Consider the following 288,358-nt stretch of genomic DNA (forward strand, 5'->3'; position numbering starts at 1 on the left):
CACAGTTTCGTTTCTATGCTTTGGGTGTTTTCGGATGTAATTTCACCGATTTTAAAGTTTTTTTCTTAGCACTCTCCTTCACTTAATGTCTTATATTGTTCACTGGATATTTTCAATAATTTATTTCCCGTTACAACTCTCAGAAATTGAGTTTATTGCAGACGACAAATAAAATATTTGTTTACGTTTTGGTTACCGTGTTGCCAATCCCTATTTCTATTCTATTTCTTACTACTCAAGATTTTGGTTTGAATTCCCTTTTGTTTGTTGTGTTTAAACCTCTTGTAGAATTTTCGCCTTTCCAATTGTGTGTTATATTTCTCTAGTTCTTTCGGTTACTTTTCCATATATATTCTTCCTCTACTTGTCTCGTTATTCGTCCTTGAAGCCTTATACATGCTCGAATTTTTCTTTGCGTTGCTTATGCACATTCCTCATCGTACCAGTCTGATCTTGTTTATTTATGGATTTCTCTTTTAATCACTTCAGTCATCACCTCTTTCAATATGGTTCTACACTGCTTCCAATAGTTGTTAACATCTTCAACTATACCACCTTACAATCCTCTAGATTACCTTCCAGACTGTCCTCAAATCTCTTAGCTATCGCATAGTTTTTAACCCTGCACTGGTGGCGCCCCATATCGGAACACCAGTAGTGGCGCCAAGTCTGACACACCCAGAATTCAATAATTTATTCATTGAAAATCAAAACAATACTGGTGTATTATCTAGCTTTACTTCTTTATGAATATTATTTAAACAATAAAATGTAATTTGGGCCCAATAAATAATATAACCTTCCAAAATAATTAATCAATGATGGATGTTCATGAATTGTGAAAAATAAAACAAGGGTTCATGCAAATTAAGTTTTATTTTATTAAGGGTACAAAACATTAAAATATAAGATTTATTTGTCAAACATGATCCTATGAGTTGCATTTTTAAACATTTTGTGGGTGCAATATACAATCAGAGCACTGAAACTGGGCATGTGTTAAACAAATAAATTTTTTACACATTTGACAAAAATAACGAGTCTTACTGTCTTTAACATTGTTTTTTAATATTTAAATCGTTTTTTAATATTTAAATTTTTGGGATTACCTCTTGGAAGTTTACTTGAAGTTCCAGTCACTTCTTGGTGTCGGTTGCGAATAGCTGGAGAGATATTTTCCACCATGGAGCGACGCTTTAGATGCTGGTCGATTAGCTCTGCGGCCAAACGTTTTATGTATATTCTACGAAGTAAATTATCATTTTGATTAGTATCCAGATATATAATTTGGGAGTTTATTCCAGCCACGTTCATAAGTGAATAAAAAATCACCATTGGCCATCTCCGCGTATTTCGAGCTACATTATACGTGGCACAAAGTTCGTCAACGATATCGACCCCACCTTTAGTTGAGTTATAAAACGTTATAATCTCCGGCTTCTGTTGATTCGTCTATTTAATCATTATTGTGCATACTTGAGGCCAGTATGACATTTTTTCCCTTCTTGGCTACATAGGATACTATTGTAGTATTTTCATGGAATCCAAATATACTTGAATAAACAGGTCGATGTTTGGTGTTTATAAACTCCAACGGTAATTGTCTTTTGTTTTTGAAGTAATACTTCTATACGCGCGCTCCACGTTAGAAATTTGTACGGGAGTGAATCGGTGAAATCATTACATATGTAAGATAATGAGTAAGAGAGAGACAGAAGATATATTTTCTCTCTCTTCCTCTCTCGAGAATAAAAATGTTCCTTTTGTATATATATTTAATATTATATATAGAATATTATATATATATATATATATATATATATATATATATATATATATAATATATAGCATCTATTCCAAATAACAGAGATAGAGCTAGAAACGCCGAAGAAAACTTCAGTACAGACCAATATAATTATGAGGTAGTAAATAAGTTTACATATTTGGGTTCTCTCATAACAAACGATAATGACACATCTGAAGAAGTAAAACGGAGGGTACTGCTAGCAAACAAATGTTATTTTGGACTAAGCAAGCAGCTAAAAAACAGAAATTTAAGCCAGAAAACCAAACTAATAATATATAGAACACTCATCCTACCAGTGCTGACATATGGGTCAGAAACATGGACCATCTCCAAAACAGACGCAAATCTTCTGCTCGTCTTCGAAAGGAAGATACTAAAAAGAATAATGGGCGCATTCTGTGAGAATGGTATTTGGAGAAGGCGATATAATTTCGAATTGTACGAGAAGTATAAAAAAATAGTAAATGGCAGAGATGTAATATCCTTCATAAAAATAGGTAGGCTTAGATGGGCTGGACATGTGTCAAGAGCAAATGAAAATTACCCACCCAGACGAACTCTATTATCGGTCCCAGTGGGAAATAGGAGTAGAGGCAGACCACGAATGAGATGGAGGGACGGTGTGGACGAGGACGCAAGGAAAATCGGCGCGGCAAATTGGCAACGGTTGGCGATGAACAGAAACTGTACACCATTATATTTAGTTCCTTTTTCTGTCAATCGCTGTCACATTTAGTTTCTGCTTCGCTATCATCATTATCATTATTATCGTCACTGTCATCACTATCTCCGTTATTTATATTTATAATAATTGGTTCGATATCATCTAACAAATTGTCAATTACCCACATTTTTTTTCTGTTGCTATTATGTGGTGTACGTAGTTTTTCCACTTCTCTGGCGTAATGACCTGGTACGCTGCTGTAATTAAATTTCGCATTTCAGCTTCTTTAAAATTCGCGTTGCGTGCAGCTATATACCGTTTCACTTCACTCCAAACCATTTCGATGGTATTGAGTTCACAGTGATAGGGTGGGAGCCTCAGAATCTTCACAATGTGCTTTTTGGCAATATCTTCTATTATATACTTGTCATATTTTGCTTTGAAGGCCTTGACTACATCAAGTAACTCGCATTTTATGTAGTCTTCTTCAAAAAATAGGTCCCTTGACAGAAGCCGTTCTTGAATATCTTTTTTTTAGTGTTGAACTGTTGTGAATTTGTTCTGACTTTCTGCTGTGATAGGAGGCATTGTCCGTTACCACAACAGTTTTTTCTGGCAAATTTAGCATTCAGTTATTTTCAAACCAATTTTCGGTCCATCCATTTCGTCGTGGTAGTCCTGAGTATTTTTCTTTGCCAAAAACGTGAGCTCTGCTCCATCAACAAATCCACTGATAGATCCTGCGTGCAATAAGTCTTTTCTCAAACACCACTCATTTCTGACAATTTCCTAATTACACTTAATACAGATTCGTTGTTATCCGGATTAAGATGATAATTAATAATATTCATTAGTATCTGCTTCTCTGAAAGTTTTACGTTTTTCTTGAAGCTTTTCTTCTTCAAGCTTTGCCATGTTTCCATTGAACAGTTTCCTACATTTTCCAGTAAAAATTCGGCGTCAAATATAACAATAGCCAACAACAGAAAATAACAATAATTGCCAACAGCAAATCACAACAACAGCCACCAACAAATAATAACAATAACAAAACTAATTAAGGCCCTGGATGTATCAAGCTATTAAACATATTCTGTACAAGAATTACTCTAATTGCTTCTTAATTACTTAATAACTTAGAAGAAAGTATTTGCAGTTGATATCAACCAAAATTACAAATTCCTTACACATTATGGCAGTAATTAGCACCGCAGGGACATAAATAACATTTTAAATTTGGTAGTTAGTAGAAATTAACGGAATTATTTTAAACTTTGAAACAAATGTTTATTTAATGCACATTTTATTATACTACTGCTACTAATAAACGATAAAAGTTGATAAGTTACTATTAGAAACAAATAATGTATAGTATTATGTAAAATTATTAGCAAACGGTATTTGTAAATTACATAAAATTGTACGTGAGGACTTGTTGAGAACTCCTGGTTTATTCCGTTTATTTTGAAAGATAGACAATAGAGAACGCCATCGCTCACTGCATAAAACTGGCAACGTCTTGGCAAAATTCCCATAAGGTTAGCATTGCATATCTTACCCTGTACAGACTAGTTACTTGGAGACAAAGTTTAGTTAGTTGTTAAACAAGATAAAAAATTATTGCCATATAACTATCTTCATGTATAAATGGATTTTTTAAAACGGTTTAGATGGTTAGGATATGAATGCAAATTATATATTTACTTTTCCAATTCTAAAGAATTGCAAAGAAAATCAAAGAAGAAATTTAAGAAAATGATCAGTATATCGGACTATAGACCCAACAAATATTAAATAATAACAAACGAAGAAATTTGTCAAAACTTTAATGCTTGCTATTACTTTAGAATTTACTACAATCGTTTTTTCTTCTTCACTTATGTTGTCCTTCTACAACATTGACAACTAATTATATGATCTTAAATTTATTTGTTCTTCTTCTCTCCTTGATGGTGTTAGTAATCTCTTCTTCTTCTTATTCTTCTTATTTAAAATCTTTTGAACTGTTAATACTATTTCATCGCTTAATATATATTAGAAAATTAACTGCACTGGACTTTTCCTCCATCCTTCCATCAAAAAAAGATTCTACTCCTCAATCGAAACTCTAGCCACTAGAGATTTCAAAGTTATTTCAGATCATTGATAAATAACTATGTCATGTAGGTTTCAGCCTTGTACAGTTTGATATAATTATTAACCAAAGAACGTAAATGTGTCAACTATTAAAAATTGTACGATTAGCAACCTCTAAATTCTCAGACTTCATCTTGATGTTCACATTGCAACAGTCAACTTCCATGGGCAGCATAAAATCCAAAAGAATAAAAGTTATTGTCAGTATACATAAAGTTACCAGACAGATATACCATAAATGGTTTTCAAATTTCGTTACTCTGATATTCCGCAAAATATTGACGCCAAATAACAACCCCACCACAGCACCGCCGGCATGGCTTAAGTAGCTAGTTTCATCTCCAACTTCAGTATGACCAAATAGTTTGTAGAATACGTCAATAATGACAACTACGCCGAAGAGAAGCAGGTGGACTGTTGGATGCGTCCATTCCCTCCAATTCTGAAAATAAACAATAACATATCAGAATTAAAAGCGCAAAATACTTAATAGCAATTTCAATTAGTAAGGTCTAGAAACGTACATGCTTCTTTTTTCTATTGGCAAAAAAACAGATTTAAAATTAAACAAGCAAGGGGAAAAACTACTAGGTGATACTATTATAAATACAATTACAGATCTATTATGTTGGAAAATTTGTAGATCAATAACTGCTGAATTTATATTTCACCAGACCAATAATTTGTTTTATACAGCAGTCTTAAGTAAGCGTTTTCACACAATAAATAAATTTGATTACATGATATAAGAATATAGGTGGATAGATAATGTAATAGATTATGTTATTTTAAATTGATACAGATATGTTACTGTTCTTTGATATATATTATGGTACATAATTACTATTCCATATTTCCCGTAAAGTATTTTAACATCGTGCCTTGTTAATCTTGTAAAGGCTTACCAAAATAACTGCAGCAATGTGAGCAGTAAACATTGAGAACACTCCACCACTCCCTCCAACTAAAGTTGATGATCTATCAAGAACAGAATGAGTTAAACAGCCTCCAAAAGCTCCTGCCACATATATCACTACAACCCTCCAACTGTGGACCATCTCTAAGCGTATTCCAAGGAGAATCTGTATGACTAGGTTACCGTACAGATGCATGGTGCTGAAAAAGAAAAATATATAATATATAGATATAATATGTGTTTGTGTTCGTGTATGTGTTTGTCCCAAGAGAAAATATCCAATTAAATTTTTTTTTACCTATTTCAATGAAGTTTTATAAAGTTATATACAACGCATAGGCAACATTTGTCCAAGCGCAGCTCTTCTAACAAATACAGCCGATCTCACTTACTAAAAAGTAGACTGAATTAAAGAATCTTTCATAACTTGAGGTGGCTAACATGCGGATAGGATACTTTTATAAAAAACTAGTAAAAAATAGCATATTGGCAATGTAGAGAGCAGAGAACAGAATATAGTGATCGTCGTATTGTTGCGTATGATTTATCTCCATATTTATGCATTAGTGTTTTGCAGATTCCTGTGATCTGGTGAATATATCTTGTTGAGGATCGTTCTTATGATCTTTGGCCCTCTGTCTTCAATTGAGTGATACGTCTCTTCATGGAGAGTTTAACACGTACTTGAACTTTTTTCTTGCTGCACCAGTCATGCTCGCTCGTTGAACCTTTTTCGATCCTCACTCGGAAGTATTCCGAGCTAAAAAAAATCAAGAGTCAAATCAAGAGTACTTAAAAACCACGAATATGGGGATAAGGCTAATGTTGATTGACACTAGGAGTTCAGTCGATCTTAGCTTACACTAGGTCATGCTTACCTCACAGAATTATAGACCACAGAGTTCTCTCCCTCAACAAGGACTCACGGGTCTTTGGATGAGATTTCTGATTGTTATAGAGTAATATACTATTCTATCTAAATTGGTACTTACTCAGCATGCAACAGCAAATAAGTGACGTATCTGTACACCTCCCTTTTCTTGCAAGGATGGTATCTTAATGCATCAGACAAGACATGCGGCCTTCTATACGTCGAATTTGCATAAAAACAAATTATTTGAATAATGGATAATACAGCCATTCCAAGAATATTTGCTTTATATGTGAACTGTCCTTCGTAAGCTCCAGTGAAAGTGATGGTCCGCTGTAGCTGTGCTGAATTTCGATTTTTCGAAGGGAGGACGACAAATTTGAATATGCTAAAATATAAAATTAATTATGCTATTTACAGTAACATTTAGATAATGCAAAAAATAGGTACCGTTCTTTCAGGAATATACATGGAAATCAAATTTTTAAATACAGGGTGTCCACAAATGATACGCCATTTTTTAAAACTTCAAACTACAGTAAGTCAATAATTTTAAATAAGACATTTTATAATTTTAATGAAAAAAAAATTGTTGTTTTTCCAATAGTATTAGGGCAGGGTTTCGTATACCTAAAGTTATTACTTTTGGATATAATTGTGGTTTAACGTTAAAGGTAAGATATTTATTGTTTTATTTTAGCAGTCCATGTATGAAGATGTCATAATTGTCATTATTTGTGATTATTTGTAAAGTGATAGAAATAGCTCGTCAGGAATTAAACAATGAAGATTGCATAAATTTACTTTAAGTATGTTAAGATATCTTTCATATGAAAAAAGTAGTTTAAGTTACCATATAAAAAGGGAGAGCTACAACCTGGTTGTCTCTGATCGCACAAAATATATGAAGTCACATCGCTTCTTAAAACCACGTGCTCTTGTTAAATGTTGATTTACTTTGCTGAAGTAAGGCAAATGATGCCTATTAAATATTCCGTTTTTGTAAATTTTAATTACTCACACCATATAATATTAATAAAAACTTACCATACAACGTAAATTGGTCCATATGGGTTAAAATGTAATAAAATATATATCGTCCGTTCGGATGAAAACTGTACAATCTCAAAATTTTCAGGAGAGCATTTTTAAGATTTATCGGTAAATAAAATTTTCCACAATAAACATTAGTAGGTTTTTGTTTTAGTTTGTATTAGTTGTATCTTTTCTATGTCGAAAAAACATGAAAATATTTCAAAAAAATAAATAATAATAATAAAAAAAAAATGTTTTAAAATAAGATGTTTTGAATTTTGCTACTTTTTCAGAGAAAATATTATTAATTTTCATTATTATACAGATGTTTAAAAAGTACTATTATGATAAAATAAGGTTTGTCCAATGAAAAATTAGGATTATAAGCAAACTTTTATTCTCAAAAATATTATAACAAATAGTAATATGGCACAAACGTAAGAATTTACAACGTACAAAATACTTTAACCTTACAATGAAATTTAGTCTTAGAAATGAGTGTACCAAAGGCAAAACTCTGTATTTAACAAAATCACATATACTATTAAATACAAACAATCAATTAAAGTAAAAAAAAAATTAAAAGGAATGGGAAAGTTTTTCAAAGATTTTCATAGAATCCAAGATAATAACCAAGAATGGTTTTCTTTTGCAGTAAACCCAATAATCTACACTCAGCTTCGTTTTAGTCTTTTTCTTTTTCTAACCGTGATAATTCTTTTTCGTTTATGTGGTCTTCGTACACCTTTCTCATTACTTCTTTTTCATTTCCAACAGCATTACTGTAGGCAGTATAATCTTCACTTTTTCACTTCACTTCACTTCTTCACACAGACAGAAATCTCCGGTTTCTGCACGCAATGTAGCTTTTCTTCAATAATTTTAAAGTGTTTGTTTGTCCTTTTGTAGTGTAGTGTGATGTACATTTATATGTTTATGATATTTTGTTCTTGTCGGATAGGCCGCAATTGACGAAGCTTATTTCAGATGCCCCTGAAGATGATCTAGAGATCGAAAGTACTTGGGCAAGATTAAATTAAACTGTGCTCGATATATGCCTTTTATTTGATTAAAGTTCATTTATTCGAGCATTCAACCTTATATTTATTTGATAATTATGATGACAAAACAAAGAACACGAAATTAGTAGAAGAATTAAATTGAGCTCGGCGACATATAGTGGTAAGTTAAAATGCATGCTAAACATGAGAATTCCGCAACTAAACTAGTTGCAGTAGTAGTACAAAGACACCACAGAACTATAGAAAGCAAAATTTTAGGAATACCTTTAAAAGATAGAAAAACTAACAAATAAGTTAGACAATGGACAAGAGTCGAAGACAATACAAAGAGTATGTTCCTCATAGTAGGACTCGAACATGTGGTTAGAAGTCAAGAAAGCTGGAGTGGAAATGTGATTAGATGGAGACCATGGGTAGAAAGCAGAAACATAGAAAGATCGCAAGACGCGACGACCACTTAAAAAGAACAGCGGGACTAAATTGATACCAGAGAGCCCAAAATAGAGAAAACTGGAGAGCAATGAGAGAGGCATATATCGAAAAAATAGAGAACGGCTCAAGAAGAAGAAGGACAAGGTCAATTATTTAATAATACATATGCAAATTGCAACCCAATTATAGTAACTGTAATGGATTGTAAAACTTTCAAAGAAGTGATTTTAACTAAAAAATGATGTTAAAAGTGGAAGATCAAGGACCGCAACTATTAATAAACCATCTTAGGACATTACATCCTGGATTTTATAACATTTGTAGGAAGACCCTGTTCTATTTGATCGCAGAATGGAAAGGTAGAGAGATATTTTATAAATAAAATTTTTTCGATTGTATGCTTGCTCTCGACTTAGTTCTAGATCAATAATTTAACCTTCTTAACAAGTCTAGATTTGACAACTGACAGTTGACAGTAAAATTTTATTTTTTGCTATAACTTTCAATGTTTTTAAATTTATGTATAAAAGTTTACAACTGGATGCTCTTGAGTATGAAAAAAATAATTTGATGAACAGCTTATAGAGGGCGCCACATATGCCACATAAATTTGCGCTTAACTTTTTTGCCTTTCAAGTTAGCGCCATTTTTATCAAAAAAAATTCAAGACATATTATTTTACCAAAAAAAAAGGTATACTTATTAATAACTTTAAAACTCAACAGTTTTGGAGATAATCGCATTTTATAAATCAGCTGCATAATAATTCTTAGTTGTGATATTTGTGCGGTAAAGCACTGAATACCTGTGGATAAGCATGATTATTAGTTTATTCTTATAAAAACAACTCAAAGGTGGTAACGAAACATCATAAAACGGTTTGTTACGCATTTTGCTAAAAAAGAAGATAGAAGCTTCGCTTCTATCTTCTTTTTCTTATTTCTTTAGGTGCCGTGTCCGTATTAAGACGTTGGCCGTTATCATATTTACAATTTTCTAAAACCTTTCTTTATCGCTTCTATAAGTTTCTATACTGGCGAAATATAAATTTTCCCTATAGTAAAATGCCCAGGTGAGCGTCACTAAAGAAGCGCCACGACACGGCGTCACGAGTAGCGTCACGAAATAACGGTCTTCACATCGATTTACTCCTCTTTAACAATTCGTTTATAGTCATCATGTATTTTTTAACGTTAGTTGTTAATTAATTCCTTTCAAACTATAATCAAATTTTAGTTTTAAACATCTTGTTTATTATGTATAACAATTAAATTTATTATCAAATTAATGATCAAATATAAAATTTATATTGTTTATAATTATATTATAATTTAATATTTAGTGTGACTTTGACGGGTCTGTCAGAAGTAAACACAGTATGCTTCGTTAAGACGTTAGCAGGTGGCGCTACTAGCAAACATAATAATTTATTGAATTATTTTATTACAATATAATTTGTTTAAAATTACTTTATTACATTTTAAAAATATTATTTAAATTTAAAAATATAGAAAACATAGTATGAAACCTCGCGCTGCAGTACCAGCTACTGTACATACCACCTTTTTGTTGAACCCAGTTTTGATGCCATCATTAGACTTTAGTTTATTAAAGAAAAAACAGAAACTGCAATGAAATAATAATTTTTCTAATATGGCTATGAAAGATATGACTGCTATTTATTGTCAGCAATACTTTAACTGACGTGCAACGAAGAGGGAGTATTTAAAAAGATACTCAAACAGGCTGCAACCTTATCACCAACATTTAAATATCTCTTTCGGAATTTAGGCGAAAGTGGTTCATTTCGTCCTAAACGTGACAAATTAGGCCTACCGCAAAACATTACACTTGATCAAGAAGATAAGGTAATGGTTCGCGTTGACGATGATTTTCAAGTAAGTACACGACGTTTATCTTCAGCGTTAGGAATCAGCAAAACTTCAGACTTAAAAATTCTACACCGCGAGCATTTTCACACTTTACCAGCAGATTTACCTTTATGCTGCAAATTTGCAAATGATTGTCCGATTGTCCGTGTGCAATCCGAAACAGTCAAAATCTTGACCAGTCTTTCGTCGACAGAAGGCATTTCCAACATAATTTAAGATTAATGTATGGTGTGGAATAATTGGTAATCTTTTTTAGGGCCATGCGAGTTAAATTTAATCCAAAATAAGTGGTTTATGCAAGATGGTGCACCACCATATTATACGAGGGCAGTGGATTGGTCGTGGTACTCACTTTCCTTGTAAAATCTTTTCCTATTATTTTGTCAAATACTACTATTAATTATCCTACTGATATATTTATTTTCTTTAATATTTCGTTAACTATTCACTTAAAGGTATTTTATACCAAAATTTAGAAGTATTATTGTTTGTGTATATTTTGCCTTCGTTAGCTGGAGTAATCCGTCAACCAATCCCCTGTATAAAGAGTGACGCACTACAACTACCTCGGCACCATAATAAATGAAGAATGGGCCAACAACCAGAAGATTAGATCACGCATCGGAAAAGCTAGATCCACCTTCAATTGGATGGGGGCCTTCTTCAAGAGTCACAACCTCTCTCTTGAAACAAAAGTAAGAATGCTGCGATGCTACGTCTTCTCTGTCCTTTTTTATGGTGTTGAATCGTGGACTTTGAACGAAGATATGTGCAGAAAACTGAAAGCATTGAGATGTGGCTATATCGGAGAATACTTAAGATCCAGATGGACTGACCGAGTGAGGACAAATGAGGAGGTCCTTAGAAGATTGAATAAAAACCGAGACATACTGATCACCATCAAATCTTGAAAGTTGCAATTTTTCGGACATATTATGCGAAATGGATCCAAATATGCTCTCCTTCAAGCCATCCTGCAAGGAAAAATATTTGGAAAACGAGGTCCAGGAAGAAGAAGAACATCTTTGTTAAAGAACCTCAGAATCTGGTTCAATACAACATCTGTGCAGCTTTTCTGAGCTGTTGCAGATAAGATAAAGATTGCCATGATGATCGCCAACATTCGTAACGGATAGGCACATCAAGTTTTCTTAAAACAAAAAGAGAAATCAAACGATTTTTACCTAGCGAAACCGAATTCAAATTTTTACCACTTGTGGTACCACTGGTTTTTACCACTGTGTTTCCTAAAACTTGCGAAACAAACAGCTGGATAAATTACTCGGCAAGGAAATCTAAAATTGCATTCCACATGCCGTTCATCCTGGTCAAAATTCGTAGTGAATTCAGTTTCTGGTACTCCAAACGAAGTAAGTAATAAAACAAAATGACGGTATTAGATTTTTGTTTCGATACAGGGCAGCGACAGCCGCTTATACGTATTTCGACCTCTTTAGATCTCCTCAGAACGGTATAACCACTGCTCTGAACCAAAACAAAAATATCTCCCGTCCTAGACAATAGTTATCAAAATAACAAATACGGACGTAACTACGCCATCTAAAAACTAAAAGAGAAATCAAACGATTTCTACCTAGCGAAACCGAATTCAAATTTTTACCAGTGTGTTTCCTAAAACTTGCGAAACAAACAGCTGGATAAATTACTCGGCAAGGGAATCTAAAATTGCATTCCACATGCCGTATTCAATTTCTGGTACTCCAAACGAAGTAAGTAATAAAACAAAATGACGGTATTAGATTTTTGTTTCGATACAGTGCAGCGATATATATATATATATATATATATATATATATATATATATATATATATATATATATATTATATATATATATATTATATATATATATATATATATTATATATATATATATTATATATATATATATATTATATATATATATATATATATATATATATTATATATATATATATATTATATATATATTATATATATATTATATATATATATATATATATATATTATATATATATATATATATATATATATATTATATATATATATATATATATATATATATATATATATATATATATATATATATATATATATATATAATATATAACAGCGCTGCAGGCCTTGTAGGCCCCTAGCTTCTAAAAACTTATTTCAATCCATTTTTTTCCGCCCCTTGCTTTCTCTCTCCAATTTCTCACGCCTACTTCTGACGAGTCTTGCTTTATTTCTTCCAACCACTTCTTCTTTGGACGTCCTCTTCTTTTTTCCCCATATCTCTCTCCTTCATCATTGATTTAACATTTCGATTCTCTGGAATTCATATAATGTAACCAAGCCGTCTAGCTCTTGTGATCTGGGCTCGTATTTTTGCCGTAATTGCTGGTTTTCCATTCATCCTCATTATTTTTTAATTCGTTCATCTTCTCCAAATATTCTCTGCCATCTTTATTCCTCCGAAGACTTTTCTGAGCACATTTCTTTTCCAGATCTCTCTTTTCTTCCTGCTGGTTCATAATAAACGTTTCACTGGCATATATCACTGTGGGTGTGATTACTGTCTCGTAGACTCGCAGTTTAGCTGTTCTTGACACATTTTTGGCTTTCAGTAATGAATTTAGTGACCCTATCGCTTTGCTTCCTTTCATTAATCTTTAGTCTATCTCTTTTTCTTCTTTTCCTGTGTTCGTTATGGTTACTCCTAAGTATTCAAATTCTGGCACATTTTCAAAACTATAGACAGTATCAGCTCCTTTCAGTTTGATATATTGGTTATTGATGAACATGAGTTATAGCAAAAAATCAAATTTTAAATTTTCACTTTAACGCTCTGTATCTTTCTTAAAATCAACATTTTATAAAAGCAAGTTGGCATAAATCGTAATATTTTTAAGTGTAGACTGTCTCTTTTTTACAATTACTTAAGGACCAGCCTGTATAAATGATCAAGAAATGATGAATCCGGTACGATTTTTACTAATATAATATAAATAACAATATACAAATCACTTATTTTTTTTTTAATTACTCAAATCTATTAGAATTAAAAAATATAAACAACGGTATTTTTGTTTTAGCCTGTATGACGAACGCCTTTTCTATGAAAAATAATTAGAAAATAAGAAAAATCATTACAAAGGAAAGTTTCATATTTATTTTTAAATACCGACGTTATGGTATATAATTCAAAATGCTTACTTCTTTGTAACTTTGTAAAACGTTTCTTTAAAAGTCTTGTTTGTAAGCATTTCCAAGAACTCCTCGAAGTCTAGTTGCCGATCTTTGTTCTTGTCGAACTTCTTCAAAAGGCACTCTAATACATCATCTGGAATGTCAACCTCTTCCTGCGTTTCTAAAAATTTTTTAAGTTCGTTGACGCTTACCAGACCGTTTTTATCTGTGTCACACTAAAATAAAAGAAATATTATGCAATATGCCGTCTGGAAAAAAAGTACATAGGTATACATGTATAGTGCTATATTTTATATTGAATAATACTCTGTGTAGGTGAAAATGCACCTCCCTGAAAAGCAGATGTACCCCCTGAAAACAATCCTGGCTGCGCCCATGTGTAATATAATCTAAAAATGGCCTGAAATTTAATAAGGTTTATTATATCCGATTTTCTTGTGATCCACGATCGAAAGCCTTCTATAATTAATAAAAATAAGAATATATTATCTAGAATGAGCACATTTACTGAGACAAGAGCCCCACGCGTTTCTATTTTGTTATGTAAAGAATCAACAAAGAGAAAGCTTAAGAGTACCATTGATGACAACTATTAAAAGACAAAAACAATTGTAGAAAACAACATCAAATACACATCATACAAGCTAGAAATGCAATGCCTTTGTTTTCCAAAACGACGTCCGATAGTCAAGTCGCAGTTTTAACAGCTGAGCATAAAGTTGTTGACAATAATAAAACATTTCAACGGTTCATTACTTCTTCTGGTTTATAAAAGCTTAAACGTGTCCTAGCTAGTACAGCTTACTGTGATTTTATTACTAATTCCAATAATAAACCTAGAGTCTACTGGAAAATTTTAAATTTCTAAAGAAATAATTTAAGATCCAGTTCGGTACAACCTGATCTACCTCCAGACAAAATAAATCATTTTTTTATTACAATTACAAAGAATATAATTACATCTCTTCCCACTATTAATATCGATGTCCTGTTCAGTTACAGAAATGATCCTTCTCCGAGCAAGACCCTTTTTTTGGTCCCGTTGTGGAAAAAGAGCTCTCTCAAATAAGTCTCTTAGTAGAGGGACGTTCACGAAATTAATAGGAAAGTTTTAAAAGAAACTTACCAAATAGTTTTAAAACCTTTCACTCATCTTATTAATTTAATTCTATCACCTGGAGTATTTCCGGAAGTACTAAAATACTCAAAAGTACTACCTATCTACAAAAAGGTGATTCCTCAAAAACTGACAATTACAGACTCATAAGCATTGTTTTTACTTTTGGGAAAGTGATTGAAAAGGTTATCAAACAACAATTTTATTTCTATTTAAGTCCAATAACTGTTTTAGCAACTCAAAATAAGGATTTAGAAGTGCTCATTCTTCTACGAACGCGGTATATAATGTTATAAGCGAGGTAATTGAGGGGCTTGAATGCGGATTTCGCATAGGAATATCTCTTTGTAACTTATCAAAGGTTTTTGACTGCGTTTCACACATTTTGCTCCACAAATTAAATTACTATGAAATCAGAGGTATCCCTCTTAAACTTATATCTTCTTATCTATGTGACAGACACCAGGGGATAGTGTCTAAACGACATTTCTCCGATTTTCTATCCGTAAAAGATGGAGCCCTACAAGCTTTGGTGTTAGGACCTCTTTTGTTTATTATTTATGTCAAAGATGTGTCTAAATTTATATCTCCGTACAAATCCGAACAATTCGCAGATGATACGACATAAGTAATATCAGGAAAAAATAATGATGATTTAAAAATGTCTTATAGGAAGTTTGTATTAAATCTAGCACATGGTTTGCTGCAAACAAACTGAAACTTAACTTAGATAAAACCCAAAATTTGATTATATCTGCAAGTAATTTACATATTGATCCAGATAGCAAAGAGACTGTTAAACTAATGGGAATAACCATACATAATCGACTGAACTGGTCGGCTCATATCTCACAACTAAAGAAAAAATCTATCAAGTTCATTATTTGTTATTCGCCAACTAGCTGCCAATTTTTAGAAAACTGCTGACCTTTCTTTATCAAAGTCAAAACTAAGCCGCTAACTACTATGTTAATATTTCAAGTTCAGACTGAAATTCACAGAAAACAGGCCCATTTAATAAAGCAGTCTGGTGGTCAGGTTCACAATACGCGAAACTGTCTCTACTTACGAACAAATCGCTGTAGATTGGGTCTTTCAGATAAAAATTACTTTAATTATAACTACTACAACATTTCACCAAAAAGTATTTTTTGGTAAAACAGCTAAGCTGTGATAGTTTTGAAAAAGTTATAATAAAAAAATATCTTCTGAAACATTGCTTTTACTTTCAAAAAAAAAGGATGGTGCCACAGGTTGCGCAGTTTACATTCCACATAAAAGCGAATCTTTGAAAATTAAACTTCCATCACATTGTTCAATATATACTGCTGAAGCGGTAGCTATCGAAAAAGCATTAGATTGGCTAGATTCACACAATTTAAATAAAGCAGTAATATTATCAGATTCATTATCGGTCATTAAAGGATTAAACTCAGATATGACTCAACATAAAAGAAATAATATTCTTTGTGCTATTAAAAATAAAATATATAGTAAAGATATTACAGTTATTTGGGTTAAAAGTCATATAGGTATCGAGGGAAATGAACTGGTTGATCAGCTTGCTAAAGATGCGACCCATGTTGGACTCTATATTCCCATATTTACATTGGAGGACTTACAACAACATTATTATAACAAAATTTTTATAAATTGGAAAGAAAAATGGAAAAACATAGCAACGAATTCAAATAATCAATATTATACTATCCACCCTACCCTACCACAAGATGTTGACTATATTTTCAAATATGCAATGCCAAAGAAGTTGACAGCCACAATTACTCGACTGAAAACTAATCACGGTGCATTCCCAGCTCACTTGGCTAAGTTAAATATTATCCCTTCTGGGGTATGCTCATGCGATAATATATCACAATGTGACATCAACCATATTCTTTTTAAGTGCGATAAACATAGGTATGAAACAGATCAGCTGTATTCAAAACTATCAGAACTTAAAATTCAGACTCCCATAAACATCACCCATTTACTCTCCTTAGATAGTAGAGAAGTATATGAACTAATATGTAACTTTTTATTTAAAGTTGGTTACATTATTTAAAAACTAATATCTTACATTACAATTCTGTGGCTAAAGGACTAGTTTCCAAGCCAACTCACCAAACACACACACACACACACATTGCTTTTACTGCTCAGAAGAATATATGACTCATTGTAGAACATCTACTGAACTGCTTATCGTGACTTTGCCATAAATCATTTCCTGTTTTAAATCCACAAGGAAACTAAGAACTAAGAAATAAAAATTTATTTAAAAATTTCTTTATAAACTCTATATATAACATAACACTCTATCGGGCTATATCACAGAACGTTTTCGGAATTAATATTCCATCATCAGTGCTATTCTAAAAGTATATAACCACATTAATTAAAGACCCTGGTAAATCAAATAATTTTAATGTTTCAACAACAACAGTTACAACTCCTAATCAAGACCGGTTTTTGACACTTCGTACACTGAGACAAAGGTTTGTTACCAGTACTTCTCTACAAAATGAATTTTTGGATCGTTATAACTTTAGAATCAGCCAAAATACGATTAGAAGAAGACTTGTCGAAAACGACCTACACCGTGAAAGGGCACCAATTGACCGAGCTTCTTTTTGACTGGTTTCCCACAATGAAAATCCCGTTATTTATATCCAATACCGCTAGACTAGAAAAGTCGATCGCCTTCTCGTCTGGTAAATTCGGAGGGTCGGGCCGTCGGCTGCATTCTTGTTACCTGAAGTTGTTATTCGACCCTTCTGGAGAATTCGGTAGTATATGACCTAGAAAATTCGTGAATGAACAGAATATTAGTAATATTACTAAGAAAGATTAATGTTCGCTATATAATTCGTACAATATTAACAAAGACAAAGAACCTCTACAAGAAGATTACAATAATCACAAGCAACGCGAAAAATAAGCTTTGCAGATGAAAGTGGATGATAAACAAAAATCACGTGCAGACGAAGGCAAAACTTTTATGTCAATATCTTCAAATATGCAAGCAATTTTGCCTATTCTTCACGCAGGTTACAATCAAATTTATTATAAACAGAAGTTAAATGTTTTTAATTTCACCATTTATGAGACATTCAATTCTGATGGTCACTGTTTTGTTTGGGATGAAACACATGGAAATATAGGCAGTGCTGAAATTGGCAGTTGCTTGTTGAAATATCTAATGAACTTACCTGACACACGTGGCACGCTTCTCTGATACATGAGGTGTGCATAATAAAAGCGATAATTTAAAGATTATTGGATCAAAAATTTATGGAGACTGGACACTCATATCTAGAAAGGGCCAAACGCCATAAGAAAATTTACTCTACACGTGATTGGTGTATGTTAATTTCGACGGTCAGACCAAAACCTAGCGAATATTATGTCACTATTCTCCAATTTTTTCGAGGTTTCCCATATTTTCCGGCCAGTGAAAACTATATTTCGACGAGCTACTCCAAATTAAGAAGGGGCTTCTAGCTGCAATGGAAGCCGAGATAATGTAAATTATTTTTCCTACGTGTTTCAATTTGAAGTTCCGATCTCGAAAAAAAAACGAAGCTGAAACAGTTATCCCCTCCACTTTCCTATGTAGATCTTTCGAAAGTACCTTTGTTTCAAAAGGCTGTAAGTTTCGAAAAATTGGATAAATTTTATAGCTATGTTTAATTTTATAGCTTTTACTTTTATAAAGTACAAGTCTGTAGCTTGAAAAATATAGAAGTTATTACAATTGTTTATATGTAAAAAAACATACCCCTTTTTCAAACGTTTGTTTTGTAAATAATTTCGATGAAAACGCAATATGCATTTAACTTCTGAGATAGTTTAAGTCTTAAAGAATCCTATGAAATTTGCTAAATGAGTCTAGCATCATTAATAGAGCAAGTTCAATAGTTTAAATATTTAGCCTCAGTGATAAATAAATTAAATACTTTTAAACTATTTGACCGATCGTTTGAAATTCCTCGATGTTCAAATGTATTAATAACATTTTATGTTGTTAATAAAAAAATTAATAAAATTTATAAATTTATATTTATAAATAAACTGCTTTTTTGGAAATATCTCCGTAAATTATTTATCTTAAAAAACGGGAATATAAAGATATGCTTGATATAAAAAAATTATATAAATATTGTTTATGTAAAATATAAGGGAAAAACTTATAGAGAAAAAATCAAATTGTGACCATAAATTATTGTTTAAAAAAAACGCAAGGTAAAACTACGAGTACTTTTTCATTTATTCGACATCTAGTAACCCCACCTAAGTCTTAAAAGCTTCAGATATCTGCGAAAAATTTTTCGCCCTTTTTTTTAACCTGATTGGGCTAATGGTTCTAAATGTGACATTGAAAATAGCCATTAATGTTATAGAAAATACTTTATTAAATTGTACCCTTTTAAATTTTGTTTATGAATTTACACAAAAGTATAGAATAATTGATCTGTGGCCTAATTGGCCTAATGAAAAGGGCTTTGACAAAGTACGCCACAATAAACTCAAAGCAATCCTGGAGGGTAAGAACATCGACACCAGAGACATACAAATAATATTAAATCTGTACTGGAATCAGAGAGCTAATATAAAAATAAAAGACCAAACATCGGACGAAATAGAAATACGTAGAGAAGTACGACAGGGTTGTATATTGTCACCGCTCTTGTTTAATATCTACAGCAAACAAATATGCCAATAAGCTCTCTCACATGTAAACGAAGGGATAATAGTCAATGGAGAAGTTATCAATAACATTCGATATGCTGACGACACTGTGATAATGGCAAGAACAGCGGAAAATCTACAACATCTAGTTGAAAGTATGAATGAGATATGTAGCTTCAGTAAGAATTCAATACATAACATTAGTATCGCAATAAACGGTACCCAACTCGAAAAAGAACGCGAATACAAATACCTGGGAACCCTCATCAATGAAATAGGTGACCAAAATCACGAGATAAAAAGACATATTGAAATTGCCAGGTCTACTTTTATAAAAATGAAAAAATTATTTTGTAATCGTGATATTAGTATTCAGCTACGAACTAGAATGTTAAAATGCTATGTATTCAGTACTTTGCTTTACGGTGTTGTGGTATGGACTCTTAAACAGAGGAATGTTAAAAATCTTGAAAGCTTTGAGATGTGGTGCTACCGCCGCCGCCGTATACTAAAAATAAGTTGGGCGATAAAATTACAAATGAAGAGGTAATACGCAGAATAAATATTGATCCATGATATCCAATCTCCGATAGGAGAGGCACTCAAAGAAGAAAGAATAGAATGTGGTAAGTACAGTTATTTCAGATAATTTGTGAAAATTTTTAATACTGTATAATCAAATATCACAAATTAGCATTTCCATGGTTAAGCTAACCCTACAGCCTAATTTAGGAAAGCATATTACATGTTCTAGAACATTACTCTGAATTATGACGAACAAATAAACTTTAAATTTTCAATAACTCAAATCATATATTTTTGCACTTAAACATTTGTGTACTAGACCATCGAGATTATCTATCATTATCAAATTTCATTAAGTTCGTCAGAATAGCTCTGAGAAATAAATACTAATGGCATTCTGCCGCATAAATAGAAAGTAGAGATATTCTTAAAACACAATTTAATAGAATTATTTTTATTTTCTAACAGCGGTATAACTTGTTCGTTTGTCACGTTTTAGGTAATTTGGATTTTTCAACCAGTAACATAATAGTCCTCATTAACATGATACTAAATTTTTTAATCTCATACCATCTAAAAGTCGTTATAAACAAATTCAATTGGTATTTACACCTAAATTGTACACTTTAAACGTATATAACTCTATATAACGTATACAAATTGATAAAATTAAATTTTTCAAAATTGATTTTAAAGCATATATTTATATAATCATCACAATCTTTAATACAAGATGCTTTATATCTTTTTACGTTGAACAAAAGCATAATAATATGTCTGATATAGTCGATAATTTGCCATTTTTTAATCATAAATTTTTAACATCTCGGCTAATGGACTGATTTTAATTTTTCAAACATGTTTGGTTTATTTTTTTAAAAGAAACAAAACATGATTTGAAAAAAATCGGTTGCCTGTAAAGTCGGTTTTACGGGCGAAGATTTTACGTGACAACGTCTTTTTCTCGGTAGAATATTTATTGATATGAATATTATTAAATTGCACAATAGGAACAAGGAATTGAATGAAAATAAGAATTGCACAAATTTTAACTATAGAAATATATTTTGTTTACTAAAACATTGTACATGTAAACTTAAATTTAACTAATTTCTATTTGAGTGATTTTGTTGAGGATAGGACGATGATAGGAGAAATAGCATCGCACCAGCGGACCGATCATGTTTGAGTGGGAGAGAGACGCAAGGCATTCGCCGGTCCGGCGGGCCTCTCTCTCGTTCGGTGACTCATCGTAACAGACGTGAGCGGGCGTTACACTTTTTCATGAGTGACTCCGAGCCACAACCTAATTTAAGACGTTGTCACGTCAAAAGGGTATATATTTATTAGTTTTTTATTTATAAACATTTAAACAATTGAATTGTTAATATCAAACTCCTACACAATAATTCGGATTATCATGTTAAAGTTTCGGATTTAGCGGGCCAAAATATTTGGTCCTTTTATTCCCATAGCCAAAAGTGGTTTCTCACTTTTTTCGATTTCTTGCTATGAATATAGTTTAGAATTCTTTTTGCCGTTTCAATTTTGTCGCCTGATCGTACTACTTCTTCTTTTTTCTTGTTATATGTATTAAAAGAAGAAAGAAAATATCACAATCACGATTAATGACGGGCGAAAAATGATATTAATACTATAAACTTGAAAAAATAAAAAACGAAAACAATAAATAAAATTACATGGAAAAAATTACCAACGAAGCCATCGGCCTATTAATCTCTTAGAATTATACATAATTAATTATATTAGAAAATGAAAAAAAAAAAGGAAAAAAAGGAAAACAGAAAAAGGCGGGTGTGAATTGATTATGGTACTGAACTAAGGGGCTAGATATAATCTAGGGAGACATAGCCATTCATTAAAAATCTACAATAATTTATAAACCCTTAGATATATTAAATTTGACAGGTTTCCTCTAATATAACAACAATGATGTTATTATCAAATGATGCAACTTCTTGTAAGTTTCAATAATAACAAAAATTGATTACAGTAATACAAATGTCTGTTTTCTCACGGGAAGAGCGTTTGAGGCAGAGAACGAAACATGTATAAATAATATTAAAGGCATTGGGTGGTTTTATTTTAGAGTAAGAGAGAAATAAGGCACACCGATTTTAATTCACTCAAATTGCGTTAAATTATGTTTTAAATCAAATAGGCCTCTTTCTTTTTCAAATAGATCTTTCCTCCTTGTCATCTACAACTATGTCATTTTAATAATATCCCACTCTAACGTTACCATTTAAAAATGAAACTCATATTTTTTAAATGTATTCTAACGTTTTATACCTGGTCCGACTAAAAATAGAGATATTTAGTGAACTAACTAAACTTACAATATTAGGCAATGTTCAAGCTAATTAACTACAGGGTCAGGGTTCTTCTAATAGACCAGAATTACATGAATTATATTAACATTTATTAAATTTTCTTCGAGAATTAATTGAAATACTTACGCGATTAAAAACACTTTTAAAAAATTCAAGCAAATCAGGATTATTTAGGATTGTCCAAGTGAGCGTTCGAAGTTGCACAGTTTCTTCCTCAGTTCCTTCTTCCTCCATTTTTTACATTAAATCAAGAAAACTAAAGTCCAAAGTCACAAGCACGTTTGCGTAACAATACAAACTGTAGAGATATTCGGTATTGACAACTTTCACACCGGCTTGTCAGCTTTAACTGAATCTGAATAAATTCTTGGGAAGCATGTGGATCTTTATAAATAAAAACAGTTACGTTAAACGTTAAAACATATCGATGCATAGTTGCCAGTTTAAAATTTTGTTGTTGATATTTGTAAGTTAAATGATAGTTTAGAAACCAGCATTACAGATGAATTGTGACCTTATTGTTAAATGTCAGTCACAAAGCTCCTGGTTTGGACCTTATCACGCCAGAAATACTCAAACGACAAGAAAACGATAGTACCACTGACATACACATTTAACAGTATTTTGAGAACTACATACTTTCCTCCTATATTTTGTGTTGTCCTGTAACTTCAAAATTATATAGTACTACCATTCTTTTCAAAACTTTTTGCACGACTCTTACACGAACATCAATTATTTTGCTTCTGGTCTAATTATTCAACTACACAGCAATAAGACATAATTGTTAACGAAATAATCACAGGTCTTGAGTACAAGAAAAGCTCTACGGGTGTTTGATCGGGTGTGGCTTGCTGAATTTCTGAATAAAATTAAACAACAACTCACAACAAATTCTCTACGTTATTTCCAAAAGCGTTATTTCCAAACCTAATTATAAAACTTCCACGTTATCCAATAGAAGCTGGTGTTCCACAGGAAAGTGTTTTGGGACCACTCCTGTACCTTTTTGCTAGAGACAAACCAATAACAATTTACACAAAATAGTAACAATTCCAGATGAGACCACTATACTAACTGTAGAAGTGGACCCACAAATTGTATTAGTTCATCTAAAAACTCAATTAGATTTGATAAATAATGAGCCGATAAATCAAGAATTAAAGTTAATCAGCAGAAATCCGTTTGTATGCATTATTATAAAATGCTACTGCAGATTTTTTAGGACCATAGTTTGACAATAGTTCTTTATTTACTTCAACTAGTGTTTGCTCTCCTATTTTTAACACCTTTCTCCTTAAGGTCTTTTTCTGCTTCATCCAACCATATTTTTTAGTCGACCCACTCTGTTGTCGCCCATCTCTATATTTATTAATATCTTTGGTATTCTTTTTTCTCTCATTGTTTCCAAATGTCCCAACCATATCAATCTTGATACTTTAACTACTTCGTAGGCTCTTTGAAAAGACTTATGATCTCGGCATTGGTTCTTCTTCTATATAACTTCCCCTCTTTGAGTCCACCAAAAACTCTTCTCAATATTTTTCTTTCCGATACATTTTTTTCTTTTTCTTGTGTTTCGTTTAGCACCCATGTTTTGTTTGCATAGAGGACTAATGCTGTCAAAAATGTTTTGTGTATATGTATTTTGGCTTGTCTCGACAAATTTTTTAATGTAAGGATTTTGTGTAAAACTCCTAGGTTTACATTTCCTTCTTGTTTTCTTACATCCAGCTCACAGTCATTTTTTCCGCTCTCATGTATGTTGCTTAGTCATAAAACAATTGGTTTTTAATAATTATGAAAATTGAGAATTGGCCAAATGTTTATTTATAGGTGCTGGTATTATTTTTTTTTGTCGAAATAAATAAGTAATGTAAATTTGTCAATGAATTTCAATATTGTGTGTGTATGCAAATCGTATTATGATACCTGTGATAATGAACAAATCTTCTACTAATGCACAGGGCTATAAAGGATCCCTGAGCTGGTTAGACACTTACACTTAGGGTGGATTATTACACAAACTGGAATGTTTCTCTCTCGTTGGTTATACAAATACTGAGACACAGTATATTGCTAAAGAGAATAGTTCTTTTAGCATTAAACTGTGACTGAGATATGTGTGTGCACACTGAATAAGCTTTGTCTCCCTTAATGAGGAGAGATATCTACAGGACCGTATTAGTACGTACATAAAACGTTTGGAAACACGAGGAACAGGCCCATGTGCAACACTCTACTTTAGAGGCTGTTCTTATAACATCTAGAATAAATACTCTAACTGGCCAGGATTTACTTTTAATATTACTCCTCTATCAACTAAGACAGAAGTCATTTTTTTAAACATATTTTTTTAACTCACATAAAAACAAGAGAGCTCAAATTAATCTGAAAATACCTCAAATATACTGTATATTTAAGCGAATCTAGACCTACTAATTGTAACTATTAAATGCAAAAAGTTTTCAGGGTCAACAATCTAGAATTCTTACAATGGAAGGTAATGCCTCGGCCTCTGAGTATGTCAGCAATAAAACCCATTCATGTAGACCTGAATATCTCTATGATGGAAGAGAAAATGAGAAAAATCACAATAAAGTATGTTGAAAATCTTTTAAACCATGAAAATAAATAAAGTAGTCGACACACAGAACGACCGATCGAAAGAAGAAAGAGTTTTACTACTGTACGGTTATCGCTGGATAGGTAATCCTCTTAAATCATGTCCATAATGTTATCGCTTTTGCTTAAAACTCTTATATAACAGTTTATCAATTTGTAGTTAAATAAAATTTAAAAACTAATATCCGCAAGAGTATATTCTGCATTTGTACCATTTAAATAAATGTAAATTATTGTTGTCGTGTCCGTCCCAGCTTGCGTGAAGAGTTCTTAATTAAGTAGGTGCTCTTCGTTACTTCGCGGCAGACAGGCGGACGGACAGTACTCAACCGACACGCCGCGTCTCACTGGCTGATAGGGAAATGTCCTACACAGATATGTACAGGTGTGAATAAGGTCATACAAAATAAGCACCCGTGAACCAACTGAAGATATGGCATAGGGCAGCAGCTATGTCATTAGTGACTCAAAGCTGGAAGAAAATAATTGGTAATAGGTTTGAGATTATACATTTATGGGCGGTAATCAAATATTGATTCAACTGGCTATAAACTGAGGTGTAGAAAGCAATGGGAAATTATCTCACAAGAACAATGCCTATGCAAAGTAAAAACATTCATTTTGCCTCCAGTGGTGACCTTAGATGATCAGGGGTGCTAAGAATCTCCGCGAAGAGAGCTATAACTCACCCTAGAGTGGAAAAACTTAAAAATACACCAATGATTCAGATCGACACCTGGAATATTAGAAGCATGTTGGAGGAAGGCAAAATTCACGCCATCCAAAAATGAAAAGGTTAAATATTAATATTCGCGGAATAAACGAGATAAGATGACCTGATTAAGAAAAAATTAACATTGACAAGAAGATAATATTATATTACTCAGATAATAACCAGAAACAGCGATGGAATGGTGTGGGCATCATAATAAGCGAAGCGATAGAAAAAAGAGTTACAAATGTGGTCCATAATTCAGATCGTATGGTACTTCTACAACTGCAAGGAAACCCAATTAGCTTCAATATCATACAAGTCTATGATCCAACAGCCGATGAACCAGACACTGAGATTGAACAGTTTTATAGAAATCTACAAGTTTTAATGCAGCGCACAAAAAATATGAAACAATGATAATAATGGGAGATCTCAATGCAAAAATGAGAAAAGGCAAAGTTGAAAATATCATTGGTGAAAATGTACTGGGACTACGAAATGAAAGGAGTGACATATTGCTTTAGTTCTGCCAAGAACAGAACATGATTAATATGAATACATGGTTTAAACTACTAGCTCGCAGATTATACACGTGGAAATTTCTATAAGATAAAGAAAGAAAATTGCATCAGAAAGCAGATCGACTACACAATGATTAATTAAATATACCGAAATAGTATTATACGTGCAAAAATCTTCTCCGTGCTGATGTTCTTACCGACCACACCTTACTTGTATCCAAATTTAAGAATATACTAAAAGTATCAAAACAGAGAAGTAAAATCAAAACCAGACATGAACTTCCTGAAGAAAAAAGAAACGAAGCAAAATATAACACGTTGCGTTAATCAAAAATGTCGAAAACTTAAGAATAGGAATACGAAAAGTGGAGAGAGTGAAGATTCTGAAAAGTTGTGGTCTGAATTGAAAACAATAATGAAACAAATTGAAGATAATCTTCTAGAAAACACAAACCAACAGGCAAAATCGATATTGCATGATAAATTGTAATATCTAGAGTATAATAATACACAGTATCCTATTACAAGGCCTGGATGCTGGCAATTAGCTCGGTACGACGCATGGGAAACTTTGATATATGGATATTCCGCCGCATTCTAAAAGTATGAATTATTTCTATAGAAATAATTCATATTTCATAGAATATATAATTCTATAAATCATAGAATATTTCTTTCTAGAATATTTCAAACGTGCGAATACAGATCGTGAACCTGTAGTATCTACAAAACAACACAATAAAACTAAAAGTAAGAGAAGAACCAACGGATCCTATTGAAGCTGGCAATGGGACAAGACAGGGAGATTCCCTGAGTCCTGTATTGTTTAACCTGATTATGGATGAAATAATAAAAAAAGTAAGAACTTTGCCACCTATGGTAGGCACTGGTCTAGATCTGACTGGCAGATCATGGGTTCGATCTTTATGCAACTGAGCCAAATGAGCGAGTTTTCCTTAAAGAGACTTGTGGCTTTCTGGAGGGCCACAAGGTGACTAAAGAATTAGACGTTCAGAAGGGCAGGAAGGGCTCATACTTGGAGCCCCTGCTAAGTACTGCAGATATACCAGCCCGAAACTGCCTGGGCACCAGAAACCCTGAAGACTAGGTCCTTATGGGCCTATTCCGTATGATAGGGGTGATACGATGGATAAGGAGGTCCAAGAATCGTAAGTATGAAGAGCTCGGAAGTGGGTCCTATCCCGATCTACCATAACCATAACCATCAAAAGAACTAAAAAAGGATACCAAATGGGAGAAAAACAACTTAAAATAATCTGCTATGCAGACGACGCAATACTACTCTCTCAGAATGTTTAAATATGATCATAGGCATCACATTATCTAGCTACGGAAAGCTCGAAACGGAAGTGGAAGATTAAGTGGACAAAAAAGATGTTAGAAGAAGCAGAGATCAAACCACTTAAAAAAATTAATAGTAAAACACCATGGGACAGAGCTAGAAGTACAGATATACGACGTAGATGCAAGATGGACAACATCAAGGACTGGGCAAGAAATAAAAGAGTAGTATGGAACGATCATATAAACCGAATGACAGCAAATAGAGTAGTAAAGACGACAAGAGACGGTTTCCCAATCGAAAGACGATCAGTAGGAAGACCGCGTAAACGATGGAACGACAACTTACTGGAGGTACATTAAAAACGGGAGTCATGTCTACATAAAAAGAAGTAGAACTGGTAGAACTTATTAAAAACGGAAAACATCTTATTTTGGACATATATTCAAAGACGAAAGATATAACTTCCTTCAACTAATAATGGAAGGAAAAATAGAAGGGAAGCGTGGTCCTGCCAGACGACAACTGACCGTAACATCAAGGATTGGACAGGACTACACCTTTAAACCCTAATAAGAAAAGCACAGGATAGAGACGAATTTGCAGTAATTTGCAGTAAGTTATCGACAACTTTCATAGACGGTACCCAAAGAAGAAGAAATTATTTTTGGAAACCACATCTTAATTGATAATTCTCTCATTTCAATTGCAAATTTTGTGTTTAATTTTATATGCATAATATTCCTATTATAAATAGCAAAAATGGCAACGCTGGAGTGTCATTCATAATAATTAAGTTCTAAAATAGTTGGTGTTAAAAAATACAAATCCATTCTGATCGCTTTATCTTATATACCGTTGCATATAGACTGTGAGTTAACTTTGTTTTTCCACCAAAATTAAAGTTTTCATTAATAAATCTTCTATAATGGGTTTTTCTTGTGATATTTCCGTAGAATTACAATAAAAAATTGGTAACTTCCAAATATTTTGTATAATATTATAAACAAGTAAAAACAAGTAAAAATTCTCTTTTTAGAATGCTCGATGTAATACTCCTAAATCCTAGCTTCTAGTTGCAGATTGTTGACCTAGAGATGCATTCATGATTTGCGATTTTTCTATAATTTTTTATTTAAATTTATTATTTAATACTGTGAGATATACTCGTAGGCGGGTTTTCATTAGGAGAGTAAGTGGTAGAGTAGAATGGCGAGTACTAACTATCCTGTCAACTATTCTAATTTAAACATAAATGGTTTGATTACGGTAGAGGGGAAAAGCACGGTGGTATACTTAATCTACCACTTGCCTTCTCCCACTACTGCTTTCTCCTCTACTGTACCTGTACCGCCACTAAACTAATGAAAACAGTCTTGCTTTTTTAGTCAAGTAGTCGAGCATAAATAAAACTACTTTTGACGTAAATATTTTCTGTGAAAAAATGGAGTGGTCGGAGGCAGAAACTATAAAATTAGTGATGAATATAATATGAATGTGTGTGGAATATAACCTGCATTGACTATAGAAATAAAAGCAAACGCACCACTGCATACGTAGCTGAAGTAGCAGAAATGGTAAAGAACACTTTGGTGTTGAAGAATTTTTCCACTTTGGTGTTCATATAATCTAATAAATCTGGATCTGGCGTGAAAGATATGTTATGTGCCCTTAATTACGGTCTTGTACTTGAGTCGAAGCTCTTTTCTTTCTCGAAAATTCCGTCAGCAGTTCTCGGCTTTCAGTATAATAGACACTCAAAATCTAGAAATTATGATCTGTTTATTTAAAGCGGTGTTTATTTAAAGCGATATACGATAATTTATTATTAATGAGATACTTGTTATTTAGTTATAAAAACTCAAAACTACCAAGAAAAATTAAAATTACCATATATAAAACACTAATAAGGCCAGTGTTAACATACGGGTCTGAAACGTGGTCACTTACACAGAACGACCAAGAATTACTTAAACGTTTCGAGAGAAAAATTCTAAGGAAAATATATGGAGGAATCCAAGAACAGGGTTTGTGGCGTAGGCGCTACAACTTTGAGTTATATAGAAGTTTTGGGGAACCTGACGTTGTAAAATGTATTAAATTAGCACGCCTTCGATGGATAAGCCATGTAATTAGGCGAGATGAAGATGCAATGATCAGAAAAATTTTCGACCGAAGAGGACCAGTGGGAAGACGAGCCAGAGGAAGACCAAAACTTAGGTATCAAGATAACATAGAGGATGATCTAAAATCTATCGGAGTTAAAGCATGGAGAAGAGTTGCCAGAGACAGAGGCGAATGGAAGATTGTTCTGAAGAAGGCTTTGGCTCATAACGAGCTGTAATGCCACTGATGATGATGTTATTTAGTTATTTAGCTATTGTTAGTGAGCTTTTTTTGTAGTAACTGAGTTAAATAAATTGATTTTAACTATGTGTACTTTACTTAATCCCTGAACCCAAAGAAAAACTTAACAAAATTGGTGTAGGAAAAAGTCGTATTAAGTGAAACAAGTTATTGTCGAGAATTTGAATGATAAAAACAAGAAGCGAGACCAAGATGAAGGAAATTCGAGATATGATTACCCCAATGGAATGACGTCGTCTGGAAGAAAAGAAAGCTGAAGAGAAATGTCGCTAAGAAGCCACAGAGTTCCTTATGAGTCTTTTATCAATAATAGAGGCCTCAAAAGTGGGTAAAGAAGATATGAAAAGAGAAGCAATTTTAATGTAGCATGTTAAAGTATGTTCTCATATCTTCTTCGTTTTCTTCAATTTCTCTTTTCATAATTACTATTTAAATGGGAATAAGCCACAATTAAAGGTTAAAGTACGTTTATTGACTTTTCAATTTCCACTTCGGAAATCGTTCTCAAAACACAAACATTAGTATTTTGAGAACATTAGACTAATGTTTGTATTTTAAGAACGATTTCCGAAGTGGAAATTGAAACGTCAATAAACGTACTTTAACCTTTAATTGTGGCTTATTCCCATTTAAATAGTAATTATGAAAAGAGAAATTGAAGAAAACGAAGAAGATATGAGAAGAGAAATCGAAGAGACAAAAAAAATATGAAAAGAGAAATCATAGACACAAAAGAAGATATGAACAGAGAAATCGAAGAGATAAAAGAAGACATGATTAAAAAAAGTTGAAGTAACAATAGGTCTAGTTGAGATAAGACATGATGAGATAACGAGAACTCTTGAAAATATCTGCCAAGAAATTAAAACCACCAAGCAACTGAGAGTTAAAGATAAAGCAGAAGTGATTTGTTCCCCTGTCAACGGAATAATTAAACCTCCTATATTTGACGGCGGGACCTCCTGGCGAGTGTAGGTATAGAAGACAATTCTAAGCCGCTGCACAAAATAATGAATGGACGTATGAACAGAAGGCAACAGCTCTCATAGTGGTACTTCAAGAGATACGTCGTCAGGAAGAAAAAAAGCTGAAGAGAAACGTCGCTAAGAAGCCACAGAGTTGCTTATGAGTTTTTTTATCAATAATAGAGGCCTCAAAAGTGGGTAAAGAAGATATGAAAAGAGAAATTGAAGAAACAAAAGAAGATATGAGAAGAGAAATCTAAGAGATAAAAAAGATATGAAAAGAGAAATCATAGACACAAAAGAAGATATGAAGAGAGAAATCGAAGAGACAAAAGAAGACATGATTTAAAAAAGTTGAAGTAACAATAGGTCTATTTGAGATAAGACATGATGAGATAACGAGAACTCTTGAAAATATCCGCCAAGAAATTAAAACCACCAAGCAACTGAGAGTTAAAGATAAAGCAGAAGTGATTTGTTCCCCTGTCAACGGAATAATTAAACCTCCTATATTTGACGGCGGGATCTCCTGGCGAGTGTATAAAAGACAATTCTAAGCCGCTGCACAAAATAATGGATGGACGTATGAACAGAAGGCAACAGCTCTCATAGTGGTACTTCAAGAGATACGTCGTCAGGAAGAAAAAAAGCTGAAGAGAAACGTCGCTAAGAAGCCACAGAGTTGCTTATGAGTTTTTTTTATCAATAATAGAGGCCTCAAAAGTGGGTAAAGAAGATATGAAAAGAGAAATTGAAGAAACAAAAGAAGATATGAGAAGAGAAATCGAAGAGATAAAAAAAGATATGAAAAGAGAAATCATAGACACAAAAGAAGATATGAAGAGAGAAATCGAAGAGACAAAAGAAGACATGATTAAAAAAAGTTGAAGTAACAATAGGTCTAATAGGGATAAGACATGATGAGATAACGAGAACTCTTGAAAATATCCGCCAATAAATTAAAACGACCAAGCAACTGAGAGTTAAAGGTAAAGCAGAAGTGATTTGTTCCCCATGTCAACGGAATAATTAAACCTCCTATATTTGACGGCGGGACCTCCTGGCGAGTGTATAGAAGACAATTCTAAGCCGATGCACAAAATAATGGATGAACGTATGAACAGAAGCCAACAGCTCTCATATTGGCACTTCAACCTAAGGCTGTGGAAATCCTCCAAAACAACCCAGAGGACGCATACAAGAATTATGAGATCTTCGTATTGGCTTCAGATCTAAAATACAACAGCAAATATTTGAAGCAAGTATACCAAAGTCAACTATAAGTTCGTTTTTATAAGTAAAAAAAATTGGCAAACTTCTATACAGACTAGTTTTTGTTGTGCAAGATTTTAAAAAAATTCAATTTAAAAAAATAGATTGCAAAATTATTATGCGAAATAATATAAAAATCTATTGTAATGAGATTTATTGTGTTATAAAGATTTTCCAGGCAAATTATGAAGGTCTTAAGTGCACAATCTATGTGGTTGGAAAACGTTGAATCACAGACCAACAAAAAAAATATGTCTTGCTGCCGAAAAAAAAATCAACTGATTTTGGTTAATACATTTGTGCTAATTCCAAAAATACAAATCTTTTCTTTATGCCAGCTCTAGTTTTCGAGATATAACATAATCATCAAAAATACTTAAATATTCTTACATTTATGTATATTTAACCACTATTTTTGCAATATGTTTATAAACAAACTTAAAAAATTCTAAGACAAATGCTTACTAATGACTTCTAATCCAATTAAAGACTACTTATTGGTAATGCCCATTTGAATAACTTGAAATTAGCGTTAATTACTTCTTAATTATTGTCCGATAAGTAAATAGTATTTTCTCTAAAATGGTCTTAATAAATTCCTATAAAGTCGACTGAATTCCATTGTAAAATTGAGTTTCGTTGCAAGAGTTTGTTTTTGACAACTGAAAACCATGGCTTCTACAAGCAGGCGTTGTTGTGTGAATAACCGGACGTTTTTTGCTACATATATGTGGCGAGTACATTGTAAAGGAAAGTAGAAAACCAGTTTGTAATTTTATAAAAAGGGTTTATCAAGCCTATTTTGGTGTTCATTTAGGAGATCAAGATAAATTCTGAGCTCCACGTTTAGTGTGCAAAACTTGTCTTAAATTTGCGATAGTGGACGAAAGGACAACGAAAATGTTTAAAGTTTGGTGTTCCAATGGTATGGAGGGAACCAAGAAATCATTTTGACGATTGCTATTTCTGTCTTGTAAATATAAAGGGCATTAATCGTAATAATCGACATACTTGGACATATCCTAACCTTTTTTTTTCGTCTTTATAGAGAAGAGGTCTGGAATCTTCAAAAGACATCTCAGTCTAAGACGCCGCCTTACTGACCTTAGAGCAGGATTCGTTCTTTGTACTCCCGGCGATAATTCTCGAGGTACTTTAAAATGCCTTCTCGTCGCCGAGTTTACGCCAAACGCCTACCTGCTAAACCAGACCCTCTTCTGTCATCCAGCGATCCGGGAAGCGGAATGGCCGCTGTAAGGCCGGCATCACTTCCGAAGCACTACCTTTATTCATTCATTCTCCATTCATCCACATCCATACTCCATTTATCAGCAAGGAGACTCCCTGTCTCGTTCCAGGTAGCACGTAGAAGACCCTCATCGCTCCTAGTACGGCATCACTCCCAGACGGGAATTTCCTCCTTCCCCAGAGTCTGACTCATAAACTCATAAACTCTAACTCATAAAGTCTGGCCCACTTTTCTAGCTTTAACTTCCAGCATCTTTTCCTCTTACCTATGCCGTTGGTCCAGCTGTCTTTCTTCCTCTTCTTTTTTTTTGATCACTGCACGGATATAGTTATGCACACTAGTCCAACCTGCTTTATTTTCAATTATTCTCTCAATCACTTCTCTCAATCACTTCTCTCACTGTAACAAAATTCACACCTGTCTCTTTTTCCATTCTGTTCCTTTTTACTATCCATCTGTTGCACTCTAACATCGTATGTGTCACTGTGTACGAGTGCATACACTATAGGCATTCATCTGTGTCAGCCTTTCCAAACCTAGAGAGGTAGGTCCTAAAACATCCGTGTCATGTGAGCAACTGCTTCAGAAAATAATCCAGTCGCCTGTGGCCACAGTCCACCCAATCTCTTATGTTCGGGATCAGCATTTTCGTCCACTGTGCCACATCCTTCGTGTTGTTCCATTCTTCTTACCATCTTTCAATTGACCTTTCCCTTTCCTGTCTTCTCTTGGCCATAGTAAGGTTTGGGCCTCTTCTCTCATAGAGCTCTTTTCTTTCCACCGCCAAAACATGCAACGGAACACATCCAGTGATGGACTACAAAGCTGCCGCAGACACAGTCCTGTAGGCGCATGCCACTCGCAATAAACTTGTTCAGTCTACTCGTGTCATGAGCCTCCTATAGGCCGTTATCTCTACCGCCCCGCTCCAGACTGGTGCCGCGTAGTGTAAGACCCTCCTCCTTTCGGATTTGGGTTCCCCAATGTTGGCAGCTTTTCGGGCCACCTACCGCACGTGCTCCTCCCATTTTTCATTCTGGTGCAATGTCACTCCTAAGTGCTTTACATGTTTCTTGGATGTTAGACATGCACAAGCACATTGTAATTCAACACTTTGCCTGTTCCTTTTCCCCTTTGAATCCACTGAAGCCCCGTCATCCACTTCTTTATGACGCGGCCTGTGTTCCGAACCCGGTATTTGATATCTGGCTCATCCTGGGCCGCTACCAGTACAGTGATGTCATCCGCGAATGCGAAAGGGTTATCAGGGAAGATGGGATACTCACGTGATGGCAAATTACTGCTGGAGTCTTCAAAGGGACCGTCCTTTAAAGCGTTTGAAAATCGTATAAATTTAAGTTTTTTTTCTTTTTTTATTTGAAATAACTTTCACCGTTATTATGTGACGCCGAATAACAGATTTGTGCTGCGATGCTGGTTAGGTTAGACGAAAAGTTAAGTTTTTTTGGCAGATATGTGTGATGACTTTTGTAAGTATATTGTTGACGAGTATTGCGGATAAGTTGGGTTGATCGAATAAGAAGTGAAATAGTTTTACATCGAATGAAAAAGAGCACAGAAATAATAAAAACGATAAAAATTCGAAAGCTACAATATTTCGGTCATGTAATGAGACATCCTGAGAGGTATAATCTTCTACACCTCATAATACAGGGTAAGATCGCCGGAAGGAGACGTCCAGGCCGAAGAAGAACATCCTGGCTCCGAAATCTCCGAGAATGGTATCAAGAGACCACCGCTAATTTATTTAGAGCCGCCGTAAACAAAGTTATTATCGCCAATATGATCACCAACGTTCGATAATATATATATATATATATATATATATATATATATATATATATATACAGTGTGACCCATTTAGATTGGAAACACCTCTATAAAATTTGAAGTTGTTAACTGGTTTTAATCAAATTTTTTTTTTAATGGCATGTAATAAAATGTCTATTGCGGGACAAAATATGAAATATTTAGTTAAATTTTCAGGGCATTCTACGATACTTTTTCTTCGTCGAAAATGGAGAATTTGTATTAGCGATTTTTTTATTAAAAAAATTTCTACGTCACTGGATTTAGAGTGGCTTCAAATAGTTATTACAAAAATTTCATTAAGATATATTAATTAATAACAAACTTATGACAACTTAAAATTTTAAAACTCACTAAGAAAAAAACACTCTGTATTAACGTTAAAAAAAAAACACTCTGTAGTAACAGAAACATGGAAACATAATTTTAGTTTAAATCCTAGTTGCCTCTACCAATCCACCATCTAATTGGATACATTTGTCGTAGCGTTTATGAATATTTCTAATTACATTTCTTAGGTTGTTGGAGAGTAATTTCTGCACATGCCTGTCTAATTCTTGCACGAAGTTCGTTTACGTCTCTTGGACGGGTTTGGTAAACTTTTTGTTTGATAACTCCCCAGAGAAAGAAGTCTAAAATTGTGAGATCTGGAGATCTGGGTGGCCAATCTATCAACGGACTACCCCGGCCTATCCAACGGTTCGGAAAATTTTTATTTAGCCAGTGCTTCACGGTTCTGGCGTAATGAACAGAACAACCATCTAACTGAATATACAAATTTAATCGTTTATTAATTGGGAGCTCATGAATAGCATCCCACAAGTCGGTGTTTAAAAATTCTAAAAAGTTCTGTGAGTTCAAGTTTTCTTCAAAAAAGAAAGGACCAATAACTCGCTCGTTCAGTATACCACACCAGACATTGATTTTTTGAGAATACTGGCTTTTACAGTTTATTACCCAATGGGGATTATCTGCTGTCCAATAGCGACAATTCTGTGATGATACTACTCCATTTGTAGTGAAAGTGGCTTTGTTGGTAAACAACACGTTTTTTAGAAAATTTATATTGTTTAAATATTCCCCTTGGGCCCATAAACAATATTCTAAACGTTTTGCTTCGTCGCCTTCTTGTAATGTGTATAAGAATTTTGGTTTGAAAGGTTTAATATTATTTACCTTAAGACATCGCCGAATACTGTCTCGAGGCACATTCAAATATAAACTGGCATTCCTTAAACTCGCATTATTGTTATTTCTGAAATGATCTAAAATGATTTGATCATTTCCTCTTCTTCTTTGTAACGGGTTATTTTTAAAATTAGTTTTGATACTGCACCATATTCATTAAATATTCTATTTATTTTGTTTACCGTACCGCAGCTAATATTAGGACGATCCACATGTCTGTCATTAAATATTGTACAAACTTCCCTGGCACTTCTATTGTTATCTCCCAAAAGACGTATAATTTCAATTTTTTCTCTCTAACTTAATCTTGCAGCCATGACACAAAATATTATTAAAAGAATTTGAATTAAATATTGTTGCAGATATTATGCTAGCACTGAAATTTGTATGACACAAATAATATCAAACAGTAATATCGTTGTCATGGCAACTGAGATTTAAGTTGTAGCATATAAGGTTAATAATAATATAAGTGCGTTACTTGCATTAAATTTTTATGCTATTTTAAACATTTTTTGGCTAGTAGTGGTTTATTATTAAAATTATTTGAAAAATAAATAAAAATTTAACTAAATATTTCATATTTTGTCCCGCAATAGACCTATTATTACATGACATTAAAAAAAATTTGACTAAAATCGGTTAACAACTTCAAATTTTATAGAGGTGTTTCCAATTTAAATGGGTCACACTGTATATATATATATATACATATATATATATATATATATATATATATATATATATATATATATATATATATACAAGTAGTGCTGCGTTAAATTACCCTATATATTAGAAATGTGATCTGTTATCGTATTTTTTGAAAACGATCTGAAGGATCAAATCTGGTGGCATTTTTAGATTCAGCAGACCAAATTACCTGCGTATCAAAACAAACTGTGTGTTTACCAGTATAATAAAAGGCTTGTTCCTCCCTCTTTTTTGTATTTATTGCTATTTTGCAGCAGAGGTAATAAATTAAAACATTACTAACCAGTCATATCTTATAGAAAATCGAATTGTCGCTCTTTTATTTCATTAAGTCTTTGCTCCAAAATGCATTCTTTTAAAGTTATAAGCAAGGAAAGTATGAAACAATCGATTTTTTAGTAATTTTTTAATATTTTTAATTTTTTTATTCATGTTCCCGAAATATTTGAGATAAATCAATTATTATTACTGACGTTATCATCTAATTATTTCTGCAAAAACCCACACCTCCCACATCCACTTCAAAACAGATCCGCCTTAGTCTATACATATGTAGTACATACACATTCAAAAACACAAAAAATATTAAAAAAATTTATTTTTTTCAAAATTAAGGACATTCAACAGGCTCTTGTTCCTGGAAGGTATTTATTTCCATCTCGGGATCATCCATAACAGCATCCAATGTTATGAATACAGCAAACAATGCCGATAATGTAATCAAGCAACCGAACCAAATGATTTTTTCTATCTTCTTAACTCTAAGGTTCCTAAGTATGTTAACACCAAACAGTAAACCCACTACAGCTCCACCAGCATGTGTCACATACGATATTGGATCTTCTGGTGTTAATTTGAATAGATTGTAGACTACATCAATAGCGATAACGACGCCAAATATGAGAAGATGGACTGCAGGATGAGTCATTTCCCGCCAATTCTGAAAAAAAATGTTTCAAGATAATATTTCATAAACCATACGAGAAAAAAAATGAAAATAAATTAACCAATATATATATATATATATATATATATATATATATATATATATATATATATATATATAGTAAAACTTCAAAGGATTTGTGAGGTTGTGAGTTAATTTTAAGGCCAACTCACGTACAAGAGCTCTGAAGGTCTTGAATAAGTTAACAGGCATGATCTATCCGGTCTGCAATAAGGGTCTGCAAACCTCAAGTTATTAGAATATCCCCATTTATGTTGGCTCCAATATTTTGGACTGTTGATGAATCGATGTAGAGACGGTAGTTGACTTACATTTACTTACAGTCCATCTAATTTACAAACCGTTGCACGTCATCGGCGTCATAGCCCGTGACGCCACATGATACCAACACGAAATATTTAGGCGGTAGGTGTGTTCATTTTTAAAATCACTTTGCCCAGTACACTGGCATTCCAGCCACTAGACATATTTTATTATATACGCGTAGAACTAATATTTAAAGATTTTTATTAATGTTAACTTAAAGAAATAGACAACAATATGTTTCATATAATTTGTATAAATGCATTATAAAGCGTTTTTATGAAGAACATTTATTCGGAACACACTGTAACTGTAATCGAACGAAGGTGAAATTTTGGCATAAATTGGTAACACTTATTTGACAGTTGCGGTGTTGACACTTTTTGTACTTTATTATTTTAAATTTTAAAGTGAATACCTCTTGTTTTATGTTTTTACCTATTTAATAAAATCTGTTCTTTTTAGAACAAAATTAGTGTTTTATTTCAAAAATGTCACGTAAGAATTTAAATCGTCGTTGTAAAGAGTATAATAATTATGTGACCTATTTGATTTAAAATGGATTCAGGATTTTTTTATACTTTGACAACTATGTCAACTTCGATCTCTGACGTAGATAGTGACGTGCTATGGTTTGTAAATTAAATGGACTGTACATTGTTTTCAATTTCACGTTTGTCTTCTTTCTCCGTAGATTTGCAGACATTAGTATTATGAGGTTAACTGTTTTGTCTGAAGATTTGGCAACTTTCGACGGTGCATTGGAAGGAATATTTTTCGATTTTAACAAATATTATTATTAATGTTAACTTAAAGAAATAGACAACAATATGTTTCATATAATTTGTATAAATGCATTATAAAGCGTTTCAGTTTCATCCTGACGTTGGTTACCTTTTGTAAGTTCACTGTTTAAGCTTTCAAGTATTGACTTTCAATATTGCACAATAAGCACAATTTAGATCACAGGTTAGCTTATTGATTTCTAACCTTAACTCGAGAATATTACGGTTGATCACACCATTTTCAGCGGACTTATCAGTCTACCTGTATTTCACAAGTTTGATACTTTCACTCACTTTTAATGAGTCCTTTTTAGATATTAAAATTTCTATAAAATCGGACTTTTTTAGACGATCTAGTTCCTTATAAACACTCTCGTCAAACGCCATGTTGCCTCTTAACTCATGAAATTAGGCAAAAAAATTGACGGCGTTGAAAACTATATGCCGATATCTTATCTGTTCCGAAAAAAAACTGCTTCTCCGAACTGCTACTATACTTTATACTATTTTCCGATGACAAAAAAAAAACGAACAACAAAAAACAATAACGAATTAAAAAAAATCCGGACTAAACAATGAAAATGACTCTCCGTCATCACTTTCCCCTCCAACCTAAGTGGAAGATTCATATTTATTTTCTGCGTAATATATAATAGGCCGAATAAGGATCAAAAGAAATATCAATTTATGTTATTTATAAACAGACTAAAAATGTTTATATTATCAATCTTAGCGACGCTAAAAGATTGAGAATATTTTTCGGTGATTTAACACTGATTTAATTTACTCTTCGGTTATATCTGGAAGTTCCTCTGATCCTTGGCTTTGTATTGCTGGGATTTCTACCTCTAGAAATGTGAGTATCTCGACTATATAATGTTCTGTAGTACTCTTCGTAACTGCACTTATGCTGACTTTTTTATAGCAGCGGTATCAAAAGTGCGAATTGCCATGATGGTTGCCAAAATTCTTAGACGAGATGGCACATGAAGAAGAAGAAGTACTCTTCGATGATTTTCAGGATTTACTTCAGGAACTTATAAATATTCAATTCGAAATTGATTGTGAGTAAGTCTAATTTATTATTTCTTTTACATTTTATAAATATTCCTCGTTTCTGTCTTCAACTTTCGTTTTAGAACTTTTAGGCTTTTATTTTATTCTATCGTATTAGTTGTTTCTTTAGTGCTAAAGTTACTTGACCTGTCAATACACAGAACCAAATATCTTTCATTAGTGAAATCTTAAATAGGCCTAATCTTCTTTTTCTTGTGCCACTCCTATCGGAGATTGGAAATCATCAAGGCTATCCCGATCTTGTTTACAGCTGACCTAAAGGATTCATTAGTGGTAGAGCCAAACCACTCTCTCAAATTACGCAACCCCTCTTCTACGGCCTGGATTCCGTTTTCCTTCTATTTTTCCTTGCATTTATTTTGAAGTAATGCGTATTTATGTCCTCTCATCAGGTGACCCAAATATTTGAGTTTTCTTTGTTTGATCATTGACAAAATTTCTGGGTCTTTTCCTATCCTTTGCATTACTTCAAACTTTGTGACTCTTTCAACCCAACTTATCTTTGTAGCATTTATAAATTCTTTTATATATAAATGCCTTGATACATACATATATATATATATATATATATATATATATATATATATATATATATATATATATATATATATATATTATTGAAATCCCCTCATATGCATTATAATAACGAAGAATTTTTTCCATGTTTCTTAGTTCGTATCTTTTAAGTTTAAATACCCGAAATATATTTCAATTCTTTCTTAGGTCGGCTCGAGTTAATAATATAAACCATCTTAGAGTTGTTTATTTATTTCGCAGCTGCGTATGTTCCTCGATATTTCTTTGTTCAAACCGCCCGATACTGCGTTTTCAAATTAATAATTTGCGTCTTAATTCCCGTTTGTGTTTTGTTTATACCCAGCGTTTTGTTTATACCAAGTAATGTGAATTAATTTTAAAGATAATTTCATCTTTCATCACTCTCGCTGGAGCTGCGGTCAAGAGTGATAGGCTTCAGCGTTATGTCCAAATTCACGTCGAATTTGTAAAGTTTTCTGTTTTTGCCCCTTTTCATGGAAATCTTCGTCTTACGTTATGGAAAACAATTTTAGTAGCAGTTAATAGTAACAAATTAATGTATATGCAGTCTAATTCTAACTGTTCCTGTTTTTTAAGAGGCAGAGTCATATTTTGTGTTCAGTGCCGACTTCAACCACGAATAGTCAGTCCTATCGCTGTGTGAGATGTAGTTTTTTGTTCCTGTAACAGTTCCAGTAATAGTTCCAGAAAATTCAAAGTGATTTTGTGAAATCCAGGTAACTTTTTTTTGTGTCAAATTTTAAAGTAAAGACAGACATTTTTTTCTTAAAGTAATAATTGCTTAATGCAATAATAAAATTGCTAATGTAATAAATTGTAAAATTTTAGGGTTTGACTTTAGCTGTCAATTTATTTGTTCAGTTTTTTTTTAATTTAATGTTAACTTATGACAGCTCGTTTTATTATTTTTGATGTTCATTTGTTTTGTTGTTAAAAAAGGTTAACCTCTATGCAGTAACAATTTTAAAAGTTTTTGTAGCCATTCCCCATTGTAAACAGATAGGACACATGTAAGTTTTTCTTTATATTTTTGTACTTGGTAACTATTTATATAGTATTTTAGTATTGTCTTATTTTTATAACTGTTTGTGGTAAGACAAAATAAATGTTAATTTTTTTTCTTAACATTTTGTTTATTTTTTTAACTAACCCTTTTTTGAGTTTCATTTGAAAAAGATATGTTTTTCATTTTTAATAATTATTTCGATAGTAACAACTAGCTGTTGTAATAGTTATAATTAGGCTCCTCGAAGTGGCGTCCTTTTTAAATTACTTCTGTTTCTTTACTTTACTGTTTCTTTTTGTTTTGTTTGTCCCAAGAGATTCATGACCATTTGTTTCATTTTTTTGTAGTTGCCCCAATCCGACCCCTTGCCATTTACTTATCCGCGACCACAGCTCTCCTAACAAACCCTGAGTGCCGTTCGCACAAGTAGCGTTTATTTTGCTTGCCCAATCTTCGCCCCCAGTAATTTCTATCCCCAATCTTCTACCCCTTATAATAATACCCCATGTGGTAGGCAAAATATTTCGTTACATCTTCAGCATTCGACGGTAGCACCACATCTCGAAACTTTCAATATTTTTTATGTTAACAAAAAGAGAAATCAAACGATTTCTACTTAGCGAAACCGAATTCAAATCTTAACCACTGTGTTTCCTAAAATTTGCGAAACAAACAGCTGGATGAATTACTCGGCAAGGGAATCTAAAATTGCATTCCACAAGCCGTTCATCCTAGTCAAAATTCGTAGTGAATTCAGTTTCTCGTACTTCCAACGAAGTAAATAACAAAACAGAATGACGGTATTAGATTTTTGTTTTGATACAGTGCAGCAACAACCGTTGATACATATTTCGACCTCCTTAAGTCTCTTCAGAACGGTATAGTCACTGCTCTGCATTCCGATTTTTTATGTTGTTCTGTTTGAGAGTCCAGGCCTCTACACCGTATAATAGCTTGTTAAGTACGTAGCCCCTTAGCAGTTTTAATCCTAGAGGGATGCTCATATCTCTGTTGCAGAAGAATTTCCTTATTTTTATGAAGGTGGCTCTGGCAATTTCGAATTTTTCAAATAGGCCTAACAACTATGCCTGAATAGCAACTATTTATACAGAGCTATTGATATAGACTTTTAACACAATTAAGGCGTTAATCCTTTTAAAAGGATTGTCAAATGGACCTGTCAATACACAGAACCATATATTTTTCATTGGTGAAACCTTAAACAGGCCTAATAGCCTTGCCTAAATACCAACTATTTATACAGAGCTATTGATATAGACCTTTAACATAATTAAGGCGTTAATCCTGTTAAGATGTAACAAGTACCTATATAAAAATAAAAACTAAGGTGACTGAGAAACGTCTATAAGATGAATAACAAAAGGATGCCTAAAATAGCTCTACTGAGAGATCCAATAGCCGAAAGTAGAACGGAAAAGATGCAATGAAAAGATCACCAAGATATTGAAAATAGAAAACGCTGGATAGAGTGGAATGGAGGATAATGTAAAATTGTAAAATGAGGAATAGTATGTTTATATGTTTTGAGTATAGTTTTAAATTTATGTACTTAAAAATTTGTTGGCATTTAGCATTAATTAGCATTGATTTGTAAACGAATTACTGTAATATTGTAATCATAAACTTCTGTCCAAGGCCTAGAAGACCTGTAGGGTGAATAAATCAATGCTGCCACTTACCATGATAACTGAAGCAATATGAGCAGTAATTATGGAGAAAACAGCACCACTGGCCCCCACCAAAGTAGATATCGTCTCCAACCCATTATTATGTGGCGTAAATCTGTCTAGGACAGAATGAGTTAAGCATCCTCCAATAGCACCGACAATATAGACAACAAGGACTCGCCAACTGTGAACCATCTCTAAAGGTATTCCAATGATAATTTGAACGATCACATTACCGTATAAGTGCATTTGGCTGAAATGAAGAATAAATAATTTACATTGATTGAAGAAAATGTCTGATTTCTTTATGTGCCATCCCCTCCAATAAATTGGGCAATCATCATGTAAAAGAGATCAGCATAAGTGCAGTTAACCAAACGCTCAAATTGTTTAACCAGGAGATGCGTCTTTATTCACGACATAATGTATTATTCCTTGTATCATTAATTGCAGCAAGTTATAATGCTCGCCCTCATAATATGTCGCAGATATTCCAATTTTCCAATTTTAATAGTATTTAAAACCCATGTTTTTCTATTCTTGTCAACATCTTGACGTTTGTGACTATCCACTGTTGGCATTCTTTTGCGGTTAGCTTTTTTGGCATTATTATAACGTTAGCTAATCTCCGGGAATAATTCCTGTACTGTATATTGTATAAGTCGACAAATATTCCAATCTGCTCGTCTTCTATTAACTTTATTATTTCAACTGATACTTAAAATCAGAACCTACTGCCTTGTTGCTCTTTGTTCGTTTTATAGCTTCCAATAGTTTATATTTTGTTATGTCTGGATCGTTGTCGATATCTTTCTTCTCTACTACTAGCTCTGTTCTTTGGACCCTAAAAAACTTTTAAATATATTCCTGCCGGTTTTTTAAGTTTTTTCCCGACGTCTAGAATTATTTTCACTTTTTTATCTAGCAGTATGTTTGATATTTTTTTTATTAATCGTACCTGTTATTTTTCTAATTTTTTTTTTATGAAGATTTATGTTTCTCTACAATTTACTCAATCTCTTCGTATCTGTCACTATAGCATCTTTTCGTTGCCTCTGACCTGTCTCCTTATTTCTGTGTACAGCTATAACGTTATACATGTTTCTCTCTCTGGTTTTATAAAATCTCCTTTCTTCGATGAGACGAGAATCTCCTCGGTCATCCATGTTTATTTGTACTTCGGTCTAAATCGATGGGGAATATATTACTCCAGTCATCAGAGATGAAAATGCAAACATACAATTACTCTAACGAAAGAATTTGAATACGAAGGACATTAGATTTATTATTGAACTATAATCAAACAAAAATTCAAAATGTAGAGGATAAACACTTAAAGGTAGATACAATAATCAAGAAAAAATCCTGGATGGCAGATGAGATCCTCAAACTAATGGACGAAAGAAGAAAAGCCAAGAATGACCCAGACAGATATATAAAACGATAAATATAATAATAAAAAGGAAAATCAGAGAAGCGAAAAAAAAGAAGCAATGGAAAAATGCGAAGAAACTCGACAGTCAAAGTACGATAGTCAAAATGTGCATAGGAGAGTTAAAGAACTCACAGGTGAACTAAGCCGGAGACACAAAGGAAATCTAAATGATTCTGTCGAAAACATTTTCTTGGACATATAGAGTAAAAAAACAACGTGGAAAGAATACCTAAAAAAACTATTTGAATACCAAAGAGATTACACCTTTGAGTTAGAAGAATATCAATATCACAGCTAAAGGATTGCAAAGCATCAGGCCCCGATAATATACCCAAAGATGCAGAGACATCAACTGCTACGTATACGCCTGCCTGGTTAATTACAAGAAAGCGTTTGATCGAGTACAGCATGCCAAGATGATCCAAATTGTTACGTTAGGAATGTCCTACGCTTAATTTTCGCAAGAGACTCTTGGTTCGAAAAAATACAATATTAAATTCCTATTACAAAACAATTACTTTTGTATTAAAATAGACAAATGTGACTTTAAAGTTTTATTTAATTCAGTTTGCTTCGATAATACAATTCGACTGACTATATCTACATAACCCTAATATTAATATTACAATATTTCCTACATTCACAGACGAAAAACTCATTAAATTTAATTGCCTTCACCAGCCCTCGGCTAGAGAGGCGATGCGCTGATTAGGAATTTTTTTAAATAAACATATTAAATAGTTACTCGACATTCTCCCACTGAGAAATTTGACATAATTTCTCAAAAAATACAGAGAGTCACGAAAGCTATCTAGTGCCTGCTCTTGCGTGGCAAATCCTAGAATGTATTTCTTTGTTACTCGCTGCTTTTGATGTTATTTTAACGGCAAGTATTTGAAGGCTTCAGTTGATTTTATAGTTCCTATTTCAGTTTGTAGGCTTTCTGATTTTTCTCCTGTAACTAAATACTCGGTTTTTTTGTATATTAATTGTAAGGTACCACTTGGTGTACTCATCCTGCAGTTTTTTAAGCATATAGTCTATATCGCTCTCGCCTTCGGCTAGAATGGCTTGGTCGTCAGCAAAGTGCATCGTGTACAATCTCTCGTCTTCGATTGGAATGCCCATATTTCAGCATTTTTTTCTCCACACTGAGAGCGTCTCATTCAGATATATTTTGAAGAGTGTGGGTGCTATGCAACAGCCTTGCTTTAGACCCTTACTATTAGGAATTTCTCTAATTAATTTGTTTATTCCTTGTTGTAACATTTTTTTTTATAATTAGAATAGTAAATAATTTTTAATCCGTTTACCCCTGTTGCTGATACGCCCATGGACGTATCGGCAAATAGATATGCGGGTGGGCTGGCTCATCCTTAGCAAATTTTATTGGAACATACCGACTATCACGGAGTTCTCAAAGTACGGATGGTCGTACTCATAAAAAGAGGCCGAGGGTCCTTTTTGATAGCTTTGGTAACCACAGTCATAAAAGCTCTTTATAGTATCTTTCTAAAAGAACCTAATTCAAAAGGTTCTACCTTTTCTCACGGTTCCAAACTACAAGAGTCCCGTTACTTACCTAGAACCTTTCTATGTTCGGGTATCTTCCTAGAAATGGAAACAGCCTGGCGTTCTTTTAGGCAAGTTGTCATTTTTGAGTGGGGGATATCACACTTTTTGTTTGAAAGCTTGTTAAATTTGGGGAGGACGAAAATGACTCTGGGCAGGACAGTCTTCGAGTAAGTACGCTTGCTTATCTAACTGTTCTCTGTGATATTTTTCTTTAAGTGTGTATACACTTAAATCTTTGAAATATCCTAATCTTATACCATATTAGATTAAATATTGTTATAAAGTATCTTCATTTTGATTAACTTCAGTGCTTGATACTAGTAAAGTATAGTAGAATCAGTGAAATAGGGCAGCAGTCAACGAGATTTATTGTAAGTCATCGTAATCATATTACCTTCAGTTATCTGGGCGAATAATATTGTAATCATATTACTCAATCCTGGACGAATCTGCGTCAACCATTTCTTCACCTGTAGTTAAGGTTAACTACCGATTTATCAATTCAATTAAAATAACATTTAATTTTTTCATACGAACTTTCAGTCAGTTATTAAGAACTTCTCAGAAATAATAATTACGAATATTCAATATTCAGTAAGAACAGTTAATTAAACTAAAAACAGTGCGATACCATAAACGGCGAAGAGAGATTTATTTAATCAGCTTTAGTTGAATTTTTTTTAAATACTATCATTTAAATCAGCTAGCTCTCTTCGCTGATAATTTAATTTGTGCATGATTTTATTATATTGTATCTGAAAAGGTATTTCTTGATCATAATACTGTTTAAGTATTTCCATAAGTATACAATCATTTATTAATTGATGGTGCATTTTTTTTACTTGTGTTTACATTCAGCCGCCTATTTAATCGTGTTGTTGAATATATTGTTTTGTTTTATCCATGAATTTTATTTCTCGACTCCTAATAAGTTTCCTGATAAAATAATACTTATGAATATTTTCTTATTACATTAAATTGTTATTATACCTTCGACCAGGAAAGATCAGGCTGATTATTTTCGTAGGTAAGTAGGTGGACGGAGTCCACGTTATATATTTAGTATTTGTTTATGCAGTGTGTTGACAAAATTTATTTAATAATTAACTGTTGATATCTTTCCTGGGATTTGGTCTCAGAACCTAAATATCTTTCCTTATCTCTTTTCGTTTCTAAGGATTCTTAATTTTTCCCTTGAACCCCAAAAACTTAAGTGGTGCCCTTTTTCTATCTTATCTTATCTTTGGTAATTTTACCCATCTATCTTTTTGTTTATTTCTGTATCTTTTCTAATATATCTTATCCTGTCCTATCTTTACTTATTTCGTCCGTGGGACCCATCCCCGGTTCCAAAAGCTAGTTTCGAACCCACGACTCGCCCTCCACCAACCATCTGGCTGTCGTCCGCAGTGTCTCCATTGGTGACCTTTCTAGCACCATCCAAAAAAGGTTTCCGAGGTTACATTGCTTTTCCATTTCTACCCAGAGCATTGAAAGTGGTACACTATCGTATGCCTTGCACTAACCTGCTTTAGAGAAAATATGCTGTCCACACAGGATCTGCCTGCACGAAAGCATTATGTGCTACATCTTCTACTCATTTGTCCCCGCTAGCTTAAGGGTTCTTAAATATAATACAAAATACAACAGACTGTCCAAACACGTTAATTTCAATAAAAAAGTCACATAATAAAGTTGTTCGTCTTAATATCCCTTTTTGAGAATGTTAACAAATTTCATAGCAATTCCAGAGAAGCTTCGCTAATATTTTGTGCATTCTTATATGTATAAGTTTAAAGGCATTTTAGAAGGATGACTCATTAAATAGATTTTTCGATATTCTTGTTTTCTTTTGCTGTTCTGTTTGATGTTTTTTGAAAAATGCAATTAAAGTAGACGTTAGCCAATCATTAGGAATAATTCCTTTAATGGATACCTATTATATAAATCGATGAAGATTTCAATCTAGTGTTTTGTCTCTGAAAAGTTTTTGAAGACATTCCTGGCATCTTTTTAGCTTATCCTTAATGTCCAGCATTATTTTATGATTATTATCCAACATTTGTGTTACACATTTTTGTATTGTTCGTACCCTTTATTTCTCTGATTTCTAATCTCTTTTGAAGATTAAAATTGCCATTTTTCGCTACTAACTGGCCTCTCTCGTTACTTTCTTCGTACAATTTCTGTTTTACTTCTCTTCTATTTTTTCTTATATAAGTCTTCTGAATTGTCTCCTTTCTACAACACAAGTAGCGGTCCAGACGTCGGAACTGGTTAAGTATGTAGACTAGGATTAAATAATCCTTCGTCGAAACAATTTTCTAAGTCGAACTGGTAATAATAATGCTTCATGAATTTAAGGACACTTTATTGTACGCTGCACTGTTACAAAAGATAATTATTTACAAAAGTATTTAACTAAAATTTTACTATTTACTTTTTTTCTACTATTTTCTGCTGTGTACGGACGTTTATGTAGAGCGTGTGTATTTTTTCACAAATTTTGAGATGTACCTACTTTCTGAGAGAGGAGTTTTGGTACGAGGGCCGAGAATGAAGTCTAAGAATGTCAAACGTTTTATACGGAAAAGAACCGCCAACTTTTAACGAACTTAAATGTCCCAAACGGTGGGTTCTATAAAGCCACTTTTTCTATACATTTACGAAGAAACTGCATAATGATAAAAACAATAAAACTAAAAGATTTATTGCCCTTTTACGAGTTCCGAGAAGTAAACAGTATTTCGCAGTTCTAGGTAGACAACTTAAAAAGATTAATTGTATGCGGAAACGTAGAAGGACGTAGAGGCAGAGGACGCTCACCTATCCGATGGTCAGATCAAGTACAGAAAGCCACTGGAGAGACGTTTTCCGAGTCCATGAGAGCAGCCCAAAATCGCAAGAGATGGAGAGAATTGACAGCCCGCATTGTAGGAAATCACGATCCTCAGCAATGAGGAAACGACAAGAGAGAGAGGTAGACAAAATCTTGTTTTTTGTAACGAATTAGCGAAACGGTTGGTACGAGCAAAAAACATTTATGACCAGTTGTGGTCGTAAAAATGATAACTTTTTATATTGAGAAGAGAAGAATTGGTGGTTAAATAATATCGAAGTTTGTCTAGATACCAAAAGAAGCAACCTGTTTTAGCGGGAGTTTCAACGGAAAACGAACGAGGCAAAAAAACTCGTTTTATTTGAACTGATATATCGAAAATAAATAGAATATATTTTCGTGCTTTATTAATAATTGTAACAAAAATGATGAGAAATTACTGGGGCTGTGTTAAGACTTTAACAATGAGTATATGATAAGCTGTTATGTGTATGTCTGTTGCGATTTTTTGTGGGTTCATTTTTGGTATGAATTCTAGAATTTCGTTTGCCATCCATTAATTTTAAATTATTGTTTGCTTAGTTTTTAAAAATTGCTTCATTTATATGTATGAGTGCGACTAATAGAGTCACCCACTAGTTTAATCAGTTCTTTCTTAATTTGTTAAGTGACCTGATCTTTTGTGGTGGGGTCTTTTTATTAGTGTAGACTCCGAACATATTCTAGAAGATTAAATAATAGAATGATATAAAGGAATAATACTTACTCTGAATGTAAAAATATATACGTGACGTATCTATAAATCTCTTGCCTTTTAAATGGCGTAAAAACTAATGCAGCTTCTATCTGATAAGTTGGACATAATGCTCTATTGGTGTAGAAGAAAATAACTTGAATAATGGATATTATCAACATTCCTACAATGTTTTTATTACACTTTACTTCGCTTTCGTAACTTCCTGTGACTGTGACTGTTCTTCTTAATTTTAAAGTTTTTCGATTCATCTGGGGTACTATTATAAATCTCAGAACTCTACAAAAGATATAATATTTACATGTAGTAACACGTTATTTAAGAAAGTATATTGATTTAACTACATATTAGGGTGAGTTGAATTTTTCAAATCGAACAAAACAAGTATGGGTATGAATCGGAAGTTGTATTCGACTATTACCTTGTGAATATCAGCCGTGAGCATTAATTTGTAAACTTTAAAAAATTATTACCATGGTTTATTCAATTCCGGAATGGGTAAATATCTTAACTAAATCGTCACAATTACCGTTATTGGTCGAATTCAAACCTCAAGATTTTCCAGGAGGTGCATACATAGAAACCGCAAAAATTATATACATGAGCCAGTATATTCGGTGATCGGTTGGTGGGACCATCTTTTTTACCATTTACCCTTTAATTAAGCCTTTACTCCAGTCGTCAGTAACGAAAATGCCACTGAACCTCTAAAAATCATACGAAGTTGAATTTTGCCAAGGATATTAATTTTGGGACTCCAAAAAAGATTCAAAAAAGTTTACTACTTTTACCCCCAGGCTTCCCCCTAACACCCCCCTCGCAGGGGGGGGAGGGAAACGAAAAAAAATCAATTTACCAAGACTACGGTGTATACCGTAGAAAAAAATGTTTTAAATAAAAAATGTAGCTGACATAATATTAAACAAAAATGTTTATAAGCATTTTTTGTGTAGAATGAACCGTTCTCTTAGAAACAACGCGTGAAGTCACCGTCGATTTTGCATGTCGGGCACGCGTGCGAAATCAATGTTCAATAAAATTTGTATCAGCTCGACGGTAAAAATTCGATATCTTCTGATTTAAGTGACCTATCGACAAAAATCAAAATGCGTTTTAAAGGTAAAGATTTTAGTTTTCGTATGTAGTTTTTGTATTTTGCCGCAAATAAACTCAGATTTTATACAGGTGTTACATAAATATACGTGGCGCAATTTTTGCCATTTTTTATGATTCTCACGAAACAAATACAATATATCCCTTTCATTGACTGGTCACTATAAACTTTCGATTACTAGAGGTTAGAGAGTACCTAACCTAACCTATAGCATGAAATTTTAGTTTTGAGTTTTGGTAACAAATGTGAGGCATTTGAAATATGCTTAAAAAACGCTGGATTTAAACTTTCACACAACAAACGATCCAAAATATTTTGCGTTTTTTATTCATATTTCAAATGCCTTATATTTGTTAGCACGACTCAAAATTGAAATTTCATGTCATAGATTTTTAATATTCATCTCTAAAAATGAAAATTTTACTACAACTGGTCAATGAAAGTGATCAATATTATTGATTTTACGAGAATAGTAAAAAAATGGCAAACATCGTGCCACGTTAATTTATTTAACACCTTTATAAAACCTGAGTTTATTCTCGGCAAAACACAAAAACTGCATACGAAAGATGCACTCTTTGTCTTCATTTTGATTTTTGTCGATAGGACATTTGGATCAAAAGATATCGAATTTTTACCGTTGAGCTGATTCAAATTTTATTGAACATTGATTTCGGACAAGTAACTGACATGCAAATCGACGGTCGCTTCAAGCGTTGTTTCTAAGAGAACGGTTCATTCTACACAAAAAATGTTCATAAACATTTTTATTTAAAATTATCTCAGCTACTTTTTTTAGTTGAAACATTTTTTCTACAGATCTGTACAAATCTGTACAGGTGTACAGATTCTTGGTAAATCGATTTTTTGTGTTTTTACTCCCGTGCGAGGGAGGATTTGGGGGAAAACCCCGGGGTGAAAGTAGTAAACTTTTTGCATCTTTTTTGGGATCCCAAAATTAATATTCTCTGCAAAATTCAGCTTGTTCGTATGATTTTTAAGGGTCAACTCTCTGACAACTGGACTACATAAAAATGTAAAAATAGCATAATGATTACCATTATGTTGACTAAATTATATTGTGTACAAAATCATTTTTATATGATAATATACAAATATTAATACTACAGGAAATAAAACGTAAAGAAGTAGATGTGGTTCTAAAACCATTTCCTCGTGGCATTTTTATGTTATCTATGGAAAAACATAACTTTAATTAAAAATAGGTAAAAAAGGTAATCAAATAGAAAACCGATTACATGCTGATATTATTTTCCTGTCAGCCATTTTGACAGGTAGTTCATTATAATCAACTGAACTATTTTATCCAATAAAGAAACCTCAAAAATATTAACAATATTATTTTTTCTACTCTCTTACTAGTAAATTGTATATTACCTACTATTGGATGCTAAGTAAATACATCAAAACAGATATTGACAATAATAGTAGTCTACTAGAAGTAATTACTAGCACGTAATAAAAAAAATACGCTCCAGTTCTATAAAAATGTGTAATATCACATAAGCTTTGTTAGTCAGTTGGTCGAGTTACCATGGAAACGAATAAACAGACGTATTTTGACAGATTAAAAATTATTATTCTGTCAGTGTAAATATAGTGGTAACTTAAATACAGATAAATAAAATGAGTTCATCGAATAGTGAAGATGAATTTATTAGCACACCACCCAATATTATGCAGTTAGCTGCGAACACTACCGAGAACCTATTACCAGAAAAATCTAGAGAAAGATATGAAAAGGTATATCAGCAATTTATGGATTGGCGTACAACAAATAATGTAAATTCATTTTCTGAACACGTACTCTTGGCTTATTTTGGAGAAATCGCTAAGAAATTTAAACCATCCTCATTATGGGCAATATATTCTATTCTGAGAAGTGTTATAACTTTGAAAAATAATGTTAATATTGAAAACTACCCGAAATTGCGAGCTTATCTAAAAGGCAATCAGAAAGTTTTAAAAACAAAAAATCTAAAATTTTACATCCTGATGAAATAAAACTTTTTTAAATGGAGCTTCTGATGTACAGTATTTGTTAATAAAGGTATGTTATTTAAAATTATAACAAATGTGCCTACTTATAATACTTTTATTTTAAGGTTATTGCAATTATTGGAATATATGGAGCTTGTAGGAAACAAGAGTTAAAAAATTATCAAATTTGATGATTTAAGTAGCATGTTATTGGTTAAAATTCCTGATAAGAAAACCAAAATATGTAGATCTTTCGTTATTTCCGGAAATTTCTATAAAATCTGCAAAATGCACTCGCTTCGCTCACGCGTTAAAATATCTCAATTGTTAATCGCCCTTATTAATAGACTTGTTGGTTAAATAACTATTAAAGTCCTCAAATTTAAAATATATATTGTATGTCTGAATTGTCGTTACAAATGAGGCAGATGGAATTAACATATTTGAAGAATTTTTATACCAATTAGTAATAAAACCTAAACGTCAACTGTTTTTTGCCAATGAATATTGTAAATAAACAAGTCGAAAAAATAGAGTCATTGATAATTTATACTATACTATGTACTATATTTATACTATACTATACTTATACTATATTTATACTATACTATACTATGTTCAATAATGCAAGTATGAAAATCAAATATTTTGACGGAGGGATTTTGGTAAATATGTTTGAACAAATTTTGATGCAAAAAAGTTTATATTATTATACTATTAACACGTTCATTGCCAACTACACCCATGGGTGTATTTTAAGGTTTTGTAGAGTTGCCACATACACCCATGGGTGTAGCACGGTCATAGTAACCATATGCGATCAATGTAACGCCGGCATATTCCGAATAGAATAAAATTTGGTAGGCAGGTTAAATGAACATTATACTAAAAATCTGTAACGCTGGTTGCTGACAGCAAAGGCTCAGAGAACGATATCATGTCAGTTGGCTTCTGGCACCCTAAGTGCCGGACTTGTGGGCGTTAAGTCATAATGTAAACAGACAAATGTCAGTTTTTTGTGTGTTTAAGTAGTGTTATTGTTTTAAATAACGTTGTTGTTGACATTTTTCGTTATATTATTGTTATTTAAAATCGTAAAGACAATGAGTAGTGCAGGGAGATCTTCTAGTGGCAATGAAGCAGGACCGTCCAGTGTAAATAAAAAGAGAATGAGGCTTTCTCAAAAATTATCAAAATATAAACGCAAGCGTCCTCTAAAAGATGATCAATAGCGACATATTTTAGAATCTGAAGAGGAGGATGAGTATATGTCTGCAGGATCCAGCGGTGACGAATATTCAGACAACAGTGATGAGTGGTGTACTGATGACGATTATCAATTGGAACATTTGACAGAAGAATTAGCAAATCAAAAAACTCCGCAAGTTGAAATGCCCGGTGCTACTACTTCTGGTAGACATTCTCCTACGTGGGTAGATATAGAAGAACTTCAAAAACTTTAATTTCGGAGCCGTCGATCATTCTTGGCAAACCTCGACAGTAACAATCTAATTGATTTTTTTACATTGTTACTTGATGAACATTTGCTAGAACTGATTGTTACAAACACTAAATAAAATGCTGTAACCATCTTTCTCTCTGAAAACACAAAACAGAAGTCTCGTATTACCTTCTGGAAGGAGCTGACTGTGGAAGAATTGAAAACTTTTATTGGATTATTATTGTTAACAGATACCATTTAGTTTTGAATTGGCATGGTTATGCGATACAAATTTTTCAATTTATTTTAGGTATGATATAGCTCTCGAGATTGTTGGACTACTGGTCCACACACAGGTTGTTTAAAACTAATTTTTCGAAGAACATGTCCAACAACAGATTTTTAATCATTATGCGATGCATTCATTTTGCACCAAATGATAATAATAATTAAGATCGTTTACGCAAAATACTTCCTGTAGTGGATCATTTCAATAGCAAAATGAAATCAATTTAAACTCCAGGTAAATCCCTTTCTTTAGATGAATCCATGATGTCTTGGAGAGGAAGACTTATATTCCGGCAATATATAATAATAATAATAATAATAATAATAATAGCGTTTATTGTCCAACAGAATCCATTTATAGGACAAAATACAATACTAAAATTAAATGATATATTAATAATTCATAAGTACTAACTAAATAACACATTTTTCGAGTATTTTACCTTAACATAAAGAAACTACTCAATCACCTAGGTAGATCTCAGTCATCCTAGTAAGCTGCTTTAAACTGCAGTGAAATATATCGCAGTAAGCACTTAAGGAATTATAATAGTTGCACATGAGAAATAGAGGAGAATTTAACATAAGATTAGTTCTAGCTTGTGTATTTCTGAACATAATCGAATTTCTCACTGGATAAGATGGAACGTTAAAATTTATTTGTCGAAGAATATCAGGGCAGTCAATGAGATTATGTAGTAGCTTGTACAGGAATATTAGGGAGGCATTAATTCGTTTAGATTCTAATGATACTACGTCCAAATCGCTACACAACTCACTATTGCTGATGCCCCTCTTGGGATATATGCCGTTAATTTTGAAAGACAAAAATTTTAAAAATTTACGCTGCACCTGCTCTATAAGTTGGATATGTACATCATAAAAAGGTGACCAAATGACAGAGGCATATTCCAGTTTACATCGTACAAAAGTGTAATAAAGTAATTTAATTGCCTTAATATTAGTGAGATTTCGACTATTTCTAATTATGAATCCATAGGATTTAAGTGCTTCTTTAACCTTTAAATTTACATGTTCAACAAAGGTGAGTTTATAATCAAATGTAACTCCAATTTCTTTAATTTTATTTAAACGTTCAAGTTCATTGCCATTGATAATATAAGGATGGTATAAATTAGACTGTTTCCTAGAGTAACTAACTACTTTGCACTTATTGGCATTTAGATTCAAATGATTTGCATTACACCATTCATGTACACGATTCAGTTCACTCTGCAAAAAATGACAATCATTAAGGTCACTTATCAATGAATAAATCTTTAAATCATCGGCATAACATAAACATGGTGGAGAAATTAATTCACACAGATCGTTAATAAATAACAAGAACAATAATGGACCTAGATTAGAACCTTGTGGAACCCCTGAAGAAGCTAGGTACTTTTCCGATTTGTAACCATTATAAGCAACAAACTGCGTTCTATTTGACAAGTAAGACATCATAAAAGTCACGGCATCCTCAGAAAGACCAAAGAGACACAATTTAGAAAGTAATACGCCGTGGTGAATTCTGTCGAACGCCTTCGTAAAGTCAGTATATATGACGTCAACTTGACTTCTATTATCTAGGGCCGCTGAGATATATTGTGTGACCATTAATAAGTTTGTCACAGTGGACCGGTTGGAGACAAAACCATGTTGATATTGAGACAGCTGATTACGAGTGCGTGAGTAAATACGATTATACAAAACTATTTCAAAGACTTTCGATAGATTGCAAATAATGGAAATTGGTCTGTAGTTTTCTACCTGACCCTTTTCACCAGTTTTGAATATTGGGCACACTTTTGACTCCTTCCAGAGACTCGGATATTCCTTGTTAAGAAGACATAAATTAAAAATTTTTAATAGTGGCACAGTTAAGGCACCTATGCAATCCTTAACCAAAAAGGATGGAATATTATCAGGTCCACACGTCATTTTGTCTTTCAATTTCTTACTAGCTAAAATTATCTCAGACTCTAAAATAGGATAAAAATTTAAGTAATCTGCGTTGATTGAGGAAGAGTTAGCCTTGAAATTAATATCTGATGACAGAAAAACACTCTTGAAAAATTCTGCAAACATATTCACAATATTTTGTGGGTCGGAGGTAGTAATGTCATTATATTTCATCACACCAGGAATTCTTGAACTTTTATTTTTTGAATTTACGTACGACCAAAACTTCTTGGGGTTGATGGATAAGGCAATTTGTATATTCTCGACATATACATTGTAGGCCAAACTGACTTTTGATTTGACAAGGTGTCTTAACCGTTGAAACTCAAGCAAATCACACTGATTTTTGAATCGTTTAAACTTTTTTCTAAACTTTGCTTTTAATTTGATGTTGTGAATGATATCAGCATCGAACCAGGGTGGGTATTTATGGCTAAAGTTTTTGTAAACTGGAATATACTTATTGAACACAGAAAAAATCTTATCGTAAAAGTTATTTAAAGTTTCATTAACGTCATTAGAAGTATCCAGAGAGTTCCAATCCGTTTCATACAGTTCTCGATATAAAGCAGGAAAATTGGCTTTTTTAAAGTTGTAAGTTAATTGCTCCAAACCATACCTAAATTTAGGCTCTTTTACAAATATATCCGTAAACGTTATTAGAAGAGCTGGATGATGAGAGTCTTCATAGACCAAAGGTGAGTCATCATGCTTCACTTCACAACTGTAATGCGATAAGACCAAATCTAGAAGTCTACCCAAGTGATTAACAACATTGTTAAATTGTCTAAGGCCAGTAGAGCCCGCAAAACTTAAAACTACAGAAGTTTTGAAATCAGACATATCATTATCTATAAACCTTGAAACATTGAAATCGCCTAGTACTATGCAGTCATTATTTAAGTAATCAAATTGCCCTAAGCAATCGAGAAAATATTCAAAGTCTACCAAACTTAACTTATCAGGTAAATAAACAACAACTATATAAAAATATTTGTAACCAATCCGGCACTTGACAATAATAAGATCAATAAGTGGAAATTGTGCGTCGAGAGCCGTAATGTCCAATATTTCAGATGTTATGAAATCTTTTAACGCAAGCACTACACCACCACCCTTCACCTTGTCCACCTCATGGAATTTTCGGTCTTTTCTGTATACGACATAATTATTCGGAAAGAGTTCCATACTCGAAACATCACTGCGTAACCACGTTTCACTTAATGCTATGATGTCGAATTCACAATCACTAACGTTGGCATTAAACAATGAAATTTTGCTATTAAGGCCGCGTACATTTTGGTAATAACATGTAATTTCAACGTGTTGGGATTTACTTGATCTGGAATTGCTGGACACATTTACTTTAAAGAGCTCTCAGTTTTACTGACTATGGTAGGTCTACCCCTTACATACTTAATGATCAGATTTTGTTCTCCATTGTCTGTTCGACGTTTCAGTTCTGTCCGGAGTTCATTTAGGTATTGTCTCTGTCGAGGTGTTTTATCATCAGAAATTGAAATAGCAGAGAAAGTAGATGTGGCTAATTTATTCTTGATACGCAAAATAGACTTGGCCTGCGCGGGTGTTGAAAAGGTCACTTTCATTAGACGGGCCTTATTAGATCGTTTACCAATTCTGTGTACATGTCTTGCAGAAATCGGATTTGCATTACCACCTTGTATTGTAGTTAGAATATCATTTACTTTATTATTATCTTCCATAGCAGAATTAGTTTCTGGGACGTTATACAAAATGATATTGTGCGATCGATTAATACGGTCCATGGCTTCTTCGATTATCTCTTCCTGATGTTCGGATTGTATTGTAGGATTAATATTAGCTATTTTCCTTTCCAGCTCCTGCATTTTAGTTTCCACAAGATTCGTTAAAAATTGCTTTAATTGAACAAACTTGTCCTCTCCGTTGCTACAAGTATTACATAGTACTTTGATATTTTTACTACGCATTCGTGTAATCCGACTGACATCCTCGCCCTGTAATCCAATGCATGAAGTATGCAAAGAATTCATACATCCCGAACATTTTATAATTTGAGTGTTTATGGTAGATTGCTTACAGTTTATACACACAGGCATAATTAATTATTTTTCGTCCAATTTTCGATTTAAACCAAATCAATTAAATAGCAATTATACTTTGTAGGTAGATAATCGATATTCGACAAATGATAAATTAAACCAGTTTTTTTTGCCTGTTTACTGATATGAACGGCAATATAACCAATTGTTGCATATATCGGGATTCACAAAGGATGACCAATAAAAATAGGTACTCACGGTTGTGGATCTTGTGATAATAAACACTTTGTGAAAATTTCACTAAAAACTGACTTGTATAACTCAATTAAATTAATGTTTAATGTGAGGCACAAATGTTTTTCGACTTTTATGTATAAATACTTATGATACTCATAATATATACAAAATAAACGTCATAAGTATGGTATTAAACTGTACATGTTGACACAACCTGATGGATTGGTTCACAATTTTATCGTTTACAGTGGAGCTGGGGATGAAACCAGCGGTACTGATCACACAGAAAAAGTGGTATTGAAGTTGTTAGAGGAGAAATATAATCTTGGATATTCGGTATTTATGGATAGGTTTTATAATAGCTATGAATTGGGACGAAAACTGCTTACAAAAGGAACCTATTATACGTAAAAGGACAAGAGAGGTATTATACTTAACTATGGAATTTGGTAATACAATGACGGAAACCACCAATAAACGAGGTCTAGCAAAGTTGAAACCTACAGCCATTTATGAATATAACAAACATATGTCCGGCATTGACCGTCATGAACAAATGCTCGCATATTATCCGTGCTCTCGGAAAACTTTGCGTTTGTATAAGAAATTGTTTATTCATATACTGCAAATATTGTTACGAAATTCACTAATTTTATACAATAATTATTCAGGACAACCAAGAAAGTCGCTATATAATTTCTTACTATTAATTTTGGTGACTTAGTTTGCCAGAGAGTGGTGTTGAAAATAAAAATAAAATTGACCTTGAAAAAACAATTGAAGCAAATTACGGTACAGGAGATACTTTAAAAAAAGGTAAAATGAATCCTAAGGAAGGAGTGCCTAGTATGCAGGAGGCAAAATAAAAGAAAAGCAACTATTTATGTTTGCAAAGCTGGATCGCCTGGTTTTTGTGTCGAGTATTTTTTTAAACACCATTCGCCCTAAGTGATTTAAGTGCTGTATTTTTTGTTTTTTAATGCCGTATCGCCAAAAATTAATGAAAATTTAACTTACATCCATAGGTGTAACGGCAAAGAAATAGGTATTAAATTATATAAATGGAACATTTTAGTCAGGTACTTAATATAGAGGACGAAGAAGAAAAATTTAAAGACGAAAAATATAAAGTAAGCCGAACAGTCGAAACAGATGTGAGGGAGTAGGGGACAGTTAACAAATTTATATATCTGCAAGCACTTGTCAACTTTGACAATAGCACCACCACAGAGAGTAACCGCAGAATTTGTATGACTAACAGATAATAGGGAGGAGGGGACAGTTTACAAATTTATATAATATCTACAAGCACTTGTCAACATTGACAATAGCACTACTTTAGAAAGTAACAGCAGAATTTGTATGGCTAACATATTATTTTGTGCCGAATTCCCTTTTCCAATTCTCAAATATTTCAAGAAATTCAAAAAATTCAAAGTTGAAGCTTTACAAAATAATGATACGCCCATTCCTGACATACTGCTCAGAGACTTGGACTCTAACAAAAAGCAATGCAAACAGTTAAGGATGTTTTGAAAGGAAGGTAGTGAGTGGATTTTTTTTTGTTTTCGTCTTTTATTAGGGCCGTCAAAATGTTCGAAACATACCTTGGTCCTAAAAGGTGGACAGAATCGCCTTTCAACCTCAGTTATGAATGATTCCTCCAGCGTGGCCACTATGATATTCGAGACCGCATGCAGGAGTTGTTTGGACACCATCATCGTCAATGCTAGAAACGTACGTGCTAAAAATACAGCCTTCTCAACTATGAATTACCGGCCGGATTGCCCTGCTTGGGACGCAACGTCGTCACAACATTCACTCGATCTCTCATTCTCTTCCTCTGTTCCTCTCTGTTCATATTCAATCTCACCCCTTCTCGTTATGCCTTATCTTCTTGCTTGCTCCTGGGTGCCCTGCCTCCGTTTGGGTCGCCTGTCTTCTTGATTATTTCTCTCCAACATTACTTTTACATATCTCTGAACTGCTTTCCACCGATCTGACGATCGAAGCATCTTCTCCACCAGTTCCGCAACTGATTGCACACTACGTCCTAGCTCTCTCAAGCAGGCTCCTATGCACGACAGAAGGCAAACAGGTCAATACTTACGTTCCCTTTTGGAGAGTAGCACGAGCTTCGAGATCTTATAATTTGCCAAAAATCGAGTTTCAAGCAGTGCATTCGTACGTTACAAATGCCACGTCGGCTCTAGACTGTTTAGTTTCATTTTGTTATAATGTAACGATGTGCTGAACGTTCAAAAGTTCGAACCGTGGGAGTGTCGATAATTACGCATCCATTTCCACGACGAGACGACGAGGTGGGGTTCGGAGCGGCTATTTAGAGCGACTGGCGGAATTAAGACTTGCTTCAAAATAAATCGCTTTAAAATTATAAGAAAAATTACAAGAAAAGTAGAAAAAATCGATGTTTTTAATAATTTTTAAATATTTTAATTTTTTTTTTGAAGTTATGACATAAAAAAATCAGCATGCCACCTCTCACATCCAAATGTAGTCGTTTTTTTTATAGATCCGCCCTGGTTTAGTCTGTAAAGGAGACCCAGAATTGAAAAATCTGTCAATATCTAATTATAAATCACACACAAAAAAACACACCTCAAGAAACATGTGCACCCTATTCTGTTTACGTCTCTTACAGGCTATTAGACTAAACTATGGAGTATTTTTGGACATGCTTTTTATATTAAATATTCAATAATGTATTACCTATTAGCTATATTTCGAAAGGTTTCTTTAAACGTCCTGTCATTAATCATCTCTAGGAATTCTTCAAAATCAAGTTGTCTATCTTTGTTGGTGTCGAATTTATTATACAGGCATTCCAAAACATTGTCTGGGATATCGATATGTTCTTGAGTTTCCAAGAAATTTTTTAATTCGAATATGCTTACAAGACCGTCTTTATTTGCGTCGCACTGAAAAAAAAAACAAATAATTAAAACAGTTCTGGAGAATATTTAATGGAGAATTTTATGGAGAATATTTAATGTTTCTTTCAACATGACGAATATGACCATTAGTTCATACGCAATAGATATAGAGACTTATTTGGTCATCTTTGACAACTGCAGTTCTTTTTTAAACAATGACTACAGGCTATATGCTGGACCCTAAGAACATAGTACGCCCACAAACCACCCAATGAAATTGTATCTCCAATAGATTATTTTAAAACATTTTTTGATGGCGAGTTATTAGAAATAATAACATATCAAAGGAACATTTATTCCGAACAACGTTCTGGTATCTCAGTAAATATGAACAAAAACAAACTGACGGATTTTTTGGCAATTGAACTATTAATGGAAATTGTTTAAATGCCAGCTTATGCAGATTATTGGAAGGGTCAATTTAGATACATGAAACTACTGAAAATATCAAGAAATGCGTCGTTATCTACATTTTGTCGATAATAATTCAATTAGTGGCAACCGTTATTGTAGTGTCGCAACTAATAGAGTAGACAGCTGCTGGCTGTAATAGTGTTACATACAAGGCCAAAATAAGATATGGACTATCTGTCAATATAAAAAATAAAAAGAACTAACCTAATTATTAAGATGTAAAATGGCAGCAAGGAATAAAGAGCTTTAAGTAACAAGTACTGGGTTTCAATACATTACAATTGGCGACGAGGAAAAATAAATACATATAGAAATGGCGGAAGGCTTAGTGCCAACAGTGTTAAGAACTACCATTGGATCCATGGCAGAATTCAGATTGGGAGACGATTGGACCACATGGGAAGAACGCCTGGAGCAGTATTTTTGTGCAAACTACGTAGAAGAAGACAAGAAGGTGTCAGTTCTACTTACACTGATTGGGGAACAAGCTTATAAAACTTTACGGGACATATGTGATCCAGTCAAATCAAAAGACAAAACATATGTTGAGCTATGTACAATTCTACAGAAACAATTTACTAAAAGAATATCAGTGTTCAAAGAGAGAATTAGCTTTTACGAATTAAAGCAAGCAGAGAAAGAAACTATACGGCAGTGGTATGCTCGTCTAAAAAGCAAAGCGAGTGAATGTAAGTTTGGTAATATATTGAGTTCTGTACTTAAAGCTCTTAAAGATAAGTTCATCACAGGACTAAAGAAGGGGCCTATATTGGATCGTTTATGTGAAGAAGAACATACCCTAAGTTTTGAGGCTTTGGTGGAGATAGCTTTAAAAAAAGAGGCAACTTTTGAACAAGTAAATTGTACCACAGAGATCCATGCAGTAGGTTCAGTGAGAAGGTCTCAAACAGCAGGGGCCAACCAGAACCAAAGAATTAGAGAAAACAACACGATGCAGAATTCAAAATGCCAGCACTGTGGAAAAGGGAATCATGTGTTTTCAGCTTATCGTTATAAGACATATCGTTGCAGATTATGTAGCAAAATAGGGCATTTGGCTCAAGTATGTCCTGGGAAAAGAAGCAATTACGTGTCAGTGGAGGCAATTGAGGAGGAACAATTCCAGCGAAAAGAAGAAGAGACAATTGATTATGTTGAAATGTACTATGTAAGTAATGAATATGTTAAACCTTCTAAAATAGAATTATTTATAAATGGTCAGCCCCTATTAATGGAGATAGACTCCGGAGCTGGTATATCAGTGATACCAGACAATATTTTTAAACAGAAATTTGATAAAACCTGGTTAAAACCTACCAATACTAGATTAAAATGCTATAATGGTTCAGTGATTACTCCGGAAGGAGAATTTATTGCAGAAGTCAAATATCAGGATATTATGCATAAGTGTAAGTTAGTCATTGTTAAAAACGGGAGTACTCCATTAGTAGGAAGAGACTTAATAAAACTTTTTAAAATACAAATTACATTTGATCAACATGTAAACAAAATAGAGAGTAATAATTTAACTGAGTTATTAAGTACATATGAAGGTTTATTCAAAGATGAATTAGGTTGTTTTAAGTATGAAAAGGTGAAATTACAGGTGCAACCAATGGTCAAACCTATTTTTTATAAACCACGGCCTGTGCCTTTTCTATTTAAGGAATCAATTAATAAAGAATTAGATCAGTTGGTTGAAAAGGGAGTAATTTCTTTAATTGAAAACTCTGAATGGGGTACACCTTTAGTGCCAATAATTAAAGAGGGTGGAAAGATACGTTTATGCGCTGACTACAAGGTAACGGTAAACAGATTTCTACATGATGTAAAATATCCTTTACCTCGTATTGAGGAGCTTTTTACTGCTCTTCAGGGTGGGGAACATTTTACAAAGCTAGATTTAAGGAATGCTTATAATCAATTAGAATTAGAGGAAAGTACAAAATTATTGTTATCTTGGAGTACGCATAGAGGTATATATAAAGTAAACAGGTTACCCTATGGTACCAAACCAGCCTGTGCCATTTTTCAGAAAATATTAGAAAAAGTTTTGCTAGGAGCTAAAGGAACCATTAACTTCATGGACGATATTGTGGTCACAGGAAAGAATAGAGACGAGCATTTAAAAAACTTACAGGTAGTGTTAGATAGACTGTATAAGGCAGGGTTCAGACTTAACTTGAATAAATGTAAATTTTTTCAACCAGAAATACGGTATTTAGGACACTATATAAATAAAGGAGGTCTACATAAAGACCCAGATAAAACTAAAGCTATTTCAGAGATTCCTAGACCTAAAAATGTAACAGAAATTAAAGCTTTTGTGGGTATGGTCAATTATTATGGAAAATTTGTACCGAATTTATCATCTGTGCTCAGTCCTTTGTATAAATTGCTAAAAAAAGATACTCCTTTCATTTGGTCCAAAGAATGTGAAAGATCTTTTGAAAATGCAAAAGCAGCAATATTGTCAGAGCAAAATTTAGTATATTTTGATCCGATTAAACCAATAAAGTTGGTATGTGATAGTTCAGAGGCAGGTATAGGTTGTGTGCTTTTTGCATACTTTCCCAGATGGTTCAGAAAGGCCAATCAGTTTTGCATCTAGGTTATTAAACAAAGCAGAATCTAATTATTCAGTAATCCATAAGGAAGCCTTAGCAGTTTTCTGGGGAGTAAAAAAGTTTTATCAGTACCTCATGGGTCACAAGTTTACTTTATGTTCTGATCATAAGCCACTTCAAGCAATATTTGGGGAAAATAAAGGAATTCCTCAGAAGGCTGCAGGTAGACTTCAAAGGTGGGCATTTTTCTTGAGTGGATTTAATTATACTTTTCAATATGTCAAGGGTTGTCAGAATGGAGGTGCTGATGGTCTTTCTAGGCTTCCACATGCAACAAAGGAGGAAGGAGAGATTACATATGATTATTTTAAGTTTTTAGTAGAAGACAAGGTGCCCATTAGTGCAGATATTTTGATCAGAGAAACTAGACTAGATTTTATACTAGGGAAAGTTTACCGGTTTGTAAGAGATGGTTGGCCAGATGAAGTAGCAGAGGAGTTGAAACCTTTTAAAAGGAGGCAATTGGAATTAGGGATAGACAATGGGTTGCTAATGTGGGGCTTTAGAGTAATTGTTCCAGAGAAAGTTAGGAAGCAGTTATTGGAGGAGATACATGGAGCCCATAATGGAATGGTAAGAATGAAGACAATAGCGAGGCAATATTTCTGGTGGCCAAACCTTGATTCAGAAATTGAAACATATGTAAAAAACTGTGAGCCATGTATGAAAAACTCACAGAATCCTCAGAAGTCAGTATTAATAAAGTTTCAAGAAGCCAAAGGTGTCTTTGATCGCATACATATAGATTTTTTAGGACCCATAAAAGGAAAAATGTGTATAATATTGATAGACTCATATTCAAAGTGGCCAGAAGTCTTTATTATGAATAAAATTGATACAAACTCCACTATTAAATGTCTGAGAGAGTGTTTTGCCAGATTTGGATTGCCAAACACCATAATATCAGATAATGGCCCACAGTTTGTTAGTACAGAATTTGAAACATTTTGTAGAATGAATGGCATCATTTACAATATTTCGCCCCCATATCACCCCTCAACAAACGGAGCAGCAGAGAATAGTGTAAAACATTTTAAAAGTTCAATGAGTAAGTTGTTTGTAGATCATGTATCAGATCATAGGGTTTGTCTGAGCTTATTAGCAAATATTTGTTTTCATATAGAAATACACCTCACAGTTCAACAGGGGAAACCCCTTCCAAACTCATGTTTGGCAGACATATTACAACACGTTTAGACTTTTTAACAAGTACAATGAGAGAAAAGGCTAGGGCCAATCAAATTAAATATCATGGTGCTAGACAAGTTACCTTTGAAGAGGGTGAGGTGGTTTACACTAAAGACTATAGGAATTTGAATAAGCCTTCATGGGTAAAAGCGATAATTGTGTCTAAAATAGGGCAAATAACTTATATATGTAAACCAATTCAAAATGATAAATTGCTTTGGAAAAGACATATTGATCAAATACTTAAGTTAGGAATGTTCTATGATGATATTCATTTTGAGTTGGAAAAAGGGGAGTCAGTTGAGAAAGAGAAAGGTGAATATAGGGAAGGGGAAGGGTATGATAATAAGGAGGAGGTTTTGTTGTCAGAAGATAGTGATGATAATGCGGTAGTGGATATTACGGGAGTGTCGGGAGTGCAAGCTAGACATCTGAAAGACTCTGAAGTGCGAGCCAATCCGATATTACCTCAAAATTGGGAAATGTCGACAGCGGCTGATGGTGTGGGTGTAAATGAAAATAAACAGGATAATTGTAAAAGTAATCCTAGTGACAATAAATGTAATATTAGCAATAGGGTTGATAGCTCTAATAGTTGCGATAGACCTCGCCGCATTATTAAGCCTCCTGAGAGGTTAAATTTATAAATTCATGTCTTAAGGGTGGAGAGATGTAGTGTCGCAACTAATAGAGTAGACAGCTGCTGGCTGTAATAGTGTTACATACAAGGCCAAAATAAGATATGGACTATCTGTCAATATAAAAAATAAAAAGAACTAACCTAATTATTAAGATGTAAAATGGCAGCAAGGAATAAAGAGCTTTAAGTAACAAGTACTGGGTTTCAATACATTACAGTTATCATAAAGTTAGACCTGTCATAAATCATGTAAGACGTAAGTTACTAAAAATTCGAGAAGAAAGACTAATGTCCATCGACGAAATGATGGTTCCATACGAAGGGAAAAAAGCTGGTTTTAGGCGGCAATATATAAAAAAAAAGCTTAAGAAAAGAGGGTAATTACCTACATACCCAAACACATAATATAAAATGTACGAATTAGGACGTGCATCTATGTTTTGTGTCGAAACGAAATTGTTTTTACGATTTTCATATAAGCAGGTTTTCATTGTAAATTATTGTTAATAAAATAAATCAGTACAGCCCTGAGTGTTATTTCATTTTTCTGCCGAAATTTGATTTCAAAAAAGTAAGCGCAGGTACTCACGTACAAATCAAAGTCAAATTTGTTAAAAAAAAAAAGTTTATTGGTGAAAATAAATTAATTGACGACGCACTTCGACAAATAAGATACCAGAGGCTTTGTTAATTTGGTATAAAGTCTGTTTGTTATTAGATCCTTAATTTTAAATCTCAAAGAAGAATACTGGATAAAGCAACACTTACCAACAGATATCTTAAATTACAAATCAAATGACATCAATATTAAAAAAAAATTATCAAGTCCTTATACGATAGAGTCGAAATGACTGGTTTGAACGAAAATTCGTTCTTAGAGGAGAAACATTTGTTAACAGTTTTATTAAAAAATGATTACCCTGTGTCTTTTATAAATAAAGAATAGACCGAATAAACAAGAACAACTTAGAACGGGATCCTATAAAATTCACAAGAAATAATACGAAGAAAATAACAATACCATATACAAGATTATCGGACAAACTTAGAACGATGGAAAATAAATTTCAAAAAATAAAATAACAAAATAAAAAAACATTTCAAGAACATTTAAAACAGTAAATATAATAAAGATCTATTTTATTTAATACATACTAAACGTAGCAATGGACAAGAAACAAAAAAGAATTATATTTACACAATACCTTGTGAATGTGAACATTTTCTTTAAGTGAAACATCAAGACTATTAAACGTTAGAATCATCATTTAATCTTCGCTTATCCACTGCTGGACATAGATCTCCCTCATAATTTTCCATCTATTTCGATCTTGTGCCTCTTGCATCCAATTCCTATGACAACGTTTTAGATCGTCAGTCCAACGTGTTGGTGGACGACCTCTGCTTCGGTAGGCATCATCTCTTGGTCTCCATTCCAGTATCCGCTTTGTCCATCATTATCTGTCATTCGAGCCACGTGACCTGCCCAGTTCCATTTCAGTTTTGCTAGTCTCTCTACTGCATCAGCCACTCCTGTTCTTTGTCGTAGCTGGCTATTTGGGATCTTGTCTCGTAGTGAAACGCCCAACATAGCACGCTCCATGGCCCTTTGACACACACGGATCTTTTGAACTGTTCTCCTTGTCATGGTCAACGTTTCCGCACCGTAGGTTAACACTGGCAAGACACACTGGTTAAACGTTTTTCTTTTAAGGCATATTAGTATATCAGACGATTTGAAAATGTGGTTCAGCTTGCCGCAGGCTGCCAAAGTCAGTCTTATACGACGGAGAAGTTCAACGGTTTCCTCAAGCTCACTCCCCCTTCTAGCGAGGAAAGGTAGAGCTGATTTAAAAGTTCTTTGGCCTCATCTATCCTATCAGCTATTAGTACAATATCATCTGCAAACCTTAGATGGCTAAGCTTTTCTCCGTTTATGTTTATGCCCTTGTCGGTCAGTTTTGCCCTTTTACATATATATTCCAGAAGCGTAGTGAACAGTTTCGGCGATATGGTGTCCCCCTGGCGTACTCCACGTTGTATCGGGAATTTCTGGGTTTGACGATCACCCACTCTAACACTGGCTATTGCGTTTTGGTATATGTGTTTAATTATATTTATATACCGATAGTCAATTCGGCATTCTGTCAAGGCTTCCAACATTTTTTGTTGATTTACGGTGTCGAATGTCTTTTCATAGTCGACAAATAATAAAGCTAGTGATTTATTTTATTCAGTGCATTTTTCTTTAAGATTTTTTATTACCAGTAGGTGACCGTTTGTTCCATATCCTTTTCTAAAACCCGCCTGAATAAACGTTTCTAAAACGTTTCTAAAAAACGTTAGAATAAGTGAACATCAATCTTATATCAAAAAAGAGAATTTAATGGATCTGAAATATGTAAAGACGCATCAGAAAATAAACGTAGAGTTCAATGGAAAAATTCACGTATAGTCCTGAAAAAACAGATGGCAAAAAGAGAAAAATCAAAGGAGCGTCTCTAATTAGGTTAAATGAAACCAATTGCGTCGCAAATTCCTAGGCAGAATGCAGTACGGTCTGGTTGCCTATTAAAAGAGGAAATGGTTGAGTTTGCCGAAAGTACAAGCTGATTATAGCCGCAAATGTCAAACACGGAACAAAAAATTTCGATATAGCAGTGTTGGCATGTTTTTATAATGTAGATGCTGTATGCTTCAAATATAAAAGGATAAAGCTTTAGAAAAGTACATTTTGTTTATATTATGTTATGAATTCTGCAATTTTTGATTTATATAAAACAACAATAAGTAAATATTTGTTTCTTTGTAGATTAATTGCAGTTAATTATTAGAAATTTTTTTAGCAATTACCCTTTGTTTGATAGATTAGGGGATAGATTTGGCAATCGTCAAATTAGCAGTTGCCAGATTACAACAGATGTTTACAATTAATCTCGAAAAAGACAAATATTTACTCGTTATTGCTTCATATAAATTAAAAATTGCAGAATTCATAAAATAGTATAATCAAAATGTACCTACTTTTTAAAAGCTTTATCTCTTTATGTTTGAAGCATACAACATATGCATTATAAAAGCATGCCAACACTGCCAAACCGAAATATTTTTGACATTTGCGGCTATATTCAGCTTGTACTTTCGGTAAACTCAACCGAGGAAATTAATAGACAACATATACCACTACTAGTAAGTCAATGACATATCGAAGATATATCATTTATGTTTTAAAATAACATATATAAAATCAGAGTTTGGTATTAATATTGAGAGTAAACTATCTCGACTATGTCATGAGGTATTTTCCTGGTTTTTTTTCTTATGATTTACTATGGGATCACTAACATGAGAATTTTAGTAACATCACTGCATGCAATTGTCTTTTAAAAAAGACAAATCACATGCTTTGATTTTTCTAAAGGGGATTATTAAGTTATAGTTGATTTCATGTAATCGAATGAACTATCTTACAATAAAGTCGTCCCAGGAACGCAACTCAGCAATATTGACAATATCATTTTAAAGTCATCTACTTTAAAGTGTATAATATATGTCTGAATTATCAATGTAAATAAGACAGATGAAATTAAAATTTTAGAATTTTTTTTAAACCAAGGAACAAAAACAAAGAATTGTTTAATTTCTTAATATTTTGTATTTTGAGAACGATTTCCGAATGGAAACTTGTAACGTCAAAATAAATTTATTTTAGAGTGAAATTGAGGATTGTTCCCAATAAAAAATAGTAAAATCGGATATGTAATAACAGAAAGTCACAGTAGATGTACGAAGAAAATAATAGAATGGAATCCCATAGGTAAATAGAACCACCTAGGATATACAGGATAAACGAAGTAGACAAAGCCTTAATAAAAAGGGGGATGATTGACGATATTGTATCATTTTACTTTGCCTTTCCCGCTGTCATTTTTTGTAAAACAAAAAAACACTTTTTTCATATTATTATTTCATATTATGTATAGACAAAATTACTTACAAGGCTAAAAATGCTTTTAAAATATTCACGCAGATCTGGATCGTTTAAAATTCGCCATGACAACGTTCGTTTTTCTACTTTTTCATAATCATTTTGTTCCTCCATTTCGACGTTAAACACAACTGCAGACATTATTGCGATGTTGTAAAATTAAGTTGATATGTGCCTACATGCTGATAAACAGCTGATAGTAGACATTCGACATTCTTTTTGATTACCGACTTCTATAAAGTCAACATATCGGACATTCATTTCCTAGTTATTTATCTTATGACATCCCATATGCACATATTAAACTTACAATATGTTATATAAGAAGCAAAAAGTGAAAAGTAAAAAAAATACCACAAAATTTTACAAACAAGGACGTTATATAATCATAAACAGAAATCTATTTCATTGGTTGTAATTCTGGTGGTAGCCGCCTAAGCCCTGAATTGGCACTCCTCCACCACTAACACCACCGTACGTTGTAGGATACTTCTTGTTTAGGGAGTCTGGAAATTTGCCATGGTTTGTGCGAACTCCATTGTGATATGTCTATGTTTTTCTTAATACTTTAAAGCAGGTAGTTTTTGTATTATACATCATAGATTCTGGACTGGTGGAGACTGCGACCATTCCATCTACCATGAAGTGACAACATCGAATTTTGGCTCAGACAGTTGTTTGACTGGACTTCAGTCGTTTCCTCTCAAGACAATTTTAATGATTCTGTTATAAAGTAAGTATAGTTTAGTTATCTCATAACAGGCTTATCGTTATTGTTTATGAAGTCAAAGTGAAAGTTCGTTGCAATGGTTGAATCCTCCAAACAAAAACAGATAAAAATACACTCAAACATAATGTGTTCTGTCGTCCTCTTTACATATTCAAATTAGTTTAACTGTTTTTTCCATCTCCTCGCATATATTGCGGTCCATTTTCATTTGGTAATATAGAATAAGATCAAATAATGAGGTTATGGAAATATGGAAATATATGGTCAACCAACAATAACAATCGCTAAAAGAAAGATGTTAAGTTGGCTTGTTCATGTTACAGTATTAAGACTGATATAATCCCAAAATGGTTAATTATTTTAGAAACAGGTACTAAAATAGAAAACGGACGACAACGAAAAAAAAGGCTGACGTCTTCGAAGACTTGAGATCGCTACAAGTCTATGACTGCAAAACATTGGCACTAAAAAGAAAAAAAGGAAGAAGTACCATCTGGTCCTGTAAGGCCTGTTGCGCTGCTTTATATATACAGTGCTTTGTAAAGAATTTGTAAAAATTTAATATAATTAAAAAAATATTATAACCCTGACTTGGTTATCAATTTTAAATAAAATGAATTAAATTTTGTTATTGTGGCCATCCATATTTTCTTCTTTTACTATCGTCAGCGAAAAGTTGGATATTAAAGTCGTATATTTTTATTTGATATTAACATAGTTTGGGTTCAGTTGTTTTAAATAGTGAAGTATTTTTATTAATTAGTTGTAAACTATGCTTCGAAGACGTTTAAATATTGTCCAAGTGCAACAGGTTGTGAGGTGGATCAACGAAGAGTTAAAGAAACTTGAAGTGGCTCAACGTTTGGAGTTTTCACAAAGTGTTGTAAATAGAACTTGCAATCATTATCTTACAAATGGTGTAGCCTCATATGTTAATGGCGGAGGGCGACAAGGGAGTCTATCTATCTATCTATACAGCCCTTGCTGTCCAATTTTGGACATAGGCCTCCTCTTCCTTCTTCCACGTCTCTATATTGTAGGCAGTTTGTATCCACTTAGGGCCTGCGTGTTTCTTCAAGTCATCTGACCATCGCATTTGTAGCCTTCCTCTTTTTCGTTTGTAACTAGATGGTCTCCAGTGTATAATCATCCTATTCCATCTGTCATCTTTCTGTCTTATGGTATGTCCAGCGAACTTCCACTTAAGTTTTGCTATCTGCGTTAATACATCGGTCACTTTTGTTTTGTTGCGGATCCAAGTATTTCTTTTTTTGTCTGATAGCCTGATGTTCAGCATTTGCCTTTCCATGGCTCTTTGGGTCTTTGCTATTTTTTCCATGTTTTCGTTTGTAAACGTCCAAGTTTGAGAACCGTAGGTGAGAACAGGTAGTATACATTGGTTGAAGACTCTGGTTTTTAAATATTGGGGGTATTTTCTATTTTTTAGTATATAGGAAAGTTTTCCGAAGGATACCCAAGCCAACCGTATCCTTCTCTTTATTTCTCCGGCCTAATTTTCTTTATTTAATTTAATTAGTTGTCCCAAATATACATATTCTTTTACTTGTTCTATAGTTGTTTGTGCAATTGTAATTATTAATTCTTCTGGTTGGTTGGTCATAATTTTCGTTTTATTATAATTCATTTGTAGACCTATTTTTGTTGATTCGCTATTTATTTCATCCATCATATTTTGCAATTCTTCCCTTTTATCTGTTATTAATACAATATCGTCTGCATATCTTAAATGATTCAATTTGTGTTAATACCCCGTTTTTCCCATTGTAATTTCCTCATAACCTCTTCCAAAGCTTGATTGAATAGTTTGGGTGATATAGTGTCACCCTGTTTGACTCCTCGCCGTATCTTAATGGGCTCCGTTTGTTCAACTATTTTGATGGATGTTGTTGCTTGATCATATATATTGGAAATTAAGTCCGTATATCTATAGTCTATTCTCCCATTTTATAAAGACTTCTTTACTACCCAATGTTCCACCTTTTCGAATGCTTTTTCAAAGTCTACAAATGCCATATACATCGGGATTTGATAATCGTTGGCCTTTTCAATTAATATTTTTATCGTAAGCAGATGGTCGCTTGTACTAAATCCTTTTCTAAAACCGGCTTGCTCTCTTGACTGGTAATTATCTAACTTAGTTGTTAATGTGTTTGTTAGTAGTTTAGTTAACAGTTTGTACATTACATTCAGTAGCGTTATGGGCCTATAGTTTTTCAGATCTTTTCTATCGCCTTTCTTAAACAGTAATAGTGTTATTGCCTCGTTCCATGTGGTGGGTATTTGTTTTGTGTTCAATATTTTATTCATTAGTACATAAAGGAGTTCCACTGTAGTTTTCCCCCCATTTTTTAGCATTTCCACAGTTATTTCATCTTTCCCAGGAGATTTGTTATTCTTCATTTCTTTGAGTGCCTTTTTTATTTCATTTTTACTAATTTCTGGTTGTAGGTCAGAGTTAACGTTCTTTATTTTCAGTTGTAACTGATTACGGATTTCTTGGGTTGGTTTTTGTTCTGTTTTATAGAGATTTGTATAATATTCGTGCGTTATCTGTAAAATTTCTTTTATATTGTTATTCTCCACTCCTTCTTTGTTCTTTATGCTATTAATTTATATGTTTCCTAGGTTCTGCTTTAAGCACTTCATGTTTCTATTTTTTTGAATTGTTTGCTCTATATTTTCTTCCTGTACTCTCCGTTTACACTCCTTGATATTTTTTCTAATAGTTTTGTTTATCTCTTTGTATTCCAATTTATTTCTGTCCCCTTGTTCTAGTAATGTTCTTCTTGTGTTCATAAGAATCTTTGTTTCCTGGGATATGAAACTTTTTTTTTTTGTTGTTGTCTGTGCTATTTCTTTACCCACTTTCATTAGAGTTTCAGTAAATATCATGTTTATTTCATCGATGCGTTTGTGTTCTATATCTTCCTTGGTCGGCAATATTTCCTTTAGTCTCTCTCTGTACGTCTGTTTTTCGTGTTTTATTTTTCCATGTCTAATTTCTGATTATTTTCCATTTTCTTTCTTGTTTCAAATCTACTATCAATGATCAGCTTGGCTTGGACTAGTCTATGGTCGTTACCAGTTGAGAAGCGATTTAGGGCTGTTACGTCTTTAACCATGGATTTTTGCGTTGAAAGAATATAATCAATATATATCAATAGTTGCTTCTCCTCCAAGTAATTCATCAATGTGTGTCCTCTATCATTTCTTTTGCCGTATCCATGGTGTCCTACTTTGTCTTCTTCTTTATATAGTTGTTCTCCTATTTTGGCATTGAAGTCCCCGATTATTAGCGTTAATTTTGATTTCTTTTCTTCCATAGCTGTTGTTATGTCTTCGTAGAAATATTCAATATCGACAAGAAAGTACCATATTATATATATATATATATATATATATATATATATATATATATATATATATATATATATATATATAACCAACTAAAAAGTACTAAGACGTCAACAAACTTGAAATATTTCACGTATGTGGAAGTATTTGACATATTAATTATTATCCTTATCAATTGTTGAGCAGTGTATATACGTCTGTCTGGAAACGCCTAATTATCTATTAAATGGATGGCCGAATTGTACAAAAACCAGGATACGCCTATTCTGTAATGTGAAAATTTTAAATTTGATGCTTGCAATGTTGCTAGATTTACCATTTTTCCGCTATCATTAGCCACTTTGGTTTTTTTAATACAGCATTCTGTGCATTGTATAGTTATTGGAATCCTCACTTCCATACGAGTTCAACCATATGCAACACTTGTAGGTATTTTATCTAGTCACGAAGGTCCTTAATAAATAAAACATCTCAGTGCCAAATAGTTTTGAAGATATTCAATAAATATAAAATGCTGTGATTTAAACATTAATTCATAAAACTAACAATAACTTGATATTTATTGAAAAGTTTTGTAAAATAAGTTTAATTAATAACTAAAGCTGACAGTTATATGAGAAATGGTTTCAGTAAGACGCAGCTTTAGCTCATTTTAAATCGTTAGCCTTATTTAGATCAAACATTTCCCGTACGATGAATGGTAGATTAGGTATTAATAAATGGCCTCCTCGTTCAGCGGATTTGAATCCTAAACATTATTTTTATTGGGGGTACTTGAAAAGTAGAATTTATAAAACTAAACCATTAGTGTTAAACCTGAGTTAAAGCAAAGAATTATCGATGAATCCATATTAATTTCTTGCGTAACATGGAGAAATGTATTATTCCTATCTTTTGCAAAGGGAAATATCTGTACAACACTAAGGTTAGTCCAATCTCTGATATTCCTCAACCAAGATTTCTTCTGTCTTCCTAAGCATTTTCTTTTCTTTACTCTTCCTTGCACGATGATGTGTAACAGAGAGTATTTATCGTTTCGAAGTATGTGGCCCAGATACGATATTTTCCTTATTTTAATTGTGTTCATAAACTTTCCGCTATATCCAACTCGTCTTAATACTTCTTCGTTTGAGACTTTTGCAGTCAGACGAATTTTAAGAATACGCTTCTATATACCCACATTTCGAATGCCTCCAATTTTTTTATGGCTTTCAGAGTCCAAGCTTCTACCCCATATGGCAGTTGCGATCATACATAATATTCGACGAACCTCAATCTGATACTCAATTTTCTATTTGTTAACATTAACTTCGTCATTGTTACACCGTCAGTTTTATCCCATAGTGCCTCGTAAAATATTAGTTGGGAGTAGATATTAAATAATTGTGGCGACAGCACACATCCCTGTCTGACTCCTCTTTGAATTTTCACTTGGTTTGTCTCACTATCTTCCACTAGTTCGACCACTATACTTTAATAGTTTACTTGTTAATATCTTTTCCCCTCGAGAACTGTCCCTCTATTTGTTAAATAGTTACAATAAAACCGATGATCACCCGTCACCAGTTTACCGTAACAGTTTGAACTATATTTTCTAAAACATTAAATAACAATCCTTGTATGGGCATGTAAGTAATATTTATTAGTTATTTATTTAATTTCAATTTTACTAGATTATTTTTTTCACTTAATTTTCACATTGTGTATTTAATCAATTTTAAAGTCATATTTAATAATCATACACATATAATATTGGCATAATTGCTGTATATTCTTTACCAGACAGTACCCTAATACGGGTTTTTAGAATTTCAGCATTTAGTTAACCATGTACCTTAAGACCTGAAGATGCATAGCAAATTAAAGTATGCGAAACCGGTCGTTGGTGGTAGAATAAATTGATTGTGAGAAAGTCTTATTCTTATTTCTTTTTAGCTATTTGAAATGGACTCACACAGGCAACATAATTCAAGATTTTTGATTAAATTAATACGTTTTCATTACATTCTCTGCATTTTTGTAATGACGGTAATGGTACCGTCATTGCGCACAATGCATCTCTTGTTCCCATATTTAATTAAATAATTTAGTTAGACATTCTATATTTTCGTCATTCAGGATTTTTAATATTTCTACTGGAATTTCATTAGGTCCTGGCGCTTTACCACTTTTTGAGTTTTTGTTTGCCTGTTTTGCCTCTGATATTAGAATTTGTATATTTTCATTAGTTGGTAATGTTTTATATATTTCTTCCCTATTATTTCTAAATAACTCCTTGATTTATTTCTCCCAAGTTTGTTGTTTTTCTACTGAGTTTAGTATAACTTCTAAAAGCGGTATTCTTCTCAGTATATTACGCGTAATTTCTTTCAGTTTCTTACGTAGGTTATGTGTGTCGTGTTCTTTAGCTTCCTTGAACTGCGTTTCTACTATAATTATTTGCTTGTATTTTTATTTTATTTGTATTTTTGTATTTCCATTTTTCTTCTATGAGCTTTATAATATCTGATTTTAACCAGTCTTTTTTTGGCACTAGGTTCTTTTCTACCCGCAAATGTTAAGTACTGCCACCTTCATTTTACTGCCTGTTAAGTACTGCCATACAATCTCAAGCTTTGACAAGATCTAGTCTCTGAATTTTACTTTTTTTCTGTTGTTTTCTCAGTTTAATGTTAACGTTGGCAAGAAGTAGATTGTGGTCGGAATCTGCATCAATAGTACGATATGTTTTCTTTAATCCCATTTAATCCCATTTCTAAATCTTTTGTTAACAAGAATGTAGTCGATTTGGTTTTTTATAAGATTATTTTCGTGGTCTCCTGGTGCACTTCATATCTAAAGTCTCCTTGGTGGTAATTGATAAAGGGTTGACTTGTTCTTTCTCTTTGTCCTCTTTCATTTCTTATTTCTAGACCATAATTTCCTACAATATCTTCTTCTTTCGCTTTACCGACTTTGGCGTTAAAATCGCCCAATATTGTATTGACTTCGCGTTTTTTTTATGTTTTTCGTTAGATATTGTGAATCTGAATAGAAAAAAATAATGTAATTATCGGTGCTGCTTGATTTTGGAGTATACATTTAAATTATGTTTAAATTTATTGGGTGTGTCTTCAACTGTAACATGATTATTCATTTATTATAGGAAATAAAGTTTTATATAATGTTCGTACATTCCACGTTGCAATACGATTTATATTTACTTTGTTTTTCCTCCCGCAGATTCTTCTCACCCCTGTCCCATTTAAGAGGCGCCAGGTACTCGGGGCCATTTTGTTTTGATCCTCCATTAGTGATTTTTCTTGAGATATCCTTAGGGATATTTAATGAGTGGTTTCTCCTTGCCTTCTGCATCCATATAGAGTTGACCATTCATGGTTCATCTGAATTTGAGACTTTGTCAATCTCAGGACACTTCCACTGTCCTGAGAAGCATGAAGTATGCTCTTCCACTTACCAGCTCATCTACCCGAAGCCGTTATACAGCAAGCTCCGTTCCTTGTTAGCTCCGACTCGTGTGACTATGATCATACTTCTTGGAGGTGAGGATAAGAATTGAGTAGGAGAGGCTAGTGGTGCTATCTGGAAGCAACAACTTATGATAATACTATCCCGTTTGAATCCTACTTTCTTCCCTAAAACAGTGAAGTTCCTTTGTTCAGTTTGAATAGTTTCTATATCACTAGGTCCTACTGGGCACAAAAAAACTTGTTGGTAGAACGATGAAGTGCAACATAAGGTTAGAGAGATGAAAGAGGCTAGTAAGAGGTATTAGATGTCTAAAAGAGAGGAAGATAAGGATAGGTACATACAAGGTTTCAAAGTGGGAAGTAAAGCGCGCTGTAACTACTGTTCAGGAAATATCCTCTACAAAGTTATATAAAGAGTTGGAAACACCCGAGAGGATAAAAAGTTTATACAGCATTGCTAAATCAAAGGACAAGTCATCATGAAGAGTGTTCAAATCTGAGGTTAAAATAAAGCAAAGATGGTATAAGTACTTTAGAAAGTTGATAAATGAAGAACGCTAGAGTAGCCTTAAGCCTTAAGGGCGTGTTTAAGCTGATATATAGGCGAGAGATAGAAGTTGCGGGACCCCAAATGAGAATGTAATAGCGGAGATAACGAGAGATGAGGTTGTCAAGGCTAATAGAATGAAAAATAGTATCACCGAATAAACATAAAGGAGACATTCAGGTCTGTAAGAACTGTAGAGAGATAAAGTTTCTGTCGCACACAATACAAATTTGGGAGAAACCTGTAGAGCGAAGGTTAAGGAAGAAAAAATTGATAGGAGAAATACAGTTAGGATTTATGTCAGAGAGGAGACATAGAAAAATACGGCGAGAAGAAAAGAGAGCTACTTGGTATTTATTGATTTTGAAAAGGCGTACAACACAGTTCCTAGACAAGAGCTATGGAGATGTGTGAGACATAAATGGGTTATTGACCGAAAGTTTTCCAGTGACGGTTGATTTGCATCAAGGTTCTTCCCTGAGTTTCTATCTGTTTAATCTTGTTATGGATGTACTGACAGAGAAAGTAAGAGAGGGCCCTCCTTGGTCAATGCTATTTGCGGATGATATCGTGTTAGTAGAGGTGAACAAAGAAATGTTAGATAAGAGGTTGGAAAGCTGGAGAAGGCCTATTGAAGAAAGATGTTTTAAGGTTAGCAGCACGAAAAAGGAAAAACAAATGTTTGGTGACATCGAATTTCTTGGAAAAAACAAGGATAGAGCTAATAGAAGTTGGGGGAAAGAGCGATAGAGGAAAACCGAGAAAATGGAAGGACTGTGTGGCACAGGACTTAAGAGAGGAAGGTTTGAATCAAGAAGACACGATGAACAGGAATAAGTGGCAAAGAAGGGTAAGGAAAGCGACACAAGAAAAGAGAAAAGCTAAGAAAACTAAGAAAACTTAAAAAAAATCTTATGTATTTTATATTTTCTAACGTGTTTTGACGTTTATTGTCCAACATTTCAGTCAGTGAATATTAGATGACATATACAGTAATAATTAGTTAAATTTTCGTTGTTATTGTAGAGATAAGTTTCAAGACAAAAAAAATTATTATAACTTAATTGTAACGGTACTTTACCCTGAGAAAAATTTATATCATTTGACCAACCTTATATAAAGACTAAAATAATTTGATAATTTTTGGTTGCACAATAATACATAACATTTGGTTGACCAAATATATTTGGTTTCTAAAAACCCCCGAAATGTCCAACAGAGAATTCAAATTAACAACTATACCTTTGAGCAAGTCAAAGAATTCATATATCTTGGATCGCTAGTAAACGCAAAAAACACAACAAGCGACGAAATAAAAGGACGAATTTATAAAATAGAAATATAAAACGTGAATTAAAGCTCAATATATATGTAAAAGTAAACCTATGTTAAAACGATATTTAAGAATGAATTTTACATCAATGAGAATTTGCATGGCTATAGAAGCAAACAGTAGTGATAGTAAGAAAAATGTATATAAATTTAAGTGGCTGCAGCCAACAGGGTCCCGTTTTTATTATGAAATCCCCTTTGAAAAACAACTTCAAATTGATCATTCTGAACTATTTCATCTGAAAAAAATGAAGAATATATTAGCATCTATGAAAACAAGAGGATCCTTTAGAACATGTACTATAGCATTAGAAGACAATTTGAAGGAGATTTATTTTGATTCAGATGGTGATGTGGTTTATCAAAGTGAGTACTTACAACAGACCTTATTACCAGTGTATGAGAAGATAGAAACAGCTGAACAATTTCCATCATTTGCTGAGTTGCTCCAGAAATTTAATGACACAAATTTACCTAAAGTTGAAAAGAAAAATTAAAAAAAAATAAAAGATGATTTTGTACTTCGAAATTTTGATGGAAATAATGTTCCAATGAATTCATGGCTCAAGACCTTCGAATCAGAATGTTTGCGATGTGAGGTGGTTGCTGATGAAGACAAGATTTTGATTCTACGTTTGTTTCTTGATGGAATAGCAAAAGAATGGTTTGAATCAAAAATAATAACATTAGGCTTAGATAACAGTTTTGAGGTATGGAAAATTAATTTTTTAGATAGTTTTTGTGAAACAGGTTGGCATAATCATAGGCAAGCTTATTCTTTTAGGTATATAGGTGGTAGTATTGTTGATTATGCGTTTCGTAAAGAAAATTTATTGCTAAATATAAAGAATGATTTTCCCATTGATATACTAATTGATTTAATTGTAACAAATTTGCCAATTTATATACAAGATAATATTAATAGAGCTGACGTTACAACAATGGAAAAATTGGTAGGTGAATTACGAAAATTGGAAAGTTTAGTTATAAAAAAGAAGAATAAATTGGAGACAAAACCAAATTTTTATCAAAAATCTACTATAATACCAGAAGAACAGAAAACTACTTGTCAATATTGTGATAGAAAAGGATTCCCTGGGAGGTTTCATCCAGAGGCAATATGCCGTTTAAAGCAAAAAGATAAAAAGGTAACAAAAGAAAACAAATCAAATGATATTAAATATATTAATAATATTGCTATACAGGAGACATTAAATGAAACAGTAACTGAACAAAAAAACTAGATTTGCTGCCATTGATCAAATTAAAAGTATTCCTAAATAATAAAGAATTATGTGGAGTTTATGACCCAGGCTCAAATGTTACTCTTCTGAATTCGAAGGTGGCAAGAAAGTTAGGATTAGATATTCAAGAAGATAGGAATATGTTTAAAACGATAAATGGCAGAACAAATTTTACAGGAAAACTAATTGCAAAACTGAAAATTAATAAAATTGAGAAAAATATTAATCTTTTTGTAATTAATGATGAATATTTTGAGTACGATATTCTACTCGGATTAGATTCTATTTTAAATTTTCAAATGAAACAAGATTTTGATTTAGAGATTTATCAAAGATTATACGGAAAAATTGAAGAAAAAATCGAAAAATTTAATTATAATATTAATATTACAGAATACTCCATAAACTTTAATGAGGGAATTCCCACAGAACTTTTTGAAGCAAAATTACAACATTTATTGCCATATCAGAAAAATAAAATAGAAATATTACTAAATAAATATGACAATATTTTTGCAAAACATAAATTTGACATTGGGCAGGTTCAAAATAATGAAGCTCAAATTAAACTTTTAGAACATAAATTTGTTGCAAAAAGACCCTATAGATGCTCGATAGAAGACCAAAAAGAGATAGAATTTCAAATAGGACAATTATTAAAAGCAAATAATAGAAGATTAATAGAAGAATCATCTTCACCTTTTGCAGCACCTGTTACATTGGCTTTTAAAAAAGATGAAGGATCTAAAACAAGTGCATTGACTTTCGTGAGTTAAACAAATTAATTATTCCTGAACCCCAACCTTTTCCTTTAATTGACGAGATTTTGACCAAAACAAGGAATGCTAGGTTCTTTACTACTTTAGATATAAATTCTGCTTTTTGGTGTATTCCAGTTCGGATAAAAGATAAATACAAGACAGCCTTCGTTACCCAAAGTGGTCATTGGCAATGGAAATGCTTACCTTTTGGGCTTAAAACATCTCCCGCAATATTTCAAAGAATTTTAAGTAATATTATCAGGAAGCATAATTTAAATTCATTTTGTATAAACTACATAGATGACATTTTAATATTCTCATTATCATTTGAAGAACACTTAGACCATATAGAAAGACTTATGAAAGCAATTATTGAAGAGGGATTTAGGCTCAAACTTCTAAAATGTAATTTTGCAAGAGAAGAGGTTAAATATTTAGGACACATTGTGGGACACAATTCAGTTCGTCCGTTACATGATAATTTAATATCGATCAGAGATTTTCCAGCACCAGACACGAGAAAAAAAGTACGACAGTTTTTGGGAAAAGTAAATTTTTACCACAAATATATAAAAGATTCAGCTAGGTTATTAGAGCCACTACATAATTTACTTAGAAAAGATATCAAATTCCACTGGTCTTTAAGCTGCCAAACAGCTTTTGATAGGGCAAAGAATATCCTCTGTTCTGAACCTATACGAGCCATTTTTAACCCAAATGCTCCTACAACTATATATACAGATGCTAGTGTTCTAGGAATTGGTGCGGTTCTGAAACAAAAACAAAGAGATGGAGAAATGAAACCCGTAGCATACTTTTCAAAAAAATTGAACAAATATCAAAAAAATAAAAAGGCTATTTTTTTAGAATGCCTGGCAATTAAAGAAGCAATAAAATTTTGGCAATACTGGCTAATGGGAAGAAAATTTCTCGTTATTACTGATCATAAACCCCTTGAGGGAAGAGAACTTCGTACAAGACCAGATGAAGAATTAGGAGATATGACACATTTTCTTTCACAATTTGACTTCGACATTAAATATGAACCTGGAAAAGAAAATGTAGAAGCAGACTGCCTTTCTAGAAACCCAGTGTTGGAAAATATGAAAAATGCAGAAACATTCATAAGAACAGTAAACCTAGTCACATTAACTGAGATAAAACAAGACCAAAATAATAATCGACAAGTTATAGATACAATGAGAGGAACAATTTTGAACCAAGATATATTTTATAAATTAAGGAAGAATGAAAAAAGAATAATTTTATCCAAAGATTTTGGAAAAGAGTTAATAACAAAAGTTCACAAATTTTATGGTCATATTTGTGCTGGTAAAGTAACAAACAAAATTAGAAATTTTTACTACATTAAGAATATAGATTCACTAGCAAAGGATATCTGTCAAAAATGCGAGATCTGCTGTAAAAATAAAACAAGAATCGGTCCAAAATATGGTCTTCTGTCACAATTGGGTCCAGCAAAAGAACCTTTTCAGATAATGTCCTTAGATACAATAGGAGGATTTGGTGGCAATCGTTCGACAAAAAAATACCTCCACTTACTTGTAGATCACTTCACCAGATATGCGTTTGCAGTTACTTCTAAAAATCAGACCACAGATGATTTCATAAAATTAATCGCCAAAATTCAAGATAAACACCCCATAAAAACATTATTAACAGATCAGTATCCAGGAATTAATTCCAAAATATTTAGAAATCATATGAAACATTTAAATATTCAATTAATTTTTACAGCAGTAGACTGTCCATTCTCGAATGGATTAAATGAAAGACTTAATCAGACATTAGTTAACAGAATAAGATGCAAACAAAATGAAACTAGAATTCGAGCATGGACAAAAATAGCTGAAGAATGTATAGAGGAATACAATAAAACAGATCATTCTGTAACCGGATATAGCCCAGAATATTTGCTTTTTGGAAAAGCAGATCCGATTGTTCCCGAGGAACTGTGTGAGACAACAAATGTATCAAAAGATAAAGAAATAGCCTATAAAAATTCGGTACGACATCATGAATATAATAAAAAACTGTATGACAAAAATAGAAAATCCTATGAATTCAAAGAGGGAGATTGGGCATATGTAGAAAATAAATCAAAACTAAATAGAAAAAAACTTGACGAAGTAAGAGTAGGTCCATTTCAAATAAAAAAACAAATTTCAAATACATTATATGAAGTAGATATTGGATACAAAAAGAATGATATGAATTATTTCCATATTTCAAAATTGATGCCTTGTGATAAACCATATACTTAGATGGTTTATCATACCTTTTTGGTAGGGGGATGTAAAAGTAAACCTATGTTTATTTTAAGTGAAACAGCAGGGCTTAGTTATTTTTAGTTATTTAAAGTTTTAGGTTGTATGACTGTTTAAGTTTTATTGACATTGACATATTGTAAATTGTATGGTACAATTGTCAAATTACTTAATGGCGTAAGAAATAGCATTGTTCTTGATTCTCTTTTTAGGTTTGTATATTTGTTAAGTTATTTTAGTTATGTTATTATTGTTAATAATTTATATTGTAGAATTTTAACGATAATAAACTCTTTTTAGACGAATTCAAACTGCTATCTCTTCACATGAATAAGGGTATGATATTACACTTATATATATATATATATATATATATATATATATATATATATATATATATATATATATATATATATATATATATATATATATATATATATAAGACCTTAGTAAGAACGGTTTTGATATATGGGGCTGAAACGTGGGCCTTATCTCAAACTGATGAAAGACTTCTTGGTATTTTTGAGAGAAAAATTCTTAGAAAGATTTTTGGGGCTATGGCGTCGAAGATACAACTTTGAACTATATCAGTTATACACCGATCCAGACATTGTAAAATTCGTTAAAGTGCAGAGACTTGGTTGGACACATTGCTAGGATGTCAGATCACGAATACACGAAGAGATTAAAATTTTCAAAACCAGAGGCACAAGAAATAGAGGACGATCACGAAGGAGATGGATCATTAATTACAAACGATCTTCGTAAAGGAAATAGTTTTAAACGTTTTGTATCTGACGACTGGACTATGTAGTCTACACCTAAAATGATTTCTTTCAAAATCAAATCATAAGGTTTCATTTTTTGAACATAGTTAGGAATATTATTTGTTCGAAAATATGCATTTAAAGTGTATTCCACAAAATACTCAATAACTTTAGTTGCAAAAATTTAAAGTACTACAAAAAAGTAGCTTTCAAATAATTAATATTATCACTCCGATAAGTAATATACAATGGCAAATACTCAAAGATTATATAATCAAAGTAACGAGAGCCTTAAAAGCCTCTCCCAATTACAATCTAATCTATATATTCGAGTAACTATGTATACAAAATTTGAAATAAATACTTACGCAATTAAAAACACTCTGATAGTATTCCTTCAACTCCTCATCGCTTAAAATTTTTGAATTTCTAAAAATTTCTATCGGTTGCTCCATGATGTTCTGTTCTTGCTCCTGGTCTCTCCACGAATTCAACCAAGCACGTAACACTCCCATTCTAGTACGTTAAAAATATCCTCCGGAAAAGAAGCTAACTTTGTGATTAACACCAGCACTGATTAGTTAATCAAATGTTCCTTTATTTGTTGTGAACAATTGCGTATGATAGGTACCCGGTAAGCCCAGTTCCTTGGTTGTGGTTTGAGATGTGGCAATTATTATCGGTTGAGTCAGACTTTGATACGAGTTAAATAAGTTTGAAAAAATTAATGGTTTAAATAACATCGACATAATTTTTAATTATGATGAAGAGATAAGTTATTAGAGCCATAAGCTTTATAAGTTCCTTTTGTAACTTATTTTTAAATACTAAAAACACATCTAAATATATACTTAAAATTATGCTTTAAGCACTTTACTTACGCAGGAAGTGCTATGAACTTTAACTCTTTTACTCCTAACTATAGTACAAAGAGATAAGTTTTTCCTGGGACGTTGACCCGGCCAAGTATCTGTCAAGTTTTTTTACGTTTTTTAACCACAAGAAGTAAAACCTCTATATTTTCTGCAGTGGGTGCGGTGGATTTTTCAAATTATTAACAATTTGAGGCCAGAAATATAAAAAGTACCTTCGTCTAGAAGTAAAACGTAAAGCATTTTACACTCAATTTTAGGAAGCTACCTGATAAAACACGTTTAAAGCTTTCAAATGGCGATATATAAAAATTGATTTACTAATTTTGTTGCACACGAAACTGTCAAGAACCTAAGAATTTTTAATTTTCAACAATTAATAACTAATTACTATTTAAATGGGAATAAGCCACAATTAAAGGTTAAAGTACGTTTATTGACGTTTCAATTTCCACTTCGGAAATCGTTCTCAAAATACAAACATTAGTAAATTAAACAAATTTTGTTTTTTTGTTACTTGGTGAAAAATTCTTCTAATAATTTAATTTGATCTGACTCATTTATATTGACAATTCAGACATACCTTATACATTTTAAAGTAGACGACTTTAAAATGATATTGCCAATATTGTTGAGTTGCGTTCCTGGGACGACTTTACTTGTAAGATATTTCATTTCATAGTAAATTAATTTAACATTTCAATAACATTCAAAACAACAAACACATTAAGATCTCAAACCAAACCTAACCATGAACAATAAAGGACAAAGAATTGTATTTATAAAATACCTTGTGAATGCTAACAGTTTTATTTAGGTGAAACATCAAGGCCATTAAATGTTAGAATAAGTGAATATCAATGTCTCTGTGTGATTTCTACAATACTCAACATGTTTGAAACAACTCTTGTACCTAAAGGGTCAGTTGATTCATCTCTCGGAGCTTTTCCACAATAAAGAGCAAAATTGTAATAATAACCATTATCGCCACACCATATTCAGACCAGTACCTCTCGCTTGGTAATTGGTTGTATTCAGTAAAAATAAGAAATAGAATAAAAATTTTAATTTCTTCAGCTGTTATAAAGTAATTATGTTTATTTTTCTGCTCTGTAGCATATGGCTGTGTTTCTGTTATAATGTAGTTGTAAACAACTTCATCAAAAAACATTTAAAAAAGCTGTAGCAGGATGTATTCACGTAAATGCCTCTTTACATTTTCATATAACTCTTTAGCACCTTAATTTTCAACGTGTTCGGATTTAGTCCAGTTAGGTACAAACGCTTTTTTGGTTTCATATTTGTTCTTTTTGCTTATTGGTACAAGTGGTAAGTCATCTTCATCATCAAGATTTTGCTTAGCCTGATGATCGTCTTCTTCATCAATAAAACTTCAGTCTCTTCTGGATGTCTTCCACTTCAGCAATACCTAATTCATCATCATTGATTTTGTCCTCGCCTGTTAAATCGTCTATTTCGGGAGGTAATGCAGCTATATCAATATACATTCTGAATTTAACCATCTAACTGGCAAGATTCTAAAAATTATTCTATTTAGTTGGGAATTTTTTTCAAGTTTAATAATGTATTACGAAAACTAGAAAAGCTTTAAAATGTAAGTATCAATTTTTGTTTGGCTTCCAGGTAAAAATAGGTAAAGGGGTCCTCAGGGGATCCTTGCCGGTTTAAGTTAAAAATAGCGTTTTATTCATTTAAATGGATTTTATTAAAATAAACTTAAAACCAAACGAAAAAGAATGTGTGTACACTATTTTTTATGGTGATAATTATAAAAACAGTTTTTGGCATTAGAACAACATAAATGAAGATCTCATTTGTTACACACACATTGAGTTTTTGACACTTTGCAAAATTTACATTTTTTTTACCACTCTCTTTGTTGAACCAAAGTGGAAAGTGATCAATACCGTCGAAGCAAATGTGATCAATGCGGTGAGCTGGATTGTGATTTTGATGTTGAAGGTCGGCCAAGTACACGTTTTTCACTGAATACAACGAGAGTAGCAGCAATTTGTTCTCTGAATTCTGGTAGCCGCAACAACTTTTCATGTTCTGCTGAGATATTGCTCGAATCATTACATTTTTCAGCATGTATGCGACAGTACAAAATATATGCGTTTGTTGCAGTCATATCGATCAATCGATACGTGTCTGCGCTCTAATATGGTAGCGACCCATCAATCCATCCATCAGATCGACTCCTCCCATATGTCGGTTGTATTCGCGAATGATCTGCGGACAGTTTACTTCGATGTATTTCTTTTTCTTTCGATCATATCGTGGTACTTTTTCAATATGTTGATTTGGATTTGCTTTCAAAAACGGGCTCAATTCCAACTTAAGTCGATACCAGCCGCAAGTTCTTGGTATCTTTCCATGAAATTGTACTGAAATCAAAACCTTACGCAGATCCAACATATTCAACAGAATATCCTCTTTCTTCGTCTTTGATATCCTTATCCAACGGAAGCTTACAGTTTGAGATTCGTCAGCTTCGATTTGCACCGTTGTCATTATTGATGATGCAGCAGGTGCTTCTATGTCACTGATATTTAGTGACATGTTCACGTTTTGAATAAAGTAGTAGCTTGTTTCACCTGCTTACATTACATGGATACATCTGTAATCATGTCATCTGGAGCAATCTCATCCTACTCGTAATCTGGGTCGATGTCTATATCGTCACTGCTTTAATCACCTTCTCGTAGCAGGACTACAGGTCGCAAAAAAAACAAGGACTAAAGAAGACAAAATAAGCAATGAAACTAAACAGCTAATGACGGAAAGAAGACAACTACTAGCGCAAAACAAACGCTATACTCACGAATACAGAGAACTTAATAAAACAATTAGAAAAGAACTAAAACGCGATATACAAAAATGAAACGAGAACTTAATAGAGCGAGTCATTGAAAACAACAGAGGCTTAAAATGTCTAAGACCCACACTGGGAGTTCAAAAATCATCAAAATTAAAAACGCCAACAATAAGGAAGAGAAGGACAAATATAAAATAACAAAGATTGTCGAAGACTTCTACACATCCTTGTACAGCTCGCAAGGCCAGCCTAATGAAACAACAAAGGAGAACGTCAAAAGAAAAATAAAAAACGTGGGATCAGAAGTACTACCAAATATAAAGGGATTCGAAATAGAAAGAGCTGTAAAAGAGCTAAAAAATAATAAAGCTCCTAAAGGACATGACGGTATAATTGCCGAGCTTTTGAAAACAAGCAAAACGTTAACAATCCCTGTACTAACAGAGCTATTTAATAAATGTCTCCACAATAGGCAGATCCCTAAAGAGTGAAACGAGAGTCTAGTAATATTCCTACACAAAAAAGGGGACAAATGTGATCTACAGAATTATAGACCTATATCGTTGCTCAGTCAAGTATACAAACTATTTATGAGAATTATTAAAAACCAGTTAACCTACAAAATGGACAATTACCAACCGGTGGAACAGGCTGGCTTCCGCAAAGGATATAGTACATCAGACCATCTGCTGACAATGAGAATATTGATAGAGAAGGCAAATGAATACCAACTACCGTATTTCTTGCCTTCGTCGACTATGCAGGCGTTTGATAGTATCGAGATGTGGGCCATAGATCAAGCTATTAATAATTGTAGAATAGATTCGAGATATAGGCAACTAATACATAATGTAATATGAAAATGCAACTATGATAGTACAGCTAGACGAAAATACAAATCCCATCCCCATTAAGAGAGGCGTAAGACAAGGAGACGTAATATCGCCAAAGCTTTTCAACCTAGCCCTAGAAGACTTCAAAACTACAAATTGGTCAACCTATGGCATTAACGTTAATGGCAACAAGTTAAACCACCTCAGATTCGCTGACGACATAGTGATTATAGCGAGCACATTCGAGGAAATGCAAATTATGATGGGGGAACTAGCAGCCAGCTCCCAATACGTCGGCCTAAAAATGAATATGAAAAAACCAAAAATAATGACAAACACAGATGACCCCAGACGTATAACTATAAATGGCAGTGAGATAGAACAAATCCAGGAATATATCTACCTAGGTCAAATCCTGAGACTTGACAAAGAGAACCAAAGTGCAGAAATTACTAGAAGAGCAAGACTAGCACGGGCAGGAAAACTTAGTTGGATACTTAGAACCGAGGAACAAAGTGTTCAACCAATGCATCCTTCCTATCATAACATATGGATGCCAAACCTGGACCCTAACCAAGGCAAACATGAATAAACTAGCCACAACAGAAAGAACAATTAAAAGAGCAATGTTAGGTATACGACTGTCAGATAAAAAGAGGAACGACTGGGTAAGATCCAAAACAAAAGTCGAGGACATAGCAACAAAAATTGCCAAACTTAAATGGAGCTTCGCGGGCCAAACTGCTAGAAAAAAGACCAACGTTGGAATATTACAATACAACATTGGAGACCTTACGAAAGTAAACGATCAAAAGGAAGACCACAGATGAGATGGCTTGATGACATTAAAAGAATAGCCGGAACAAATTGGAAATATGTTGCTCAGGATAGAGACCGATGGAAGGAGTTGGGAGAGGCCTATGTCAAACCATGGACGACAGAAGGCTAAGAAGAAGAAGAAGTTCATTAGTTCTTTGATTTCAACTTTGGTCATTCCTAAAAAATTAAACTTTTTCTTTCTCTAGTTATTATTGCCTGCCGTTTTAAGAAGCAAACATACAAAGAAGTGATGAAACGTTGAGAAACAATAGCACAACAACACAACACAACAATCACAGCAAAGTGAGACGAAACTTCACATAAACCGACAAGGGGTCCCTGACGAACCCTTTTTATTTTCGCTTCTAAAGCGGACTCAGAATACTTGTTTTATAATATATATATATATATATATATATATATATATATATATATATATATACATATATATATATATATATATATATTTATATATATACATATATATATATATATATATATATATATATATATATATATATATATATATATATATATATATATATATATATATATATATATATATATCGTAAAACTTGAAGTTCTAAACCACTCATAAAAAAAATGTTTGCACTAAATTCAGATTATTTGTAGTATCATAATTTTACTTCGAAAGAAAACTTTAAATGAGAGATAATTGTTCTGAGAAACTGAGACAAAAATGTAACGATAATTTTTAACGAATTTAGAATGAATTTAAAACTCTCTAGACGAAATAGTGGGGGAGATTTAAAACTTAAAAATCGTACTTTTCACCTTGGGCTAGTATTTCGTAAAATAAAAATAAAGCACCAATACATATGGTGTATCATTTGTTCAAAGTGACTAGTCTGTACAGGGTAAGATATGTAATGCTAACCTTATGGGAATTTCGCCAAGACGTTGCCAGTTTTATGCAGTGAGCGATGGCGTTCTCTATTGTCAGTTCTTCTCAACAAATCCTCACGTACAATTTTATGTAATTTACAAATATCGTTTGCTAATAATTTTACATAATAGTATACATTATTTGTTTCTAATAGTAACTTATCAACTTTTATCTTTTATTAGTAGCAGTACCATAATAAAATGTGCATTAAATAAACATTTGTTTCAAAGTTTAAAATAATTCCGCTAATTTCTACTAACTGCCAAATTTAAAATATTATTTATGTCCCTGTGGAGCTAATTACTGCCATAATGTGTAAGGAATTTGTAATTTTGGTTGATATAAACTGCAAATACTTTCTCATCATGGGTAAATATCGGAGCGTGAAAAAAGAATGGGTTGATAAAACAATTACATCTCATCGCGATGCTTTTGTTCGTGGTCTGGCAACAGGATTAAAAGCTCCAACAGCTCGTGGTGCACGGTTCGTTTTATTGCACGCAGGATCTACCAGTGGATTTGTTAATGGAGCAGAGCTCCCGTTTTTGGCAAGGAAAAATACTCAGGACTACCACGACGAAATGGATGGACCGACCTTCGAAGATTGGTTCGAAAATAACTTAATGCTACATTTGCCAGAAAAAACTGTTGTGGTAATGGACAATGCCTCCTATCACAGCAGAAAGTCAGAACAAATTTACAACGGGTCAACACTAAAAAAAGATATTCAAGAATGGCTTCTGTCAAAGGACCTATTTTTTTAAGAAGACTAACTAAAATGCGAGTTACTTGATGTAGTCAAGGCCTTCAAAGCAAAATATGACAGGTACATAATAGAAGATATTTCCAAAACGCACAATGTGAACATTCTCCCACCCTATCACTGTGAACTCAATCCCATCGAAATGGTTTGGAGTGAAGTGAAACGGTATATAGCTGGACGCAACGCGAATTTTAAAGAAGCTGAAATTTGAAATTTAATTACAGCAGCGTACTAGGTCATTACGCCAGAGAATTGGAAAAACTACATAAATCACGTAATAGCAACAGAAAAAAATGTGAGAAATTGACAATTTGTTGAATGATATCGAACTAATTATTATAAATATAAATAACGGAGATAGTAATGACAGTGACGATAATAATGATGATGATGATAGTGAAGCAGAAACTAAATGTGACAGCGATTGACAGAAAAAGGAACTAAATATAATGGTGTACAATTACGATTACTTACACACGAAATTAAATACAACGACTTCTTTTATTTTCAACTTATTTATTAGTTTATTTTCGGATATTTCTACGTTTTGTTACTGCCAACATATATAGTGCGGGTTTTTGAAAGTCCTTCCCCCCTTACCTTTTGAACGGAACAATACATAAATAAAATGTTTCTTTATATTTTAGTTTTATTTTATTCGATTTTATTTAAATCTATAAACAAATGGTTTGTATCGCTAGCACATACTGTAGAATTAAAAACAAACTGCTTGTGTGACATAAATAAAAGGCATTTCTTAATTACTATTTTATTTTAATTTAACCCAAGTATGTTGTAGCAAATATTATTTATGTTTGAGAACCACTGACAGAAGGAAGCCAGGCAGGGTCGTAAGTGGGCATTAGTACTTAAGCTACCCTCAACACAAAAGATGGATTAGGCTAAATAGTAAGAAGTGACGTTTATTTTAATACAAGTTTGCAAAGAAGTATGGCATCGATGTTGCGCATTTACCCTGTACAGACTAGTCACTTTGAGACAATCTGTAGTGTAGTGCTTCTACTAAACCACTGCGGTAAGCAATCACCAAAAAAAATCAATTTCAATTCACGTAGAAATTGTTTTATCCCTACCTAAATAAACTGTCCTCAAACGAGGACGCTGGGCGCTAATGGGTCGAGCTGTTGGATATTGTTGAATATGTTGGATAAATATCAATTCTTGGGTGGACTTTGGATTTTGACTTCCTTGAACATGCTTATAATATTCCAAGTGCCGATCTGAATCATTGGTTATTTTTCCACTTTCCGGTAGATCTAGCTCTTTTGGCGGAGATTCTAAACCCCCTGAGCGTCTAACGTTTGCCGCAGACGGGGACCAAATTGCTTTTTACTCCGCAGTTTTATAGCCGGTTAAATCGATATTTGATTACCGCCTATAAATGTCTGATATCAAACCTGTGGGTATTATTTTCCTTCAGTCTTGTGTCACTAATGACGTCACCGCTGCCCTATACCGTATCATCAGTTTTTTTTTTTTACTTATTTGGTTTACACCTATTCTACATATTTTACCATCCGTTTTTCGCGAAGTAAGAAGAGCTTCTATTTATTTCAGAACTCCTGCTCCACGCAAGCTGGAACTGACACGGTTATTTCATTTAAATATCTTTATTCTAATCTAATTTATTATTTTTTAGTATTAATAACAGAAACATAATTCCCCTTTCCCAATTATTTTTATAGCCCAGATTTACATTAAAAAGATATTTTAAATTTTTTGTAAGTAACATGTAAGTAATTATATTAATTATAGAAATCCCAGAAATACAGTTTGGTTTAGTTTTAGATATAACATGTCACAATTTCCTTGGAAAAAACAAAATTAAATACAATTCATACTAACTTTATCGCAAATATTGATATAAATACTTGAATTTTATCTTCTATTTGCCTATGTTTTTATTCTTGCATAAGCTTTTTTTTTAATATGGAGAAGCTGCATTAGGGATTTACCGAATATAATATTTCTTTACTAGGGAATCACCAAATCGGTTTTTTGACACGTTACAAATTATCATGGACAACCTTGTGAGATCGAAACAAGTTGTGCAGTTAGCCAAGCCAATATTTGTATTATAATTTTGATTAACAATTCTCAGCTCCATCAAATGTAAGTATGTTTATTCTGTGTATAATTTACGTGAATTAAGAACAGTCAACTGGAAACACATTTTACAGAATAAAATGTAATTACAAGTAGGAATTTTATATACACACATATAGAAATATCTGTATATACAGACACACACACACATACACTCATACAGCAAAATTATTATCCAAACATTTTAAATTAAATATCTTAATATCTAATCGTTAAATAGTTAACAAAACTTAAGAACAAGAGTTCATTTCTTGAAAATAATCTATCCAGTGGTCCATTCTCAGTACTGAGTTTGTACAAGCCATCATTATTTGTCAGAAACAATGGCTAATACCTTTATCAACATATACGAAAATGGTTGCGTTTCGATTTAATTTGAGCTTCTTACCACTCCCTAACACGTGTTTCTGGGTCTACCCGTCATCAGAGAGAGTTTGTAAGAAAACTCAAACCAAACCGAAACGCACCGACTACTCTGGCAATTATAGAAAAAATAATTACCAGAGTATGCTACTAGAGACATCTAGTGATGAAAGATGAAGTTAAATGTGTCGATAGCAGTTAAATCGAAACGCAACCATTTTCGTATATTTATCGTTCTTACTCGACGCAATGAGTACAAAAAAGATGGTAATTTATATGGGTAAATTGTTGGTGCATAGTGGAATATAAATATTCCCAGCATCGCTCTTAATGGCTTGATTAAGCGTGAGTATACAATTTACTTTAATTGCTATCGACACATTTAACTTCACCTTTATCAACCTCAATCAATGACCTCTATCAACATCCGGCACTTGAATCAAAATATTTGTCCCTTTTTTTTTAAGGAGCAAATCTTTTATCTGACTCACATATCATCTTTGGTGCCTGATCTCTCATCATTTTATGTCATTCTTCTCTCTCATTCAATATTCTCTTACTTCTTTGAATTAACTTATCATTGAAACTGTCGTTAACTTTGCCTTCTTGTATATTGGGCGCATCTTCATTATTTTTAATCAGGTTTTTATTGTTCAGGATTTCTAAATTTCTGCTTTCTTTTCCATTTTTTAAATAATCATCATCATGTTCGTTTTACATGCTATTTATTAATTCTTCCAAGTCTTCTTCATTTTGTATTTTATCAAGGACATCTTTCGGAAGGTCTGCATCTTCTAAACCATTTGTTTGTCTGCTGCCAAACATGGCCTTATAAGGGTTCCTACCAATTCTTCTATGGAAAGATCTGTTTTTCTTGGACCGTATAAATCTCAACCCTTCGGACCATTTTGTATTATTATTATCGTTTACCCAGGTAATTAACATATCCCTGACATCTTGATTAGCCCTCTCTACAGAGCCTTGACTTTGTGAGTGTCTTGGTCGACCGTGAACTATTTTCAGACCAGGCCATATAGCAGAGATAGAGAGAGAGAGAGAGAGAGAGAGAGAGAGAGAAAGATTGTGCCTAACGCATAGTTAAAAAAAAACGGAAATATGTACCTACCTTTTTTTATGTCCTATAATTATGTGGGCTGTATGCAAAATAATATCAAATAATTGCTCACGCTGAACAAAAAATTTAATGTCCTCTTCGTTATTTTGTCTTTTGGCTATCAGATGTTCATTTTCTCCAATGTTTAATAATAATTCATATCGATTGATGTATTAGGCTATGTAGTAAGAAGTGACGTTTATTTTAATACAAGTTTGCAAAGAAGTATGACATCGATGTTGTGCATTCACCCTGTACAGACTAGTTACTTTGAGACAATCCATAGTGTAGTGCTTCTACTAAACCACTGCGCTAAGCAATCACCAAATATTCACGTAGAAATTGTTTTATCCCTACCTAAATAAACTGTCCTCAAACGAGGACGCTGGGCGATAATGGGTTGAGCTGTTGGATATTGTTGAATATGTTGGATAAATATCAATTCTTCGGTGGACTTTGGATTTTGCCTTCCTCGAACATGCTTATAATATTCCAGGTGCCGATCTGAATCATTGGTTTATTTTTAGATTTTTCCACTTTCCGGTAGATCTAGCTCCTTTCGCGGAGATTCTAAACCCCCTGACCATCTAACGTTTGCCGCAGACGGGGACCAAATTGCTTTTTACACCGCAGTTTTATAGCCGGTTGAATCGATATTTGATTACCGCCTATAAATGTCTGATATCAAACCTGTTGGTATTATTTTCCTTCAGTCTTGTGTCACTAATGACGTCACCGCTGCCCTATACCGTATCATCAGTTGGTCCACGGGTACTTATTTGGTTTACACCTATCCTAGATATTTTACCATCCGTTTTCCGCGAAGTAAGAAGAGCTTCTACTTAATTCAGAACTCCTGCTCCACGCAAGCTGGAACGGACACGGTTAGTTCGTTTAAATATCTTTATTCTAATTTATTTTATTATTTTTTAGTATTAATAACGGAAACATAATTCCCCTTTCCCAATTATTTTTATAGCCCAGATTTACATTAAAAAGATATTTTAAAGTTTTTAAACATATAAGTAATTATATTAATTATAGAAATTCCAGTTTGGTTTAGTTTTAGATATAACATGTCACAATTTCCTCGTAAAAAAATTAAATACAATTCATACTAACTTTATCGCAAATATTAATAGAAATACTTGAGTTTTATCTTCTATTTGCCTGTTTTTATTCTTGCATAAGCTTTTTTTTAATATGGAGAAGCTGCATTAGGGATTTACCGAATATAATATTTCTTTACTAGGGAATCACCAAATCGAATTTTTGACACGTTACAAATTATCATGGACAACCTTGTGAGATTGAAACAAGTTGTGCAGTTAGTAGTTAGCCAAGCCAATATTTGTATTATAATTTTGATTAACAATTCTCAGCTCCAACAAATGTAAGTATGTTTATCTGTGTATAATTTACGTGAATTAAGAACAGTCAACTGGAATTTCCATGGCACGCTATATACAATAGTAGGTAATCAAAATTATTATTGATTTATTTTATTTATTTATTTCACAACAAACACATTTTACAGAATAAAATGTAATTACAAGTAGGAATTTTATATACACACATATAGAAATATCTGTATATACAGACACACACACACATACACCCAGCAAAATTAATATACAAACATTTTAAATTAAATATCTTAATACCTAATTGTTAAATAGTTAACAAAACTTAAGAACAAGAGTTCATTTCTTGAAAATAATCTATCCAGTGGTCCATTCTCAGTACTAAGTTTGTACAAGCCATCATTATTAATGTCAGAAACAATGGCTAATACATTTTTCAACTTCAATCAATGACCTCTATCAACATCCGGCACTTGAATCAAAATATTTGTACCTTTCTTTTTTAAGGAGCAAATCTTTTATCTGACTCACATATCATCTTTGGTGCCTGATCTCTCATCATTTTATGTCATTCTTCTCTCTCATTCAATATTCTCTTACTTCTTTGGATTAACTTATCATTGAAATTGTCGTCAACTTTGCCTTCTTGTATATTGGGTGATCTTCATTATTTTTAATCAGGTTATTATTGTTCAGGATTTCTAAATTTCTGCTTTCTTTTCCATTTTTTAAATAATAATCATCATGTTCGTTTTACATGCTATTTATTAATTCTTCCAAGTCTTCTTCATTTTGTATTTTATCAAGGACATCTTTCGGGAGGTCTGCATCTTCTAAACCATTTGTTTGTCTGCTGCCAAACATGGCCTTATAAGGGCTCCTACCAATTCCTCTATGGTAAGATCTGTTTTTCTTGGACCGTATAAATCTCAACCCTTAGGACCATTTTGTATTATTATTATCATTTACCCAGGTAATCAACATATCCCGGACATCTTGATTAACTGTGCCTAACGTATAGTTAAAAAAAAACAAAATGGAAATATGTACCAACCTTTTTTTATGTCCTATAATTATGTGGGCGGTATGCAAAATATCAAATAATTGCTCACGATGAACAAAAAATTTGATTTCCTCTTCGTTAGTGTGTCTTTTGGCTATCAGATGTTCATTTTCTCCAATGTTTAATAATAATTCATATCGATTGAGTCTTTGATAATGTGTAGATAATAGTCCTTTGCCGAATGTTCGCAATTCTTGTGCTTCTTTAACTTCATAAATTAGTTTTTTATGAGTTACCATTATTATATTTGTGTGTCCGACGGTCTTCGTAGTTTATAGCATTGTGGGTCTTCGCATTATATCCACACGCGTTTTGAGCATGTAAAAAATACGTTGTGGGTATAAATTTCGGTCAATGGTCAAATTCGGATATTGAGTACAACATGAACATAAAATATTAAAGTTTTACTTAAATAGACGATATTAAAAAAACTTGTACTAAACGAAATGTTTGCAATTTTATTAGAGTATTAAATCTGCATTGTTTCTAAATAAAATTGAATATCTCATAAAACACTCGGTATAAGTTAGCATAATGCATAACGCAATTTTTAATAACTGTTTTAGCGAAATCCGTGTTACCCTGTAATATTAATATTACAGGACACTTTAATAGACTCTCCCCCATAAATAAGTATTTCAATAGCCGGTAATATATGGCCGGTATTATCTCTAATAATACCGGCAATATTTCTCCAAATTGTATTAGGACTTTCGTTCTTGTACCAGCACATTTTTTGTAATATTTTTGCCCTGAATACACTTTCTTTCTTCTTCATCTGTCTTTACTGTTTCAGTATTTGTTTTAATTCAAGTTTCATTTCTACTCATATCACTTTATCAACTCACTGTGGAAATTTCCACAGTCATATTATTTATGAATACTATAACTTTGCTATAACTGTTCAACGATGAACATTTAAAAAAGTTTCATTAACAACTTTTATTGTACCTACATAAATATATCACAAATCGAAATTTTAAGTATCTATATTTTAATAAAGGGGTTTTTCTTTTCATAGCCGTTTGATTTAGGTCAAGGCCTCTTCTATTTCATTTATTAGAACCACAATAATTATTATTTTTAAGACTCGCCTGTTAGACAACCAATTATACTTTGTACTATAAGACGTGCTGCCAGTTTAAAGCTATAGCTATTTAAACAATGGCTATAGATTAGCAGTATTTTAAATTTATTTATTCTTATATGAAATATAGTTATAAATGAAAGTAAATATAATCATTGACTCATATAATACATAATGACCATAAAATTATATATGCGAGCTGTTTACCCATATAAGCAGAATATAAACCGACTAATTTTTTTTGTATTTCTACCGCACCAAACGTGCACCAAACCTTTTTGTTCGATTCTATATATTTTTTCAAGTTCAAATGAATTTTTTTTTTAATTTTTCCAAGTGGGACGGAAATTGTTAACCAATAACTTATAACAAAAAACAATTTCCCGAATCGCTTCGAGTAAAATTTTTTTAAGCGTATCTCATATAAATAAATACATTTTCTATCCTGGTAATTTTTCGAAAAATGCTTCCTTTTCGAGTTATTGTTTGTTGAAAAAAATTCCTGTTAGTGATTTTTGGGATTTTTTTTTTCTAAAAAAGAGCTAAAAAATTGCAATTGTATAAAAAGCTTTTTAATCTTTAAATCTACAACTGCAAGTAAGAATATTTTTACAAGGATAAAAAATAGTTTATATCTTGCTGAAAACGGAACCAAATATTTCAAATATGCATCTCGAGCAATCTAACCCTGTTTACAATAATCAGCGTGTACGGTTGCGGTGATACAGGTGCGCAGCGCTTACAAATCTTCGTTTGTCTTATTTGTTAATAACAATTTCCGGCCCGTTTGAAAAAATTAAGAAAAAAATACATTTGAACTTGAAAAAATATATAGAATCGAATAAAAAAGGTTTGGTGCGGTAAAAATGCAAAAAAAATTAGTGGGTATATTCCATTTCAAAGCGTCTTTTTAGGGAAACCGCTCGCCTATAATACGCAGTTAGTTTTCAGATTTCAGAAATACATTTGTGTTGAACGAGTAACTGTCAAAAAGTCAAATAAAATCGGTGATTTGACGATCGACTGATAATGAACTATAAATAAATAGGAAAGCCACATAAAATATCAAGATTAATATATTACCCTTCTTTAAAAAATGATTTGAATGTTAATACGATTTTAAGTATCTTAATAAAAGTTAAGTTTTAATTAAACCTAATACTTAAATATTCTATTAAAATCGATACTTTAGCGATTGATCCCAATGTTTCGATTGTGATAGGGGTTCAATCCATCCTAAATGTTGCATTTTCTTTGGCCTTTACAGAACGCGTGTGTTTTCAAGTAACCTTGTGTAATTTATGTTTATAGATTATTATTAGAATCTATGCCGATAGTAATCGATGACTTACTATTTTTATTAATGAAGTAATGAAGTGAAACAGTGTTATGTGTTATGTATTAAATTAGTGGTTGGTTGACAGAAGACATACGTAGTTTGTTTAACATTACAAAATGTAAGGGGATTACCCTAATGTATCATTTTTACTCCTTACAAATAAAAACAAGAGTAATAATGATCCGATTTATGTTTACAACTAAGTGTAAAACCTGTGTTTAGGTAAACCAAACTGTGAGTATTTAATATTTTTTAAGTTGATCAACAAGGATAACCTAAGAATAGCTTCTGTTCCAAGGCAATGGAACTAGTTAAACATACACTTGTATATAAAAAAAATTCTGAAATTGTTTTGAAACCTAAATCTGCAACTGTAAATAACAATAGCTGTCTTCTTGGTTTTAAGGATTTTCTACCTGTTCTAAGCTCTGAAACTTTTATTAATGAAGTGATTAATAAACGTGTAGTAACTAATACTCCTGCAAAAAAAGCTATTTTCAAAGTTGAAACTAGCAATAACAGTGAAAAGTTTATAATGTTAAATGGAAAGAAGCTGATGATATTAGCTGATCTGCCAGAAGGACTTTTAAAGAGGTCACCTGTTCCTAGTACACAAAATAATTCAAATCTAGGGATACATGTATCAATAGAAACTAAACTTCCAAACAACTTGATAAATACCACCTCTATTCCTAGCGCATCAAATAATTCAATTCCAAAGATAATAACAATCAATGCACCAGAGAGTCCAAGTACAGGGAAACATTTATTAGCAGATTCTAAACGTCCTAATGTCTTGTTAAAAAATAATTCTGTTTCTACTACATCAAACAGTTCAATTCCAAAGATGATAAAAATCAGTGCACTAGAGACTCGAAATGTAGCCAAAAATTTATTAACAACAGATCCCAAACTTCCAAATGTGTTGTTAAAAAGGAAATCTGTTTCTACCACATCCAACAATTCAATTCCAAAGTTGATAAAAATCAGTCCACCACACTCTTCAAATATAGAGAAAGATATAACAGATTCTAAACTTTCAAAGGACTTAGTAAAAACCATATCTATTTCTAATAAATCAAGTAATCCTGTTTTCAAAAATATAACAATAGAGGCTACAAGTGTAAAGAAAAATATATTAACAGATTCTAAAGTTTCAAATAGTTTGTTAAAAAAAAGTACATCAAACAATTCAGTTCCAAAGATGATAACAGTTAGTAAACCACTATTGAAACCAGTGGAAGAGGATTGTAAACAATCTCCTAAAATTACAAATTTGTCTATAAAACTTGATAAGGATGTTATGTCACAGATAAGCAATAAACCTCCAATAAATGAAAACAAGCTTATAAAAATAAATGTAGCCAGTATCACAGGGAGCTCTAAGGCTAACACAACTGATAACAACATTATTTGTGCTGATAAAATTAAAATGTTTGCAAAACCAATAACTGTAAGAAATAAAGTGGTGTGTATACCAATCAATCAGGACAGTGTAGAGAGTGTAGCATTGGACTTGACAAAAAATGGTGAATCCCAGTCTGTGAAAACCCCAGGTTAGTATTTGTGATAAACATATTACATATTACTAGTTTAGTTTGTATGAGTCTGTGCTTGTTACATGTAATGTAGTTACTTTTCAATAGTCTACTTAACCTTACATGTATATTTTTGACTGGTGAGTAGTGAAAATACATAATAATATACTTAGGTAAAATACATTCTGGACCCTCACATATTTTTTTATCAATTATAAAAAATAGTTTTGATTTAAAAATCTACTTATATATATTATTATTATATGTATATTATTATAAAATATATGAAATATGTTAATAAAATTTGTAGGCATCTTTAAGATACATATTTTAAAATTATTGGACATTACATGTTGGCATACCAAATTTGTTTTTTAAAATGGAATAACCTACATATTCTTCTGAATTTATGATGGTTTCAAAGTGTTAATGACTTTAAAGTGAAAATTTTAACTATTCTACTATTTCTACTCACTTAAAAATGCAGCACTAAAAATCATTGTCTATTGGCATATAATTTAATGACATGATCAAATTATAGATTAGTTTTAGTTGGTATACTTAAAGACTCATATAATACTTGCTCCAAAATTTGTTTAATGGAGTACTATTTTTTATGGGAATTCAAAAGTTTAAAAAACTCAATTCAATTTTATATAGCATTCTCTATTACTTATTAAATTGTGAATTATTTGATATTTGAAAGCCATACTTGGCAGTTAATAGTTGTAGTTATAGTACTGTTGCATGTGTCAATAAGTTTATAGTTTAAATAATGCTTGAGCAACAAGAGTTTATCTTAAAAGATTTCCAGAGCACACATTATTTGACAAAAGAAAGTTTGCGAGAGTTATGAATCAATATCTTGGTATTATAGTCAGTTTACTTAGCTGAATATTTTGAAGGAGTCATTATCGGAATCACACAACACAAATATTCCTATTACACTTCATTAATAGCTGAAATCAACTTATTGTTGCAGATTTCTTGAATTAAAGAAAAAAGATTAATCAGGAATAATGGGAGTGTATTCATTCATTTAAAACTTAGTGTTTGCTATAGTGACAGTTGCTTTTAAATAACAGTGATTTTACAATGACCATAATCACCATTCTTTTACATACAGTAACAGGTAGTCATAAGTATCCTAAACTAAACATCACCGTCACACAATCCCTCTGTGTTAGGTAGTACCATAAAAACGTTTTGCTGATAATGGATATGTTCAACCAAGGCAATTAGCTGGTTTGACTTATAATAATAAATTTGCAATACTAACAATGAAGTAATCCATTGTTGTAATCCAATGACGTAATCTATTGTAAGGAAGTGATGGTGATTTGATATCTGAGATATCTGGTCACTGCTAGTGACAAAGTCCTGGTGACTGAATCACAATTAGTGAAATCAGGTCCTATTACTAGTCTGCTAACAGTTGTGAAAAATGCAAAATTTAATTATAGAGAGTAAAAAATCCTTTCAACAAATAAAAGTAATCCTTTATACAATTGAGATGTACCAGAAACGGCACAAAGAAATCTTACAAAATAGAGGCTTTTTTCATTCATTTCATTATATGGCGGTCAATTTTATTAATATTTTAACTTGAAGCCTAACAACTTGAAAGTGTCTTGTATAAGCTATTAAAACTTTATAATATCATAATGGGAAACACAAGAATTAAAATGTAAATAATATACAGTGCATGTCATTTAAAAAACAGACATGCATGCAACTTTTAATAATAAATTTTTTTTATTAAGTATATAAGTATTATAATAAGCTATATATTGGACTTGTCACAAAAGTTTGCCAGCATTTATATATTATTTAGTCTTCGTTTTTTAGGATTATCTAGTAGCTTCAAAAAACATTAACTAATTTGATTATTTGTATTGGTTATTTTTCTGTTCCTACTATTTCTTTTTTGAAATGTTCTAAATAGAATTGTCGTCAATTAAACTCTTCTTCCAACTCTTGTATTGTTTGTCTCTCGTCTGAAATCTTGCTTGTTTCTTAAAGAGAGCTTTTTATAACAATATTATTTAATGTTCCTAGTACAGTTCACTATTACCTGCAAATTATAGTAACCCAATTTTTCTGTTTGCAAAAGATCTTCTACACAATCAATGCCTGATATTAATTCCATCTATTCCCATGATTCTGGTATTAGATATTCCAAAACTTCATTTATGAAATAAAACTGAAAACATTTTGCACAGTATTTACAAAAAATTAATATTATTCCAAAGACAAATATTTTTGTAGATTACTAGAACCAAGAATAAATACTTTATGAATTTGACTATTTAAAAGATTTATTCCATAAATGTCATTGGAGTAACTGCATTTTGGCTTTCTCTACTGATAGTGGTCCATTATTGTTAAGGGAAATTAAGTTTTTTGTTTAAAACGGTTCGAAAATTAGTTTACGGGTTTTTTGTTTAAATTGATCTTTTCATGGTTTTTCTTATTGTGAGACAAGATGATCAGACTATTTAAAATTCTTCTATCTAATTCGAAATACTCCAATTGTGATGTGTCAATGTTTCAATTGTGCAGCCTTTGTCAGTCTGTGCAAGAGTTAAATTAAATTTTCTGTAAATACACATATCTTTCATTTTTAAATATCTGCGTATATCATACACCAGTTAAAACAATATTTTAATCATTGTTTTATGTTACAGCAAAAATGTTTAGGGATCAAGGTACTCAAGTTGATATTAAACCACCTAAACCACAAACAATAAGCACAGAGGTAAACACAGATATAACAGGAGATATAATTAAGAAGGAAGAAAACTTATCCTCTTGGATTTCAAGGATAGATTTCAGTGATTTTGACGATATTCCATCACCCTTTTCTGACAGTCTCCTGCATTCCTTAGAGACTTTAGACTCTCCAGGAAAAAGTATGGACAATAATAAAGAATATACAATGCTTACTAATGCGGCAACAGGCACAAATTTAGCTAGTTATTCAGACCATTCAGTTAATACAGCAAAAAACCTTTTTATGGAGTTAAGAAAGGCTCTTGTTATTAATGATGAAGGAAACTTGTAAGTATTAATTATATACATTACTTTATGGATATATATTGACTACAATGGAGTAAAAATATAATACTTAAAACAATACTATAAAATGCATTTGATTTGATCAATAATATATTACAAAATTTTTTCCGAAGTTATTTATTTATCGAATCTTAGTTTTCTAATCATTGTGGGAGAAATTACAGTAAAGAAAAAAAAAATGGTTTACATTTATATGATTACAGGTGGAAATTACACGATTTTGGGTTAATATTTATCATTCAAATCCATTTAGGTTACAAAAGAAAAACGAAAATTTAATTTGAGGTTTATTTCTCAACATGGTCCCCTTTTAGCTCGATAACCTTGACCCAGCGATGCTCCAACTTCTTTAACCCGGCTGAAAAACACGTTTTCTCGAAGCCTGCACGGTAGACCTCTGCCCGGCTAGTGGTTTTTTGAGTTTGAAAACAAAAAGAAGTCGCACGGGATTAAATCTGGAGAATAAGGTGGATTGGGCAGCAGTTCGTAGCCCAATTCGACCAATTTGATCGTGGCGACGCGGAGGTGTAAGGTGGAAGAGTGTTTTTCTTTACAAAATGGCGCCGTTTTTTCTGCAATTCGGCGTGAAATCGGCTCAATAATTCGGCATAGTAGAGTCCTGTGACCGTTTTGCCCTTATCCAGGTAGTTGATGTAGATGTAACGGTGGCCATCACCTTTACGACCTATAGGACAGACACGTCTACTTTCGATTATGTAGCACATTCTCGTCTACGAGAATGTTCTACACGATAGTATAGCATTTTCCGGGTCCGATTTGCCTCCCTTTTTGACGAGAGGTATTAAGATGCTTGATCCCCATTCTTGAGGAATTGTGATTTGTTCTTTTATTTTTTGGATTAGTTTTAATAGTTGTTTGGTCAGATCTTGTCCTCCATACTTTAGGAGTTCTTTCGGTATTCTGTCCTTAATTTTTAATTTCCTTAATGCTTCCTTTACCTATTCCTCCTCAATACTTATTCCTTCGGTACCTCTGGTGTTGGTGGTTCATTATCGTCACCTTTAGAAAGTAGGGATCGAAAGTAGTCTGCTCATGTTTTCTTCTGAATCTGTTTCGTTTTTATTAGTTCGTTCATCTTTTTTCTTTGTCCTCTGATCATTCTCTGGAGTAAGTTGTAGTATGTAGCATCTCCACATCTGGGAGTAAGTTGTAGTATGTATTTGTTGTGACCAATTCTTTCTCATGGCAGTACTAGACTAGTCGATTACCCTTCCCGCTTTTTTTCCTAGCCCAAAGCTTCTTACAATGTTTCTTGTTCTTACAATTTGTCTGAAATACCAGTTCAAGCATAAATTAAATCGTTTTAATTGTGTAAAACAAAAACTTTTTAAATTGAAAAAAAATATCACTTTTTTTGAAACTATTATTATCCCCCATATTTTTATTATAGATAAGTTTCTTTTCTAAGATTTTGATTCTGAGTAATTATAAACATGCATTTATTATTAAACCGTTCAGCTTTTTGCTGTGTCATGTAACTCTTTCCCTTATTAGACTAGCCAGGTGATCAGTCTTGAACTTCTCAAGGTCATTTTCATATCAGTACATTTATTTATGAATGGTAAATTTTTTGTCGACTTAGTTTGTTGAAATATTTTTATCAGTTTAATTAATTCAACACAACACTGAAATATTGTATCACGACAGTTTCTTGTCTTAAAAATTCATTTTTGATCCAAAGCTTATATTCCAAGAAAATCTTTTTAGTTGCTGTCAAAAACCTGACTCATAAAAGTGCTTCTGAATGACAGGAAAATTTTAAAAATAAAAGTTGACATTTCTTTTGTTTTTTTTTTGAAAAATCGAAATACTTCTGCCGGTTTACAGGCAATATTCCTTAACCCTCAACTGGCTTCGTGGTTTATTCTGCCGTTAACTGCGTCCTGGGGTCTACCGGACCCCATTTTTTTTTAGGTTTTTTGTGAAATTAATAAAGACATAATTCATTATTTCGTTATAATTTGTACTCATTTAAGCTTTAATAAAACCATGTAATCCCATTTTCTTTGTATTTTTCATTAATAATGACAAATGCTAAAAAAATGTAACATAACTTATTTTCAGTACAAAAGAAATATAAAAAAAAATCACTATTTCTTTCTTGAATTTTTCGTTTCATATAAAGAACAAGGAACTAAAATATACAAACTCTCTAATTAAAATATATTATTATCAACAAAACTGTGGACTATTTACAAGTAACATTTTTTTTAAATGCAATTCTTGCAAACATATGCCCTGTAGTCGTCGCATATGGGTCGGGAACATTTGCTGTACGACATTTTAGTTTTTTTTTGTCATTCTCCGATCACAGATACCACATCTCTTTTGTTTCTGGTTCGATTATTTAATTCTCCCCTCTCTGCTTCAGGTAAAGCTTTCTTTAGTATTCTACTGATAATCATGTGACGCTCCCTAAGTAACCGAAAATTGTCTGTGAAAAGTGTATAGTTTTATGTTGAGATATGGTTCTGCAAGTTGTCTTGCAAGAATTTTGTAAAAGGCTTTTCTCTCTATAGGTTGGCTGTTTTTATAACATCCATGTAAAATGTGTGCATTGACACCTGCAATATTAAATATTGTAAAAAAAATAGTCATTGGCCATCGCCTAGTTCGCCTGTTAGTAGAATATGGTTCGGTATGGTGCATTGATGATATTAACACAACTGCCTTCTCTTTTTTTGAACGTAGGAAATTATAGTGTAGTCATTTGTAAAACCATAAATGGAAGATCCTTCAGCTCTGCTCCGATTTGAAAGGAACTGCTTCCTTTTTGTTTCGCTTGAGCGTGCCAACATAGGTCAGCTCTCGTTTTTTTAATGCATCCATGACTTCTATGGATGAAAACCAATTATCTGCTGTGACATTTTGGTGTGAATTAATGAGAATGAATCTGCTGTGACAATTGGATGGCACAGTCTCAACACCGCGTGTGTTTGTTTCACTACCATCACTATCCTTACCATAGTAAATATAGCCATTTCGTCGACAGAACTCAATTCTCCCATAGAATAACAGTCTTGGCAATTTTTTACAAAACGCTCAAATAACCAAGACACTGCTGCAGTTCGATCATTAGTTTTACGTTCTTCTCGATCATCTGCATTATCAAATCTAAGACAAAAACAATAAATATTTACACTAACTATTCAGTCAACAAACCTTATACATGCCTGACATGTCTTTTCAAAGACATAATGGATCTGAATATGTCTCGTCCCGTTCCATCTGTTGCAAATATTTCTTGTAAGTATTCATCATTTGACTTGAAAACTGCAGAGTAATACAAGATAGCGAGAAACGCTCTAAATTCTTCCTTTGTTAGCTCTCACAGTTCTGTTTTATCAGAATTGCTAAATTTATCTTGAAATAGCTATATCTTTTCATTTGTACCTAGAATTATTTCGTTTTTCATATCCTCTGTAAAAAGAAGGCTCCATATTTTTAAGTGATCAGAGAAATCACCACAACAGGTCCTTTCATCCTCGGAAAAAGTTTTACCAGATTGTGTTTCCTTGTTCTAATATTCAAATCTGGATTGGACGGAACAGCAGACGAGTTGTATCGATTTTTAGCAAAATAAAACTTTCCATTTGTTGTTTCTGGCCCCTCTTTTTCTTCCCCTATAGCCCGACTTTCTTGTGTTTCAGCATTGTCCCCCTGATCTTCCATCTCACAATCAGAGTAATGGTCACTCTCTGGAGAATAATCTTTGTCGTTGTAGTCCTCATAATCACTAAACTCGCTTTCTAATTCATCATACCACCGCGTTACACTTTCATCAAAATTAGGCTTTTCGAAATACACTCTTTCAACATCCTAACATGTCTTCATTACTTTTTGTTAGAGTCCAGGTCTATGAACCATATGTTAGGACTGTTTTGTAAAGTTTTAGCGTCATACGTTAGTTCTCAGTTTAAAAACTTCAACCACGTTATTCTCGAAACTTTCTTTTTCCATGTGGTAGGCAAAATTTCTCGAGAATGAGTCGACCGATTTTGCTGACACTTTGCAAAGTTCATCTTTATAATATTGTTTCGTGATTGAATGAAGGAATTGAGAAAAGAATGCAGTTTAAAGTTTTAACATAAGTTTGAATGAATTTTTGTCTCATATTTTCTAGCATTTTCCGATTCTCATCGTTTTTAAAACTTTTTTTTTTATATAAAACAAGAATGAGTCGACCGATTAAAAACCGTTCGTTCAATCACGAAACAATACTATAAAGGTGAAATGTGCGAAGTTTCAGCAAAATCGATCGATTCGTTCTCGAGAAATCTTGCCTACCGCATGGAAAAAGAAAGTTTCGAGAATAACGTGGTTGAAGTTTTTAAACTGAGAGCGTACATGCTAGTAATGGTGATTTTTAAATCACGTCGTGATCAAGGACCGTGATTTTTAAATAACGGTGATTTTAAACGATTCGTGATCGTGATCACCGTTGTTTTATGTAAATATGAATATGTGTAACTAACATAACGTTAGTTACATAACTAGATGTTTCGAATTATAATAAAATAAATTTACAATACTAACAATAAAGTAATCCATTTAAAGCACTATAAAACTTTCTTGACAATGCTTCCTCTTTAAATAAAACACAAATATAACTAATTTCAATACAATTTTTTTTATAAACTTTTAAGAATGATCTAAGAAAGACAAAAAATATTCAATATTTTTAATGTCATTATTTCAAATTTATTATTTTAAAAGGACAATTATAATAACAAAGATAATAACATCCAATATCTCGTATTACAGTTCCCTAAAATTCACCATTGGTAAATCCCCAGATGTTAGTCACCATTCCCCAATTCACGTTCACCGAGAATATCATATTTATTATATAAACATGTTTTGTGAGAATTGAAGATCTGGTCATTGATCACGGTTATCGACGTTAGCAAGAAACGGTAGCTATCAGCGATTTATATATCACCGTGACTGAATCACCGATAGTGAAATCACATGCCATTACTAGTACATACCGACCGCGCGGTATTCAAATTTCTATAACTCCGGTAATATTGGTCGAATTTACTTCAAATTTGGTGTGAATACTCTTTAAGTACTAAGCTTTAATATATAATAAAAATCAATAAATCGATTTATTGAAAATACAAGATCTATGTAACCCCTTAACCGTTTAACGCTTAGTGGCTACAAATTTGTAGCACCAAATGTTCTGAATGCACATACTTTTTTCTTATAATAATAACGTTATTTCAATGCGGAATGGAGCTGGGTACACAAATAAGGCTATTTTGTACTGAAAATATGTCTTTATTTTTTGATAATACAACAAAATAGGGTGGCTAATAATTTAGCCACCTAACGTTCTTGACCACGACCAACGCTCGTGAATAGTGGCTAAAAATGTGGACACAAATAAATATACACACAAATAAGTTAGGTATGTTGTTTTTATTAAAAAAAAAACATTAATTTTAAACTAAATTAGCACGCTACAATTTTAATAAAAAGGATATTCTAATTAAAGTAAAATTCAAAATAAAAGAAATACTATTAGGTATTACCAACACTTTTAAATAAAAAAAAATTATTTTTATGAAGTCTCAAAACATTGTGTACGAAGAGCGACTTTGCATGCTGTACACTTTATACTGGATCTTTTTACACTTTTTTTACTGCTACCCTTTTCAGGTAAATATTCGCCAACATTAGAAATAGCTTGATGTATATTATAGGTCTTCCAGTTTTTTCTTTGTTACAGGAACAGTCACAGTTACTTTTCTTTGTTTGCACCTTCAGTTTTTCTTCCAGGCCTCTTTCTATTCGTAAAGTCTCCTATTAATTGGTCAGCTAACATGCTCCTAAACATTAAATGAGACATGGGTTTTCCAGTTAGTGATATTTTCGTCTTGTATAAAATAAAAGAATTAATTATTGCACTATCCACCAAATAAAAAAATATTTTCAACCACTATCTCGTAGATTTCCATGAAATAGAATAACAAGCCATTAGCTGATCAAATAGATCTACTCCACCCATGTTCAGATTGTAATGGGCAATACTTTGTGGACATGGAATCTGCTCTTTAGTGCCAGTTTTATTAGTTCTCTGTATCGTTGCTTTAGTTGTGGGTTTATGCATATTAGATGCCAATACTACACATTTTTTTCCTCGATCTCGCCATTTTGTGAGTGATATCTGGTCAGATATGGCGTCATCATCTTCACCATATTTCAAATTTTTATCCGAACACAATACATGTTTAGGAAAATACTTTCTGTTTGACATCATAGTTCCACAAGCAAATAAATCATAATTCAGCAGTTGACTCAATAAAGGTATTGAAGTAAAAAATCTGTAAAACAAGCAGTACTTACATGCCTGAAACATTGAACTTAGTGTCAGCACAACATTTTCACCAAGTTCAAATTCTTCATTAACAATACTTCCTTTTCCCTGATATATATTAAATCCTAAAAGAAATCCAGTAGGAGCACAAGCTATGGCCCACACTTTGAATCCCCTTTTAATTGGTTTTAAAGGTACATATTGTTTCATGGCTGATCTACCTTTGAAACCAATCATGCTTTCGTCAGTTGACAAGTTACATCATCATCATCATATAACGGGGGTCCTACGGCGATTGCCGCTTCCCGCATTTCAGCCTCCATCTTTTCCTATTTCTCCAATCTCCCTCTTCTAAGCCTCTAGATTGCATTGTTTTTGTAATTTCTCTTCTCCAGGAATTTGGTGGTCTTCCCCTTTTCCTTCTTTCTGGCGGAACATACATTAAGGCTTTCTTTGGCCACCGCTCTTCCTCCATTCTCATCACGTGACCATACCATTGTAATTGCCTTCCTTGTATTCTATCTGAAAGAGTATCTCTAATTCCTGTACGGTTTCGTATTTCCTCATTCCCGATTCTTTCCATTCTCGATACTCGACATGACCTTCTAAGATAATCCATTTCCACAACGTCTACTTTATCTCGTTCATTCTTTGTCATCGTCCAACATTCGGCACCATATGTGGTAATTGGTTCTACAATTGCTCTGTATACGCGAAGTTTGGTATGCATCTTTATTTTATTTTATTAGACCACAGTAATGAATTCAATATTCGGATGCATTTTTCCCTTGGGTTATTCGGTTTTGTACATCTATCTTAACTCTGCCATCTGCTGATATGATGCTTCCTAGATATTTATACTGGTTGCAGCCTTTTATGACTGCGTTTTCAAGCCTCAGATCTGTGGTATTTCCTCCAATTTTTAAATATTCTCTTTTGCTTATGTTTACAGAAAGCCCCCGATTTATATAATTTATATCTTCCTCATCGGTTGCAACCACCACCTGATCATCTGCAAACAACAATGTATACAGAGTTTCTTGTCCCACTTCGATGCCCATAAATCTACATTTATTTCTCCAATTCCTCAATGCTTCTTGGACGTATATTTTAAAGAGTGTCGGTGACAAACAGCATCCTTGCTTTAGGCCTTTAGTGACTTTAAATTCATTTGAGGTTCTGGTTCCAATTTTTACACAACTAACTGCATTTTCGTACAATTTATATATCGCTCGGATATACGTCGAATCCAATCCGGACCTTTTGAGGACCTCAAACATTTTCTTTAACGGGACACTATCATATGCTTTCTCAAGGTCTATAAATACCAAATGGGTCTCTCTACTTCTTTCGACACGCTTTTCAATTATTTGTCGTAGGATAAATATATTATCAAGGCAGGATCTCCCGGTACGAAAGCCGCTTTGTTCTTCAATATCTTGTATCTGTCTTTCAACCCTCTTCTTTAATATTCTGCCGTACAACCGGCCCACAGAGCTCGTCACACTAATACCTCTATAATTGGAACAGTCTCTTTTATTCCCTCTCTTATATATGGAGCTTATATAAGATTTATTCCAATCTCTAGGAATTTCCTGGTCTCCACACATACATTTATTGAAAAGGTCTACTATTAATTCTAAAAGTGCAGTCGGCCCATATTTAACCAGCTCTATGGGAATGTCTCCAGGCCCTGCGGCTTTTCCGTTTTTAACCTCTTTTAAGGTTTCCGTCAATTCAGATAATGTTATTATAGGGATTTCCTGTCTTTCGTCTCTGTTGTCTATTAATTCCCTTATCTTTTCCCATCTGTACTCTACTCTATCCTCTTTCAGCAGTTTCGTATAATATTCTTCCCATTCATTTAACTTTATGAGAGAAATGTTGTCTTCATTTTTCTCATTTTTCCTAAACTGTTTTAATGTTTTCCAAGCTTGCGCCACTTTTGTTCCACCCATAAATCTGTCCAGTTCATCACACTTAGCCTCCCAGTTTATATTTTTCGCCTTATCCACGTCTTTTTTAACTTATCTATTCCATTTAGCGTATATTTCTCTGTCTTGAGGATCTTTGGATTGAAGCCATATGTGATATGCTTGTTTTTTCTTGAGAACTTTCTCTTCTAGTTCCGTTGACAACCATTCAGGTTTTCCTTTCTTCCGATTTTCAACTTTTCCCAGTGCTTCATTTGCCGCTTCATGAATATATTTTTTAATTACCTCATACAGACTTTCAGGGTCTAAGTCCTTTGTTTCTATATTTTTTATTTTCTGAGCTATTCTAATTTTATATAAGAAATTTGTCGAATCTTGTTTAGAGCTTTCCAGGTTATATTTTATGTTTTCTATGGTTGTTCCTCTAAATGACAAGTTACAACTTGGATAAAAAAGTTCTTTTGTCACTTATCAAAACCTTCTTTGCCTTTAGCCGGCATCTTTGTGTTATCATTCAGATGTAAATATCTTAGTATCTGAAGGAATCTTTTAAAAAGCATAATTTTTGCAATTTTGGAGACAGAAATTTTCATTAGAAGACCAATATAGTCTTACTGATGGTAATTGATGGAACCCCATAATAATCAGTATTCCCAAGAACGCTTTGAGTTCTTCAACGCTAATATTTATATATATTCTTTTATATATTCTGATATGCGTATATGTTAGATTCTTCTACTAATTTTTCTAAAAAACTTCCAAAAATTGTCAAGAATATTGCTATTGGAGATGACACATCTACCGGTATCTTCGGACCAAATGGACGTTCATATGTAAAAGAAACAATTCTAAGGTTTGTTTATTGTTTGATAAAAGAAAAAGTTTGAACTAATTCTTCTCTTTCTTATAATGAATCTATTCTGTATACTGGCTTGCCATTTGAAAGCGGAAACAAAAAATTTACATTTTTTATGTAAAACTCAAATAGGATAACCACTCTGCTTACACTTAACACTACAGTAAATACAGGTTACAAAAAAAAATAATCATGCGCATAAAACTTAGGAAGTAAAAAATATATTTTCATTTCTTTTAACTGAGAAAGCAAAGTGTCTACTTTTAATATTTTGTTAATATTTACTTTATTTGATGTTTGTAAATGACTCTGGATAACAAACAAAACAATGAAACTTGATATTTGTCTTTAAAACAACTGTTCTTTCTTCAATGATATAACGATATAACGATATAAATCGACTAAAGTCACGTATCTCAATTGCTCATAAACAAATAAGTGGCTAAGTAATAGGACACTTTTTTTACAAATCACGCTGCAAGCACGTGGAGTAAATGTGGCTAAAAATGTAAAAATAGACTCCAAACGTTTAAGCAGATTATCATTGCTAATACAGTTCATTTTCGGACAATTATCAAAGTCGCTTTTGACCTTAACGTGGGTGGCTAAGTATGTAGCCACTTATCATTACACTATTATATTAGAAAGTAGTGTGAGCGTTAAAGGGTTAAGTTACTATCATACCACGTGTCCCAAAACAACATTCATTATTTTATCTTTTATCTCCCTTCGGGATATATGTTTTATATATAATACGTGTTTTATTTCATACAAGTCAATTTTTTGGGCTATTTCCTATGGGTTGTGGGAATTTGATCGAGATCGGGTGATTATTCAGAAAGTTATAAAGGAAATACTTTTTCGCTCAGAAGAATTGTTGACAGTTCATCAAAGAAAATACATTAGCTCATATTTATTATCATTGTAATTATTGGAAATATATTGCCTTCAAAGTACCGTCTGAATTTACTGTTGAATATAAAAAACATTATATCTAACAAAGGAAAAGTGTTTTCTCTTTTTTGTAAGCAGTGTATAGATTAAAATGATATAGCTATGTTAGTCACACGCCCCCTGATGACGTATTTTCAACGGGAATCACATGGCTTTTAATGCGGAATTAGTATTCTAATTATAGTTTGATACTTCAAACGTAAATGTTTTGTAACTCACATTATTTTTTTCCATCTGTAAAATTCTATAGAGGTATCTATCTAAATATCCATAAAATTGTTTTTGTATCACAATTGAAAACCTATTCAGTTAATCAGTTTAGAAATCTTGCTCTTACTGATGGATTATTAATACGATTCAATTATATTGAATTTATCATATGATAAGATTTATTTTTTCTTATGGTTTTCATTTATGCTTTCTTCTCAACAATTTTCACAATTTACATGTACTAAATAGAAATACCTAGAACTTCAGAACAAACGATGCAATACAGAGTACTTTAGAAGGAAATTTTCTCAAACATACGGCCAACTATTGTTTCCGAAATATCAGTGGTGTACGAAAAAAATTCTTTTGGTACGTGTATATGTACATTAATGATTTATTTTCGTTATTTAATTTGAATCAAAGATACAATGACGTGTAACGTTGTAGAATTAAAAAAATACTGTTTTTATAACATAAAAACATATGAAACATATATTTTACAGGTACGTAGTCGCGCATCGCACAGCGCTGATGACTGGATGCGAAATATTAAAACTTTAACGAATTTATTGATTTACCAAAAAGAACACGTTAAATTATTGACTTAACACATAATGTTAAATGTTTAACATTAAAGTTAAATATGTTCACATTAATCACCTGTCAAATTCACGTCGCACATAGTCGATAATGTGACTTCAGTTCCATCAACATGTTCTATCCTTAGCATATTATATTCATGATTTAACAGGTATCACGCGAATCAAGATCTGCCAATAGATATTAGCACTAGCACTAAGTGTTCGTTCTCGTAAAACTTGGAAGTCCAGGAAAACGTCTTCAACAAATTATCTCCTTTTATTTACAAATTTACCTGCGACATAATTTCGATTTTAAATAAATGACATTCACTAAAGTGATTTAGTCGTTATTGTTCACAATATTATCATCATCATCGTCATCGCTGTTGTCACCGATAATTCCTATTATCTATCTATCTATCCTATTTATCTCTATTAACATCTTTATCAACGTCTGGCTATGCCTTGCAATTTTTAGAAGGCTCCACATTAAAGCAGAAATCTGAATTTGTTTCGAAACTATCTTACCGATTTTTCTATCAGATGTTGCTATTGCGTCCATAATGAAGCCATTTTATTGTTGCTTCCTAATAAGACAGAGAAGATTATTTTTCACGTTAAGAAGGGCTATGAATAACTGTTCTGATGAGTTTGCAATGGTTATAGCCAACCTTCATTAGTAGAGACGGCACTAGAAGAAGAAGAAGACCTAGAAAACTTACTAATTTATCCGATGTAAACGTGGTATTCTTTGTACTATATCATAGTCAATACTAATTATATCTTATTTATTATCGATTTTCTTACTAAATAATAATTTATTGTTTTCAACCTCCAAATGCATGTGAGGGCCTTAAGTACTTATCGACCTAAAGCATTTATCTCCCAATTCTTTATTTTTTATAAATCATTTAGGTGATTATAACTTCTACAGTATTAATGTATGTTCTCACCATTAACTAGCACTCATATTTTTCTGTCTGTGTTTCGTTTACTTTTAATATTAAAAAAAAAAGGTAAATTCATATAAACAAAGATGTTTTGTCTGCATTTCACCTGCAGCTGGTATCGCTCAACTATATGTTTATATAATGTATTTTTTTTATTTCAGGATTGAGTTTTTTTTTGTTCTCCCTCTCTTTACTGAATATGTACATCTCATCCTCCTTTTATTTCTTTTATCTCTTTCTCTTTTTCCCTCTCTCTTTCTCTTCACTAAGTTTTAGTTAACCAGCTTTATCAACCGGGTCATTTAACTTCCCTACTGGATTGTTACTACTCGCTTCTAGTTAATTCTTTCCCATTTTTATTTATCTTCTGTTTGATCTAATCGTTAAGCCCAGTTTTTTATCTTTGCGTATCGAAAAAAAAATTAACCCGAAGTTAAAAAGACGACAAAATAGAATGCAGCAACTATAGCAAGTGGTTTTTATTACACATTACTTTTTTCTCGGTGGTTTTATAAATAACTGCTTATCATGAAAGCCATGATTTGCTAAACAAAAAAATTATCGAAATTTTTAATCTAGTAACTGACTTATCAAAAACTATCGAACTTTAAATTATGGGGAAATCACAAGATTTCATGTTACGAAATTGTTGTCAATTGCATTGAAATATATGAAATATTTCAAATAAACTTCCTTTTACTAAACCCCCTTGTATTACGAAATAGTCCTTTAAGTGCGGTAATCAATGTTATCACAAAATTTGAACCAAAAACCTTGTTATTATCACTAGTTTATAACTTTTATTTGTCATGCACTTATGCACTAATCACTTTAACAATTATTAAAGGGTATAATAGTTTGTATCAAAGTCTTTTATTATTATAATGCCTAATAAGACCTTAAGTGCGAATCTTCTTTGTACTATCTTATCAGACGTCTTATGTAGACAATCACCATGAAGGAAACAGTTTTTCGGTTTTTTATAAATAATAGTTTGCACCTGTCCAGAGAAATGTCGATCTATATAGAATATAATTACATTTTTCTGTACAGCTACATTTTGAAGGTGTCGAGCTGATTCATATTTATATTCGCATAAAAATCTAAGCATAAATTTATTAATAATAACAGCGCTACAGGCCTTATAGGCCCCTGGCTTCTAAAAACTTGGTTACTTCCCACCCTTTTTTTCGATCCCTTGCTTTCTCTCTCCAATTTCTCACGCCTATTTCTGACAAGTCTTGTTTTACTGCTTCCAATCACTTTGGGCTCGTATTTTTGCCGTAATTGGTGGTTTTCCATACATCCTCAGTATTTCTTTATTCGTTCATCTTCTCCAAATATTCTCTGCCGTCTTTATTCCTCCGAAGATTTTTCTGAGCACCTTTCTTTCCCTAATATATATTTCTTTTGAAATATTTATATTACATACTGCAACGAACATCACAATCACAGTATCTGTTCGAGAACATCCTGTCTTTACTTGATACAAAGAATTATCTAGAGACTTATAAAGTATAAGAGTACGAAATTTTCAGATCGAAACAGGGACATATATGACAACTGGGACAAAGATTAAATGAAATTCAAAGGTAAACTCCATAACCTCCACTCCATAGTCCAGTACAGAGCCGATACTAGCAACAGTGCAGTTCGTGCACGCAGGCGGCCAAACCAAAGAGCGGCCATAGGCCGCATCTAATTTTATCAATAAATCAATAAAAAAATCAAATTTTTCACGTATTTCTCAAAATAAAACTACTTTATCATAAGTTCATAAAATCATAAGCTATTGAAAAATCAAAATGCCCAAGTACCATTTTTTCGATAGCCTAGTTTAAGAAATAAAAGTGTAGTGCAAAATGTGTAGCCCATTATTGGTCTACTATTTACACACATAACGAGTAAGAATGGGATGGACAGCGTTCGGCAAACTTTCTTACGTTCTAAAAAATCAAACAATCCCTCTATACTTACGAAGCAAGGTATATAACTCCTGTATAAATAATACCGGTGCTCACCTACGGAGCACAGACATGGACATTTACACAGGCCAATTTGGATAGGATAAGGAAGGCACAAAGAGCGATGGAGAGACAAATGTTGGGTATATCACTTAAAGATAGAAAACGTAACCAGTGGATCAGAACCAGAACAAAGACAGTAGACGCGATAGAACAAGCAGCAAAACTGAAATGGAAATGGGCTGGACACAATGAACGTCTCCAAGACGGACGATGGAACAATGCCATCGGAAAGTGGCGTCCATACAATGCAAAGAGATCAAGAGGCAGACCACAGATGAGGTGGAAAGATGACATCAGGAAACAAGGAGGTCCCACATGGCAGAGAACAGCTCAAGATAGGGAAATATGGAGAGAACTGGGGGAGACCTACATCCAACAATGGACGGATAGAGAATAGGTTAAAAAAAAATTTACACACATTAACACGTTTACACATTGACACAATTTAATAGCAAAATTCGTGGCAGAGACCGCAATAGTTAAAAGGTTATTTTTTACTTAAAAGCGATACCAGCGTTGGCTTATTCATATACTGCTTATGCTTATTATGCATTATGCTTTGTAAATTAGAACTTAAAAATTATTTCGGCAAAGTTAAAGAAATGCAGCATCGGCATTTTATCTGCGACCAGTATATAAAAGATAAAGTAATTACTATTTAAATGGGAATAAGCCACAATTAAAGGTTAAATTACGTTTTACTCTCAACTTGAGAAAGGCAATCAGCCGAAACAGCTGTAGTAATAAGAATTTAAAATATATTTTGTGGAAGTTTTGAAAACAAAGTTTTCAGTGTTTTCATTTCGATGCGCATCGCCCCGCCTCGAATTTTCCCATTGCCTCTTGACCTGGAAATCCCTATTTACCGCTCGAACAGCGCATATAAATATTGGCGATTTTCGGGTCAGCCAGGTTAGTCCCTCACGGGCTCTCCGAGAGCTTAGTGCTCTCGGGGCTCTGCTTCCTGCATTTATTTTCCATGCTCTGCGGCTGAGAATTGTTTCAACTTAACTTGGTGTTTTATTTCGACGAAGAAATTGTCATGTAAGAAATATCTTGCCTTTTTCAAGGCAAGACACCGAAGATAAGTATTTTCCAACTCCATAACCCGAAAATGGACTTAAGTAGAGGAGCTCTCGACAGTATATTCGAAGCTCCCTACAGAGCACCCGGAGACAACAGAAGGTGGTTAGACCCTTAATTGTTCCCCCGAGGTGACAGTAGATGCGTTTTGTCATCATTAAGAATAAATAAAATATAAAAAATTCTCTAGAGGGGGCGGCGCATTAGGTCTTCTTTGCACGCGGGCTGACAGCTCACTAGAATCGGTTGAGTCCAGATATACTATACTGTGATTTACATATTTTTGGATTGGAACCTTTCTTTGAAAGAAAACAAATACTACGAGTTCGTATTATTATTTTGAACGTAGACCGTAGAATTAACACGACGTTTTCTTCCGTGCAAGCCCTGTGCATTGGTCGTAGTACAGATTAGCAAATTTCATTCGCCTTTCAAGCTTGAATGAGGGTTTGTAACGCATGTCAGGTTTTCGAGGAGATATGAGGGAGGAGATAAATACCGTACGGCGTACGGACGGTCAATTAATTATCTATATAAACGAAACGTATGTTCATTCCTATCAGACACACCAAAAAGCTTGGTCTGATAGCAGTATTGGTCAGGTTGGTCAGTTAGTCATAGTTCATGCTGAGTGTGAAAATGCTTCACTTATATTTAAGTTTAAAACGAAGTTAGCTGATTTCCATGATGACATGAACTTTGTCAACTACAAAAAATCGTTTCAGAATAAACAAACACACAGATTAAAATTTCATAACAACGAAATTGGTGACACTCAACACAAAACAATATAAATTCATTTAGAAAACACAAAACAATATCAAAATACTTCAATTGCAAGAAACGATTAAAATCACAGTTCTTCTTCTTTGTGTGCCGTGCTTACAGAGAAAAAAATGGCAGTAACGATCACCACTGTCTTGAAAGGATGAGGCACACGAAGAAAAAGAATCAAATGTGCCCAAATATAGAACTATAAATAGACTTTAGATACAATTTTTACGACTTACCATTCCGAAATATTAAACAAAAGTCCAACAAATTTGTGGAACATAGATAAAATTAAAGAATGGTTGGCAAATTAGCACATAGCGATTGTAGAATGTATTAAAAATCTGAATTATTACGTTTAACGAAATAAAATGATAAAACCAAAAATCTTTGTGGTGGATCAGATTATTGAAAGTTACGGTCAAGTTTTACTAGTACCACCATACCAATACCAGTTTAATCCCATCGAATATATATATAGGGACTAATAAACCAACATTATTACAACTATATTGGCCCTAATGCTTATCATGACGAAGCGGTTTGGGAAACTAGGAAATAAAGTTAAGGGGGGTTTTTGGATTCACAAAAATAAAATAAACGAAGTAAGGTCAAACATAATAGGAATTAAAAATGAAAAAGACAGAAAAGATTTGATTTTACGTACAAAGCGTCTATGTATCTGTTGATACGTATTTCGACTTATAAGTCGAATAAAAGAATTTATATTGTTTTGTGTTGAGTGTCACCAATTTCGTTGTTATGAAATTTTAATCTGTGTGTTTGTTTATTCTGAAACGATTTTTTGTAGTTGACAAAGTTCATGTCATCATGGAAATCAGCTAACTTCGTTTTAAACTTAAATATAAGTGAAGCATTTTCACACTCAGCATGAACTATGACTAACTGACCAACCTGACCAATACTGCTATCAGACCAAGCTTTTTGGTGTGTCTGATAGGAATGAACATACGTTTCGTTTATATAGATAATTAATTGACCGTCCGTACGCCGTACGGTATTTATCTCCTCCCTCATATCTCCTCGAAAACCTGACATGCGTTACAAACCCTCATTCAAGCTTGAAAGGCGAATGAAATTTGCTAATCTGTACTACGACCAATGCACAGGGCTTGCACGGAAGAAAACGTCGTGTTAATTCTACGGTCTACGTTCAAAATAATAATACGAACTCGTAGTATTTGTTTTCTTTCAAAGAAAGGTTCCAATCCAAAAATATGTAAATCACAGTATAGTATATCTGGACTCAACCGATTCTAGTGAGCTGTCAGCCCGCGTGCAAAGAAGACCTAATGCGCCGCCCCCTCTAGAGAATTTTTTATATTTTATTTATTCTTAATGATGACAAAACGCATCTACTGTCACCTCGGGGGAACAATTAAGGGTCTAACCACCTTCTGTTGTCTCCGGGTGCTCTGTAGGGAGCTTCGAATATACTGTCGAGAGCTCCTCTACTTAAGTCCATTTTCGGGTTATGGAGTTGGAAAATACTTATCTTCGGTGTCTTGCCTTGAAAAAGGCAAGATATTTCTTACATGACAATTTCTTCGTCGAAATAAAACACCAAGTTAAGTTGAAACAATTCTCAGCCGCAGAGCATGGAAAATAAATGCAGGAAGCAGAGCCCCGAGAGCACTAAGCTCTCGGAGAGCCCGTGAGGGACTAACCTGGCTGACCCGAAAATCGCCAATATTTATATGCGCTGTTCGAGCGGTAAATAGGGATTTCCAGGTCAAGAGGCAATGGGAAAATTCGAGGCGGGGCGATGCGCATCGAAATGAAAACACTGAAAACTTTGTTTTCAAAACTTCCACAAAATATATTTTAAATTCTTATTACTACAGCTGTTTCGGCTGATTGCCTTTCTCAAGTTGAGAGTAAAACGTAATTTAACCTTTAATTGTGGCTTATTCCCATTTAAATAGTAATTACTTTATCTTTTATATACTGGTCGCAGATAAAATGCCGATGCTGCATTTCTTTAACTTTGCCGAAATAATTTTTAAGTTCTAATTTACAAAGCATAATGCATAATAAGCATAAGCAGTATATGAATAAGCCAACGCTGGTATCGCTTTTAAGTAAAAAATAACCTTTTAACTATTGCGGTCTCTGCCACGAATTTTGCTATTAAATTGTGTCAATGTGTAAACGTGTTAATGTGTGTAAATTTTTTTTTAACCTATTCTCTATCCGTCCATTGTTGGATGTAGGTCTCCCCCAGTTCTCTCCATATTTCCCTATCTTGAGCTGTTCTCTGCCATGTGGGACCTCCTTGTTTCCTGATGTCATCTTTCCACCTCATCTGTGGTCTGCCTCTTGATCTCTTTGCATTGTATGGACGCCACTTTCCGATGGCATTGTTCCATCGTCCGTCTTGGAGACGTTCATTGTGTCCAGCCCATTTCCATTTCAGTTTTGCTGCTTGTTCTATCGCGTCTACTGTCTTTGTTCTGGTTCTGATCCACTGGTTACGTTTTCTATCTTTAAGTGATATACCCAACATTTGTCTCTCCATCGCTCTTTGTGCCTTCCTTATCCTATCCAAATTGGCCTGTGTAAATGTCCATGTCTGTGCTCCGTAGGTGAGCACCGGTATTATTTATACAGGAGTTATATACCTTGCTTCGTAAGTATAGAGGGATTGTTTGATTTTTTAGAACGTAAGAAAGTTTGCCGAACGCTGTCCATCCCATTCTTACTCGTTATGTGTGTAAATAGTAGACCAATAATGGGCTACACATTTTGCACTACACTTTTATTTCTTAAACTAGGCTATCGAAAAAATGGTACTTGGGCATTTTGATTTTTCAATAGCTTATGATTTTATGAACTTATGATAAAGTAGTTTTATTTTGAGAAATACGTGAAAAATTTGATTTTTTTATTGATTTATTGATAAAATTAGATGCGGCCTATGGCCGCTCTTTGGTTTGGCCGCCTGCGTGCACGAACTGCACTGTTGCTAGTATCGGCTCTGTACTGGACTATGGAGTGGAGGTTATGGAGTTTACCTTTGAATTTCATTTAATCTTTGTCCCAGTTGTCATATATGTCCCTGTTTCGATCTGAAAATTTCGTACTCTTATACTTTATAAGTCTCTAGATAATTCTTTGTATCAAGTAAAGACAGGATGTTCTCGAACAGATACTGTGATTGTGATGTTCGTTGCAGTATGTAATATAAATATTTCAAAAGAAATATATATTAGGGAAAGAAAGGTGCTCAGAAAAATCTTCGGAGGAATAAAGACGGCAGAGAATATTTGGAGAAGATGAACGAATAAAGAAATACTGAGGATGTATGGAAAACCACCAATTACGGCAAAAATACGAGCCCAAAGTGATTGGAAGCAGTAAAACAAGACTTGTCAGAAATAGGCGTGAGAAATTGGAGAGAGAAAGCAAGGGATCGAAAAAAAGGGTGGGAAGTAACCAAGTTTTTAGAAGCCAGGGGCCTATAAGGCCTGTAGCGCTGTTATTATTAATAAATTTATGCTTAGATTTTTATGCGAATATAAATATGAATCAGCTCGACACCTTCAAAATGTAGCTGTACAGAAAAATGTAATTATATTCTATATAGATCGACATTTCTCTGGACAGGTGCAAACTATTATTTATAAAAAACCGAAAAACTGTTTCCTTCATGGTGATTGTCTACATAAGACGTCTGATAAGATAGTACAAAGAAGATTCGCACTTAAGGTCTTATTAGGCATTATAATAATAAAAGACTTTGATACAAACTATTATACCCTTTAATAATTGTTAAAGTGATTAGTGCATAAGTGCATGACAAATAAAAGTTATAAACTAGTGATAATAACAAGGTTTTTGGTTCAAATTTTGTGATAACATTGATTACCGCACTTAAAGGACTATTTCGTAATACAAGGGGGTTTAGTAAAAGGAAGTTTATTTGAAATATTTCATATATTTCAATGCAATTGACAACAATTTCGTAACATGAAATCTTGTGATTTCCCCATAATTTAAAGTTCGATAGTTTTTGATAAGTCAGTTACTAGATTAAAAATTTCGATAATTTTTTTGTTTAGCAAATCATGGCTTTCATGATAAGCAGTTATTTATAGAACCACCGAGAAAAAAGTAATGTGTAATAAAAACCACTTGCTATAGTTGCTGCATTCTATTTTGTCGTCTTTTTAACTTCGGGTTAATTTTTTTTTTCGATACGCAAAGATAAAAAACTGGGCTTAACGATTAGATCAAACAGAAGATAAATAAAAATGGGAAAGAATTAACTAGAAGCGAGTAGTAACAATCCAGTAGGGAAGTGAAATGACCCGGTTGATAAAGCTGGTTAACTAAAACTTAGTGAAGAGAAAGAGAGAGGGAAAAAGAGAAAGAGATAAAAGAAATAAAAGGAGCATGAGATGTACATATTCAGTAAAGAGAGGGAGAACAAAAAAAAACTCAATCCTGAAAAAAAATACATTATATAAACATATAGTTGAGCGATACCAGCTGCAGGTGAAATGCAGACAAAACATCTTTGTTTATATGAATTTACCTTTTTTTTAATATTAAAAGTAAACGAAACACAGACAGAAAAATATGAGTGCTAGTTAATGGTGAGTACATACATTAATACTGTAGAAGTTATAATCACCTAAATGATTTATAAAAAATAAAGAATTGGGAGATAAATGCTTTAGGTCGATAAGTACTTAAGGCCCTCACATGCATTTGGAGGTTGAAAACAATAAATTATTATTTAGTATGTAAGAAAATCGATAATAAATAAGATATAATTAGTAGTGACTATGATATAGTACAAAGAATACTACGTTTACATCAGATAAATTAGTAAGTTTTCTAGTTCTTCTTCTTCTAGTGCCGTCTCCACTAATAAAGGTTGGCTATAACCATTGCAAATTCGTCTCTATCTTCTGCTTTTCTTAAGAGCGTCTGTGTGTTTAACCCGGTCCAGTCGCGAATGTTTTTCAGCCAGGATATTTGTCGTCCACCAGGACCCCTTTTTCCTTCGATTTTACGCTTCATAATCAGCTGCAACAACTCCTACTTATCATTTCTAAGTATGTGCCCCAAATATGCTGTCTTTCGCATTTTAATGGTAGTCAAAAGTTCTCTGTCTCTTCCCATTCTATGCAACACCATTTCGTTCGTAATGTGATCGGTCCATGGTATCTTCAAAATTCTCCTAAAAAGCCACATCTCAAAAGCTTCCAGTTTTCTCATTAAGTCAACATTAACAGTCCAGACTTCGACACCATAAAGAAGAATATAGTGGATATAACATTTTATCATCCGATATCGGATTTGCAGATTGAGTCTTTGGTTACTCAGAAAGAATATAGGTTTTTGTTGGCATCCTCCTCTCCCATTTCTGGCACCATGGTAAAGATTATTAATTATAGTTTATTCGTCTTCCGGGTTTGGACCGTGTCATTTGTGAGTGACCCAAAAGTGGGTTCATCTCGACGTTTCGCTACAATTGTATGTAGCTTCTTCAGGAGAACAAAAAAGAGAAAAAAGAGAAAAAGAAAACAAAAGGCAGGAAGATGGGTAGTTAGCAACGGTAACTCAGTTACTCAACGCAACCAGAGGCGAATACTAACTACCAAGATGGGCAATGGATTCACTCCCCGCCTCTCGACGCGTTAGTGTTCTGAGCTGTTGGACGTGAATCCCTGTCCTGGCATTTGGTTTTCACCTCTGGCTGCGTTAAGTAGTTGAGTTACTGTGACCAATTGCCCATCTTGGTAGTTAGTATTCGCCTCTGGTTGCGTTGAGTAACTGAGTTACCGTTGCTAACTACCCATCTTCCTGCCTTTTGTTTTCTTTTTCTCTTTTTTCTCTTTTTTGTTCTCCTGAAGAAGCTACATACAATTGTAGCGAAACGTCGAGATGAACCCACTTTTGGGTCACTCACAAATGACACGGTCCAAACCCGGAAGACGAATAAACTATAATTCTGACTCTGGCCGTGGAAGCCTACGATTTCATAAGATTATTAATTTTTTGTTTCTAGTAGTAGTAATATCTTTTTGTCTTTTAGTTTATTTTCTACCTGCTTTCTTCTCTTTTCTCTTTACTGTTTTTCTTTGATCTATATAGTTGTTCTCTATCTGTGTTGCTTCTCGTGTGAACATTTACATCCTTATTGAACTTCTTTCATCTTTATATTCTTAAGTTTGTTACATTATTTCGCTGCTTTATTCATTACTTACTTTATGGTTTCTTTCCCTTTATTTTGTTTTCAAGTATTAGTTGTTTTATTCTCGTGCCCACCATGTAATGATAGGAGTCGACATCTGATCCTCTGTATATTCTTATCTTCTTTATACACTTCTGCTCTTCTTTTTGTACTAGAACGTGATCTCAAACGGGCACTACACAGTATCTTCATTATTAATGAACATATAGTTACATACGAGATATCGTACGGCACTTTGGATAAAAATAGTTTAACTTAAAGACAAATTTTGATTTATTGTCTTAAAGAAGGCCTGTGGCTGAGAATAAATAAACAACTGCTCAAATTCTAACACGCGACATAGTAAATGAAAGGGGAGGATACAACGAATATATTAAGGAAGAAAAAACAAACAAGGCGACAACCAAAATGGTAGTACACAGCATCTTCGTTATTAATGAAGCAAAATCACTAGTTCTACATAATCGCCGTTTCTATCCAAACAATTTTGCAGATGATGCTCCAACTTTTCTGTCCCTATGTTACAGAATTCTACCGCCAATCCATTGAGGAATCGAATAACCTCTTCTTGACTTCATCATCGGTACTGAAGCGTAAGAAACCCAAGTGTTCCTTCAATTTTGGAAATAAGTGATAATCACTTGGTGCTAGGTCCGGACTATAGGAGAGGGGCACAACAGTCCATGCAAAATCTCTTAGCAATTGTTCAGTTTGATGTGAGACATGAAGTCGAGCGTTGTCATGGAGAAGCCTCACATCACTGAATATGAATTGTGGTGTGGGAAGTCTCAGAAATACGCAAAGTACGTTGGTTAATGGTAATCCTCTGATCTTCAAGCAATATTGGTTCTACTTTTTTTCGACAATTTCGTCTGAAACTGAAAGCCTACTCCTTTATCGTGAATTTCCGTTCTGCCTTCACTGAATTCTCTACACCATTTGCGAACATTGAACATATATGCACATTTTGCATTTAAAAAACCTGTCATAGCACGGATTTGATGCGAGATGTGGGGATGCGTAAGGCAGAGTTGCCAGATTTTTCCATTTACCATTCGCCAGGTGAAAGATTGTCAGTACGTCGCATTCGTTCTCAGCGGCATATCCTTTTTATACGAATGATCTCATATTTTTTGGTTATAATATGTACCTCTATCTGTGTATAATTGTCTTTTAGAGTCTTAAGCAAGGAAAGCGAGTGATCACTAATCTTTTTAACATGTCTGCTCAAGTGTAAATAGAGTAGATTTAAGGATAATTTTAATACAACGTTTGTGCAATCAGATTTCAAATTATTTGGATTTTTTTTTGTTTCTTTACATTATCTTTTTACATTAAGCATTTTTTACATCGAGTGGTTTGCGCTAAAGCCGAATTAGTGAGCTGAACTACAGTTTTCTGGAAGCGTGTGTTCTTTTATTCTGATTCATAGCATAGCAGTCTTTCAAACAATTGGCAGCCGTAGCTCAGTAGCTATTTTACTGGCTTAACAAGCTGGAGAGCCTGGGTTCGAAAATTTTTAATTTCTAATTTAACTGAGCTGTCACCGTGCTTCGGAGGGTACGTAAAGCCGTCGGTCCCGTCTACGAAAGTAGCCTGGACCTGAAAACCCGGACACTAGCCCTTAGCCAGAAGGTAACACGAACTTACTTATTTTATCAAACAATTTACGCGGAATCGGTACGAGACATTGGTCGGGAGAAAGGTTTATGAGGGAATTGTTGGCTTGAATATCTGGTTGATATTATAATGAATGTAGAGAACACTATCGTTCATTTATTTCAATTTCGGCAGCTCTTTCATCAGAGTCTGATGTTATCTTCCTAATTGTTTAGTACCTTAATCCTCCGAAGTTCCATTCAAAAATGAATGATAAAAGACGAATTTTTTGATGGATCATTGATAATTATTATTGATTGCGGTCTTAAAAATTTTACAATAAATTTATAATCCTTAATATATCATCTCAACACTCAGCTTGTGATAATAGAATAATAAAACGTTTCTGTCACGTATTTTGATATCCATATCAAAACTTTTTAAAAATTTGCAACATTTTTGTTAAAATATGACTGACTACATTTTTATCATTTTTTTTGTTGATAATTGGTTTTAAATATTTTCGCAGGATATTTAAAACAATTTTAAACTAGATTGGCATCTAAAAATGATCATTGACTTTAAAAGATTTGAGTAATGTGTATGTTCATAAATATTTAAAATAATAATAATAATAATATTTAAACATTTAAAACATAAACATTTAAAATAATAATAAATAGATGAATGAATGAACCAACACAAGATAACTTATGACTAAAAATTACTAAAAATGCAGGAATGAGAATTCTCAGAAGAATTTTAGAACCAAACAAAATCCAAGAAGGAGAAGTGTTCCTACCAGTCTTTTTACTATTCTATTTGTCTCTGTACATTCATTATTTTTTTAGATTTTGTAAAATAAACTTTCCAATCCAATATTGACTAATAAAAGAACTGACTGGAAGAGCTTCAAAATAAACCTTGAACACAAAATTAATCTTGCTGTGCCATTGAGAAACACGAGGCAACTTGATGACGAATTAGAATTTTTTATAAAAAATATCCAACAGGTAGCTTGGGAAAATACTCCCACAATAACTGCTAGAAGAAAAGGGAACAACTATCCAAAAGAAATCAGAGAACCCATAGTAGAAAAAAGGAAGTTGAGAAAAAAATGGCAGCAATACAGAGATCCATGAGACAAAACTAGTCTAAATAATGCTACACAAAAACTAAAAAGGGAGATACATAATATCAAAAATTGATCATTTTTCATGAGACATTTTTATTATTTTACCAACAAGCTGATGGTACTTTGTACTACAATCTGATCAGAAAGAGTAGTGAGCAGTTCTATTTTAACCTAAATTGTTACAGTTGTCATTTTACTTTATTCAGTAATATTTCTATAGATACTAACTTACAGTAATATTTACACATTACGCAGGTATATTGAGGTCATACAACGCTCTGCTTTTACGCTAACCATTTTTACTTCACTAACTCGAAGGGTTTGTCATCTTGAGCTTTCTTTTTATATCTGTATTGTTGAAGAGTTGGATGATCTCGATATTGGAGTCGACGGTGTTTATGTCTGCTGGCACATTTGACAATCAGTTGTTCTACTGTCTCCATCTTCAGATCTTGGTGGATGAAGCTGGTCCAGCCTTGCTGGGCTGGACTTGGGCTGGACAGCCCAAATTTGACGAAATGCCCCTGATGATGCTGTAGAAAGCGAAAGTACTTGGGCAAGATTTGATTATTAAAATTGTGCTCGATATTTGCCTTTAATTTTTCAAAGTTCATTTATTCAAGCATTCAACCTTATATTAATTCATTTCATTATCGTTGAAATGTAGCATTCTGAGAATTAATTCGAATTGGTTTCTTGACATTTTATACGATACCTGATTGCTATATAATGGATTCGGAGACCAGTAATCCATCATTTTTGGCAACCTTGCTATACCCATATCGTTCATTTGGAAGAAGAGGGTTATATCTAAGAATTTTCATTTTTTCAGTAGAGAGGTTTTAAAATTCTCATCAATTTATTTCATTTATATTGTGCAGTGTTTATTGATATTGTAGGATTTAATGATTGAGTATGATAGATTTCTGATCTTTTAATCGCCCTGACAAATTTTTGTTTTTTTAAGATATCAGGTTTAGAAGAAAAACTTAGATATAACCCTCTCGAATAAAGAAATCTTTTGAAGAAATTGATTTTGCTCATAAAGTTACATTTTAGAAATTGTATTGGTAAAGTATTATTAAAAATGCCATTAAATCAATATTTTTTAATAAAACTGATTAATAAAACATAAAAAAACTACGTAACTAGTTCGTATCCATTACACAACACAATATGAAACATAAAGTAATAATAATAACGATTGTTTTTCTTTACAAATTTTTATAAAAACTTAAATAGTCTTCAGGAACACATCGCTTTTTTTCTATTAAAGACAACAGTCCATTTATCTTAGCTTCAGTGATTCCCACTTTGTTGTAAAAGCTTTCTTTAAAGCAATATTATTGATATTAATTTTACGCCTAGAACGCACAATTCCCACTTGATCACATTCTGCTTGATTAAAAGATGATTTATAATAAAGAATAGTAGGATTGTTGCTATCTAACATCAAGATCCTCACATCAGATATTTTAAAATTTTTGGGAATAGTAAGGTGTAAGTCTGCAGACAAAGCTTTAAGATAAAACACGTCATTAAAACCCATTTCATGTACTTTATATATGGACTTCCAGTTTTTTTAGCTGTCCGAATAATGCACTCATATTGGTCAGGTACGTATATTGGACTTCATTTTTTATATTTTTTTATCTGTTTTTCTATCATAGCGTGGACACTATTCCCTTCACTCTGTCGCATGTCCGGAGACAAAAAATTTATGAGTTATTGATTTTATGGGCAAAATAGGGCTGGGTGAGCAGTATGTTTTAAATATTTTGTTTCTCTGTGCTTCGTCTAATTTTTCGGAACACTTGAACTTGCATTTATTTCCGCAGGGTGGTAAAAGGGTTTTAGCTGGCTGTAATATTTTGGATTTGGTTTTTGTGTCGTTTGAATTTTTAACAATTCTGGTAGATAAATAGGCTTCTCCGCCATTTCGCAATCTCTTTGAGTCTACCTGTTGCCACGTTGTAGGCTGCCGAAGTTTCTTCCTACCCACCTTTTTATTGTTTGAAGGATGTTTAACTTTTCTTTTTTTAATTGCATTACCTGTTGTTAATTTAACTTGCCTTGTAATGGCAGGTGGATTAAAAAGAGGATCTGCATGCTGTCATCTGATCCATAAGGATCGGTTTTAGAATGTTGTGAACTGTTGTCTGTATCCGAAGTTGTGTTACTGCTAGATGATGACTTACTACTAGATGATGACTTACTTCTTGATGATGAGTTACTGATTGAAGATGAGTCACTGCTTGAAGATGAAGTATCTGTATCCATAGCTTTTTTAGGTAATTGAGTTTCTAAAAATAAGAATAATACCACTTATAATAATATTCACATTTTTAGTAACTTTAAAGCAGTGTATCTTTGTATTTTATCTTACCCAAAAAATTATTATTTCCAGTGAAACATGTGTCATCATTTATCATAATAGGGCTGCTGAAGATTTTTTCAGATGGGTCTGTATTATTAATAAAATCTAAAATAATATTCTTTATACAAAAAATCTGTATTTTTTCGATCTAAATAAGAACTTAACAACAGGAGAATTGTCTAAATTTTCCTTGTCAAAATGTTCCACCACCCACTTTGTTGTTGGTGTCGCTTCTATAGTATTTACTGTATTACATTTATCATACATTATGTTTTGTGCATCTTTAAAAGAATTGTCCGAATTACCTTGAGTATAATTGCCTTGACTATCTTCATCATTTTCAAGATTTGCAAAAATACAATTCGTACGGCTGCTATTAAGCATTATGGTCTAATTAAATTAATCCTAAAATAATACTACTATATACAATATAGTTATTATATATATATATATATATATATATATATATATATATATATATATATATATATATGTATATATAATACGATAAAGTTATAATAATTTACCCAATGCAAAAAAAAGATAATTCAAATATAACAAAATATGTATCTTTAAACAATAAGGTTACATTTCACAAAACTACTTTTTACGCACACTACGTTGCTTCTATTTTATGATATATTATCTAAAAGAAAGTTACAACTAAGAAAGTAACTTTCTATTAGAACATGCTATTCACTTTTATCGTTATACTTTTAAGAAAAATGGGTATATCTTTACTTATAACTCTATATACCAAAAATAAATGTATAAAAATAATATTACCTTTGAGAAAAATGAGTCCAAGCACAAATATCACCCTTTTAATTATATAAGCTTATCTTTTGTCAATTATATTTAAAGATATAACTGTATTCTCTAAAACGAATAACGTTCAGTAAAAAAAGGTCAAGTACATACTGAAATATAACTGTATTTTTCATAATCAACTCGTTAAATTCGGGGAACGACAAAGAGTTGCATCTGCCATCTCTCGGAAACTAGCGTACTTACACATGTAACCATTTTTTCTATAGCAGAAGACATTATTTGGCTATTGATGCAATAAAAAAAAACTTTAACATTTTGAGATGTAACCCTCTTCTTCCAAATGAACGATATACATTCCAAAGAATGTGGTAGTTTTGTCCCTGTTAGTATCTTTCCATCTGTGTAATCGCGAATTTACTGTCATAGGTTTGTCTTTGGTTTGTTGAGCATATCTGTGTTGTAATACCGACATGATCTACATCAAAATTGAAATTTTTTAATGAAAACCATTCGGAAAACAGTTTAGTTCATTTGTAAAAGCTCTTCATCATTTTCATTTTTAATATTCTTGGGACAAAACTGAGCTACAACTTCATCAATGACTTTATCAACAGAAGACTGACGTTGCTCTTTTAGAATTATTGGGACCTTTCTCCCTCTAGGAGTAGAGAGCTGCGCATCAGGATGGCTTATCCCTAGGATAGGCATATTCATTTCTAAAAAGAAAACAACTGTAATTGACTGATCGGCTGGACAAAGAACAAAAAAAGTGAGCATATTTAATTGATCCCAAAATAAAGTTATATTTACCTTGGTGTCTCGGATTTATTTCTCGTGAAAAATCGTCAGAATCACTACTTGAAGATATATTGGAGTGTAATAATAGATCTTTCAATGTTTATACGTGTTTCGCAGTTACTAGTGGAAACTGAAGGTATTGATGTGTTGGCCGGAAACTCATCAATAGAAATCTTTGCATTTATAGGGAACCTAAAAATTATGTTTAAGTTGGAAAAATCCTGAAGACGGAACTATGGAACTATAGTTTTAGAAACATTGAAACGTTTATATTTAGATTTAAAAATGGTTAACTAAAACTCAACTACATACAAATATTTAATCCTTAAGCCGTAAACAACGCAACAAAAATGAAAATAAGTCAATAAGTTTTTTGGTGATAAGTTTCACATAATAATTAATTACCTTTTTAATTTTTTCTTACTGGGTTCTAAATGCAATGCACTTTCATTAGAGTCAACATTTGATATGGTTTAAGAATTTTAAATCTTCACGTAAATATATAACTACCATAAATAGACTACGCTTTGGACATGCGTGTTATCCAAGTCATTTATATAAAATAAATGTGATTGAAGATGATAATTGCGAACATTGCGGAAAACTAGGTGATCTTGATCACATCTTTTTTGAATGTCCTAAGTTTCAACAGCATTCAAACTCTCTCTACAAAAAATTAATTGAACTTAATATGTATGCACCATTCAATATCCAGTCGCTACTGGCTACAGACTCACAACAAATATATAATATCATTATAGATTTCTTGTCAGACACATGCACAGTTCTATAGACTTTGTACGCGAGAATGGAATTTTTCAGGATCGTGTGGAAATTTAGATTTGTATATTTTGTTTACCCTAAATGTTATAACACCTTATCCGTGGTCCAGTTTTGTTTGTCTACTAAGAATGTCTTGATGGGCCCCTAGACGAGAAGCAAGTGACCCTGTAAGTTTCCTTGTCGTATATTCTTCTATTAATTATCCGTTAGTTTTCTATTAGGGATAGAGTTGTGTATATGTCTGATTGGAGAATCTATTGCAACTGGCTGAATGACTAATGTCTATGCCATTAAAAAAAAATCATCTGAAGAATTGTTTATGAACTTTAAAATTTCTTGTTCTTCGTCTGATAATAACTCATTCCACCATTTCAAAAGTTTCGCTTGCCCCTCTTCGTAACTTTCTGCCATTACGACACACAACACAATACAATTTACTATATTTACAACCAACCTTATTACGCGGCGTAGTTTCAATAAATGAACTGTAGACTAAACAAATCATCTGCAATTTTAGCACACACAGACCTGTTATAATCGAAAAAAATGACAACCGATATTCGGGTTTCGCGGCGCTTGGTAGTTAGAGGATCTAAAACCCATAAGTAGGGTGTCATTTCCAAAATATATTTTTAGAGAATTTTTTTTTGATCTACCGCTTTATAACAGCCAGTACATCATAGCCAGTGTAAAAACCTAATGATTTACTAGAAAAACTAAGTTGGGCCTGGGGGTGGAATATTTTTCGCTTTATTTCATAATGAAGCGAAAATATATCGAAATAATATATCACATAAAATATATCGAAATTTTATATCTAAATATGCAATACGCTTTTGCAGTCAAATATTTACTTAAGTACTATATTTTTACTAAAATAAAAAAACTATCAATTTAATAATTTTTTCTTTTTTTTTTATTACAGACCAATTCACATAGGAGTTATAACAAATAATTTCAAACTAGTCAAACGGAATTTATTCTTGCTGAAAGTCCTGAAACATTCTGTAGACGTACCAAACAGTCACGATTATGTAAGTATTTTTAATTCTTTTATCTAGTAATTTCTGTGCGGTTTTGGTTTCCTCCGACACGTGTTATCTCGTAGCCGAATTCAACGTAACTCCTAACCACAAAAAATGGGTTTTACTTTCTATCACCAGGGATTCCCTCTTGATTTGGAAGCAGGTAAACCCCAAAGTATTATTGTGTCCTCTTGCACATACGAGAACTGGTATATAAGTTTTGAGATATAACAGGATCGTTCTAAAAACGAGGAAATAAGGGAGAAGTATGTGATAGAGTTTTTCAGATTATATTAAAAAATCTACCGTACTAAAATTTTTGAAAGATGACTTACAACCAATAATAGACAAAACAAGTTAGTAAAAAATATGCCTTGTTTTCTCACAAGTATATAGACAGGTTTGACTGTTGTATCAGATATTGCAAACAGACTATTATCTGGAGATTCATCAATTTTTTAATGGAAATATTTTTAAATAAACGATCAAAACGTCAAACTCGTTATTTTGTTCATAACTTAAAATTTTGTCTATTTAGAGATTTGAAGTCAACAGACAACTTTTTAAAAAAAGATACACAAAATGACATATGCTAAATTAAAATCGATTAATACAAAAAACAGTTATTGCAAAATGAACAACAATTTTTGAATATTGTTAATAACTTTTGCATTACTCTTAAAAAATTGTTTAAATGTACCTAAACTTGAGGGGCTTATCGTGTTTGAATAGTTTTTGCGAAATTTAATTTGTTAAAGATTTTTTTTAAATAAGATAATTCCTAAGGCTGGTCCAGATAATTTGACTGAATTGATCTCAATAATACGGAGCTTATTTTCTTTGTTAAGACATAATTTACCCATAATATCAGAGTGAACCACTTTTGTCTAATACATAAGTATATAGCATGTATTATTAAACTATGTTTTCAAAATTACATTTTAAATTGTAGACTCCACTGCAATTAGCATTGATCCACAATTCTTCGATAGAGATCGTGGAAGCTCTCTTGGTCGATGGTGCTAGATGTCACACCACAGATTCCGAAGGAAACAGCGTTCTCCACTACGCGACAGAGTTAAACAGAAAGGAGGCCCTCAAATTGTTAGTCAGCTTCGCCGGTATCCAAAGGTGTAATTTGAACACGTTTAATCACGAAGGTAAGTTTTTGAATGTTTGTTACAAAATTAATAGAAATGTTGAATTTATAATTGGTTACACATAAAAATGTGTTTTACACCGAAACCTAAGTAATATGCTATAAACGGGGGTGGTCAGATAGGTACTTACCTGACTGTTCGATGGTGCCACTATCGCAAGGGAAATATACTATCTTGTAGTAAGTACATTCTGGTATGCGACTAATGTCAAAATTTCAGCCTTTCTGACTCGGATACGGTGACTATTCTCCTTTGATGGAGACCGTCAAAAATTCGTTTAATGAGTTTCAACGTGGTCACACGGTTTTTGAAAAGCCACGCCCAGGTGCCCCGAAAACGGGTATTACGAAGGGTAACGTGACAGCAATCCACGATCTCATATAGCAGACCGCCGATTAAAGATAGCTGAGACAGTAGGCATCTCAAAACACCGCTTGGATCGTATGTTGCATACAATTTTGAGCCTGAGAAACCTGTCGGTGAGATGCATGCCGCGTTTGCTCACTCCGTACAAAACACCCTTAAGATCACTTCAGAACAGTGTTTGCCACTGTTTAAGCGCACTGCGAATGAGTTTCTGCGTCGTTTAGTGACCGTCGACGAAATATGGATCCACTGGTACACACCAGAGACCAAGGAACAGTCAAAACAGTGGACATCATCCGACTAACGTACTCCGAAGATGGCGAATACTGTCCTATCAGAAGGAAAGATGAACGCCACCGTTTTCTACGATTCACACGATGTAATTTATTACATCGACTACCTGGAGAAGTGGAAAGAACATGACAAGCCGAATTGGGCTACTAACTACTGTCTCATCCATATTATTCACCAGATTTGGCCCCGTGCGACTTTTTTTTGTTTTGAAACTTGAAAACTGTAATAGTAGATAATGTTGGTATTATAGTAATGTGTCTTTTGGGTTACTGCGTAACTGACGGTATATTAAAATACAATTTATTTCTTATATGATTATAGTAACTCATAACTAACTTTTGTTTATAATCACATAATATAGTAAGCGAAACATTTGTAAACACAATACTGACGCAACACCAACGGTTGCGAAGCAATATATTATTATAATACAATTGAATCTCCTATTTAAGAACTTTTATTTATACGTATTAATATCCAAATAAACGTGACTTTTCGCAATGTTCTGAAGTCATTTCGTTTGTTTATTTCAACTTGCTGGCACTGGCAGTGTGTTTGTTTACACTGTTTGTTTACTACTCATTAATATTTATGAATATAATTTAAGAATATTTTATCAGATTTACTTAAGAACAATTAATATTAATACGAGTCGCCGGTCAGAAATTTGAGTCGAATGAGGACTTCATCGTAACCCCGCAGGACTATTTTGCACACTTCGAGAAAACTTATTTTTCATACGGGTTAAAGAAATAGCAGCATCGCTGGCTCGAGTGGATCGAGCTAAAATGAGACTTTTCCAAAATTTTCGTTTTCCTTTTGTAGGCTTAGTACGTATTGGACCGCCCCCGTAATTATCGTAACAGGTTTCACGCCACTAATTTTTTTATTCTTAATCTTAATTAAGAATTAAAAATTACGTAGTTTATCATCGAACCTACTTATCCTTGTCTTTACACAGGATATTCTGTTTACCGTTTACCACACTTAAATCGCCATTTCTTCTTGTCATATGTATCTTCTTCGGTAAGATCTCTTTTTCTATTCGTCTTATTTATCCGTGCCACGGTAATGTACCGCAACCAATCAGCAAGCACATGAATGGCGTCACTCAACTTCTCAGAACCCGAAGAAGTGCAAACAAACGCAGTCCGCTGGGAAAGAGACGTGCGATCCAAAACCGCCTGCGATAGCGATACTCCAGTGTGCGAGGCTCCTCCAGGACTACCCTCGACCTCATGTCTCACATCAAACTGAACAATTGCTGAGAGATTTTGGCTGGAATTTTGTGTCCTACCCCCTACAGTTCGAACTTAGCACCAAGTGATTCACTTATTCTTAAAATTAAAGGGTGACTTTTGGGTGTCTTACGCTTCAATACCAATGATCAAGTCAAGGAATAGGTTACCCGATTTCTCAAGGGATTGGAGGTAGAATTCTTCTATAACATGGGTATAGAAAAGTTGGAACATCGCTTGAAAAAGTGTTTGGATATAAACAGAGATTATGTAGAAAAGTAGCGTAAATTTTAAGTTATAAAATGATGTGTAACAAAGAACAAAAATACCATTCTCTATTATTTTTGATATTTTGTTTAGTTGTTTAGCAATTTACCTTCGTATCATCTGTCAAAAATCCTATTTTTGATTTATACCTGTTTTTCGCCCTCCTTTTATATCTTTTACGTCCATCCCTAAGCTAATCCCTAATATACTTTGACAATGCGCCCGCATATTTTTTTTTTCAAAAAACGATAACACTTGATTTACTTGCAGGCTTTCAGTAGTGCTGACCTAAATTTTTAAGATATCGACTTCCTGCCTCCTTTATCCACCTACTTTATATTTGATAAATTAACATAATCTATAACTATTTCATATATTTTATCATCATCAACAAAATACTTAAACGTTGATCAAACTTTTTACATACTGACTTATTATAGTTGTGTGGTAGATAATTTAAAATCTGTTATAAGTGGATTAACTTCTATTAAATAGAAATTTCCTAGGAATCAGTAGCGGCTGGTGATAATTTTGTTCAGGGGGCGCTGATTCGAGAATATAAAAAAATAAATAGGTACTTTCCAAAATCCTACTTGTTAAAATTAAACTCAATCCTTCTGTTTTTTTATAAACTTTTTCATTTCATTAACATAAGTAAAAAAGTTTTTTCGATAGACAACATGGCAAGCGCCGTCAGTCTTTCTCCTGACATTGTTATTCCTTAGAAACGTCTCGATCAATTTCAAAGTAGAGAAAAATCTTTTAGATTTTACAGTTGTCATTTGTATCGTTATTAAAATAATCAAAACTTTATTTATTTTATAAACCATATGACACTATTATTAAATGTAAAAAAAGTAAACAACCGATTACATTTTCATTTTCTTGTGTTATTTCTGCTTCTTTTAAGTAAATAGATAGTGTGGAATCTATTTTTTTTTTAGTGTAATCAACTAGTTATAAACACAGTCCTCATTGTTTGCATCATAACTTCAAAATATCGATAATTATTGATAGGCCGTAACGTTTTTTTAATATCACTTCGTTGTACATACGAATGTAATCGGAATATGAACTACTTAAACCAGCAGCGATATTAGTTCTGCCTAATAGCTTGAAGCAGCTATTGTTCATATATTTGGCAGAGTTTTCGTGTTTTTTCACCTTTTCGGCCAGATTTATTAAATCACGTACACCAAATAACCAACAACAAAATAACGAGTTTTCTCTTCACATACGCGCAACCATAACGTAGTGTTGTATATATTTGACTCAAACTTCCGCGTAAACCCCGCTCGATTTTTATAACCAGGCTGTACTTGTCTTCAATTCAATATCGACATACGTCGTTAATTTTTTTTAATGTTACCTTGTTCACCTGTGACCTGTTTCATTAAATCACACACCCTCATTGTCATTTCTTATTATTTCAACTTAACTTAAACAATACAAAACAATTGTGTAGTACGTATCTTCGTGAAATAATTAAGAAATCTAGTGGTAAGTTTTATCTCGGGGTTGCTTTCTAAACGCCCGTATAAACGCCATAGCTCTGCGCCGTAGGGCGATGTGTCGAAAAGATAATAGTAGTGCATGTCGTTTCCATGGTAACCATAGACCTTTATCGGGCGTAATGAAATCAGCTCCATAATGCGGACGCTTAAAACAAATTATTGTAAAATTTAGTATAAAAGTGTGAATATGAAATATAAAAATATGAATTACATACAAATACAATTAATTCTTTGTACATAATTTTGTAGAGAGGGCGGCGGGAAAAAATGTTAACCAAGGTTATTTTGAGGCACACATAGTCTCTTCTTCCAAACTTTTTCTGATTTTATTTACTATTCTATGACACTATTGAATAATTGAATAGTTTTAACAGAAACTAACCTGATGTTCGGGTATTATGTTGTTAAATGCTAAAGTTTCGCTTACTCGATTTAGAAGGATTTTAAAATTACTGCGTGTCCATAATTTTATGTTTGCCAGTTTATTATTTTAATTGCATAAAGAGTGAGGTCAAAGGTTTAAAATTCTAACAATATTTGTGCAAGAGATTAATTATTTTGCGAATTAACACATTTTATTTTAGTCTAATCAATACAAATGGTACATTTCAATTTAAGTAACATGTAAATATTGCTACTGTAGGTAACTTATTTTTTTTTAAATTTAAACGCTGGTATGCTATTACACAACTTTTCTCGCCAATTCTTACACCCATAAGATATTACAAACCTTATGAAGATACTAATGCAAGCTTTTGAGGGAAACAAAAACTCTTAGTAACACTCTTAGTAATAAGAAATTGAGCAACAAAGTCTCATCGGGTCTGTCAGACTGGGCGAGACGACTTTGGTTAAAGGTTTGTAGCTATGGTATACTTTTCACGTCTCTTCCGACTATTTTTTTTTATAATGGGAAATAACCAACGACGATGACAAAGAAAAACATAGCTAAAAAACTTCTATTGGTCTATAACTAAACTGGCACCAAATGTACAGTGCACAGATTCTAAATGTGCCGGTGGGAGATGGCTTCTATGCGCTGTATTATAGTCGATGTATGAGAGAAAGTTTTTAAAATAATGAAATAACAAATAATAATATAAAAATTGTTATTTCATTATTTCGAAAACTTTTTCTCTCATACACCAACTATAATACAACGCATAGAAGCCATTTCCCACCGGCATATTTAGAATCTGTGCACTGTAAGTAATGTTGGTTGATTATGCACAGGATCAAAAAGTTGCAAACTAGGAAATAGTAAGAGCCTGGACTAAAGAATAAACGAAGTGACGGAGATATATAATGAGAAAGAGAGATAAATGATATTCTGAATAATATTGTATGGAAAGTAAATATTAAGATTAAAAATTATTTTAAATGTACTTTTTAAAGCAGTGCCCTTGCATACATTACTAGACTAGGCGGGATCTGTAGAAATTCAGACCATAATGGACATTTTCCATAGGAAGCTATTTTTTTGCTGGAATCCCTTCAGGATGTGCCCAATATCGATAATCACGATATGCGCCAGTCGTAAACCCTGTGCTAAATTTTTTATTTAACAAAATCTGAAAACAATTGAAAATTTCTTATTTTTTTGCTCCTATTTTCGTTTATAATTCGGAAAATATTGATCCTAGAGAAAAAATTATAAAAAGTTAAAAGTTTCGTTATTTAATTTTACACAATATTTCGTTAGCTAGAAATTGAAAATTTAATGTTTATTGTTGAAAAAATAGCAATAATTGGAAAAAAAGTACAAGAAAATGAAGTTAATCCTTTAAATGTTTTCGACTTTCTAAACTTGACTTACAAGCTTCATATTCCGCCTAGAAAAACTTTTTAATATGTTTAAAACGTGTGCTAAATTTTGTTAAGATCGGTCGGATAGGTTTTGCATAATAATTTTGCAATCCAGCCTACTAAAAAAAATCGCAAATTTTCAAATTTATAGTAGGCCCTAAATAAGGCTCTCAGATAGTTGCAAATTTTTTTACATATAAAGGAAGGCTCAAATTTTCAAACGCTTTTTGTAAAATTCAAATCGGTTCACTAGGAGAGCCTAGAAATTTTTTTTAAACATTTTTTAGGCTTATAAACAAATTGAATATTTACATTGCAAATGTAAAAAACTTTGTACAAAAACATGCAGTTGTATCAAACATGGTCTCAAATATGGATATGGAGTCGATGGATTCCTTAGATTTTCTAGAGGCATAAGATAAAGCTACAGATGAAGGAGAAGAAACATTAAATTTACAGATCGATGATGAAGATATTCAAATGGAAAATGAAGGTTTTGATGAAGAAATAAGGCCTGAAGATTATTGTCCTTCCAAAAAAAAAGAAAAAGACTTTAAAAAAAAATTATTGAAGATTGAGTCAAAATAAATTTATTTATGAAAAAAAAAAAAATTTTTTTTCGTTCGCCTTTGTTTTAACAATTTAAATTATTTATTAGCAATTTATAAATATATATTTTTTTACTAAAAGTAACAATTTACATCAATGTATAAATTGCAAGCTAAAAAAATGCATGAAGAAAAGATGCCGAGATAATGCAATTTTTAGCGCGCGCTATGATTTTGAACTCGTCGATTCACATTTCGAGTTAATGTCCCCACCATCATCTCTCATGCATTCCGAGCGACATTTTACGCCAAAAAGGTTTTTTATTTGTCTTTTTTATGGATGTTGCCATGAAGCGCATTACGTAAAACTTTTCATATAAAAAGTACTTGACAAGACGAGGGTATTTGTTTAAAAACGAGCCCTCTATCACTTATGGTTACACATCAAATGTATACCAACTTTGACCTTCAATATCTCGGCAACCAGTAAGCCGAATGTATCTTTTTTTTAAGAAGCAAAGAAGCGTCTTTTAATGTTCTTTAAGTGTATAAATTTTTAAATTGATATGTTTAAAGCTCGTAAAGTTATTCAATTTGTTTATAAGCCTAATATATATAAAAAATGTTTAAAACTTTAAAAAATTTTCTATGCTCTCCTAGAGAACCGATTTGAATTTTACAAAAAGCGTTTGAAAGTTTGAGCTTTCCTTTATGTGTAAAAAAATTTGCATCTATCTGAGGGCCTTATTTAAGGTCTACTATAAATTTGAAAATTTGTGATTTTTTTCCAGTAGGCTGGGTTGCAAAATTATTATGCAAAACCTATCCGACCGATCTTAACAAAATTTAGCACACGTTTTAAATATATTAAAAAGTTTTTCTAGGCGGAATATGAAGCTTGTAAGTCAAGGTTAGAAAGTCGAAAACATTTAAAGGATTAACTTCATTTTTTTGTACTTTTTTTTCCAATTATTGCTATTTTTCAACAATAAACATTAAATTTTCAATTTCTAGCTAACGAAATATGGTGTAGAATTGAATAACGAAACTTTTAACTTGTTATGATTTTTTCTCTAGGATCAATATTTTCCGAATTATAAACGAAAATAGGAGAAAAAAAATGAGAAATTTTCAATTGTTTTTAGATTTTGTTAAATAAAAAATTTAGCACAGGGTTTGCGACTGGCGCATATCGTGATTATCGATATTGGGCACATCCTGAAGGGATTCCAGCAAAAAAATAGCTTCCTATGGAAAATGTCCAATCCAAAACAGATCCCGCCTAGACTATACGAGTATATGAGTATATTTTCGATTCAATTAAAATTATAATCACTTTACAACTTGTGGTTTTTATAAAAGACACTTATTGTTAGTCGTGTTTGTACAGAAAGTAGTTCACAAGTGGAGTGCATTTCTTTATCACTATGTAGATAGCAATAAATTGTGTACAAAACAAGCGAATAGGCGTACCATATTTCAAATTTAACACCGACACGTGTACTCATTTTACATTATTTTTGCATAGTTAATTTAATTATGCCTACAGTTAAAATATTTACCAATCCTACAGAGAGGACAATATATCTATACAGATATTTACAAGATATAAAAATTCTTTTCCAAAACAAGAAAAATTGTTTGGTGCATGTATGCCAGTCTCAATCAAATATTACAAGGGGAAAATAACTGGAACAAATTATTTTAACAATATTTAACAATAATTATTTATAGAGAAATATAACACAAGATTGTCGGCATATTATTTCTTCTTATGGTGCCGTGCACCTATAGTACGTTGGCGAATTATCTTAAGGTCAGACGTCTGTCTTTTGCGGCATGCAAAAGTTCGCCAGTGTTAGTTACGCCTGTCCAGTTCTTTATATTTCGCAGCCACGACATTTGTTTGCGACCTACTCCTCTCTTGCCCTCAATCTTTCCTTGGATAATTAGTTGAGGGATTGCGTATTTTTCCCCTCTCAGGATGTGGCCCAGGTATCCAATCTTTCGTGCCTTGATCAAGCTGAGCAAATCTCTCTCAGTATTTGCTCTTCTTAGGACTTCCTCGTTTCTCACCCCTATCTGTCCATGGTATGCGGAACATTCTTCGCAAGGTCCACATTTCGAAGGCTTCCAACTTGTTAATGGAAGATATTTTCAACGTCCATGTCTCCATGCCGTATAACAATATGGACCATACATAGCACTTAACCATTCTGTAACGGAGATTGAAGGAAAGATTGCGGTTACAAAGTAGCGGTTTAAATTTAAGAAAAGCTTGTCTTGCTTGTTCGGTACGGCATTTTATTTCTTGTTGAGGATCCCATTGGTCATTCACCATCATTCCCAAGTATTTGAATGTTTTCACTTGCTCGATTGGAGCATTATCTACGTGCAGTTGTACTCTGAAAAATGCGCCCTTTCTTATTGTCATGCATTTTGTTTTTCCAGCATTTATCTTCAGGCCATATGTTTTTCCTGTGGTGTTTATTTTATTTAGTATCAACTGCATATCATGTTCGTTATCTGTGATTATTGCGGTGTCGTCAGCGTAACGAATGTTATTTATCGGGTACCCGTTGACCTTTATACCACAATCAGTGCCTTCAAGTGCCTCTGCAAAAACATTCTCCACATAGAGGTTGAACAGCATAGGAGACAAAATACACCCCTGTCGCACCCCTCGTAAAATTTCGAATTCCTCTGTGTTTGTTGATTTGTTCAGCCTCACACGTGCCTTTTGATTCCAATAGAGATTCTGGATAACTCTTATATCTTTCTCATCAATATCAGCATTGTGTAGCATTTTTATTATTTCATCGTGTTTTACGGTGTCAAAAGCTTTTTCGTAGTCGAGGAATGTGATGACTATATCTTTTCGTTGGTCCATACAGTTTTGTACCAGGGTATTCAAGCAGAATGATGCTTCGCGCGTCCCGAGTCCCTTCTTGAAACCAAATTGTGTCTCGCCGCTCAGCTCTTCTAGTTTTCTGAACATTCTTGTGTGGAGTATGCGAAGAAATATTTTAAGTAAATGACTCATCAAGCTAATCAGTCTGTGGTCCTTGTACCTTGTCGCTCTTTGTGATTTAGGGATCATTATGAAGGTTGAACAAAGCCAATCCGTTGGAATGTGGCCGGTGTCATATATGGCATTGAAGATTGTTACCAGAGTGTCGATGTTGTCATCATCCAACAGTTTTAGGGCTTCCGTAGTAATGCCATCCGGTCCAGGGGCCTTGCCCAGTTTTGCTATTTTTATAGCGTACTCCACCTCGGCGCGAATAATCGGAGGACCGGACAAAGTTTCTGTAGATAGGTTAGTAGTTGGCAGATTCGGTCTGTTGTCTGCAAAGAGGGACGAAGCATAATCTGTCCAGATTTTAGCTAGTTCTTCCTGGATATGTATGTAGTCGCCTTGATCATTTTTCAGGTTTGTCTCGTGGTGTTTCTTGTATATATTCGAAATTTCTTTAACCTTTTTGTGTAGTCCAAAGCTGTCCCCCTTTTCTTGTAGTGATTCATACATTCATTCATGTAGTGCATATTATTTAAGAATTTGTAATTCCCAAGAATTGTAATAATTAATAAGTAATTTTAAAATTGCCAAAAAAATAAAAATTTCTAAAATAACTTCAAATTACAGGGTGGCCCTGATTATATGCTCGGCACTGTATTTTATGCTCTCACTGGTAAACGCGACAAGAGAATCAACAAAATACGCTCCGGCACTGCCTATTAACTAACTTGTACGAGTTTTTTATCAATATTCTTGATTATTTTCTTAGTCTGTATTTGTCCTTGAGTGTCTCTTTTGATGATTCTTCTTTTCTCTTTGTTTTGGAGCCCCTTCCATAATTTTATCAATGCAGGCCACCACAGCAAAAACTGCAGCCTGGAGCACAGCTGTATATTAACCTAGGCCCTAAGATTTGTTATAATTAGTACTATGGAGTACTGTGGACAGTTCTAGGTCCATCCGTGAACTATATTAGCCGATATGTTTCCTTATCTACCTTTATATTTGCATAAAATTTTCAATTTTTGTTTTGTTTTTGAGTTTTTTTACTGGAACAATTTTATTGTCAGTTTACAGGACCAACTTCTTGTTTAGCATTGCAGGATAAAAAAATCTGGCAAAGAAAATAAAAATCTTTTGATAAGTAGACTTAATTTAAATTGTTTTAAAGTTTATGCTGTCTTTGACAAAACTTTTCCAACCATCTATTTGAAGCTTTAAAAGTCATTATTGAAACGAAGCTTCTATACTGGCGTTGTATTACTTTTTCTCTAGAGTAAAATGCTGAGGGGAACGTCACGGAACTAGCTCCACGAGAACGCGTCACGGGTGGCGTCACGAAATAGCGGTTCTTCACATCGATTCATTTCTCTCGATCAATTCGTTTTAAGTTATCATATATTTATTCTAAGCAGGTTTAAGTTAACAACTGCCTGAAAAATAACCTAACAAAATACAGACAATAAATGAGAAGTAAAAAATTAAAAGAGTATCTGTCAATAATAGATTAGATTCGTAACGATTGTCAAAATTTAAAAGTAAAGACAATATTAAATTATCTGTTTAAATTTTAATAATAATTCTCGTTTTAAAATAATTTTATATAATATATACAATTCTTATTTTTGAACATATTATTTAGTTTATGTAATAATTAAATTTACTATCACATGATGTTTATTTATATTTTATTATTAATTTAAAATTTCGTCCGAATTTGCCAGATCTGTCAGAAGTAAACAACTTTGCTATGCTTTGTTAATACTTTAGTTGATGGCGTTAGTAGCAAACATAATAATTTATTGAATTATTTTAATAGAATGTAATTTGTTGAAAATATGAATAATAAATAGATAATAAAATGACTTTATTCAATTTTAAAAGTATCATTTAAATTTTAAAAATACAGAGAACATAGTATTAAGCTTAGCGCTAGTCTACTGTATCGCCTACTGTACTTTTTTTTTAATTTCCCAAGACCTTTTATTTAATTGGAGGTCGTGATACGGGAATATTTTTATTCCTAGGTTTACAGAGGCGAAAGTTCAAAGATCAAGACATGTCATTATACAAAAGAATCGATAAAAAGATCAAAAAAGCTATTAGAATAGCTAAGGATACACATCTAAGAAAACAGTGTGAGGAAATACAGCAATTGCATCATAAACACGATTCATTTAATATGCACAAAAAAGTTAAAGAAGCCGCATGCTTATACAAACCTAGAAGAGTTGGGTGTTTGGTAGATAACCAAGGCAAACCACTGTTAACTGCGGAAGAAAAACTAGACATTTGGAAGAATTATGTGGAAGTAACTTTTGCAGATGAAGGGCAGAATACCATTGAAGACACTGAGTGCCAAACAGGACCCCCGATTACCATTGAAGAAGTCACGTCAGCTATTAAAAGAACTAAAGATGGTAAAGCGGTAGGGCCTGACGAGTTTTGTGCAGAATTCCTAAAACTTATGGATGAACAGGGAATAAAATGGATAACAACTGTATTCAACAACATATACGTAACTGGAAAAATACCCCAAAGCTGGTTAAAGTCGACCTTCGTGACCATACCAAAAAAAGTAAATGCCAAGACATGCGAAGACTACAGAACAATTAGCTTAATGAGCCACTTACTTAAAACGTTCTTGAAAGTGATACACGGCAGAATATATAAAAAATGCGAAGAACAAGTATCATGGACGCAGTTTGGATTCCGCGATTCCTTAGGCACCCGAGAGGCTCTATTCGCTGTCCAAGTGCTTATGCAAAGATGCAGGGATGTTAACTGTGATGTGTATACTTGTTTTATCGACTACAAAAAGGCATTTGATAGAGTAAAGCATGATAAACTTATAAACATCTTGAAAGAAGTGGGGTTAGATGATAGGGACTTAAGAATCATCTATAATTTATATTACAACCAAACAGCCAATATTAAAGTGGATGACCAATTGAAAGAGGCAGTCTCCATAGATAGAGGAGTGAGGCAAGGATGCATTCTGTCCCCGGTGTTATTTAATATATACTCTTGAATATATCTTCGAGCAAGCGCTAGGCGAACTACAAGAAGGCGTATTAGTCAACGGAATACGTCTAAACAACATTAGGTATGCCGACGATGCAGTAGTTTTTGCAGATAGTCTTAACGGTTTGCAAAGAATAATGTCGCGTATACCAGATATAAGTAGAGAACACGGACTTGATCTTAATACGAAGAAAACAAAGTAGATGGTAATCAGTAAGCGCAAAATATTAAATACACAGCTTTTGGTTAACCAACATCCAATTGACAGAGTGGACAGCTACACATACCTTGGTACCAATATTAACAGCCAATGGGATCACTTCAGTGAAATAAAACAACGCGAGGATAGGAAAAGCGAGATCGGCGTTCATAATGATGAAGTCTCTTTTCAGAAGTCACGATTTACCACATGCTACCAAAATCTCTCTCATTAGATGCTATGTATTTTCTACGTTATTATACGGAGTAGAGGCCTGGACACTTTCCGAAGCTTCTTTAAGAAAACTCGAGACATTCGAGATGTGGTGATACAGACGTATTTTAAGAATTTCATGGGTGGATCGTGTGACTAATGTTGAGGTCCTACGTAGAATAGGCAAGGAATGCGAGATTATTAACACCATCAAAGAGTGCTAACTAGAATATCTTGGCCATGTTATGAGGAATGAACAGAGATACGGCTTGTTGCAACTCATTCTTCAGGGCAAGGTATTTGGAAAGAGAGGACCAGGGAGAAGAAGAATATCTTGGCTTCAAAACCTGAGAAAGTGGTTTAATACATCGACAACCGAACTATTCAGAATAGCAACAAGCAAAGTTAGGATAGCCATGTTGATCACCAACATCCGGAACGGATAGGCATCGTAAGAAGAAGAAGAAGGTTTACAGAATTGAAAACTACTTTGTCAATCGCAAAATTTTCACTTTTGGGAATCTTTCTCTTCTGATTTAGATTGAAACCTTCAAAAAGCTTCTTTAATTCGATATATTTATAATTTCGTTAACTTCTGTTCTTCCAACATCAAACTTGTCCAATTTTCTAGCACTCGTACTGAACTTTACACTTTATTATCAATTTTGTTTTTAAGTATTAAACGTTTTTTTAGGGTACCGAGATCATAATTATGAACAGATGCAAAGTTCAGGAGTAACTAAACTAAGTACCTACAAGTGAATTAGTTTGCCAGATAAACTCTTAGTAGCCGTGATCGGTTTATAGGGGTACCTAAAAGGTTGAAAGGTTTTTTTCGACGCGACCGTTTTGTGGGGGTACCGTTATAAAGAGGGTCAAGAGTACGGGTATTTCCATGCTGTTTTTACCATTTCTGTAAACTCCAGAGTACTGGCATTTCCAATTTGGTTTAAGCATTCTGAAAATAGCCGATATTAGAGGTGACCGCTGATAACGGAGGATAAAATATTAGCTTTAAAATGTTGTTTGCCACTAAATCTTATTTCATGTTCTGGAATTTCATCACGAAATATTTTCGTATTTTCTGCCGTTTTTATCATTAGTATAAAATATGCAATATCTTTAACTGTTTCTGCTTCTTGCATGAATGAATGTTACTCAATGAATCATATTATTAAAACTGCTGTATTTAGATATTCATCTTTTTGTTGAAGTCTTGTTTGAAACATTTATTTTCTCTGAAATTTTTTCGCACATAGTAAGTAACAGTACATACTCAAATGTATCAAGTTTTTTATGTGATTTGACAGCTAATGACCCTTTATGGTTTTTCATCTTTGAGGAAATCTCTTAGAGAAAAAATGACACAATGATTAATTTCTTCATAATTTTCCTTTAAAGATTTCACAGCATCGGAACAAGCAGACCATCTGAAGTCACAAATAGGTTTAATACTCAAGTGTTTGCCCCTACAACATTTTTGTAATGCATTCCTATGTGTAGAACTGTCTGAGCGATATTGAAAAAAGTTAAAATTTTCATTTTCCATGAAAATTTCGGCAGTAGCGTTTCCAATTAAATTTAAGAATATTTAACACATATTTAATGCATAATCATAGCGCTGTCTCCGACAGTTAGTGATGGAGTTAATGTGGTCAATGGAGTTTTCATACTCTGACAATTTTTTATGTGCATTTTTCCAAGCATCCTAAGCACGGGAACGCTTGTCCAACCTTGTCGAATTTATCAATCAACAATTCGGTATAATTTAGATACGTTACATCAATAATTACGAGTATTACGTTTTTCTGTTAAATAAAAACAAAAATTAATTATAAAAATTAAAAAGTAAAAAAGACCCCAAAAATTACGGGCCTTAGGTACGTGCCTAGGTTGCCTAAGCCTTAATCCGCCTCTGCCCAATAAAGAACCAGTTTTTTTATTAAATATATGTAGTTTATTTGTGCATGAACCTAAAAAAATTAAACCTATCTACAAAGAATGCTATATACAGAATTTCTATGAATCCACATCAGATAAATATAGTAAAACCCTAGCGGGAAAAACCAGTTTCGGCAGAAAAACGATTTCGAGGGAATGATACATTCTCAAAATTTCCAATTATTTTTCTAATCTCTTACAAATAAATTCTTTGTTTACTTGTAACCGTTGTTGACATTTAACCATAAAGTGTTTATCAAAATTGGTTCATTTCGAGGTATTTGCGTTTTAGGAAAAATTATTATTTAATATATAGTAAATAGAATTCGTGTTTAAACATCTATGTTACCCGGCACTCACGTTTTCCAGATATTTAAAAGTACTATCTTTATAAAGTACTACAATTAGAATACACTCTAGATAAGGAAAAAAAAGTATCTGTTTATCTTAACGGGAGAAAATATAACCGATTACTACCAACATCCGATGATATCTTCTATTGTCACAGTGTCATAATATATGTTTATGGACGTTTATCTGGTCTAGAATTTCTTTAATCTATTTTTTAATGTTGAATAATACAGTGCTAGACAAAAAACTTTACTACATTTGTATTTTTTTGTCATATATTTTAGTCAACACGTAGATGGAGTGGGATTTATTGTTAACCAAAGAACAAAATGTCTTATTGTTGACTTTAACTGTATACAGTCAAAGAATCTACTATTGCACTTAATAGGGAAATTCTTTAATTGCAGTTGGATGAATGCATATGTCCCAACTGATTAAAAAACAAGACGAAATAAAAGAACAGTTCTTCGAAGACCTAGAGCAACCCTACAGAAGATGTCCCAGAAATGACACTAAGATTGTGTTAGGTGACATGAATGCAAGAATAGGATGAGAGCTGGTTTTCATGCCCACTATAGGAAGGAATAGCCTACACAACATCAGTAGCGACAAGAGTCATGTAACGTGGTTAAAGTGAATCGCCGGAGTTTTGTCATCAACTTTTTTCTTCCAACTCCTCCGTCACAAAAGATGGCCTCCCATTTCGTTCTTTATCGTGCATACTGGTTCTTCCTTGGTTGAAAATAATGCACCATTTCTTCACTGAAGATTCGTTCACTACATTCTCACCATAAACAGTCTTCATCTGCCTATAAATATAAATGTTGATAGGGCGAACATTTTGCGCATTTAAAAACCTACACGGCTTACTTCAGATTTAGCGACATTTTCAATGGGCGCTGCCATTTCAAAACTTTATAGGAAAAAGACCCGTGACCATATAGTAATGAGACTTAGCGTACGTAAAGATCGCCGAATTCTTAAAAAAATCCCCTATTGTTTCTAAATTCGTCGCAGGCATCCTGAATTCGCCTCCAAAACTGATCGCGTGTTTTTATTGGTTTGCGAATAACCCATTAATTTTATGGATCCCCACACACAAAAATCGCAAGTATCTATCGCATCTAGACGATTTTAGCTAGACGATTGGTGGATGTTCATGATCCATTACTTTACTTCATCTGTTGCTGGCCTTTTTCGACTGCAGATAATCGCAGACGGAATTTGAGAGAACTCATGTCATGTCAATTGGAATATAGATGTATAGCGAATCGTACTCTTTACAGGATCAGTCGGAGAACGATATATTCATAATTACGTTGCTACAACACATACATTTGGTTAAAAGTTCTCACGGATTCCTTTTATCCTTTCGAAGAGGCATTCTTAACTTAACGCTAATAATGCATAAGGGAATTTCTTAAAGAACACGTGATAACTTTCGTACCATGTGTTAAAGAACACTTTCGTCCCATGCAAGATAACCTTAATTTTTGATGGAGTGTCCAACTAGAAGTCCGGATTTAAACCACATAGAGTATGTACAGGAAATCCTAAAAGAAGGATCAGACGGAACTACGGTGAGCTTTACTCAGTGGTACAGTTAGAAGAGACGTTCTTACACGAATCGGGGCATGCATCGCAGGATAAGACTGTTATTGTGACAAAAGTATGTCAGTAATACTCGATTTTAGGGAATAATTCTTTCATATTTGTCAGAAAGCGACATCGTTCAATTGAAATCTTGCCAAATTTTTATGAATTTCTTTGTTAACTTTTAAGCATAACCTTGTTACTTTGTTTGGAAAAAAGTGTCCGGTTTGCGGTCGAGTGCGATTTAAGCCTTATACGCTCGCTGTCTGTGGTAATACATACTCTCATATCTAATTAACAGATAAGATTCTCGAACAGCCTGATAATGAATGGCGTTTTCTTTATTCTTTATCATTTCGAATTACTACATTCGAGTTTTAATTATAATAACAACGCAGCTGTTGTGAAAACCCCTTTTTGTGTATAATATATTTATTTTAACACTGGCTTATCTTTTAACAATAATATAACAAAGTATATTTATAATACCTTTATTCCCCCAGCGATAATTTTTAAAAACAAAACTTTTTTTCACAACAAACGTCCTTGAATGCTTGTGTATTATCATTATTAATGTTTGAATTTGAATTTATTAATTTACACAATGGAAATTTTGAATATGATTACATGTCTTATAGATCCGCGCACAGACATGCGGTATTCGGCGAGTCCCGAATAATGAATAATGCTATTTGGCAATATTCAGCATCTAGTGTGTATGGGCGTTGATTGTATAATATTCAATCAACGGTATGGGTTACCCATGACGAATAATCGCTATTCATACATGTAGTATTCGGCGAATCACAATTATTCACTATGGGCCGAGCTATAGAACGGACCTAGAGAATTATAGATCCATTAGCCTGTTGAACCACAAATACAAGCTCTTTAGGTTTCAGTACAAGCAGACACGGCATAAGAGAGACATCCGAAAGCGTGCACCGATTTTGTTGCACGATCTTTGTTAAGATCAATTAGAAACTGCATGCATTAATTTCTGTTTTTTGTTTTTTTAGGTCTAACGCCGTTGATGATATGTTGTTTAAACAAATATTTCGAATGTGCCGAAATACTTTTGGATGCTGATGCTGATCCCAATCTCAAAGATCAAATCTCTGGAAGAACGGCACTGTTTCATGCCGCCGAGAAGCACGATGGTAAGTCAATAACAATGTTAATATGCTATACTTATCTTATATGTATCTTTAATATATAGGTATGCTTATATGTATCTATAAATTTACGTTTTTTTATAAAAATTTCTTTGGAAATGCACTGTTTCGGATTTCGGAACTATTATTATAACGAAAAACAGCTCAAGGTAGTCAAAGATAAGAAGATTAGGTGATAATAAGCCCATCGTACACAGTAACGTTATAAAGAACCCGTTGCTCATCTTCGGGAGGGTCATTGGAGTGGGTAATACTAAATACAGCTAAATTGCAAAAGATGGGGTCAATAAATTTTAAGCCGAGAGTTATAAAGAACTCAAATCCGTCATAAAACTTATCAAATCATTACATAAGCAAAACCATTTAAATTAATTATATTGAGTTATTCGAAGAATATACAAACGGGAATATATACATGTCGTCTATTTGCCATCGTAAGATTCTCCTTTTCGACTTCATGGGAAACCGTTGATGCTTTTAAAACTCATATTTTGGAGTTATCTATTCGCGGATAACTTGTAGTATACCTATAGCGGAAAAGATACTTTGAAATATATCCAAATCTCAATGGGGTAAATTTTAAAATTTAAATGATTAGTAAAATGGCGGATGGATAAAGAAAACGAAACCAGCAATGATAAAAAATAGGCCAAAAACGCATGGAAAAATGTGTGACGTGGAGAATACTTTGAAAACAAAAAAAAAATCATTTTCGGTTGTAAATATTTGTTTTTATCTGTCTGCCAAAGCTTAAGTGGTGAACTCATCTTTGATATCAGATTTGTCTATCAAGTGCGATATACTCTTGATTCTTAACATCGAGCGCAAAAGATAAAAAATTATCATATAATGAAACAGTACTATATCTATAACAAGCATGTAAATACACCATTACTTTTAATTAATAGGAAAATCGTCAGAATATCCATCATAATAATACAAAATATTTCCCAACAGAAAACTATTATAATTGATACGATTATGCGCAACATTTTATATTTTGTTAAATTGCTTTGCTGGTCTGTGCTGGCAATTCCTGCATTTTGTTTCTTCTGTAGTCCCGTCGCTTAGATCTGTAGGGGAGAATGTTGTACCTTGGGACCCTTTTTTTAATGACCTGTAACTATTTTACTATTTAACGTATTGGTTTTGTACCTTGGACCTCCTAGTATTGTATCTTGGAACATTAATTCAGTTACCAAAATGATATCACAACTTAAAATGCATAAAAATGAAAATAGTAAATAGGGTTAACATTTTCGACAAGCATAAATAAACCGCTTCTTTCAGATCTAAATTTCATTCAAACGAAACTCTTAAAATTATTTTTATAAAGAAAAAAAGCAAAATTAAACATATTTGTGGTCATTCAACGTCATATTGTCCAAAACTTATTCCAAATCTCAACATTTGAGCTTGACGAGCTGTTCCACTAACGTAAATTGGAGGGGGTAATTTTGCAATTACATCTTCTTCGAGAAAATTAAAGCTTGTAGTTGCATCATTGAAGAACTTATCGGTGTTTTTATACCGACGTAAATATTTTAGTTCGTTTTCGTCGTCACAACGTATTATTTCAGCTAAATAATAACTGAACCTTTTTTTCCCCTGAACTTTCACCAATACAAAGTAGCCAGCTTTTAAATCAGCATTTCCAAACTTGTTCTCCAGCAGTGTTGCTTCTTCCTCTCTTGAATATGCTCCTTCCAATTTTATCGTCACTGCTTTCACTGCTAAGGGATAAGTTTTCATTTTCGGATTCTGAACTTGATGATAATTACTTCTTGGTGTCCTTAGAAGTAAAAGTTTTTCTTCTTTTTGATAAACTCTTTTACGTAGAATCTCTAAAAACTTGCCTTTTAGTATTTTTAAGAGTAGTTGGTTTTACTTTTTTTAACTGTGATATTTCATATTTTTTGGGAGTGTCTGTCAATATGCGAGATTTCCCTCGTGGTCTTCCTCCACTGACCTTTTTTCGGGGAGGTGCTTTAGGAAATGGACATTTCTGGAGTAACAGCAACAGATGTCGAAGGTGAATTAATTTGGTTTCGATTATTTAGAATACTATAACAGTTTTCGGTCTGATTAGCTAAAGCAACATTTGAACAGGCTACAACATCACATAAACCATTTGAAGTTTTAAATTGAACATCAAATTTCTCGGTACTTTCAGATTGAGCATTAACACCATTGTTGTTGTTTTCTAGTGGACAATCCGAAACATAAGAGGTGAGAAAATCGTGTTCTTGGAATATGTCTTCATTAAGGGGTTAAAGCCCCGATACTTCAAATCTTTTAAGAATATTCGATGGACAAAAAGCTTTTGGAAATGCTTTCCCTATTAACTCTACAACGTCGTAGATACTTATAGGCTGTCCTGGGTGCATAAGCATCCATTCACTACAAGCTGCATTGTAATACGTTTTCAAGGGCCCAAAGACAATCCTATCGAGCGGCTGAAGCTTGTGGCTTGTGTGAGGATGGAAAGTAACCAATGTTATGCCATTGTTTTGACAAAACTGAATCACTGGTATATTAACGTGACTATCAGGGTTGTCCAGAAGTAAAATAACTGGGTCTTCAATAGATGGTTGTACATGACATTTAAAATGCTCCAGGAACTGCAAAAAAAGTGACTCATTAGACCAGCCAGATGAATTGGCACCTCCAATTGGGCCTACAGGAGCTCCTTTCAACATAAGGGATTTGAAATGTACTCTAGGAAACACCATCATAGGTGGAATATGAGTACCAGAGGCATTTACTGCCGCAATTACAGTAATATTCTGTCCTCTTTCTCCACTTGTCATCTGTCCAAGTTGTTTTATGCCTTTTGGACCAATTATTTTAGGAGGGACATGGAAGGTTGTAAAACCAGATTCATCACAGTTCCAAATTTTGTGTGGCGAAAATTCATTTCGAGATAGAGCTTTCTTGTAATTTCTAAAAAATGAGCTGACATTGACTTTATTAAACGAGGTGGATCTTGCTAGGCTTGTAGGCTCCGGTTTTCGAAGTGATAATTCTACTGTGTAACGCCTTAGGAAATATCTTAGCCATCCTTTGCCGGCTTTCTTATTTTGAAATAATGGATAACTTGATCCATTCAGCCACGATAATGTATTTGACTACTTGAATTTGTTAATGATGTATTGACCTATTACATTTATTAACAAAATAGTACTTCGCATAGAGGTAGAGATTAAAATATGTAAACGTCAGTATCACAAAAATCAGTAGATTGATAAAAAACCATACATTCATTCGTTTCATTCAATGCCCTAACCAACTTAAAGTGAATATTTAGAACCAACAAGGGATTACATAATGTAGGGATACTTTTCACGCTAAGGTGCCTTTCATAGCGACTTTATTACAACACAAGACAGGCAACGGCTAGGAGGTAACTATATAACATAAGGATAGACTGAGGGAACAAAGCTAGATTTATACATTTACATTACACATTCCATCCTAAATTTTTCTTTTAGTCCTTTTTAAATATTCTCAAAAAATTTGGTTAAACCTAATATTATGACCGTGCTGCTGTTATTAAATAATCTTTAAAACTATTTTCTACTTCAATTGAAAAAACTTGTTGAGTTTTATTGCTCGCTTCACAACAAAACTCCGCCGTACCTTCTAAATTTTTATGTTTAGTCATGTGCCTAATAAGTATTGTTTTAGACACATTATAACAGCGAGAAGCTTCCCGTATGGACAATTCACCATTGAGATCTTTTTCTACTGCACACTTGATACTGCTTGGATTAATAGGTCGTCTTTTATTTCCGCTGTTGCTGCGAGGCATGGTTACCTTTATTCTGAAAAAGAAAACTTAGTTTAGTATTTATTTAAAAAAGTATACTTATACGTATATAAAAACAACACAAAATCAGATAATAAAATCATTCAAAAATTATGGCATTGTACCCTGGACCTGTCCAAGGTACAAGCCCTAAACTAGGTCCGAGGTACAAAGTGGCGATGTCCTGATTTTTTATTAAATAAAACATGTGAAAAATATACTTTTAAGAAAAACTATTTATGGCAAATAAAAATGTAAACTACAATTTATAATTAGTTAAATATTTAATCCAAATATTCATTCATAACGTTCAAATAGCACTTTATCGCCCTCTATGACTGGTGGAAACAATTAGCTATTGCCTGTAACCGTTAAATCCTTTCTTTGTAGTAGTATTAGTAAGTGGACCAAGGTACACACACACCCAAGGTACAACACCTTCCCCTATACTTCCATACTTCTTAATTTTATTTTCTTAATAATTTTGGCGTTGTTTTAAATCGTTTTGTTATTGTGTTAATTCTTTTTCTAAATCGGTTTTCACACTGTTTTGTTGATCTACTATTTTATTTTCTACTATTTTCTTGAATTTGAGATACACTATTTATGATTTGTAACTCTACTTTTCTACGTATCTCTTTCCTTTCCTGGTCCTCGCTTTTCTTTCAGTTCTTCCTTTTGTATATGCTTCTCTTTCAATTCTTCCTTTTCTTGTCTACGCTTCTCCTTCTTGTCCCCTCTTTCTCTTCTTACCTACGTTTCTCTTTATTTTCTTTCATATTTAAATACCTTGCAGGTGGTCCAGACTCTCGTTTCTCTTTATTTTCTTTCATTTTTAATTACCTTGTAGGTGGTCCGAATGTTTATTTCTTTATTAAATTCTGTAGATCTCGTATTAACCATTCACAATTGTTTGTTATTTCTTTAATCTCCCACCGCTTTCACCAATGTTACACTTCTTTGAAATCAATTTTATTCGGAACACCAACAATATTACAATACTTGTTTACAATAACTAAATAACAACTATAATCTTCAAAACTCAAAATACTTCTATTTTAAACTGTCAAAAACATTTCTTTGTATATTTTCTGACGTTCCAAGCTTCGCTAGACATTTCATGAAGTTTCGTTGTCATTTTGAGTGTTCTCGAAGTACTTCTTTATCGCCAAGAGACTTTTTCTATGTGGGATAAATCTTGCGGAACTTTCATAACAATACACAATCACAATTCTCATTCCTTTCATCCCCTTCTTTGCCTAAAGTTTCTCCTAATTACTGCGAGTTGCTTCTCTATAAATAGTAGTATGCGAGTATTGCTGCTAGTTGTTCTGAAAAGTTCGGTATTTAAGACTTATTGCCACTTTCCTAAGTTTTTTCGGAACTTGTTTTGAATAGTTACATATTTACATATTGCTGTTGGTTTATTTTTGGACTGTAATCCCTTTTCATGGGATTCTCCATTTCACTCGATTATGTCATATGCATTGTCAATATTTTCTTCCATATTTTCGTTTTCTTATTTGTATATCTTTCTTATTCTTTGTATTGGGTTTGGTATTCTCTATGTAATATCGTCTCGTACATTTTTGTCCTGAATGGCTAAGAAATCCAAAAGAAACTGGAAAGTTCTACAGAAATGTAAACAAAATGAATAAAGAGTTTAAGCCAACAATAGGGAGCTGTAAGGATGGAGAAGGAAATATCCCAAGTGATACAGCCTCAATCTTGAACCGATGGGTTAAATTTTTCGACGCAAAATTTAACGGCCATTATATCGAAGAAGCAGATAACACCGTAGCAGATCGAAATGATTGGAATCTATTCAACCCAAATGAAAGACCACCTACCACTGAAGAAGTAGGTCCAACAGATGCCCAAGCCATTAAAAAGCTTAAAAATAATAAAGCACCAGGAACTAATCAAATTTGTAGTGAGCTCTACGAGAATGGTGGCGACGCCCTGCTACAAGCACTGCATAAACTTTTACTTCTTGTCTGGCAAAATGCCTGCCCAAAATGCCTGTCCCAAAACCATGCCCTGTGAATGCTCTCAAGGCATGATATGCGCGTTACATAAAAAGGCGATCAGCTCCAGTGTGACAATTACAGAGGTATAACCCTGTTACCAACTGCTTACAAAATATTAGCAAATATTCTCTACGAAAGGCTTACACAGTTGGTATAGTTGGAAAATACCAGGCCGGATTTACTCAAGAATAATCAACAATTGATCAAATTCATTCAATAAGACAGAACCTCTAGAAAACAGAATTTAACTTTGAAACCCATCACCTCTTCGTCGACTTTAAGGCAGCATACGGCAGTGTCAAGAGAACAGTACTATACCAATCAATGCGTGAGTTTGGTATACCAAAAAAACTTATCCGATTAACAAGAATGACAATGTCTTAACTTAAAAGCCAGCGTTAGGATACATCGAGAAAATTCTGGATCCTTTGAGATGAAGGACGGACTCGGAAAAGGGGATGCCCAGGTTTGCCAGGTTTGGTTACTACATGTTTGGTTTTTTTTTGTTTGTTAAACTTTAGGAAAAGTACTTCCTTCATCAGAACATCAAAACGAAACTATAAACAGGAAAACAAATTATATTGTCAAAACTCCTTTGTATTTTGGCAGTCTTACTCCCTCTTCCTCATTTTTGTTTCTCTATATAGGGGTCCAGTTATTTTTTTGGGAATCTGTTTCTTACATACCTGAAAGATACTGCACTCTAAATAGCTATCACCTGCTGGCGTTTGACGCATGCGTACTTCGCGTGTAGCAACATCAGCCTCATTGCCCAAACATACTTTAAAAATAAGACGATTGTTGATTCATACATCCTAATTTACGACTGACATTGTTCTTTCTGTCACCACCATATATTTAGTCGTCCCAATAGTTGCATAGTGAAGCAATTTAAATCTTTATTTTGTTTTAGTGGAAATGGTCGAAATGCTGCTCCAATTCAACGCAAATACGAAACTGAAGAACTTTTTCGGTACCAGCCCCCACGACGCCATGTACGAACTAGACGGCATGCCTGAAGCGATTAAATACATGATTCTAGGCAAGAATAACAAAAGAAAATCCTTAGACGATGCCCCCAAGGTAACGAAATATAGCAGATCCAACAATGAAGTACAGCCTAGTCTCAAAACGTACGGTAGATCACAACAGATTCAATCGAGGAGTGTTTTGAAAACCTACACTACTGTTAAATGAAGTTTTTCAGATATTTTTCTCTTATCTCTTTATCAATATTTTATGGTAATTCTATTGATATATAAGGTAAGACTGAGTGAGTTCATCATAAAGAATACCGAAGAATTCTGTTATATGATAAAGCAGATATATGTAACTTTCATTTGTCAACAGATCAAAAATTTTAAGTTTTGAGATATTCAGTTATAAGAACTTAACAAAACAGTCGATTTTATTATTTGTTTTATTTTGTATTGACTATTTTTTACTGTTAATTTGACCTTAAATATCGGATTTATAATGAATTGTTCTTAATTATGAATATTTCTCGTCTTATATATGTATACATGTATAACTAAAAGAATTCTTTTACAAATTTTTACTACGTTGTTTTTTGACTGATGTCTTTGTATCTTCAATATATTATAATATATCATGTCTTTGGTTTAAAATATACAAACTTATAACAAAAAGGTAACTCACCAAACATATCTTCTAATATTTAACTAATTATTTGCAAAAATTTTCTTGTGTATTTCTATATATTTGATTACCTTTACACAATTTCTTTTGACTGGTGTTACATTCTACCATTAGTGCTTTCGTCCACTTTCGATTTAATGGTACCAACCGATGCCACAGATACCTTCAAGAAAACTTGAAGGTACCTGTTCATTTAAGCAAAATTTATGTTCATATTTGATCATATCCAAAGAGGCCAAAAATCATTTTAGCGAACGTTTTTATCCATATTTGATCTATCTTGGCACATATTAAGACCAACTGCTACGTTCAGTAAAGATTTTTAACTATATTTGGTCAAATATTAAAGTCAGCAGCTGCCCCTATCAAAATTTAAGTTTATATTTGGACTTTACTGTTACCATAATTATCTTCAACAAACAGTTTCTTGAGAATAAATTTAATTTGCTTTCCGAAAAAATTTTATTCCAAATTTGTACATAGTAAAACCAACCGCTACCTAAAATAAACATTTTCAAGCTTATTTAGTCTATATTAAGCTTGATAGCAAACACTTAAACCCAAATTTATATATCTATATCGAACACAGATGCCACAATTATCTTTATTTTCAGCAAACGTTTCATCGATATTTGACATCGATTAAAGTTAACTGTGTCTACGTTTGGTACATTTCAAGACTAACTGAACTTCAATGAACATTTTAAGTCCCTACGTGATGAAGATTAACTGATACAAATCATGAATGTGTTGCTTGTGTGAGTCCATTTCAAAAGGTAAAAGAAATAATAAATTAGACTTACTCACAATCAATTTAATTTAACTATCCAGACGACCGGTTTCGCTTTCTACAATATGCAAAGCATCTTCAGGTCACGATACAAAGTTAAATAAATGCTGAAATAATAAACCCATATTAGGGTGTTGTCTAATAAAGATAAACAAAGATAGATGATATAAATTATATAAATTACAGTAATTATGCCAATATTACATGTCTGTGGTTTTTCAAAATGAATAAAATGTTTAAGCAGACAAGGTAAGACCCACAAATTACAAATAAATAAAACATTACTTACATGCCGGTACTCTATTAATTGATGGTTGAAAGAACATGGTTCAAACTATCTTGTATTTTTGATTGGAGAACTCAAGTCTTCTATTGTAATTGTTTAACAGTAAACGGGGAAGTTCTTGAGGAGACAGATTTTATCCAATGAAGTTAGAGATAGGTGAAATGTAATTGTTTGTTTGATGAAAGTAATGTTCTATACCAATAAGTTCTTTAAAAGTTATTTATATTTATTCAAGAGATATATTTATGAAATGTGTGTTATTTATTGAGATTTTTTTTGAGATTTTTATTTTTGAAGGTGACAGTTGTGAGACAATGAATGAGATTGTCTCATTCATTGTCTCACAACTGTCACCTTCAAAAATAAAAATCTCAATAAATAACACACATTTCATAAATATATCTCTAGAATAAATATAAATAACTTTTAAAGAACTTAATGGTATAGAACATTACTTTCATCAAACAAACAATTACATTTCACCTATCTCTACTTCATTGGATAAAATCTGTCTCCTCAAGAACTTCCCCGTTTACTGTTAAAAAATTACAATAGAAGACTTGAGTTCTCCAATCAACAATACAAGATAGTAACTATGTTCTTTCAACCATCAATTAATAGAGTACCGGCATGTAAGTAATGTTTTATTTATTTGTTTATTTATTAATTCATTACAGTTTAATAGACTATTTTACCAATTTGTGGGTTTTACCTTGTCTGCTTAAACATTTTATTCATTTTGAAAAACCACAGACATGTAATATTGGCATAATTACTGTAATTTATATAATTTATATCATCTATCTTTGTTTATCTTTATTAGACAACACCCTAATATGGGTTTATTATTTCAGCATTTATTTAACTTTGTATCGTGACCTGAAGATGCTTTGCATATTGTAGAAAGCGAAACCGGTCGTCTGGATAGTTAAATTAAATTGATTGTGAGTAAGTCTAGTTAATTATTTCTTTTACCTTTTTTATTAACTGATACCTTCAATAAATATAATCAATCATATTAATGTTAACGGCTACCTGCAATTTCCTTTATCTAAAGATTCCTTCCTTATTTGGTTTATATTAAAGCCAATTTGTCATAACTATCTTCAAAAGACGTTTGAATTGATATTTAGTCTATATTGAGGCTAACTATTCCGATAACTAATTTTACATAAACGTTTTTATCCATATTGGATCTATGTTAGCCGCCTATCTAAGTCAGCTACCTACGTGTTAGTCCATATGTGGTACATTTCATATTGAGAACAAATGCTACTTTCTTACTTACTTCAGCAAATGTTTTCATCCATATTTGCCTATATTAGAGATAGTTGCCTTTAGCAAACATTCTAGTCCACATGTTAAGATTAACTGTTACCAGCAATAAACATTTTCAAGCATATTTACGGCCGGTTTCCGAAACGTTATTCAAATCTCTAATCATGTAATCAAGTATCAAATTTGATCAATTGTTAACAAGCGACAGGTTTCCGAAACGAAAATTATGGTAAAATTACGTAATCACCGATTATAGATTATTTGACATACGATTTTACTTGGAAACAGTAGAATCGATTGTAATCGTTTATTATTTCTGTACGAATTGTTCTTTATCTTGCTCTAAATTAAAAAAAGTATTGTTGCTGTTTCACTTTACCATCATTCCTGTTTATGTGTAATCTGCATTCTGAAAATCAACAAACAAACATAACCTAACTAACTAATAATTTTGTGTCGTTCGTTAATGTTTACCAATTTGTCATTTATTATCTTTAATTCTTAAAATGAACCTTTGTAACAATGTTTTTGGGTTCTTTCTAAACAACAGCTTTTTATAAAACACCTTAGGTTTATGTATCTTACAACGTAACCAAAGATTCTATTTTATTTACTTACAACCATTGGTACATAACCAAAGATTATAAGATTAATCGTCCAAAAATCTCAGATTACCTGACAAGCTAGTATGACAGAAGTTTGACATAGATAAAACGATAATTAGCGTTTCGGAAACCCAAAATACTTCTGACAGGCTGTTAATCATCGATTATTTGCTTGTTAGATTAGTTAATGTGTGTTATGTGATTGAAGTTTGATCGATGTTTCTGCAACTCAAAATGCATTTAATCGACTGTTAACAGTAGATTACCTAATTTTGATAATGATCAGCCTTTCGGAAACCGGCTGTTAGTCTATATTACAGTTAGGTGCTAACACAGTTACTCTCAGCAAACGTTTTCATTCACCATTTGTCTATAATGTTTCTAACTGAATTTTGCAAATCCAAATGAATTCTGCAAATCCACAGTTGATTAGGACCAATTGCCCCCAGAGTTACCTACAAGAAATGTTTTCATTTACATTGAACTAATTATCTTTAGAAAACGTTTTCATCCACATTTATCTACATTAGAGTTCGCTGACTTCGGCAACCATATTCTACATCCATTAAACGGTTTTAACCATATTTGGTCAATATTAAGATTTCATACTTCAATACACCTTTTAATCGATATTCAGTGCCCAATTGCTATCATAGCTGTGTTACTCAAAGGTTTTGTCCACATTTGGTCTAGATTAAGACAATATGCTACTTTCATAAAGATTTCACCCATATTTGGCCTAGATATTTTTTGTTGCACTTCTACCAATAATCTGTAACTAAGATGCAATAAGGAATGTGTAGGTGTAATAATAAACTTATCGATAACATCGGATTTTTTAAGTATAACATTGGATTGCTAATATCAGTCAGACAACAACAATATTTGCTTTTTAATTTTATTTATAATGATTATTCTTTTGAAACATATTATAAATCGGGAAGAATAAGTTAATAGTATGCCTATATATTATTCTTCTTGTATTATAATTACAGATCTGAAATGTAGGCAACTATTTAATAAATACTAATTTCATATGTAACTTAATTCTTAAAAGTGTAAATTGTAAGCTTTTTATATTTATTTTTTTGGAAAGGTTATTAGACTGTGGTCTGTAACAAGTACAAAAGACTTTATACTGCCTTGAAAATGAGGAAACTTACCAGTATTGGGCCAAGATTCATTTTACTGTCTAACGAGGCTACGATAGGAGTATAAGGATCTTGGAGATTTTTACTTTTAAATCATTTAGTACTCCAATAAGCCGCTTAAGAGCTCTCAGAACGTGTTTGATCAAAACAAAATCGATCAGAACGAAAACCCGAAATTTTTTTATTGAGATGCTTATGGAAAATAATACTGGTCCGATAATGATGGAGATCCTAGATGTATCCTTGAGCCTATTTATATGCATATTATGTACAAAGTTACACATTTTAGTGTAAATTAATAAAAAAATTTTCTATTATTGTTTAGTTTTTGTTAATTATTTTTTATACAGTAAAATTTCTCAATAACAGTCGATATGAAGTTAAACTTTTGGGCGTTTAGGGGGTGCCCACTAACTCTTAACTTAAATGAATGAAGGAAATGAATTCCTAATTTTATATAACTATACAGAGTGATCCACTTTTAGACAATGCATGTTATATTTGCTATTATAGGAGATACCAAAAAAAGTTATTTACAAAAGAGACAGCTGTCAGCTTCAAATTTTAACATAAATTAACAAATATACAGGGTCTTTCATAACAGTGCCGCATCAAAGATATGGTTTTGTTTTTAAATGAAACGTTACAAGACAAACGTTTTGTTTTATACAGAATATTTAAAAAGGTATAACCAATTTTCAATGAAAATCTGACCTGTCGTAGCGATAATTTTAAAATAATTGTCAATATTTATTAAGATATGCTAACTCTTTAAATCTAATACAGGGTAAGTCAAACCACAAACTGCTCATTGTTTTTAAATGCATCACCCCGTACTTTATATCACCATCATAAACGTATAATGTGTTCGATATGATTTCTCATAACGTCAACACATGCTTGAAGATGATTTTCAAATGAATCTATTATTTCTTAAAGGAACTAAGTGATATTTTCAAGTTTTGAGAAAAACAAAAAAATGTTTATTTTTAACTTCTTGATAATATAAGTTTTTTATTATTTTTTTCATTAATGTGGTTTGGTTAGAGGATGTGTATTAATCAAATCAATCTAGAGTTTTGGATTTTCTTTATTGGACAGATTTTTCAAAAAAATTAACTTGGGTCCGTTCAGAAGTATACATTTTATAAAGCAAATTTATTTTTTGTAGGTGTGTATATAATCCTATAATATCACAATTTTATTGTGAAAAATAGCCACAAAAATATATTTAACCCAAATTAAAGAAATAATATAATATAAAACAGAAATAAAACATTATTCTTACAAAGTTTAAAACAAAATCGAAAAAAAAAGCATGGTTTTCACTTCTATTAAGATGCTGTGGTTTTGGATTTCTTGGTCTTCCAGGAATTTATTATGTTGACGTAAAATTCTTGCTTATCTTCTGGTACCCACTGGTGAAGGCTTTGCAAATGGCCCATTTTTGTTTCCAAAATTGGCACCATGTCTTCAGGATATGCTGGTATTTTGGACCATTCGATATTAAATTGGCTGTTGTGTTTCAGTAAAGCCAAATGGAAGTGATTAACACGAAAAATGCTATTAATATATTCCGATAATAATAATAGTCTCCCGTTTTATACCGCTTCGCGGCTTTGGGAGTATAGCAGGGTAGTCTGCTATATCTAGGGCCTACGGTATACAAGGAAGGTAACATGGCCAGTGCTACGCTTCAACCGCCTATTATTACCTCTGGTTTTACCCAAGGTACTCATTTTATTCAGGCTGAGTCGACCTGGCGCCTATAGACATTTTTAAAAATGTCTAGTTGTTCTTGCCGGCGGTAGGATTCGAACTCCGGAGCACCGGCATGCGAGGCAAGCATCCTACCGCTTGCGCTACGCAGGCCCTTTAATATATATAATATATTCCGATGCCCGTACATAACCTGAAGTTTCGGAGCTAAATACATAAGGGTTAAAGGTCGAAATTGCAAAATGAGTTTTTTGAGATCGAGGAACATTTATTTGTTGAGATTTAGTGGACAGGCTTGTCTTTTTATAATACCTAGACCACCATTCCTTAAAATCAAGAATCTCACTAGTTTGAACTTCTTTTATAGTAAACTTGCTTTTGGCACTTGAATTAATAATAATTTCTGTGTTCTTATGAATTTCAAATATTTTGTCAAATTTTTTTAAGTATCTTTTTATGACACCGAAATCACTGTCACAGGGCAAGAAGGAGTGCCCTCTAATGGGAAAATAATGTTCAATTTTATCGAAGTGCCTCATATCTGTAAGGGCCAAACATAATCTTTTAATAGTGTGGTTCTTATTTTGCCCAGGGCAGTTGTCACAAAAAAGTTTCAACTCTTTTATGTTGGGTGGTATGTTATTTTTTATATAAGCCAAAACGTGCGTACTTCATTAGGGCACTTATTGGCCTGTCCTTCGTGATAAATATAGAAAAAGGATTTTCTGTTTTAAGATTATGAATGCAAAATACATTAACCGTTAGTTGGATCTTATAGAAGACTTCTTGTACGGGTATATGTGGTAAATGAAAATTTTGCATATAGTCAAATGCGAGCCCTACCAAGTCGTTCCTATTGTGAGACTCTTTAACAGTATCCTTTAAATTTGTATAAAACTTGGCCCTTTTTTGCGTACCAATAATTCTGCAACAGCCACTTTTTTTGAGGCATCTCCCAGAGAGGAACTTTTGATTTTTAAATTCAACTCTGCACATTTTACGCATGCGTCTGTTTGAGGACGGCCAAGTCACGCTATTATACGGTGTAGAGGCCTGGACTCTCAAACAGAACAACAAAAAATATTTAATATAAATATTTCGAGATGTGGTGCTACCGTCGAATGCTCAAGATAAGTTGGGTTGAAAGAGTCACAAACTTTGAAGTAATGCGAAGGATAGGAAAAGACCCAGAAATTTTGTCAACGATCAAACGAAGAAAACTCGAATATTTGGGTCACCTGATGAGAGGACATAAATACGCATTACTTCAAAATATAATGCAAGGAAAAATAGAAGGAAAACGGAATCCAGGCCGTAGAAGAATGTCATGGTTGCGTAATTTGAGAGAGTGGTTTGGCTGTACCACAGATGAACTCTTTAGATCAGCTGTAAACAAGATCAGGATAGCCTTTGTCATCCTGGTGCCTTAGTCTTGGACTAATACGCACCCTGATGCGCATCGCCCCGCCTTTGAACATCTTTATATTTTTCTATTGGCCGAGAGATCTGAAAATGCCATATAAATATTAATATACTTATAAAAGACATTTTTCAGCTCTCGGATCAGTCTAGTCTCGGCTCCCAAATAGGGTCTCTGCACCCTGGGAGTCCGATGTCGGGGCGCTGCTCCAGTTCTACAAACACTTTAGACTCTGTGGTTGGGCCTTGCCCACCTCCTAAACCGAGTTTCATTTATTTCCTATGTAAGAAATACCTAAGATGGAAGATACGCAGAGGGTTCTTCGAATAGACTGGTCGAAGGCCCTCTGTAAGGCACCGTGGGAGTGTATAAGTGGCCACATTTTGACAAGCCCTTATATCTCATATGGTGATACCTTGATGATTTCCAATCTCCGATAGGAGTGGCACAACAAGAAGAAGAAATTTCAAAAAGTTTTCGCGAAAAGATGACTAATAATGCTGTATTTAATTTTCTTTTCAGGATACTTGGACCTAAACATTTCGTACATAATTTCTATATTAAGCCTACTATTTAGATATTTATATTCTTTTTCTGAATAGTGACTTTCTTTTACTGGATAGTTTTGAATGTGCTGACGAATTAATATGTTTTGATCTTCTGGCATTACCCGTTTAATATTTTTGCCACGTTTATCTCTAGGAGTCAAATTATTTTTAGTCAATGATTTTATTCGCTTTATTCTTTTTTCAGATACAGAATGGAAATTTAAAAAAGCCCTACAACACATTTTTACTTTCAGATCTCCAACGCGAATAAAATGATCAAAATATACTTCCCTTAATTTATTGTTTTGCTACATTTTTCTGATGTATCAGGCCTTGAAGATATATATCCTGTTCATCCCTGTTTTGCATTTTGCAGAAATTCTCAAATACTATTAGCTTTTGCTCATGGTTTAGCTTAGTAAAACACTGCATTTTACATCTAAAAAATATCGCATCTATATACCTAGGTTATTCAATATATAACTTTATTTAACTTACTTGCCAGCACCTCCGATTGCGTGGCAGCAACTATCTTGCCTTTATAATCTGTATACGCAGTCCCCACTGAATCTAGCTTTTTTGATTAAATTTCTTTGGTAATTATCATAATTTCTCACACCTCGCCATCTTTTTCTAAGATTATCTGATTGAGGTGGCTACCCTTCACTTTCAGTGCTTCTATTTTCGTCCGTACTAGAGATATTGCCAGAAAAATATGATTATATTACTCTTAACTGCACACAGTATCGAAGCCGGTAAATCACTGAAAATATTTCGCAACACGAGGCTTGCATTTTAAACCAAAACAGAGCGAAAGGTCAAATACAGCATGACACAAATTTAAATATTTATTTCTTAAAGGGACTAAATTAGTTTACTTAGGTCCTTTCTGCGCTAAACCATTATTTTCTCACACAGAAATGCAAGTAAGGAATAATCGAATTTAGTTCATTTCTGCACCAAACGGTAGGTTTTGGGTCAATGATTAATTTCGCATATTAAAAGAAACATGGCCGAAATAGCACTTAAGCCCTTTCAGAAATAATCGATTCAAATGATTTACTGACGTTTGACATTTGTGACGTAACATTATGAAATGCGTTTCTAATAATTTCTGACCTCAATGTTATCAATTGTTGGAGGTTCACGGTACATTAGATCTTTAACATGGCCCCAGAAGAAGTTGACTTTACTTAATTCTGGTGATTTAGCCCGCCTATGAATTGGTCCTTCTCTACTATCTTATCTGTTAGGAAATTGCTCATTCAATTCACATTGCACAAGTGCGTTATGATGAGAACATCGAGCAAAAAGAGAAACGAGGGAATGTAAAGGTAGTGGGGGCAAAAATATTGTTAGACAGGAAGTGCCATCTTGAGAGGCCACATTAAACAAGGAAAGAGAGACTCTTTCCTTGTTTAAGAAATCAAATTTAGTTGGGTTATGTTATTGCTGATGTTATAGTTTGTCACAACTGTCACATGAAAGATTATTTGTATTTGTATTAAAGTTTTTTAACAATTGTTTCACATTTTGGACTATTATTGTTATTATTTAATTAAAACTTTATTGTGTTCTAGTGTTAAAAAAAGTATTTTAAGTGTATTATGTATTAATATTATGTAATATTAATATTATGTAATATAACAAATAAATAGATAAATTAGAACCCCCACACCACTGTATGATTATTGTAAAGTGTCATGAAATTTAAATTTGGCGCATTCGCATTTCCGGATATGTCCGCCATCAGAGGCCACTTTTTTGGTCTCCTTTTAATAATGATTAGATTTCCTTCTTCTTTTGTCTTTTTGCTCGATTGATGAGAAACAGCTCTGTCATGTAATTACCAATTATTGACGGATATTGAGGGTCTTTTAGGGGACCTTAAAAATTACCTCAGGTACCACCCCAAATATTTTAATGTAATTCAATTAAATTCGCTCAATTCCATTATTTTTATTTTTTCAAACCTCTGCGCGATAAGAAAGCTATGCTGCCAAAAAGAAATTTTTGAAATCAATATCAGTCCAGTTATATTACAAATAAAATAAAAAAAATTAAAAAAGCGATAGATATTTGCAGTAATTTCTACTTCATTTGAAAATTTTCTTTCAAACAATTTTTATCATACATCTTAAAAGTTCTCCGTGCTATTTGCCTTTTAATTTTTTTTCTATAAAGACGTAGTCTGTATGTCTAGAAGTAAGAAACTCCGAAGGCTCAAGGCCGGTTCATTTTTCTTGGATAAAACTTTTTGGAAATATTGAGTCTCTTTCGATCACTATAGACATGTTCATCAACGTACATTTCAATATCATCATCATCATTATTGGTACTACAGTCCTAGTGAAACCCCGACTATCCTTCTTCATTCGGGTATATTCTTTGTTTTAGCAACCTTATCCACGCCATAGGTATTTTTCAGACATGACTTCGGATTGAAACGTGATATCATAGTTATTTATGAACATAAATATTTTTAAATAAATTCATTAAATACCAATTATATCAGTGGTTTCGACAATTCACAGACAGGTATTTATCAGGTACATGCTTGAAAACATATTTAATCACACTAAAGATGGTATTGTTGGAAACCATTGAAATAATTTAAGGAAATACAATTTTGGATAATTATGCTTGAACATTTATCAAATAAAGAATTTTATTGAGCGGTTTATAATCAAGAAACGTAAAATATTGTTAGCTAAATAGAGTATTTAAACAACAAAGTTTCTTCACACAAAAAATAAACTGTGAGTACATTACCAATTTAATACAAATTCAATATTATTAAATATTATACATAACCCATAATTCAATACAACACATCAATTAATCCAGTTTCTGGTTTTTTGGCAACTTCCACAAGTCGAACTAATTAGCCGATACAGGACCGGCTCTAGAAAAATTTCATCAAATGAAGAAAACAAAAATTAAAAATGGATGATTCTGAAAATATTAGCATACCTACTACATCATCAACATCGACATACTCCAATGCAGTAAGCAACTTCAATTTTCCTTCAAAAGAACAAGCCATTATTCTGTCAGCTATCCAAGGTATTAAAATACATGAATACATAGTAGCCATAGGGTCTCTACTCACACCAAAAAATGTTATCTTTGCATCACGAATAGCTAACAACCGAGTTTGTATTTACTTGAACAATACTAGCATGGTAGATACCTTACTAAACAACCATAAAACAGTAGTCATTCAAGGCAATGAGATAGAAATTCGAAGACTTATTACGCCAGCAAGGAGACTAGTAATATCAAACATCTGCCCCAGCATTCCGAACAGTATTCTAGAAGACGAACTGAAACAACTAGAAATAACTGCAGTATCCAAATTAACGTTTTTAGTAAGTTTTTAGTTTTAGAAAGTAGTTATTAACAGACTGCGGCTAGGTCATACAAAATTTACACATGGATACATCATCTCCAAGGACCCTCAGCCGATTTGCCACATCTGTCAAACACCATTTTCAGTGCAACATATAATGATAGACTGTCCAGTGTACTCAACAGCAAGATCGACAGCAAAACTAAAACACAATTTGAAAGAAACTCTAAAAGAAGACATCAGCAATACAATAAATTTTATCAAAAATTGTAAACTGTATAACAAACTGTAACATACCATAAAATGTTTGTATTTTCCAAAACTGTTATGTAAATTTTAATAATATACTAAATGTAACTTTTCTAAAATAAAGATATACCACCCGCTAATAACCCTAGGGGTTGATGCGGAAAATATCAGTGCAGTTTTACCAATGCGAGTATGATTTAATGTTGGTAATATTAAACCGCGGGCTGGTCTTAATATGTCGACGAGCATTTCATATAGTTGGACATACTTTTGGGCCACATTTGTAGAGCGGGTTGGAGTTTGGACACTGTTTTGCTTTTCATAAACAATACTAAAGACACGGATATACCAATTGATATAATTGTATTTGAATCAATATTACAGTCTTTTGTACTTCAAACAGACTTAAATGTCTGAAAATTTTGGAGGCGTAATTGTCACTCTTGCAAGGTTATTATAAAAGACATTAAAAATAGATTTTATATGTAAGTTATATTATTGTATTAATTATTAGGATATAAATTACGAGATAAATACGGGGTGTATTAACTATTAAGATGTAGTTTTAACGTCGATAAGATTGATAGGAATTAATAGAAAATGATTATAGACTATTAGACATCACTATTAAGTAATACAGGGTGCGGCAAATAAACGACTAATTAGTAATATCTCGAGAACTAAATGTAACTGAGTCATGACAATTTGAATGAAGGGGTTTTGAAGAGTGACCTATGTAATTAAAATATTTTCATTCATTTGCTGCTTCCGGTTATACCGAAAGTTGCTTATAACTTCGTTTTTTTTTAATGCGACACCCTGGTTATTTTTTAATTTTAGTAATATTCCCGTTATTCTGAACATGTTTTGTTAATACTTCCCCATACCTATTGTGAACCTTTTTGAGTTATATTGGTTTTTATATAAAAATTACGATTTTCTACCATGTGTATACAGTTCAATATCCTCTAATGTAATTTGAATAAAAGTTTAAATTCCTTAGGAACTTATTAACTACATACAGCATTATCGTTTACAGTATGAAGTTGCCTTTTTCATTTTACAGGGTGCTGTCAACATTGGCATAAAGCTGGCATCATAAATTTTCGCCTAATTCCTTTTTTTCCAATCGAACACTGTATGTAATTCGTTATTTTAGACAAATATATTGTTCACTATCGATCTTTATTAGTATTCCCTATACCTATCTCTTGCAGTTTTCAAATAAATTAACTTAAACATTTTGTTATTAATTGATGGATTCGACCGTTACTTGATGGAAATTCATTTTATGTAACAGCATTCATTTTATGTAAAGCCCTGAACTTAGTATTTCCACCACCAGAGAAAAAACCCAGTACCTTCTGCTCGATTACATATATTATACAGGCAAAATATCAACAAAAATAGCCAAACACATAAAAAAGAAAGGAATAACACCAGCTTTCAGAACAAATAACAACCTAGGCAAATATATTAAAAACAACAAGAGCCAACATAAAAAACACTTACACAGTGGTGTGTACAAACTTAAATGTGGCGACTGCCCAAAAACTTACATTGGTCAAACAGGTAGAAATTTTAATAAACGAATGGCAAAACATAAAAAGGCTTTCAATAATAGAAAAACAGATTCTACATACGCACTTCACCTTCTAGATCATAATCATTCTTTTAATGACTAATTTAAAATTCTACACATTCAAAATAAAGGCCGTAAGCTATCTTTGTTAGAATCTATGGAAATCAACAAATTAAAAACACAGATATAATTCTGAATGACCAGCTTGAGACAAACAGTTCTCCCCTCCTCAACCTATTTCATTAGAGACTATAAAGTGTAAACCCATGCCAAAAACAGATCACTTGAGAAAGACAATTAGCCGAAACAGCTGTAGTGATAAGAATTTAAAATAAATTTTGTGGAAGTTTTGAAAACAAAGTTTTCAGTGTTTTATTGTTACATTTTGTTATTAGACTATGTAGTGCTAATTAACAACTTTCATACTTTCAGTTAAACATTGAATAATTAAAGATGCTATCAAAGAAAATAGGACTAGCTTATTAATGCAATAATTGTTCAAAATGTTACCCATCAACATCCAATCATTTATGAACTCTAAGTCAGATTTTTATTGTTCAATATTGTTCAATAATTGTTCAAAATGTTACCCATCAACATCCAATCATTTATGAACTCTTTAAGTCAGATTTTTATTAGTAACTCTTAATATTGATTCTGCATCTATTTCGTTATGAACTTAAAGGACTTTATTTATTATAGCATTCTCAGTAATGAGAAGTTCAGGTAACACCTTATTTTTAACATAGAATAGAATTTATTTAATCAGTATACAAAACTAGTTTTGTCAAAGGAATAGTGACAATACATATAAAATTTTTGGCGAATTTAAACATTATAAACAGATATTTAATATTAACAATAAAAAAAACGACAAACACACTTAATGGAAATATGAAATATCATTATAATAGACAAATACCCTGACCAAACTAGTACTATTGTGTAAAAGCTGTACTTATGTACTTCGTTTTTAAATAGAAACAATGTTTCAAAAAGTGTGATTTGATTTGAAGCTTAAACGATAACAAGTGAAGAATTTTTACTTTATCTGACTAACATCAGTCGAATTTTTTATGCTCTTTGTCAACCTAAAACGTTGTGCTCTAATAGCATGTCTAGATCTTGAATCGTGATCATGGACGTTGGAGTTTATGTTAAACTTACCTTTGTTGGCATGAATTTCAGTCAGCGTCTCATATATATGTCCTCAAATATAGTAATCTAACGGTGATAACGGGATCTTGGTGGCCAAAGAAACGGTTCTTTATTAGCTATCCATATAAGGCTAAATATTTTATCAAGCAATGTGCTGACTTCCCGAATATTGTGAGCCGGTGCTCCATCTTGTTGAAACTTAGTCTTTTTAGCCTCATTGCTATTTACAGCGTGCAGTGATGGTACAACAAAAGTTGTAGTAACGCTCTCCGTTTAAATTTTCGCCATAAATCATGAGAGCGAATTTATTATTTTTAACAGCACAAAAAACATTGAACGAAAAGGGCCCTTGAAATTTACTATCCCACTTTATCTGAGGATTTTCGTCACTCAAAAAGTGACTTATGGCAGTTAAAGATACCATTTTTTTAAACTTCGATTCATCACACTAAATAATTTCTTTTGTAAAATCTTGATCTTGACGTTTCATTTAAACCCATTCACAAAATTCTACACGTCTTACATAATCTCCAGGATGTAAATGTTGAGCTAGTGTATACGAATAAAGGATCCAATGATTTTTTTTTTAACTTCTGTTAATTGTTTGAGTCAATACCTGTAACAATTGCTCACATTACCGTAAGGATGAATTTGGATTAGCTGCAAGATATCCCAGGATATCTATTTGTAAGTCTTTATTATTGTCGTGGGGCCTTTTACTTATAAACTGACCAAACTGAAAACAATTGTTCAACAAAAATTTTACAATTTTATGATTTGGTCGAGGCTTCTCAGCATGTCTCAGCAAAATCACGGCAAGTTCTGGATACTGTTTTGTTACTCCCACCGTAATTTATAATTAAATTTAAAAAATCATCATTTGTATATCCTAAATCAGCCATTATTATTTTGTCAAGAAAATTAGGCAATTTATTATTATAACTGTTACCCAACGGCAAATAAGGTTACTATTAAACATTAGCAATAACTGATATTTTTGTCAGGATATTCCATAGGCTACTATTGTGTAATTGTAAGTTAATTTATTTGAAAACTACAGGAGATAGGTATAGACAATACTAATACAGATAAGAGAGACAATACTAATAAGTTTCTAAGGAATTTAAAATTTTATTCAAATTACATTAGAGAATATTGAACATTATATACATATTGTTCTGAAGTTATTTTCTTGTGACATTTTAAAGTAATTACTATTTAAATGGGAATAAGCCACAATTAAAGGTTAAAGTAAGTTTATTGACGTTTCAATTTCCACTAATGTTTGTATTTTGAGAACGATTTCCGAAGTGGAAATTGAAACGTCAATAAACTTACTTTAACCTTTAATTGTGGCTTATTCCCATTTAAATAGTAATTATTACATACATAGTAGAAAAGTGTAATTTTCACAAAAAAACCATTATAACTCAAAAACGGTTTACAATAGGTATAGGGAAGTATAAACAAAAAATGTTTAGAATAACGTGAATATTTTTTAAATTAAAAAATATATAGGGTGTCCCTTATAACCAGAAGTAGTAAATACATGAAAATATTTTCATTAAATAGGTCACTCTTTAAAACCCCTTCATTGCAATTGGTCGTTTATCTGCCCTGTATATAAAAGTCATTTAAAATTGTTTATTACATATTACGTTTATAAGAGATGAAGCTACAATTGATAGTAATAAAAATTTATTTTTAACCAACTAATGTGTGACGTTTCGATTTCCACCCCGGAAATCGTTTTTAAAAAATATTATGTTAAAATTGGTGCGAAAATGTATAACCAAGTTCTTGTTTGTAGGTTATGTTTTTCAAAATTGTTGATTGACTTAGTTACAGGATGCAAGTGGTACAATACAGTGTGTTTCAACGAAAATATGATCCCCCCAGAAACTCAGAAACCAAGAGTTTGTTTAAAATTAAAAAAAAAACACTTCAATTTGTTTTGCCTTCAAATGTAACTCCCTACTGCCCCGCCTAACCCCCAGTTTTTTTTAAATAGCCAGTGTGGTCTAGTGGCACATCATTTGAAAGGTATACAATAATACAGTCTATTTTCAAAGCCTCTTCGTACATTTGCAAATACCTCCGGTGTCTGTAATCGGCATTCTGTCACAATTCTTTGTCGCAACTCTGCTAGATGTGCAGGCGGAGTGGCGTATATTTTTGATATTAGGTATTACCAAAAAAAAAAAAAATCCAAAGGCAAAAGATCCGGTTCGGTCCGATCTGGCTACTCTTTTTCTTTTCCGAAATTTTCTTCCGATTTATTTGATGTCTCATTAAACTTAACATTGTTAATTTATTTGAGAAAAAGAATAATCAAAAAATCAAATACGCATATAAAGTTGAAAGTATTATATGAGTGTTTTTGCACTTTCAATGATAGAGTTGGCATTGTCTGTTCTTGACAAGTTTTTCGATATTCGGATGAAACTGTATCAGAGTACACCTCAAGTCACTCTCAACGTCCAGCCTTGAACGGTATTTTGATTTTATATACGCCAATGCAGAAAAACCAGATTCGCAAAGATATGTGGATGAAAACTGGACTAATAACTTCGCAGATACTAAAGCCACTTCTGGGTAAACAGGAAAGTAGGTTAACCAAAATTCTTCCAAGTCCATGTTTGCAAAATCTGCTTTTGCTTGTGAATCATATTTTAGGACAATTGCCTGCTCTTGAAGGTTAACTGGAAAAATGTCAACTTCGATATGAAAAGGATCTCTTGTCAACTTAAATTCCCAGTTTTTCGAGCTAACACATGGAAAGATTTTTTAGTTCTTCCAAATACCATGATATGACGTCTTTCAAATCCGAAACTAGATGTAGTGGAAGGGTTTCAATATCATCGAGGAGGTCGTTCAGTTTAGGAAAAGAGGAAAAGTTTGGCTTAGGACTGTGATATTTTTTCTATAAACCCCTTAATTGCATCATAAGTGTTTAGGAGATTTTTACGGCCTTGAAGCTTCAGATTTAGTGTCAAACTCAGATTTAGACATTAAGTGTCTCAAAAAGTCAGACAAATAAGCCAAGTAAAAGATATTTTTATCATCTGTAAATCTTCTGTGAAGATCTTCTTGTTTTGAAATCATTAACAAAATTTCAACTTCTGACTTTGAATTAAATAATCTTGCAAGCATATTTCCTTTGGATAACCATATTTCCCGATCACTATTCAGTTCTTGATATACTTCCTGAAAGAGCCCAGTGTTTAATGAGCTGGATTTGATTTGGTTAACTATTTTAGTTGCTAAGTTTAATGTGACGTTGAGAGGTTCTGGTAAAGTCTGACTAGCTAAAGCTTGTCTGTGAATAATGCAGTGAGTACCAATTATCCTAGGGTTCTTCTTTTTTGCCAATTCCATAAATCCAGATCGACATCCTGTCATGGCTTGGGCCTCATCAGTACATATGCCAATTACTTTCTCCCATGGAAGTTCATTAATTACTAAAAAACCTTCAAAGCAGAAAATATGTCAATGGCTTTAGTTGTTGTTTCAAGAGATGTGAAAACGATATTTCTTCCAGGAACCGTTTTCTGTCAATAAATCGACAGTCAATAAATCGACAGTAAAACAATAACTGTGCATGCTTTGAAATATCAGTTGTTTCGTCACACTGCAAAGAAAAAAACGGTGAACCGTTTATTTCGTCCTCCTCCCAATACAAATTGACGTGTTTTCTTAGATTCTAAAGAAACTCTTGGTTTCTGAGTTTCTGGGGGGTCAAATTTTTCGTCAAATTCGAGTGAAGTCGACACTGAGGAGTAGGCAGATTCAGACCTCAGTGCCGTTTGACAATTTCTGTACTTATACAGAACACGATACTGGTTCGTCACGAGTGAGAGGAGTAGGCAGATTGAGACCCCGAACTCGAACGGAACCGTATACTTCTTGAGAACTTGTGATTTTCATATATATATATATATATGTATATATATATATGTATATATATATATATGTATATATATATATATATATATATATATATATATATATGTATATATATGTATATATATATATATATATATATATATATATATATATATGTATATATATATATATATATATAAATATATATATATATATATATATATATATATATATATATATATATATATATATATATTATAGTCTAGCCGAACAGTCTTGTCTTGAAATAAATATTATCTTGCTTATTTATAAGTATAAGTATATATTTACTTAAATGTGTAAATCATGATGTTAATGAAAAAGTTGTTGCCATTTTCTTGGTGAATGTAGCAAACCATAATCACTAGTTTCTTAACAAGGTTATTAGTCCTCTTACCACACTTCCTTTACTTAGAACTTTTCTTTGTGCAATGTATGTAGTTTCATTTCAATTAGTAGGTCCCTAAATGTATTTTTATCCAGAGTGAGTTTTAAGTATGGAACCAATTATCTCTGAAGCAGCTTACGTGATTCTTGTAGATTTTGGTGTGTAAGGGTGTTGTGATGCGGCCGAATTATGGTGGTCTTTACATTGCTGTCAGATCTTCCGTTTTTCTTGAAATATAATAAACTTTCTTATTTCAAATGGATCACCCTGTATATATTTTGCCTCTTATACCTAATTGCCATGGTTTTGGAGTTATTGCTACATTTATATTATCTTCGCCGAAGTTAAAAGGATATATTTAGATGCCTATGTATGACTGCTACAATATCAACTTTGACGTTTCAATAAATTGGTATTGTTGGTCTTAGTTACAATGGATCCTATATATGAAAAAGAATGGATTGAGATTTTAATAATATAAGGATATGGTGATATGAGTAGAAGTCAACAAGAAATTTGTAATATCTTTAATATTTTATATTCTAACCGAAATCCCATAAAAAGATACACTGTCAGTAAATTAGTAACGAAACTGGTTCAGTAAAAGATTTATTGAAATTATGGCGCAGAAAAACTCATCTACTGAAAACAAATCTACAAATCTTTAGATGTTTGTGCCCTGTTAGAAGACGATCCATACATGAGTACTAGACAAATATCCAGGATCTGCAGATTGTCCAAACATCTGCAATGAAAATTGTTCGTAAAAATAAATTCCATCCATACAACATCAGATTAGTTTAAGAGTTTCCAGACATACTAATGGAAAATATTACAATCACAACGATCCAAAATCAGAGATGTTTCAAAATATATTACAAAGTTTTAAAAATCGCATGGTTTGTTGTATTGCAGTAAACAGACAACATTTTGAGAATCTGCTCTAATCGCCTTTACTGCTCTTCTAAACTTACTATTTTTTCTACTACCTACTCAAATATTGTTATACCTCTGACATACATTTGTTTTCAGCAGCTGTGGATTTTAAAAAAATATGAAAAATAATAAGTATTTCTTAAGGACTTCAAAATAAAAAAATATACAGGGTGTTGCTTTTGAAATAATAAAGTTTATTAGATTTCTAGAAAAATGAGAGATCTGACCAATGTAAATACCACTATAATATCGGCGGCATCACAAGACTCCTACACACCAAAATCTATAAATATGTGCTAGCTGTTTCCGAGATACTTACGGCGTTCCTTACATAAAAGGCTCTGTGTATTGAGACAAAATTATTTAGTCCTAAAGTAGTTTGGCAGTTTTCGGCTTTCCATAAAACAAGAATGTGGACTCTTAACGTATCCAAATACTCTATTCTTTTGTTTTATCCAGATATATCTACTAATTTACCTACTAATTTTGAAAGGTGTCTGTAAAAGCATATAGTTTCTTTAAACTTAATTTTCTACTTGATTATTAACGAATTCATTCTTGCACTAGACTAGGTAAAGATGACAGAAATATTATTTGTATGTGTTCATATATAACGTTTACTTTTTTAATTCTAATAGATTTATTAAGTAGACACATACAAAAGTGATTTTTTTAAATTTCCCAGGCACTGTTCAAATTCCCCACATAATAGTTTTGATGGTAGTAATAGTGATATTTGACCTAGATGTGTCTTACTGTTATAGTAGTTAAACATTTTTATGGCTCCTATAATTTTTATAATTGATTCTTTTGTTTAACTCACTTTACGAAGGTATGAATCAAAATATTTTTCTCCTCTGAAGACTATTTTGAATGCATTTGCTTTGATTTAGAGGGTACTAGATATTGAGTTAGATAATTGTATCGTAAGCCCTTAAAGGGCACTATTTTGACCAAAAAGACAAAAAGAAAAAAAAAAGGAATATGAAAAATATAAACAAACTGCTACGATTAGTTACAAAAAAGAGCAAGATACATACCAGGACATGATCGAAAAGATAAAAAATTTTATGGGGGTCGTATTGTGAAGTAAAATCGATATCGAATACTGCTTCTTCTTCTAGATCCATGACAGTTATCGATCGTTGGAAATCATGTTGGCTACTATTATTGGATAATTTCAAATGCAAAGAAGAGATTAATGCCCAAAGGTGGTTCCACATTATGCCGAACAGCATGGTTGGTCTGCAAATACCGCGCTTATGTAGACATGATGCCGCTCGGCTTGTTTGATGCCGAACTGATCCAATTGGCTTGGAAAACCGTTCGGCTTATGGGCGGTCTGTTTCAAAGGAATCTTTCTAGGCCTGCATTCCTGCATAGTGTGGACGTGAGTTGTGGCATATACACTCTGTATTATGAGTGAACTAATGAAGATGTTCATGCTAAATCACATTAAGATTCTGGAATTGTCATCTACCAAATTACATAAATAAAAACAAACATGATGTTCTTATTGATATTGCCAAACATTTCAAAGTAAAGAAGGTGGAAATTGGGAGGAAATTAAAAATTCTGTTCTCATGTCTTCATAAATTGAAGAAGGAAAAAGATAGCTGCAAATATGGTAATGGTACTAATGAAAAATCAAAAAGGCTTTGTTTTATGAGTTTATTATTTCTAAAGAATAGGAATACACCGAAAAATGTTCCGAGTTAACTGTATTCTAATATTACTTTTTAATTTAACACAAGATCCACGAATAATTTGAACACATTCATGTGTTATTCTTTTCCTTGGTTTACTTATCATACTTATTGAAATTTCTTCTTGTGGAGAATAAAAATATTTCATGAATTCATTTTACACTTTTTGTACATCATTTACTTCGTCTAACTATTTTCCGTAAGTTCATTAGAACTGTAGTTACATAATTGTGGTCTCTGAAACAAGAATTGTGTCTCCTCGTCAAACATTTTGAAAGAAATATTCTTCCAAGAATCGATGCAAATGTGGATGCGCACTTTTGAATTGGCAGTGCCACGTGGTTTTTACCGACTGGCATTGCCGATCGGCATAATATGTACGCACGTTTACATTTATCTTATGGTTTAACACATCAGCTATGAGGAGGATGTATTTATTATCAGAACTAGTATTTAGCAGGTCTGATGGACGATAGAGATCATTTAAAGGTTACCTTCGTATGTGTCTTACTACTCTATTTTTAAGCATCAGTATTATAACAAAATATCAAAACGCTATCAATGGTAAACAATTTTCAAAGATATTTTAGAAGATTAGTATATTATTAATGTTAATAAAATGGATATTTTATTTTATCTTTTTAAAATATGTTCTTTTGAGCTAAATATAACAATACAAAAATATATTGAGTATTTTATTTTTAACCCTTTTCGTCGTTTTGGAACAGTTGAAAAGATGTGGAAGCCAGGTGTAGTTAGAAAGGAATGTATAGTAATACAAGAAAGAAAGTTGCAAAAAGCATTGTTTGCACAATTGTAAAAATATGCCTATTGTAATAATATGCGAAAGTAAATATATATAAAAAAATGTGAGTGCGAAAAAAGTTTTGTGAATACAAAAGAATAACCGTTACTGCTTTTATCGTGTCTTTGTCCAGGCATATAAACTACTATTAAGTTTCAGTGGTATGAAACAAAACATTTAACATGTAAGCCTACGTTGCATTTTGAACACCTGATTTTTGCTCTATCGTGGCACAAATCACATCGAGTTGGTTTTTCCTGTGGAATTACTAAATGGTCTAATCGATCATAGCGAATATCAATGTTTTCATTGGCTGATGGACGACCTCGAGAATAGGAAGTAGGTTTTTTATTTTGTTGTAACAATGATGTTGCAATGCGTCTTCTAAGTGATAACTAGTTCAGTTTTCCTCCATGCAAACGATGAAGTTGCCATTCAATCTGAACAGCCATATCAATGCATTGATTGATCAATTAAAAATACCAATGCGGCGAATAGAAATGCGATAAAGACTAATATTTTGATCACTACGATCTACTCTGCCCATGTTTACATTATACTTATGTGCAAGATGCGGTGGTTCTACCTGAAATGATAAATATTACTAGTATTACAGAGGAATATTGTCTATTTTGTTTCATACCTGGATCGTCTTCTTCTCCTGTGAATACCGCTTTACAAGATGAATTGGTTAAAGTCCTGCTGAGTTTGAACAGAGCGTTACTAAATTATTGTCATGCCATTTTACTGCAATTATATTTTGATCAACAATTTTTCTATAGTCATATGTCCCGTTCTTTACATTTTTCATAATTTTTGAATCTTGTAAGTGTACTCCTGGTAAACGATTTTCTCTAACCGTGCCAGTGGCTAAAAAGCTTTTTTCTGTTAGTGTTTCCATAAGAGGAATAGAGGTAAAAAAGTTATCAAATACCAAATGGAACTTTTCATTGCCATTTTTTCCTTAACATATCAGAATATTCCAATACGACGCTTGCTCCGACTCCATAATCGGTATAAATTTTACTAATATTAGTTAATGATCCTTGGTATGGTTCAAACCAGTAAATATAGCCAAGACGTGATGTACCAACCCATATTTTGTAACTGTATCTGATGGGTTTACCATGTATAAATTGTTTGCATGAATGCCTTCCAAAGTACGGAACCATTGCTTCATCTACAGAATGCGTTGCCGTTAAAGGTCCGTACTTCATAAAATTCCTATTCAAATTTACAAACAAAGGTCTGACTTTTGGAAATTTATCTCCTTGTTCTAAGGTACAGTTATCTGTCAGATGAAAATTTGATATAATAAATTTAAATTTATCTCCCGTAAGAGCTTATGTCATAAGTTGATTGTTAGCATCTCTGTCACGTTGCCAAAACATTCTCCTGCGAGGAATGTTTACATACCCACTCAATATAAGAGTTCCCAGAAAAGCTTTGACTTCATATTCTCGAACTCTTAGAATCATATTGTTCTGGAAGTTCGTTTACAATGATACATTGGTCTTCCATTTTAATGTCTTTTTTTACCCAGTGGTAGATTTTTTTCTTAGACCCTTTAACTGTTCTTTTTTTCTCCCTGCTCTGGTAATGAAATATTATCTTGAGAATCGGTTACTAATGCGTCACCGTCATTATTTTGCACATTTATTTCAGCAGAAGCTTGTAATTGCGACCCAGGTAAATTATCCATCAACATTATATCTTCATCACCAGAGTCTTCGTCTGTTAGGATATCACATGCATTTATTGGAGGCATCAAAGTAATACTATCTATATTTGCTACTAAATTTTCATCATCTTCTAACATACTAAGCGCATCCTCCAATGAAAAGCCCCTAAAAATAAATAGTATGGTATTTTCCTGCCGTACAATATTTTGTACAATAAAATCAAATGGCCTAACTCTAGTTATAAAATAATAATTTATCCAATTTGTCAGAGACACTCAGTAGATTATTTTATTATTTATGGCTTAAGTCGAGTATTATTGCTTATTAAGCATAAGACGCACTCAAAAGATGTTTATTCTAAATATTAGGGCGACGTGGTTTTTATGTTTATATCTCACGTCGAGAATGTGTAATTAAATTTAACGACTTCCCGCTTTGATTATATTTTTATTTCGGAGAAGCCGTGGCATGTTTGTATTAATTTAAAAGATTGTAAAATCAGTACCTTTGTGAACTTACCACCGATATATTCTTTAGAATTATTTCATTTTAAAACTGCCTGTAATTTTTGAATAGAAGTTATTGTTGATAATTTTGGACTTTTATTCCATCGAACGATATTGATGTAGAACGGGTAGATTTACATTGATACAATCAACACAATTTATAAATCTAAATTGAAATACAAATGTGTTTTCTACAAGTAAACACAAAAAGAATATTTTTTTTTTGTATACATTATAACAAATATTTACTTACTTAGCAAATCGTATTCCGAATTCGGCCATGTTATAAAAACTGTAAACTTTATCACAATATTATCGCCAAATATTTCAAAGCCAGCAATTCACAACTACACTCTATGGTTGATTACTACATACTGAAAGTATTTAGGCGGTTATCAAGAAATATGGTCCTTATAGATAATAAGTTAAAAGATATTAATTTGTGGTGTACAATTTATTGAACGTCAGGCATATCTGGTTTAATATAATAATAATAATAATAATATAATTATTCCGTACTTAGCTAATGTACATACTATGTTAATAAATACTATATTATACTACAATTAATATTGGTTATGACTATTATGAGCACGTATTCTTGGTATACAAATATTTTTTGTAGCAAGTCAAAAAAAAATACAGAGTATATAAAAAAATAATATAAAACGTAACTTAAATATATACAAACACGAACACATATTAAACAGAAAAAGATTTATTGCACAGTTACGGTAAGCAGTTCAGTGGATGTTCTGCAATGAGTCATATATTCTTCAGAGCAGTAAAAACAATGTCTTAGAAGATATTATTTTTACAACTTTAGTCACAGTTTCGCGTATTGTGAACATGGACATCAGGCTGCGTTATTATATGACCACGTTTTCTGTGAATTTCAGTTAGAACTTGAAATATCCTCAGAGTAGGTAGCGGCATAATTTTTAATTTGATAAAGAAAGGTCGGCAGTGTTCTAGGTAACTAACCTCTGCTAAAATCCTGACAGCTTTGATTACACCATATGATATACATATGATTACACCATAGTTTAGGTGAGAGTGGAATAAAGAAAAATATGTTATTTTTAATGTTTTAAAGTAGACAACCCAACTAAGTTGACAACCCAAGTTGGCGAATAACAAATAATGAACTTTATAGTTTTTTCTTGAGTTGTGAGATATGAGCCGACCAGTTGAGTCGATTATCTATGGTTATTCCTAATAGTTTAACAGTCTCTTTGTTATCTGAATCATTGTGTAAATTACTGCAGATATAACCAAATTTTGCGTTTTATCAGAGTTAAGTTTTAGTTTGTTTGCAGCAAACTATGAGCTAGACTTAGTAAAAACTTCCTCGTGAGATATTTTTAAATCATCATTATTTTTTCCTGATATAACGTATGTCGTATCATCTGCGAATTGTATGGATTTGTACGGAGATATGAATTTAGGCAAATCGTTGACAAAAGAGGTCCTAAGACCAAACCTTGTAGGAATTCATGTTTTACGGATAGAAAATCGGAGAGATGTCTTTTTGACACTACCGCCTGGTGTCTGCCACATAGCTAAGAAGTTATAAGCTTAAGAGGGATAACTGATTCCATAGTAATTTAATTTGTGAAGCAGAATGTGTGAAATGCAATCAAAAGTCCCTCAATCATCTCGCTCACAACATTAAATACCGCGTTCGTAGTAGAACGAGCACTTCTAAATCTATATTGTGAGTTGCTAAAGTAATTATTTCACTCCAAATAGAAATAAAATTGTTGTTTGATAACCGTTTCAATCACTTTCCCAAAAGTAGAAACAATGCTTATGAATCTGTAATTGTCAGTTTTTAAGGAATCACCTTTTCTGCAGATTGGTAGTACTTTTGAGAGTATTTTAGTACTTCTGGAAATACTCCAGTTGATAGAATTAAATTAATAAGGTGAGTGAAAAGTGTTAAAACTATTTGGTAAGTTTCTTTTAAAATTTTGCTATTAATTTCGTGAACGTCCCTACAATTAGAATCACTAAGAGACTTTGTAAGTAGAAAAGTTGAATGAAAAACATGATACGTTTAATATGTTTAAAAAAGTTAGAAAAGTAGCTGGTCTTTATCATAAGAAAACTCCACATACTATAACCGATTCAGTTACCGATTGAGTCAGGAAAAATGATAATAGACGAACATGAAATTCGAACAACCTGGTGTAATTATATAAGTGAACTGTATAATGATGATAGATCCGAAGAACTGGAGACTTTAGTTGAAGGTGAAGGACCAGAAATACTAAAATTAGAAATACTGCATGCTATAAAGTTAGCAAAGAACAAGAAAGCCGTTGGCCCTGATAACATACCGACAGAGATGATAAAGCTTATAAATGAGGAAAACATTGGAATACTGGTCAAGCTTTTCAATGATGTTTATTCGACTGGTGATATCCCTGAAGATTGGTTAAAGTCCGAATTCATAACACTACCAAAAAAACAACGTCCGAAAAACTGTAGCGATTATAGAATGATAAGCCTTATGAGCCACACTTTGAAAATATTTCTACGCATCATCCATAGTAGAATCAGAGATAAATGTGAAGAAGACCAGGATGAAACACAATTTGGCTTCAGAAATGGACTGGGAACTCGGAAGGCCCTCTTTGCACTAAATGTATTACTGCAGAAATGTCGAGATCAAAGGAAAGACGTCTTTGCTGTATTTATTGACTATGAAAAGGCATTGATCGAGTACAGCATCACAAATTAATTACAATATTAAAAGATAAAGGAGTTGATAGTCAAGACATACGATTCATAGAAAAGTTATACTGGAGTCAAACAGCGACAGCTCGCATAAATGGAAAATCAACAGAAATATGTAAAATACAAAGAGGTGTCAGACAGGGTTGTATACTATCCCCACTGTTATTTAATTTATATTCAGATAGAATATTTAAAGAAGCGCTGCATAATTTGGAATGGGGCGTGAAAGTTAATAGAATTCTGATAAATACAATCAGAAATGCAGACGATACAGTTATTTTAAATGACGACATGAATGGATTACAATGCCTTTTAAATGCCATTGATACAGTGGGAAGAGAGTTTGGCCTAAACATAAACTGTTCAAAAACAAAACACATGGTGTTTAGCCGTTTAGCACATCAAGATGCACGGTTATATGTTGATGGTCATATAATTCAAAGAGTGTCCAGTTTTAATTATCTTGGTTGCCATATTACTGAACAACTAGATCCAAATCAAGAGATAAAACGTAGAATCGAGATAGCCCGCACGACATTTTTAGAAATGAAGTCATTCTTCTGTAATGATAACTTGCAACTTCAACTTCGAAAGCGCATGGTTAAATGCTACATTTGGTCAGTCCTCTTATACGGTGTCGAAGCATGGACATTAAAAATATCCACCATTAATCGCCTGGAGGCCTTTGAAATGTGGCTGCACAGACATATACTAAAAATTCCATGGACGGCTATGCTGACAAATGTGGCAGTCCTTGAGAGAGCAAATGCTGCTCGCGAGCTGCTTGATAACATCAAATGTAGAAAGATGGCCTATTTTGGACACGTAGTAAGGGGAGACCGATATAATATTCTTCAACTTATTATGATGGGTAAAATCGAAGGACGCAGAGGAATTGGTAGAAAGCAGGCCTCTTGGTTGAAGAATATCAGGGAGTGGACAGGAATGAGGAAAGCTGAGCAACTCTTTAGAATAGCTCAAGACAGAGACAGTTTCGCCATGTTAATCGCCAACGTCAAGGGACTTGATAGGGCACGTTAAGAAGAAGAAGAGACTTTATTATTTCAGAAACCTCTTCTTCCACAACGGGACGAAAAAAAGGACTCAGAGAAGGATAATTTCTATATTTGAAGAGGACATCGACATGAATAGAGGGAAGAGATGTATTATATTCTCTGGAACTTGTGTTGATTCTTTCGAAATTATCTATTTTTTTAGCAGTCTCTAGGTTTATTATTGGAATTAGTAATAAAATTACAGTAAGCTGACTTTTTAGCAATTTGTAATTGCCGATTATATTCAAATTTTTGTTTTTTAACAAATCGGGATCCTTAGTGGCATCATAGTGGCTTGTATAGTCACTTCCTGCGCCTGATCGTCAAAATTGTCAGTTGGGACTGACATTAGCCAACCAAGTATACTAAATTTACTAGATACTGTTGATTGGGATCAGTGAATCGAGTATACAAAGTAAACTTGATACATTTTACAAAAATGACAGTCAAAATTTTGGCGACAGCGTTTTTGACAGTGTAAATTTTGGCGAATGCTAAACTTTTTAAGAACGCGGCCGAACTTTTGCGAATAAGTTTAATATGTCACTGGTTGTGTAAAAAACAGGGTAAATCATTTTATGGGCTTCATAAAACGTAAATAAACTATTGAATGTAAAAAAATAATATTTTTATTTAATTAAGTATGATATCATTTTAGCTATATTTACTTAATAAATTCAATATTTTATTTTGCCATCTATAGGATATCAAGGATCTGTCAATTGTTTGCCGAACTGCTGAATTTTGTTAATTAGCAACCAATTATATCTGCAACCGTTGTGTTCCATCTATGGAGTAATTAATTTTAAACGAAACTTAAAAGAAATTAATTTGGTTCTGAACTAGTTTGGATATAGATGGATCGATGTCATAGCTAAGATATTAAATTTATGACGTAAATATTCTGTAAAGTGGAAATAGAATATAAATCATTTAAAATACAAAGTTCATATAATATTTGATTATAGATGCCATTGTTTTTTGAAACCTAGTTCCTATTTCCCTAGATATGCCAGTTCCTAGTCATACAATAACATTATTGGAACATCTAGTAAATGTAAATCAAATTTTGAAAAATTAAACTAGCGCGTCCGCCAAATTTTAAACTGAGAAAAGCGTTCTCACCAAAATTGCAACTGTCATTTTGAGAATAAAATATTAATATCCTAAAGTTCGAAACTCCAAAGTTAGTTGTTAAATTATACTTATATTGTTTATAATGAATTTGATGACAATTGATCACAAGGATCTGTGAATGATTTCCGCATGTTACTATAAATAAGTTTTATTATGTATAATTTGACTAAACGAGCAAACAAATAATTACTATATCAACTAGATAGTTCGGACTGGGATAAATGTGCTGATATAAAAACAAACGGCCAGTTTAGTCTACAGTGTGGTTAGGTACAAGTTGTTCCACTTTAAAAGGTCATCTTGTCACTTTAACAACATATCCCGTACATAATAAAATCAAGAAGGTTGGGTTAAAATGTTCTTGGTGAATTATCTACAAGGTTACTCAAACGTTGCATAGTGCTTTAAATTGAACGGTCTTATAAAATATATTTGAAGTACCTCTGCATTATTGAAAAAATTCACTTATAATTTATTTTCAAATGGATCGCAACTATAAACTGACAATATGAGTGTTCCAACTCCTGACGTTCTGCTTACCGATGTTAGATTAAAAATAATGACCTATCTCAACGAATGCTACCAGAAATTTTGACATCCATTACAGAACTTTGACAAGATTATATTTTGGCAAAAAATTAGTGATGGTGAACTTGTTAATAATATTTCTTTTGCTGTTAAGATGGATTATAAAAACCCAGATCAACTTTTAATGGAAATGGAGAATTGGAATTAGAAAATTACTTGACGTCTATTATGTACCTATTAACTCTCATGGAAATTAGGAAAGGTGCTGTTGACTATGAAAACGCCTTACAAATCTTAATTCTTCAAAATCGATTAGATTAGCTAGTAGCAGGTCCCGATTGGTTTACCGGACTTCTAACAGATATCCGGTATTATTTATAACATTTCCACAAGCTTATTGAGGACTATCTGTTTTACCAAAACTAATATTACCTCTTTCTTTGGCAATTTAGTTGAAATAATTGATCCTCATCATTTCAAATGACACCTACAACATCCCGAACACATCGTGGCCAGAAAAGGTGGGTATATTATGTCGAAAAAAAGTTTTAATTGCATGTATGAATCTGCGTCAAGTATCACTCTGTTATTATCACCTTGATTAACAAATTAAACAGGAAAGTCAACGTATGTTTTATTTGTTAAGGGAATAATACATTGTATGCACAAATAATACTAAATTTATTGAAATAATTTATAAGTCCAGTTGTAAACGTACGGAAAACATATTCGCAGAATGGTGTAGAAAAATAGTAGTTCCAACATTTTCTGAAACCAATATAGCCTAGAACAAAGTGTTATTAGTAAATTTTTGAATAAAATCAAATATATCTTATAAATATGAAATAGATTATATTTTTTCAAAAAAGTTAGAAAATTATTTTTTTTATCAATTACTTGCAATTTAAAGTCAACTTCGTAAAAAGAGTTCGGTGGTATATTTGAAAGGAAAACCTTTATTGAGGTCTCTCTGTATAAAAAAGTATTTTCATTGGACAATATCTGCTGGTCATGCTCGACAGCCTGGCCAATTATACTCGCCTGGTCACACACGTCATCCAGTGAGGAACCCTCGATATACTCTCAGAGTAGAAGAGTCCTTGGCGAACTGACCCCGACGCGCCGATTTTTGATAAATAAAGAAACTTGTTCGTGTTTCTTATTTTTTTCCTGTCCCCTTTGTTCTTTGTTTTAGTGTAATATGGAATCACAAAGGCTATTAAGATCATCTACCTTAGCGGATAGAGCGACTGACGGTGATCCACAACCTCCCGTAGATCCACCTCATCGACAATATTGAAGAATTTAATTAATCTTACAAAGATATGAAAACTGTCGAGTTTCTTTACAATTATCAATGCTTTTAACATCGATTTGGAGAGTATCGATGCAAAAAACAAATACAAAAACGCTATTCTTTAGAAATCAGTCTGTATCATTGTAAAATGCTTTTTATAATTTAACAAAATATATATGGATTGTTCGGCTTTGCCATAGGATCTTTTGAGTTTGTTGACGGAGACTAAAGATATGATCTGTTTGTCCACATTGGTTGCCTCCAAATGTAGTTTCAATGTGTATCTTTTTGTTTCTTCATCTGTTAGTTTCTTATTACTTTATTATTTCCATGTAGGATACTCTTGGTCAATAGTTTTCTCTTATTTTCGGGTTATTTTTTTTTTGTAAATGAGTAGAAGTGGTAAACGTTTTGACTCATGATCATGCCATATTAAAAATTTAATTTAATAATACCACTATATTCTGTAATTATATTTTATTTTATATGTTTGTACTATAATATTGCTGCTATCTATTTTTTTCTGCCATTATCAATGGTACTACAAGTTAAGTCTCGGCTTTCCTTAACCTGTTTCACGAATTGTTCTTGCCAAAAGCCAACGCTTGCTAAGTTTCCAATCTTCACGTTCTCACCTTTAACATCATTTCACCTCAGTCTTACTAATCCCTGTTCTCGTTTTTGAGCTTAGCAACTTCATTAAGAGGTTATTTTCAATTTTTATTTAATTTCTATCTTTCTATAATTTTTAGTATTGTAGTTTCTATTGTAACAAACTTTAGACCTGGGTGGATAGTGAGGATGCCCAGAAGTTGGGTATAACTTTGGGTAGCCTAAAAATGTACCCAAGGTAACGTTTAGTCTTGGAACTAAAAAAAATGAAGAATTCCAGATCCAAGTATGTTCACTGTGTAAACCGTCACTTAAGTATTTTAAAGAACACAATGACGAGCTTTGGGACATGGATATATTCTTCTAACATGAGGGGATATTGAGATCAAAAAGAATTGAGAATTAAAACGTGCCAACTGGAATTGAAGTTGACAGAATTTGGTACTAAAAGAAAAGGAAAAACAAACACTTTATCTTTTATCGAGGAAAAAGGAAAACTCGATATTATATATAAGAAGATTGGTCTAAGAGAGATACAAAAAAATGACAAATATGCTAAACCTTTTGTTAAAACCAAAATGCATAAAAAAACAGAAACAAACACACTTACCTTATATGGTCTTATATGGAAAAACAATTAAAAAGAAACCAAGGTACATTTCCTTTTTCATATTAACCATCAGAAAATATTCAGCATTTTAATTGAATCGGTTTTGTCAGGTTATAATAAAGTTCAAAACTTACGAGGAATTCTGGTTTTACTACTAATAAAGATGAAACTAATCGGCTCCTCTCTTATTTCATTATTGATTAGCTGCCACATATTTCACTCCAAATCAAACCATCTTAAAGCATATTTAACTGTTATTATCAGACATTTTTGATAATCCGGCTCCCAGCCGTCCCCAGCAAAATTCCATTGCCGCGATCAACGAACCTCTGTCTTCGTAACTCAGACCAAAAGTGACGCAATCTAAAATTCCTTCTATAACGATTATCGCTAAGGAAATTGTTATGTGCTTTATTTATTCTCTGTGTAGTAGAAAGATGTGCCAATCGTTGGTCTATCCATATTCAGTAATCCGCTATTATTTTAAAATTTGTATAGACGAAATAGAGAAAAACGAATAGAAGAGTGAGGCAGTAATCAAAACATCTTGGAAGCGGCACTTGACAATTATAAACAGACACTTACAAGTTTGTTCATATACAGGACAGGGGAACAAAAAATGCTACACTACTGTAGAATGCGAAATAAAGCTTGAATGGAATGGGACGGGATATGTAAAGGCAATTATAGACTGACAGATTTCATGTACACGGAATGTAACGTAACGGGAACCAAGAACAAACAAACGAAATAGACAAAGACGCGTTGCATACATGATACTCAAGGTACTACTATGTGGATTTTATTGGATTTTATTTATTGGATCTCATGATTGTGATTAGATATACTTTTAGCATTTGTATCAGCTTCTTGCAGCTTGGACGTATTTTTTATACTTTTTTTACCAGGCATTATTCAACAAAATTGTTATGAAATAATCATCTTACCTTTTTAATTTCTTTCTAGCTTCTACTAAACTGGTAGGTTTGTCTTTCAATATGTACTGTCGCACTCCTAAGTTGAAAAATCTGACATACTCCTCCCAGTTAAAACCATTTTCTATCTTAAAGTCAGTCTCAAAATTTGCACCATCTGTTGTACCATTTACAGTCTTAGTTAAACTCTTCATTGTGGAGACTTGAAAGTTCCATTCGTTAGTCGAGAAAAAACTGCCTGCTAACAGGGCGTCGTAAAATTTGCTACTTATTTTTAGCATCCTAAAACAGCGAAAGAAAAAGTCCGTAAAAGAAATAAGATTCAGAACCATTTTAGGTCAATATCGTTGGTATTTCGAAAAGATTTTGTGTCAAAAATCCCGTACTTACATGGGTTTTTTCCTTGTGGATAGTAAATATGCATCCAAAACGACGGAGGGTACTATATGGTACATTGTAGCGAAAATTTTGTGCAATGATCTACTAGTTCTGTACGTGAATCCTGGGTACCATGTCACATATTTGCTCGGTGATTCCCTAGAGTATTTTAAGGTTAGGTTTCTAAATTCGCGCCATGTAATCGGATTAATTTGTCCGCTTGTACAGTTATAGACTCTTAAGGAACTGGACCTAAAAATTTAAATAAATAAAGTTAGTGCTTCAAAAATAAACTATGTTAAAAATTTAATTTTACTTCATTGCTTTACTGTGAAAATAAAGCTTTTGTTAATGTAACGCTTACCGAATTGTAAATTTATTGTCTATGTCAAAATCTATATTGATACTAAAAATCATTTTTAAAGATTCTTTCTATTTAAGAATAAAAATTAATATTTTTTATCCCGAAATACATAGAACATGTTATAGCCCATATACAGGGAGTTAATATATTCGTCCGTCAATGGCCTAATCTTCAAAACAATATACAGAATAATAGTTTACAAGCCCATAGACGTGTTTTAATGGGTCATTTGACCCAGCATGAATCACGTATAAAACAATACTACAATATGTAATAACAACTTTAGAAACTATCATGGTACAATGAATACACAAGGTATGATACATAATGTTCCAAAATCGGTTCGCTTTCGCGCATGACGTAGTCAAGAACGCTTATTCCCGCAACATTTGAATCTAGTATAGGAAAGACTTTTAATTTTAAGTTTTTTATATAATTTGACTAATTTAATTATAGTAATTATAAAGAGATGATAAAATTATGTCATTATAATATTTTAATCATAAATAAAATTTTGAAGTTAATTTAAATTTATTGATTTTTGGTACAGTTATTTTTTTAACATAGATATCCTTTATAAAACAAGTTTAAATTATCTTTTATTACACGTAGGTACAGGTTAATTAACTTATACTCCAGAGTTCGATATTTCAGATGTTTAAAAAGATATAAAAAAACTGGTAATGAAGGTTCACAAAATTTGTACGTATATATCTACTGAACAAACACAAAATCAAAATAAATAATGATAAAGTCAACTTTATTTAGATCAGATGAGCTAGCTGGCCATCGAATATTGTAGTGTAGTGAGGTCACACAATATTGCACAACACTTTAAATGACATCTTTTGTAATATTCAAACATAAAATTATCTTGGTATTGTTTATAATAATGATAACATTATATATATTCTAATAATGATAACATGATTTAACAAAGAAAAATATCTTATTCTGGAAGATGCTAAATTGATTTCTTCCGAAATAGTTCTTGTTGCAAATTGTATAGCAGGCTGAGGCTAGTTTCTTACTTAACAAATCGATATGAAAGAACCATTTAAGGTTGCTGTCTAAAAAAATAACAACAATTTTGCAGTAACGTGTTAAAAAGCTTTAAAATGATATATTCATATGAATTCTGGGTCTTCGTTAATCTACAAAATGAAAGATATTATTATGGAGTTTTTTCTAGTTGCATAACTATGCACATCACTCAGTTTATCTAAATGTTTTTAAAAGCACCTACATATTTTTAACAGCGATGGTTCATGAAGATGTGGAATATTCACTTGCGAAGTGGATATATTTGTATAAAGAGACATATGTAAGCATATATCTAAATTTTTTTTCTATTATAAAATAGATGACTCAGTCGGTGGGTATTGGGTTACTTCAAAATATATTTATTTTCTCATAACTTCCAATTTGCAGATAACCGATATTATCGTCGAACTTTTGATTTTATACAATCCTTCTGTCTTGCCGGTGTAAAGTCGTCTGAAGTCGATATTTATTGTGTTTTGCGTTTGAACTTATTTGTGCCTTATTTTTATATTATTATATTGTTTGATAAATAAATTTTGCATATAATAATCGGTAGGTTATAATAATGTGTATAGTTTTTATTTTACTAAATTTCATTATAACTCATCTAAAATACCATATTGAATTGTAAAACAGATTTCAGATTCTTTATTGTAATCTATTTTGTTTTTATTTCAGTAAAACTGCTGAGAAATGAGTGACAGTGAAACAGAATACGCAAATCTACTACTATTTACCTATTCACAGTATTTCCTCTGCAGAAAATTTTTAAATTTCAAAGGATTTGCATACAAAAAAGCTTATATTATTAGTATATGTATGAAAACAAAAATAAATATTTCGCCTGAATCCCTAGGAAAAGTAAAGGTTTTATGCTACTGAAAAAATATTTTTTATTCAATTATATATAACCAAAACAAAACATTAAAAAAAATTAGATCATTTTTTGACCATAATTTCAAAATTAATGTGTACATTAAGCTGTAATAATGGGTTCGAGGTGGTTCGAGCGGTCTTGACTACGTCACACTCCTGGGCCAGCTGTCAAATGTCATGCGCAATATCATACCTTGTGTATTCATTGTACCATGAGAAACTATGGCGTCAATTCTTATCAGAATTCTTATGGTAAATATGAGTCACAGGTAAGATGAACTTACCACTCAAGGATGTAAGTTTTTTTTAGCCGAACATTTTTTTACGGAATTTATTCTTAAGTGGGTAATGCAATAATAATGACCTGCGATCTAATGCCGTACAAAAATATTGATATCAGTAGCAGGGAAATTTTTTATTTTCGTAAAGGTACTGGGCGTGTCAGAACAACGGCCACATACCAAGATCGCTTTCTTAGGCTTTTGTGTCTCTGAGGCCGCTTCACCTCTATAAAGACAAATGCAGACAAGTGGTTTGAAGTGCATGAAAGGCCTGTTACAGTACAAACTATTTATAGCCGAATAAGAAGTTTTGGATTTGAATGCAGTAGTGTAGAACTTTTTAGAGCGGCAGTCAACAGAGTCCGCATAGCCATGATGATTTCCAACCTTCGATAGAAGATTGAACTTAAAGAAGAAGAAGTTTTGGAGTTACTTCATACCATTCTCAGTTCGACCTATTTCTCATTAATAGGCATCGAAGTGATCGACTGACTTGGTGCAGAGGACGGCTGAACCGGACCTGGAATGGAATAATTTAAAAATGTTTATTCTGTTTGACCTTTGATTATGACGTCACGAAACTGAGAATAAGAATAATGTCCCAAAAACCCACAGGAACACGTCAATAGCAGTATGGAATAAAAGTTCTGCAGGATAATGATACAGAAATTTCAAAACGCTATACAAAGAACGCTAACACAGACAGAAGAATATTATAACATAAAATCTGTAAGAGAGAATATAAAATTATATTTCACAAGCAAATAAGATGAAATACTACAATATAAAAGGAGAACAAAATTGAATCCAATGAAAAAAAACGTGGCTAGAAGGGACATGCTACAAAATCTCTCGCGCAACGACAGTGAAAGGATAAACAGACAGGACAAGGGGCAAGATTAAAAATATAAAAGAAAATCGAAAGAACAACAATGTAAAGCAATTATATAAAGGAGTTTCAGTGGCCAAGGTTGGGTACCAAGCAAGAACAAGAAACTTCCTTCCAAAAGACAATGGGGAATTAATTATTAATGACAAGATAATCCTAAAAACCTGGAAGAAATACTTCTGTCAACTATTATTATATTATTTTTTTAGCTAATATAATATACGGCCAACTTCCGGGTATTACCTCTTTTTCAAAATTAATATAATAAATCTAGCGGAAATATATCAACCATAGAAGTGCATACAGCTGAAAAAGAAGACCAATATCCAATATATGAAGAACTAACACACACCAATCAAAATACAATCAGATCTATCTACAAGCTAATTCAAGGAATTTTACAAGAAGAAACAATGACAGATGAATGGAAAGAAGGGGTTATTGTACCAATCCATAAAGAAAAAACAAAAGCAACGTAGTAACTACTGGAAAGCGACGCTCCTAAATACCACCTACAAAGTCCTTGTAAACATCCTGCTAAAAAGAACCAAAACTTACACAGAAGAAGTCATTGAAGTGATCAACTTAATTTTTTTGCCACTTTGCTCGTTATGTCATCAAATAATGATTGTTTACAAATATTATTTTAATTGGAACTATTACCTATTAGCTTACCTATGATATATTGTATGCCAAGCAGAGGTGATTAAAGTATTTACAACTATGTCTACTGGAATAATATCCATCTTATACTTTTCGTTACATAGTATGGACTTAATGGTACCTCGTCCACACTCCATAAAGATTCCTGTGATTCCACTAACGCTATCCACCCAACCTGGATAAGGTTCTCTCCAAGCTGCTGTAACTAACAATAAAATTTATTAGTAAAACTCGAAGAAGTATTGTTGTATATGTATGTACATGTTGAGTCGTTTTACAGTTTCTAAAACATCCGAAAGACTATACATTGTTTTATAAGTATAGTAATCCAACATTGTAGCCGTTTATTTATAAACTTCTTCAATATATTTGTAGTGAACTGAAGAAGCTTTATTTTATTTGTTTTTGTCAATAGACTGGGAAAATAAGGGAACCCCTATTAACGAAAATTACTTGAACCATCTTAGATACGCAGATGATGTAGTACTAATAGGCGACACGTGAAAAGCACTGAATACGATGATTGAGGAGCTACACACAGAATCCCCAAAAAAGGACTGAAAATGAATTTCAGCAAAACTAAATTAACGTCAAACAAAGATGACAAACCTATGATAAACATCCAAGGGACAGAGATAGAACACGTAGATGAATATACATATCTGAGTCAAAATGTCAAGGTAAGCAAATAAAATCAGACTACGGAAATAAGCAGACGTGTAAAAATGGGATGGTCAGCATTCGGAAGACCCTCATACGTACTTAAAAATCAAAATATACCTCAAAGACTGCGAACCAAAGTGTTTAATTCCTTTATCCAACCTGTACTTACATATGGAGCTCAAACCTGGACATTTACTAAAATAAACATAAAGAAGATCAGAAAAAACTCAGAGAGCTATGGAACGACAGATGATGGGTATATCACTCAAAGACCATGAAACCAATGAAGACATTCGTAATAGAACATAAAAAAAAGATGCCGTCGAACAGGCAGCTAAACTGAAATGGAAATGGTCTGGTCACAACGAACGTCTTAAGGATGGCCGATGGAATAATGAAATCGGGAATTGGCGGCCATATGAAGCCAAAAGACCACGAGGAAGACCGCAAATACGCTGGAGCGACGGTATTAAAACAATTTCAGGACCAATGAGGAAACGTTTTACAAACAACGGAGATAAATGGCGAGAATTAGGAGAGGCAATCCGAATAGAGAGAAGGGCTTTAAGAAAAAAAATGTAAATAATAATTTACATATAATACTCTATTTTTTTCACTGTATTTTATAACCAAACGTTAAACATGTGAATAAATAAAACAAAACTAGGGGTATATTTTTACTTCCTTGGTATTTAATGTAAGTTTTTAACCTCGAGTTTATGAAGGTTAAGAACACTCAAGTCTGGAAAAATATTTGATGATGAAGATTCATTTATTTTGGCCACATGAGTCAAGTACGACCCTGGTTGCTGACATATTCGTTGATAGTCTAATTAACAATAATCTTAGTGTTTATAAAGTTGATTTATTATAACTTACAGATTTTTTTATTTATTGCTCTTTTCTACATCATCTAGACATCATCTTTCAGGCCTTGCCTTGCACCTGGGCCATAGTGATGTCCAGGTAGCTGTCTCTCTCAACATACTGGTGTGCCGTCGTTTCAGTCTATGCCCAATCCATTTTAAGTAGAGATACTTTATGTTCCTGACAGGGTTTTCCCCTATTAGTTATTCCTTAATTTCGGTATTTATATACTCTTTCCTTTATTGTTCATTTCCTTTCTTTCCGTTATTCTTCCTTCTCTTTATTTCCCCTTCCCTTTATTCTTTCTTTCCTTTTGTCTTCTCTTGTCCTACTAAGGCCTAATATTGTTGTCATTAGCTTTTGTTCAGTATATTTTAATTTTGTAAAGCACCTGACTAAATTTGTATTCTGGCAATGCCGCCATAGTTCAGGTGTATGACAGATGCTCTAAGGTATCACTCAGTCGTTCACTGTTATTACAAGAACATTGTACAAAACAATAAAAGTAAAGTAACAATCGAGTCCATTCTTCTCAAGAATACCTTAAATATAATCTGAAACAAGATTTACCAACATATACACAAGGTTATAAACAGCTTTCGATTTTCAGAATATTTATCTCTTTTGTTTAGCAGTGCTGTTTCCATTTCATATACAGATAACGACATTGTTTTGTTGACCATAGGAATGAAAATTGATTGCAATTCCATCTCTAGAGTATATTTATTATAATGTTCTAAAACTAATTTTCTGGTTATTTTTTAGCCTTAATAGCAATACAAATAAATAAGTAAGTAAATAAGTAATATGCTTTATTGTCACTGAAAATTGTACAAATTTTGTGGACAAAGCTTATAACAATAAGACAAGAAAGAAGAAAGAAAAGAAAAAATCAGAAGAAGAATCGTTTGTACTTTTAAATAAAAAAAAAAATTCTTCCAAACTTAAACATAAAAAATACTACCTAATTAAGAACCTAAGAAAATGTACCTAACATCGTAAAAAGTACGTAACCAAAAAAATCGGTTGCCTGTAAAGTCGGTTTTACGGGCGAAGATTTTACGTGACAACGTCTTTTTCTCGGTAGAATATTTTAAGACGTTGTCACGTCAAAAATCAAAATTAGGAAAGCAGATGAATGAATTAAGGGCTCAAATATTCCACCTCCTTGTGCTAAACAGTAACCAAATCTGTCATACAGAGTTCTTCTTACATTTTGGAGTAGGGCTGGCGTAATGCTTGCGGAGAAATAAAGTATTTTTGCCCTTAATTCGACTAGGTTTGTGGCCCTCTCAAACTGATGTGTATAAATGTTTTCTTTGAGGAAACCCCAAAAAAGAAATCGTTAGGCGCTAAGTCACAGGATCTACAGGGCCATTTAATTGTACCACGTGTACTTATCAGTTGATCAGGAAACGTTTGATTGAGGAAGTCAATAGCTGCTCTAGAGTTGTGAGCCGAACACCCATCCTGTTGGAAATAAACCTGAAAATTAACGGGAAGGCGTCGAACTGCCGGAATTATCTTATTCTGTAAAAGTTGTAAATATTTGGGCCCGTTTAGGTTTCCATCGATAAAAAATGGATCGATAATATGGTCGCCTAACATACCAGTCCAAACATTTAACTTTTGCGGGTGCTACGTTCGCACTGCAACACTGAGGTCCTTATTTTTCCGAGACTAATACCTTGCAACGGATGAATTCTGTTTTTTATGTAATGAAATTCAAGATTCGTCAGAAAATAAAATATTTTTTAAAAAATGTACATTTTAATTCTGTTTATCTAACATAAATTCACAAAAAACTCCATCCGCCTAAAGTTATCTTCCGCAAACAGTTCTTGTGTTGGTTGTATCTTAAAACACTGATACCCATTTCTTTTTAAAACTCGCTGGACAGTTTGAGTATTCACGTTAACTTCCCTAGCAATTTGTACACTATTGCAGGGTTCACTAGCTTCCACAAAAGTCCAAATATCAATATCCCTGTTTTGACGCTCCTCATCGACAGGTCTAACACGTGGTTCATTACCTTCATGATACTTTTTACAACTGTTTACACATCCCGAAGTTTGAAAATGTTTAATGGTTTTTTTAACTGTTGTTACACTTGGTGGGGGTCTATTTTCGAAGGCAATAATAAATAAATCAATTACTTCGCGTATCGAATGACCCTGAAAGTATCATGTTACAAGTTGCACTTTTTCTTGGAGGGTAATAGGCATTTTATTAATTATTTGTTTATTCTTTACAGAACGTGGTTTGAAATTTTTAAAGTCAATGTGACAATTACGACAATTCGTACCTACTGTGAAATGAATATAGAGGTGGAAACGTGTAACATGTCACAGCGATTGCCATTGTGTGGTATGGTCAATAAAACAATGTCGTGATCTGTATAAGAACAATAAAGTCTTATGTGGGGTTTTTTTGGTCTTTCATAGCGTCTTGCTTCTTAGCAGATTTATATTCATTCATTCCATGTACTTTCTTACCTTTTAAAATTATTTCACCTATTCTGTCTTTTTCGGTTTTTCACTCTCAGGTAGCTGAAGGTTCATGTGTATATATGTAATATATCTGTTTTGTATCATCATTTTCTAGCGTCATCCTCTTTGTTTAGCGTTGGTTTATCTTTAGTCCTTTTCTATTTATCTCTATCTAATTTTGGTTTTTATTTTATGTGTCTTTTTGACACGAAGATTTTGTTCACAAAGTTTACCTTTCTTACTACTGCTTGTAGAATCAGATTAAATAGTGTTGGGGAAATACATGCATTATTATTTATTTTTTTCTTCTTGAAAGTTGTTCCATTTGCAGTATCGTTCTTAAGACTCACTGTTAATATATTCATTAATTTTACTGGGATCCCGAAAAAGTAGCTCAAAAAATGCTTTAGCATATTCTCAAAGAAATATTATTTTAGTACTTACTAATTGAGGGTCTTACTATTGCCGAAGGTATTCGATTTGAGAACATTAGAACCATTTGCTCAGCCATTGCTTTTGTAAACGTATATGTATTTGGATGATTACCCTAAAAATAAAAATAATCTGTTATTAACAAACTTCTATCACATTTTTTATACTTACTAGCAGCTTTTGAGATAACATGTCGAAGGAATCCTTGGAAAGATCTTCTATTAGAGTAAAAATATCTTCAGGGTCATAAGGCGCTTCGTATACTGACTCACTTATATTCTCTTTATCCGGGTTGCTGAAGGCTGTTGATACATATACAAAACTCTAAAAGACGTACATTTGAATATCAAAATGTGTATAACTGTAATAATGTAACTGATTGGGCTATTCGTTACCAAGAAGTTAATTCCTCACCTTTAGCTGTTTTAACAGACAACAAAAGTCTAATATCCTTTTGGTTCCTAACGTATTGTAAATTAAAGCCTGTTTGAGATCTTCATTAAATCTAAAACATAGTAGTAAAGTAACTTATAATTATTAGTAAGTATCATATCGTTGATAACTTTTTTTCTAATCCTTTTTTTATACAATTTCTAATAAAAAGCTTAACTACAAGTGTTGTTAGAAAAGTTGCAAGAGAGACAAGTAAAAAAGTAAGAAAAATAAATAAAAGTCATTAGATATTTAGATAGAGCTCTTTGTCGGATGACGCATCGGTACGATATTGGAAGTAAAAAAAAAGTTTTTTGTTTGAGTTTATTGCTTGAACGTGCTATTGTCGTGATGGAGAATTAGCTTTTCGTCTTAGATTTATCTCATTTTTATATTTTGTTGCCCAAATTTACCATTTACAATATCTTCACTTTAGAAGTTTACCATACAAAACTTGATGCATGTATGCTTCTGGTATGTTTGTCCCCTGGGGTTTTTTACATTTGCCAGAATGCCAAAGTCTGACGCCAAAACCGCCACCTTGGAAGACCTGTAATTTCAGTTGCCTGTGCTAGATTCGACGCTGGTGGCAGCATCCCTCTTTGAATCAGAAGCTGCCTGAATCCTGCCCTAGATATAGATATACTTTACAAAACTGGGTCCCTTTCTGAACTTTGTCACTTTTTCTGTCCGACCTACTGAAGTGAGAGGTGTGCACCACCGCGACGTGAACGTGTCAGGCAAGAATTATCTATGTGAGTTAGAAGGAGGCTCTAACTCTTCCTGGAACGGGTTAAAGGACCTGTATTTGTGATTTCTTCTTTGGTTTCTGTAAACTAGTTTTTTTAATTGCATAAGACTGATTTTCTTTGTATACACTTATGACAAATGAATGGATTGAAAAAAAAGTAGATTAAAAGTGTGTAAAACATTTACTTCCTAGCTGAGCGCTTTCAGCTGACAAGGCCTTCTTCAGAGCTGTGATAAAATTTTAAAAAGTACCACTTCGATAGAAAGGATCCCATCAGGTTCAAAAAGAAGAACAAATTTTTTCATCAAAATTAATTTTTTTTCTCTAGTGGTCATTAAAAAGGCAGCACAAAAATACATTAAAAGTTTAGGCAAATTAATTTGCCTACAACTTTATTTTTATTACCTTTAACCGTAAAGTGGAAAATAAAAAAGTTATAAAAAAAATAACTAAAAATTTTGAAATAAATTTTGTTTTGGGCTTTATAACTTTTTTCTTGTAATTTTACAATAAAATATTATCAGAGCTACATCATAGATGCTTTTTCATAGAATAATTTTCACTACAAATTTGTTTAATTTCATTGATTTTTTTTGGATTTCACAGCGCTCCGAACTTGGCCGGGATTTTTAATACTTTTATCGTGGAAGTAGGAGTAGGGGTACCATCTTCCAATGTTATTTATTTATTATCGACCCATTCCGTCACCACAAAACTTACCTCACCTCAAACGCTTGCGTCGCACGAAAAAGAGGTAAAAGAGCACAGAGGTAAAATTTAAGAGCACCGTACTAAGATTATTCCAAGATAAATTTCTTGGTGAAAAGTACAAAACAAACTTAATAGACCTTGTCAAAACTGCTCAGAAGTGGGTTTTAGTGTCGACCAGGCTAAATCTGATGCAGATACAGTTATCATCCATTCTGCTTTTGCTTCATTCCAAGCCTATGATTCTGTGACTGTCGTAGAAGAGGACATTGACATTCTTGTCTTGCTCACGGTATTAGGAAGAGAGCAGTCCAAAGGTGGGGGTAGAAAAAGCATGGAAAAATTTGGATACCAATCAAAAATTTCAAAACTCCAGCACACTCAGAACTTCTGAAATTAATTTTCTGCAGATCCAAGTAAAACTGTGTGTGTATGTGTCGTTGCCGACAAGTAGGCCTCAAATGCTCTGCAGCGTGCCTCAATTGTTCAGGTGAAACCTGCAGTGACATTATGAAAATATTAAAATTAATTGAAAAATTCGAAGAATTCGAAAATGTTACTCACAATGATGCCAATTCTAACTTCCGTTTTTTCGCAAAATATTCACCTTCGATACTAAATTAGACTCTGAACCGCAGCCTAGACCACCAAAGAAAATGATAAAACAATAGCTGCATGATAAAACAACTTTTATAATTATGTTCAATATTATCCCGCCTGCAAAATGTTAGTGAATTAGGCCTAATGGGGATACAACTTAAAATAAATAAATTATATAAATAAAAACATAGGTAATAAAAAACTAAGCCTAACGGTTTGTTTTTATCGTATTCTTATGAGTATTCAAGAACCCTGTCAATTTCGGGAACGTGTAAAACCCACAGAAATTAATGAAATTGAACACATTTGCAGTGAAAATTATTCGTTAAAAACCTTTTATAATATTGCTCTGATGTCTTTTTATTGTAAAATGAGCAGAAAAAAGTTATAAGGTCCAAAAAAAATTTGTTCAACAATTTCTAGTTATTTTTGTTTATAAAATTTTTATTTTCAATTTTACGAAAAAAGTAATACAAATAAAGTTTTAAAAAATGTTATTTTTTACATTGTTTTGTATAAAATATTATGTAGGGTTGCTAATTTACGATATACAGCGCGTAAACCCTTTGTTCCATAAACTTGAATTTAAGCTTATTCTAACCAACCCCACACATCAAAAAATAAAATTGCGTCCTCTCAAAAATGTAAGTTTTCAATGGACTATTAGCATAGTAGAGTATAGTACACAGAATGATTACTCTATTTAAAATGGCATTAATAAAATAAATTTTATAGTGTGTAATAAATTATATATATAAATATTATATTTAGTTAATTTGCCTTTTATAGAACAAAATCCAACATTCTTACTGAACATAAAATATAGAAAACTAAATCATTTACTTTTCAAGTGATTGGAAATATTATAAAGCCACTGTTTGAGACCCACTGATCATCGCTTAATTAGTTATTGGTCTTCATACATGGCTTTTAGTTTAGTTCTGTATCTTCCATTTGCTTTTGTTAAAAATCGTTATTGACTAGAAAAAAAGTGAACAAAGATCCAGTACAAGAAAAATGAGGAGGAGTATCTATTTGATTAAGCATATTCTATATCTTTCAAAAATTAAACATCACTTACTTTACTGTAGCTGCCGAATGGAAAACGATGTCAACATTTTCTACTAATTCTAATAAATCTTGGTTGCACATTCCTAAATTAACTAGTGAAATATCTCCTGAAATTGGTCTAATTTTCATAAATATGTCATCATTTTCTTCTCTTAAGCGCCCAAAAACCTACAATGAAGGCATTGTAAAGCAAAAGTTAAAATTTATCTATGCTACGTAATAACTTGATAAAATAATTGTTGAATGATAAAATATTATCGAAGTATGGTAGGTAAAATTATTTTTAGAAACACACGAATAATATACTTTATTCTAAAATTTTACTAACAATTTCTTTCGATGGTTGATTTATCTATTACTTTATTTTCTACCAAGCCATGAGAAGGTATACAAATTCGGGAAATTGCTTGAAAAAGCAGAGCGGACATTCACATAAGAATATAGAAAGTACCAAAAACATTAAAATTTATTTAAATAATCTTTAAAAAATAATAAACACTAGCGGACCAACTCGACATCGAGTTTTTTAAATGAAATTTTTATTTTGCGAGAAAAATTAAGAGATCAATACAAACAATATAAGCAAGAATATACATGACATTCATCAATAATAATGCAAGTAAAAAAAAAAGTGGTTATGGAAGTCGACCTCAAAACCGGAATGCAATTTTTAGTTCATCAAATGTCGACATGGATATCATTAAGCAGTTAATTTTGCATGCTGATCACGAATCCGGTGTCAGATTTGCTCTATCTTGACGTTTTATGCGCGTTTCGGGTCACTTCCGGTGTCGGATCGCAACCGGAAGTACATATTTAGATTCGTCTCGACGAGACCTTTCGATCCATATATACATTGTGGGGTCTAAAACTTAAAGTAAATTTTAACTTCCGGTCATCTCAAAACCGGAAGTGAATTTTTGTACCAAAAGTATATCTTAACAATCTCATACATAATTCTAATAATATTCTGAAAAAATATTTTAATTATCTAATATGGTTTTTGAGTAAAGTGGTGGACAAGAAAAGGGCTTAGCGTTTTAGTATATAAGATTCATAAATAAATCAATAAGAATAAATTTTTAATATTATAAACAAAATGATGAACACCAAGCTGTGGAAAAAAAATCGAATAACAATAATTATAATTAAAAGACGAAAATGACAAATAATATAAGCTTCTTCGTCTTTAAATGAAGTTTCTAATGAGGTTGGCGATGACTTCTGCAAATTCGTCTAGATTCTGTGCCTTTCTGATTAAGGTTTGAAGGTCTAGTCCTGTCTAACACTTTATTCAGGTTATTTTTCGTCTACCAGGACCACGCTTTCCTTCTATTTTCCTTCTATTATTAGTTGAAGGAAGTTATATCTCTCGTGCCTGATATACGTTTATTCGCATTATTTTTGTTTCCTCTGCATACATTTTAAGACCATATTTTTGGTTTTCGTTCACTATCTTGTTTAGTAGATAGTATAATATGTATATTTATATATATATATATATATATATATATATATATATATATAAATTTATATATATAAATATATAAATATATATATAAATATATATATATATATATATATATATATATAAATATATATATATATATATATATATATATATATATATATATATATATATATATATATATATATATATATTGGGGAAAAGACTAAACTCATATGGACATCTGCAGAGAATGCCTAAAAATATATGGTCAAAAAAGATAGAAAAGTGGAGAGGTCAATGACCGCCAGAGATTTAAAAACTGAAGATTGCTTCGACAAGAAAACGCTGAAAATTAGGATGCGAGAAACGGCGGCAGCTGTAAAAGACTCACCTATTATATATATAGCCAGAATCTTCTCTCTCCACTTTCCATATTTGTATTCTTAAGTTCTCGACATTTTTGATTAATGTGAACTGTTAGATTTTGCTTCGTTTCTTCTTTCTTGAGTAAGTTCATGTCTGGTTTTGTTTTTGCTTTTTTGTTTCGATTTATTTAATTTTATTTTTAAATTTGGCTACAAGTAAGGTGTGGTCGGTGGGAACATCTGTACCGGGAAAGGTTTTTGCACTTAAAAAGCTTTTTTGGTATTTTTGATTATTCATTATGTAGCCTAAATAGATCTTGTTTACGTATAGGTACAAAACACAAACATAAAACGGAGAAATATTTTGATATAATGCCGTAAAACATAATATAAGAATATTTTGAGACAAGTCACCAATAGCCCAAAGAAGCATTGGACAACCTAAAAAACACTTGTGACTATTTAGAAGATATTAAAAATTAAACATACACTTTGCTTATTAAGAAGAGTAAAGAAATAAAAACAAAAAAATATAAAACCGGAAACTACAATAAAATTTACTTACTGGATTTTTTAAAAGCTCCTCTAATCTTTCATTAACATTCCTCCCCTTTTTCGATCTCATTAATAGATAGATACGCTGTATGTCAGGGCAGGATCTAAGCAGTTTTTCCAGAAGAGCTTTCCCAACAAAGCCTGTTCCTCCAGTGATAAGTACATTTGAGCTTTTATAAAAATCGTTGATACTGTTGGTGGACATCTTATAGTGGTATTCCAAGTTATTAATCTGGTTCACGTTGATTAGTGATTGGTTGGTTAAAGTTCCTGCCATTTTTCTGAAGATTTAACATAAAGGTAATAATAAACATATATAGGCTCATGTTGTTGATTATTTAATAAATTCGTAAGTAAATAAATATAACCATATTTGTTTAGACATTGCGACTTTTTGCTTTCCAGAAAGGAAAGGGAATTAAATCCGAAACCATAAAATTATATATCATTGAACACTTTCCTATCGATACTACTAGGTATGCAACATAATGATTTTTGGTCCAATTCTTTTAACACGTTGACGGTTTACAGCCGTTAAAGCAAAGTTCACGATGTGACATGACGGCAATAGCTCTCCAAAACCACACGGTCGTTTTATACACTACGGCTATAGAGGCGCAAATGTGCATTTTTCGACGTACATACAAGTAAAAGTCTTGTGTCATATTTTCATCAGCGATGTGATGAGCTGTAATAGATTCGAAGAAATAAAACGTTTCTTGCATTTCAATAACAATAATGATATGATTGAAAATGATCAGCCTGGACATGACAGATTATTCAAAATTAGACCTGTTCTGAGCCAAATCAAAGAACGACTACTCATGGTTTCGAAAGAAGAATTTCTAGCTGTAGACGAAGAGATTATACAAACAAAAGCGCGAAGCCAGCTAAAGCAATATAATCCAAAAAAACCACAAAAGTGAGGCTTCAAAAACTTTGTTCTGAGTGGTATTTCAAGATTCAGCTATGACCTTTATTTGTTTGCTGGTTCCCAGAGTAATATTGTACCGCTAGGAGCACCAAATCTTCTTAGTATGAGCAGTAACATGGCTGTCAAATTAGCAGATTCGATACCAAAAACATCAACATTACAAGTTGTTTTTTGGTAATTGGTTCACCAGCATACCTCTTATGATATATCTGACCTAAGAGGGAATTTGACCTTTGGGAACAGTAAGACTTATTCGTGTTCCTGGAGTTGTGATGCCAGCTGACAAAGAAATTAAGAAGCGCGGCAGCGGTCATATGGTAGAGAAAATAGCCAATATAGACAATGTGGATGTCAGTATAATGTCCTGGTTTGATAATAAAATCGTTACTACAATATCAACATATGCTGGAAGTGAACCAAAGGGAACAAAAAGAAGATTTTTCAAACAAGAAAGTATGCATAAAATGATACATTGTGCTACAGTATCCTAATCTACAACAACTACATGGGAGCTGTAGATCTCCTTGATTCCATGTTAGGATTTTATCGTACAAAATCAGGTCGAAGAAATATTATTTACGAATATTTTTTCATTTCATTGACATGACAGCCGTGAACTGTTGGTTATTAGCCAAAAGAGCGAAGAAATTTGATTTACCCCTTTTGGATACCAAACTAGCAATAGCCGATGCTTTATGCAAAGCCGGAAAACCAATTAAACAGAACAGAGTAGGAAGACCGTCAAGTAGTAGCATTCAGCAGATGTAAGAGAACAAACGAAAAAAGGGACCCACGAAAGAAATACCCTAAGAATTCATCCGTAAAGATGGGCTTGATCATTTTCAAGATGCAAATTTCCAGGCTGTACAGGGAAAACATATATTATGCACAAAATGCACAATACCATTGTGTATTAATAAAGAAAGAAACTGTTATTACTACTATCCTGTCATACTGTATAGTGTATACTGTAGCGAAAAAATAGTTTGACTTTAATATTACATTTTTGCATGATGTTCCATATTTGGCACCAAAATTTTTTTTTTATCAATAAAGTTTTTCTCGTAGCTAGATTTTTTTTACGTAAAAATAGAATTAAAATTCTTATCTGAGAATTTATTTTTGACAAAAAACAAAAATTCATGCGATAAAAGGTTAATCGAAGAAGCAGATAACACCCTAGCAGATCAAAATGATCAAAATATATTCAACCAAAACGAAAGACCACCTACCTACCATTGAAGATGTTGCCCAAGCCATTAAAAAGCTTAAAAATAAAAAATCACCAGGAGCTGATCAAATGTGGCGTTCTACAAGAATGGTGGCGACGTCCTGCTACAGAAACTGCATTAACTTTTACTTCTTATCTGGTCAAATGAGACCATGCCCTGTGAATGGTCTCAATGCGTAATGTGCCCTTACATAAAAAAGGCGACCAAATCCAGTGTAACAACTACACAGGTATAACCCTGTTAACAACTGCTTACTAGCTTACTAGCAAATATTCTTTATGAAAGGCTAAAACACAGTGGGCATAGTTGGAAAATACCAAATTGGATTTACTCCAAAAAAAATCAAAAGTTTACCAAATTCATTCAATAAGACACAGCTATAGGCTACGTTTTGAAAATGCCTAAATTCCAATATAAAGTTTGTATTCTAAGTAAGAAATCCCCCAAAATAACAGTTGAAAGAAAAGTCGGCTTTTTAAAATGGTTTTAAAAATGTTAGTTTAAAACAAAATTGGCTTTTTAACTTATCAATCTTAATCGCGTCTCTTAACTGTGTGATAATAAATTCCTATAATAATAAACAAAACAAAAATGATTTAAAGAGATGTTGAAACATTAACATTAAAATATTTTAAAGATAATTTGTCATAGTAACTACTTACCACCTAGAAGTTATGGAACTAATGATGTAAAAACTACCAATGATTGGTTTTCCACTGCACCAGATTTTGTTTTCACTTATAATAATTGCATTTCTACATGCTTGCAGTTCATAACACCTTATAGCAAAGTCGCCATATACTGCGGAGAAAGAGAAAGTAGGAAGATCGATTTATGGCATAAACAACAATTTTTTCTTCTACATTCTCTCGCTTGATATCTAGTTATATCCAACGGAAGCATACAGCGTATTATCAGATATACACACTAAAGTTATGTGATGATAGACGTTGCACAATACAGAGACTAGGCGCGAATGGCAGAGTTGTATAATAATGTTCTTAATTTATGTCTTCTTAACTTATGAATACGGTTAGAATGTTTTTGTGGGGTTTTGTGAAATAACATTTATGTCTTGTTGTTTTTCGATATACTTCTGTCAATTTAATGAAAAATCTATTGTTAAAAATAATATTATAATAGATGATGTTGAGTTTAGTCCTAAAATATGTAAATAATATCGACTTTTTTATGAACATATTGTACTTATAAAAATTTATCTCATTAGTTTTCAAAATTTATAAAAGATCTATAGTTCAGTCTTCAGAGATTTGATGTCTAAAAACGAGACGAACACACTGGACTTAGCAGGTCTGTCAATTGTCCTACAGAAAGGCTGCTATGAAGTTTTTGCAACACATTTCTAGTGTGTGATTTTGACAGTACCAGTTGTTAAAATGTACGTACTCCATCGGGACTTTCCCACTTTCGATGTAACAGACCACTGAAAAGACACAGAGATACCTATTGAGCCCAGAACGCTTTTATAGTTCCACTGAATTTAGTTTTTTCTTGCCAGATAGGTCTTACTTAATTTTTAAGCCATTCTCGTATGATTTTTAAGTCATTAGTCTCTTGACTCTTTTAAAGGTTTTCCAGGGAAATCTGACCATTATCTTCTTCCTGTTTAGCTGCGGTCCTCCGGAGACTTACTTCTTCGCTGCGATAAACGATAAGAGCGGCGATACTAGCGAAACAAAGAAAATGATGTCATTATTTTATATGCAGGTGTTTATATTAGAGCGACGCGTTGAGCCACGCTTGGCAGCCGAGCACCGATAAGAGCGGCGATAATTGTTCCGCCTATTTTCTTTGCGTTTATCAGAGGTGGCCGGCATGGATATCGACAGCTTAATTAGTAAAATATTTATTAGATCCCCCCTGTGGACAAAAAAAAAATAAAATAAAAATCATCACAACAGATTTGTTCTCGACAAATTATGGGACGAAGTAACTGTAAAATTCAACACAAAACGTAAGTACAACTTTAATTATTATTACAAATTAGTAATTTCTTTGACTAGGTGTAATAATAAATAATATTTTGGAATTTAATAAAGAAAAATGTATAATCATAATAATAATAGTAATAATACATATTGCCCATAAGCAAATGAAAACTTAGATAACTACTGAGTTTATACGAAGTGTACAACAGCAGAAGTAATTTGTGTAAGGCACTAAACACCTATGCATGTTCTGCGCTTAGCTACTCATTTGGTATTGTTAAGTGGACAAAAACGGATATAGACAATCTTCAGCGAAAAGTACGAACACACCTCACAAAGGCACAAAAACACCATCCTCGAAGTGCAGTAGAAAGAACGACATTACCGTGGTATTTAGGAGGATGAGGAGAATGAGATGGATATAAGTGAGCAACTAAAAAACACATTACTAATTTAAGAACTTATTTTCAGGTGCAGGCTAAGACATCTACTCTACATCGCGCCATTTGTGCAATAGATGATAAAACACCGATCAAACTGAGGGAACCAGAAATGCGCATAAACCATCTTAGGTTTATGGACCGAACTTTAAAGACGAAAAAATGCGCACCTGTATGAGTAAACCTCTTCACGGGCGACATCCTAATGAGGTCAGTCAAGACCATGTCGACAAAATAGCGTTGAACTATTGGCTGACATCAGGAAAGTTGTTCCCTGAAACAGAAAGTTCATTACTCGCCATTCAGTATCAGGTTATACCAACCAAAAATTATCTAAAATATATCAACAAATACCCTCAGGTCCAAAATGACAAATGCCGATATGGATGTCAAGCTCAAGAAACCATCCAACACCTTACCGGAGGCTGCCAGGCATGTGCTGCAACTGAATATAAGGAACGGCACGACTCAGTAGGAAAGATCCTTCATCAAGAGATAGCTATCAAACTGGGACTTTTCCAAACAAACCATCTCCCATATTATCGACACGTTCCTGAGAGTATGCTTAAGAATGACAACTACAAGCTACACTGGGATCGCACTGTGCTCACAGACCAAACTGTAGCACACAATAGACCAGATATCGTGCTAGTTAATAAACTAATGAGACAAACAACACTAATCGATGTGGCGATACCTAACAACAAGAATCTGTGTGTTAAGCACAACGAAAAGATCGCCAAGTACAGAGATCTTTAAATACAAATAAGGAGACAATATTATTCTTTCTACCACTGAAGTCATTCCGAAAAACCTCCTAAAAAACATAAAAAAGCTGGGTCTAAATGAACATCTATATAAGATCATGCAGAAATCTGTACTACTTTCGACGTCTGGATGCGTGCGAAAATTTTTGGGAGATACACCGACGTATCAAGTCACCTAGGACTCGATAACATGGAAAGAGTCCCACCAGAGCTCAATCCTTTTGATACCGTAGGTATCTGGGATGAGTGAATTTTCCCCTTAGAGGGAGCGTAAAACGTATGGCTAAATCTGGTACATATTTAAATAGGATTGCGACATAGATACGTTTTAAATAGATTGCGAATGTTTTCAGCATCTTGGTTCAGTCTTCCAGTATTACTTGGTCTGACATTTCTTGGTTTAGTTGTGCTTGTTTTTGAACGTTATGCTCAATGCCTTCTCTGTTAATAATAATATTATGCAGCAAACAGATACACTTCACAATATCATCAGCTACATCTGTAGATGTTTCATTTTCAGCAGATTGATATTCTATAAGATAAACTAGTTGATCCTGAATTTGATCTTAAATTCTTTTTACATTGTCTTCAAACTGTCTTTAAATTATTTCAAAATCGCTTTACGATATTATAATTTTATCTGAAATATGGTTAAACAAAAATTAAAATTTTAATATAAAAGGTTATAACTTTGTTACGAAATGTAGAGATAATGATTATGAAGGAGTAGGTATACTCATCTGTAAAGCCATTAATTACAAAGAAGTTCCAGTTCAAAATTATGATAATACCGCTGTAGAAATTTGTGTTGTAGAAATTACCACTCCGCAATTTACAATTGTTTCGGTGTATAAACGTCCTTTTGTCAAGTGCTCTCATAGGGATTGGGAAACTATCTTTAAATTGTTCCCAATGTATACAATATTTTGCTGAGATTTTAATTTCCATCATCCATCATGGGGCCCACCTCCAGAAGAGACAAATGGGAAAAATTTAAGTAATACTCTGGATGATCCTGACTTGGTTACATTAAATGATGGTAGTATTACCAGAATTTCTCCTAATGGTGGTGATTCGGCTGTCAATCTCACAGTAATATATTCTTCTTTAGTTGATAAGGTATCATGGAAGGTTCTTCCAGATATACTTAAAATTCGATCACTTTCCTATATGTATTGAATTAGAGAATACCCTCTTGTTTTTTAATAAATCCGTCTACTAAGTGGAATGATCTTAGAACAGATTGGAACAAATTCCGAGAAGATATAGGCTCCCCTTTTATTACTCGGCTAGATTGTAATCCATGTACTGTTACAGATAAGACTAAATTCATATTTTCTACTATTGCTATCTGTGCTTCAAAATCAATGCCAATTAAAACTCTCTATAAACCATTGACCCCTAAACCTATTTGCTGGGATCAGGAATGTTCATCAGAACTTGGTTACTACAAGAAAGGATGCCTTACACAAATACAAACATTATGCTAATTACGACAATTTTCTTATGTACCAAAACATAGCCGCTAAAACTAAATGTATCTTCAAAAGCAAAAACAGAGATGGATTACATTTTTAAATAAATTAAATGGAAAAAGCCATTAAAAGATATTTGGAACACTATTAGAAAGATTAAAAACAAATCCTTTCAGAATAAAAAGCCTATCTTAAATAAAGAATTTATTTAAGAACTTTTTAATAAACTAGCACCTCCATATGTTCCTGGTCATCCTCTAAAATATTATAACAATGGCAAGAAGTCAGTACTTCATACTCAATCGGAAGAATTGCTAAAACTTATTTGTTACAAAGAATTTGAACTAGCATTAAAGCATTTTCGGAATTCCTCCCCTGGGTTGGTTTTATACACAAAATATGTAAAATCTACCAATAACGGCAAAAATGTTAATCCTGAATATCTATAAGAGTGGTGGGGGAATCAGGAATACATGTATAAATTGAAAGATATAGTTGTTTGTCTAATATTAAAATCGCTCAAAAACCCATTACTTCCATCACCTTATAGACCCATTTTATTGTTATCCTGAATTACTAAAACTTTAGAAAGAGTAATCAAATTTAGAATAGAACGTTTTATAGAACGACATTCTCTTCTAACGCACACTCAGTACGGATTCCGCCGTAGTTATAGCACAATTAATGCGGTCTCTCAGCTGATTCTGGACATCCAGACTTGTTTGTCAAAGAATGAGTACTTGTTATGTCTCTTTATTGATTTAAAAGGCGCTTATGATTTCATAAATCTGAATATTCTCCAAGAAAGCATAGTGAACATTGAAATTAACCTCCCGAAAGTAGGTAGGACACTTAATCCTCTGTAGCAGTAAGGATCTTTTTGATTACCTTTTTTAAAGATGGACACTTGATGAGCGGTTTTCCATTCAGATGGTACTTTAATTTGTTGGCAGCATTGATTCATTAGAAAATTTATTCGTTCTAATAGGGCTGTTGATGTTAATGTTACTATTTGTTTGTCTCTCCATACTGTGTTCCTCTCCCATATATTCCAATCTGGACTCTTGAAGTAAATTTTTATAGTGATTTTCCCATTTTTCTATAGGAATTAAGTTGCTTAACGACTTATGGACATTTTTCTTAAGATTAGTGATAGTTCTCCATGCTTCCGTAGTCTGAGAACCACCAATTAAGTTTTCAACTTGGACACATTTTGGTTTCCAGAAATTCTTTTTTGCTTCTTTTATTTGATTGCGTATTTCTCCGTTTTTCCATTGATGTGTTACTCTATTGCTAAATGTTTTATTTGTTAGCCATTTCTTATATATTTTGTTTTTTTCTTGTATCATTTCTTTTACTTTTTCTGTCATCCATGGTGGTTCGTGGTGTTTTTTGTCATTGTTCTTTGTTCCTAATACTTCATAAGCAATTTTTTTTATTATCGTCTTGAGGTTGTATTCTTGTTCTATATCCAATTTCTTTCCATCTCATTTAGTTTCTTTTCTAATCTAGATTAAAAAAGATGTTTAATACTTGGTTGGAATAAAAGGTGCAATTTATATCTCTCCGTTTTGTACTGTGTAGTATTGTTTCTCTCACTTTCAGTGTTCTGTTTGTAGTATTGTTTAAAGGAACACGCACAAAAGATTAGCTAAAAGAAAGTAGTGATCTGTCCCACAGTTAGATCCTCTTTTTACTCTGCAGTTTTGGCACTTAAATTTTGATTTCTGTCTCAACATTATATAGTCTATGATCGACTTCTGTTGGAGAGAAGATCGTTTCCAAGTATATTTATGAATATCTTTATGTTGGAATTGGGTATTCATTATTTTTAAACAAAAAGTTGACAGAACTCAATTAAGCTGTCCCCTGAACCATTTTTAACTATTTCTCCGTGCTGTCCCACCACGTCATCGTCTATTTGAAAACCTACTCTGGCTTTTAGGTCTCCTAACAGTATTATTTCTTGATGACTTGTTTATCTTTAACTTGTTGATGGGATCATCAAAAGAATTTTTATCCAAATTGTACAAATTACACATTGCGGGTTCAGTTAATATATCATGTTTAATTGCCTCATTTAATAAATCAGTGTATGATCTCTTAATTGATTACCTCAGGAAAACAAAAATAAATATTTAGCATAAATAGCTTAAACAATTTTGAGGTAGTCACTAAAATACCATTGATACGCACAAGTACCTACATACTATTCAAAAATAGGTATATTACAATACATTTAATTTTAAGTCAGTAATATTTCATTAATAAGATGTGAGGCTAATGAACATAGTTCGAAGCCAAACCTCTCCTCACATACATACATACATAACATAACCTAGCACGTTTGTTTACAAAAAACTGTACCTACTAAAAAAATGGCTGACCAACAAAGTTTAGCAATAAAGTTGTTAGTGTTTCTATATAAAATTAAATAAATATTAAACATTTGAAATAATGGAAAAAATTATGATCATTTGGAGACAGGGTTTCAAATGTATTGATTGTAAAATAAAAATGAATGTTTTATGTATATAGGTACATATTAATCAAATATCATCAGGAGTGGCAATCACTATCACTAGACTTTAGTTTATTTGTGGTGTACCTATGTATTGTGATGTGCCTATAGAAAGAGTTGAAAAATAGAAATACCTGGGAACGTGGATCACAAAAAATAAAGGTTAAACAATAGAAATAAGAATCAGGATACAAATAGCAAGAAACAGGTTTGCGAAATAATAAACATAATAAGCAGCTTGCCGGACAACGATTTATATTGTCGTGTTTATGATTGCTGTTTAGGCACCAGACGATCGGGCCTACGCCGACCATCGTTGTCACTTATAACGTAATTATCGAATTGTAATATAAATTTTCTTTTAAATTATGATAAAAAAATATGTAACATAATCTATAATTGTAGCATATTTTTAAACAAACAACACAGTTGCAAACAAGGGCACGGTTGCCCAAATAAATTTAAAAAAATTCGTAAAATTCGAAAAAAAAATCAGATTTGCATGATTTCTGTGTATATCGCCTGATTGTATGCAACTTATATTTATGGTAACACTGTCGCCGAGCATTAGTTCAATTTTCACTGTTATCTGTTATTACTAGTTGTTTGGCCGATCGAGGTTAATTTTTTTAAATTTTTCTTGGAATAGTAAGATCGTTTTATAACTGATACATAAAAATGAGTTTTTCTGACGCTTTACGAGGTTGCAGTAATAGTAATGTTATAGTGAGTGTTTGAACATTGTTGTTTCACGATTGGAATGATTTTTTCTGCTATTCATCGTGAAAATTTTCACGATAAGAGTTTGTTAGAACTAATTAAAAGTATGTTTGATAACGAAACCAATGAAATTCTTCCTGAAAGCTATATGTTATTTTGTTTAGTTGCTAAAATACCTGCAACAAGCGCTTCAGTTGAAAGAACGTTCTCAACTTTAAAGCGAATAAAGTCATCTCTTCGAAATACAATGATGCAAAATCGGCTTTCATCACTGTCTACTGTATTAATCCAGAAAGACATTCTTGCTCAGTTAATGGAAACGGGCGAAACATTTTATGAACGAGTAATTGACAAATTTGCACAAAGCAAAGAGAGAAGAATAAACCTGCTCTATAAATAATAAAATATGTTTGTAATCTACTTGTATATTTTAGTTTATAATTTTATTTAGTTTACAAATAATATAATTAAATGTAAGTCTGTTACAGTTACCTTATAATTTTAAGTATTTTTAGAAATAAAAATAAATTTATATTTGCATATTATGCAAAAGAAAAGAGATTATCGAAAGAGAGAAACAACAGGGGTAAACAAGAGAAATATAAGCAACAGAGAGAAAAAGAAAAGAACAGAAAAAGAGAGGCTGCGCGCGCGAGATAACGGTCTAGAAAGACGTGCCACGCGCGTAAGCCGAGAGTGGGTTTAGTTGGTAGGCATTGTATCACGGATTACGGATACATCCGGAGGCAAGGCCCTCAGGGAGACTTGCGTTCAGATGTACTCCGTTTACTCTAAATCCAACACACGCCAAGTACGATTCATCTGGTTTTTTTGGGGAGGTCATGGATCCTGAGGGTGATTACTTTTCTCTGGTGCAAGAAGGTCACTTTTAGTCTTACCACCAATAGGCTAAGTGGGTTTTCAAATATTTTTAAGAGGGGTTCATGACTCCGTGACCCCTCCCTCTGGATCCGCCACTGATTACACATAGCTATATGTAATTTGCTGGCTTGGCCTACCCAAAATTTTATCACACCAGCCGCCACTGGTAGGTAATGTTGTATACACAGACTAATATCAAAAGAAAAGACAGTTAAGATTTGATTTCACGTAAAGTACCTCTGTGTGGTCACTTATACATATTTCATCCTACCAGGAATCATCAGAGCAACTGGGACAAAAGCTCTAGACGTAAAAATAAATCTTTTCCGTCGAAAGAAGCAACAATAAAATGGCTTCAATATGGATGCTATAGCGACATCCGATGATAAGTCACGCAAGTAGAAATTTGAAGATTTCTACTCGCTCGATTTCTACTTGCGTGATTTATTATCAGATGTCGCTATAGCGTCCATATTGAAACCATTTTAATGTTGCTTCTTTTGACGGAAAAGTTTGCTTGTTTTCACGTTTAGAGCTTTTGTAATAGTCGCTCTGATAATTTATTGAATGATGAAATACGTATAAGCAAATATACTGACGCACTATACGTGAAATCAAATCTTAACTGTCTTTTCTTTTTATTCCGGTGTACTCTTTATGAGTACAAAAAACAAATTCGCTAAGGATTTTTGGTTAGATGAGGAGATTTGTTGTGAAATGCAACGTTTAAGGTCGTGGCATATTATCGTGCACGTTGCGTTTCCAGCACATAGCGTTTAGTTTCCGAAAAATATAATTTAAATGGTTTTAAATATGAACAACGCACACTGTCCGGAACATAGCGTTTCAGACACTTAAGATCGTGGCATATTATCGTGCACGTTGCGTTTCCAGCACATAGCGTTTAGTTTCCGAAAAATATAATTTAAATGGTTTTAAATATGAACAACGCACACTGTCCGGAACATAGCGTTTCAGGCACTTAACGTTTCCGTTCAGCATATTCGAAAACAATATTTTACTGATGCCGACGGCTACGTAACGAGTCGTAACCGGTTGGTAAGGATAATGTGAATTATATGTCGGTCGTTTTCCCCTTTGTTTATTTAGGTATTTGTTTGATTTTGATACAGAGTATTTAAAAAAATAATTTTCGAGGCTATTTTATCATTTATTCATCTGTTTTTATTGCTTTGTGACAATTAATCACGGAAGTGATAAACAAATAGTACTTTTGTACGGAAGTGATACCTCTTCTTTTTAAAAATACTTTTTGGTTTGATATGTATGGCTTCGTTAAATGTAGTATTTTGTTTTTTAACTGAAGGTGAAATTAAATTTAAAACATATTTAAACTGAATCCTATTCATTCTAAAATATCCACAATATTTTTCATCGCCATCAATTAATTCTCTATATAAAGTGCAGTATTCACATTCCTTCTTCCTTTCTCTTAGCGTTGGATGTACTTCAAACCTTCTTTTTAACACAGTTTTTCATTCTTCATCGTTAAGTAGAAGAGCAATTGCACATAATTTTTGTCGAGAAAAGCGAGATCATATTTTCACCGAACCAAACTGAAACGTTCTATGTATGAAAATGTGAACGCGCAGCCCAATTGCTGGAGTGGAAACGCTACGTGCCGGAAACGCTACGTGCCGGATAATATGCCGCGACCTTAAGATCTTCCATATCTCTCTTACATATTGTAGCATCGTCTGTTTTGCCTTGCAATTTATAGAAGGCTTAGATTAAAGCAAAAGTCTGAATTTTGGTTTCGTCAATAGAAATCTTCAGATTTCTACTTGCGAGGCTATTATCGCATTATTCTTAACTATAAATAAAACTGCATTTTTTATAAGTAGTACATTTATTAGATACAAATATATAAATAATTATAATGATAAAAATATACAAAACTTCATAGAAGATAATGAGTAGAGGCATTAGATTAACGTTCTAAAGTCAATACTTTTATTCGGAATCACTAAGTTTGCATAACTATCACGAAATTTATTTAATATTTATGACACATGAGGTGCCAAAACACTTGATATATATTTTTTGTAAAGTTAACAGTAAATTTTTTTTCAATATTTTGCTTGATTAATAGATAAGTTTACTTGATAGTAAGGTTAAAAAGAAAAAAACTTTAAAATACTATCTTAATTTTCACAAAATTGCTAAACAAATTCTCAAAACTGCTTTCACTGTCATGGATAAAATTTAAACGAATTATTTTAATACATTTATTGTTATCTACAGGCTTATTAGGATATGACTTAAGCACCAGAAAAAGTAAATATCTTTTGAGATTTGAACTTTTTGCATTAAGTTTACCAAGGAATCAAAACAGTAGAAAAAGCAAAGATAAGAAATATTTAAAAATTTAAAAAGTAAAATAGCTACAGCTACAGTTATATAAGAGACAACAAAAAGTTCTTAGAATAGTAATTAATACTGCTGCTACAAATGAAATTATTGCTTGCAAGTTAGGTACACTTATTATACAAGTAAAGTCTAAATGCAAATTTCATAATAAACAGAATCAAAAACCTTCCTTTTTTGATGTTTTTAATACAACTAATAAACTTAAATACCATGTTACTGCCAAATCCTTCGCCTTGAAGAATTTATTACCTAAGGCAAGACGCAAATTGAGAAACGTATAGCACGTGTGAAATGATGCTGCACAGCACGTGTTTTTGTAACCTACTGAAACCATTGCAACTGCGCAAATTGACTATTGACTGACTAAGCGCGTCACACCAGACGTGTACAGTTGTAGTAGAGACACAGATTCTGACATTACACGTGGCACTTGTCTACTAATGGCGACGTATTGTTTCTATCGCGCATTATTTCTCGAGCATTTTACAACTTTCTCGTTTTTAAAAAGTTAAAAATATGTCAGAAGTGAAGTTGGCAAAGGCAGTAAGGGGTCACAAGGAGCTTCGTGACACCTAAGATAGAAATTGTGTGAAAACAAAGTTGAAGAATCGGATTTGGGAGGATAGCGCGACGTAACTAAATGTATCCTCTTCAGCATCATCTGATTCTAATTTAGAACTTAAGTTTAGTAATAATAAACGTTTTGTTCTTGCATCTGACATTTTCCAATTATGCAAGACTCTAGCAAAGTGCACCCCAATATGCAGATGATCGCACACGAACATACACACGAACTGCGTCTCAATTTGCGGATCCTCACGCAGCACGTGTGGCACAACGCGTCGTGTCTGCCGTGTTAGCTCACCTCGCATTTGTTAAACGTGCATCAATCTGCGCCTTGTCTAAAGTTTGATTTGGAGTCAATGAAACTGTATAAATTTGTAAATTTTCATCATCATTCTGGCTTTACAACCCTGTGTGGGTCCTAGTCTCCTCAAGAATTTTTTTCCAGTCATCCCTATCCATCGCCTTCCTCCACCAAGCACGTAATCCCATATTTCTCATGTCTTCATCGATGTTATCAAGGAACCTTGTTTTGGGTCTTCTTCTTCTTCTCTGACCAATGGGTCTATCAAGGATCGTTTTTCTAGCTGGGTCATTTTGTTCCCTCAGCATTAAATGCCCTATCCATCTCACACGTCCTATCTTAATATGTTTTACGATATCTGGTTCCTGGTATATTCTATAAAGTTCAAAGTTGTATCGTCTTCTCCAAACTCCATTGTCATTCACTGCTCCATGGATTCGCCTTAGTACTTTTCTCTCGAAACATCCTAACATGTTTTTATTACTTTTAGTTAGAGTCCAGGTCTCTGAACCATATGGTTTATTTTTCTATTTCTCGATATAATTGGGGAGTTAAGGAGAATATTGAGCCCAAGATAGCATATGTTGGCCATGCAAATTCTGCGGTTTAGTATTATTTTAGTATTGTAGTATTATTTTCAGTGTTAAGAAGCGCTCCCAGGTATACAAATTCGTTCACTGCTTCGATGACGTCGTTTTCTATAACAAGTGGTGGTAGGATTCATGGTTGCGTGCTTATTTTCATATACTTCGTTTTGTTGGTGTTTATTATTAAACCCATTTTTGTAGCTGATTCTTTTTATGCTACATACGCCTCTCTTACAGCGTGTTTGGTTCTCCCAACAATATTGATATCATCATCATAGGCAAGGATTTGCACTGATTTATTATATATTGAACCAATGGTTGTGATTTATGATATACATATTACTTTTTTCAGAGCCAGATTAAACAGTATGCAGAAGAGAGAGTCTCCCTGGGGCAGCCCGTTATTTGTTTTAAAAAGTTCAGACTTCAGACAGTTTCCCCTGAATTCGTACTCTACATTCAACTTTTTCAAGAGTTAGTTTTGCTAAATTTACCAACTGATATTTGGTATTCCTAGCTCTTTCATTGCTTTGAACATTTCCCGTCTATTCACAGAGTCGTAGGCAGCTTTGTAGTCTATAAATATGTAATGATTATCTATGCCATATTCCAGTGTTTTTCTAAAATTTGTTTCAGGGCTGCAGTCTGATGAATGACGGTGACATAGTATTGTGGAAAATTACCCAATTCTTAACGTTCTCGATTTTACATCTCCGTCGTATATTTTTTAAGAGACTTTTAAGTCTCTTCCATCACCATCGATTTTTCTAAGGATTTTCATCACTGCTGTTTCTAGCAAAAATGTTCTATCTGATCACTGTTTTGTAAATTCTGTCTTTCATTTGTTTCCAAATATTTTTATTTTTTCATATTCTTTCATTCAGGCATCCTGGGTCTCTGCTTTTTCACTGAATCTTATACTTCGGTTTTGAGCTTTCCCTAGCTAGACAGTGTAATGCCTAGATGTTTATACTCCAACAGCTCCAATTTACATCTCAGTAAGATTTGTTGTTATAACCAGGAATTTTGCCTTTTTAAGGGAATATTAAATAGTGCAGCATACGCTGTAAATCATCTACATTTTGAGAGATTAGTATTAGACCCTCTACATAACAGATTATTTTAAATTGTTTTTCTCCCATTTGGTATCCTTTCTTTGTTCTTGCTTTTTTTATTATTTTATCCATGATTAGGTTAAACAATAGATGGATCAGGGAATCCTTCAGCTTCAATTGACTGACTTAGTTCGTCTTCTACTTTTACTTTTAGTGTGTTGTTTTGGTAGATTTTTTCAATCGTTTTGATTATTACTAAAGAAATCTCTCTTGGGTACAATAAGTGGATAAAGATTTTTCATTAGGCTCTTTTAAATGTCTTCTTACGTTCCACGAAACATAAATATGCCGGTTTGCTGTATTCTAGTGATTTTTCTTGCTCTTGGGTGATCGTGTCCATTAGTAATTGGACATATTGCTCACATTGCCTGCAACTCCAATAAGTTATACCCAATCCGACATTCTAAAGCGGACTTCAGTCCACTCTGTATTGGCGTACTGTCTGAAACATTCTCTTACTAATCCGTACTAGTATAAGCTATAAGCAATGATACGTTTTTGTACTAGTACAGGATATCTTGGGTAGTAGAAAGAGAGGAACTAGTTTTCTTTCACTAGGTCCCGCAATTTATAAGGAAAATGCACATTAACAATGAGAAAAATGAATCGACTTTCATAGATTTTATGGGAAAATTGGCGGACAAGGTTTTTTGAACCATGCGCTGAATACATTTAAACGAAAAATTTAATTTTCCAGTATGGTAATTCATTATTATTTTATTTTATGACCAAAAAGAAAGGGATTGATTCCACTAAGAAAACTTGATTTTAATAAATATAGCGGCAGCATTTTAACGAAGATTATAGGAATAAGAATCACATAATCTGTAGAATCACATAATCAAAAATTTGCGTTACATTGAAAGCAAAAGAAATGTAAAGTTCGTGTCACATTCTGACTCAGGTCTGGTGTTAGGGTTTAAAGTCACGCAACAATCACTAATCTAACTGGGATCGACAGCTTTACGTGCCCTCCGAAACACGGTGACGGCTCGTATAATTATGTGTGACGGTACTGCGGCCGCCACACATTGGAAGAATAACATATCTTAAAATGTGACGGTTGCGTTCGAAATTCTCAAGTTGATCAGGTTAATAGTTTAGACTGTAGCTTTGAAAGATCCATAAGAAGATACTATTCAGATTTTGTTATGAAAGTTTTGAAAGTCCTGTTCCAAAATAGTGGCAGGGTATATGGAAGAGTATATATACAAAAGAAATAGGCAGTATACCTAAAAGAACCTGTAAATAACCCAATACGCAACTTGATTCTGTGAAAATGTAGTAAACTCTTCAGTATTTCAATTACAAAATATTGTTTTGAAAAATAGTCATCATCTACGTTAACTTTATACATTACAGCGTGTACAATTGGCCACTGTTATGTTACAAGCAATTCACAAACTATAATTAAGCAATTAAGTGTTTAGAATAAGAATCTATCTTCATTTTCTACCGGTTCATAATCTTTTATTTACAATCTTTTACTAGTAAAGTATAGAGTTGTGTTTATCTATATTTTAAACTAGTATTTTTGTATCTATTGTTAAAGATACCTTATAACATGCCCTTGGTTTTTCTTCAAAATATGTGTCCCAGGTTCTTAGATTCTAAAGTGTACATGTTCTTTATATTTTACATTATGTGTAAACATTATTTTTGTTGGATTTTTCATCTACTATAATTATAATACTTTTAGTAGATTACTACTAAAATTTTAAGTTTCATTGTACAGGTTTGGACTCATGTTCACTGTTTCGGGCACAAGATATACATTAGTAAGCTGAGATTGTTGCCATCCTTCAATCGAAGATGGTACCATAAAAAGAAGAAGAGTGTGCATATGGCTCCATCACTCTATATAAACTAGAAACAAATTTATTCTCTACTTTGATGAAACCGTGCTATAAAAAATTGTAAATAATCTTCCAGTGAAAATAAATACTCCTTACACTTTATTATTCTTTAGCGCAAAACAAGTATTAATAATTATTTAACACAACAAACATTATATATTAGGAAATATAAACAAACATTTAGTACAAACTACCTCCTTGTTGTAATAGAAAACGATAAAAAATCATGATAAATACCGAGTCGACATAAAATAATAGCTTTACATGATTTAGATATTTAAAAAAATACACTATTCTATTTACTATCCTCTCAAAATTGGTGTTTAGATGTATTATAAAAATTTAAAGCGTATATACGTCGAGTATTTATAGAGTATATTCGACGAGACGAGTAGAGACCACATATTGCAATATAATGCAAATATACATGTGCCAAAAAGCATGGTGCGAGTCGATTAATTTCAGAGGTGGTTTAGCCACTTTCCGGCTTACAATAATTACTGTATACAACGGTTATAATACCATAAAATAATAGATTTAGCTGAATATCTATGAGTATTCAAAAAACAAGGAGATACTTTTTAAAGCAAAATAGGTTTGTTAATGTTATGCATCACTAAAGTTAGAGGCTGCTTTTACGAGAACGCACATCTTTTAATCGTACAATCAGCATCAGTTACGTTGTTTCCGTAGTGATTGTCAATTATACTTCGTTTAAGTTCAACATAAGCTTGAGGTAAACAGTTTCAGACATGTGTCATCGCAGTTTGTCATTGGTTAAAAATAAAGTTCTAACCGGGAGAGCGGCCAGTAGAACAGTCGCTCTTATTGTGGTCCGAATTTTGTCATGAGAAGACGATGGAGTCCGGCTTAGGAAGGCTGTTTGTTTATGCCGAAGTTAAGTACGTAAAGAAATGAAAAATCCATATTACAGTGAAATACAATTAAAATATAAGTACATAATAATATGTCTCATTTCAAAAGATAGTAAACAGCTAAACAAAGATCAAATAAAATGATGACTTTTAATTAAGTTAAAAGTTTGGAGTCAGTGCCGGCTGGAAAAAAGTAAGACAAGTCCTATGTAAATCTTTCAATTTAATTTAAATCTTGTTAAACTGTTTGGAGATACAATAGCAGTTTTGTACCTCCTGAACCAAAGAAAGATACCTGATTTCATATAACTTTTATTATGTACGTATTTAGTGCAGTGCAGGGCAAGGTTTAGGCGAAGCTCCTCAATTTTTTGGTATTGGTGTTACCATTCTATAACAACTTTTACCTGGCTAAACTTTTGAGAAATAAACATTGTTAATTTATAGCCATTATTTGTTTAACGCTCTCCTATAATCTTCTTTTCTCCTGGTTACTAATTTACTACTTACTAGAAATTTACCTTCCCCTTTTTTTGACTATTTGTGCGTATTGTTTTTTTTTTAGAAGTTTTGCCTATTTTTTTATCCTTCTTAAGCCAATCGTATCATAGATCAAGTGTAGAGTTTTCCTTGTCTCTCGGCAAAGGACTAGGTTGCGCCTTTTATTTTTCTTCTTTTTACCTTTTGGTACTAAACACCAAATTCTGTTATTTTCATAGGTACATTTCAATTCCCCCTGAATTTTTTAAATATACCCCCATCCCAAATCTATATACCCACGTTCCAAAGCTCACTGTCCTTTAAAACACCTGAGCGCCGGTTTGCAAGGTGAACTAACTTGCACCTTGCCTTCTTCTCTTTCCATCCTCCACTTCCCATCCAGACAAGTTACGTTACAACGTGAATCAAGGAAGACAGATAGTTTAGTTTGTGTAAAAAATTTAACCTTTTGCACTCGCAATCATGCTTTAAAAAGATGACTTTCTTATAGAAATGCGTTCCAATTTAACCAGAAGGTTCATAAACCTCAAATCAGAACGAGTGTAACGGTAAAAATGCGAGGTCCCCTGTATGGAAACATACGAGCGCAACGGTAAAACGACTGATGTCCCCGTACGGTGACATACGAGTACAAAGTAGAGATATGTTTGGACTTATATCAGACCAAGTATTATGAGCAATGACAATAAACTACATCAAATCGGAAATGCCATATCGATCTTCAATAACAGAAATTATCGTGGACACACAAATAACATATTTGTCGTAATTTTATTGTAAGAGTATTTATACTTCATTTACAGTATATTTCCATATTTTTGTTTTATTAATATTTATATCTGATGTCCCAGAATCTCGTTTTTTTTTCAGTAAAAATCATAATTAATAAGACGTGTGTACGACTTGGTCCAACGAGTTGTTTTCTGTACATGCTTAATAGCACGAAAAAAATGTACATTACCGTATTTTATGTAAACAACTGCATAGGTTAAATAAGCTAAAATGTGGATATTTATTAAAATAGAAACAAAACTATGCAAGCTCTTAGTATGTCGTTATTCCGCTCTTTATCAATATGATTAAATACGTGTTACATGTTAAATATTATATAGATAAAAAATAACACAGATATGTCTATTACTTGATTAATATGTTGAAAAATGATAGTATAATAAAATAAGTTGTATAATTATAAAGGTTATATTTGATAATTTGTTATATGTTACAAGGATTAACAACAAACCATTGCATGTTAATAATATTAGTTGGTATATAGTAAGTAATCAAGAGGATTTAACGTTACTAGGTTAGTCAATATTAGAAATTTAAAAGAAACTAATGGTTACAATTATTTTTAAGGTATCAAATAGGAACAATCATCATCATAAATATCAATAATTCTTGTTTATTCTTTTTCAACGTCGCCAGTCTCATTTCTTTAACTTAAGGCTGTAATAAGATTAGAAATTAATTGTTGTATACACTACATGTACTACGTGAAACTATATATTTTTTAAAATTTATTTCTTATTATTTTAAGTTTGAAAATCTATTTTTAACCATTTCAGGCACGGCGTCCTCCTACAAGGACACAAACTTAATAATCATATTGCCGAATAGTGACATTTAACCTTACGAAATAACATGTGTCCTGTAGAAGGAGAGTGTATTTACTCATTTATAAATGATGGGACTACCAAGGAGTGAACGCAGTAAAAATGGCATAAAGTTAATTACGTCTGTTTCGCGCGAACTGTCCAACCTACATACACGTGTTTTGTGATTGATTTACACGTAGAATTAAAAGCTAAAATATGTACAATTCCTTTGATTGGAACTTAAAGTTAATAATTTATGAGCTTAATAATTTTATTTAAATACACGCTTAGTTTTCTTGTAAATTTAGTACATTTTTGTAAACATCGACGTCCTTTAGGAAGGACAAACATACCTACTTCATGACACAAATTGTGAAAGTAAAATTTTTCGATTTTAGTTTAGGCTTATTTTTTTTCTAACTTACTTTGTCATCATCATCTAGTTATATTTCATATTAGACTATTTAAAAAAAATCAAGCTAGTTTGAGAGTTGTTAGAGATCTCAAAACGTAAGAAGAATGGTCATCACGAAATGATTTTATAATAATCCAGTGATGCATCTAACTTTATTGGTATATGACAACTGGGTAATTGCCAAAGATGGTACAAAAATAATAAGCAATATATATATATATATATATATATATATATATATATATATATATATATACAATATATATATATATATATATATATATATATATATATATATATATATATATATATATATATATATATATATATATATATATATTGATGTACTCCAACTTGAGTGCTGTTAGGTTGTATAACCAAAACATGGAAGGAGTTGATAAGATTCTGTTTAATCATTATTCTTCAATTTAAATTTTTATTTATTTCGATTATATTTTTTCGTTGTATACAGCCGTATTCATACACCGTATCTACTTTCAAGTCACTAAAACTTGTTTGTGTAGAAGTAGGAGTATATCTTTCATCTATTTAAAGTGGAGTTTTGTTTGATAAAACCATTTATATTGTTTAATTTAATTTTTGGGGTAAGTTGATACCTAAGTTTCATATTTTACCAATACCTTTGTCTTTGTCTTTTTATAGTTTTCTTTTTTTCTTATCAACATATTCTAAGCCATGTGTTATTTTTAAATTTTATTGAAGGTGTATGTTGTTAGAACATGCCGCTGGGCTGATCATGTAGTAAGAATGGAGACAGAAAGATTGCCGAAAAGAGTTCTAGATAGAGAGTTATTACAAAACCCAACAGCTGGGTATAAGGTGCTAGAATGATAGCATGTAGTTTTCTTCGCTCCCGCTATCGGTACAAGTCCCGCGCTCCCGAGCATTGTACATAAGTGGTTGAAAAAATTTGGCATATTGTTGTCGTTAAATGAAGGATTCCTCTGGTTAAAAAGTTTCCTATTTACCAAAAATAGTCAGTATACGAAAATAATAAACCTTTCTGGCCTTTCTCGTCAATAACTAAGTGGTAATTGCTCGTAGTCTACCAATGTAAATCAACGAAGAACTTATGAAACGTACATAACATATTTTTGAAGCATAAAGACATATTTTTAAGGTTAATTTTCTACACTAACTTGCCTTCGAACAAAATTGAAAACTTTAACTTTAAGGGACAACTTTTATATTCAAATGAGAGTTGTGTTTATTGTAACCATTGTTAATATTTAAAACAATAAAAGGCTATTTAAAAGTCTTGTTAACAGTGGACAAATATCACTGTAAACAACAAAATATATCTTATCTTGCTCTATAATTCTGCAGCAATTACTTCAACTGTAATCAAAGAGCAAATACCTAGCTAAAGAACTAGGCAATTCAAAATCTTGTGCGCTATGCAAAAGTTTAGGACCTAACATTTTTCTTAAGTACAGTCTAACCTGGCGTTTTAGGGATAAGGGATATTTTGAGAGTTCCAGAAGAGCAGATTTCTGTTCTGGGGATAGTATCGTGTTCCGTCTAATCATGCAGGGATCGAAGGATTCAGAAGATTCGAGTAGAAGGAAAAATATGGAAGGGCAGTTATTGGAGATCACGTTTTGTAGACTGTTTAGCATTCCGTCTGGATCTCTGAATTGTGTTTTCATTACAACCTGTAAAAGAATTTCTTTATTAGAACATGGACTATGATTTGTTATAAAAATAATGAGAGCAGACTCCAAAGTTTTATTTACACCCAAAAAAACTACTACTAAGTCGTATCAAGATAATATGTGATAAAAAAAATAAAATTGGATATTTAATTTCGGATAAAATCGTTAATACATAAAATATTCATCTCTAAAATCTCCAAAAGAACACATCTCAAAGATAGGACCAATGCTATCAGTAGAAAGTGATGCTAAGAAAGTTTTTAAAGAAATTAATAATTTTCCCATTCTAGCAAAATGCAAATAGACAAATATGGGGAAAAACTATGAATATTTCTGGGATGGGGGATTATTTATCTACTCTTTCCAAAACGTTATTGATACAAAAGATTCTTCACAAGCCTTGGTGGTTTGTGAAACTGTTAAAAATATACCAAATTAAATTGACAGAAAAATAGTAGTCATATCTTAAGCAAAATAACTATAACTAACATAAAACTTTTAAAGCAATTATCTGTGCACCAACGATAATAACTACTCAATATAATTTACCTTGATTAGATGAGATTGAGTAACACAAGATGCCGAGAAGATCGGAGTCGGCAACTGGAAAATGCAAGCAAGGGACAGAACAGAATGGCGCAGAAAGCTTGAGAAGGTCAAGGCCCTCTAAGAGCTGTAGCACCAAGATGATGATGATGAAGATGAGATTAAAGGCACAGAAGAAATATATGGAAAACATTGAGAAAATGGGAGTCCGAAGAGAGTGAGATGGAGACTAGTTGATGATCTATATACAATTAGGATTACACATTATTTTATAGTCAAAATATTTATTTCGACTGTGAAAATTTAACGGTGACTAATGTGACTTAATTTTGTAGTTCTTTTTGGGAAAATTCTCAAAACGAGAATATTGTTTAGAATATTCCGTTTTCGATTATTACCGAAAATATTTCATCACTAGTTTGAAGTAACTTTTAATACTTTTACCATTTTTTTGAAATATATACTGACCCTAGCTCCATATCGAAGTAAGAGATGAACTACTTCCACACTTGGTTGTTCATTGCTAGCCAGATATTCCACTAATACAGGCCTCAGCTGCGAATTTCTGTCAAACTCGTCACTGTATACTTTAAGATTTGGATCAGCTCCAGCTTCTAAGAGCATCTGAAACAATTACAACTATATAATATATAATCAATTTAAGCTTTTCTAATTATAATGGAATCAAAATATCATAATTGGAAACTAACAAGATTGGAATGACTTTGTTAACCAAAAAAAAAATAGATTTATAAATTTGCAGAACGTTTTCAATTCTATTAGATCATCTTGAGTTGAAAACGTCTATATAGTACGAGGTCTGGCGTTTAAATAACGAGACTTCGCAGAAGGCGTCCTAGAGGGGAAGAGTGGGAAACGAATGCAGCATTGGATAGCTGGAAGTGTCTACCCTTTCAGTACGAAAAAACGTTTTTGTTGCTGTAGTAGTATTTTTTCTGTAGAGCTTAGAAAAGAACGTGTTTTTTCTCGTTCCGATAACAATGTGTGACGAAAAACATGAGCAACGGATTAATGTGAAATTTCTCGTTAAATTAAAAAAAAAACTCCAACTGAGTGCTATAATTTGTTGAAAGAGGCCTATGGTGAGAATTCTTTAACTCGTGTGTGTGTTTTTGAATGGTATAAACGGTTTTCTGAAGGCCAACAGAGCTCCGAAGATAACCAACGTCCAGGTCGACCTGTCTCTGTTTTAACTCCGCAAACAGTGACCAAAATAAATGAAATTGTGCGCGGAGATCGTCGTAGGAGCATTCAAATGATTGCTGAGACTGTATACACCGATAAATACTCTATCAGAAAAATTTTACATGACGAATTGAGCATGAAGAAAGTCTGTGCGAAGTTGGTACCAAAAAATTTGACCCCTGACCAAAAGCTCGTCCGTGAACAGATCTGCTCAGATTTTCTTGAGGGCTTACATGAAGAAGCTGAATTAATGGAAAACATCATCACTTGCGATAAAACCTGAATATTCAAATACGATGTTGAAACTAAGCGATAATTCATGCCCTGGAAAACTCTTGCATTGCCAAGAATGAAAAAAGCAAGGATGTCGAAATCAAAATTTAAAGACATGCTAATCGTTTTTTTCGATATTAACGGCATCGTGATGACTGAATGGATTCCAGAGGGTCAAACTGTAAATCAAACAGGGTCAAACAAAACTTACTATTTGAAAGTTTTGGCAACGCTGCGAGAGCGAGTTCCTAAGAAACGGCCGGAGTTGTGCTAAAACAAGCCATAAATCTTGCACCAGGACAATGCACCTGCACATAACGTGCAGTCTGTAAAGCGTTATGTAGCCGCTAGAGTCATTCCAGTGCTCGAACATCCGCTGTACTCGCCTGATTTAGCATCCTGTGACTTTTTCCTGTTTCCGAAGATCAAGTCTGCCTTAAGAGGAATCCGGTTCGAGTCGATGAAAGAGGTGAAGCGAAAAACGGCAGAGCTCTTAAAAGCTCTAACAAAAGAAGACTTTCAGCATTGCTTTGACCAATGGAAAAAACCAATGCAACGGTGTGTGGCGAGAGAAGGGGAATATATTGAAGGAGAGCATTCGATTGTAGAATAATTTTTAAAATAAAACTCTCTTCCATAAGCAGTCTCGTTATTTAATAGCCAGACCTCGTATATATTATTATAATTAACATTATAATTAATAAGACACTAGATCGATGATAAAGAATTACATTTTTTAAAGGAAAGTACAATTTACCAGCTCGAAAAAGGGAACCTAATGCCCTGAGGGAACCAATTTAATTTCCCTTTTAAATTTTACTTTATTTAACGTTTTGATCAGTTCTAGGTCAGATGGTGTTTTTAAAACGTCTTTACATCAAAACGTAAAATTTAACAAAAGTACAATTAAAATATGTATTTGCAAATTAATAAATAAAATTCATGACAAAAAAAATATTTTTAAAACGAAGCTTCTATACTGGCGTTGTATTACTCTTTCTCTATAGTAAAATGCTAAGGCGAGCATCACGGAACTAGTGACACAAGAAGGCGTTACTGATAGCGTCACGAAAAAGCGGTTCTTCACATTTATTCACTACTCTATATAAATTCGTTTCTAGTCAATTGTCTAGTCTTTCTAGTCTTCTGAAAAATATATTTATTCTAGGCACGTTTATATTAAATACTAACACATATATACATTAAATGAGAAGCAAAAAAATTAAAAGAATATATGTCAATAAAAGAATGTTTTTGAGTATGAATATTTTGATATGATATTGAATCATCTGGTTAAATTTTTATGACACTTCTCATTTTAAAATAACTTCATATAATTACAAATAATATTATTTTTAAATATCTTTAATTAATATGTTTAAATAATTAAATTTACTATCAAATGATATTTATTTATATTTTATTATTAATTTAATATCTCGTCTAAATTTGACAGGTCTGTCAGAAGTAAACAACGTATGCTTTGTTATTACGTTAGCCGGTGGTATTAGGAGCCAACATAATAATTTATTGAGTTATTTTAACACAACACAAATGGTTTAAAATATAAATATTAAACTTACTTTCTTTACAAGGAAAAGACAGTTAAGATTTTATTTCACGTATAGGGAGCTTGCGCATCCGTTTATACGTATTTCAGCCCAATAGGCATCATCAGAACGGCTTTCGCAAGCGCTCTGAACGTGAAACAATTCTTCTCTGTCTTAGGAAGCAACTATAACATGGCTTCGTATAGACGCAATGTAGCGACATCTGATAATAAAATCGTAGACTAATTTTCGAAACCAAATTCAAGAATTCCGCTTTAATCTGTGCCTTCTAAGAATTGCAAGGCAAAAACAGACGTTGATAAAGGTGTTAAGAGCTTTCTTTCTTTAATTTTGAAAATATTATTTTAATTTTAGAAAAGGTACATAAAACATTGAATGATGTTTCGCCCTATTCTATTGTATCGCCTACTATACCATATTTTTTTTAAATAAGAGGTTACGTCACGGTTACATACTTAAATTTTTATTTCGGATATTTAAAGCAATACCACCTGTTAGTTAAGTTTTAATTTCACCTAAAAATAGACATTTGGTAGAAAGAAAATTTTGGCAAAACTCTCAAAACGTGTTTCATTTTTCTACGACTAGACAACAATAGTACATATTATTACAAATATCTATTTAAAGCAATTATACTATTTTGCTGCCAGGTCATTACGAAAATTCCCGGAAGAAAACAAAGTATTTAGTATATCACTAAACGTGGTAAAAAATCGACACACAAAAGAAAATAAAAATAAGAGGAAGAAGCAACATATTATGAGTGATTATAAAGAGCTTATTTTTCTTAAAGTGCCGTCTCCCTACAAAGGTTGGTAATCATAATGGCTGTTTTTATTTTTGAACTTGCTGTAAATAAATTAATCGAACTGCATTAATACCTATCACGTAGATTCTTCAACTAAGAATGTTGCCTTCGCGTATTAAGAGTCTTAAAATTTCACATTTTGGTCCTTTTATCAGGTGGATAGCGGGTGGATACTTGTCTGCAATTCCGGCAAGGAATAGGTCCACTTCAGGAATACCATGTCTAAACCCAAAGCATTTCCATCTTCACCCTTTCCTCCCTCCACTTACAAACCAACTCGCCAACACGCACTAGCCAAGCGTGGCGTTTTAATGGCTTAAAACCCCAAAAGTTATTTTTCATAAAAGACGAAACTACTGAACTTCCTTCAGTTTTCAGTGGCTTTCAACACTAACCAAGGTGGCAATTAGAACATGTTTGGAGCAGAGGGTGCTAAGAATACCCGGAAAAAATTAGGCTACTACAAAAAGCGACAAATGCGTATTACTTTATACAATGTTAGAACTCTTATATCAGACCAGAAGATTATGGAACTCGAGGAAAAGCTGAAACAAATAAAATGGGACATTATTGGCACCAGCGAAATAAGACGAAGAGGAGAAGCCCCAATTACTCCTTTATCAGGACCCGTATTTCATATTAGTGGTAAAGAAGACACTTCAAAAGGTGGAATAGGATTCATTATACATAGAAAACACATACAAAATATAGTTGAAGTTATTAGCATAAGCCCCAGGATTGTATATCTCATCTTCAAACTAAATGCAAGATATAGCCTTAAGGTAATCCAGACATTTGCTCCAACGACTACCCACTCGAATGAAGAAATTGAAGAGTTTTATATATTATACAAATATTATACAAAGCATATTACACAATCATTATGGGCGACTTTATTACGAAAATGCGGTTTAAACAAGATGATGCAGAAGTAGAAATGGGTAAGTATGGATATGGCAAAAGAAATGTACGAGGGCAAAGATTGCTGAACTTCTTACACTAGGAAAATTTATCCATGATAAACTCCTTTTTCGATAAAAAGCCTCAGCATAAATCGGATCAGCTCAGATGGCAGTGTTAAAAATAAAATAGATTATATCAAAACAAACAGAAAAGAAATAATCAAAACATCAAAGTACTCAACAAATTTTCAATAGGAAGCGACCAGAGATTAATTCGAGCTAATATACTATTAAATGTCAAATTGGAAAGAACACAGGTGATCCCAAAAACAAGAAAAAAGAAAGGGATTCCCATAGAAAACAACGACCTGTATGAAGATACACTAACCAGACATATAAAAGACTTGCAAGATGAAATAGATGTAGATAAAGCAAATTATGGCATAACGAAGGCTCTAAAAGAAACGGAAAGCGGGTGCTGCCCGACCGTTCTAACCCATAAAGAAAAACTAAGCCAAACTACCAAAGAGCTAATGGGTGAAAGAAGACAGCTGATGGAAAAATACGACTCCAACTACGCAACAATGAAGAAATTAAATAAAAATAAATAGAGAAAACAATACCAGAGAAATATTTAAAATTAGTCAAGAAAACAAAAGTTTAAAAGTTTTAAGTCAAAATACGAACAACATGGGGAACAAAAATATGTACAAAATAAAAAACAAAGATAGAGACAATATTAAAATCCTTGAGGTTGTCGAATCCTTTTATCGCGAAATGTATGAGAGCACCAACGAAAGGCAAGATCAGCCTCTGCCCAAAATTACAAACCAGGGATCAAAATTAATGCCAGAAATAACTCCATACGAAATAAAAACCGCACTTTTAGAAATAAAAAATAAAAATTTACCTGGCTATGACAGAATAGTGATCGAAGCGATCAAACTAGGTGGAAATAAAATTATCCAGGCTTTGACCAAGCTTTTTACCGAATGCATCTACCAAGGAAAAACTCCTTCCCAATGGAACAATTCAGTTATTATTTTATTACATAAGCAAAGAGACATAACTGATTTAAAAAACTACCGTCCTATCAGTCTGCTTTTACACATGTATAAACTCTTCACAAAAATTATCAAAAAAAGACTGGGAGCTAAATTAGACTATCAGTCTAGAGAACAAGCTGGATTTAGATCGGGGTACAGCACTAACGACCACTGACTAGTGAGTTACCTGTACTCACTTATGAAGCGGAAACATTAAAACTCCTACTACTCTCATGTACGACAGGACATGTCGCCAGATTATCAGACAATCGATGGACAAAACGTATTGTCGAATGGAGGCCAAGACAAGAAGCAATACGGAGCAGGGGACGCCGCCCCACTAGATGGACTGAAGCGTTTAGCAATAACTGGATGTAAACTTAGCAATTACTGAATGTAAATCGCACAAGACAGAGACAGATAACAAGAGCTGAGGGAGACCTATGTCCAGCAGTGAACGCATACAGGTAGATGATAATGATCAGGTGGCCTAAATATTCCAGTTTTTTTGTTTGTATAGTGATAATTAGTTCTGCTTCTTTACCAACTTTCTCCAGTACTTCTTTATTTGTAATTCTATCAGTCCATGATATTTTTAATACCCTGCGGTATAACCAGAGTTCCAAAGCCTCGATTTTTTTTAAGAGCACAAGAATCCAAAAGTAAAAATAGAAGTGACAAAGAAGAATATATCATAGAAGAAATACTAAAATCTAAAAAGTCGGAGTACCTAGAAACAAAAAAAAAAAATAAACCGTTAGTTGCGTTTCTTTAATTGTTATTTTCTATAAGTGAAAAAAACCTATAAAAAAATGACAATAACACAAAATAACTACAAATATAAAGGAATTATGTGGAAATCACATTTAAAGGCATACAGAAGATAAATAAAATAAGAGAGAAGCTTAAGGGCAAAAATGTAAAAGCTGTGAAAATAAACGCAATTTTTAATTTAGCATAATTTAGCAAGTACCAAAAACACTATTTAACTAAGGGAGTTATGTAATGTTAGGAATTAACCAAAATGTTAAAATGAATGTATACTTACAGTCAATATTTCAAATCTATTCGGTATATTATCGGCACAAGCTACGTGAAGTGGAGATCCAATTATTGGAGAACTACAATTAACATCTGCACCTAAAATTAAAACAAAACTTGTTTAAACTCCCTAAAAAATAAAATTATATATTTTATTGGAATGTAATCACACACATTCCTTCTAAGAAATTGATTTGTTAATGCAGTGAGGACTTGTACACATTTAAAAACGCTAAAATCTTTGTAAACTCTCTTTTTTCATATGATGCCTTTTTAAAGTTTTAGCCTTCAGTGATTCCCATGGTTTCAATCAGGCACAGCTGATGATAAAGGAAAAGTATTCTAATTCAAATTAGAAAGGAAATCGTCTACAATAATTTTGCTAGTGTATTGTTTCTGCAACAACTGGATCGCTTAAAAAATCAAAATCTTTTTTTCGTTATTTTATTGTTTCTAATTTTATATACAACATCAACTTCCCAAAGTAGAAATGCGAATATTCATATTGACCAAACCAAAATTCAGATTTTTGCTCTACTCTGTGCCTTCTATAAATTCCAAAGCAAAACAGACGATGCTAAAGGTGTAAATATCTAAGCAAAAATCCTTGGCGAATTGGTTTCTTGTACTCATAAAGAGTAAATCGAATTAAAAGAAGACAGTTAAGATTTGATTTTACGTATAGTGCCTCCGCTTATACGAATTCCATACTACCTACAGAAGTTCTAAAAGCGAAATCAAGTATTTTTCGTCAAAAGAAGAAATAATAAAATGATGGACGCTATAGCGACATCTGAAAATAAATCACCAAAGTAGAAATGCGAAGATTTCTATTGACGAAACCAAAATTCAGATATTTGCTTCAATTTGTGCCTTCTATAAATTGCAAGGCAAAACAGATGATATTAAAAGTGACAATGGACCTCCTCAAACAATAAACCTCTTTTTAATTCCAGTGAATTTGTGTCATTTTGTTAAGCAAATGGAATAAAACCAGTAAACACACCTCCGTATCACTCTCAAAGTAATACTGCTGCAGAGAGTAGTGTTCAAATAGTAAAGAAAAATTTGGAAAAGGCCCTGTTAAGTAATAAGAGAGAGGAGATTAATAAACAATTAGTTATCCAGAAAATTCAAAATTTTTTATTCTCTTATAGAACAACTCATTCAACGGGTAAAGGGATTTCTCCGAACGAAAGTGTTTTTAAAGTTCGTCCTAGAACTAGATTTAATATGTTGAAACCTTCTTGTCATAACAGTAAGCATTCATTGACTCCAACCAATAATGGTCATACCTTGCGCATGCAAATAATATGAGAAAAGGCAGATGTGATGATAGAATCCCAGATTTTGACGAGACCCAAAAGTCAGAAACTTCTCTAGTGTGAGATAAAATGACAGTGTTACGTGACAGTGTTACGTGACAGTGTTACAATTGAACCCACAGTGAATCCCAATTTAAGACACGAATCGGTTCAATTAGAATCAAAGAAGCCCATTCCAAGTTCATCACAAGAAGAAATAAACCCATCTCTACCTAGAGATGAAACATCCACGGATTGCAATATTAGGACACGCTCCGGAAGATTAGTAAAAGCTCCCATTAAGCTTAATTTTTAACGAGAAAGGAGATGTTATAAATTAATCCTGCATCTGAACAGTAAACACTTGGGAAAAATTAGACAGGCTTGGGCGAGGTTGTGTCTTGTCGATCAGTAGCTCCGAATGTCCACGCTGCTATTAATAATTAAATTATTTGTAACCATTTTATAAGTAAATAAATAGTTATGTTTTGTTAGTCTGTGCTTCATTAAATACACAACAAATAGTTGATGTAGGGTCATTTTTGTTTAAATAAATAAATAAAAATCTTGTTTGCGCTGTATCCTAAACGTATGAATTAAGAAAATAAGTCCATACTTTTATATCGTCTAAATCATTATTCCATCAACCAGTGTATTTTCTTAAGTAAAAAATAATTTATAACAAGGATAGGACACAATTCATCAACAAACTGACAATTGCAGGACCATCCCATTTTTGTCTCGTATACATTTTACTCCCATGAGTATGGACGACATTCTCCCAGGCACGATAGCCCCTGCATGTCATGGCAACTTCTTCTTCTTCTTCAGTGCCTTATCCGGTCCGGATGTTGGCGATCATCAAGGCTATCATGGTTTTGTTGACTGCTCTGCGAAACAGCTCCGCTGAGGTCATCCCAAACCATTGTCGGAGATTTTTCAACCACGAGATACGACGGCGTCCCGGTCCTCTTCTGCCAAATACTTTACCCTGCATAACAAGTTGAAGAATTCGATATTTTTCTTCGTTCCGCATCACGTGGCCGAGGTACTCAAGCTTGCGTTGTTTAATTAAATTAAGCACTTCTTTTTCTTTTGTCATGCGCTGTAGGACCTCAACGTTGGTGACATGGTCCACATAAGATATTTTTAGTATCCTTCTGTATATCCACATCTCGAAGGCTTCGATTCGTTTTTCAGTGGCTTGCGTCAGTGTCCAGGCTTCAACTCCATACAGTAACACTGGAAGAACGTAGCACCTCACTATTCGCATCTTGGTTCCCAAACTGAGATCACTGCAGCACAGCAAGGATCTCAACTTAATAAATGTAGACCGTGCCATTTCAATTCTGGATCTAATCTCTTGAGCGTAGTCCCATTGTACGTTGAGGGTAGTTCCGAGGTAAGTGAATCTGTCGACTCTCTGGATCTCTTCGCTACCTGCCATTAGTGCCCCGGGATCTAAATTTGTACGGCTGACAACCATGAATTTAGTTTTCTTAATATTAAGGTTCAGTCCGTATGTTACGCTCACAGTTCGCACTCGGTCTAGTAAGGCCTGCAGATCGTTTAGGCTGGTTGCTAGTAACACAGTGTCATCGGCGTAGCGGATATTATTGATGTATTCACCGTTCACTCGGAGTGATATTATTGATGTATTCACATCCGAGTGAACGGTGAATACATGGCAACTTCCTGAGTTAAAATGCCGTTTTTGGTTCCCAGAATCAAACTTGAGCCCTATGGCTTAAAAGGCCAATATCTTGGCCACTTAGCTTTCGCCGCCACATAAAACAAGAAAATCAGAAACTTGGTTAAAATTAGAAGCCTGGTTAAAGTTGGCTGGTAGAACAATATTACCATTGAATATTTAATTTTAAGGAAATCATATTGGCAATTAAAATATTTTTTGTACATATATTTTATAGTCACTATCAAATACATCAACAACCTACCAGACTTGATTAAAAGTTCAACAACTTTGGGATCTCCTTTCAGTATGGCCAAATCTAAAGGACTGGGTTTTCCAAGATCATACTCTTCGTCGTAGTTTAATTTGGCACCTTGTTTTATTATAAGGTTAACTATTTCGTAATTTCCAGATAGAACAGCATAATGCAGAACCTAAAATATTTGTTTTATGATTGATGCAATAAACAGTTTTAAGATATTTGTGCATACCGTTCTGTAGTCGTGTCGTTCATCTGCTATTGCATTGACATCAGCTCCAAATTTTAATAATAGTAAAACAGCTTCCATACCCTGCAACAATAAGAAATACTTTATCAAAAACAAAAACATTAAACCGTCAGCTCATTCTTTAAAGAAGTCAAAACCTGAACAAAATTTTAATAATGTATTAATATAACATAATGCAATATAGGTAACACCTCAAGATACTTTTTCTGTCTATTTTGTGTGCAAAGCTTGTTTTTAAGCGTTGCCTATTATCATGTTAACAAGTCACTGGAATGTTGCACGGTAGGTATCGTCATGAAACAATTTTATGACTATTTGATATGTCCAATGACTAATGCTAAGCACACAGGACGGTTGTTTTCGTCAAATCCAGCTTATTTTTCTATGTTAGCTAATGATTAATTGCAATAAGCGGCATTTTTTACTTTAAGGGTGTTAAGGTTTCTTCTTTGTCAACCATTTTCCATCCACTCCTGAATGTAGGTCTCTCCCAATTGCTTCCATCTTTCTCTATCTTGCGCCAATCTAATCCACTGTTTGACTGCCACTGTTCTTATATCATCTACCCATCTTTTTTGAGGTCTTTCCATGCTTCTTGTTGTTGTCCTTGGTCTCCATTCTAGAATTCTCCGTGTCCACCTGTTGTCATTATATCGGGCTACGTGACCTGCCCAGCGCCATTTCATTTTGCAACTTCTTCCACAATATCCCTAATCTTCGTTCTACGTCTTATCTCGGTGTTGCTAATCTTGTCTCTTAGTGATATTCCAAGCATGATTCGTTCCATTGCTCTCTGCGTTGTTTCTAATTTTTTAGCAGATTTTTTGGTAAGGGCTACTGTCTCCAAGCCTAAAGTACAAACTGGCAGTATGCATGTGTTATACACCTTTTTCTTTAAGTTTATAGGAATGGAGGTGTTTTTCAAGATATAAGCTAATTTGCCGAAAGCGCCCCATGCCAGTTGTGTTCTTCTTTTGATTTCAGCATCTTGATTTGGTTTTCCTAGTTTGATAACATGACCTAGATATACATAATGTTCAACATTTTCTATGGTATGATTTTGTATTGTTATATTTGTCTGGTCTCGGCTCAGTATTTTTGTTTTGCTGTAGTTCATTTTTAAACCTACCGCTCCTGAAACTGCATTTAATTGTTGTAACATGTTAAGGATTAGGCCTATGTTTTACGTCTATATTAAAGTAGATGCGAAAATAGTATACAGACATATAAAACTTTAATACTCGTAGACGCGTTTCTGCGAGAGACTTCTACTGCATAATACAGAATGCCAGCTGATGAATCTTTAACATACCAGCTTTTCTCTAGTCGAAATTTCGTCTAGCTTCCCAGATGAGTCAAACGGTACTAACATCAGATTGGAAGCCAGTTATTGTAACAAACAAACTTCAGGCAAATCTAAGCAGTATTTAAAATTGGTTAACAATGAATATATACTACGAATAGATGAGACCCAACCTGCTCTAACCTTTGAGAAACATGTCCACAACTATCTTTAAATGTGCAAATTCTGCTCCACAAAGAGGTAGTGGCGGCTGGTGAAGTAAAATTTTGGGTAGGCCAAGCCAGCAAATTACATCTATCTATGTGTAATCAGTGACGGATCCCGAGGGAGGGGTCACGGGGTCATGACCCCCCTAACTAATTTTTTAATGATTTCTCTGTTCATTTTAACTTCTGCGTTGTATCTAATTTTTGCGATTTTATATTTTTCATCTAGCAAATTGCGAACAGAAAACGCCTTCTTCTGTACATCCTTAAAGGATAGGAAATTACTTAAATGTTCCTTGCAACTGGAATGTTTTTTTAAGGAGGCAAACATATTTTTTAAATCAAAGTAGCCTTCACAAGTCCATACACATTTCTTATTAGAAAATAACAAACACGGTCAATAATATAGTCTGTTTTTCGTAATACTTCCAGACAACCATTTGTAGACATCATACCAAGAGCAATTAAAAGTACGCACCTTTTTCCCATCTTTTTGGTCAATACGCAATGTTATCCATCCACCCATCCACCAATATCCACCATTAATCGTCTGGAGGCCGTTGGAATGTAGCTGCACAGACGTATACTAAAATTTCCATGGGCGGCTATGCTGACAAATGTGGCAGTCCTTGAGAGAGCAAATGCTGCTCGCGAGCTGCTTGATAACATCAAATGTAGAAAGATGGCCTATTTTGGACACGTAGTAAGGGGAGACCGATATAATATTCTTCAACTTATTATGATGCGTAAAATCGGAGGACGCAGGGGAATTGGTAGAAAGCAGGCCTCTTGCTTAAAGAATATCAGGGAGTGGACAGGAATAATGAAAGCTGAGCAACTCTTTAGAATAGCTCAAGACAGAGACAGTTTCGCCATGTTAATCGCCAACGTCAAGGGGACTTGATAGGGCACGTTAAGAAGAAGAACGCAATGTTAGAGTAGGCCTTTCATTCATAATAATTTTTTTTTCTATTAATTTTAGTTCTTCTAGATAATGGCGATTCCAATAGTGAAACAACAATGTCCAAACACTCACTATCAACATTACTATTACTGCAACCTGGTAAAGCGTCATCTTCTTCTTGCAGTACCGTCTCCTATCGGAGGTTGGCTACCATCACAGAAATCTTCACTTTGTTGGTTGCAGCTCTGAACAACTGTATCGAACTGCACCCATACCACTCCCTTAAATTTCGCAACCAGGAAATCCTCCTACGTCCCACATTTCTCTTTGCCGAGATTTTTCCTTGGATTATGAGTCTAAGCAGAGAGTACTTTTCTCCTCTCATTATGTGGCCCAGATATTTCAGTTTTTTCGTTTGTTTTTAATGACTTCGCATTCCTTCCCCATCTTCAGCAGAACATCTTGATTTGTTACTCTTTCTGTCCATGGTATTTTCCACATTCTCCTGTAACACCACATCTCGAATGCCTCAATATTTTTGATGTTAATCTTTTTCAGTGTCCAGGCTTCCATGCCGTACAGCAGAACGAAGAAAACATAGCACCTCAACATTCTCGTTCTTAAGTTTATATTTATGTCCCGGCTGCATAGAAACTTTTTCATTTTGAAAAACGATTGTCTCGCTATCTCTATTCGCCTCTTGATTTCTCTTGTCTGGTCATTAGAATCAGTGAAGCAAACCCCTAAATATTTGTAGGACGTAACTCTTTCAACTGGCTGATTATTTATGGTTAAATTCACATTGGTGTATAGCTTCTTTGTTACAATCATGAATTTAGTCTTTTTGATGTTTAGTTTTAGACCATATTTTTTGGTATGGGTGTTTATGTTTTCCATAAAAAGCGTCATAAAAACTCACTTTTATGTATGAGTTATAAAACAATCTCACATATATAAGTTGCATACAATCGTTGTCCGGCAAGCTGCTTAACTTCAAATGCTTTTTGTACGGGGATCTTATGTGAGCTGGGTCGGCCCGTTCTGATCGGGCCTATTAATGATATTTAAAATGCCTGAATACGATTCGATGCTTTCTGTGGTAATATAATAATATAGTTGTTTTAACGGACGCTAATGTATTGAGTGATTTAGTACATTTAAAAGTTATTTACAGGCATTAACATAATTTTTGACTATATGTTTTTCAATTTTAAGGCTCTTAAAATTATTGGGTAGGCCCGGCCTATCCTGTCTACCCCCAAAAGCCGCCACTGCAAAGAGGACATAAAATACTTAAAAATGTATGTTGATGGCAGATTTATCTGGATAAAAGACATCTTTCCCTTGGATTTCCAACTAAGTAATTTGTAGATCAAATTTCGGAACTATTAGTAGAAAGTAAAATATTAATGAACTGCATCAACGTCTAGTATTAATATACTAGAAAATATTCAATCTTAAGTATGACATGTTCTCAGTAAAGAAGAGGAAAGATATGAGGTAAGCGGAACAGACGAGAGGAAAGAGAAACAAACAACGATTCTTGAAGTTAAAGATGCAGTTAAAAAACTAGCCAGAAACAAATCACCCGGAATAGATAATCTCCCAGGTAAATTAGATAAACAAGGTGGTCACGATACTATAATGGTATTAAAGCATAAATATGGACACAGAAATCCCTCCCCAGTGATTGAAATATTGGATTACTTTAAACCATACACAAAAAAGGGAGATACCTTTGATGCTCTAACCACAGAGGAATTACGCTTCTAAATGCAACGTATAAAATATTTTCCACAATTCTACACCACCGTATGGCCATATGCAGAATAAATAGTACGAAAGTACCCGGCTGGTTTCAGAAGTGATGAATCAACAATTCATCAGATTGCAACCCCGAGACAAATTTCAAAAAAAACACTGGAATATGGTATATATCTCTCTTCCTTTGCCCTATCCGTTTCGGACGTTGGCTATTAACAAGGCTATTTTGACTTTGTTTATGGCACCTCTGAACAGTTCGGTCGATGTTAGTCCGAACCATTGTCGCAGGTTATGCATCCATGAGTGTCGTCTTCTTCCCGGTCCTCTCCTACTGTCGATTTTTCCTTGGACTATTAACTGTAGCAGCCGGTACTTAGTATGCCTCATGACATGTCCGAAGTACTCAAGCTTCCGTTTCTTTACGGTGAAGATTATTTCTTTGCTTTTGCCTATTCTCTGCATTACTTCCACGTTAGTGATGTGGTCTGTCCAGGATATCCGAAGAATACGGCGATATATCCACAGCTCAAAGGATTCTAGTTTCTTCAGGGTGGCTTCCGTTGTGGTCCATGCCTCTGCTCCATAGAACAAGACCGGGAAGACATAACACTTGACCAGTCTTAATTTTAGTTCCATTGAGATTTTGCTTGTGAACCACTTTTTCATATTGTTGAACGCGTTTCGCGCTTTTTCAATTCGTGATCTTATTTCTGTTGACTGGTCCCATTTTGTGTTGACTGTGGTTCCAAGGTATGTGTATGTCTCCACTTGTTCTATTTTTCGGTTGTTTAATGTCAGTTGCATCGGAGGTTGTTGTGTTCTGCTGATGAGCATGCATTTAGTTTTGGTTGTTTTGAGTTCTAAACCATATTCTTGACTTGCTGTGTGTATGCTTTGCATGAGTCTTTGAAGCTCGTTGCAGACATTTGCGATAATAACTGTGTCGTCATGGTATATATAATCATAACATATTTATAGATTCAAAGTAACCTACAACTCTGTAAATAGAAGAGATATGTTCAAAGCAATGAAAGAGCTAGAAGTACCAAATCAGTTGGTAAATTCAACAAAACTAACCCTTGAAAATGTTAAAGAATGTAGAATACGAATCCAGTGGGAATTTTATGAACCTTTTAACATAAATAACGAGTTGCGCCAGGGAGACCCTCTCTCCTGTATACTGATCAAACTGGCTCTGGAAAAGTAATACGTATGTCACAAATCACAACCACCGGTTCAATATATAACACATCAGTGCAAATCCTAGCCTATGCTGATTCTATTCCCAATTATATAGCTAGTTTCAACTACTTTTAATGTTTTTCAAGTAAATTTTATTTTATTTCATAAATTCCAAAACATAAGAAGTGTACAAATAAGTAAAACTACATAAGTAGAAGGAAAGATAAATATAACAGATCCAAAACATTCATTTTTTTTTGTGTGCCAATGCAGCCATGGAGACGTACGTCCACTAAGAGCTTCCTTCGCCTTTCCTTTAGCGAAATTCACCAATTCAATTGCTGGCGAGAATCTAGCAAAACCGATTCCCGAGTCACAAGTGATCCTTAAAACGGATACGTCTAGCAGCTGTATTAATATTACCGTAACAATAATATACGTATCAACGGAAAGTAGTCCAATGTATTTATGGAATGATTTGTAGAGCTTTTTATTGCTCGTGTTATTTGCAGTGGTTTATTTACTAATTTTTATCACTAAACCCAGTCATGTGAATATTTATGGATCTCCCTGAATTTATCGACTTCAATGAACAGACATTAAAATTAGAATGCACAAACTTGACCGAACACCACGAGCATATTCAAATTTATAATTTGGCTGTGTAAATACATCAATTTTTATGTTTTATACAAAATGAACGGAGACTGTTATGCCAAGAAATCTGTTCTTGTAGGAGGTCAGATGTTTAAAATTTACTGGTTTAGCGGTCTTGGTGTGTATCGGTAGCATCAATTTCAGGTTATTAAATTCCTTATTTATAGAGATACGTGTGTGTATCGGTAGCACCAAGTTCAGGTTATTAAATCCCTTATTTATAGAGATATGTTATACTTTTGTACGGGATGTTTATTAATCAAACTGCCAAATTAACTTCTGTGTTATAATTTTCACGTAGAGTAGCGGGATATGATTTATTTTCCATCTGTTTCTTTCTCTCTCTCTCTCTCTATCTTCAATCCTGATCCCCCGGAGGGAGTGATGTGATGTATTGTCCGTCTCCAAAGATCTCTGTCTCTGATCTCTTTTTTTTTTAACTCATGCATAGGTCTTTTGCATATTCCTGTAATTTGATCGATCCATCTTGTTGGAGATCTTCCTCGTTATCATCGGTCTTCTACCTTTCCTTGGATAATAAGTTTTCCATGTTTTCTGTGTCTGCTCTCATAACATGTTTAAAGCACTTAAATTGTTGGAGATGAACTTTGCTGGATAGCCGTTTGCTGACTTTTAACTCATTTAGAATTGAATTATGTGTGGTAGGTCCATGAAATTCGTAACATTTTTCTGCAACAGCAAAATTTATATTAAGCAGTGGAGCTATCGTATTGGTAGCCAGATGCACTCATGGTACAGACAAACTAGATTTATAACATAGTGGTAAAATTTACAATAACATATGCATTAGTGGTATAGTGGACAAAGGGACAGTGAAAAAGGATATTCCTAAATTAAGACATGTGCAAAGACGTGTCAAAAACTGCATTATCGAGTGTAGTTCTATACAGTGGTGGTGGAAATGTAAATATTTCTACTCCACTAAAATTTTAAAATGCATTTTAAAATGTGAAATTTATAAAAGCTTGTACCTATTGTATAAGAAAAGTTAGTAAAAGGGCTTGCGAACTTAAGTGGATAAATACGCGCAAAAATAGTAAAGCGGCTATGGAAGCTCTTAGGAACACTAAGGTAGACTATTGTCTGGGGTGGGAATGCCAAAAGAGTGGCGTAACATAACAGTCTTACAATGGTATGGGTGCCAGGTTATCGGGTAAGAAATGTTAATGAATGAGTCGATGAACTTGACAGAAGAGGAATAGACACCAAATACTTCCGGTCTAGAGCCAGCTGTAGGTGTACCAAAAAGTACTATCAAAAGCTCAAAACAAAATTAGACCTTTTCCCAATCTAGGAAATAGGCAGGTTTTAGACAAAGCTTTGGCACTGACTTCCACCTCCACTACATAAAAGAGATTATAGAAAAAATTCATCGAATGCAACCGACCATTGGTCGTAGCTTTCGTAGACTTTCGTAAAGCATTTAATACGATAGAAATTATCGGTACTCTAAATCGATCGGAAACAAACCAAACTGCAAAAGTTTTGTACCACCAAAAATTATGCTTATTTTGAAAGTTGATTTTCTCGTGATAATTTTGAAAACGGTAAATCCGTAAACGGACTCTAATAATTTTTTTAAAAATGTTCTTGTTAGGTCAAATTTGAGACACCCTGTAGGAAGGACAAGGTGCAGGGGTGGGTTTAGATCAAGACCCACCCTACTTGTTGTAGTCTCATGTTTTGTGAGTCTGCACTACACTGGAAGTATATGGTGGCTGATCCTCTTCTATCAATTTCATCAACTCATTTATTGACATTTCTTGTCCGATAACCTGGCATCCATACGTTATTATGTTATGTCACTTTTTTGGCATTCCAACCTCAGACCTCTACCTTTGGGCTCCTGAGAGCTATCAGAGCCATTTTACTATTTCTGGGCATATTTATCCACTTAATTTCGCAAGCCCTTTTACTAACTTGGTTTTTACAATACAAGCTTTTATACGTTTTAGCTTAAAATGCAGAAGTTTATTTTCCTAGGGGAGTAGTAGTACACTTAATAATACAGTTTTCAACCTATCTTTGTACCTGTGTTAATTTAGGAATAGCGTTTTTTACTGCCCCCTTGTCGACTAAAGAACTAATGCATATGTTATTGTTAATTTTACCACTATGTTATAAATATAATACGTCTGGTATTAAACCCCTTATTTTACCATGAGTGCAGCTGACTACCAATACGATAGCGCCGCTGCTTAATATCAATTTCGCGAGATTGATTCACTTTTATAGAAAATAAATGAAAAATAAATAAAAGGAGCTAATAGTCAGCAAACTGCTATCCAGCAAAGTCCGCCTCTAACAATTAAAATAGTTTCGTCATGTTATGAGAGTAGACACAGCAAACATGGAAAGACTTATATCCAAGAAAGGGTAGAAGGCCGAAAATCAGGAGGAAGATCACCAACAAGATGGAAAGATCAAATTACAGATATTTTCAAAAGACCTATGCATGAGTTAAAAGAAATGACCAAAAACAAACATTTTTGGAGACGGACAATACAGGACATACCGATGACCACCACACTCCCTCCGGAGGATCAGGATTAAAGAGAGAGAGAGAGAGAGAGAGAGGGAGATAGAATAAAAAATAAATAATATCCTGCTACTCTTATGAAATATTGAAAATTATTACACAAAAGTCAAAAATTAATTTGGCAGTTTAATTAACAAACATCAAGACCCCTAACCCAGTAAATATTAAACATCTCAGCTTCACAGAAACAGGGATAGATTTCTTGGTTATAACAGCCCCCATCCATTTTGTTTAAAACATAAAAATTAATGTATTTACATGGCCAAATTATAAATTTAAATATGCACGTGGTGTTGGATCTAGTTTGTGCATTCTAATTTTAATATTAGTTCATTGAAGGCGATAAATTTAGGGACATCAATAAATAATCACATGACTGGGTTTAGTGTAAAAAATTAGTAAATAAACCACTGCAAATAACACGAGCAATAAAAAGTTCTACAAATTATTCCATAAATACATTGGACTACTTTCCATTGATATGTATATTATTGTTACGGTAATATTAAAACGTGTCCGTCCCAGCTTGCGCGGAGGAGAAGTTCTGAATTAAGTAGGGACTCTTCTGTACTTCGCGGAAGACGGACGGGCGGGGGAGTCCTCAACCCCGACACGGCGCGTCCCACTGGCTGATAGGGAAATGTCCTACAGATATGTAGGATAGGTGTGAATAAGGTTTTACCAAATAAGCACCCGTGGACCAACTGAGGACATGGCATGGGGCAGTGGCTATGACCTTACTTCATTAAGGCTATAGCGGAATGATTTCTACTGTTGGCTTAATGACAGATACTCACCGGCGGATATCACATAATGATTCAACCGGCCGTGAAACTGCGATCAGACAGGCAAGCGGAAACCACTTGATTATATTCCCGTGACTACACCATCATGAATGTATCGAATCAGTTAGATAAGCTATATTTGTTAGAATCTATGGAAATCAGCAAATTAAAAAACACAGATATAATTGTGAAAGACCAACTTGAGACAAACAGTTCTCCCCTCCTCAACTTATATCATTAGAGACTATAAAGTGTAAACGCATGCCAAAATCAGATAACTTGAGAAAGGCAATCAGCCGAAACAGCTGTAGTGATAAGAGTTTAAAATAAATTTTGTGGAAGTTTTGAAAACAAAGTTTTCAGTGTTTTATTGTTACATAAAATGAATTTCCATGAAGTAACGGTCGAATCCATCAATTATTTACAACAGAGATATTTGCAGTATTTTGGACACATTGCTAGAAGAACAGGTATAATGGAAAAACTGATAGTAGAGGGTAGAGTTGAAGGAAAGAGACCTAGGGGAAGATTTCAAAGCCGTTGGGTAGATCAAACAAAAATATTGATTAACCAAGGGTTACATGAAGCCGAACAACTAGCCCAGTAAAGGGAAGGATGAAGGAAAATCGTGAAAAAACTGTAAAGGCCTGATGGTGTCACCGCATCCCAAAAGGGATTAGGACTGAGGAGGAGGAATATTAAAACAGCTACTAGACGTATCCGTTTTAAGCATCACATTTTACTCGGGAATCGGTTTAGCTAGATTGTCGCCAGCAATTAAATCGGATTGATAAAGTCGTCGCTATCTGTCTGGTTATGTATTCCAATTCTGAGCCAAAATATTGGAATATTCTCTGATCTTTGGACATATCTTTAGTTACAGCGAGTGATCTCGTCTTGTGCTGTATTGATCTTAAGCGACATTTCTGCAGGCACATCTGTTGGCATCTGTGTAACTATATATTTTTAAATTCTGTTTTACATCGTGTCGTGCCAGTTTTAATTTTTTTAAAGCTCTCCGGGAACGTTACGGCAACTCATACCCTGCTGCCAGCTCTGCCTTAGTGATGAAAATTAATTCCATAAATGTCTCCGAATTGGACATTGATTTGAGATTGATTTGGTGTAGTACATAAAGCTCTTAGTGGAATTAAGTCTTGATGGCTGCCTTGGCTGACCGAACAATAAGTTATTTGGGTCTATTATCTTTTTTTCTTTAACTTGTATTATTATTAAACTGTATTTTCACGAATTTGCACATTTCCCTAATTCGTTTTTATGATTATTTAACATAATATGTAGTTAGGCTGGAACTGGAGTGTTTAAATTAAAAAAAAAACACAGTTTTCATGAGTCTTAAATAGTTTGTCCAGAAGCCATAAATAATAAAGATAAGAAAACTGTCAAAATTCAGAAGGTTTGTGTAAGAAGAAGGATTATTTCACCACCTACCTAAATGATTAACAAGTCTAAAGTAATAATTTTATAAAAGACGTTACCAGAAAATTTAAAGAAGCACAAACAAGAAAACACTTACCTGAGGTTGTCGAACTGCTTTCATCAGCGGCGTCAAACCAGACCTATCTCTGCTATCCGGATTAGCTCCAAAAGTTAACAGCAATTGCAAAAACTCTAGATCAGTCACCAAGTTAATCTCAGATCCAAAAAAGTATCTTTTGTTGGGATCTGCTCCGTGTTCTAGTAACATCCTAGCGATGTCCATGTGCTTGTTACGGATTGCAAGTCTTAAGGGTTCATCACATTTAGTAGTTCTGGGAAATTCTTCGTCGGTGTTTTCTCTATAGTCTACTTTGGAACCGGATGCTAAGAGAAGACGAACTACTTCAGTGTATCTGAAAATTTATCCGGGATATTAATGTATAAAATATTAATATAATATATAAAACAAAACACTACTTTTAATTTACACATAATACATCCTGGGCATGTTTCGTTCAGAGATTCGCGTCCTCTGAAAATAATAATAATTTTTTGAAGTGAAGATGTATTACTTTTTCTCTATAGTAAAATCGTGACCTAAAAGCCAAAGGCTTCTGAGTGACCATTTCATTTGAAATCATAGACGTATATTTATTAACGTTAATAATAATTATACGTCTATGCGAAAATGAGATATTTTGCCTACAAATTGTACGTAGAGATCTTTATTCATGATTTTACAAATTTCGGCTACCGACCAATAGATGGGATCACGAGAACTAAAGATACACAGAGAGCCAAGCACCCACAAACCATACCCTCATTCAAATTCGACGTGCAGTAAAAGTAAACAAAACCAGGCTATGCTACGTAAGACTCCATAGGCGTGCGGTTTTGCTTTCATATTTCCTATCAAATTAATAAAACAGTATGTACAATTAAAGATTTGTTTACTATGAACAACGAAGATAAAATATACAATGTTAGTATTATTTTCAAGGAAATTCAAAATTAGCTTCACTACTGTAAAATAAAAAGAAACTTATGGTTTGACAAAAATAATAAAGCAGTAATTGCAACGTTGTTTTGACACCTAAACGATCGAAATCAAAACATCAAATACACTTATTTTTAAAGTAAATTGTGTGTTAGTTCGCCTCAAAAGAAGTAACTTATTATTATGTTTTCAGTTTTTATTTGAAAAACAATAAAACTCACGTGATCCAGATTACAAATGTTACCAGAAATTGAAATCTTATTTTACATAAATTTCGTAAATTTAAATACAGATATACCTTAACTTAAAATGTTTTCATAAACGAAAATTTTGTATTAAAAAAAATAAGGTGCACTTGGAGAAGTACAAAATAAACAACTGATCAAATCCTATCACGCGATATAGAAAATGAAAGGGAAGGATATAACGAATATATTAAGATAGAAAATCAATTACATATCTTAATAGATTCGTTATATCGTCCCTTTTCATTTGCTATGTCGCATGTTAGGTTTCGATCAGTTGTTTATTTTGAACTCAGCCAGAGGCCTTCCTTAAGTCAATAAATCAAAATTTGTCTATAGTAAATTTATTTTCATTCATAGTGCCTTATGATATCTCGTACGTAACTATACGTTCTATATAATCAAGATCCTGTGTAGTGCCATTTTGGTAGTCGCCATGTTTTTTTCTATCTTAATATATTCGTTATATACTCCCCGTTTAATAAATATCGACAACCGAGTTGAAGAAAGCGGATATTCAAAAGTGGCTGCGATCAAAAGTTTTGACAATTCAGTTCTAAAAGTCGAGCTTTTGACTATTGTGAATAAACATAAAAAAAATATACTCCATTCCACGAATATACGACTGTTTTAAATTCGGTTTAAGGTATCGATTTAACTGGTCCAATGTGCTGAATTGTACAATAGTAAATTCTCCCCATTTTTAAAATACTGTTATGACAGATATAAACCTTAGATTTAAATATGAAGTCATGATATAAACATAGAGTTGATAGTTTATAGAACAGAAGTTGTAATTCAGATTTTGAAGTATATAATTACTATCATTGAGTTTAGTATTGTATACAAGTTGGTTTAAGTGTAATGTAATGTAATGTAAAAGTGTAAAGTGTAAGTGTAACAATACTTAAGTGATTAAATAGTGTAATTTATTTAGTCGAATATTCAATTAGTATTAAAAACGCCAAAAAACTTACTTATTCTCTAATTTTTTTCTTTTCGCGCATTTTATATATTGTCTTTCGCGGGTTTCAAATTTGCAACCTTTATTATGCAAGAGATTTATATTATGCGACATTTTGTTCACTTTGTCCACTTTTTTTTGCTTTTTGCAAAACCGACTTTAGTTTTGTTTCACTAATACAGAGTGTATCACATACACGTTTATGTACGGACTGAACTGCTCGCAGAGGGTCCCCGTTGGTTTTCTCAGCAGCAAAATAAGAAAGTACATTAAATATAAAGTTGTCTACATCTAAAACACGTCTCGACATTTTTGGCTTCAAAAAACAAATACACTACATTAAACTCTTTCTTAACGGACACCTCTCTTCACCGGACACCTCTATACGGACATTTTTTAAAACTAAAAATCAGTCGGCGATATATGAAACGCATGTAAATTTTCGTTACTTTTTAATATCTGAAACGATTCGGTACTTTACCTATCAATAGCGGGCCGTTACTTTCGGAACTTTTAAGAGTACATCCACTCAAATCAAACAAATATTTAAAACTAACAAAGTGAAATATTAAATTCTTTTTCTGGTTTCTGAACCATCGTTCTGCCAATTTCTTTTCATTTTTATAAAAAATAGTATATTTCTTTTTATTACAGTTGTAGTACCTAATAAAGTAATAAAATAGTGTAATATCAAACAAACCCGGCACGCCTCTTTGGTGTTTACATTTCGCCGAAAACCAACCCAAATGTCTGATGAACACATTTGGCTTCATAGACGTCATTGTATTTATTTGTAGGAGCGTTAGCGTAAAAATTTTTATTATTTTCCGATTATATTTCAATAAAATTTGTGTCTATCTGAACATCTATTAACTGAAATAATTTTAGTTTATCATACTAAAACTAGATCGTAGACCAATTTACTTTCATACTTCTACTTGCACAGTAAAATATTCGTTGTCGCAATAATCCAAAACAGTCGTATATTCGTGGAATAACCTATACACTATTGTAAGCATATTGTAGATGAAATGGGTAAAGAAAAAAGAAGGTATTCACGGGCACTCGAGGTAGATTCTGAGTAAAATATTACCCAAGTTACACTTTGAGTTTTTTGTTTTATTTATTACTCAGATATGTTGAATGTTTTTATTTTTGACAAGATTTTTCTGACCTTTGCATAGGTTTTTTCTTTGAAATTTCGTTTTCCTTAAACCAACGAATGGAGTGCCATTAAGAGCTCAGTTCACGAGTGGCAACTCCGTTTCAACCTTAAATATTACGTTTAATTTTAAAACATTTTTACACATTTAATGTAATTGTATTTTAATTCCGTGCATTACAATAACGGATTCACGTTATTATGTTGTTGGAAAACCTCATTCTAACATGTTTATTCAGTTATTTTCAGTTCTGTTATTCCTGTGAACGACTTATGCTACGATGTCTACTTCATATTTTCATATGTATTTCATAATACAGAAAAATATAGGTTTATACATCGTTAAAATCATGATGTGGGAGTGCCCCTCGTAACAATAATACTGTTGACGGTTTATTTATACTTACTGCAGCTCTATCTTGTATTTAGTGTAGAAATGTTTAGAAAGGTTTTCGAAGCCCCGCCCATTGTAACGTCAGAGGTGAGGTAGTCCATTAATAAACACAACTGACCGTTTCCACTAAACAGACTCGAGTTTCAAAAACTCGGGACTCGAAAAACAAAACGAACTGTTTCAAAACACGCCAGTCTTTAGTAAAGTTTGTGAAAAGTTGCTATTTTGTTTTATTGGATACGAGTTTGTGTTTTGTTTTTATTTTGTCCGTTTGGTGAGAAACCGCCATTAGATATTACATTTAATTTTAAAACAATTTTTACATATTTAATTTAATTTTATTAATTCAATGCATTACAATAACGAATTCGCATATTATGTTGTTGGAAAACCTCATTCTAACATTTATTAATTTAATTTTATCTTTGTTATTCTCCTGATCATAAAATATAAATGATAACATTTATTATAAATATAAATGAATAAATTCAAGCACTGTAATTCCCTGACGCACGCCCTGGCTAAAATATTATCGCTAGAACAACAGTGGTCCAATTAAGTTATAGCAATTCTTCCGCGTACAAGGACTACTAAATGATATGGTATGCTGAGTTTCGTATACGATGTCTATTTATATAGTTTATGAGGTGGATATTATGTACGTTTATACATTGTAAATCGTGATTTGGGAGTGCTCCTCGTAATATTCATAATGTTGATAACGTGTGTTGGTTTGTTTACTGCTACTGCATCTTTAAGATGAATTTTAGTATGTATGGTTTGTGCAAGCACCTATACTTAATTAATTGGCAGGAAATTCAATAAAACGTATTGAAGAAAGGAAAATTTAAGTTAAATTTATGTAAGGTAACATTATATATTAGTTAAAAAAACACGAGAAAAGAACAATATAATTGAGAAGAAGCGTATCTAAATACCAGAAAATGTCTTATCCCTGACAAACAAATTAATGAAAAAAGTATTGGGGAAAGAATTGCAGGTACCTAGCAGTGCAAAACAAGTTTGAAAATGATGCGAGAAAGGTTATATAAAGAACTGTTACTGTTCTACGGATCAAAATGGAAAGTATCATTACCCATTGAACAACACAAAACGCATTTTAATGAAACGTAGAAAATTTGCTAGGATATATACAAAAGATCTTTTTCGATTGAATATTTTTGGGCATATGGCAAATTTCTCTCTGTTCTGGGCTTGATGAATTAATTAATTTCCTCTTGTGTGGGTCCAATCTCTGATGTTTCGTAGCCAAAATGTTTTCTTTTGTCCTATGCCCCTTTTACCATCAATCTTACCTTCTAATATTACTTGGAGCTGCTCAAATTCCCTATGGCGCATTATGTGTCCTAGATATGACGTCTTTCTAATTTTGATAGTATTGACCAGATGAGGGCGTGTGTTCATTGCTCTCAGTACTTCTTCATTCGTAGTTCTTCTGGCCCAGCTTATTCTTAGCATTCGGCGGTACATCCACATTTCAAATTAATTTAATTTGTTGACGTCATACTGTTTTAATGTCCAGGTCTCACAGTAATATAGTAATAGTGACCACACATAACACTTTAGTGTTCTCAATCTTATTGAGACTGATAGCTTGAGGTTACAGAGCATTTTTCGCATATTCATGAAACCAGATGTTGCTATTTCATTGCGTCTTCTAATTTCTTTTGAGTGGTCTAGTTGACTATTTAGTTCTCTGTCCAGGTATATGAAGCTTTGGGAAGTCTGAAGGGTGATACCATTTATTTGTATGTTAGGTGTAACTTGTTCATGGGGGTTTTTATGGAATACCAGAATTTTGGTTTTGGAAAAGTTAATGTCTCCAAGCCAAGTCTGTGACTTTCTTTTGATAATATGTTCATCAATATTTTTAGTTGGTCTTCTGTTTCTGCTAATACTACGGTGCCATCGGCATATCTTATATTGTTAATGATGATTCCATTGGCTCTGGCACCTTCAGGGCGATCTTCAAGAGAAGCTCTAATTATATGTTCGGCATATACATTACATAATAGGGGGGATAAAATGCACCCTTGACGCACTCCTCGTTCTATGTTGATGTACTTGGTGTTTCTGTTCTCTTTTCGAACGCATCCTGTATGGTTCCAGTATGTATTACTTATAATCGCTATGTCGTGTCCGTCCAACCCTAATTCTTTTAGCACCTCAATCAATTTTCTGTGTTTGATGTGGTCGAAGGCCTTTCTATAATCGACAAAGCACACATACGGCCGTTTTTGAACCTCAAGATACCTTTCTGCCATCAGTGTCAATCTCATAATTGCTTCTCTAGTGCTTGTACCCTTTCTAAAACCATATTGAGAACGACTCAGGTATTCTTCACACTTATTGTGAATTCGGTTATAAATTATTTGCATTAAAATCTTAGCGGCATAACTAATTAGGAATACAGTTCCACGGTCTTCACATTTCCTTGCTTTTTGTTTTTTAGGAAGAGCTATATATGTGGATGTTACCAGTCATGCGGTATTATGCTATGTTCATAATATAATGTTGCAGAGGTATGTTAATTTCCTGACAGCATTATCACTTAGGTGTTTAAAATATTCGGTTGTTATTAGGTCTTCGCCGGGTGCCTTGTTGTTCTTTGCGTCTTTTATTGCCTGCAAAACTTCTTCGGTGAGAATGTTTAATTTTTCATCTGTATCTATTTGTGGGTTCTCTTCTGTTCTCTGATCTGCAAACAAATCTTTAAGATATTGCTCCCATATTTCTTCCTGTTTTTCAGGGTCTAATTCCATTTGGTTTTTCTTGTTTGTTGCAATCGATAAGTGTTTGGGTTTCCATATTCCAGCTACTTCTTTAACCTTTCTGTGTAGTTCTCTATTTTTATGCTTCATTTGCAAATCTTCTACCTCTTTACATTTTTCTTTACATTTTATAACCTTACTGCTTACAATTTCATTAATAAAGCTTGCTATTCTGCCGTCTGGCCGGAAACAATGTAAGAACGGTCTCGTAATGACATTGGCAGCACATTTATATAAATTTTGCAGATATTTTGGTATGTACGGCAGTCTTAAGTAAGCCTGTAGATTCATATACATAACTTTTGTACAATAGATTTTTTAACTACTGTAAAATTTAAACGAGTTTAATGCTCATTTGATTTTGTCCTGGTTTACCACTTTTTTTGCCACACGACATATTTTCCTAGAACTAGAAGTAATGGTGGGCATTCCAGTCTGCTGCCATGTGTCTACTGGTTTCAGTTTTGTTTATGACTTAAAAAATGCACCCTAAAAACCCTTCTTATAGGGTTTCGTCACCATTTTGAGTATACTTATTTGACCCCTTTGAATCGAGGGTATACTTATCTGAGGGTCCTTTAAGATAACTTTATGAATCTGACATTTTTGTAGTCTCTTTTATTTTCCCGTAACGCCTTCTCCATGATTCTCTTTTTTTCATCTCAGTGGCTTGAACGATTCAGTCAGAGCTTTGCAACAATAGCCTGATCTTTTTTACAAGGGTTATTATATGTTTTCTTGATAGGCTTATTATCCGTTATTTCAAAACAGATGTGGCGATGGTCTGACACATGCCATTGTTTGACAGTTCTAGCCACGTGAGTTGTAACCACGGTTATATTAATTAATTGAAGTAGTTTGTTCAACCGATAATTAGTCCATTTTTCCATTATATACCTCCAATATACCTCCTATATTGGGCATTGGGACACTTGTAAACTCAGAGCTCTTGTATCAAGGCTATATTAACTCTTCTCTTAGCAGCAGTAAGATCTGCCGATGCTATCTTATTATACTGGAAGTTCGTTTGCAGGCCTCTAGTGGTTTTGAAAGATCTGTCTCTTTCTCTTCAGTCTTGACCCCTCCGGATGCAGTGCAGTAATCATCGTGACGTCGTGTTTTTCAGTCTCCAAAAATCTCTGTCTCTGGTTTCTTTAAGCTTATGCATGTCTCTTTTACACATGCCTGTAATTTGGTCGATTTATCTGCCTTCTACCTTTTTGGATAATACGTCTTTTTATATTTACTGTGCCTGATCTTATAAAATGTTGTAGATGGACTTTGTTAGAGAGCCGTTTGCTGACCTTTAGCTTATTTAAAATTAAATTATTTGCCCTATGGTCGTTCCAAGATATTCGTAATATTTTTTTCCCACATAACACTTTTGTGGCGTCTATCTTCCTTCTTTCCGCTTGTCGTAGGGTTCAATATTTACATCCGTACGTCAGTATTGGGAATATTAAGCAGTTGATCAACCTAAGTTTTAGAGTTCGTGAAATTTGCGATGTTCTCTATTTTGAAGGGAACCTCTCCAATTTTTTGATATGCCTTGGAATGAGTAGCCCTAAATGCTTTGTAAGGGGCAAGTAAGCATTGTAATAGTTCAGTTTGATTGTGTAGATTGGGATGTACCTATGCGTCTTCGATTTTTCATCAACAGTCTTGTATCGTTAGGTCTTGATATGGTTTCGTCATAAAAGATGCTTTATAACCCTTTTCCTCGGGGACGCGGGTCAGGACTATGCTTGGGCATATTATTGGGACCGACTACATATAAGGCTCTCTCCCACAGACCCTGAATAGTCATCGCCACATCATTAGTCCACATTCTTGTAAACTCGATAGTACAGTTTGTCCAAAGGGTACCTGCGCTAATTTTGTTGCGTCTAGTCAATTGCTACATAATATGACGTCTGGGCAACTGCCTAAACAGGCGAAAAATAATTTTTAATTTATAAGTACCATCACATTGTAGCACAAATTATTTGAATTTCAAAATTGTCAACATAAATTCAATTCAAAAGATTGAACGTTTTTTGGTAACTCTATTTTAAGGCAATTTATGTTAATCTCGTTTCTATCAAAATTTCTCCAAAACTTTCGTTGGCATTAATTATATAAAAAGTTTTCTGAGTATATTTGTACACTTATCTTAAACTTTAATTTCGTTATAAAATAGTTTTACTTACCCATGTTCGGCTGATAAATGCAAAGGACTATATCCACATTCATCAGTGGCATTCACATCACCTCCGCGTGTCAATAGTAATTGAGTTGCTTCGTAGTACCTTTGCCAAACGGCATAATGCAAGGGCATCAATCCTTGTGTCACTGGCTCGTTTACCTAAATCATTGTCATAGAACATAAACCATCTTTTTTAGTATGTATTATATATAAAATACCTTAGCTCCACATGCCAGTAAAATTCTGATCTCGTCCAAAGGTACCATCCTTATTATCGAATCCGCCAGTTCCCTTTGTAAAGGGTTGGTTATGCACTCCGTTGGCATCTGAAAAAAAAAATCATTATGTTGATAAAAAAATATTATGGCGACAAAAAATTTAGAAAGACTTCGGAAAGAAAAATTTATTAAGGCTTGAAAACAATACCCCATCACTTTCATTGGCGCAGAGGTTCAGTTTGGTATTTCAAACAACTACAAACAACGCTTAATAGAATAAATACAATTAATATTAACAACATATACTACACATAACGTTTAATAGAATTATTACAATTAATATAGACAACATTTGAAAGTAATAATCGAAGACTAAAATAAGCAAAGATAATATAGGACATGAACAAGTGATGGCAAAGGAGAGTATAGGGAAGAAAAATGATAATGGAAAGAGATTAATCGAATTTGCCAGCAAAAAGAGCTTATAATAGGTGGAAGTACCTTTAAACATAAGCGGATACATAAGGAACATGGAACATGGAAATTATCGGGAGAGAGGTATAAAAAGTAAATAGATCACATATCAATTAAGTCTAAATTAAAAAGTTGGTTGCAAGACGTCAATAGCTTAAGAGGAGCTGATGTGGGGTCAGACCACATGCTAGTCAGAGGGAAACTAAGAATGAAATTAGCCAAAAAAAAATTAACCTGAATGAACAATGCCGATGCCTTAAAACAAGAAAGTAAAAGAAATAGATTCACTAAGAAACTAACAATAAACTGTATTATGACACAACGAACTAGAGGTCGGTCAAAGAAACATGGAAGCACTTTAAAGAAGTAATGATAAATACAGCAAAAGAAACAATCAGATTGAAAAGAAGAGAAAATGAAAATGAATAATTATTGGTGGTCTCGCTAATATACCATTCTCGGGAGCCAGGATGTTCCTCTTCGGCCTTGGCCTCTCCTTCTGGTGATATTACCCTGTATTATGAGGTGTAGAAGGTTATACCTCTCTGGATGTCTCATTACATGACCGAAATATTGTATCTTTTGAATTAAAAAAAAGGGAGGATAAGAAAAGGAAAGGGCACTTCAAAGAGAAAACAAAGTATATAAAAGAGATGCCAAACATATCAGAGAAATCAGCAGAAGAAAACGACCAACGAATAGAATATGTAGTCATACGAAATCTAAGAGCAAAAGCATAAAGATTAGTAAAGGATAAACGATCGAAATATAATAAAAAATTAGAAAAAAAATACAGAAATAAAAGAAATATTTCGAAGCAATATATGCTAAACACAGCAAGACAAGTACTTGAACAGCAATCCGAGAAAAAAAAAGAGACGAAGATAAGACAATAGCTAGAAAAACACGAAACAATTGGACTAAGATGAGGTAAAATAAAAAAAAAACAACAAGAAATAGGAAAGAATGGAAGGAACTAGTACATACATTATCCAAAAAAGAACAAAGAAAAGGATACCGTAACCAGGCCAGTCAGTAATCTTTCACTTTTGGCCAAGAAACGCATAAGCGCCCAATACTCCACAAGAAAGGTCGAACTAAAAACAGAGAGAGAGAGAGAGAGAGGGAGAGAGATGCTGCTACAAACTTTTAGAAAAACACAGCTTACGTAAAAGGTCATAACTAAGTATAGCTCATTTGTTTGCTCTGTACTCGATCAGGGGACGTGTTAACCGATTCTCCTTCTTACCATCTCCAGGGTCTTCAGGGTGGCTTACATAGCAGATTCACCTTACAGTGTTCTGCTGAACAATACACCGAGGTATGTGATTTCATCGCTGAAGGAAAGTTCTTCCCTATTAGGTGAATGTATAAATAGGCAAAGAGAAACAATTCTAAGGAACCATTTTCTCACTTTATCAAAATATCCATGAGAAAGGGAATTTTTAATCAACAGAAATTTTACCAACAGAAAAAACTTCACTTTATTTACACAGCTGGATATACATAAATCAACATGTACTATATATCAAGAAGGAGAAACAGGACGCCACAAACATTCTAGATGTGAAAAAGGTAAAGAAGAGCATGTTGTGGATCTGATCATTTGTTGGTTCACACAAAATATAGCTGCTGAATCTCATGAAATAAAGAAGAATAGGAACACATAACGGAATAGCCATACATGGAAATCTGGTGCAATATAGTGCTTAATAGAATCATGATACTGAGAAACGTTGGAAATAACTAACTATAAAACTATTAAACGTTGTAACAAAAACCGTAGGTAAAGAGATTAGAAAAAGAAGGCAAAAGGTAAAATGGGGAGCTTAAACCGGCCAAGAAAAATCCATAATGAAATACAGGAGATAAAAAGAATACGTATTGAAATCATGGGAATATCAAAAATGGGATGGCCAGATTCTGGAGAGATACAAGTGGAAGAAGTGGAAAAAAAAATGGATCACATGAATACGGAGTCCGAATCATCGTATTACCTAAGGTTGCCAAATGCCTTGTGTGAACTTCACATAAATATCAGAGAGAATGACTTTACTACAAAACGATTTAATACTAAACGATATATATAAAATTTAACTTAACGAAAACAATAAAAAAGACATTACTAAACATCTCAAACAGGGGGAAACTTGTGATATTTCTTCTGTGAGTATCATTAACTCGCTGCAGAAACGCAGTTGGTGCTTAATGAAGTTTGACTCAAGTGGCGGACATAAAAAAGTGTCTAATTTCAAAACTGGATAATAGTGAAGTAAGGATGTATGTTTATTTGGATCGGTATATTCAGTAGCACGCTAGTTGTAACATTGGGCTGTTCTTGTTCCTAAAATAGTTTAAAAATTTCAAAGGAGATATTATAATATAAATATGGGTAAAACGGCATACGAGTCATTAGTCTGAAATGCCATGGTATGCCATCTCGTACGGATTTCAGTTCAAGGCAATCCTAGAATGAAAATGAAACAAGGTAGGTCATTAACTGTCCGAGAAAAAATAATGGGTTGGCTTTTAGCATCGAAGCCCTACAGTGTTCCATCTACGACGCTTACAACGCGTACTTCCAAGGATATGGGATCGTAAAAAGGCTATTATGGACGGACATACGGCTACGTTTATTCACGATTTGGAACGAGAAGTTGTTAAACACTTTAAAGATTTAAAAAGCAAGTTTTTTGGTATGACAACAGTTGCAGTCAGAAGATTGGCTTACAAGGTAGCAGAAGCAAAAAGGATCCTTCACAGATTTTTGTATCAAACCAAAATGGCAGGATGGGATTGGTTAAGAGGATTTAAGGCTGATTTATAAACTTTACGTTGGCGTTGACCCTGGCGCTGACGTTCGCGTTAAAACATGGTCAAATGGGAAACTCGTATGTCTATTTATAAACATCGTTCGCCGTTGGCGTTGGCGTTCGGTTCCGTTCAAGATGAACCAACTTTATCTTTTGCCGTTGGCCGTTGTAGCATAGAATACACCAACCCATCTGTGGTTGTAGTCACGATCACAGAACATAAAAAAAGACTGTACCTTTGTCATCGCAGCCAATAGCGATACCGAAAAAGTGATAAGGTTTGTCAAACAAATCAAACTAAATTATTTGTTTATGTTTGTATTTATAAAGTGAAATAGTTTAGATAATTTAATTTATATTCCCTATATATTAGAAATTCCATCAGAGCGATAGTTTACATTTATTTTTGGTTTTACCATTTCCAGTAATTTTTCAAATACTGGAACCTGCATCCTGGTATATTTAAAAAACTGCTATGTATCCCAGTTTTTTATATTTGTATAATAATTAAAGTTATCTCTTGTCTTTCTGTTCTGGTTAATCGGCCTCCTTTTGTATTAACGTTGTCTTTTATTTCGAAGGCTCAGTGCTGCTCGAATACAAAGTATCGTGTATAAGCGCCACTGCATCTAACAAAGCCCAAGCATTTTCATTTTTCATTGTGTTAATTTTTAAGCAAAAATTAATAATACCAAATCAAAAATGTAAGGTTAGAAATGATCTTTAACGCCAACGCCAACCGAAAGTTTATAAATGCAGTATATGATAGCCAACGCCAAGGTCAACGGCGAACGCCAACGTAAAGTTTATAAATCAGCTTTTAGGGAGAGAAATCCCTCAATTTCCCTAAGAGTATCTGAATCAACGTCATCTGAACGTGCAAGGTCATTTAATAAAGCACAAATTCGATTATACTTCGAAAAATTGACAAATGTAATAAGACATAATAATTTTAAGCTAGATGAAATATGGACGAATCGGGCTTATTTAGTGTCACTGCGGAAAACGATAAGATTTTCGCCACTAAAGGAAGAAAGCAAGTCGGAGTTTTGTCAAGTGCAGATCGAGGTCGACATTTAACAGTGATATGTTGTATGAATGCTGTCGAGACTTTCGTGCCACCAGGATTAATTTTCCCCAGTTTTTATTCAATGGATGAAGCATTTCGTCAAGTTTGTAAGGTCAACTAAAAAGAATGTTTATTACTTTTAGATAAACACGGTAGTCATAAAGGCCTTGAAGTGATGGAATATGCGAAATCTAATGGTGCTATATTATTTTGCTTTCTGTCACATTGCACCCACAGCATACAACCGCTTGATGTGAGATTTACTGGACCCTTAAATACTCATTATACTATCAAGTGACTCACTTGATTCATTAAAAAATACTCAAAGTGGTTTTATTTTAACAGGAATATGACCACTAAATGCAGAGATTTTTCCTGATTATTTATTTGCTTCAGCAGAGACTACCAATATACCTGAGGCTCCAGACGATCCAAATGTAGTTTAACCTAATCTTGGAATCGAAAGTCAATCAAGTGATTATCCTTTGTATAACCAAGATATTCCTAACTCAATAAGTGTAGATATGCCAAATCCATAAATTTCTATAACAGAAGCCGAAATATCACCTCTTCCAGCTGCCAGTTAGACTAAACGTAAGACTAACAGAAATCGAGGAAATTATGGAGTTCATAACTCTACACCTGAAATAGAAGTATCCAACCAGATAAATGCTAAAGAGAACCAAAATAACTAAGAAAAGCTGCCATAAAAATAAAGCAAAAAGTATTGATTAAAGAGAAAGCAAACATTCCTAGTTCAGAGTTATTTGCTAATGACGCTGACGATAAAGATGCATCTGGTATCTTCTGTAATGAGCTATTTTTAACCTCTTGACTTCAAGAGAAATGGATCAGATGTTATATTTGTTTAAAATGGTCCCATGTGGAGTGCAGAGGTATAGACAAAAAGAAAAAAACATACATTTGCGAGATATGTAGAGTATAGGTTATATTTTTATTTTGGTATGTCGTCTTACCCAGAAATATTTGGAAGAGATGGCACCTGTAACTTTTAAGTCTACAAGTCTGCAATGTCATACTTCAGCGAAATGTGAGTATGAAAGATTAAAAAACAAATCAGGACAACTGGCTGCTTATGCAGATGTTTCAAAGCTCAAAGCTGATTTACTGACGTCTAAAACGATGAAATATGCGGTATGTAGGTCACATATTTATTGGTTTAAAAAACATATAAAGTCCTTGATAAATGATGAAGTAAATGACATCAATCTTGTCAAGATCGATAACTAATTTTAGAATGAAGACTAATATTAATATGTATGGCAAAAATTTCAAATTTGGGCGGCGAAACGAAAAAAAAAAAAAAACCACACGAGCCGCTACTCTCCGTTGACGTTATTTCTAACCTTCTAATTATACATCTATGCTCAAACCAAACGCAACACAAATTTTTTATACTCACATAATACTTCGTTAAATAGTAATTATTATTATGCAGTACCAAATTGAACAACATATTTCGGCTTCTTCGCATAATTGTTTATTCAATTCTAAATATATTATTTAAATTAATAGGTTAGAGCTTTAAAACAGTAACAAAAGCACTGGGATTGAAACTAATTCATGATCCGAGTCCAAGTTTGCGTGACGTTCCTGCTATTTTTAAAATTATCATGACGTTCATCTACTTCTGCTTGATCTAGTGGACACATTGTCATTTTTATTTTTTGATAAAGCCAGTTCGTATTGACAACCTAAGTTTAGATAATACAGTGTAGTTTTAATCACCACTTGTTTTGATTTTGCCTGTCTTTTATTTGTGTCGGAAAGACCAAAATGTTCTACAATATTTTTATATAAAATATACAGTCCAACAGCATTCCTGGACGTCATATAAACATTTACAAACTGTGATTCAATGACCTATTTCTCTATATATTTTGTATAAAAACAAGTTTTTGTATTATTCCAAAAGTTTTTAAATTTAAACTTCTTCTTCTTCCTCTTTATAAGCAATTCTGCTTGCTTATTGGCGATTTAATACCTCTATGGAAGGTTGTCACTCCATCTTTTCCGCGGTCGTCCGACACTTATTCTGCCGATTGGTGACTTATCTCTCTGGCAAAAATCCGTGTCGTTTTGACGACACGTGTCTCCTCCATTCTGCTTATGTGGTTATTCCATTTTTTTTCACATTTAATGCCCTTTATTTAAACACTGTTTTTCTGTTTAATATGTGTTCTTGTTTGTATATATTTAAGTTACCTTTTATATTCCTTTTTTAATACTATGTATTTTTTTGACTTGCTACAAACAATATCTGTTTTGTACTGTAGTTAAATAAATACTCTCCTACTCTACTGTACACTGTACGTTACATTTTCTTCGATCTCTCAGCGTATTTCCTGCAATTCTTCTCAGTACTCTCATTCCTGCGGTTTCCAGTAGCCTTTGCGTTGTGGCTGTGTCAGGACTGTCGGGTCTTGTTTCTGAGGCATATGTCATTATTAATCTTTCACTGGATTTATAAATTCATGACTTCATCTCAGTGTTAATATGTCTGTTTCGCCATATAGTGTTATTAAGGCATCCTTTCAGTCGATTTGCTTTTTGTACTTAATCTCTAACTAATTTGTCCAGGTAGATAGTGTAATTCAGAGGTATTTTATTTCCATTACTTGTTCAATACTGATGCCATCAATCTTTATTTTACATCTAATTGGTTCTTTGCTGACTACTATTATTTTAGTTTTATGAGATGAGTTTATCATATTACATTCTTTTGCTCTTATGTTAACTCTATGGACCAGTCTTTGCAGACTATCTTTATCTTGGGCTATCAAGATGGCGTCGTCTGCATAGCAGAGTATTTTTATTTCTTTGTTTCCCGTTCTGTATCCTCTTCCGTTGTTAACGCTTTTGATGATTTTAATCATCAAAAGGATATTTAAACTTAATGGGAAACTATTTAAACATTTAAACTATCTGCAATATCCTGATAACTTCGACATTTTATTGTATGTTTTAAACTATAAGATTTTAAAAAATACTGCCAGGTTTTTTGAAAGTCTTTCAATCACGATTGTATTTAAAGATTAATTTTTACCTAATGTTAATTGAAATAAGGACTTGGATGAGTGATAATAGTACGTAATGGTGTTTAATATATTCTTCTATGGTGCTTATTGCTCTGTTACCCTGGTTCTCTATCTTTTGGATTACTCTTGGATCTTGTATCTAGAAGTTTTTACAGCATGCCAGTTATTCGGCTTGCTGGTCCTCTCTACTTCTCTTTTCTTTCGGTTTTGCTTAGCCAATTAGCTTCTATATTTTAGTCACGGGTTCTATAACAAAGAATTGGTTCGACCAAGTTAGAACCATTTAATAACGAAGAACTTACACAACAATAGGTAGGTATACAACTTAAGAAGAAAAGAGAAAGGCATACACTGAAAAAAGAAATGGGAATCGAAAGCCATATGGTTCATGGAGAAACGAGAAAGTTCTATCACCAAATAAATATTATTAGAAAATCATTGAAGCCAAGAATCAACATCTGTAATTATAAGAATAACAATTTGTTTACCAATAAAGGGGATTTCCTGTTACTATGGGTAAGACACCTTCGAAAGTTGCTCTAAGGGGAACCTACTAGCAACACAGAACTGGAGTATCGAAATGGGGAATTTGTGGAACTCCCCTCGCTATAGGAAGTAAAAATATCTATAACACGCTAACAAATCACAGTTCTCCAGGTAGCGATGGTATCACAGCAGAGTTATTTAGACATGAAAGAAAGCAGATCGTTAATGTGATGCAAAACATAGGTTGTAAAATTTGGTCTGAAGAGCAAATACTGAGGAAGGAATATTAAGCTTAATATGACCGTTACACAAAAAGGTTAACCAACTATACTCGAATAATGACTGTTAAATATCTCTCGTAAATACAGGATACTAGGTATTGCCAAAAATGTCAAATATCACGCCTTATTAGAGGTCGGACTAAAGATTAATATGGACAAGATGCAAATAACCACTAATCTGGTGCTAAATCATAATATTGCTGTTGATGAAAATAATCTTTAGCAGACTTCTTCTTCTTCTTTAGCCTTAAGTAATCCAACTTTGGACATAGGCCTCCCCCAAATCAATCCAGTGTCTTCTATTTTGCGCCACTTGCTTCCAGTTGTGTCCTCCGATGTCATTAGCCCATCTCATTTGTGGTCTTCCTCTGCTTCTCTTTCCTAACCATGGCCTCCACTGTTGTATTTCGTGGTTCCATCTCTTATCCTTCAGTCGGGCATTGTGTCCTGCGAAGCTCCATTTTAATTTGGCAGCATGTTCTACTGCGTCTTTTACTTTGGTTTTGCTTCTAATCGAAGTCTCACTACGAGCATTAATCTTTCCATCGCTCTTTGTGCTTTTACTATTTTATCCATATTAGACTTGGTGAGAAATCCGGTAAGAAAATGACCAAAAATACATTTAACTTCAGATTTCAATGCCAGTGGCACATATTTTCGAAGAACTTTCCAGCGTAAAGTTAAAGTCACAAAGAAATAATACATACCGTTCAAAGTTTCGAAAAAATTCTGAACCTCAATAGTACAAGTAGCACTGGTTGCATTAGCACCATTTAAATTAGATAGATGAGGAGCACATGGAACAAAGTATGCTAATTCGTTCTCCTGAAATAATCTGGACTGAACTTCTTTATAACTCACTGCCATATTTGCCCCATGAATTGTAGTAGGATTGATATCTACAATTCCATCTTTGCCTAATTTTTTAGGATTTATTTGCTCACCTGTTTTGTCACTTACTGGGAAAAAATCAATAAAACTTTCGTTTAACTCCAATGTACTTAATTTGACGTAACGAACTACTTGAGTCATTTGCTCACTTTGGCTGATACCCTAAATACAGTCAAATATGAAGTAAAACTGTTTCTTATCCAAAAAGTCTTGTATTATATTTTGCCTTATGTTATTAACAATTCCAAGAAACTGAGATTTGCCTTTTCTTATGCCGGTCAATATGTTCTTAAAGATATACATTGTAATGTGATATAAGTTCTACTGTATTCAAAAGTTTTTCACTGGAAGTGAAAGACTTCTTCACTTCAGTTTTTTGCCGAAATCACAGTCTTCTTTAGTTCCTTGGAATGAACTCCCTTGCTTTAGCAATATAATAGCATCAATAATGCAGCCAATACTGCCTCCCAGTGAGATTCTTCTTGATGGTCCAGATGTTAGTTATTTTGAATCGATACCTGCTTTTCTAAACAAGATTCTAAAGTTTTCCACGAAAAAAAGGAAAGTTTGCAGTTTGATGAGTTTTTATGTTCATGCATTTTTCACCAAGTCCTTTATCTTTTAGGTAATAATTTGGTATGTAGTGTCAATGTAATAAAGCTGATAAATTGTGCAACAAAATCAAATAAAATATTAATTGTGGTATTATTATACGAAAAAATTTAAATAACTTATAATTTTTTTAAAAACTTTTTAAAATTTGCCGCCCCCTTAAATTTTAACGCCTCGGCACTTGCCCCCCTTCCCGTCCTAGTTCCTGTCCTGCCAATAAGTCCTAAAAACACCAGTTGCGTTTCTCGCGAAAATTTTAAATTCGTGCCAGTTAATAAAAAATCCGACGTCAACGAGTTCAAGTTTAAGCTTTTCTTTTTAAAAATAAACAAAATCCCATTGGCTGAATATCAGCTGGAGTACGGGTGATGGATTAAAAATATTTATTTGGTCTAGAAGTCAGGTTGGAAAAGCCGAATCTGAATTTATAACTTCAAGGTCGCTTGGCTGTAAAATTTTCGATGTTTTTGCATATCTGCGTTGTTTCTTGCCAAAGGTTGTTGGGGATAATGAACTGTGCGTTTTACCTTAGCTTTAGAACGTTATATTGCTATTTCTGTCCGGTATACAATCTCTAACTTATCCAAAAATCAGATTTCTTCGTAAAATATATTAAAGTTGCTAAGATACCGATTAGTACGAGAGTACGGGACTAATTGATGTAAACTAATGTATTTACAAAGAAATTGTTTTCTTCACTGTAATACAAAAAGAGCTACACCTTATTGAAGAATGACTGCAACAAGTGTTGATATGTTGTTGCGTGCGAACTATAACCTTTACATCATCTGAGTATTCCTTTACTTGTTCGGGCTTGTTTAGTATTGTGCCCCTTAAATTTATGTTGCTACATATTATATAATCTAAGTTCAAAATGGTTTCTTTGACCAATTCTACCAATCTCCTTGAAATGTTTTTAACATCATTCAAAATATTCTTAGAACAAGTATTGACTATATTAGTTTAGGAGAAATCTGTTTTGAATTGGACATTTTCCATATGAGTCTATTTTTTGCTGGAATCACTTCAGGGTGTATCTTGTATCAACAGTCACGATATATGCCAGTCTCAAACTTCGTGCTTCTTTTTTTAACAAAATCTGAAAAAAATCGAAAATTTTTGATTTTTGCTCTCATATTTTTGCCTATAACTCGAGGGATATTACTTCTACTAAAAAAGATATGAAAGGAAAAGTTTCGTTTTTTAATTTTACATATTGGATTAACTATAAATCGAAAATTTAATGTTTATTGTTTAAGAACTACAAATAATTGGTTTTTAGTTTAACGTTTTTTTTTCTTTTTCGACCCCTTAAGCATAATTTACAGCCTTCATATTCCTAATTACTATTTACATGGGAATAAGCCACAATTCAAAGTTGAAGACGTAAGTTTATTGCCGTTTCAGTTTCCACTTCGGAAATTGTTCTGAAAATACAAACATAAGTAAATTAAACAAATTTTGTTTTTTTGTTTCTTGGTGAAAAATTCTTCTAATAATTAAATTTTATCTGACTCATTTATATTAACAATTCAGACATACAGTATACATTTTAAAGTAGACGACTTTAAAATGATATTGCCAATATTGTTGAGTTGCGTTCCTAGGACGACTTTACTTGTAAGATTCGATTATATGAAATCAACTTTAACTTGAGAATATCCATCAGAAAAAATCATAGCATGTAATTCAATTTTAAAAAGACAAACTCATGCCATGATGGCAGTAAAAATCTCCTGTTAGTGATTCCATAGTAAATTATGAGAGAAAAACTAGGAAAAAATCTCATAATAAAAGGAATATCAGAAAAACTTAAAAGATAGGAAATACATTTAACATTTCAACAACATTCAAAACAACAAACACATTGAGATCTATTTTGTCTTAAACCAAACCTAACAATGAGCAAGAAAGGACAAAGAATTGCATTTATAAAATACCTTGTGAATGCGATCAGTTTTATTTAGGTAAAACATCAAGGCCAGCAAACGTTAGAATAAATGAACATCAGTCTTATATTAAAAATAGAGAATTTGATAGATCTCAAATATGTAAACACGTATGGGATAATGAACATAGAGATCAATGGAATGATTCAAATATAGTCCTAAAAGAAACGGAAGGTAAAAAGAGAAAAATCAAAGAAGTGGCTCTTATTATGCTAAATGAGTCTAATTGTGTCGCAAATTCCTCGGCAGAATGTAGTAGGATCTGGTTAGCCATATTAAAAGAGGAAGTTATTAAAAGGAAAATACCATTATTAGTAAGTCAGTAACATATAGAGCATATACCATTTGAGAATTTGGTGTTTATCAAAGGTAAACTAAATGCCCGACCAAATACTTACCATGTCGGGATAGTGTTATGAGGTTTCTGAGATTTTTTCTGGTTTTTCCCTCATAATTTACTATGGAATCACTAACAGGAGATTTTTACTGTCATTATGGCATGTGTTTGTCTTTTTAAAGACGAATTACATGCTATGATTTTAGGCACGTTAAAGTTGATTTCATGTAATCTACTGAACTATCTTACACGTAAAGTCGTCCCAGGAACGCAACTTAACAATATTGGCAATATCATTTTAAAGTCGTCCACTCTAAAATGTATAATGTATGTCTGAATTGTCAATATAAATGAGTCAGATCAATGGTTTGTATTTTGAGAACGATTTCCGAAGTGAAAATTGATTATACTTTAACCTTTAATTGTAGCTTATTCCCATTTAAATAGTAATTACTTTAAAATGCCTCAAGAAAATAGCTTCAGAACAATATTCATATTCCCAAAAAATTATGTTGGGCCCAAAATAAGATCTTTACACAGTCGAAAACTTTTTCATATATAAAGAAAGGTTCAAGCTTTCAAACTACCTTTGAAACATTAAAATCGGTCAAGTAGGAGAGCCCAAAGTCTTCACATATGAGTTTAAAAATTTGCACACTTATAGAACTTTGAAATACGCTGCTTAAAAATTTAGCATTCAGTTTATTCTTTGCTGAGATATTGAAGCTTAAAGGTGGCATGCATTTGCCGAATAACCATAAGTGATAGAGGACTCGTTTTTAAACAATTACCCTTGAATTGGCAAGGACTTTTTCGGCGTGCCGAACACAGAGTGAATCAGAGAGTTCAAAATCATAACGCTCTCCAAAAATTGCATCCTTTAGGCATCCTATCATCCCGTCTCGGACGAGGATTTCAAATATAATATTTTCAAATACTTATTTTAATTCCAGAACGGGAAATGTGCAATAAACAATTTTATGCCATTTATTAGTAATATTCTCTTGCTTTAGTTTTCCATGTCTAATTTCTGATTATTTTCCATTTTCTTTCTTGTTTAAAATTTATTATCAATGATCAGCTTGGCTCGGACTAGTCTATGGTCGCTACCAGTTGAGAAGCGATTTAGGGCTGTTACGTCTTTAACCGTGGATTTTTGCGTTGAACGAATATAATCAATTTCGTTTTTAGTTTCACCATTGGGACTAATTCATGTCCATTTTCTTTGTGGTTTTTTCTTAAAGAATGTATTTATTGCATGTAGTTGCTCCTTCAAGTAATTCATCAATATGTGTCCTCTATCATTTCTTTTGTCGTATCCATGGTGTCCTACTTTGTCTTCTTCTTTATATAGTTGTTCTCCTATTTTGGCATTGAAGTCCCTGATTATTAGCGTTAATTTTGATTTCTTTTCTTCCATAGCTGTTGTTATGTCTTCGTAGAAATGTTCAATATCTTCATCGCTGTAGGTACTTGTTGGAGCGTACACCTGTATGATTTTTAAGAACGTTATTTTTAATTTAAGCGTAGTGTATGCTACTCTATCTGATATGCCCTTGGTAGATTGTATGTGTTTAACTACTTTTTATCACTACCATAGAAAAATACGAGACACAAATGACACAAGACACTCAAGACAGACTGGCTGGTTCGATCGTATATAGACCACTAAATTGGACTCGGACCAAACTTAATTGGGTTAAATGGATACGCACCGTTTGGATCGTTTGTGTGCGGGGTTTTGTTGAGAATTATACTGCCCTACTAAGAAAGAACCCCGTATCTCCAAAATTTGAAAAATTGGGATATTTGCCCCATATGAATAATTATGATTTATATAACATATTCACATAGAGAAAAACCCGTATTTTACATTTCTAAATATTTTATGAAAGAAAATAGTTTCCCCGTAAACGCCAAAAACGACTATTATGCTTAGTATAAACCTGGCATTTAACGCTTCGTAGTAAAAACCTGGTATATGCTTAGCAGATACGGGTTTTTAACGTAGGATAAAACGATATGCGAGGTTTTTTCTAAGGAATAGAGCAACACCGCTAATAGATTCCACCACCAAGTGGAACTATCGTTTAAGAAAAAGAAGAAAGTTTATGATTATCATGATTTCGTCGAGGCCGTTAAAACGTGTAATTTGAATCGTGTGGTGGTGAAAGAAATGGGGGCTTTCAATTTTCTTGTCTGGAAAGACTTATCATCACAGTTAAAATTAAAGAAAACAAAGTCACGTATTTACCTATCACAAATTGTTACAAAGTAATTGTGAAGAGAGAGAGCAAGATTTTACACGTTAAGATTGACGATAGCGAGGAGTTGATAGAGATGGATTTTTTGCAGGCCAGAGTATTAAAATCTGGGATAAAGGACCCCACATCTGTGACGAAACCTTCTGGGATTGCTAAGAGAAAAGAACAAATATTAAAGAACTTAGGTCAAATTATACCGGCGAACCGCCATCACAAATTTGGATAATACGTGGTTTTAGCTAAGTAAACTTGACATGTTAGCCCGTATGTCGCATAACTAATGTCCATATGGTAATTTGGCAATGTTTTTTTTTGAAAAAAGGTAACTACGATGCTACACACTCTACCCTAAATGATTTTGTGTTATTATTGTACCAAAAGCACAAGGGGATTAAAAACAAAAATCTTTAATCGCGTTTTTCTCAAAACTCGCTATAGTGGAGATACAGGGTTCTTTCTTAATGGAGCAGTATAGTAGGGGGTTAAGAATGGAAGAGTCAAAAAAATCAGAGTTATGAAAGCAATGATACAATGGATAAACAGAGAATACGACGCAGAAGACCTTGCATACCTACGTGAAATAAACGAAGAAATAAGAGAGATACGCTTGGGCCATACCGATGGGAATAAAAGGAAAGAAATAATCAGACAGAATGACAATATTTGTTCTTTCTAAAAACGTTGAAACTCCCAATGATGAATATGGCCAATAATAGACAAAGAAAGTTTCCATTCTAAAGAAAAATAAGTAGAAAAATAAATCACAGAGCATAAAAACAAAACCACGTGTCATTAAATGTATTTACCGCTGGAGTCAAACACTGGCCTCACAGCTGTGAATGTTCGTTCTACCGTGCTCGTCTGTTATTATGTTCGCCAATTTATAGTTATTTATAGAACAAAAGTGAATATTAATACACGCAATAGATACACTAGGAAGCTGTTGAGGTCGATATTGTTTATTTACATGCGATATTTATTTGTTTTGAGATGAAAATTATAGTTTCCACATTTAATCAGGAAATTGCTGTAAGAAACATTAATTTATGTACTGTACCATAACGACGTAAACAATCATTATAACGATTTTTAAATTTAGTGATTTTTATTATTCTATCCGATCTTTTAAATAAGTGGATGCTGCTAACACACAAAAAAGGACTTGTTCCGAGAAGGAGAATTTCTATTTCTTCAATTATAGAAATTATCCTTCTCCGAGCAAGTCTTTTTCGCCTCTTTGTGGAGGAAGAGGTCTCTCAAATTTTATTTATTTAGCGTATGGACTTTCACAGTACGATAAATATACAAATTCAATAATATATACATATATATTAAATATATTATTTAAACACTAAAGATAGAATGAATGACACTAAATATTAATGTCCAATTTACATAGCCATTCAATTGCTTCTGGGGAACATTCCGCAAAGTCCTGGAGGTTTCCACGGTAGGCACGATTCAAGCAGTCTGAAACACAATGGCTTATGGTCTGTCTAGATTGTCCGCAATCGCACTGTGGACTTTCTGCACGACCCCACCTGAACAGCGAATCAGCACATTTACCATATCCGGTACGTATACGATTAAGCCTTGCCCAAGTGGACCGGGGCAGATTTGATCCGATGAAACCCTGAGTTGGGGTGGATATCTTAATATAGTCCGATTCTACTGTTGGCATCCATCTTGTTGTCCATTGCCTATGTATATCATAGGAATTACCAATTTTTCGGGCAGATCGTATTGGAGGATTTCTAGATCTCAGTCGCTGGTGCTCTTTTGAGATGTCTGGGATATCTTGATGTATTGGTAATTGTACGTTGGCTACAATTTTCTGGTACTCTCTCACTAATGCTGCTGTACGGCGTAGATCTGGTGGAGCAATATTGCTCAGAGTAGGCAGCCATCTCACTGGCGTTGGTTTTATTGTTCCAGTGATTATTCTCATGGTATGGTTAAGTTGGACATCGATTTTGCTTGTATGTGCACTATTTAGCCATACTGGTGCACAATATTCTGCCACTGAAAAAACCAAAGCTAAAGCAGAGGTCCGAAGAGTATCTGCAGAAGCACCTCAAGTTGTTACAGCAAGTTTTGATATTAAGTTATTTCTTGTTCTTAGTTTACCGGCTGCGTTTGTAAGATGACTTTTGAAGGTGAGTGTTCTATCAAGTTTGACGCCTAGATATTTGGGGTTGTTGTTATGTTTGATAGCTGTATCATTTAGAGTTACATTTAGAGTATCGCCCGCAAGTTGATTCGACAGGTGAAAGAGACAGGTTTCAGTTTTGCTTGTGTTAGGACGTAAGCGCCAGTTCTTAAAATAGTTAATTAGTGTAGTTAAGTCCTCGTTTAGAGCTCGTTCTCCTGCTTCTTTACTATTATCTTGGAAGCCAATGGCCAGGTCGTCAGCATAAGCAAATTTTCTCGATTTTGTTTCAGGTATATCTGCTGTATAAAGGTTAAATAATAAAGGAGCTAGCACTGAGCCTTCAGGTAAGCCGTTTTTTAAGTTTTCTAACGTTACTCTGTGCATCATTCATATATACCTGAAACAGTCTGTTAGTCAGTAGATTGTTTATCAGCTGACAAGTTTTGAGGCAAGGTATGATTTTCATCAGCTTATAAATAAGGCCCTCTCTCCACACAGTGTCATAGGCAGCCGTGAGATCTATAAATGTTATGGCAGATTTTTCGCGTCTTTCAAAGCCAGCTTCAATAAATGTAGTTAAGGACAGCACTTAGTCACAGCAACTTCGTCCTCTTCTAAATCCAGCTTGTTCAATTGGTACAGCATCCTCAATGGTGTTACATATTCGGTTATATAAAAGTCGTTCTAGTAATTTATAACAGCAACTGAGTAAGGCAATAGGCCGGTAACTTTCAGGCAGCTTGTTGTCTTTGCCAGGCTTCTGGATTGCGATAATTTTTGTTCTTTTGAATTCTGAGGGTAGCCCAGCTGTATTCACAATGTCGCTAAAGAATTTTTTGAGCCACTGTCGTGTTTTTGTACCAGTGTGGACTATAAACTCAGGATACATTCCATCCAAGCCTGCTGATTTTCCTGTTTTAGTTTGGTTAAGCGCTTCGTTTATTTCATCCAATGAGAAGACACGTGAGTATTCTGATGTTGCGGGAGTATTTGCTTTAAGTTGTTTAAGAGCTCTTTTTACGGTAGATATATGAGTTTTCTCAGATGGAGCTCGGGAGTTCTCAATTATTCTATTGGCTATTTTATTTGGCTCAATTGTTGATTTGTTTAAGTGTTGCGCTCTGCTTGCTTCGCCCAGTTTGCGGATCAGTCCCCATGCCTTTCGACTGGAACGTGAGAAATCAATATGTTCTACGGTAGACTTCCATTTATTCTCTCAAATAATAAAGTCTCTTAGTAATTCTAATTATAACTTATCAAATAGTTTTAACACCTTTCACTCGTCTTATTAATGTATTTCTATCAACTGAAGTATTTCCGGAAGTACTAAAATACTCAAAAGTACTACCTATCTACAAAAAGGTGATTCCTCAAATCTGACAATTACAGACCCCTAAGCATTGTTATCAAACAACAATTTTATTCCTATTTTGTGTCAAATAATTACTTAAGCAACTTACAATATGGATTCAGAAGTCCTTGTTCTACTGCGAATGCGGTATTTAATGTTGTGAGCGAGGTGATTGTGGGGCTTAAACGCGGCAATCGCATAGCAATTTTTCTTTGCGACTTGTCCAAGATTTTTGGCTGAATTTCACACGAAATTTTGCTTTACAAATTAAATTACTATGGAATTAGAGGAAACCCCCTTAAGCCTATAACTTCTTATCTATGTGGCAGACACCAGGCGGTAGTGTCTAAAGGTCATCTCTCCGATTTGCTATCCGTAAAACATGAAGTCTCTTACGGTTTGGTCTTAGGACCTCTTTTGTTTATGATTTATGTCAACAATTTGCCTAAATTCATATCTCCGTACAAATTCGTACAATTCGCAGATGATACGACATACGTTATAACAGGAAAAAATAATGATGATTTAAAAATGTCTTATGAGGAAGTTTCTACTATATCTACCACATGCTTCGCTGCAAACAAACTAAAACTTAACTCTAATAAAACACAAAATTTGGTTATCTTTGCAAGTAATTTACACAATGATCCAGAGATAACAAAGAGACTGTTAAACTATTGGGAATAACCATAGATAATCGACTGAACTGGTCGGCTGATATCACACAACTAAAGAAAAAGCTATTAAGTTCATTATTTGTTATTCGCCAAGTAGCAAGGGTTGTCATTAACATTAAACATCAATATTAAAAATGGCATATTTTTCTTTATTCCACTCTCACCTAAACTATGGATTATTCATATGGGGCAATTCAACAAATGCACTTCAAATTTTTTGAATGCAAAGAAAGCTATCAGGACTTTAGCAGGGGTTAGTTATCTAGAACACTACCGACCTTTCTTCATCAAATTCAAAATTATGCCGCTATCTACTCTATTGATATTTCAAGTTTGGACTAAAATTCGCAGAAAACCCATTTAATGCAGTCTGATGTTCACGTTCACAATACGCGAAACTGTCACTATTTACGAACAAATTGCTGTAAATTACGCCATTTGCCTCAGGATTACAATCTGATGAATTGTCAATTATCAACCTATGAAACCAGCCTGGTATTTTCCTGTTATTTGTTCTGCATATCGTGCCGTCATATGACACAAGAAATCATCACATGATACAATAAATAACAAGGCGAGAAATAATGTTAACCAAAAAAATTTAGAGTCATAATGAGATACATTGGGAGTAGACATATGAAGGTAGATCTCATGGAAAATAAGACAAAATCGAAAGAGGATTAAAGAACAAAACATATATTGGTTTAAAGTAGGTAAGTAAATGGAAAGGCATATATAGGATGATTCATTAAGAATGTCCCATCTCTGAGTTGTAGATTTTAGACCTCAAAATATATTGATTCTGAAAACATCCTTTATATAAATATGGCTATTTTCTGATATACTGGGTGTTTAAAGTTGGAATATGGATTTTAATTTTCGCAATAATGGTTTCACAATTTCTATTTGAAAATTGACAATTTTACGGTTTTTGGCTTGACGATTGTTAATTTAGACTTCAATTTAGCATTGGTAATAGAGGACGCTAGTTACACTTAGTTGTGTTTAGTAAATCAAAGCTAAATTTTTTGTCGGGTGAGCCATGGATAAAATAATAGGAAACTATGAAGAAGCGTTAAATTCTACAAAAAAAAATTAATCTTGTTTGATTCATGTAATTCGGTCGGTTATCCAGTTATTTGATTCTAAGAGCTATATCCTCTAGTAATTCGTGTAAATGTTGTTGTTTGACGAAAATCTGAATACAGAAGTCTATTTAAATTGGTTGGCAGTTTAAAAGAACCTATTAAGTAGTCATATATTTCACCACTACAAATAATGTTAACCTTAAGTCGTGTTGAAAATGGGCTTCTTTTGTAGCATGCGGATTTTTAGAATCTAATAAATGATTATTTTTTGAATTATATATTCCTCGTCTATAAATGTTGCTTCATTAGTAAAAAAAATGTATCTAAATAATTGTTATTGCAAAAATTAAAATCCATATTTCAACTTTTAACATCCTGTTTCTCGTAAACTAGCAATATTTGTATAAGGCACGTTGGGCAAAATCATACTTTGAGGTCAAGAATCTACAACTCAGAGATTGGACATTCTTAATGAATCACCCTGTACGGATACTATGAAATAGCACCATGGATCACAAAATAATTTGGTACGCCTAATTGTAACACCATCTACAGTAATAATATTTATAGCCTATCTTTAATGTTTCGTTGTGTTTTGAGTATTTATAAATCTTAGTTAAAAAGACACAAGCAACAATATTTTCAAAGCCAACAATTCTTTTCAAAATCCCGATAAAACAAATTATTTACAAACCTTGTTTTCCGATTGCACCAACTTTCTTCTCTTGATATCACTATTTCTTCGAAAATAACAAATCTTTCTTTGTATAATCAAAGTCTCTTTAATTAAAAAATTAGCAACTGCACCACGAAATGTTTACGTCAAACTGCGATGTCTATTTACAAAGCATCTATTTATACCAGATTTTCTAAAATCATGCGCTAAAGGCGAACCCCTTTTCGAAATGTCAAGTCGCACTTCCTGAACGTCTTCGACTAAAATGCCTGCAAACTTTTAAATCATTTTTCTACGACTAAAACCTATTGATGGTTAATTTTAGACTGTTTGGTTTTTTTAAGGAAACACTTGACTTTATTTTTGAGGTTCTTGAGAACAAAAGCCTGAACCGCGTCCAAATTGGCTTCTTGCCAAGTGTAAAGTTCTTTCTTTGTATGGTTCAGGATTTTCTGTCTCCATTTAGCGACAGGGTCGCAGTTTAAAATAAATTTGAAAGGAATTAGAAATAATCTGTGACAAAGAAACATTTAAAATAATAAAAATTGGCCGTATGTTTTGACAACACAATCTTGCTCTATGGCTTTTGATATAGTTACGCTAAACCAGTGAAAGATGCTATGAAATAGAAAAAAAAAAAAAATAAATTACTGAATTCAGTACGATGTACAACAAATAAATTCTTCCAACCGTAAACATTGACCATAAGCTCTTTTAGAGTTCTTCCAACAAGCTGATGAGTGTGGAACTATTAACGCTGCTGTCCCGTTCAATTCAACTACACAAATGTACTGTTCGGGTCAATATGACCCAACTATGGCTTACGCTCCTTAATCGAAATAAAATAAGCTAATAGTGCTAAACAAAACTTTACTAATAAAAAATTATGGTTAATTAAACAAAAATGATGTTGTTAATGTAAATTAAACCTTATTAACAAAAACAAAAGGTATTTTTTTCGTTCATTAACCAGAAAAGCCTAATAACAAATATCTACAAAATTTAATTCAGTTTATAACTGGGACAGCGATAAAAAGAATGGGTTTTACAAATATGTTTATGGCATATACAACATAAAATATTAGTCTTATCGTTTTTAGAACAAAATTTACAGCGTGATCGTTTAGCAGGTGGAGTTGGATTGTTCATAGACGGTTCATACGAACTAGAATTTCCATCTTCTCTACTCACTTCTGCTCGTGTCCTTTTTACCAGTTCTTGTGAGTCTTTGGTTCTTGGTAAATTTTTTCTGGAAAGGATAAGTGGTTTCACCAGTGTTTTTCCCAATTCCTCAAGAAAAATTCGCCGTTTTGTAAGTTTATTGGTGTTCCATTGGGGATTTATTGATGTCCATAAAACGAACGCGTTGTAGGCAGAAATGTCCAGCATATTATAAAAAACAATCATGGGCCAGCGATTTGTCTTTCTCTTACATGTATATGTACCAACAAGCTGATCTAGAGTATCCACTGCTCCCTTACTGGAATTATAATCTAAAATAATTTGGGGCTTTTTGTCATTTCTGTCACTAATAGCCTTTTCATGATGCAAAGTACTCATAAGAACAACATTTTTATTCTTTTTAGGAATATAGTTAACAACAGTGGTATCTTGCGTGAAGTAAAAATACGAACTATGAACTTCTTTATTCGCAATTTGTGCTGGAAGCTCTGGTTTATTTTTGCTTATAGTCCCCAGCATTGTATTATTTTTTTTTAGAAGAAGTTGGCCTAAATTGTACGATGTAAAAAAGTTATCGCAAGTAATATTGTGGCCTTTTAAATCATTAGTCAAGTCGCACACCACACGCATTCCCTGATTTCGTTCTGGCGCGGCACCTGCTTCTTTTCCTGTATAGATCTGCAATTTTAGAGCATAATAACTTTTGGTGTCACATAAAACCCAAATTTGTATGCCATATTTCGCTGGCTTGCTTGGAATGTACTGTTTGAAGGGACAGCGACCTCTAAAGGCTACTATTTTGGTAGATTTTCCACCCATTTTCCCCAAATTTCACGTATTGCAGCAAGTTTATCTAATCGTCTCCTATCCTGACTAGTAGTCTTGTTATTAAAACGTATCACTTGCGAAATTTTTGTAAACACTTCAAGGGACATTGTTGCTCGAAATATACTACGACCAGTTTCTTCATTCCACAAACTTTTAGTTGATTCACCATGGGACTTAAAAACCCCAGCTAACAATAAAAGACCAATGTATGCTTGAAAACCAATTTTATCCAAGTCTTTCAAGTTGGTTCCAAAAACACGCTGGCCTTCCATGTTTGTCATATTAATAATTTGGTTTGCACCTATGTCAGAAAAGAGCACGTCAAATGAATTTTTGATATCGAAAATTCGTGCACATACGTACTTTGTAACTCCTGGAGCATTATTTATAACATTGGCCGTAGAAAAACGACCGCGTTGATAAGCGACCACTGAATATTACCATCTTTCGAAGGAACTGTTACAGAAGGTTCTACAGGATGTGGTACGTAGAATGGAATAACAGAATCATCACTACTTTTTTCTTCACTCTCACTACTTGTATGGTTTTCTGTTTCTGATATGTATATGTATATGTTTCTGACACGTTCGCGAGCTCACGCAGCTCATTTTCGGTTAGCGTTCTTCGATGCGACATTATCAACATGCAAAAATAGACTGAAATGTATATGAATGGCATGAATGCGCTTGACATATCATCAGTGTCCTACCACTTGTCTATCATCCCCACTTCCTTCTACATGACGTACCCTTCTACCTGACATCGTCCAGCTACACTTCAAATTTTTTACAAGTTCTAGCTTGCAGAAACTTGTTTTTATTTATAAATTTACATGACTGACAAACACTGTTAGAAAATATAAAACACTGCCAACTAAACATACGTACACAGGAAATTTTTAACGGTTTAAATACGTGGGTCATATTGACCCGAACGTATCATAGGTAACAATTTAATTTTTATCAAAAAAATCAGGAAGTTAAAGTTTTATCTCATATGCAATTGAAAGACTTCAGATTAGGTAATAAAGTCACGGAATACCAAAACGTTACGCCGCGTAATAATTTGTAAAATAAGAAATAATTTTTTTTGGGTCAAATAGACCCGAACAGGACAGCAGGGTTAAGTGAAGATAATACAAAATGTTTTAAAGTCTTTAGAGTTTTATTTTAAAGTTTTTAAATAAATTATTATGATATTTCTGCAAAAATTAAATTAAAGGTGTGATAAAAAATTGATCGTTTGAGTGGATATTTCCTTTGTATGTGTACCCACATGTTGCTTACCTATCTAACACTGGGTTATGTTTTGTACTTATAATAAAGTCACTTTGATGAACACTTGAGCGTAAAAAGTGTCTTCTATGTACAATCCTGTATGAATGAATACTAATAATTATATGTAATAATGTGGATAATGTCTGGTTACAACAGCAAATTTACTAAGATGTAAATTGCAGCTGGAAGGTCAGATAATAGAACAAGTGATGGAGTTTAAATATCTAGGCACCACATTATCTAGCCACGGAAAGCTCAAAACAGAAGTGGAAGGTCAAGTGAATAGAGTAAACAGAGCCGCAGGTTGCCTGAATGAAACAATATGGAGAAATAAAAATATCGGGAAAGAAATGAAAGGCAGGATTTACAAAACAGTCATCAGACCAATAATGACATATGCGGCAGAAACTAGATCTGACACAGAGAGGACAAAAAGGATGTTAGAAACAGCAGAGATGAAAACACTTAGAAAAATTGATGGTAAGACACTATGGGACAGAGCTAGAAGTACAGATATACGACGTAGATGCAAGGTGAAGAACATCAAGAACTGGGTAAGAAATAGAAGAGTGGAATGTAACGATCATATAAGCTGAATGACAACAAATAGAGTAGTAAAGACGGCAAGAGAGGGTTCCCCAATAGGAAGACCACGAAAACGATGGAACGATAACTTACTGGAGGCACATTGAAAAACAAACAAAGTCATGACTATATCAAAAGAAGAAGAAGAAGATTGCTAAAGGTTCCAAACAAAAGCAAAAAAAAACAGTAGTCAAAGACATAAATACTTAGGCCGGCTAGATTGGTTGAACAGAACAATATTCAAAACATTTTTAATAAAATCCTTTATAAAAAGGTATATAAAAACCCAGTCGGGCTATGTTAAATAGACAAAACATTTTCGGAATAAATATTCCATCATCAGTGTCCTAAAAAAGTATTTAACCACTTAATTAAAAAGAACATGAAATAATTTAAATTTTGAAAAAGGTTAATGTAAAATGTGGTTAATACTTACA

At 33.0% G+C, this 288,358-nt stretch overlaps 5 protein-coding genes across 7 annotated transcripts; 1 reads left to right on the forward strand and 4 right to left on the reverse strand.

Annotated features, from left to right (window-relative positions):
• Window positions 1–1,762: 1,762 nt before the first annotated feature.
• On the reverse strand, window positions 1,763–22,996 carry LOC140436653 (rhomboid-related protein 3-like). Its single transcript, XM_072525653.1, has 5 exons — window positions 22,779–22,996; window positions 13,971–14,179; window positions 6,516–6,782; window positions 5,513–5,723; window positions 1,763–5,049 (listed from the first exon to the last, which is right to left on the reverse strand). The coding sequence occupies exons 1-5, from the start codon at window positions 22,884–22,886 to the stop codon at window positions 4,690–4,692; spliced, it is 1,155 nt and encodes a 384-aa protein (XP_072381754.1). The 5' UTR covers window positions 22,887–22,996; the 3' UTR covers window positions 1,763–4,689.
• Window positions 22,997–37,981: 14,985 nt separating this feature from the next.
• LOC140435539 (rhomboid-related protein 1-like) lies at window positions 37,982–86,405 on the reverse strand. Of its 2 annotated transcripts, XM_072524284.1 has the most exons (5): window positions 86,167–86,401; window positions 62,204–62,412; window positions 50,401–50,667; window positions 43,798–44,038; window positions 37,982–38,341 (listed from the first exon to the last, which is right to left on the reverse strand). In XM_072524284.1, exons 1-5 carry the CDS (start codon window positions 86,311–86,313, stop codon window positions 38,012–38,014), a joined length of 1,194 nt encoding a protein of 397 aa, XP_072380385.1. In that variant the 5' UTR covers window positions 86,314–86,401; the 3' UTR covers window positions 37,982–38,011. The 2 variants fall into 2 exon arrangements, with proteins under 2 accessions (XP_072380385.1, XP_072380386.1); XM_072524285.1 differs by lacking the exon at window positions 50,401–50,667 and having other exon boundaries at window positions 86,167–86,405.
• Window positions 86,406–101,175: 14,770 nt separating this feature from the next.
• On the forward strand, window positions 101,176–166,962 carry LOC140436654 (uncharacterized). Its single transcript, XM_072525655.1, has 6 exons — window positions 101,176–102,844; window positions 105,514–105,886; window positions 136,231–136,339; window positions 137,283–137,490; window positions 154,883–155,023; window positions 161,790–166,962. Exons 1-6 carry the CDS (start codon window positions 101,590–101,592, stop codon window positions 162,071–162,073), a joined length of 2,370 nt encoding a protein of 789 aa, XP_072381756.1. The 5' UTR covers window positions 101,176–101,589; the 3' UTR covers window positions 162,074–166,962.
• A 25,749-nt stretch (window positions 166,963–192,711) lies between these two features.
• LOC140435541 (putative fatty acyl-CoA reductase CG5065) lies at window positions 192,712–213,537 on the reverse strand. Its single transcript, XM_072524286.1, has 10 exons — window positions 213,243–213,537; window positions 210,425–210,695; window positions 208,055–208,212; window positions 204,897–204,987; window positions 204,654–204,806; window positions 204,495–204,597; window positions 200,044–200,236; window positions 195,927–196,166; window positions 195,549–195,818; window positions 192,712–192,866 (listed from the first exon to the last, which is right to left on the reverse strand). Exons 2-10 carry the CDS (start codon window positions 210,689–210,691, stop codon window positions 192,764–192,766), a joined length of 1,578 nt encoding a protein of 525 aa, XP_072380387.1. The 5' UTR covers window positions 210,692–210,695; window positions 213,243–213,537; the 3' UTR covers window positions 192,712–192,763.
• Window positions 213,538–231,828: 18,291 nt separating this feature from the next.
• On the reverse strand, window positions 231,829–284,331 carry LOC140435542 (uncharacterized). Of its 2 annotated transcripts, none has more exons than XM_072524288.1 (9): window positions 284,068–284,331; window positions 263,871–263,978; window positions 263,657–263,811; window positions 255,011–255,326; window positions 244,095–244,175; window positions 243,869–244,037; window positions 240,617–240,708; window positions 234,231–234,386; window positions 231,829–233,216 (listed from the first exon to the last, which is right to left on the reverse strand). In XM_072524288.1, the coding sequence occupies exons 2-9, from the start codon at window positions 263,976–263,978 to the stop codon at window positions 232,896–232,898; spliced, it is 1,398 nt and encodes a 465-aa protein (XP_072380389.1). In that variant the 5' UTR covers window positions 284,068–284,331; the 3' UTR covers window positions 231,829–232,895. The 2 variants fall into 2 exon arrangements, with proteins under 2 accessions (XP_072380389.1, XP_072380388.1); XM_072524287.1 differs by lacking the exon at window positions 284,068–284,331 and adding an exon at window positions 269,650–269,788.
• Between the last annotated feature and the right edge of the window lie 4,027 nt (window positions 284,332–288,358).

The sequence above is a fragment of the Diabrotica undecimpunctata genome, chromosome 3, assembly GCF_040954645.1.
Source record: "Diabrotica undecimpunctata isolate CICGRU chromosome 3, icDiaUnde3, whole genome shotgun sequence".
Classification (NCBI taxonomy): Eukaryota; Metazoa; Arthropoda; class Insecta; order Coleoptera; family Chrysomelidae; genus Diabrotica; species Diabrotica undecimpunctata.

Coding starts and splice junctions, on each gene's coding strand:
- LOC140436653 (XM_072525653.1), bottom strand. CDS start 22,886: ATGGAGGAAGAAGGAACTGAGGAAGAAACTGTGCAACTTCGAACGCTC. Junction 14,180..22,778: donor TTAAAAGTGTTTTTAATCGC/GTAAGTATTTCA, acceptor CTTTTATTTTAG/TGTGACACAGATAAAAACGG. Junction 5,050..5,512: donor ACATTGCTGCAGTTATTTTG/GTAAGCCTTTAC, acceptor GTTTATTTTCAG/AATTGGAGGGAATGGACGCA.
- LOC140435539 (XM_072524284.1), bottom strand. CDS start 86,313: ATGGGAGTGTTACGTGCTTGGTTGAATTCGTGGAGAGACCAGGAGCAA. Junction 50,668..62,203: donor TTTCGAAATATAGCTAATAG/GTAATACATTAT, acceptor TATCTTTTGTAG/AGTTCTGAGATTTATAATAG. Junction 44,039..50,400: donor TATATATTTTTACATTCAGA/GTAAGTATTATT, acceptor TCTTCATTTCAG/CCAAATGCACTTATACGGTA.
- LOC140436654 (XM_072525655.1), top strand. CDS start 101,590: ATGGAACTAGTTAAACATACACTTGTATATAAAAAAAATTCTGAAATT. Junction 137,491..154,882: donor GAACACGTTTAATCACGAAG/GTAAGTTTTTGA, acceptor TTGTTTTTTTAG/GTCTAACGCCGTTGATGATA. Junction 155,024..161,789: donor TGCCGCCGAGAAGCACGATG/GTAAGTCAATAA, acceptor ATTTTGTTTTAG/TGGAAATGGTCGAAATGCTG.
- LOC140435541 (XM_072524286.1), bottom strand. CDS start 210,691: ATGGCAGGAACTTTAACCAACCAATCACTAATCAACGTGAACCAGATT. Junction 204,807..204,896: donor GTCTGTTAAAACAGCTAAAG/GTGAGGAATTAA, acceptor TACGTCTTTTAG/AGTTTTGTATATGTATCAAC. Junction 195,819..195,926: donor TCCACAAGGAAAAAACCCAT/GTAAGTACGGGA, acceptor TCGCTGTTTTAG/GATGCTAAAAATAAGTAGCA.
- LOC140435542 (XM_072524287.1), bottom strand. CDS start 269,721: ATGCGAAGAAGCCGAAATATGTTGTTCAATTTGGTACTGCATAATAAT. Junction 263,812..263,870: donor TACTGGCATGTGGAGCTAAG/GTATTTTATATA, acceptor ACAATGATTTAG/GTAAACGAGCCAGTGACACA. Junction 234,387..240,616: donor ATAGATTTGAAATATTGACT/GTAAGTATACAT, acceptor TAATTGTTTCAG/ATGCTCTTAGAAGCTGGAGC.